At 39.9% G+C, this 254,211-nt stretch overlaps 3 protein-coding genes and 1 long non-coding RNA gene across 4 annotated transcripts; all 4 read right to left on the bottom strand.

Annotated features, from left to right (window-relative positions):
- Positions 1–28,789: 28,789 nt before the first annotated feature.
- LOC141937740 (uncharacterized) lies at positions 28,790–39,426 on the bottom strand. Its single transcript, XR_012627051.1, has 3 exons — positions 39,321–39,426; positions 29,205–29,287; positions 28,790–29,051 (listed from the first exon to the last, which is right to left on the bottom strand). It is a non-coding gene; the product is annotated as an uncharacterized LOC141937740 (long non-coding RNA).
- A 24,162-nt stretch (positions 39,427–63,588) lies between these two features.
- On the bottom strand, positions 63,589–182,212 carry COMMD10 (COMM domain containing 10). Its single transcript, XM_074856479.1, has 7 exons — positions 182,126–182,212; positions 181,875–181,965; positions 179,410–179,520; positions 177,488–177,643; positions 157,809–157,919; positions 64,767–64,826; positions 63,589–64,127 (listed from the first exon to the last, which is right to left on the bottom strand). Exons 1-7 carry the CDS (start codon positions 182,155–182,157, stop codon positions 64,089–64,091), a joined length of 600 nt encoding a protein of 199 aa, XP_074712580.1. The 5' UTR covers positions 182,158–182,212; the 3' UTR covers positions 63,589–64,088.
- Positions 182,213–190,517: 8,305 nt separating this feature from the next.
- On the bottom strand, positions 190,518–192,757 carry ARL14EPL (ARF like GTPase 14 effector protein like). Its single transcript, XM_074857191.1, has 3 exons — positions 192,647–192,757; positions 191,109–191,248; positions 190,518–190,740 (listed from the first exon to the last, which is right to left on the bottom strand). The coding sequence occupies exons 1-3, from the start codon at positions 192,755–192,757 to the stop codon at positions 190,518–190,520; spliced, it is 474 nt and encodes a 157-aa protein (XP_074713292.1).
- Positions 192,758–204,333: 11,576 nt separating this feature from the next.
- Positions 204,334–242,480, bottom strand: LVRN (laeverin). The gene is given in 22 exon segments (XM_074855411.1): positions 204,334–204,567; positions 206,415–206,490; positions 207,731–207,871; positions 209,970–210,140; positions 213,546–213,653; positions 214,378–214,472; positions 215,356–215,509; positions 216,953–217,008; positions 218,499–218,638; positions 221,631–221,707; positions 223,182–223,351; positions 224,443–224,508; positions 224,644–224,709; positions 225,019–225,162; positions 227,207–227,320; positions 228,686–228,840; positions 231,060–231,186; positions 233,292–233,431; positions 234,586–234,728; positions 241,063–241,087; positions 241,090–241,273; positions 241,869–242,480. Coding segments are annotated over 22 exon segments (3,111 nt in total). The 3' UTR covers positions 204,334–204,420.
- Between the last annotated feature and the right edge of the window lie 11,731 nt (positions 242,481–254,211).

Raw genomic sequence — 254,211 nt, 5'->3', positions numbered from 1 at the left:
ATCATCAAATATTTATGGCAGACTTGATAGTTTAAAAGATCGAGGCTGGGATTTTTAAGCATGCGTGGTCCACCAGAATAGATCATCATACAGATGTGACTTCATCTTCAGGCTTTACATATTAATAATGGAGGAGCCTGTGTTTTCTTTCAGCAGACATAAATCTATTGTGCTTCATAGACCTGATTTAGAGGATGAGGATGGTGCCTGAGACTAATTCCGCAAGAAAATGGTAGTAAACAGATAAATAACAAAAGAGTATATAATGTCCCTAGTCCTGAGAGTCATTAAAACATACCTGCATTCTCCACATCAGTTTTATGTAAATGGAGATCACTTACGCACATCCATTACAGTACAGGTAAATGCTTGGTTACATTACTTACTGGGCTTAGTGATTGTGTTTTGTGACAGGAATTTTGTGTGACCGTATAGCAACAAGGGATCTGATCCAGTAATTTACCTTTGCTCAGGTCATACTCAGGCTTTCTTGCCCTGCCAGGACACCCTGTTCAGGACCTAGAGCCTTATCAGTTCCCCACCTTGCACTACAGATAGCCCTGACCCTGGCTCAGCAAAAAGTGAAGTACTGGCTTTCCTCAAGGAGTGGGACATGATGGATTTAAAAAGAGAAGTCACAAAGCCTTGACACGCTCTCCTCAGTGGAAAGTGGCAGGCCCCTCTGCAGCTCCATCTCCCCCTCTCTGCCCTGAAGGACACCAGGGCTCCAAAGATGGTGGCCTTGGCATATCAGAGACACGCAAGAGCAGAGCATTGCAAACATTATTTTTGAGTGCTGTGCCCACAGACGCATACCTGTTTTTTTCTCGGCTGCAGGCTTCCTCTGAGCCAGGCACGCTGGCATGCAGGTGTTTGGTGTGGACATGGGGAGGACGCCTGCCATGGCCAGGACCTGTCAGGCTGCCCTGAGTGATGTTAAGGGACCCCCCATCTAGGTACCAGAGGCACTAGTCACACAGTGCTTCACACTCTGCTGCATTTGACCTGTGTGCTCCCAGAGTCACAGCAGGCGGGAAAGTAAAAGGTCTCCAGGTGCTTAGAGACATGTATCGTTTTCAGTCCTGCAGCCAGTCCTTTGTGACGTTACTTTGTCCAGCCTTATTTGAAATGCTTCATATAAGCAGCACCTAGGGAAGCTATTCAAAGATTAATACACCTCTCTTTTAACATGAGTATTAATATTTCTGTATAAACAATTGCAGGCTGCTGCCTGGAGGACAGGGCCCAAGAACGCCTCTAGCAGTGGCACTGGCTGCCTCCTTTGCAGAGCTCCTCTATCTGTTGCCAGGGAAAGGAAGGTCCATTTAAAGCATGGGTATGAGGGAGAGGGGGCAGGAAGGGAGATGCCTTGATGCATGAGCTGTATGGGTTCTGTAACTGCTCTGCTTGTATGGCCACAAACCGGCCCAAGGGAAGGTGTGAACCTAGCCCCTTAAAGCAATTTTCCCTCACAACACCTCGCCAAATGTGCATCTCTGCACTGCCACACACATAGCCTCTGGCAGAGATCTGTCTTACCATACCACTGTGCAAAAAGGAAACAGGTTGCATCAGGCCCCACTGCCCTGCTGGGGTATTGGCCAGCCAAGTGCAGTGCAGGCACCCACAGCAACATGTCACCAAGGAAATGTCCCTCCACTGAGCACCCACGGCCTCCCCCTCAGAATAGGCAGTGCCCTCAGCCTCCAGTATAGTGGCTTTTGACAGAGGAGGAGACCTCTGAGCTACCCACTGTCCATTTGAATTATGAGATCCATCCCCTTCAGGGACCACTGCTGCCACACTGCAAAAACTCCCTGGGGTTGAACAGGGCAAAGAAGATATCCAGAAGAAAGCAGGGGTGGTTTGAGCACTTCAGTCAAGTTAGTGTCACCTTCTTCATTGTATTAATGGTACGCATGTTGACCTCATTTAGCATGTCATTGGGGATGCATGGAAGATCCCTTTCAATCAGCATTAATTTGCATACATATTTTTACACAAAATGGAACCCAGCTGAATGACTCAGAACAATAGGTCTCCATAAATAAATCCTGGTCCACCACACTGTTCCTCCTCTCTCCCTTCAATAGGCATACGCTTTCAAAGAAAGAGCTGTCATTTCAAAGACAACTGCAGATCCTGCCCCACCATAACTTCTTCAGCAGGGCATATTTTGCACCTGAAAGCTCCTCACATGAAAAAAAAATGTAGGCAATCAGGAAAAGCATGGGCAGTTCAGTGTACTTTACTGCCAGCAGGATGGCAGTACACAGGGCTGATTTTGCATGAAAGGGGATGCCAGAATAAAGGACCAGAACAGTAATGCATCGACAGTAGGAACAACACTGTGGTCCACCTGATGGCCAGAGTAATTTCTGGGATGCATTTCCAGACCATTCTTCTATCACAGAATTAGCAGGATTACTCTGTGCTCTCCCAGGGCTGGACATGGATTCTCGCTCCCTAAAGCTTGCTTATAAAGCTTGTTTAAAGCAATGTGGAAGACCTCAAGTGGTAGTCTGTCTACCCCACTGCGCTGAGGCAGGGTCAAGCAAACCTAACCCATTCTTGATGGCTGATTGTCTAACAACACCTTGTAAAAGTGTTTTGCTCTGGGAAGAAACGAAAGTCACCCAAGGGATTGTCAAGTGTTTCAGAGTGTCTGAAGAAAATAATAAGCTCAGGAAGTGGGTTGGACTGGCTTAGTTAAGGTCAGTTTTCTATTTATCCAATTAAAGTTAATTTCCCAGAAGTATGGCACCTGCTCCAACCAACAAGTGTTAGAGAAACACACTGTGTGTGTAATATTCATATGCTTCCTGCTGATGTGTGTGTCTGCTAATGAGTCTCTAGGTAGTCGTTTTATTACTTTTTCCCTTTTCTTAAAGTGTGGAGATACTTTTCAGAATAAATACTAAGACCATCATCACATGGCTTGTGCAGGAGAATGATGATGTGTTAAACTTCTTTGTATAAATAGAAACAGGTAAATAGTCATCTATCCCCTGACTTTGTAATTTAAACAGTGTAAGTCAGTAGGGGAAGGTTATAATTGGAGTCAGAGTAAGTGAGGTGAAAATTGCTAGGTGGCAGTACCATCTGCATCTTGTTTTAATTAGCCAAGTTTATTATCAGAATATAAAACTTTCTGCTATTCAAGTCCTTCGCTTATTTCAACCATCAGTCCAAAGTGATCGCCACATATCTAAGGAAGCACAGGAAGCTAAGGAAGCAAAGGAGAATTATCCTCCCCACTGATCTGGCTAACAGTTACTGTGTCTGGGAGTAGAGACAAAAATATTACTAACCAAGATCATTGTCACATCTGCTTTGTGTTTCATGACAAACTCTATTAAGGCTAACAGCACCACTGTTAATTCAATTAGATCAGTGCTTTCCTTTGCTGGCCATGATGCATTTGGAAGACCAGCAACTGTATGCAGAGTGTGGCTGGCAGTCCACTGCAAGGAATAATAGCATCATAAATAATATATTAAGACGAAGACAAATCTAGCAGGCTGCAGTCAGAGCACATCAGCCGTATAGCTGAACCTTGCAATATTGCAAGGGTGGGGGAGGAAAAAAGTAACTATGACAGGAAATTATAACAACTATAAATGACAGGGACTACAGGAGGGAACAAAAATCATTAGGTCAGCTCTTTAAGCAAAGTGCAGGGAAAGCACAGGCCAGCCTCACAACAGTGATGGAGGCACTGCGTGCCCTCACATGCATCCTCCTTAAGATGGAATAGCAGACATCTAGTGTTGGATTTAAAGGAAGATGATAAATAACGAAAGGTAACTGGCAAAAAGCTCGTTCTGGCCTGCAAGCTCTGCCCTAGTATTCAGCACCATGGAAGACTTTCCCCTGTCTGCAAGCCCAGGAGCAGGACAGCTGCACCCTCCAGGGCAGCCAGGCTGCTGGGTCAGGCTGCCGAGAAACTGCCCCATTTTGGGAAAGCACTTTGCACAGCCAGGGGGCTCAGCTTCCAGGATTGAAAGGCACAGGTAATTCAGGGTGGGCGAGTCCTTTGTTCCGACCTGCTGGATTTGGGCTAGCAGGTGGCACGCCATCAGCATGTGGGCACAGCCACACAATAGCTAACATCAGGGAACAAGAGCCACGCTTGTGGAAACCCTGTTCCAGCCTTTCTGTGATCAAAGAAAAAAAAAAAAAAAAAAAGCAAAACCCACGGACTTTTGCCTCAGTCAACACTCTAGTTAAAAGGTGCTGATAAGAGTTTCCCAAAACAATTTCTGCCTTTTTTTTTTTTTAATACTGCCTTGCTGTATAGAGAACGGCACTCCATGTTGGAAAAGGAAAAAAAAAAAAAAAGAAAACAAGAAGATTTTATTTCTCTGACTTTCAGAAATGATGACATAATCTTATCAATTCTCAGCAAATACAATCTAAAGTATTCAGGCTGCTGATAAAGGTATTGCCTCTGATGGTGCAGGAAACTGCAGACTGAGCTTTTTTTAATGCTGCATAAATTGCCTGTGAAGCAACCTTTTATGAGATATGGTGGTTCAAACAATTTTGCAAAGAGCAGGAGACAAAGAGTTCCTTTTACACTAAAATGGTTTCCTAGGAAACACTGCAAAATGTAACGTGATATCTCTTTGTGGAAGTTCAAGGACTTGTGTGTTCGAGTGTGTGTTTCTTCCGACCTTTTTTTTTTTTGGTGTGGTGTATGGTATCACAGGCCAATTTTACCTTTTGATAGTATCACAAGAACAGAACAAGCCTGAACCACACCAACCCACAATCTGAAGGACATTTCTCTCTGATAATCAAATATCTTCTCTAAACAGAAAAGAAAAATTTTGATTGAAACAAAGTATTTTCATCTGTAGCACCATGTTTTCAGAATAAGGAAAAAACAATAACTGAAAATTCTCAGAGCCAAATGTCAGGTTTCAGGCAGAGACAGTCCTCAGGTATTTTCTCATCTGTATGGAGCCTATACTACACAACATATATTGGTGGGAGTAAAGCAGAAAGCAACACCCTGCAATGCTAATCAGAGATCTGGACATGTGTGTTACAGGAAAATCAGACATACATTCAGATCTTCCTTTTAATTAAAGCCTAATAATCTGCCCATCTGAAAGAAGCACTTTGCCCTTCACTATGTGCAATCAGTGTGTCCCCAGAAATGCAAAGTTTCTAACTGGAACAACTCAGCTGTTTATCCAAACAAGAGATAGCTATGTCTGAATTTACCTGACTGCATACATCTTTCATTAGTTGTACTGATCTCATAGATGATAATAGTGACATAGCATTAGGTGCATTTCTTAAGCATGTTAAAAGACTGCAGAAATATTGATGTATAAAACGCTTTCCCCCAGACCTGACTATTCTCAAGATCTTGATATGCTGAAGTCCTTAGGCAGACAATACATGACCCTATGCAGTGCTGCTAACATGTCCTTCATCCTCCCAGCTGTGACCTGGACACCCAGACCCATGCAGTTCTGCCCAGCATTAGGTCCAATTAAAAAGGCATGCTGGCCCAGGTACAGAAACACTATGACAGTGCATACAAGGCAACAGAGCCAGACCAACAGGATACAAGCCTCAGCATGTCTAGCAGTGAAGGCATGCCTAATTTCTTGCAAGATATTTTACAACAAGTTGCTTTGCAAGACACCATCACTGGATAAAAGATTTGAACAGGGCTGGGGGTAGGAACTGGATCTTAGGACTCCCTCTGCCTGGTTTGGAGAAAGGGCGAGCCAGTATTTCAGAAATAAGAGCATCTAGTTTAAGCAGAGTAACATTCTTAGATAACAGAGGCACCACTGGCTGTCCCAAGCAGTCTCAGATAGTGAACCTCCCTGAGTAACTGGACTGTGTCTATGAGAAGCACACACCCAATGCACTAACCCCTAGTGCTGCGCTTGCACCCCAATTGCTAAATTTTACCACCTTGTTGCAGCCAATAGTCTTTTGTGCCTCAAGCAGAGCCTGGAGCAGTGGCAAGCTGGAGCATCCATGGCAATGTGTCTGGATCTGGTCCTGTGAAATGTCCCTGTAGCATTTCTGTGCTGCAGATAACTCACAAACAGGGAAAAAAACCATAGAACTGAGATGTTAGTTTATCTTTATAAAACTGGCATAGCCCAAGCAGTGGGTGGATTAAGGGCTGACTTTCACTGTCAGTGCAGAAATACAACCTTTGGGGAGGTACTGAATTCAACAGGGTGAGCAGGGGATAAAAGAGGGCACAGTGTTTTGATCCAGATGTGTACTCTGGAAAAGGTGGAGTGCATTCCTGCTGGCAACACAGGTGCTGACCCAGGGGAACACTTAACTTTAAGCATAATTTCACCCAGTCAGCTCCCAGTTTTAAAACAGGGCCTGAATGACTGCTTTTCTGGGCAGGGCCCCAGGTCCCCTGCTGAAGGAAACATTCTAACCATGTTAAGAATGGTGTCGAGCTTCTTCCAAACCAACCCAGAGCAGACAGCCATGCATACTCCATAAGAACAACCACCCTTCAAAACAGGAAACCTCAAGGAGTTACCCAACAGATCTGAATGGGCATAAAGCAGTGCCGTGCCAATGAAGGTATACTGCAGACTCAGGACTTGCTTCCACTCTCCTTACTCATGTCCCACAAATTCTGTGTGAACGTATTGGTTTCCCTGTGTGGTACTCACTGCCTGTTCTTGTGAGCCCGTCAGAAACACCAAGGACAGAGGAATAGGGCTTGGCTGTTGCAGACTGTGGCACTGTTTTTTTCATCCTCTGCTGTACTGGCTCAGCTGTACTAATAGGATTAAAATGCATTTAAATGAGATTTCATCTTTAAGATCAGCAGGTAATCAAGCCCACAGAGATGTGCTATGGTTAAATAAACACTTTGTGAGTAGAAATGCATCTCGCTTTCCCACTGTCCTAAACTGTTTATTTTGGGTGCCCAGTTACTGAAAATTTAAATAATTCACATTTACATTCAAACACCTCTCCTTTAGTGTAACTTGTATGTTTAAACATCTCCTAACTGCAGCACATCTGCATTTAGGGATTAAATACCCTATACAGACAAACACATTTAGTGATGTGAGTAATTCATACTAAATACCACCCAATGCAGGGAAACCTGAATTTCAGGCAGGGGCTTTCTGAGATGGAGAAGAGTCGTGAGTTAGTCAGTCTGCAATGCTGGGGCTTTGGCTCTGTCTCCCAGTGTAACCAGTTCACCACATAGTTTATTTAAACTGTCCAGAAGCCAGCCTCACCCATAATCATAGCTGATATAAGATCTCTGATACTCAAACACAGAACATGAAATACATTAGACTGACTGGCAGAAAACTAGTCTCCAGAGCATTTGCTTTTAAATGAACATGTCATTTTGTATAACAAATGCAACTCAGTAGGTATTTTTGTTCATCTTAATTTTCAATGAAAGTAAGAAAAACAAGTCTACCTGAAGTTGAACTACTAGCTGCTACAATGCTGGGAAGGACTTCACTCATATTTAGAGTTGGCCTAAAAGCAGTAAAAAATTATGTACCATCTTTGGATTCTGAAACTACATCACATAAGAGAAAGGATAAACTGCTCTCCTGGTCTAGACAAAGACATATGAGACCTTTCCCCATTGCTTTAAAAATGGAAATGAAAAGCTATCCCATTAGAACTGATCACCCAGGCAGTGCTCCAGTGTGATGTTATTCATGACCAACAAGATTTGGCATGATTGTGGGACATTCACCCCATGGGACAGGGAAGGCTGCTGCTCCTATGGCTGGCACTGTAAAACACAGGTGCTGTGAGTGCTGCAGGGAGGCTATGGGTGCAAGGATCAGCCACGGACAAGGATGCTTGCAGTTCTCTGTGATGGTTGCACAAAAGTGCCTCTTGCTCTCCCCCAGCTTGGAAGTCTGTAGGTATCCACAGTTGCTTTCAACCTGATTTGGAGAATGCAGGGAACCTTCATGTAGTTCAAAAGGAGTTTGAATCAGACTGTTCCTTTTTAAATCCTTCTTTTCTCTCCCTTCCCCTTTATCTTGCTACCTGCCCAACAGTCACTACTTTGACACAGAATAGGCTGGATGACCCATTTTATGAGCAGGTAAAGTGAGGGCTGAAGCCAGTTTTACCCAGGCTACCTGCAAACCAGCAGCAGGGACAAGGGGCAAGCACAAGGTCCCAGGTCACTCTCATCCATGTTGTCCTCTGAATTGCCTGGTTTAACTGGCAGCTTTGAGGAAAGGCACAGCTCCAAAGCCTGCAGAGTCAGGTGGCAGAAGCAGAGAAAAAGGAAGAGGGTTTGAAAGGAAAAGAATTCTCTCTTGTCAAGAATTTCCAAATACAGCAGGCATGCAGGAACTCCTGTTTCAAGCAAAAGGAGCCAGGAACAAAAAATGTCCTTTCCTGCAGGGTGGAAGAAGAATAAAAAGGGAAACTGCTGGTATGAGAGCAGAGAAGGAAAGCAGCATGCTGCCCCAGGGAGCAATGACTGCAGGTCACTCATCAGGGGGCATTTCTGCAGAGCACCTCACTGCCTTGCCTGGAGAGGTGCGCTTCCACCTGTGGATAATGGGCTCGGCACCAGCTGAACCTCCAGCTCCCACCAGCCCCCAGGTGCTCTGCAGATCCTGCCCTGCCCTTGGCACTGCCCTGATGCTCACAGCACTGCCAGCTGCCAAGGGATGGACAAAGGGGAGGCCTCCAGCATCATGAGATTTCTGCTGAGAGAAACTGTCCTGCAGCAATTTGACCATAAATAACTTTACTTATATATATATAAATATATATAATAAGATAGATATAAATATGTATATAGTTTACATATATGATATACAAGATATACTATATTACACATTTTATATATATTTAAAAACAATACTCAGCTTGATAGTACACAACAAATTAACTGCTTATGTTCAGTTCTTGGTACAGCAACTTGTTCACAGCAGTGGTAATTTGTGAAGTTGTTTTTCAAGAGCTGACTGACGATCACCAATCCTTTCTCCCTCATCTCCTGGTCTCTTCAATAGTGAGGTTTGATAGCTGTAGAAAATCTGGCAGAAAGTAGCCCTTTGCACCTTTTTTAGCTCCACATGGCTTTACTGGAAAAGGGCTGCTTGGGGGAGCAGCAGGGAGCTGCCCCAGTGCTGCAGCCTGGGGGTGAAGGGTGCAAAGAGGGGGCTTCTTTCCCAGGGAGCAGCATTGCCACTGGGGTGAGGCACAGAAAAGTGCCTGGCAGTCTCAGAGACCTCACCTCTCCTCAGAAATGAAATGTGAAGGTCATGGTCACAGTAGGAAGCAATGTCGGGGGTGGGGTGTGGGGTGGCATGCAGCAGCAGGTTCTTCCATGAGGAGGGTAGGAGTAGATAGGGTCAAAAAACCTGCTAGCTTCCCACAAAAGAAATAACCTTATGAGGCTAGAATTTAAGTCATTTAAGAGAGATGGTGTGGTCTTACTCATGCAGCTAATTAAAGGTTGCCTCATGTAAAAGAAAAAAAAAAAAGTGTAACATTTACAGCAACAAAAATGATGAGTGATTTGTTTCCAAATTGCGCCAAAGACAAAAAACCCACCAGCAAAGTTTTTTCCCCTTCTCCTCTGGGGTATGAACACTGCAGGCAGCCAGCTGCCTCCTGCCCAGGGGGTTGGCACTGGCCAGGAGCAATTAAACACTAGATTACAATTGGGCTTCAGTGAGCTACCTCTCTAATCAGTCATCAGCTGTACTGCTGCTGTCAAACCTGCTTGGATGGTCTTCACTTAGCTTTTCTCTCAGTTTATTCATGGAAGGTTTGTATGGGTTTATTTTTATTTTAAGTGGAAACTAATGCCAGAATGGAAGAGCTATCTACCATGCACAGCTATTTCGGCTGCTGTCCCTTTCCCAAGGCTGTTCTGTGTTCCCGGCTAGAGAGGGCCGGGAAGGTTCTGCAGATGAAGTGCCAGGCGTTTGTCTGCATGACCAGCATGATACACATGACAATGCCTTTCTCTTCCTGATCTCTTTTTGCTGCTGTGTGTGGCAGCGAGCCTTGTGCCTTAGCACCAGGGCAGGGGAGGAAGGCTCCCTGCCATCCCTCACCAGCATCTCTGCCAAGGAGGCCTCTTCGGTCCCAGCAACTTTGAGATGGACCATATCCTCTTCCTCCTTCCTCTTGTCTCAGGATGTTTTTGGTCCCTACTGTGACCCTAGCTGTGCCAGAGAGGAAGCACTGAAGAGCTGTAACACCTCCGCACAAGCTGGGCAAGCTTTGCTGGGCAGCAGTGTGGGCTGGCGGAGATAAGCCCAGGTCCCCAGATGACATCAAGAGTCATCATTTTTTAATGTATATTTGTGCACATTAGAGAATCCAGATGTATTCACAGGCTCACAGAACAGCTGAGGCTGGCGGCACCTCCAGAGGCCACCCATCCGGTCCAACCCCCCTGCTCAAGTAGTGTCAGGTAGAGCAGGCTGCCCAGGCTCGTGTCCACTTGGGTTTTGAGTATCTACACAGACGGAGACACCACAGCCTCTCTCGGCAACCTGTTCCAGTGTTAGATCACCTTCACAGTAAAAAAAAAAACGTTTTTCTTCTGTTTAAACAGAATTTCCTGTATTTCAGTGTGTGCCCATTGCTGCTTGTCCTGTCACTGCATACCAGTGAGCACAGCCTGTTTATCACGTATTTGTATATTTATATGTATTTTTTTAATACTCTATCTTTAATAGAAAAATAAAAGAGGGCTCCTATAACTGAAGCAAGAACTGAACCAAATAACCCATAAAGGAAAAGAGGCAAACTGTCAGCAAAGCTACATGGTAAAATACATAGTTAGTTTGTCTGTTTGCATATGAGAGCATCAAGATTTGCTGTTAGATGCTAACAAACTTCCTCAGATCATATATTTACATATCTCCTAAAGTGTGTATTTCAGTCAGAATGAAAAGGATTTTCACTGGACTAACACCACCCTAATCTCCCACTACATTTCAAAAGCTTGCACTATTCCAAAGCGCATTTGAAACTTCAAAATGAGAAGGCATTAGAGGCTTTCAGATGAGGCAGGGAGAAGCTGCCTCACCATGGCTCCACAAACCACTACTCTTGGCACTTCAGAAGCAACATTGGTTTGAAATACCCACCTAGCTGAGGCCCCTGCGTTCCTGCTGGACAAAGCCTGGTGATACTATAAACAGCAGCAAACATCTTTTTGCAGTGGAAAATACTGGACAACCTTAAGTACAAGTACACATCCACCCACATCCTACCATGTCCATTAATGCAGCTAATGTAACTGCAATTAAAACCAGTACATTTTCCAAGAAACCACAGTTAACCCATCTGTTTAGAATAGTTTATCAGAATAACATCTCAGATGCCACTACGTGGTGAGCATTGGTGAATAACAATGTTCTTAGTGGTAAGTACTGCATGTAACATTCTCACTTGAAGACCTTTGTGCATTAAGGAATTTTCCTTCCGAATAGTTGCATTTAATTTCTGCATTTTCTTTTAATTTGATGTACAGTAGAAATATGCACAAGCCAGAGTTAGGTGTTTTTATTCTCCTCTGCTTAGAGTAAAGGATTGCAGTAAAACAGTCTCAAAGTCTCACTGAAGGCCATTTGGATTTTTTTTGACCTTTTCTGAAACCACCTCCATAGCTACATCTACCACATTGCCACTTGATGAACTGCTGTTGTACCTGCTGTCAGTTAAAGGACATTTCTATAAGATATAGCAGCACTAAGTGAATGAGTCCAGTCACTCTGGGTAGTGCATGCTGCTGGGCAGTACCATGCACTGAGCCTCAGCCTTCCTCCCTCTGTGTTGCTTATTGAAGCCTGAACTCCTGTTTATAAGTTGAAAAACCTGTTGTAAATTTTGGCTTCAAAACCTCAGACACTTGCCCATATGTACTTTAGATGATGGAGGGAAATAATGCAATCTTTAAAACAAACCAAAACTCCAGGGGGGAATGAGGTTTCGGTGGCTCTGATTTTCACAGCCAACCATCACCTGTTTTGCATTTGGGGGAAAAAGACTTTACAGACAATATCTTATTTATTGGTAACATATAAAAGAAAATATTTGCAGATGAGCCTAATCACAGAGACAGAAGCTTCACATTGCTTCTTCATACAGAGGTAAAACCCTTTGTGCTGGAAGGCTACCGAGCAGGAGGGCAAACATCCACCATGTGTAGGAGGCAATACAAGCACTATGGATAATAAATGACACTCAAGCAGGTATTTTTGGTAAAGTATGAAATAATTCTTCTGCCTAAAGCTATGAATTTCCTCAAAAAGTTTACTAAGAGGAGATGGAAACAAAGATTTCTGTTTTTATGTCCCTCTTTCTTACAGACTCCCTTTTTTGGTTATAGATAAAACAATTAATCTTGCTAGGAATGCATTTTCTGTTTATGGACATACAAAATGGATTTATTATAATAAGACATTATTATGGTTGTATCATTTATTGACATCTCTGGAGTCTTTTAAGAACCATGGATGAAAGGTGATATACAAGTGCCAAGTACATCATAAATTATTAAATGTTTCTTCAAAATCGCCTTGCTCGGTCTTTGTTTCATCTACTGATACTGGATTTCAGAGTGAGATACACAAAAGGCCTTTATGAAACTTCCCCCTCCTCGCCATTGTGCCTGTGCTCTGCAGGATGAGGTATAATCAGAATAAATCAGAATATACGCCATTTTCTCCAAGGTGCAGCAGAGACACTTCCCAGGCAACCTGAAGCCACCCTATACCTCAGAAACGTTACAGGCCTCTCAGTTCTCTCAAATTCAGGGGAAAAAAAGAGGAAAGAAAAGAAAGAAAAGAAAGAAAAGAAGGGAGGAAGGGAGGAAGGGAGGAAGGGAGGAAGGGAGGAAGGGAGGAAGGGAGGAAGGGAGGAAGGGAGGAAGGGAGGAAGGGAGGAAGGGAGGAAGGGAGGAAGGGAGGAAGGGAGGAAAGAAAGAAAGAAAGAAAGAAAGAAAGAAAGAAAGAAAGAAAGAAAGAAAGAAAGAAAGAAAGAAAGAAAGAAAGAAAGAAAGTGTAAATCGATTATTTGCAGTTACACCATTTGAATTTGTGTCTTTCAGATCATTCCTGCAAGGAAGGGATCCTGAGGGCAGCAAGGTTAAAAGTAAGCAGCAGCCCTGTACAACCCTGCTGTGATGCTGTGAACAGCCGTGCCTGGGTAAAGCAAATTATGCAGCTGCTGCTGGGCATTTAAAATGTATATGAACAAGCTGTCAGTCCAAGACCTAAAACTTATTCAGTTATTCAAACTAATTCAATTCCATCACCCAGCTCTGACACCCCCGGCACTTCCTGCAGACCATTTTAATGGGAAGTGATATGTAAGTGCAAACACCTGGGAGGCGGGTGGCAGGGGGATTTTTCTGATACAACAGTCATCACTGTGGTTGTTAACAGCACTGGCATTTATGTGATCCTAATTACACTGTAAGCGTAAGACAGGAGAGGAAGGTTCACACTCCTCTTCCTGCACTGCTCTCACACCGTTTGCAGGCTTCTGTCTCCCCTGTGCGCACCCCCCCCCCCCCCCCCCCCCCCCGCCCCGGTATGTCCCCGCACTGCCCCATATGTCCCACACAGTCTCCACTGACCATCACAGCTGGCTGTGCTGCCTCGCTTGTCCTGTCCACAGACACGGGCAACACATTTTGTGTCTTTAATGTCCCTAGTAGGGTTTACATCAGTATCGTTCAAGCCTTCACCATCTCTTAAGTCATACCAAGATACCAAAGAAAAGCCTGAAAGAAAACGATTGTTTGTGAGAAAATGTTAGAAGCAGTGAACTTTCCCCTCCGTTAGTTAGCCTTCGTTTAACCACAGCACAGACCACTGTGCCTGTTAGAAGACCTAATAGGGTCACTCACCATACTTACATTCACACATCTTTTTGAGAGCAATAAGAGCATGAAGGAGATCTTGCCTTGAGACCAAGTTCTAATTTATGTTCAAGTTCTATCTGCAGATGTTGTCCTCCAGGATTTTCAAACACCAGTAAAGTCTAGACGTTGATGTTTTCATTCCATAACAATCCTGCATTAATTGTGCATGAAGATAAATTACAAACTGACTCTCTGGCAGATCCTAAAGTATGGTTACTAATGGGGCTAGATCCAGCAGGGTTCTCACAGGACTGAATCTTGGACCAACATTATTTAATTTGTTCTTAATCAATATTCCAAAAGATGATATAAAATCTTCAATGGCAGTGTCTGCAAATGCTGTACTGATTGCCCAGCACTGAGCAGTGAGCAAGCGAGCAGGACTGGTTGTGGCTGCTCACTGAGCTGAGCTGAATGCAGCATTTCAATGACTTTTTGGGTATGTGGGAACCTACCACCCCAATGGGAAAATTCAGGTGGGATGCAGGGAAAGGCTGGCTCCCATGTGCCGTATGGGCTCAGTGTGCACCCCACCTTGAAGGGAGTTAGTGGGAGCCATGTCTCTGTAGGAAAACACTGAGGTGGTCATGGTCAGTGCACACGAGAGAGGGAGCGGTGTGATTTTTGGTCTTGAGAAGGACATGGCCAAGCATCCAGGGATGTCACAGCAGCGTTCGAACACCTCTGTGTCATGCAAAGCCTCAGCTTTGTGCTGTTTGGCTGCTGGGATGTGGCCTTTGGGGTGTGAGATGGCTCAGCCTAGCTAAAATCTCTGCCTGTAGGATGCACAGAGGGGCCACAAGACAACTTAATAACCTGTGATTTACAAAGGCCCAGGCTGAGATTATTAATGCTCATTACTTAAACTCTGTGGGGCTCTGCTGAGATGCTGTTGCTTATATTAAAGCTGCACCCACCAAGGTCAGAAATCTGAGGATGTGGAAGGCAAAAGAGAGATGAAGGGACTTAGTTCAGGTTTTATATCCCATTAATGGCCAAGCCAAGAGCAGAACCCTCTTTCCCTGCCCCCAGCCTTGCACCCAGGCTGAGCCTTTGACCTTGCTCTTGTAGCAGCAGCACTGGAACAGAAAAACAGCTTTTAATGAAGTTTATGCAATGACATGGGTTTCTTAAATACAATGGTAGTTATCAGCAACTTGTAAAGCAATTCTTCATCTCCCAGTCAAGGTTACCTTTGCCATTAAAAGGGTTGTTGCTGATATTTTCTTTCTTTTTTTTATACAATAACCTTTAAATTTGCAGCTTCTTCATCCACACAGGCCTACTTTGCCAGCTCATTTAACGTAAGGTGGAGGAGACTCAGCCTTCTGCCTTGGACAGGAGGGGCTCCTCCAAACACAGCAAGCTGCAACTCCCAGTCCCTGGCTGCAGCAGTAGTCACAGCCAAATGGGCTGGGAGTACATGAGAGCATTTCAGACCGAAAGGAGCCATATTATTCATGTTCCCCCTTCCCAAAACATGCATCTGGAAAAGAAAATTAAAAAAAAAAGGAAAAAAAAAAAAAGAAGAAATGGCATCCTTTAGAATACATTTTTGACAGCACTGATATACAGGTTAATCCTGGACTTTGTTTCATCACATGAACGTAAGGCAATAAATTGCACAGCAATGCAAACACCAGCCTCCTGCTTTTGCCATGCAGGCTTTCCTCAACAGGGAAGAATGCTGAGTGGACCCTCGAGTGAGAGAGCTGCATCCTTCTGACACACCAAACATTTTGTGGGGTGGATAAGCAATACTATATGTCAGAGCAGTAGGCAAAAGTGCTCTTGACTTTATTTTGTATTGTGCACGAGTGTAGTGATCATGGTCGAAAGATTAGATACTGCAGATCCCTCAACAGGAATTCTCCTGATGAAAAATTACTTTCTTTTGGCATTTGTTGTGCGTCTCAAATGAACCAGTTATCAGAACAGAAAAATGTTTCTGCTTGTTTTCAGATCAACAGTATTTTCACTTTCCATTAACATGTTGTAGCTGTGCAAAAAAAGAGCAATAAACATGACTGTGGGGCTTGTTCATTTTACCTTTTAGATTTAAAACCTATATGTATCTAAAATATTTTCAGATTTCTTTGCCAGATTCACTGAAAGGAGCACAATTCACTTCAAACATTGATGTAATTATAATTTTCTCACATTAAAGGGCTTTATTTGCTTAGGTCTTTTTGAGTTATTGTGCTGCATGTAATAGGAAGAATAAGCATCATTAATTCATCATCTTATTACTATTTAACATGTAAATTGCAGTAGGACACAAAGGACCTTATAATGCAAACATTGGCCTTTCAGAAATGCAAAGTGTACAACTGGCGCATGATTCTGGCACAGGGACACTGGGGACAGCAGGAGCAAGGGGGGACTATCCGAGGAGAGGAGGGTGGAGCCCCAGCAGTCTCCGAAGAGGTTCCTTTCTTCTTTCCATGCCTTTGTACACTATGAGCAAACACCTATGGCCTGGATATCCCAGGGACACATAAGAGGGAGAAGTGTCCCTATGGCTTTTCTCCCCCAGACAGCCTGCATAGATGGCCTTGAATTTAGATAGTGCTCAACAGAGCGCTGCACACTGGTGCAAGCCAAACTAGGCAGGATAAGACCCATTTTGGAAACAATAATCTTTCTTTCTCAGTATGTATATAGATGAGGAGGTAAATCCAAGGTTTGGATTCCAGGCTACTTTGAGGAAGGGAGGAAAAATGCAGGTTGTGATCACATCTGGTTTTGCTTGTTCTCTCAGTAACTGAGGGGTATGGATAGGAATAGCTGGTATCAGCTGAGTTTCACTTAAAATAGCAGTAGGTCACACTCACACGATGCTTTTCAAAGAGGGCAAGGTCTGGTGCTAGCTGTAAATAGGGAGAGCAGTATGTGGGAAGCAACTCAATTGACAGGCAAGGACCCAAGAGGTCACATAATAGGGTTCAAAGTCTGTTTAACCATGCAAAGCCGAGCCAGGAAAGTGCCTAATAAAGCATCAGCTAGGTGAGGCAGAGCTTTCCGTGTTGAATCACGCTATCTGGGCTAAATCACTTGCAAAGCAAAGCCCTTCGCACAGCGGCTGTGCTGTTAATGGGTCTCACCCCTGTGCTGCCTCCCACCATCACACACATGGGCAGACGCACAGAGGCTCGCAGCTCCCCACTGCCCCGCTTCACATCCCCCTTTCCCCACGTCCCATGGGGAGCGGGGAACAGCAAGAGCAGGCACAGGCAGCTGCGGCCAGGCTCCTGATAAGAAAACCTGGGGATTTATGTGGTTCGTGTAACCAGATCTCTGGTCCCCGGAGGGTCTGAATGCATTTTGCTGGGTGCATTTTACCACCTGCCCAGACAGGCTTGCAGCCTGCCCTCTCCCTGTAGGCGACGCCAGAGGGAAATGCTTTGTACAGCTGCTCACTGTGAGCACTGAAGGGATGGCAGAAGTCAGGGGCTGCAAAGCCCATGGGGGGCTCTCTGCCAAGCAGCCAGGGTCATAAGAAGGCTCATCATCTGCCTCTTGGGGTGTTTAAGAGTAAGGAGAAAAACAAAGCAGATGGGAAGGAGAAGGATGTCTAAACACATGTGGTGATGGTGCTCAAAGCCCCATGACATCAGCAGTGGCTTGTACAAAGTGCCATGACACAGTCCTCCCTTGTCCTTGGAGACCCAAGGGAGTGGGGACAGGGTGCAGGCTGAGGGGAAACTCCTGCACCTGGGTCCCGCAAACAATCTCACCAGCCCTCCTGGCTGGTAAGTTACAAGGTATTTTTCATCCGCTGGGAGGGATTAGTTAAATGAAAAAATACCTGAGGGACTCCAGGCTTGGGAGGACAGAAAGCATTTGTCTATGCTTATTTCAAGGAAAAGAATACATTTCCAGCACAGTTAGATGTGAATGCAGACAGCTTTTAACCTATTAAAGCACACAAACAAATCACACAACAAGAGCAGTTCAAAGACATCTCATTTACTTATTAGCAGAAACTGCATTCATTCAAGACATGACAGTAAAGACCTAGGGGATGGAGAGCTTTAAAAGAGACATTTTAAACAACATATAACCTAGTTCTGAAATGCTTTAGCTGACATTCAGGTAAAAATTTAAGAGAAAGAAAAAAAACACCCAACTAATTCCTTTGAAAAATTCCATGAAACAGCCCTACTTTCATTCTTACTCTGTTACACTTGACAACTATCTTGAATTAGTTATTTGTTATATCAACTGAGTCTTTCCTGTTAGACCAAAAATTATGGGTCAGATAAGAATTATCTACCCCTTTGTTTTACAAAACAGATTATTTGCTATATGCTGTTGTGTTTAGCAGTCTTAATTTTATTTCATCATATGATTTTATTTTAGCTGTTAAGCTTAGTCCAAATAAACCTCAGGTAACCTAGATTTTAAAAAAATTAAAATGGACATTACTTGAGTTGTAGAAATTCATTCTTTGGTCTTCTGCAGTTCAATATATGCTTCAGGGCTTTTATGCATGATTTATGTGCATGTATACACACTCCCAACACCATCTTGAGCATTTTCCCATCTTTGCAACTTGAGCTGCTGCATTCACATCACCTGCTAAGCTGATAGAGACCAGAACAAAGAGACCAGAGCAAGCAGTGCTCTGCTGGGGACTTCTCCCAACAATAAGACTGCACCTTGGTGAAAGGAGAGACTCAGCAGGTTTTCCTCAGGAGGTTTTCTGCCCTGAATTGCACCTCTTATTCAAGGAATCGCTTTTGTATGCTTTGCTCTGAAATCTCTTAAGCTGCTTCTGGACCTGTGCAACCCAGGTTGCTGTTGTGGGATGACTGCTTGCAGCCTGGTTACAGCCCAGGACACCAGGTGGTTTTGATCCTCTGTAGCCTAAAGGAGAAACTCTAGTAACTGGTGAAATCCTTCTGACGCGCAAGTTCCTTTATGAAGATTAAAGAATACATTTACGTGACCCAATGACGCCCCATCCCTTTTCAAATATCATCTGAAAATATGTATTTTCTCCTTCACCTGTACCTCTTAATTTCTCACTCACTCAGATATTATTTATTGCTCTGCTTTACAACTGCATTTTTTAACTGTACAGAAATCTGTAACTGTAGTTTGCACAGAAGATTATACATAAAATAAACCAGTATTATATATGTTACCCCAGGGAACTATATTACAAGATGAGCACATAAAACACAGCTCCAAATGTACTACACAGCCAACTCACTTGTGGTGTTCTTAGTCCTTGTGAGGAGCAACAACCTGGGCTTCTGGAGTACACATGGGCTTGGTGGACAGCTCAGGGAGGTGCAAAAATCTGGGCCCAGGCTTGAGTGGTAACTTCAGCTATGACCTCTCTGCACATAGAAGGATCATCTTCTGGTTTTCCACCAGAAGGACACCTTTGGGACCAAATTCCCCATCCTTCCTTACATTGAACTGATTACAACCAAGCATGAACAGCATGCTATACAGTCGAAGACTGGCCTTCAGCAAACACAGAGTCAAAATATTAATGGGAAAAGGGGTCATTTTTAATTAAAGAGAAAGGTGGAGTGGGTAACTATCTGGACACTCTGCTTTCCTTAGGGTTATACTTCATGAATATTTGGCTTCCACAGTAGTTTGGGAGCTATGTGTATGAAACTTCTATAAATATTAATTATATACCAGGAGCCATATCCTTACACTTCAGCCTACAGAAGCTGTTATAACTAACCCTCTTGATACCCAGCAACAATTTCCAATAGATCCACATTAGATAATTAAATGGCTTTTTTCCTCATGATACCAAATCACTTCATGATCCTTTCAGTGGACTGACCCTTAACAACAGCTTTTGAGGCAGGAAAATGCTACCCCATTACACAGCCAGGGGAGCAAACCAGGGAGAAACCGAAAGGAAAGGGGGTGCTGGAGGGGCAGCTGGGGGCAGGACACAGCTCTAACCTGCTACCAGCTTTTTCTACTGCTGACAAAATCTGCTGAGCTCACAGAAGCAGGGGGGATGCAGCAGGATCTGACCAGTGTGTGCATTAGCTAATCCAAATGGCGTAACTTGGCACACCTCTGCTGGCTTCAGTGGTGCTCTGTCAGCCTACACCCACCGAGGTTCTTGGACCTATGTCCAAAAAGTATATATTTCATCTACCTTTGATAGTTCTTGTAACAAAATACTGTAAAGTGCATTGCTGGAATCAAATCTGCCCCAGCAGGACACCAGAGTGGAAAACCTAAGATTTCTTTCTGTCTCTCTGATAACTACTCTCACTCACAAATGTGGTAACGTACACCAGCAAATGCTTTTTGCATATCTATGCATTTCTCTGAAGGACAGAAATATTTTGCAATTAAATTCTATTGCTACTATTCATTATGCTACTCAGTTACATAAAGTGCCCTAATTACTTATTTACAAAGGGTTAGTAACTCTGTACTTCGTACCCAATGTATGTACTAAACCTGGAGGTGGCAAACACTTCTATCCATTTGTCTCTTGCTAGTAGCTGTTTTCAATAGCCTTTTCTTTCCCACAAGGCATCAGGTCAGCAGAGCTTTAGAAGGCAGGCATGACTGTCGGCTGACAGTGAGCCCAGACTGGGCAAGCCTGGGAGGTCTGGTGCTTTTCTGCACTAGTCTCGCTGTGGTCTGTATGCTTCTGCTGGTGAAGGCAGGGATGCCTGGCTTATGTCTCCAGCAATGGCAAGTGTAGACTCGGGGATGTGACCTTCTCAAGATGTCTGCAGAGCACGATAGTCTGTGAGGGATGTTGTGTGCCAGGGCCACTGCTGGGAGATGCCTGCCTAGTGGCACCAGCCCTGGGGCACTGGAGACGCCCCCAACCCTGTGCGGTGGCAGCCTACCCCATGGCCTCACCTGTCCTCCTGTTTCTGTTCCCTCTAACGTTTAGCCTTGTGGCAATCAAGGTCTTCCTGCCTGTCCAAGAATCACAGAATCACAGAATACCAGGCTGGAAGTGACCTCAAAGATCATTTGATCCAACCTTTCTTGCCAAAAAACTCAGGTGCAAACAGTCCCTTCACCACAACTTGGTTTAGATTCAAGGCTATCCTATTTCCAGTTGGGCTTTTCTTCTCTGGCTAAAGAATCACACTTTGTCCAATTTTTTGCATGTTTTCTAGTCTACTGTACTACTCCCACTGTTCTCTTGGTTCTAGTCAAGTAAGGTACTCTATTTTGAGGTGCAGTGTCCAAAATTGGACCCAGTAGTTCAAGGAACCATTTTTTTGTGTAAAGCAGATGTGTACAACGTGCCTTGCCTCCTTACAGTCCTGTTCATGTACTGTAGGCAGGTGGGTTGTCACATAACACTATGTCTGCATACTACTGTCTATTTCCATTGAAAGCCATTTTTTCCTCCAATGTTGTCTGTGCAGATGGTTTATTCCTTATGTGTTATACCTTAGATTCATCCCTATTGAGTTATATCCTATTTTTTTGATCCATATCTCTTAATTTGTCAACATTAGGTGGAATGCTAATGCAGACTTTCAACCTCCTTGCAGCAGCAATGATAAACAAGATCACTACTCCAATATTCAGGTAATCAGTGAATTACTGACTAGTTCCAGTGTTAAGAGCTGCTGAACAGGTAGCTCAACAGATGTGAGGCTGCTGCCGCTCTGTGTCCCCAGATCCACGCAGCAGCAAGGCTGAGCATGTATTTCCAATAGGCACAGAGCACTCATCCAAATGGGAAGCATGCAGATGGCCTGATCATGGTCCTCCTCTCCTTCCAGTAAGTGGCCTCAGAGATGCAGTCTCTGCAGTAGCTGGTCCTGGATCCCCAGCCTCCCTGGCTGCCTTACAAGGCACAGCCCCACTCCAGCTCCTGGTATTTAGAGTCCCTTGTGCACAGACACACACAGACACACAAAAGTCTCAAAGGAAAGGTGCACACACTCTGGTCTCCCCAGATGCCAGCATCCCAGCCGAGCAGGTTATCCCTTGACCCTGGTCTGACTCTCACAGCCAGCACTTACACCCCATGCATGCACTATATGCAGAATGGAGTCAATCACCTGGGAAAAGTACACTCATCATTCCTGTTCACATACTTTTGACCACTTTTATCCCTTTTTCCCTGTTTTCCCACACTTGTTCCTTCTCAATCCACTTTGATCCTTCTCTTTCTCTACCTCTGGGCCTTCCCCAATCATAAGGCTTGCACATCCCTGCAGCCACCCTACAAACATAAATAGCAAGTGTTGCACAGTCCCCAGAAGCTCTTCCCCAGCACCCCATCACCCCCAGGCAGTGACACCAGAGACTGTCAAATGCTCCCACCTACCCTGCGGGGTCTCACCCCACACCCTGGGCCCATAGCTTGCCAGATGCTTTTCTGACTCTCTTTTCATCTGCTCCACGGTAGACCATGACTTTAGCTCACCAATGACAACTACTAGGTGACATAGCAAATACCATACATACTGAAACACACTTGTGAAAGGAAAATGAGCCAGATACATTCCTCAGATCAAACTATGAGCCCTGCTCTGCTGAAGGCAGGGCAATTTTTGTCTTCACCCCATGATGAAAAAAATCTGCCCCTCAGCTCCCTGCGTGTCGACTGGAGCTTCACATGGGACTATGTATTTCCCCAGAGATAGTCAAATAAGAGGGTAGACATTCCCACATCAAGGGTTTCCTGTACGTTTCTGGCAGTCGGTGCAAGGCACAGGCATGACATCTAGCCACAAGCCGAGTAGGCTGGTAGGCTGCTCTGGGTCTGCCAGCCCAGGAAACTGACTGTTTCGGTCTTGAGGAGAGCTCCTGTGATCAAGCAATGCCATGACAGGGGCATGGATGCATACACACCGAGAGCTGGAGGTATGCCACAAAGCTTTCCTAGGTACCATGCTTGGGGAGGGATTTTCCCCTCTCCTGAGCCCTGCTAACATGAAGGGTACCATAGAGGGGAGATGGACACTTGCTGCTGTGTTCCAGAATGAATTTGGTGGCCCTTTGGTGGAAGACAGCTTGTTGCAGAATCACAGAATCATCAAGATTGAAAAAGACCTTGAAGATCATCCAGTCCAACCATTAACCTAACACTGACAGTTCCCAACTACACCATATCCCTCAGCGCTATGTCGACTCTACTCTTAAACACCTCCAGGGATGGGGACTCCACCACTGCCCTGAGCAGCCCATTCCAATGCCTAACAACCCCTCTGTAAAGAAATACTTCCTAATATCCAGTCTAAACCTTCCCTGGTGCAACTTGAGGCCATTACCTCTTGTCCTATCGCTTGTTACATGGTTAGAGAGACTCATCCCCAGCTCTCTGCAACCTCCTTTCAGGTAGCTGTAGAGGGCAATGAGGTCTCCCCTCAGCCTCCTCTTCTCCAGACTAAACAACCCCAGTTCCCTCAGCCGCTCCTCATACAACATGTGCTCCAGACCCTGCACCAGCTTCGTTGCCCTTCTCTGGACACGCTCGAGTCATTCAATGTCCTTTTTGCAGTGAGGGGCCCAAAACTGAACACAGTCATCAAGGTGCGGCCTCACCAGTGCCGAGTACAGGGGTAAGATCACTTCCCTGTCCCTGCTGGCCACGCTATTGCTGATACAAGCCAGGATGCCATTGGCCTTCTCGGCCACCTGGGCACACTGCTGGCTCCTGTTCAGCCGGCTGTCAATCAACACCCCCAGGTCCCTCTCTGACTGGCAGCTCTCCAGCCACTCCTCCCCAAGCCTGTAGCGCTGCTGGGGGTTGTTGTGGCCCAAGTGCAGCACCCGGCATTTGGCCTTATTGAAACTCCTACAGTTGGCCTTAGCCCATCGCTCCAGCCTGTCCAGGTCTCTCTGCAGAGCCTCCCTACCCTCGAGCAGATCAACACTCCCACCCAGCTTGGTGTCATCTGCAAACTCACTGAGGGTGCACTTGATCCCCTTGTCTAGATCATCAATAAAAATGTTAAACAGGAGTGGCCCCAAAACTGAGCTCTGGGGGACAAAATTTTTGTCCAATTACTCTCCAATCACCCTTAAATCAAGCTGTGTTAATACAGAAACATTTAACCATAACCTTCAAAATAGATGAGACAGTTTATTCTTTTGATGACATTGGTAAAAAAGGAAGAGAAACTGTGCTTAATGTACAGCTAGTAAAATATGAAAGGTCTCTCTGTTTCTCCCCCTTTTCTGGCCTTTCTCGAGATCTGGCTGGAGAGCACCCAACCTTGGTAGAGCATGGGAGATCCTGCAGCTAATCTCTTCCAAGGGGGTCTAACTTTCCCTTTGATACATCTGTGCCTCTTTCCTCCTCCCCCTCACCATTCATGAGATAGTCCTGCTACCCTCTAATCAATACAATCATTGTTCAGCTCCTTGAAGATGCAAACACAGTTTTGCAACACCAAGCATTGTCTGCTGGACTTGGCCAGTTAATCAGCTACTCCTGTAGGTAAAGGGAGCACCCCCAGCCCCCAAAGCATTCACCTCTCAGCTTGAGGAGTCTCTCCCCACTTGCACCTTAAATTTGAAACTAGTCCATATGTCCGCACATGCACTCAAACATCAAAATCCATGTAGGATAGACATGTACAGCACAAAGCTGGCTTGCAGCTGGCCACATCTGTAATCAGCCACTCAGCAGCATGAGCTTTTACCCTCCTACAACAGCTTTCTTTGGGCCAAACCAAGGCAAGAGGATGAATGAACATTTGTGCCTCTGTAGCATAAACATGCACAAGGCACAAAGAACTGGAAAGCCCCCTTCTTGCTGGAGCACTGGATAAAATTTGGAGGGCAGAGCATGAAGTGCTGGAGGGGAGAAGCTAGAGGCAGCAGAAAGCCCATCCTCATTCATGTGGTAAGAGCGCTGGCTGCATCTCTGTAAATAATGCTCTAAACAGAGTCAGTTTATTTCTACAAGCATAGGCTGTTCTGATGTTATTACCCAGCATGTGGTAGGTGAACTGAGAGTACAGATCCTCTGGTGACACATCTGTAAAGTTCCCTAAAAGAGTAACACATGTTTTTAGGAGGGTGGAAGTGAGAGTATGGAAAATAAGGGCATGAAGTGTGACACCTAAGCACCACAGAAATATTAAGGCATTCTAGAAATGCTAATGCTAATTTTAACATAAATTTATTGAAACTGCCATTATTTCATTACGTTTTGTACTGTGAAGAGGATTTGATTGGTGAAAGACTCACTTTGAGATGTATTTGAACCCTGTATACAGAGTGAAGCAAATTAAGACCTATCCAAAGGGTAATACATTTAAATGAAAAGACATCTTCCTCACTATGCATCCATGCATACCAAAGCGAACATCACCAGCTAGCAAAATCCTTCAAAGTGTGTACATTTTACTTGCTGAAAATAAATCCACGCAAATGGACACAGTGGCATACACCTAAATGTAACATATAGCTGGCTTAGTTATAAAAATAAGTATCAATGGAATTCTAATTCATACACAATGCTACAGAAAATGCTAATTCGAGAAATGTCTGATACCAGATTACAACATACTTAAAAGGTCTTTGCTTCAACATGCACTGGAGAGGTGTGGAAAATTCAGAGCAAACTGACAACAAGTTTGATTTATTTTTCAGAAATCTCTGGAGCTCTGTCATCTTATCACAATTCATTCCAAACACAAAAAGAGCTTAATATGTTGTGTGAGGAAAGAATTGGATGCCATCTCTGACTACCTTTGACAGGAGAGAGAGGAAGAGACTATTTCATACAACCATTTGAGGTATTCCAGTTTTATTCCCCTGTTGTGACAGAGGAGCACAGAAAAAACATCTTGGGGTGGTGGGTTGGCTTGTTTTATACCACCAGTGATAAAGTGAAAAAGAAATTAGAAGTATTTTTGCCTTCTCATCATCAACAGTGACAACTTAAGGAAAATAGGAGCAACTCGTCCAAAAGCTCTGTGCACCATCATGCCAGCAGGCTCACACACGTACAGATTCAGAGCTCACTCATGCTGCATGAAACACTCTTGCATTCTTGAATAATTTGGATGAAATATGTAGACATGCTGGGCTTTTCACTGTAATTATTCAATGCTGATGTTATCCATTCCAAAAATCTCAGAAATGTTGGTGATATATACTGGGTGCTCAGGTGAGGCAGACATATCTAAATAAAGGAATTGGCCCAAAGAAGTTGCTTGTACTTACATTATACAAATTGCCTTCATCCTTTGTGGGCAGAGGACATCCTGGATGCATACAATAAAGCAGTCAATAGATTTAGCTGGCCTGCTTGGCACTCAGATAGCAAATCACTTCAGACCTTGACAGCCTAACAGAGGTCATTAAGAAATGAAAGAAACAGAAAGAAAGCTATTTTCCAGAATATTCACTGTAAACAAGCACTTTCCTCAGAGCAGGCGGGTAGGTCAGCCTTTTCTGCTCTCATTTTGCATGAGGGAAAAAACACTACAAGTGAAGCAGCGAGAGTTTCTGCATTGCTGGTGCACTGGGATTTATCTTAGGACAGGCAGGGCAGCAAGTAAGTTCAGGGCATTGCTCCTGTCTCTCTTGAGCCTCCACTACTCTAATGTTACAGATTGTGCTTCTCATACCATGCCACTGCCATGGCAAGGATTGCTATTGATCATCTCTATCCTCACATGTAAAAATCCATATTATTTTGTTGGGTGTCTCCAGGGAGGGAAGTGGCACCAGGAGCAGATGGTAAGGGGGTAGCAGCTTTCTGAAAATCAAAGGTGGCAGTTTTGCATGACTAAAATGCTTAGAGAGATTTCTAGCCTGCACCTCTCCCACAAATGCAAATTATTCCCATCACTGGGCTGGCGTCTCTGTGGGTAAAGTGAATCCAGAGAGATGGGGGTGACAGCACCCAGTTCCTGCACGTATAAGGGCAAACAAAGCAAGCCTGTGGCCTTGGTCAGCTCTGTGCACTGAAGGGATTTGAGGGAAGTCCTCCCCTTTGGGTAGTTGAGCACAATTAGCTCAAATCTCTGATTTCCTCTTGTGGAAGAGATTACTGGTAGGCCCCACTGCTCAGCAGAGCTCAGCAGTGTTAGGCAGTGCAGGCAGAGAGACTCCTGTAAAGGGTGCATCCACAGGCATCTCCCCATATGCAATCATCCCTCCACCGGTGCCTGGTCCTTCAAGCATCTTGCTAAGAACTGTGTACATTTGGGATCAACTCTGCTGCAGATTGAGCAGCACAAGGGCTTGAAACATTTCCTTTCCATTCAAGGGCACTAACAAATTCAGATGGCCAGTTGGTCACCAGCTGCACCTGGAAGAGCCACTCAGTGCCAAGCACCTTGATGAGGATGCTCCAAAACTCTTCTCAACACGCTCCTCCCTGTACTGCCATGAGGGTCCCCTGCTTCCCCAGCTAAACACCATACAGCTTTGACCGTGCTGTGGGATGGTTCCTGCCCCCTGCATGGTCACCACCACCTTCTGCCAGCTCAGAGGGTAGAGGGTCCTCTCAGCACCTTCCTCCACCCCACCAGTCCTGTCCTTGTCCCTGACCTGGGCACTACATCATCTGCAAAGCCACCCTCCATCCTTTCAGCTGGAAAGCACTGGACACAGAGTTGTCATCTCACCCCATCCTCCCAACCCCAATCATTACACTCACAGATAGCTAACGCCCATATGTTTGTTTCCAAAAACCAACTTTGGAAGCACAGTCCTGACAACATGTCCCTCAGCAGCAGCAATGCACCTGCCTTCCCTTTGCTGCCTGCCTGTTTATGTACCCTCCATCTTCACAAAATACAGAACTGTGACTGCGCCACTGATGTCTGTCAAGATTATGTGATTACACTAACCACCTTAATATGTATTTCTTTACATAACAGCTAAGCAGACACTTCACACCCCAGCAAGCATTCAGCAGAGACCAGGATCTTAACATCAATGCAGATTAAACCCAGAGCACCACAGAAAAACATCTTGTAATTGGTGCAACTCAACCACTTTCAATAGAAATTATCTCTGGCCTGTAAAACACAGAGAAGCTGTGAAATGGATTAGCTTAAGACAAGGGAGGAGAGGCACAAAAAGAGAGAGGAACAAACACTAGCGCAGACTAAACTAGGCAGGAGAGCTGAGACAGAGTACAGATGTGTTTTCAAGGGCGCTGAGCATGTTCTGGCAGTAGTCCTTGCCTCTTCCCACAATAAGCTGTTATCTGCAGAGAAAAAAAACCACAACAAAGCAGGCATAAATGTGCAGCTCCTATTCAGTGCCAAAGCTGGTTATCAGCAATGAGGCCCCATGTCCCATGGAGTACTTGTAAATTTACGGTCGGCTTTACCTGATGTGCAGATAGGTTCATTGTGCGGTTATCTTGGTAAAGACTGCCAGTGGTTTGGGGGCTTTATGGTATTGACTAAGGCTATGAAAATAAAATAAAGGGCCTGAAACTGAAAATATTAACCCTTTACAAGCCAGAGGGACCACTTTGTGTTTCTGTATAGGTTCTAGTGCAGAAGAAAAATTACACGATCCATGCACAGGGATTAATTTACATAATACAGCTAAAGGCCTGAGATTGGGATGTGGTGGAGACCTGGCTGCTTCCCACCCAGGACAGTGAGATGTATTAACACATGCCATTGGTAGCAGTTGTGCAACAAGCGGGATTGGCGCGTTGAACACCCAAAGCCTGCTGCAGAGATGGCTTCCCCACTGTCCGGGCATGGTGGTTCTTGCAGCTAAAAGCACCAGAGGTATTAAATGAGAGACAGAGGTATTAAATGCCACAGTATCCATCAGAAAGACCCAGGGCTTCAGAAGGGACCCATCACCTTCTCTGCATCTCCCCCCACACTGGAGCACAGAGGGAGCCAGCAGCAGGATGAAGCCCCGAACCCCCCATACAGCATGAGGACCAGGAAGTCCCCAAGTCCCTGAGCCAGTCTCCCTTCTCCAGGGCTGCCTGGCCCTGGGCTGTGTCAGCTGCTCCTACTACTTCCACCTTGTAGTACCAGGGAGATGCTAAAATACCATCGGGGCGAATTCATGGAAGGGATGACATGCGGACAGAGACACCCCAGCACTATCTTCAAAATTAAAAATTGAGTTTACTTAGCTTTGGAAGGAGTGTTTGCATACAATATAGCAGCGGAGAAAACACTGAAATACATTCTTCCAAGAAGGAAACCCAGGCTATTGACAGCTTCTGGAAAATTAAAACAGTCACAGAGGTTTTTCCCTCACAGAGTATTAATTTGAATTAAATACATAGAACACATCCTAATAAAAGATATATATTAAAATACAGTGGAGAACATCACACAGTGTGGACATCTGTAAATGGTGTGATCTCACTGACCTTCTCAGGAAAAGATGTACCAAAGTCGAGGGAGTGTTGTAAAAACAGGCTCTTTGTAGAAACACTCATCTCCATATTCTTTCCTAGGAAAGTAAGTACAATTTCAAAAAGGAAAGCATGAAGAAGTCTACCATCAGTTATTAAACAAGCTGTCTTTAATGTCCAGATTTGCATTTCATTTCAGTATTTTCATAGTACTACCTGCAGAACTACTTTGATAATACAAGTTTGTGTTAGAGGAATGACAGATCTCTGAAAATGCTTCCCTGAGAAGCATCTGGACACTGGCAAATAAAGGTATAACAAAAAGGGAGAAGAATCAGTGATTTTCCTATTGATCTGAAGTTACTGATCTGTCACAAGGGGCTACAACTTTTGCAGGTGCCCAAAGTCATATACGGCATGTGATATGGCAGCTCTACCTTTGTAAGAATCTGGATACTTAATCAGTCAGGAAAATGTTATCCACCAGCCACGGGAAACTAATGTAAAATTTCTATGGAGTCCTCCATGCTATATATATAAAAAAACCCCAGCTACGAAACAAAATAAAAATGCCTAGAAGAAGAAACTGAAAAAGTGGGTGAAGTGGAAGAATGACATCTGCAGAACTTCAAAGCGATGTACCGGGAAGGCAGGGTGAGAGATGTGCTTTAGCCTTCTGCTTAGTGAAACTTGTTGGAGAATAATTGTTGGGACAATGGGGAGGGGGCATCCACAGCTCTGTGCCTTCATGGGGGATCTGCAGCAACTCTGACCCACACCAAGCCTTCCAGTCATTGGACAGGGAATAAACAGTTCCAACTCTTGCCAGGAATATCTGGTGCAGCGATCTCTTTGACAACCATTTCCAAGAAAGCAAAAGCCTGTCAGTCCTGTCGGTCCAATGAAAGGTTTACCTCATTTACAGACTTATTCTGCTCTGAGGAACAAAAACACCAAGGCTGACTTGCTAAACCAATCATTATCAGTGGTGCAGTCTGCAATAAATGCAGACAAGTGGAGTCTAACCACTCCTGACTTGGGCAAGTAAGCCATTTTTCTCTTTTTTCTTCAAATTTCCCAAGGAGGGACATTTACCATCAGGCCCCAGCTCCCTGTGAGGCAGTCTGCAGGGAAGGGGAGCAGCAGCGGCTGCCGGGCATTGACAGAGTCAGTGCAGATCCCCAGGGATTACTTGCCAGCCTGTTTGCAGTTTGATCCCACTTAGCACAAGCAAATATCAAAATATTTTGTTTCTAAACAGACGACTGAAGTCTGTTATGCAAATCATTCTTATCCTAATGCACAGGCAAATGACTGAATTAGAGCAATAGGATTAGATGCTAATTTGTCAATATGATAGTTCAATTTAGAATATATTTAAAAAAAAAAAAAGAAAAAAAGCTGACAGTGGAGTTTCTGGTCTACCAGTCAAACATTTAAAGGGATGACGTCTTCTCTTTCTGGAGAAAATTCCCCTAGAGGAGGGTAATGGACTAATTAAGGCAATTAAGGGTAAAGGCATCAGGGGCTTCCCTCCAAATCACAGCAAGAAAGTCACCGAGCCCTCTTCTTCCCTGAGCCCATGTTGCCTGCAGTGTGAGGGAGGGGCCGCACTCAGGCCCTCCCTCCCGTCTGGGACCCATTTGCCCCCAGCTGGGGAGAGAGTTGTCGCCTCCCCCACGCCCGTGTGTCTCGCAAGTTGTTGCCCAGCCCCAGGCACCGCGCTGTACCAGAGGAGAGCCAGTGCGGGGTTTACCTCCACCGCCATGTAGAGGGCATCTACAGTGTCTGTGCCAAGGCCACAGTCTTGAGTTTTTACCGAGGAGCCCCCTCTCCCTCTTCCAGCCCGACAAAGGAAACAGCAACATTTTCTCGTGGTGTTACAATCCCAGCACCATAAAACCCATGCTTCTTTCCCCCCATCTTGCCATGCAGTCCTTTTCCTTTCTATTGTCTGTCTGCAGAGCAAGCCCAGCCTGCTGTTTCACCTTCAGCAAAGAAAGATCAGTGGAAGTGCCTGATTGCTTAAAGTGCAGTACAAGGAGCACTAGGCTCTGATATAGCAATTTCTGTCTGAGACAATTTAGCTTTTGATCTCTAGATGCAGTTAATTGCTAGCTATGCAGACATTTGTGGGGGAGAAAACAATCACAAGCCATTTTAGAAGCGAGATTCTTGATGCTTAATCTTGCACCTGTCCTAAGAACTGAAATGGGCTTTTCTTAGTCTGGGTCATGCTGCACAGAACTGCAGATCAACCAAAGGCAAAACATTTCAAATGTCAAATAGATGCAAATCCGCTGTTCTCTCTCATGATAAAAAGAGAAAGTCACCAGGATAAAAACAATAAGCTGTTACAACTCATTAACAGCATTCTTCATGTCTCAAAAATAAGGCAATAAATCATATACAGAATAATTGGAAAAAGCAGCTACATTCATTGTTCATTTTGGTCTTCTTTGTCTTCATGTGGTAATACAAGGACAGCAGAGCGAAGTCTCACTTCTCCAGGGAGAAAAGCAATGCTATTTTTAGATGGGGAAGGGAGGAAGATAAGACACGACACCCTGGAGTGCACCTCATTCAGGTTCAAGTCCCAGCATGTAAAACAAGTGCCAGCAAAAAAAACCCCTCTGTCTAGGAGTTGGTTAGGTATGTCTCATGCTCCCTCAACCATAGCTGCCCTGCTACAGGCATAAGATGTGACAAATATCCTGCTACCCACCACCAATTTGCTTCTATTCTCCTGGGTGTAATAATGACACATCTCAAACCCCTGAAGCCTGGTATTTTGGAATTGCCTTAAGAAATGTCATTCCAAAGCTCTGTTTAGCCCACAAACCACAGCCAGCTGAGGCTGGCAGGGCCAGCTTTGGAGGGGTATATGAAACAGGGCAAGCACCTCTCCCTTGCTGTTTAGGACCTGACTGTGCTGGAGGGTATAGCCACGCTGCCTGGTTTGATTTGCCCTGTGCAGTCATCCTCCTTTGGTTTAATTACCCCTCCCTGCACTCACTGGTACTCTGGCATTCTCAGTGCACAAGAGCAACAGTGCCATTCTGCACTGCGTGAAAAAACACTTCCCTGTCTCTGCTTCAAATCTGATACCCAGCTTGCCCACTGAGCAGTACTTGGATGCTTTTAGCAAACTCTCAGCAATGACTCAAGCTGTCTTTCATTTTTTCCTGAGCTAAGAGATCATAATTTTGTATATGTAGTCACTTTTCCCCTGACAGCCCCAACACAGAATTCATTTTAGTGCAATGAGCTATTTCAGCATCTTTTTAGAGTCAGCACTAGATTTGGTTATCCTGAATAACATTTCATCGGCTGTAAATGTCACTATTTGCTTGTACCACCTTCTTCAGGCCACTTAGGAAGATGCTGAACATCAGGCCCAGGACTGCTATCTGTAGGACCTCCTCCTGATGTACAAGGTGACCATTTCTTCCAACCCTCTCTTTTCTGGGATTTAGTCCACATGTAACCTCTTCTGAGTTAGCACTGAGGGTAATCTCTCCTGTTCCATAATAAATGTCATTTGTTAGGAGCCCTTTTTTCTTCCCTAAGGCTGTGTTGAAAGCTACATAGCCCAGCCAAGCACAATCTGTGTGCTCATAAAATCCTTCCAAGAATTCTTGTGGCTGTCAGGCCTGATCTTCCTCTCAACACCAATGTTTCTTCTCAAACCTTCAGTCAAACCTGTGACCGTTACAAAACAAATGAGAGCCTTGACTGACCTCTAGCTCCCAGGATCACTTCTGCAGCCCCATTCAAAGCCTGGCATTGCATTTCCACTTCCATCCCTCTACACCCAGAGCTGACTGTAGCACCAGATTACACACAGTAATTCAGAAATTTCTTATTTGTGGTGTGTGTTTTTTCAGGACTCCTGGGTAAACACCATCTGGTGCTGAGAATTTGTTAATGTTTAGTTTATCAATTTGTTCTAACATGCCTTTTCCCAACACCTTCATTTGAGGTGGTTCCTCAGACTCCCTCCCCAGTCACGGTGTCTTCATCATAGTGAATGCCAACGCAAAGAATTTGCTCAGGTTTTCTGCAATGCCCTTGCTGTTCGCCAACAGATCTTTTCACATGGGATCATTTACTGGCTCCACCAGATCCTGATAATCTCTATGGACTATGGACTGGTGTTGTACAGCCAAACTGATCCTGCTAATATTTATATATCAAGATAGATTTTAAATGCACTTATACTTCAAGTACATGCTGCTAAGTTTACTATGAAAATTTCAGATGGAAAACACCAAATGTGATCTTGGTACACATCCAAACACAAATGTGAATTCTTTTGAGTATTTCCCAAACAGGAGCAATTTTTATCTTAGGGATCTACCAAAACTAACTGATAACCAGCCCACAAGCACACTATGTAGCTGCCAGTCACTTCAAATGTTTGCTATTGACAGAGATGAATGGAGCCTGGAACAGCACCTTTCTTTGTGTTAAATGTTCCATTCAATCCCTGAAAGTATGCAACAGGAGAAAGAGAAACCAAATACAAGATGACCCTTGCCTAGCCAGGCATAGTGCTTTTGAAGCCCCTGTTTATGTGAAGAGGTGTTAAGAAGATTTATGTGAAGTTGCTCATGAAAATTCATAACGAGTGTTTCAGTAGTGGAAGGTAAAATATTTATTAAAAACAGTGGATTGAAGAGAAAAGCTCATCCCTATGATCAGTTTGTCATACATAAAATAAGCAATAAAGGTGACTGCCTAACATTTACTTACAATCCCAACTTAAGCCCTTAGAAAAAGAGAACCTGGAGATAAGGGACAGCAGCTTCTAGAGCACTGAAATAGAAGAAAGCAGCTTCAGTGCAAATGAGAGGGAGATGAGGAGAATGATTTATAAGTGCAATGATTAATCTTTCACTTTATGTGGGAACAGACTTGGGCATTTGATTAAATATCCAAGGTAGGAGAACAACATGTAATAACGTAAAATCTTGTTTTGCAACTGCTTTCAAGCTTTCACTCTTTCTTCCGTGAAAGTGATTTGAATTTCAGATTATTGAGGTTTTGATTTTGTTTTTTTTTCCTAAATTAAAGCTGACATCTTTGGAATAAATTTAAGTGTACAGGTGTGGAAAGGACAGGAAGAGTTTTATTCACTAACTAGTGTAGTTCCTCTGTCTTCTCTTCCTCTTCTCGTGGTCCAAGAGGTACAGAAAGCAATCATAATGATGAGGAACATGCTCTTGGTCCTGGGGCAAAAGACTGTAGCAGTCAAATTAATTGGGATGCTGTTTAGATGTGTATTCATCAGCACTGGGCATGATGACACATAAGGAACATTATTCACATAGACGTGGTTAGTATAATAAACTGGCAACCCATGTCTGGGAACGTAAAGTAACCCTTGCAACTTCATCTGTCAGACTTCACTGGTACTCTAGGCAAGGGGATGGGGGGAGGAACCCAGGAGAGCCTGAAATAGCATAGCTTCATGTGGGAAGATAATACCATCACACAGCTCTGAACAGTGGAGACAGATATTTAAAATTCTTTTTCATTAAAGAACATTTTTAGACGCTTAGCTATTGCCTTTCTCCTCTCTGTTTTCTGGGTATCATTTTAATGAATATGTATATTCCTGAATATTTTATTTATATATGTTCACTCCTTCCTCATCAGAATTCTACCTTGTTACTAAGTGACGAGGCTGTGCTGTTGCTATGTTTTCTTCCTCAATAATCCTGCTCATTTGGTGCTGCCATTCTTCTCCCTGTACAAACAGGCCTCAGCCAACAACTGGGAGAAATAGCTGGCTTTGTTTCAATGTCCCAGATTTCACTTGTGTTGGTAATTGCATCAGCTATGCTGAGCTCACAGATGTGTAGCCCTCTGAGATTTTCTTACTATTGCTATACCGCTAGCTGCAGCCTCTCAGACCTCCACCCTGCCAAAGGCAACCAAACTAAACCAAGGAACTGAGTGATCTGCCAGCTTTGGTAGGACAGTTCACCCAACCAGGAGGCTTCGCTCACAAGTACATCCATCTGCAGGCACACAGCCAGATTAAGACACACATCAGACCATGTTTGAATCCAGGCACCCCACCAGAGCCCACCTGAGGTCTCACACCGACAAACAATTTAGACAAGCAAAGAGGTTATTCATTCAAAAATAACCCAATTACAGTTATCTATTGTGCTGGGAAAACAGGTTAGTGCATATTGATAGGGGTGTTTGCCCTGAGTGTGGTTGCAACAGGAGCTGTAGGCCTGTCCAGGTGGCATTCGCAGCTGCTCCCACCTCACTGCCCAGCATATGTCCAGTGAAAGAAAATGTTATCAATTCGTACCACCCAAGGGGCATGTCCAGCCCTTTGGTGCTCCAGGGATATTAGGCTTACAGAATGCAGTTAAGGCAAAAGTGGAGGGTACCAGTACAGCTGGAACCTCAGACTAGGGACCTAGTGCGCTGGGGTATTGTGAGCTGGCTCCACCAGGCTCATGATTTCCTCTCGCCTGCATCCCTTGCAGCGTGCTGACAGGACAAAGGAAGCCCCTGGCCCTGGGTGAGGGTCAGGACTGCGTCTGCAGGGCAATGCTCCCCATGCGCCTGCTGCAGACCTGCCATCATGGCAGTGGGAGGAGTGGAGCTGCTCTGCACAACACAGCCTTGCCCAGGACCCAGCCTGTCCTCTGGGGCTGCAGGGCTCTCTGCAAAGGAAGGAAAACTACAGAGAAATGTGCATTTTAAGGCTAGAAGAGACTGTTCTTATCATCTAGTGTGATCCTCCAAATACCCTGGGAATAGCGCTTCACCTAGTAATTCCTGCTCCAGATTTATTTGGATGTTTTCAAACGATGTTGACCTTGATACTATCCTGAAATCTGTGTACAAGCTAAATATAGCTCCACATTTATAAAAGCTTACCCTGTAGTATGAATCAATTTATTTTTTACTAATACATTCACAGTTCTTTCTCACATATCTCAAATTCTAATTAACAACAACCAATGGTTTAATTTAAAATATAAGAAATATCCTGTGTTATGGAACCACAACTAGAGTAAAAAAAGGCTCAGAAAATAGGCCCACTCGTTTGCTCTCCAGCTGCAATTTCAAAAGCAGATGATCTGTGTTTTTACAATTGCTTTAAGAGCATAGCTTTGTCAGCCAGACTCCTGATCCAAGCCAATTTTTCCAGTTGATTTGCAGACCCCTTAAAATGGGTGTTCCTAATCCTGTTTTAAACACGGACACCACAGATACCATCCTGGTGGATACTTTTCGATCACAACATCCATTGCAGCTGCAAGAAGCATACTGAAGCAAGGCTTGTCTCCCTCGTCCCACAGCATAATCACAGGTTTTCAGACATAGTAAACTGGTTTGTATCCTAGCCCAATAGTCAGTTCACTAAAACACCAGACCTCATATTCCTAAACTCTCTTGCATTCCTGTTATCTTTCCATCTCTCATAAAGGCTGGTTTGTTGCTATTTCTCTGCCCTATCCCACTCTGCAGTTCCCTCACCAAGAACCACCATGCAGGAGCTTTCAGGCCCTAATTGCTCTAGTTTAGTGTGGATAGCAATTAATTTTAGTAGGAAAAACAGGGAGCCAAAATTCACTGATGCAGACGTAGAGGTTTCCAGTGTGGAAACAATGAACTCGCCTTGTTCTCTCTGAAGTCAGATTCCTGGCATGTTTAATTTAAAATGAATATATCTCCTGCTGAGTGGATAGTCGGCTTGAAATTTGGACTGAAGTGGTGTCAAGCTGCTCAATAGTAATAAGTGGCACATTTGCCTCAGCTTCCTTTCAAAAGGTATTTATTTTTGGTCTGAGAACTCTGAAGCTAATTTGGCTGCTAGTCCAATGAGATCTCACGCACGTAAAGATTTTTTGTTTGAAAAACATGTTGAATCTAGATATTTATGAATGAAGCAGCAATGGAGCATAGTCAGTATAGTACTTTAAATAGCTCAGCCTTTTGCTTTTCTTTCAAGATGAAGAATGCTTCAGTTTTTGGTAGTTCTCCTCTCAAACACACCCTGTACTTTATTTCTTCACTAAGACATAACACATTGAGTTCATTGTTTTTGAGAAGAGTACCAATTATTGTCCAGGATAAAGCAACAATTTTAGCAAAGATGAAAAAGCCTAATGAGCTATTTCTCAGCTTCAATCTTGGCAATATAGATATGACCTGTTTATCTCATATTCGCCAGGCTTTCCCACCAGGCTCATTATCGAGGTGTAATAGCACCTATCAAGAATAATAAGAGCAAATATATAGAGTGGTCAATTCAGATGTAATATTCAGCCCTATAGAGATGACTCAAATAAACTGCCAGGAAAATTACAATTAAGTTTTGTCAGAAGCCTTTGCATGTAATAGTTAATTGAAAGAATCACTTACTAAACCTTAGCATCTTTAACAATGTCAAAAAGACAGTTAAAATTACCTAATGGTATGAATTAGGCCTAATAAAATACACAATCAAGACCAATACCAAAAACCAATACCAATAACTAATTCCAGGGACTGGCTTATTTTTTGTGTGCTTTAAAACCATTTTGCTTCTTTACCAGGGGGAAAAAGAAAAAAAATGTTTTACAATTCATTGCTGAAAAGGAGTTGGAGCTGTCTGCCTCTTTTCAGGAAAGCCACACTGCCAGATTAGTACACAAAACATATTTTTAAGGAGTTTTAATCTTTTTTTCCTGAGGAATAGTAAAAACACCTATAAAAATATAATTACTTTCCAAGAGGCAGCACTTCGAGCTACACATGCAGGAAAGCAGAATGCCTTTTTTTTCAGTTATCATTACCAGTAGCCCTGCCCAATCCTGCTTTGCAGCCTAATTTGGAAATTTTTCAAAGGGCACCAAGCCTGTGATTTCCTTTTTCCTGGGGCATCTCACGGCACTATGGAAATAATGGTATGTTTGTGCCAGCCCCCCCAAATTATGCCAGCTTTTGCAGAATAGATGTTAGCAGGGGAAATGAGACCCGAGTTGTGAGAGAGGGTAAGGAGCCCATATTGCTGCTGCCCAGGCTGGGTTCTGGTCCCTGAGGACTGAGCTAGGTGCTGCTGGTCAATGTCAGTGGGTCAGAGGACAGCCAGAGCTAACGCCATGCTGGCGTTGCATCTCCACGTCCACCTGTACGTCATGAGCCCTTTGGAGGCACTGCTCACCCATCTCTTCTGACCCTTTTGAGCCATATTCAGATGTGGCCATCTAGGAGAAAGAGCTCCCTAACACCAGTGCAACTCTTCCTGAATTGCACTGAGGTTTCTTCTAATTGGGCTGGTGCATAAGTGGTGTGCACACTCCTGCTGCACAGCGGGCAAGTGTGCGCTGCCAGGCCTCAGAGGGTGGTCAGCCTGGTAGGACACTCACCAGCAGCAAGGCACAGGGTAGGTGCAAACAGCCTGTGCTGGCTAGTTTTCGCCTGACAGGGCTAATGACTTTCTTGTATCACCTAACTTCTATCTTGAGCAGTTTGATTCATCATGGGGGTTGCCTAAGGGAGAGGGACTGCTGCAAGGAGCTGAAGCATTACCAGAGCAGAGCAAAGTGAAGAGATGGCAGCAACTGGTGAGAAGAGCTGATTGCTTTAACAGAACACACAGTGCAAAACATAGCAATAAAACATCCACCCTGTGCATCACAGAAGTTGCAGCAATACTTTTAACAGCAACCTATGCTCTTCAGTGGGTGCACTGTCCAGGTGGGACCTGTCAGTGTGGCCATAGAATTTAGACTAAGGGAATGAGTCCAGCTTTGTTTCAACTTGTGACTGAGGTCAATCACAGCTGCTCTGCCCAAAGACAGACCCCTTCCACTCTTTTGGGCTGCCCTGAATTCATAAGGATGGTCCTGAATTTTCCCTCTGAACAACTGAGATCTGCCATGCAAGCAAATTCATATTTGAGAAAAAGTATGCAAGGAAGATGCAAGGTCTTCCTCCAGATCAGGTTGGGTCATGAGGGGGAAGATGTTTGCAGTATTCTGGTGACATCTGACTTACAGCTTCAGGGAATGCTTATACCAGAGACAATGTCTGCCCAGCTCAGACCGCCCAGACATGCTTAGGGATTGAGCTCCAGTTTGGGAGGGTTAGCAAGTGGTGAATGGTCCTTACCTAAAAACCACCAGAGACTAGCAGTCAGGTCCTTGGAAGTAATCTGCCTGTGTTTGGACAGCTGTTGCTCCTGCGGGGAGAAAATGCACACCTTTCCTCCAAACAGTCACTTGTTCCTGGGGGTGAGAAATTACAGTGAAGTTCTGCACTGAAAACTGACTGCAAACACAGAACCTTCTCACATAGCCACCCTGCTCACTTTGTGAATTGTCACATCTGTTGACTTCAGGTAACTGAAATAGATTCTTACTACCTTCTGCTTGTTAGTTGCATTAAAACCAACACCATTGAGAGAGAGAGAGAAAAAGGTGGACTGTTTTCCCTATTTCATCAGCCTTCACGACATTTTCTTTACCAGGGACAGTGCAGGACAATGAGAAGTCACAGCTTCACATACAGATCCCAAGTAATTATGAAACACAATAAATATGGACTCTTACAACACAATTCTTCCAAGGTTATTTTTCAGAGGAGAGCTGTACTCTAATATTTTATAAAATTACTTCCCAAAGGCTGAATTTTTCCAGCAGCACAGCTATTTTTAATATCCAAAGCAGACTCTAGAACCACCAACCTAAAAAAGTGCCATGAGATACATGAATAGAAGCTCACCTGATATCCCAAACCTTGATTCTGCACTTATGCTACCAAGGGTCTTTTAATTTTTCTGATCTGTCAGGGAATATCCCAAACAAAGCACTTCTAGTAGCATGGTTCCACCAACACCATTCAGTAGTCTTGTATCAGAGCTAACACAGAAGGGAGAGAGCTATTTAATGAATATCAGACACCACAGCAGCCAGATTTTAATTAGGGGCTTTCACACAAGAGAAGAAGAAATGAAGTTCTGGGAAGGGAGGTCTGATGACGTCTTTCTCATCACATAGCCGTGTCAGATCACCGACTCAGTCCATGTAGATGCTGCAGGCTCTGTGTATGTTCCCTGGCTGCAGAAATGGTACTGTTCTGTTTGCTGCTTTTCAGTGAAGGGTATTTGCATGGTATAGACAGGTTCTTCACGCATAACAAGGGAAAAAGCAAGCAGATGACAGATGATAATTTTGTGCTGTGCAAAGAAACATCATGAACAAAGCCCAGTGAGCACATAAATCCCTGCCTGGTCAATTATGAAGTTATATCTTTATCTACCATTGTTACCCAGAGGATGGAAACATCCAGATCTCTGGCAGTTTTACTCCACCACCAGCTGCAAGACATGCCTATAGCTCTAATTGCTGAAAATTTTGTCGTGGTGATGAAATCCATGCTTTCTCTTCACCCTCAGGGACAGCCAGGGATACTGATTTGAAGCCAGAGTCTTTTTTTCTCATGGAGACATATGCCACTGTGGTAAACCAACTTGCTTAATCAGCCCTCTGATTTACATGGTCTTAGATCAGATCCTCTCCAGCTCTTTGTGCACCTGACACTCAAAGTGCAGATGCCCATCATTTAAAGGCCTAAAACCCCTCACAAAAACCATTAGAGCTTTTTTTGCCAGACTCCTCACCTAGGGGAAATTATTTCCAAATCCCCAAACTAGAAACCAGCATAGCTACTGCTGGCACCAGTGCTGAAAAGTACAGCAGGTCAAGCCAAATTGGCCCCTGCTCCCAACCCTGTGTCAAGCTCTGTGGCAGCTGTGCCTGACAGGGCCAATGACAGTCTGATGCCACCAGCCTCCCTGTGATGCTCTGGCACACTTAGATTGGTGGGGAGGGAGAAAGAGAAATAATTTCCTCTCACTTCTGCTTTGTCCTCTCTCTATGATGGGGTGAGCCCTGCTTGAGGCACCCAGAGGAGCTGCTCTCCCACAGCCTCTGTGGGGTGCTCCTCTGCTCAGAGGCTTCAAGGAGGGCTTTGAGAACTTCATGGGGAGGGAGAGCGATCTTCCTGCCCATTTCTGGCTTGGAAGCAATTTACAGCTTCCAAAGCTGATGGTTTTTTGCTCTGGCATTAGGTGGAACAGATTGCACCTCCACAGTACAGCCTAGCCTTGACACCAGCAGGGTGATGTGTCCTCCTGCCTACATACCAGGTCAAAGCAACCAAGATCTGACCCACTACCTCCCAAGGAGGTACCTTCCCAAACGTGACCAATAACCAGCTGAGCTCCTGCAAGGCTGGTTTAGATGGTGTAGGATGAACTGCAAAGCCATGACCAGCCATGTAGACACCTAGTTTTCAGGACTTGGAAAGAACTGTTTCCGTATTCTTTCTTCTGCTCAACACCTTGTGGGTTACTCAAGAGCATTTAAAATAAAACCGGACAGAATTTTCATTGGGAAGATTAACTCTTTTATCAAGAGTCAAATTCTCTGTGATGTTTGTGAATTATTTTTTTTTTTTTATGATAATGAAGGTCATATTCCAGGAGAGCACTTACTCTGCTCTCCTTTCATTTGTGTGCAGAGACAGGAGGGAGAGCTAAGGTGCAGAACTGAAAGAAAAGGGCAAAAGGTGGTGCTGAAGCAACGCTGGAGAAATAACGTGGTGAATGGTGTGAGGGGCTAGTTTGTCAATTTGTGCAAGTCAACATCAGTGAAACAAAGTGAGCTGCATCCGCTAGGGAGCTGACCCCTTCACTGCAGAGACTTCCAATTCTCAGCTACCAAAAGGATGAAACAACAAGCTGGTTATATACCCTTCTGGGTGACTGTTTCCAAATATTTTCAAACAATTTTACTGTTCCTTTTGCTTGTCAGGGTTACATATCCTTGGATGGGGTTTCTATAACAGGTTTCTAACATCCTTTCACATATCCTTAAAATGGTCTGTAATGTTAGAGAGTGCTCTAATTTTGCATAGTTTAAACCAGTCATAACTACAGAGCTGTTATATCCTGTGCATCTTGCCTCAAGGCACAACGTAAATGAAAGTGGAGCTAAGAATAGGGCCTCGTGTCTCAGCTGAGGGGAGAAGCATGTGCCTGCCTACATAAAGAGAAGTAGGTTATGTTTCGAACAGCAAGAGACTTTTTTTTTTTTCTCAAGAAGAGAAAAATAAAGTGTCAAAAGTATCAACTAAGCAGAGCTGATCTATTCTCCTTGCCTCATTCCTAAGCAGGTAAACTATATACACAAGAAAAACAGACAGACAGAAAATTCCCAAAGGAGAATCTTTTCTTGTTTAAGACTTAATGAATTCAGTCTTCAGAGACCATGAAGTCTGAGTGTTTTTAAGCTCTGTAATGTCAGTCGAATAATTATCTCACAAAATGTGTTTGTGTAGGTGAGGTCCCTCTGGTTTGGTTGCTTTGCTGCTATGAAATAGAAAGCTGCTAACCCCTTGAAAAAAAATACAGGGAAATCAGAGAACATCAAGTTTGTATAAACACTGCTTTCCATTTGCATTCTTCATTTAAGTCTTGGTGATAAAACAACTTAGAAATAATGCTTCTGTGTGACCCAGACTTCTGTCCCAGTTGCATGTTCAGATAACCACAGTGAAACATTAAAATAATTTCCAAACAGTTGCATGTTAAACATGTCATTAACTGAAAATATTACACTGAAGCAAAATACAGACATTTCAGAAAAACACCCTAATGAAACACATTTATTTTATTTTTTAAAAATTAATTAAAAATAGCATATTAATTCAGTTGCAAACTAACTATGTCATTAACTTGATTAGATATTTTCAGATGTAGAATATTTTACATTTAGGAGATAAAACCTGGCAGTGTCACCCAGTGGATATGGAACTGGATTAAGAATTAATCTATTAATTGGCTGGGCAATTGGGTAAAGCACATAATCCCTCTGCATGCCTCATATTTCTTCATCTTTAATACAGAGTTTTTATGCTCTCCAACTTTCAAAAAGTGCTTCGATATACACAGATAAAAGGCTTATATTAATTATTATAGATGAATACTGAAGTGCCATAAAAGCATTGATTTAAAAAATATCGAGTGGGACCAACCCTTTGCCTTAGATATTGAGGAAACACCTGTGAACTAGGGGTCTTAGACCAGTCTCCTCGGAGATGATTTGTCACTCTGAATTGAGGAGCAGACAGAAAAGAGAGGTATTGTGCTGTTCAGTGGAAAAGCCAAGCCCTGGGCCTCCTAAATGACCAACCAATAGTGGCATTAACAGTCAGCCACATGCACCTAAGACACCACCACAGATCTCTGGTGACTTCAGTGTCCTTGGGCTGGGATTTTTTAAATGGAAATGAGACCTAAGGGAGTTGAAGATACAATTTCGTCTCTTGCAAAAAGCTTCAAATTGTGTGCTCTGTCTCTTCCAGTGGAAAGTGGTCTGGACCTAGGAGGGGTAGTAGCATTTAAAGGTTAGTAGCTAAGGAGGCTGCATGGAATCGGAGAGACCAGGGATGGAAGAAGGAGGAGAAGACAGGGGTTTCTGCTAACTAAATTAGGGAATCAACAGAAAGCTGTGCAAGCTTACATTTGCAGAAACATTTACAGGATCCCACGAACACCTACAGTGTAATGCACTGTGGGTATTTTAGGTGACAGTGGTATGTGAAGCATTTCAATAACACAGTAAGAAAGTTTCTTAACTGTAAGGACAATCTGACAACATTGTAATTGATGCTTTATCATTAGAAGTGCTTGAAAATAGGTTGGAAAGCTATCTGGAGCATCTGGGAGGTGGAAAATCATGTGAGTAGGATGCAGTGGGTTAAACTAAACAATGTAATCTTTCTACCCTTATAGTTATGAAATGTGACATCTTTCTTTTTATGTTCATATTTATGTCCTTCTCTGAATTTTGCCCTTTTTTACATTACTACATTTTTCTCTTACAATTCCACATTTTTTCCAAACACACTCTTCCCCCCTCTTTCTTTATGCCATTTCATGTACCAGATGACACCGAGATAAAACTGACCACAACTGTTTCCTGAAGCTACAGTTGAAAAGTTTACCAATCTAACTTGGCTTTGCTTCCCTGACAGAAAATCACTGGGAAGAGTGGCAGGGGACAAGTGATCCCAAGCCCCGAGGCTGCATCTGCCAGCACATCACAGGTCACAGAGCCACCAAGCCTGGCAGTGCTGCTCATCCACCAGAAAAAGAGGAGAAACAAAACTGTGCTCTCACCTTTGTTTGTTTCTCAACCTAGATGTGTGGTTTCTGAAAGGAAATCTGGCTGCTGGAGAGGGTGGTGGCACAGCAGAGCATTTGCACCATGCTCAGGCTGCAGACGAGCCCCTGAAAACCACAGGGGGTTTTGGGCTGCATAAAGTCAGGCGAAGCTCTGACAATCCCCTGACTAGACTCCAGTGAAGCCAGGCATTTTATCACAGGTGTAATTTTAAGTGCATCTGTAATCCCACTGAAATCTGCAGGGCTATTCACATCTCTCCCTTTAGGCACTTTCCATAAGTACTTTGCTGAATCTGTCCCTGGGACCTTATTGATTTTTTTTTGTTTTAAAAAACATGTTTAGACTGCTTACCCCACACAACAGTTTGCCAAAGTCTAATTAACAACACCACCACCACTTACGTGACCCAGAAGCACAGTTTAAAGCACAGACGGAAGTGAAGACAGATCAAGTGAAGAAAGATAAAAGCTCCCATAGGATGAAATTCAGATAACCTTGTATCAAATGCCTATGCCATGTGTAGCCCAGCTGGCTTCCACAGGACCCTTGCAGGAATAAGGTGATATTCAGTGGAATTGGGGTATTGGAGTTTAGCACTTAATAGCAGAGAGAGCACACTGAGACGTGAAAACACAAAATGAAGAAAGCAGTGAATGTCTAGGACAGCCCAGCCTGCAGACCCACCTGTGATATGTTTGAAGGGAGCCTGTAGAAAAGCAGGATGACTGAGCTTGTAACCTCCTGCACTGGGGTACACGTGCCCTGTGCTCAGGCTCCTGCCACCTCTGTGCATGGTACATTAAGAGAGGAAATTAAATACAGCAGAAATACTAGAAGCCAACAAAAAACCCCACATTTACTGGTTTATGGCATCATTTCATCCATCTAATCTGCAGCAATGCATTTCTGTTTTTTTATTGGTGTCAGTGAAAGAACCACAGACACAGAGGCACACTAATTCATGTCCCTCTCTACTTTGGGACACTCTATGCTGAGTACAAGAGCCACCGTTAAAAAGAAATCAAGCCCAGCAGAGAGGAACTTAGGGTTCAGTTTTGCCTTTTCTCCTGGGAGCAGGAGTACAGTCCTCTGTTTCCATGACTGCCCTGTGCCAGTCATCTTCTTGGGTTATCCTGGTCTGTGATCCTGCAACAGCAGACAATACAGCAGCATAAATCAAAAATATCTCCACAGAAATAATTTAAAGGGAAGATCTAGAAATAGACTGAGTTCTCACCTAGGGCTTCAGTTTTGCCAGTGGTGGTAGCTTTGATGTGCCTTCTTCAGATGCCATGCTAAATTCATACATCCATCTCATTTTAAAGAGTGGGAAAATTAATCCTCATTTTAGCTCCATCACTTCAGAGAATGTACACCAAGAAGGAATCAGACCATTAAAATAGATTTGAACTCAAGTCAGAGAGGTGAAAGTCTAATGCTTTATGAGTATCCATTAAGTATCTAGTAAAAGTGCAGAATATTCCAGATTTTATCCACCTGATTTTATAGTTATCTGAATAATGGAGACAACTCTGAAAGCTGGATCTACTAAACTCTTCATATAAAAACAAAAGCTGGGAATCAGCAAAAAACTGGAAAGTGTGAAAAGTTTCACTTCAGTTCCCTTTTTTTTACCCCACTGTAACTTCTCTCCCACTATCACTTCAGTGATTCAGATTCTACTCCACCATCTGTTCTGAAAAGAAACAAATGGAGCGTATCTAATTTCTGGAAATTCTGAAATAACCTGGGTAGTCTGGTTTCAACAAAGAATCTGAGTACGAGTGAGCTTTCCAATCTTTATATTACACAAGAAAATGCAGCTGAGACTGGGACAAAAGAATGCTTATAGAACAGAATGCAAACATCACAACAGAGTAAATATACACCCCAAAATAAATTCACTCCTTCACTGCATTGTTTTGCTAATGTGTCTGTTACCTCAAGTGACACGGTAGTGTCTCTTACTTAAGCTGCCAGACTGTGTAACAAGTCCAAAGGACATTCACAGCAAAGTTACTCAAGAAAGTTCTCCATAAACTCTGGATTAAAAGCTAAAAGTGACTATCAGATCTGTAATCTAACTTGGCAGATTTGAAACCATGTTTTTAACCTTGTCAGCTACCCATGAGTTACACAGCATGAAAAGCATCCATTCCCCTTGATGGCCAAGGCAACTGTACATCATCTTTTCACTGTGATGTGTGAGGGAGATGACAGATGAGCCTCCTCCATGTTCCTGTTCAGTGCTGAGAGATGCAATATTAATGACAATGCACATCAGCCCCTCTCCAAGAAAAAAAGTTTTAAAAAAAATAGATTGAGGGGAAAAAAATGCCTTTTAGAAGAACTGCACTTTTTCACTGGCATTCCTAACTTAGCTTCTTTCCATGTAATGGTCTGTAGGTTTACACACAGCTAACAGTCAGATAAGAGTGAGAAGAAATAGAGCTGTTATTCCTACTATTAAAGATAAACATAAATAGTTATGCGAGCACCCTATAAGGATTGACAGTTAAATGTACATCACAGCATCACAGCATGAAGTCTTTGCTTCCAAACACCACATCTGCTGAACATCACAGACTTACCTTATTATGGTTTATAAAACAGTTTGGCTATTAAATCAGGTAACAGCCTGTCTGATTCCCTCTGCAGAAGAGCTTGTTCTGTCAGCCCAGGAGGCTGGAAATGGGGGACTTTGATCAATTCTGCTAGACACTTCTCTTTGGTCTTACAGGCTTCAGATAGGTGTTTTTAAGTCACTATCTAGTGTGGGCAATATCTAGCATGCACATATACAAACACAGCCAGCAGAGGTCTGAAATCTCTGAAGTCTAAAAGCTTTCTCCTTTAAGTACATCTGCAGATGTCTTCTGATGGCCAACACACACCTTAGTTTTTCTTTGCTATGTGTGTAGGATCCAGACAGAAATGATGACAGTGCTAGTTTTGGAGATTAATGGATATAGGACTCACCTTAGGAGTGAGCTCTGCAGCAGTTCTTAGCACGACATTATCCTGATGAATGGCACCCAGCTGAAGTTCAGCAGTCAGAGCCCTTGCTTCTGCCACTTTCCTCTGGGAAGCCTGACAAATAAGAAAGCAGTCTCCATGCAAAAAAGAATTATTTCAGCATTGTTCACAAGATAGTAGTACCCACAGGCCCCTTTCAGAATCAGGACTGCCTTGCTCTGTCATTGTACAAACAATCCTATCCCAAAAGTTAAAAAAAGCAAGTCCCATAAAAAGACTATGAGTCAGATAAAATCAACTGCAAATAAAAACTGCTCCACACAGCACCCTGAATCCTGTATGAGTGACAAGCTTTATAAGAAAAGAAAATGGAAATGATTTTAAAATTATTTTAGAAGTACTAGAGGGGACTCATACATCCCTTAGAAGATGAAGCCAGCAGCGGAAGGGAGAAGAATATAAATAATTTTTGCAAAGTTCTGAATGATGAACTATTTGTCACCACTGGTCACCAAAAAATGGCAATCTTAAACCATTCTTTTAGACAAAACAATATTCTTGTTTCAACATCATCTTCCAATCTGCTAAGACTAAATGAACTCTATACCATCACAGCACAGGAAACGATTTCACAAAAGAGTTTTATTAGGTTGCAATTAATGGACCACATCTTCATGGCCCACTGCAGGGCTATGCAGAGCCTTGCCTCTGTAGTGCTTCATGTTGCTCAGTCTGTCTAAATAACTCCTCTGAGAAGCAAAATATATTAGCCTGGGTAGTCAGCTGCTCTTTTGTGGCTACTTCAGCACCTCACCTAGCCCAGGTATCTCTACATACCACTGCTTGGACATGTCTGTGTTCCCATTTTTCACTTTCATTTGCTGTGGAACACACATTGAGTATCCTCTCCTCAAGAAATCCTATGTGGGAGCACCCCAGGTTCCCTAATTAGGATAAGACTGGATGCAAATGGCATAACGAACACTAGAAAAATAGATCCTTCTGCATTAATGAACTCTACATAACAAATCTGGACCTCAACTGAATTTAAATGCCATGATCTTAGGATTCATATTGTAACAATGTAAATTCTTCAGTATGGTTTGGGGTTTTTTTTTAAATGTTAGCTACATTTATAGCATTCAAGGAGAGGCATGATTTTAAAACGGAAGTCTCCGGAAGTTAGAGCTATTCGTTTTAGACATCAAGTCCACTATCTGGAAGTCAACCTGCTTGGTCAATTTCCCTTTAAAAGATTATCTGCATTAAAAAATGTACTAAAGCAAACAAACGCTTTGTTTCCCTTTCAATTTAGGCTCCATTTTATCTAATGAGGAAGACACTGAAGCTGTACTTTGCATATCTGGCTTTTATGGATCAAAGAATAAATACTGCCTTGCATGTGGATTTTATCACTGTCATGGAATAGTCCTTTTTTGCTTATATTACTAGACACCACTGTCACATACTGACTTTTAAGGTTTTTACAATGTGTTAAGATAGGTCCACAGATGAAGGTTGATGGAATTCAAAATAGGAAATAATTTTTCATCTGCTTCCTTCCTCTGCTGACCATTTGACTTTCTTGATTCAGCAGGGGATGTGAATGAGTACTACCTCTATTTAAGCTGATGTAATGCCTTTAAAATGGATCTTAACAGAGGCAGTAGACAAGATCCTGTAATAGTTTAGTTCTCTGTCCAATTTATTAGCTTTCTAGACCTACCATTTTAGAGATTGCCAGGCTCCTATAACATCACAATTCTTTTCTCTGCAATTTATATATGCGACGCTTGATAAATAATTTGATAGCACCTCATGGTGAACTCTCCTCAAACAAAAATTCTCTATCCTCTCACCTCTGAACCCACCCCTAACTCCACGTCAGCAACAGACCCTAAGGACTAAGGTTATAAATACATATTAATTTGAAAAGAAATAAAAAAAAATTTAAGTGAGCACAAAAAGAAAGTATCTGCCCTTGAACAACAGACAGAAACTTAGATCTGCTCCAAAGCAATTTCAAACACTGTTTATGCGTAAAAGTTATGCCACTTGGACATCCCACCAGATGGATGCTTCTTGGATATCTTCAAACTTCATCAACAAGGGCATTTTCTTTAGATCTGTCTGAAAGCTGTGAGTAACTATGTGGCTATAAATTCCAGATTCAGCTTCATCCTTTGATTTTGTTACAGGTTTTCGCAAGGAGAGGCAAAAATCTTTGGGACTGATTTGATGCAGCATAGCTTTAAGTCAAGCAGCCTTTGACCTCCCTTTTACGAGAAACTCCCTATCATTTTATATCCTTGCAAAGTTTTCACAGCCTGAAGATGTCTCTCAGGAAAAGGTGAATTAAGAGATATCTTTATCTTTAGTAGGCAGCACATTTAAAGCAATCCTTTTATGGACCTCCAATATAACAGAGAGGTACTAGAGGAATATCTACAGTCTAACACCTGATACTCGGGATCCTGCAAAAAAAGAACAACCTTCCTAGCAATCAGATTAAAAGGAATAAAGGTTGTATAAATACTAACACTGAAAGCTGGTAAAAAAACCAAACCAAACCAAAACAAACAAACAAACAAAAAAAACCACAACAAAGAGAAATGAAGATAGGAAAAAAACTCCAGTTATGCTGCCTGGATGCTAAAAACAACAGATATGAGAAATAGCTGGGAGAATAAAGAATGACATGCTTCCCCCTCTCCCACTTTCCTCTCCTGACAAGGCAAGAAATCCTTGCCCAGTTGAGAACTGAGATTAATGTGAACCTCAGGAATACCACTGTATCCCGATTAGCATGCCTGTGTTTATTTACAGCACAGAACTGGATAACCAGGAAAACTTGGAGGACTACCTAGAATTTTTATCTTCAGAAACCTGTCACACTGTGATTTCCTGAAAAATAATTCTGATACAAAATAAGATCTATGTAAATGAGTAATGTGAGAACAAGACAATGTGAAGATACAATAAACTCAGGGCTGGTGTATAGAATGTACTAAATGTTATGCCTCAACTGAGAGAAATGAAGTGTGAGCAATCTGAGAAATGATGACTTGGAAAAGCAATTTACCTACCAGGTAAACAAGGCCTTTTAGTCAGGGATTTAAGTAGGAGCCACAGTACTGCAGTCCATTCACACAACAGAACAATGCTGGAAAAAGCCAAGTCCCCACCTGTTTGCTCAGCTCCCTCCTTTCCAGGGCAGCCAAACCCCAAATCCAGCTCCTGAAGCATCAGCAACAGCTCATTTGCCACACAGAATGAGGCAGCATTGATCCTTTGAAGTCCAAGTAACCCATTCTCAGTTACAGGTACCTATATGGTGAATATGGAAAGAGGTAGCTATGGGATGAAGTCTGTAAAAAAAGATGGAAGGGAAGATGAACTGTGAGAAGTGGAGTGGGCGAAGATGGAAAGAATGATAAAGTAGAGCTGACCCAGAGGGGAACAAGCTCCTGAAGTGCTCTTAAAAATTTGTCATTAAATGAGTCATCCATTTCCAAATGCCAGAATGACTGTGTCCAAAAAGCAGTTCATTAAGTGTCAGGTAAACACTGAGATCACTGAGCTTTTCTAATATTACCCTAGGAACAAACTGACTATAAATGTTGTAAATTCTTCTGCCAGTGGTTAATTCAGTATGGATGGATCCCACTGGAGAAGGATGAAGTACCAGGACACTTGTGCGTGTGGATGTCCACAGCCCTGAGTTCACCCAACTCTGACATTGGTGAAATGGAGGGATATAAGGAGTGAACAGATTCTGCGTGACATTTAGTGTCCTGGGGAAAACATCCACTTTAAGCTTTGAGTGGTAGGACAGTAAAACATTACCTGATTTTATGACTTTGGAGGAATATAACGGCTCAATACATCAAAATGAGTTTCATATGATCAATCTTCTGCCTTCTTGAGCAAGGAAATGGGATGTGAGTAAGCTGAGACTCGACATCCTGATGACAGGTAAAAGACAAGGTTTGAGGTAGCTCCTGCAAACCACTTCCCTCTGCCATATCCATAAAACAAGGTTCAGTAACACTGGGAGGAACCTCTGGGCTCAGCTGCCATCCTAACAAGATGCTGCTCCAACCAATGAGTTGCTGAAGATGAGAAAGGCAATAAAAGAGCTGGGCTAACCTGACACACACAAAACTGGAATCAAAGGTCTGAACGGAGGGGTTTTAGGACTGAAGTGGTGGGAGTGATGGCAAAACATCCATTTGTGGGAGCTAGGACATGCTTATTATTAGAAACTGGAGATGAACTGAACAAAATACAGTGTTGAGCTCTTAGATTAGCACCTTAAGTGATATGCATCAAGGAAAACTATTGAGGGACTAAATGTAACTTTGTCCCCTCCACAGTCACACCAGTAGGTGGGTAAATATACCTGGAGCCACATCAGGGTTCAGTATTGCTTGCCAGCATGGCAATAAAGTGGCAATCCAGGTGTGCAGATTTGGGCTTTAAACAGTTTTATTTGGCAGCTTTTCGAAGAACCTCTCTATTTTTTAACTTGATCCTGTTGTAGCCTGTGTTACTGAGATTGTATTGATCCTGAAAAAGAGCAGTGTGAAGCCCTCTGCCTCTTGAGTGCCACATACTATGTACTGCACAATAGGGCACAGAGCACTTTACATCAGTACTTGAAGAAACACTTGTACTGCAAGCGGTAGGATGAACCTTTCAGCTACACACAGCAAAACTGCAGACACAGTATGTTAGTATGTCAGTATATTAGGTGAGAACCTAAGATCCACGAGTCTGTGGATACTAAAAGCGTGCTCATCTGGAGATGCTTACAGCAAATCATTCAGCAGGGCATCGGTCTCCATTGCCTTGTGAGCCAAACAAACATGGTACAGCATGGAATCTCCCAAATCAAAAGGTTATGTTATTCTGTAAACAAGTTATCTTATTCTGTAAAAAGACCCTGGTGTAGGCAATACGCAGTCAAAAGCAGTATCCCAGTGCACTGTTCAGCTGAGGTAACTGGCTGTGATACCTGAAGCACTAAAATTTGCTGGTTTCTCAGTGTTCAGATGTTCTGTATCCTGACAGTTATTAGGTTAATTTGCATTCAGTAAAAAGCATCAGAACAATGGCAAGCTGAGACTAAGACTTAAACAGTACCTGAATGAAAATGAAGTATATGTACACCTGAACTAGCTTCATACTGCACGATACTAGACATCAAAGGACCCAAAGCCTAGCAATCAGACAGTGTGTCACAAATTCACTCTAGAAAATTAAGCCAATCAAACTTTTGAGTGCCACTCTTTGTTTCCTTTAAAGCAGCATATATTTTCAGTTTTTAAATTGGGAGTACACACAGACTCTTTGGGATATGGGCAGAGGCTACTTGGTAGTCTGCTGTGCTGCTATCAGATCCTTTGCAGCATAGTCCATGAGAATATTTCAATTCGGTTCTGCATGTTTTTGGTAATACAGAATTATTTGTATCATAAACCTGAAGATGTTCTATGTTTTTATCATTTGCTGATAAGAAATATATCAGTCTTTCAAGCTCAGCAGCTAGTATTTATGTATATCTTGTTTTTTATCATGAACCATATCTTTCAGCAGGAAATTAAAATCTCTTGTGAAATAGTATCAAATCCATGCTTACAAAACGCACCAGTGAAAAGCATTGCTGATGTCTCTTCAGAGGACTTAACTTACCGAGTCACATTAATCACCTCTGAAGTAAAGGAATAACTCATAATTGTTTTCCATTACCTTGTGTTTGCTTTTTCAGCATTGCAAAAATGCCTGGGCCAGGACCGTGGATCATAAATCTCATCAGACTTGTGGACAAGTCTTCAAGTGCTTTTTGCCATCCTATGTTACATGTTTTGCTTTTGATTATAAAAATCTGTTTCAAATATAGGTACTTCTGAAACATGGTGTTTTCAACCTTCTGTTCCTTTGAACACAATGCTCCTCTCGGTCCTTATAGATGGTGAAATTAATCTATAGGGCTGTTCCATATCCTCTAGGATAAGCTCAGACCTATTTGCTTTTCAATGAAGTGACTGAAAACTACTGTGTAATAATGCCCAAATAAACAGACTGTATTTGCATCTAACAGAAAGATCTTTTTGCTAATGCAGCAAAACCTCTATAAAGAAGTTTATGTGATCACTTAAGGAAGCAATGGAACCATTTGTTTCTTTGCAGGGCTGATCTTTCAGTAAAGGTGGATTAGAAACATGCTTCATGTGTCCAGAGATGTTTGGGGTTTGGGAGGGTTTTTTTTGAACAGGCTTTTCTGTCTTACTGTTTCCTGATCTTCTGTGTCATTTGGTCTATTTAGTCACTTCCCCCTACTAGCAGTACTGACCTTGGGTGTCATCATGATGAACAGTGCAATTTTACACAGTATAATCCATTTAAGAAAGGTGTTTTACTGGCTTTAAGATCTGCACTGAGTCTTTCAAATGTGCACACCAATAGAGGACTCTTGACAGAAAAATGGCATCTCCTGATCCTTCTTTTGAGAAGTGGCCAGGGTAGATATGTTACAAATAGGGAAAGAACATCAAAACATTAATTACAACTTAAGAGTGTAGGGCAAGCTGTGGGCAAAAACAGTTAACTCAAGATGCACAGTGAGACATGGTAAAAACAGTAAAAGACAGAATCTGTCAGCAAAGAGGTCAAAGAAGAAACTAGCAAGTTTGGAGGAAGGTTTTCACGAAATCCAAGGGAGCAAAAGAATTTCAGTTCATGGTTTAGTGGGATGCATCATTCTTACGGGGGCTTTAGAACTGTCCTCAGAGATCACGTTCATAAAAACTGATGGTTTAAAGACTAGGGAAAGGTATCTGCACTTTTCAGATTATGTGCTGTTAGTAAGATCCACAACAGCAGGACTTCAACAAACTTGCATCAAGGGAGAGTCATGAACAGCCATTCCATTTCAAATCACTTAATCTCAAACTTTGGAAATCAATTTCTAATTGTTCTTTCTCCAAGCAGACTCTGCCTTGAAGACAAAGTGTTGTTACAGGTTGGCGCAGTTGTATTTTCCTGTTCTTCCTCATTCTCATACTCACTGAATGGTTACCAGTGGATTACTGCAGCACCATGTTCCCAGTCTGGGAAAAGGATCAGCTTTCAAATATGGGAGAAATATAAGGAGAAAAGGGAGAAATGAGAAAAGATTATGCAAATAAATCTGTAGTATCTTTGCATGGTCACCAAGTCATTGGAAAGATTCTGTCAAACCAAAGAAAAATCATAGAATGTTTTTAACCAAAGCCAGTATATTCATTGAACGTATGTATTGACAGTCAAGAGATAGAGCAGATCTTCATACAAGTGATACAAATAGCTCTTGTACCTCTTTATACAAGATACATGGCTACTTTATCTGGAGGCTGAGAGAGCTCTCAATGGCTGGATTTTCACAGAAGCACAGAATCATCTAGGTTGGAAAAGACCTTGAAGATCACCTAGTCCAACCATTAACCTAACACTGACAGTTCCCAACTACACCAGATCCCTCAGCGCTATGTCAACCCTACTCTTAAACACCTCCAGGGATGGGGACTCCACCACTGCACTGGGCAGCCCATTCCAATGCCTAACAACCCATTCTGTAAAGAAATACTTCCTAACATCTAGTCTAAACCTCCTCTGGTGCAACTCGAGGCCATTACCTCTTGTCCTATCACTTGTTAAAAGGGAAGGTTTCAAGGGAAGAAGTCTTACTTTTGATGCAAAAGTGGGCTAACATAGCAGCTGAAGGCACTATCTGATCTGAAACCACTGAAATCACTTGACTGAAGATAGCTATGATGAAGGGGCTACTCTGGCAAATAAAAAGTACAGTCGTGTCTGTAGCCTGGGTTTGATTTAGGTAGAGCTCTGAAATGCAGAATGAGGTTCCAAGTTCATGCTTTGTGACCTTGCATGCTGAAATAATGTTGATTAATAGGAAATTTCCTTTATTCCAACATGCTGAAATCATTATACCACAGGGATATAACCTTTTGCTCAGATACTCTTACACATTCATATCCAGACTCTTCTGGAAGGAACTCAAGGGTAGATTTCATTCATCTAACAGAGTAGTTAAACCATGAACTTTGCTCCAAGCACCAGAGTAAGCTCCACCTTTGGCTTCTCTTTCATATTGACCATTAAAACTAAATACTCATTTAAAACCTCTCTGTTCCCAGAGAGAAGACTGATCTCAAAACTTACCAACTTCAATGCTGAGAAAGAGACATTTACCAAGCCAAAACTTGGTCTGTCAACCCTAACAAACATAGCCTGTTCAGCCAGAAAGACATTAAAATTACCCAAAATGCTTTGCCTTCCCAGTTGGTCACTGTTTGCAGTGTCAGGTAAGAGCAGCACTGCCCAAATGTGCATGAGGTCACTCAGGGCCTTGTATCCTGTCCTGACATACAGAAGGGCTTTAGGGCATTCCTTCTACTGCCTACAGACACAAAGGAATCAATCAGTAGACTACCAAACAGACTTTCAATGGGCAGATGCAGGGGTGACATCTGACAGCGTATAGGAAGATGCAGTTCAGCTGCAGGATATTAAAAAGACTCCAAGTCACTTCCTGGGTGTTGCAGTGAGGAGTACACACAGTCTGTGTTGCCCAAATAAGAACTGAGAAAACTCCATTTCACTGCAAGTGTCCTCAGTGATATATTGTGCTCTCCTGCTTAAAGGAGCCTCTGCTCTGCTTATTTTTTCCTTTTTGGCTATTTATAACTTTTTTTTTTTTTTTTTTTTTTTAAGATTATGTTTTACTATCTGATTTTCTAAGAAACTGGGACCACTGCCATTCATCCTGTGAGAGACAGTGAGTGAACACAGCTCTGAAGGGATCAGCTCACATTTATGGGCTTGTTTTTCTGCATTTATCTGATGTACTTCACTTCTGTTGCCCTAATCAGATTCCAAGGATGATTTAGCTTGCTGCAATCCATAAGGATGATTTTATTCATGTAGGGAGTTTGGCTGTAAAGGAGAAACTGGATCACTCATAGGTTAGACTGAGAGTTTGCTCCAGAAATGGCCAAATGGTTAATAATTCCCCTGTCCTGAAAGGCTGGTTTTGTTTTACCTCCCTTCTCATACATATCTTTTCTCAAAGTGAGTTTCAAACTTGGGGTGCTAGGACAACCTCCACAAAAGCTTTACCCTACCTGGAGCTGTGCTGAATGCCATCCTGAGATAGGAGAAGGGGTCCCCCTGGGAGAAGAGATGAAGCAGAGGAGGAGAAAGGTCCTCTTTTGTTCTCTAGGTCTGTGGTGTCTATCTCCAAGCTGTGTATGAGCTGGAAGTGGCATGAATGTGTTAGAAATTAAGAGGAGAAGATGGAAGAGACCCACCATCACAAGGCATAGCTCCTGACTGAGACAACAGGGATTCATTTGGGATGCAAAGCACTACTCCTCTGACCTCATTCCTCACATGGAATAGATATGGGCAAAAGTGCTGCTTGTCATGAAGAAAATAATCTCATCTCTTCCAGTGCGAGGAGCTAAGCTAACAACATTCAGTTTGGGCTACGTTTTGCCCAATGCAGTCAACTTCTCTAATCTTTTCCTGATTCACTGTTGTCCAGGAAAGAGGCAGAGCTCACCTAACGGGCAGTCTGAGGTGCAACAAGGCTCATAGTCTAAGCTGCACACCAATGCTCAACAGGGAGCAGTGGGTGGAACAGGAGACGTGGTCTTTTCCTCAGTCCCCTGGGCTTTGCTCAGATTGATTCTCTGCTGTCTACAAGGATATTGACTATGACAAACACCTCAAAAGTACAAACAAATCCAAGAAAGCAAACCTTCTTCAAAATGATGACTGTATACATTAATTGCATAATTTCTTAAATCAAACTGCTTTTTCTAACCTTTTTTTTTTAAAAAAAGAAAGCTGCATTTCTTAACACTCTGGAGTCAGAAAAACAAATAAGCGGGTGATGGAAAAAGCTCAGCATTCTCATGGTGCTCATGAAATGCAATTTAGTTGTTGCCCTACTATTGAACCTGTGGATTGGAATGAGAAGAAACATAGACAGCTCACCTGTATGCAGAGCTCTTCATATTAACCCTCACAGGATAAACCTTCCAACACAGTGGAGATGTGAAAAATCTTGTTAGCACTGACCAGGGAGTGCTGCTTCTCCTGCCTTCACTTGTCCTGAATGAGCAGAAGGTGAATTCCAAACAAGACGATCTCGTGCTCCAGCATGTCCAGTCCCATAACTAGTACACTACAGAAGAAGCCAGCTGCCTGCACATGTGAATCTGTACAGCCATCTCAGAGACAGATACTACATTCGTCCAGATTTCCTTGAATGTATGCTGTATATTGCCATAGAAGGACAGTTAAGATAACAGTGCTGCCAAGAAGTTAAAAGTGTCCCACTGGAAGAAGAATTTGTTCTAACAAGGTAATCATCTGAAGAGCCAGTCAAGACAAGTTATGCTTCCAACATGTGTAAAGCTCCACATTGCCTTCCTACAATTTCAGTAAGTAGAGAGAACCCTGGAAAATTGTGGAAGATATTTTGGCCTCAGGAGTAAAGGAACTAATCTTGTCAGTGAGAGGGGCAAGTGCTTCCTGGATACATAGCTCAACAAAGCTGGACAGAATCACAGAATCACGTAGGTTGGAAAGGAACTTGAAGATCATCCAGTCCAACCATTAACCTAACACTGACAGATCCCAACTACACCATATCCCTCAGCGCTATGTCGACTCTACTCTTAAACACCTCCAGGGATGGGGACTCCACCACCTCCCTGGGCAGCCCACTCCAACACCTAACAACCCATTCTGTAAAGAAATACTTCCTAATATCTAGTCCAAACCTTCCCTGGTGCAACTTGAGGCCATTACCTCTTGTCCTATCGCTTGTTACTTGGTTAAAGAGACTCATCCCCAGCTCTCTGCAACCTCCTTTCAGGTAGTTGTAGAGGATGATGAGGTCTCCCCTCAGCCTCCTCTTCTCCAGACTAAACAACCCCAGTTCCCTCAGCCATTCCTCATACAACATGTGCTCCAGACCCTGCACCAGCTTCGGTGCCCTTTTCTGGACACGCTCGAGTCATTCAATGTCCTTTTTGCAGTGAGGGGCCCAAAACTGAACACAGGAATCGAGGTGCGGCCTCACCAGTGACGAGTACAGGGGTAAGATCACTTCCCTGTCCCTGCTGGCCATGCTATTGCTGATACAAGCCAGGATGCCATTGGCCTTCTTGGCCACCTGGGCACACTGCTGGCTCATGTTCAGCCGGCTGTCAATCAACACCCCCAGGTCCCTCTCTGACTGGCAGCTCTCCAGCCACTCCTCCCCAAGCCTGTAGCGCTGCTGGGGGTTGTTGTGGCCCAAGTGCAGCACCTGGCATTTGGCCTTATTGAAACTCCTACAGTTGGCCTTAGCCCATCGCTCCAGCCTGTCCAGGTCTCTCTGCAGGGCTTCCCTACCCTCGAGCAGATCAACACTCCCACCCAACTTGGTGTCATCTGCAATCTTACTGAGGGTGCACTCGATCCCCTCGTCTAGATCATCAATAAAGATGTTAAACAGGAGTGGCCCCAAAACCGAGCCCTGGGGGACACCACTCGTGACCGGCTGCCAACTGGATTTAACTCCGTTCACCACAACTCTTTGGGCCCGGCCATCCAGACAGTTTTTTACCCAGCAAAGCGTGTGCCCATCCAAGCCTCGAGCAGCCAGTTTTTTCAGGAGAATGCTGTGGGAAATGGTGTCAAAGACCTTACTGAAGTCAAGGTAGACAACATCCACAGCCTTTCCCTCATCCAGAAGCAGGTTGCCCTGTCGTAGGAGATCAGGTTTGTCAAGCAGGACCTGCCTTTCATAAACCCATGCTGACTGGGCCTGATCATCTGACAGCATCTGATTTGTAACAGACCAATATTTTCTCCTATCTCTTCAGAAACAAAATAATGAAGGAATGAAGGGATCGTCTGATCATTTTATTTCAGTTAAAATTACAACATATAATTTGGTCTGATCAACACAATTACAAAGGCCAAGGGAAAATCCAATAAAATTGATTTATTACTATGGAAATTAGAAATCAATTTATGCAAGATAAAAGATAAAAGCATTGTATTGCAGATAAAAGCATCTTATTAGTTTATCTTTATGAGACACCATCAACAGCATATCAGACAGCAGCACCGTAGTTCATGCACCTAGATGAAATCACTATCATCGAGAAGGCTAGTTTGGCTGATCCATAGAAAAGGAACTTTCTCACGCTGGCTCAAAATGTTGCTCGATTTCACTAGTCAAATAAGCTATACAAGGGTCACAAAATGATATGATACTTATTCACTGGGCAATAAGCATCATTAAGCTCTGTCATTTCTTTGCCGTAATGTGAGTGAACTCATGATCTCTGAAGATGTGATATGCCAATACGGCCAAACAATGAAATGTTACTGATGCTGTTGGAAATCAGAGAATATGAGGTGGAACAAGTGTAAAGGGGAACTTATACCATTTTATCACAATAAACACTCTTCTTCCTTTGACCAACATAAGACTTAACATTTCAGTGACTTCTTTATGCTTTGGAAGAACAAGACTTCAAAGTCTTTAAAATAAGACTGTAGGAAATGAAGCTGCAAGTCATAACTCAAAATTGATGTTGTCAGTAAACCCAGGCATTAAAGAGGAATTTGAAAGCCTCCTCTGGAGAACCAAAGCAAGTTTGGCAATTAGTCAGAATTTGAGACAGTGAAGTTATATTTGTCTATCTACCTACATGTTTTATTTCAACAAAAATAGAATGCAGAAACTTACAGACATTTTGTATTTTGTTGAGCAACAAGAATTATATGCCTAAGGCTGAACTGGGCAAAGATAATCTAACACATCTGTACTCAACAAGCATTAATGTGCTATTAGTGTTGGTTTTGATAAGTGATATACAAATGGTTGCTCTTTACCAGTAAGTTGGTATTTTTGAGGTAGTTCTCACACTGGTTTTCATTTTAGGCCCAGAACTCCCAAGTCTTCATGTCAAAACAATACTGATGTTTGTTTACACCCAAAGCGAAAGATTTCCTTCCTTTGCCAATAGTCCATTTGAGGCAGATTTTAGTATTATAGCTTTGAGAGAAATACAGTCATGGAAAATACTGTCTTTAATGTCTGAGCAAAAATGAGTCAAATGTTTTTAAAATGCACTGAAAGATCTGAAAATAGATTTAGTAATTCTTACTCATTCAAATTTCCAGTTTTAGAGCTCAATAAAGCTCTGCAAATATCTTCCTTCAACACTATCAGAAGCCTTGGTAATTTCAGTTCTGGATCATGCCCAAGAGATATTACAGACCAATGTTTTGCTAGGACCCTGAACTGAAGAGAGCCTGGGACGCATCCCTTTCCTTTCCTGCAGTAAAAACTTCAAAACACCCACAAGACTCACTCTTCAAGGCTATGTTTTACCAGAGTGCAAAACAAAAGCTTGAAGACCTCCAGCATACACATCCCTGCCTACGGTCCCACCCCTACCTGGTGTATTCAGTTCTGAATAGGCTACATGCCTTCTTCCTCCCAGCACGTGTTTTTCTTTCTGCCGCCTCTCAGGTATTGGGTCTAGTCCCAAGAGTCCCTTTCTCCCCAGGCATCCCCAATTCTGTGCTGGTGCTTGTTTTTCTCTCATTCCCTGTCACTGCTGGGACACCAGAACTTTATCCAAACTAAGCAGGAGCAGCTGCTCTCATGGGAAGACTAATATTCTTCTCTCCAGGTCCACTCAGGCCCAGAGAGCAGCGACCAGAATAAAAGCCTTCTTTTCTGCAAGACCTAAGAAAAAAAAAGCGTATAGTCCTCCTCTTTCAGAGTTGGTCAATTTTCTCTTCTTATTCAGGAACACTTAAATACGTGACCATGTTCTCTATGATCTTACTGGTTATGCCATCGCTACCTAATAGCATACAACCCCAAAGCTTCCCATTACATAGAGAAAAGTCTTTCTAAATTGTTTATTTCTGAGTGCTCCTTGACAAAAGATAACAACTGTACTTCTCACCATGAGGTATACTATGGCTTTTATTATGGCTTCTGACAGTAAGACATTCCATACCTTTAGTAAAAAAGAAAAGACAAGCCCTGCTAAAGAAATCATAAATCTTTCCATCCATCTGCAAACAAGGAAAAACACTAAATAAATTTTACAGAATCCTTTCAATCTTAGCTTTTGTTTTTTCTATTTTTCCTTTTAACATTATTTTATCACTTTTAAAATATTTCCTATTAAAGCTAGATTTAAAATGCTCCTTTTCGTTATCCCGCACACTTCTTTGATTTTGGCTAAATTTGCACCAAAGCTGACATGTATGGTTTAGTTCAAAATATTAGATACCGTTACACAACTGGCCACAGATTTCATAGTTAACTCTGGCTTACTTTGTTTCCCCAATTTTTTTCCCAATCCCCTACTATATAGGGTTTTTCTCCCCCTTTGCCTAGTATTTTCTTTGTATATATAATTTTGCCATCTTTTTCAGTGTTCCTCCTCTCTTTCTTATAGTTTTCTAACTCCCAAATTCCATGCTTGGGGATATCCATTACTCTATCCTTCCCTTTCTTTTTCCCACACCCAGTTTCTTCCTACTCCGTCTTTGACTTCACCTTTTTTTTTCAGATGTGCCTGCTAATTTGTCCAATGCTTCCTGCACTCCAAACTGGTCCTGCCTTCACTCCCTCCTCCAGGATTCATCCATCCCTGTCTATACTCATAAACATAACCCCTCTCTCACTCTTGAACAACTGCCTTAGTATGTCCTGCATCCACACAGGAGAGTCTTCAACTTGCTTCAGACCTGACTTCCAGAACTTAAGCTATGGAAACTCAGGGAAAACACTTTAAAGCAGTGTCCTAGCCAACGACATACTGTCCCACAGGACCAGTAGAGTAGTCACGACCTAAGTGTCAAGAAGAAGTGGATTTTCCTAGCTGTGCTAACTACAATGCACTGCTAATGCTGTCAGGCAGAGGTAAAGGTGGGGATGCACTCACCTGCAGACATACCAACCTATGCAGCCTCAGATGAGTGAGCTGGCAAGCTGTAGCTAAATAGCCAAAGTGAGGATGTGATGTCTGTGGGTGGGAGTGTTATATCCCCAGAAGACAAGGCGCAGTTGCCAGTGGCTTGAGACAAGACTTGATTTTGGCAGTAAGTCTCACAAGAGAGGTAAGATTCTGCTGCGCAACGGTGACTCAGTTCTTCTTACCAACACAGTAATAGTGTTCTTATCAGAGTGGTACAGTATCGTCTGGCATTTCAGTTAAGAACTATGATAAATGTGTTTTTTCTCTTCAGTGCCCTTTACTAACATGTAGGCTGTTAATGACTTTATCTTCTAAATCTATTATCTCACAGTTTAAACAACTGGTGCAAACTCCTTCAGTGTTCTAGAGGTGACAGCACAATCCCTAATAAAGCAACACAAAAAGCCCAGAAGCACCTTCCAAAAGCAACAAAGCAAGAAGTCTGGCACAAGAGGACCTAAACACCAGCTATTCAAGACATACCTTCTAGCTACATTTTTATCTACTGTCACGAGCAAACAAACCTCAAAAGAAAATTGGCTAGTTGGGTATTAACCATCCCTGTTTTAGACGCCTGGAAGAAAAAAGCCTTGTTCAGGGAATTCCTTAAGGAGAAAGAAAGACAAACTAATGCCCAAGATTTTTATTTCCTCTCACCTTCTGTTAGCCTGAGGTAGAGAGTCATATACTGTGCCCATTATCAAGGTGCAGCACTGAAGTTGCCTGTCGATGAAAGGCAACAAACAAGAACTAAGATGACTTTTACCTTGTCATACTGCTCATGAACCTCCATTAATCTGGACCTAATGTATGAAAATAACTTTAAGTGACTGTACTTTCTTGCTATTCAATGTAAGAATGGTGGTGGACAACTTTAGGAAGGATCAACAAATAGCTTTCAGAAATCTGACTGTCAGACTTTCAGTTCTTTGTTATATACTCTGAGATTCCCTCCCCAGTTACACACCATACTACTTAGATGCATTAGTATGCATGCAGTACTAAGAAGCTGTATTTATTCTCAGTGCTAAAAGTAAACACTGAAATCAGTGATATTGTTATTTAGAAGAAAAAAAAAAAACCCCAAACTAAAACAGAACAAAGATAATGAAGTTAAAATAACCCAAACTAAACCAATCAATTTTTAAATTCTGAATTTATTTTGACAAACTTGCAATACGCATTATCAGTCATGTGAATAAAATCTCTATCCTTTTGAATTGTTATTAGGTGTGTATTTTCTTACTACTTTTATATTCCTTTTATGTCTGAAGAATAGGTTTTATTCCTGATCCCTCATTAGTATGCAAATTTCTACCAGAATCAAGTGACACACATAACAGGACAAAAATTAAAGTATTTCTGAAGCAGAGCAGCATTCTTTTTTTTTTTTTTTTTTTCCTGAAAGTAAAGCCATTCTTCACAATTGCTCAGAAAACAAGAGAAAGTCCATTAGAAGCTTCAGACTCTTAACAAAGACTCTTGGCTAATGTTACTGGCCTAAAAAGGAGATAAGCCATATAATTTTACAGGAAGCAACCCACTGAATCCCTCAGCAAACACAGCTTGGCAATCTATCTTCAATTCAAAATAATGAGGTGGCAGGAGTGTGATGGAGAAATAAGTCTTCAAAAACATCATGTAAGGGAATCCAGCTGTGCTTGTATAGTTTCCAGCTATTTAAAGGAACAAAAAACAAAGAAAAAACTCCACTCATATAAAATGTTGTTTAGAAACATGTAAACAGAAAAAAACCCACATTCCAATATCTTCAACTATGCATACTAAATCTATTCACATAGCAATAAAAAAATCCTGTACTCATGAATATTTGTTTTTACATGAAGCTATTAGAATTCATTGCTGCAGTTTAAATATTCAAATTTTAAAGAAACAGTTGTCTAAATATTACCTTTTTTACATGCACAGATGTTTTGCTGTGAATTTCCAATGCATAATAACAAGGAAAAAAATAATAGAGTTCATTTTGACTGGATTACAAGCCTGGCATTTCGACTGAAGACATAACACAGAGATGTTCTTTCCAGAGAGCTCCTCCTTGTTAATCATCAGCTACTCCTCTCGATCTAATCGCCAGGTATGTTTATAATGACCCAAGCCCTGCCTATTCCATATTTGAATGCACAGACTATTCTTGAAAATGCTTTATGTGATCAAACAAATCCAATAGACTTAATTAAAGTTGGATCCATTTTCCTTTCAGTTTCATTAGATTTAATTCAAACAGGCAACACTTCCTGCTGAGTAGCATAAGGTGTTTACAAAGAAACTATAGTATCATAAAATCTACAGACCTTGTTATAGAACTCAAACAGCTCCTGATGACTAAATTCTACAAACACTTTCTTCAGGTTCTGTGAAGAAAAAAAAAGGAAAAAAAAGGAGGAATAAGCATTTTTTCTTTTCTTTTTGGTATTAATTCCATTAATTCAGAATATGAGATTAGGCTATGTGAAAGACAATGGTTGCAACAGTTAGTTTTCCTTCCATTCACTACAATGTCCCTGATATATGCATATTCCATTTCAGTGAAGAATTAAAGTCTACAGGTACAACTATTCTCCTGCTGCAAAGAATAATAATAAAATATTCTATGAAAATTATTTTGTTACCTTATTTTTAAGTCAGATAAAAATGAAATATTACACTCATCTTTCTCAGCAGTCTGTCTAAGATCTGGTAAATACCATTACACAATGAAAAAGTCGGTAGTGTATTTGATTGAACTTGCACAGCTATTAATGTACTGCACCAGCACAGAGCTAATACTTCCATTCATTAATCTAACAGTTATAATTTTAGCATGCTGACACTGCTATAGGCATCTATGCACAGATTCAGCCTAAATTAACAATTAACACAACAGCTTCAAAGCAGCACTTAAACACTAAAAAAGCAAAATAGCACAACTGACAGAAACTACTGTGGATAAAACAGATGGTGGTAATAATCCTCTGCACGCATGTGCTGATGTCTGTGGAGATGAGGGTTAAATTAAAATTTCTGTCCTGCTTAACTCACTCAAGAAACAGGTAATTTAATGCCTGCTACTTTCAATCACACTGTAGATGTTTTCAGACTGTTTCAAGCTGTATTCCTTCTACTTCACCTTGTCACTTTACTTCTTTTAAAATAAATTTGTAACTATTACTGCACATTCTCTGTGTTCTTGCTAGATTTTCCAAGGCTTGGGGGCATTCCTGAGGATAACAGCTGCACTTCCATAAACACTAACAAGGCTCTGTGAAAACTGAATCTGTGGACACCTCTACTCACAAAATATTACGAGCTGAAATAATGTACACATGCTAATTTTGTTTAATCGGTTCCATCTTCATGTATGACTTAAGTCAATAGAATAATGCTTATTTATCAATTCAGCTTAAATGAGCAAGGATACTTTTGCATACAGTCAGGGCTGTAGGCCAGATTCTGTGTACTCTCATACCAATGCAAGTCTCAATTTAAGTCAAATAATGCTGCTGAATTTGGCGCACCAAATGCACAGAGCAGCAGAAGCCCTGGGAACTCAGGATAGCTACTGCCTGGTGCCTGCTCCTCAAAAGGAGCTGTAAGACACAGGAAAGGGATAAAATGACTGGGGCCAGCCTGTCTGGTGCAATTCCTCCTCCCCACTCTGCAGAAAGAAGGATCCTTTCCAACAATTTCAGGAAGGCTACAAAAGCCTAGAAAAGGACCAGTGATTTGCATGAGAGACCAATCTTCCCCCTTTGGGAAGGAACAATACAATTCTGGCAATCGTATGGTGAATACAAAATAAAACTACCAGAACAGCAGTTCTCTTTGCCATGACTCCAGCTGATCCTCCCTCCAAAGAGCATAATGCCGTGACAGGGAAGTAAAAGCATTTTTAAAGGCTTTCTAACAGCTAAGAAACAAAGAGAAAGCAAACAAGTGGTTTCTTCAGAATAGAAAGGGGGTAGAGGAAAGAAGAAAGATACACTAATAGCAAATGGATCTACCATTTCAGCCTGGATATTTGTTTGGCATTTGCTGTTCTAACAGGATTCTGGTGTTTGAATGGAAGGAAGTGAAACTGAAAAGGGGAGATTCAGAATAAAAAGAAGATATCTTATATCTTAAAGTTTATCAGTCACAATGAATAGGCAGGGTCATCTCTTGCATGGTTTCTGGCAGACAAGTCTGCTGGATTTCAGTATGACAGTTCTGTAATGCCTCCAGAGAGGGGCAGTGGGTGTGTGACACCTCCAACCACCAGATCTCATTTCTCCAAGCCCTGTGTCTCATTCAGGATGGGCATCTTCTGGTACTACTTCAGATCAGCAGGCAAGATCAACTTCTCACAGACACAAAAAAAAAAAAGAAACTGAAAACTTGACTTTTGTATTTTCTTCTAACTACATTACTTACTGTAAGTTATGAGGCTATGCAAATGAAAAACATGTGATCCTTTTAATTCAGGTTCTTTTTATACTAAAAGGAATCACTATGCTTTATACAGGCTGAGACTCTCTTCCCATTATTATTTAATAATCTCAGTCTGATACTAGGACAAAATTTATGTTGCATTGTGGCAGGCAAATGTCTGTGGAGATCTAAAAGAAAGCATGACATGTCAGGCTATGCTTCTGATCTGAGCCGGGGGTGGGAGTGTCAATGGGAGAGAGGATATAACAATCTTTTATGCAATATGTTGTTATTCTGCACCTAATCCTCTACTAAACCAGAATTGTTTCTGTGTGTAAAGAACTGATACATATACTACATTCCTTCAGCAGAGAGCAGTGTCACAAAAAACTGTGCAGAAGTGTGGCACCAGTTAAAAATGTTACTTCTACAATATTAAATTTCTCACTAGTATGAGTCCCCTGAGGAAGATGCTAAACAATCATTGTTATGTGATCAGGAGTTCCTATATAGACCCAAAAAACACTGTATCATAACTAGGTCACTACAAGAAAAAGCTACATCTGAGCAGGCTGATGGCCCCCCAGTTTTAGCTGAGATATCCATTATTCACTTACTTGCTTTATTCTATGTGAACTGTTATTAAACTGTGTACAACTGTAATTAAAACAATGTGTCACAGGACTAGGTTACCATCCAGTTCTTTAATTACTCAGTAAAATAGTATTAAAAATGACTGATAGATAGAATATTGCTAAAGCCCCCAGAGTAGGCAAATTCCTGATCTACTTTATGGAATTTTGATCAGATAAGTACACAAAATTACAAACTTTCAACCATAACTAAAACATAGGATAAAAAAAATCACTTGCAGCTTACTGACTTAATTAAATGTCACTGTGTGCAGATAGAGTCTCAGCCTATTTATGAAAAGCGTAGTTAAGCTGCCTTCTTTTATCTTCACATGCAGGTTTTCAGATGTTGTCTCTGACCTAGTATGTGTTTCTCAGAAGGTAAATAAGAAAGCAGTAATTTGCTGGATGTCTAACTTCTTTCTTCCTTCTATCAAGTATATCATTCTCTTTTCCTCTTTCCTGATAAATTCCCTCTCATTCCTCACCTTCACTCTACTCCTTCCCTCATTTCTGGCATCTCGTTTTCTCTTTGCTGTTATCACCTTCATGTGAAAGAAAACTAAACAGAGTAACCAGAAAACTCAACGGAATTTATTCCCATTGTCACAGTCAGTCACTCTAATACATTTTCTAATCCCAGACTTGGTCGCTGTGGAAGTAAAAGTCCTAGCTCCTACTTTTAAGAGTTTTAGCCTTGAGGGTGACAGCTTCATAGCATCAAAGAAAGATAGTTGAAGGTGTTATTCTTATGAAGACAAAGAAATCTCTAAAATACCAAGCGTTCATTCTTTTGGCAGCTTTGAAAACCTGGAGAAAGACTTCTTGTCTGATTCAATAGCCACGAAGAGTAGCAGGGACAGCACTGGAGTGATACGCTCAATAAGCATAGCTAAAGATGTGATGTGCAGCATCTTCAGCTAAATAAAAGTTGCTGTTAAATGCAATGTGCTCATCTACTATTAAACATGACAGAGCATTGCATTCACTACTAGAAAAGTCTGCGTGAACTGCAAGTGTCGCCCATCTTTACATCAGTCTGAATCCTTTGCAAGGAATATGGTAATAAGTTTTCTGAAACACATGGTTTAATATATTTGGCCATGTATCACTACTGAATGTATCTTTAAGTGTTAAAATTAAATTTTAGGGCCATTTTGACTGTATAGATCTAGATGGAACCTGATTTCGTTCTACCTCTTCTCTCACCCTGGGGTTGTATCAATCTACAATTTACAGCCTCCCAATAACTGTGAAATTCTAATAAGTTTAACTGATTAGGGTTGTTTTCTCTCCTTACCTATCTTCTCATTTATTGTCTGCTATCATTTTAAAAACCGTAACATCTTCATCAGTCTCTAAAACATCTGTTCAAAACCAAATTTCCTTTGGGGGTTAAGGGGGAAAAGGGGAAAGAAGGGAAAGAAAACTGAAGATAAAAACTTTCTGCTCCCAATCAACATTAATATGCTATCCTATCCAAAACAGCCATTCTGAATTTTGGCTAATTCTACAAAATAGCCACAATCATTAAATATATACTTAATTATATACTACCAGCAAACAGACAAATTTTTAGCTGAACATGATCATCAGAATAAAATGATGAAGATTCAACTACACAAGATGGAAAAGAGTCTCCAATTTCCTACTGCCTTGGCTAACAATTTATTTTAAATATGAATGCCTTCTTGCTACAAAACGTTTCTGTGGAAACCATCCAAAAAATGTCTCCTTAAAATACTTCAGAAAGCAGAGGCAAATTCCTGGTTATAAAGGATTTGGTTTTGGTTTCATGGGGTTTTTTTTTAATCCAGTGCTCTAGATACTTCTATTTTAATGTACTACTGCAAAAGGCTTTATCACTAATGACAGAGTTTTGCAACCTTATTTATTGCCCAGCTGTATTCCACACATTTAACTCCCTCACTCCATGCATAAGCATAGAGCAAGGCACTAGGAGTTATAAATAAAAGGCAAACTTCTGGTTTTAAAGCTAACTTGAATATGAAAAATTGATATTGCTGTAATAGTTCTCAACTGCAAAACTGTAACAATTTTTACAACATTGCAAAATAAATGCCAAGTATTCTGAAGCAAACAGATGGAGGGACAGGCTGGTTTGTATATCTAAATGTCTACTGATAATGATAATGTTCTATGACTGAGCACTTGTAAAAAATTACAGTGTATTCAGTGAAGTTTGTTAGTAACTAGCTGAAGTAACACATATCCCAGTCTCCATATTCTAATATAACCTTTAACACTATCTTGGGCCACATCTCAATTAGGCTTAAGAGAAAAATATTTTCACATTTGCTTTCTATTCTACAATTTATTCCTATTAGATATCCTTAAAATCTTAGATATAATGGAAGGATATGGATAATTAAAAATCAGTTTATGGCCAAATTCAGATGGATTCCTAAACAGTTGATTCTTAGTAGCCTACATCTCCCTCTGGACCTATCATTTTCTGTGCTACATCAATTCAGACTTTCTTTAAATTTTCTTGGACCCTGGAGAACTACACATTTGTTTAGGCACTTACAGATGGGAAGGTTGTTAAGTTGTATCTCACAGAATTTATCAGCAAGTTTAAGCTGCTTGGTCAGAAAGATGAACTGTAGCATGGCAAGAAAAGCAGATGCATTAAAACAGACCAGCATCACTTAAAAGTGCACCTATTCCTTAACTCTCTACACATAAGAGATAGCAGTTAAGACTTCTTTATATTCTTACAGCAGTAGATGGATGTAATTCAGCTCAGGGATTCATCAGAACACAGGGAGTTAAATGCCAACTTATATATTCCTAATTACACTTCTTTCACATCAGTAGAAAATGTGACCTTCAAACTTTACTCTTCTTCCAAGCTTATTTCCATTTGCAATACTAAATAATTATTTTTGTAGAGAAAAAAAAATCCTGCCTTGTGACTGAATTACATGCATTTTCAAGTCACAGTGTGCAACTGTTATAAAACAGAACATCTTTCATACTAATACCCTCTTTTCCTGATCAGTATGTTAACATTTAGTTTGTACGTATACTGTACATATACTATATATAAGTACATATATGTACATATTTGTACATATACTACCTTTCAAAGTTGCATTTCTTTTTCATATAAGCTTAAGAATTTCAAATTCCCTGTGGTATTTAGGGAGACCAAAATCAGAAGCATACTAAGGACGTGTTTCCCTCCCTTTGCAATGTATTCGTAAGCTCCTAACCAAAGTTCTGTATTGATTCCTGAGATGTAATAAATGTGTTATTGGAAACTGATGGTTTGGAGATACATACAGATAATCTTACTCCAGCAGATACAGGATCATCTAAGCATGTTTCCATGGAAAGTGCCTTGAATAAATTCATTGCCCAGTCCAGCAGTGAGCCAACAGACTCTGCAGGCATTTGGAGACCTCAAGAAGACCTGACATACTTCCAAAAGCAATAAGAACTGTCAGTCATTTCCATTTTCACTCCTCCTGTTCCCTTCCATCTTCATGAAAATGTCCATTACTGGCTGGATGACCTGGTGCAAAGCTACAGACAAGAAAGGGGACACAACTACTGAAAAGACCACATAGCTTTCGAAGATCACAGAGCATTAGAGGCAGACGGGCCCCTTTCTTCACAGTGGGGGAGAAAAATGCTTTTAAAACTGAGACAATTATCTGGAAACAAAGAACTACAGTTTTCACCTCAATACACCTAGTCAGAGTAAATACCATCTTGCTAAAGAAAAGAGAGACAGCAAAGCATTTTTCTTCCAATACTTGTATCCAGGCAGAGGGTTCCTTTGCCTTGAATGTACTAGGAATTCACATTCCTATAAACAACACTGTTAGGTTGGTTGGTCTTTTAATGATACTTCTGCATTTTGCAGAAATCTAGAGTTGTATAGTTCTCACCTCTGTTCAAAGATTATGTTAAATACACTTTTACAAAAACATCACAGTGAAAAGACATGCTTTTTGGGGAAATAGATGGTAAACGTGCATCATTGCGTGCCTATCACAAGAAATATTTAAAAGCAGATCTTTTGTACTGATATGTCCTTGTATGTTCTACGTACAGAAAATAGCTCATAGATCTACTGAAAGGCTGACTTCCTTCTATGCCTGTTCTATATTTTGTATATACCTTCACATGCCCTTCCCTTCTTTAAAGACAACTATACACAGTACAAGTTCATTATTGATTCCTCAGTAGTATCCACACAGCATCAGTCACTACCAGCATAAAGCATCCATCCACAAAAATGTGTCATTATAATTGCAGGATTCAGTAGGAGAATGTGTAGGTATAATTCCCAAATATAGTACCCAGGAAAAGATGTGTTTGAAAATTGCTGGTTTCATTCACTAATAGGCCACCACACAATTACTAAGAATACCACTGATTAACCTAATGAACACAGGTCCTAATAATGACAACTTTTGTATTTCATCTCTCACCTAATTTTGCAAATTATACTGTATTCCCAATAGTGTAGAAAGCTCTCTGAAGAAGCAACCTCACTAAAAGTTTAGAAATATATCCTTTCTTCCTATTAAATTTCACTGTGTCAAATACGGGAAAAAAAAGTCTCTGGGAAAGCACATACACCCTAATTGTTGCATATTGCTTATACAGTGTACAATCTCTAACTATCAGAATACAACTTTCTTCTTTAGTGAGAACTCTACTTTGACAACTAAATAATTTATTCCTGAGAAGAAACTGAATTCTTTGATCTTTCATGTTTCAGTACAGCTTAGTTGGCACAGAAATTATGATATTAAAAAAAAAAAAAAATTGAGTTCACGAACACTGCAAGGAAAAACAGAGTTACAAGTCTGTGTTTCATTTATTTCCACCAGGGCTATCATGAAAGTCTTCAAACGCCATGACAATCAGCGAGTTCACTCTTCTGTTCTAAAGATATCTCACATCAAGACTGACAGAAGAGTCTTACCTTCACCTTGAATGATAAGGAATTCACTTTTCTTCTTATGCTTGTACTCACAGAGAACTACTGCTGAGGAAACAGAGAGCCCAGCAGTAAGCATGTTGGCTCCAGAAACGCTTTCAAGCTTTTCTGACCTCACATGTTCACCAAATTTGATACACAGCCAAATACTTTTTACAAACTACACATGAAAAATATGTCATATAGGCATAGTTATGAAATATTTCCATTATTGTACTCAGAAAATAATCCAATTCTAGGAAGCTAACAGAACTGAGTGTAAATATTAAGTACAACATTAGTCTAGCATTGGCATCTGAAAACTTTAGATTATGTACTCAAATGCCAAACACTGAAACTGGGATAAGTATCTCAGGACAGTGAAGCTCAGCCCTACAGCATTGCAGGCAGAGTGAGACAGATTTGCACGCAGATATACAATGGTCAAAACCTCCTACAGCAAGGAGAGCAGCTCTACAACATGTACAGAGTGTTTTAGAGACCTTCTCACACAGCTTGCTTGTAGTGGATGTGATTAATATGGAATCACAAATCATGTTCAAAAATGGTCAAATCAGATACACATCTAATGCTGGGTCTGAAGAAAGCTGGACTTAGAGAAAGCTCAAATTGTGATCCAAACCACCCAGGAAGATACCCCTTTGGTCTCAACTAAAAGCCAGACAAAACCTCCTGTGTCCAGGGGAAGAAACTTGGGTTATTGTCACCTGCATCCACATCTAGAGCAGCTGCTCTGATAGGAATTTTATATGGTGTAGTCACGCAGATGAACAAGACTCTAAGAAGGCTTTAGATGAATGGAGGAAGCTGGCATCTTTTTGCAGCATTACCTTCTGAGCCTACCTGCTTCAGTAAAATACAGCAACACTGCATTGTTTTAGCACAAAAGGCCTTTCTTCACCATCAGAAAACCTGAAAGTATCTATTGTTTCTACTGAGGCACAAGAAAAGAGGCTGGATAAAAGATGCCAGCAGTGAGAGGAAAGATCTAAGGAAACTTAGATCCAGGAAATCAACGTAACTGATGTGAAAATACCCTTTCAAAAAAATCTGCTTAAATATTTACAAAATGTCAAGATTAGATAATTTGTAAATTAGTTCTTTTGTTTGGGAAGGGTCACTTGGAGTATCACCAATTTGGATTTTGTTAGGCAGACAAGCAAAGATAAAATGTTTGGGTTTTCTTCTGTGCTAAAAAGGTGTTAGTGGCTGTGAGCAAGCATGTCTCTGATCTCCAGCTAGTAAATCATTCCAGCAGCTACCAATTGGGTGCTTGCACACAAGTCTCAGCTGCTGAAAGAGACTGGAAAGCCATGCCAGAGTGAGGGATGTTAACTAGCAGTTAGTCCCCAGCAGAAGCAAAGACAGAGCTCTTAAAGAATACGACTGTAAAGTAATGTGGTTTTTTTGGTTGGGTGTTTTTGTTGTGTTTTTTTTTTTTTTTTGTAATTAGGAAGTCACCTACTATTTTTACTGTATCATAGTACAGATGTACAGCTTTTGCTACAATACTCACGATTTACAAATAAATGCCAGACTCCTAGCCAGTATCTCTTCCTTGCCAGAAGCAACCCAGGAAGGCCTTGAACCTGGGCTACCCATTTGGATCAAGGGCATACAGATGTTGGAGTGTGATAAAAAAGACATTGCCATCCTGACACAAGCAAACACCAACATTTCTTAGGCAACACAGCATAGTGCAAAACTGGAAGAGGTCTTTCAAAGCAAAGTTTCTCAAATTAGACAAAAAGCTTTTCACTTTTACAAGAATTAAAAAAAAAGACTGGGTGGTCTTTTCTGATTATTACTCTGCAAAATAAAGAGTAATGTGGAAATAACCACTTACTATGAACCAATCCACCAAAAACTTCTCATTCTCAGTTTGTCACTGAAGGTTATGCATGTTCCAATGATGCAAAAATTCGTTATTTTGGATTTTAGACAATGCAATTTCAGTGATCTTCTTGCTTTGTTACTTTTGCTGAAAAGTTATTTAAAGCTTGATGCAGTGGTGTGATGTAAATTCTCACTGCTTAGAAAGAAACCCGAACAGAGTGCTAATGACAGAAAGTACTACAAGTGCTATGTGTTTTCACATACAGTGAAGATGGAATCAAACCATTCACCCACAGTTTCCTTCAAAGCCAGAATATGAATGTAAGTATATAGGTAATACCCTCTCAGGGAAGAAAAAACCCCAACTTTTGGCTAACATAAGCAATTTGAAAGAGGGTATCAAATCCCTTTTTCTTTTCTTCAAGTCCATGTGCTATGGAATTACAGTCCATAAAGGCTGCTCTAAAAGAGAGTGAGCAACGTGAAGGAATACAGTACTAGATTTGGATTATTCTGCAGATGGCTGGAGTATAATGCAGTACTCAGGGTGGCTGCAGTGGTTTCAGTGAATATCAAAACCAAGATACTTTTTATGTTTTTCTCTCAAAAGGCATCTGTTTTAGCTCCAGAATAATTACATTTTTTTCTTTCAAGCCAGTACTGTGTGATGCAAAACTAAAACGGTAAATCAAGAAATAAAAAGTGATATTATATGGTGTAATCTTTTAATAAAGATAGACATGAAATTAATACTTAAACTATGCTTATTGCCTTTCCGATTTTTTTGTCTTTTTAACATACATGTTCTTCAAAGGGAAAAATGAAAAAATAAGGTATTACAGGGCAGTTTGCAAACACTATTTTTGTCTGTATGAACAATTTTATAAACTGATGTTTAAACCTATGTTTAAGATGCTAAGTCACTTCTTTCAAAAAAATACTGAGAGCTTATGACTTATTTAATGTCTTGTCTACACTGATTATAGCACAGGTTAAAAGTGTAATATATGGGTTAGTCATTGATAGATTTGCAATCTAAGAAGTTATGAAACTTTCAAAGTAACCTAACATGTTCCCAGATTTTTCTTACATTTCCTCCTATATATGGAGAGAATGCTAAGAATGCATTTGCTGACCACCAAAGGTTTTAAATTTAAAAGAAAAGGAAATAAAGGAAATGGTTTAAAATATTTTTCTCTTGAAGTAGTATTTATATGCTACTATGGAAAGGAATTTAACACAACTTTTCTCCTCCTTTTAGTCATGACAAGGTTTTCAACAAGAATACTATTCCCCAAAAAATTCTTACCTCTAAACTGGAAAGATATGGATTTGATGGATGGACTGGTAGATGGGTAAGGAATTGGCTGGATGGTAGTATCCAGACTTATAATCAATGGCTCAATATCCAAGTGGAAACCAGTAATGAGTGGTGTCCCTCAAAGGGTTCGCACTGGGACCAGTAGTATTTAATATCTTCATTATTGTCTTCATTAATGACACAAATAGTGGTAGTGAGTGTGCCCTCAGCAAGTTTGTGGATGACACCAAGCTCAGTGGTTCAGCTGATTTGCTGGAGGGAAGGGATACCATCTGGAGGGACCTTGAAAATCTTGGGGAGTGGGCCCATGTGAACCTCATGAAGTTCAACAAGGCCAAGTACAAGGTCCTACACAAGGTGCCTACAAGGGCAATCCCCAGCAACAACACAGACTTGAGGATGAATGGATTGAGAGCAATTCTGTGGAGAAGAACTTGGGGATACTGGGGGATGACAAATTTGACATAAGCCAGCAATGTGTGCTCACAGCCCAGAAAGCCAATCGCATCCTGGGCTGCATAACAAGAAGTGTGGTCAGGAGGTCAAGGGAGGGGATTCTCCCCCTCTACTCCACTCTGGAGTACTGCATCCAGCTCTGGGGTCCCCACTCAAGAAAGACACGGACCTGTTGAAGTCGATCCAGAGGAGGGCCATGAAAATGATGCAAAGGCTGGAATAAATAAAGGCCAATATAATTGGAATTGTTCAGCCTGGAGAAGAGAAGGCTCCAGAACGACCTTATTGTGGTCTTTCAATACTTAATGAGGGCTTATAAAAAAGATGGAGAGAGATGCTTTACCAAGGCCTGTAGTGACAGGACAAGGGGCAACAGCTTTAAACTGAAGGAGGATAGATTTAGTGTGGCTATAAGGAAGACACTTTTTACGATGAGGGCGGCAAGACACTGGAACGGGTTGCCCAGAGAACTTGTAGATCCCCCTTCCCTGGACGTGTTCAAGGCCAGGCTGGACAGGCCTTTAAGCAATGCGATCTAGCGAGAGATGTCCCTGCCCGTTGCAGGGGGGTTGGACTAGGTGATCTTTAAATGTTTGTCCAACCCAAACCATTCCCTGATTCAAAGATACATGTCTTCTTAACATGGGACATTATTTTTACAGACAAAAATACATTTTAGTAATTGTACTACAATATTTAGACAAGATTTCAGTTAATACCAAAATAGCTTGGCTTTAATACTGACTTTCAATATATTCAAGACAAAACCAGCTAGACTTTCTCTTCTTAAGATGTAAGTAATGAGCTGATGGTAAAGGGAATAATGAAGAAGAATGATGTGCAGGTGTGGTAGGTTAAAAAAAATTTAATTTCTAACCTGACATAATGACACATACACTGTTACACATATAAATGAAGTTTTCACATACACTGGGGAGTTTAGCTTAAACAGTGAAAGAAGAATATAATGGTGAAGAGTACTACTAGGGAACTCTTAATAGCTGCTTCCCCACTGGCTAAATAGGGACTGTTAAGCCTGGCTTTCCTTTATACAACAAAAATATTTTCCAACAATCTCAGGGAAAACTTACCTATCTCAAACCCACTGTACATTCTCCCATATTCTGGGTTATTATACGCCTTTAGGGTATGAATATCCATGTACAGTAAATTGCTTTGTCTTTAATCTTCATGATACACATATGCTATCTAAAGCAAGCTTCTGTGTTTTTCACACTTTTTTCCTAAGAAAAAATGAGGAAGTAAGGAGTACCGAACTATCTCAAGTTCAAATTAAGCATATATCAGAAACAAAATGGAGACTCTAGACTTACTATTTCTTCCTGTTTAGTACCAAGGCAGTGCTCTAGTTGCATTCAATATGCAAAACTGCACTGACTGGCAGAAAAATGACCTGAGAACACAAATGGTTGACAGATGAACTGATGAACCAGAAAGATACCCTGATTAACCTGGTCAGGTACTCGGCTCAGGCCTCAGGATGACAGCAGTCTTATGGAAAAAGCACATTAGGAGTATTTGTGCTCTCTTACTGGTGAGTGACAGAATTAAGAGTTGAACACACACTAAAGGGAGATGCCATTAGATTCCAGGCATGAGAGAAGTTTTGTGACTGCTGAAAAGAGAGTAATTCCACAGCCCTATGCAGAGGAATGAATTACCAAAATGGCAAACCAGTTGTTTCAATAGGAACAATCAGTCCAATATGCTCGGGACCATTATTTTAAAAGAACTAAAGCACTATTATGTAGGATAATTAATTCTGTTTCAATTGTTTTATCTTGGAGATAAACAGATACATTTGTCTATAGCCATAAACTATCCAGAACTCTGGAGGTCAGGCAGAAGCAGTATGGGATCAGAGGGTGTCTAAGGAATACGTAGATCCAACAGTTAATTTCACAGTTGGTAATCCATATCTCAAACTGATAAATGTAGTGCTTGGGGTTTTTTTGGTGGCATTCATTTTTCTAAAGCTGAAGCCTAAAGAGATATTAAAATCTAAAATGTTAGAACACAGCCCAAGATTGCAAGAGGAAGGACCAACTGAATAAACTGCATCTCCGTATCAGCAAGAACTTTGGTAAATACACAAAGTGAGCTTTTGTATTTGAACTGAAATGTTTCTCCAGGAATTGTTCATATTTTCTGTGTGTTGAAAGTATTGAAATGCAAAAGTAAACACATGGGAGGTCAAAAACTGCAAGCCATTCGACAATAACTATGTCTGGTACAGCAATGAATGAAAGCTTTAGGATACTGAAGATCCAGAAAGACTTCCCATTCTTTTTTTCTTTGGGAACTAAAACTTTTCCTTCTGAACTTCTGAAATACACCCTTCAATAGTTCTACATGCAAGAGTCTTCTTGTCTTAAAGCATATCCCATCGTATGAGAAAGAGAAGAGAACATTTATTTCTGTTAGCAAGAACACAGCTATCAGGCAGAGTGAAGTGATTCTCCCCTGTCAGTACTCAGAAAGCTTCATCTGAGACACTGCAACCAGTCCTGCACACCCCTAGTACAGGACAGTTGTTAAGAAACTGGGGGGAGTTCAGCATCATCTGGATGGTTATCATCTAAACGCATCACATGTGAAGAGATACTATGAGACGTCGGTTTGCTTAGTTTGAAACAAGGTTAAAAATGGCGAATCTAATTGCAGTCCTATCTGTAACAGTTTTAGCATTAAATTGTACCTCCATGACAGGTGATTTTAGTCTATCTTGTTAAAGGTTACTGATCTTATATGTTTAGAGACCCCCCCACCACAAAACAAAGACTATTTGGAAATAGATAAAAACCATCTCTTAGCTGAAGAGTTGATAAGGGATACAATTTCAATCCATCCATGAGGATTCCATTTCTCTGAATATTTTTCACAGGGAGACAACCCATATGAAATCTCTAGAAGCTGGCAATCACACCTTTTAGATGACCCCTGTTTTTCACTTTTAGAAGACATGGAACTGGATGCACAAGTAATCTCAACAGATATTGGCTGATCAGCAATGACAGTAGCCAGAAGGATGATCTGGATAACTTGGTAGTAGGCCAGTAAAATTCACAAGTGAGAAGGCTGTTGAATGGTCAATCTTGGGATCCAAAGACTTTGCTGACCTGTTGTTTGTCTATCACCACCAGTTTAAAAGTGCTGCAACAGGAGTCTAATGAGTTTTAAACAATGCAAAAGTATTCCAGCACAATCTCCAATAGCTCTGAAACTTTAAAGAGTATAAAATATCCATAAAGAGCAAGATTGGACTGAATACCCAAAGGGTGGTGAGCTCTTGGATAAAAAATTCTTGCTATTAGTCTGTTATAGCTCTAGACACTACCATCCAGAGCATCACCTAGCCATAGAGCTCTTGGCATAGAATCAAAATGCTATGGTCAGATAATACAAGGTGCTAGATTGCCTTTAACTCTTAAAATGTGTTTAACAAAGTCAATAGGTTAATTTTGTATTAGTGGTTGCATAGCCCATTCTCTCAGAATAAAGACAGCAAAAAAATGCAGGGCTGGCATAAACTCTGTATTAGTTGCATATATTCTAGATAATGTGACAGAATGGCAATCATATACCCAACATTACAATTCTTCTGTGAGGAATCCAGTAGTGCAGAGATAGAGTATTAATGATTGTGAAACCATGCCTAGACTCCATGGTGTAAACTTAATTGAGAAACCATGGCATTAGACTTAATTTCTTCTCCAGGTACTGACTGGCTGTGAATTGAACTGAAAATGCTATTTATAGGCCAGTATGTGGCAATATTTCCAAGCAAACAAGAGACTGAAGAGGTGAAGATAAATATCAAAATGGAGCTGTAAACTACTTTGCTGAAAGCTCTTACCCGAAAGCTCGCTGGAATATTTCACTACTGTGAAGACATACCACAAGGAATCACACAGGGCATTATTCAGATGGTAAGAATAATAGTTACTAGAAAATTATGCATTTTCCACACTTCCGTTTAATGCAGCATGGCATCATGTCCTTAGTAGTTGCATTTTCCTGTATAATACATTTTGCTAACACTGTGTTTTCAGAAACCAAGACACATTAAACACTAACAAAGATCCACATTCAAAACCTACACAAATTAATAAAATTTGACGACAATTTATACTGGCCACTTCATAAAATACCAGCACCCCACTGTTTCTAGTTGCTGACTACAAAAAGCTCCTAAATTCTCTCCCAGTTGAATGACTACAGTTGAAAGCGCAAAACAATGCAATAATTTTAAAACAAGCTTTATCACAAATCCTGTTTTTCACCCTGACCACAGTGGTTTAAATATGCAATGGTTTCATAGCCTAGAAAATGTGTGAGATCAACTGTGACTGAAGATTACAAAGAAAGTAATTAGTTCACACAGTCAATCCAGAAATCAATGCAGACCTTGGAAAAGACCAACCTCAGGATCAAGGGCCTGCAACAGCAGCTTGTTGTCCAGCTCTGCCATCACACTGTGTTCCAGGAGCCAGGAGAAAAAGATAACCCTTCTTTCACCATACCTGTAATTCCCAACTAGGTGATACATGGGCTTTGATAACAGCCTGTCCCTGTATTTCTAAACTACTATGTTGGCAGCTGTGTGAAATGAGGTGAGGGGTCTCAGTGATAACCCACAGTATGCAGAATAAAAGGAATTGAAGTTCCCATGTTTTATTGGTCTGAACACTTAATCAGTGAGAAATAAACTACCCACTCATCCAGAGGTAGCCAAGATAGTCTTAGTACAGGAAACAAACACTGTTCTTCCATACGCATATTTGAAGAGCAGGGCAGGAAGACAAGGGTAGTCTTGTTACGGATTAGGAACAACAGAACAGCAAAATAACAATGTATAATACAGGAAAGGTGTAACAGAGACCTTATATCAAGAAAAGCTTATTGCTTCCCATACTGCAAGGGACTGACAGTGACAGATACCACCAGCAGATTTTTTTCTACTGCTAAAAAGGAATTTTGATGGACTATGGTCACAGACCAACATAAAGTCCATGTATTAAAAAAATATACCCACAATCAGCTTATTCCTACTGAACAGGGATTTTACCAGGGTGGTTCACTAGTACCATAGAGAAATTTTTAAAAAATTAGATTTTCAAAAAAAGTTAAAAACAAATATTATGGTTTGTAGTGATAAAAACTTTCTGCTCCATCAGTGAAACAGATTTATGTAATGCCTTCAACAAAGTAAACAAATTTTAAGAATCTGTAGATCTCTCATTCACTTCATGTTGAATTCTCAAAGTATGCCCAATATTTTTGCCAGTATAGCTACTTCTCAGTGAACTGCAGTGAACGCTTTATTATTCGAGCTTTTAATTTTCTCTCTTTTTTTGGTCCCTATCAAGGAGTCTATCCATCCTATATCAGAAATTGTTCTTTCACACTACCATAACGCAGAAAATCTAGTATCAAAGGAAAAAGCTTGTCCTCAAACCTGTGGCTAAATATTAGGTGCATATATGCAGCATTTATTATTTAAAATCTTGTATTCTGTCCTTTTTGACATTTTTTTCAATTCAAGCTCTTTTGAATAACAGGAAGGGAAAAGGCACCTGAAATAAGTAAACTGATTTTTGAGATTTTTAACAAAAATTAAATGTACTCATGGACATACACACTTTATGTAAATGCTTAGCACAGAAGAATTTTATTATGGTTAAGATATATTTCAGTGGATGAAAGGGAAGAATGAACAGCGGAAAAGTAAGAGCTTTTAATGTACACACTGAATTAATCCTACATCAGTGTAGATTAAAAGAGCTACAGTAGTAAATGAAAGTCTATAAAAGTATATATATTTGAGCCTTCCAGCATCCCTGAAAATTTACCAAATATATTCTACCTTTGTTCGCAGGTTTGTGCGTCAACTACAGCACAGCATGAGATTAGATTGGCTATACAGCCTAATGCTTTCTTGATACATTTACCCAGCCACAGCTCCAATGTTCAGTTCTCCCTTTTGCTGAAAGATGAAATGGCTTGCAAACGCTTCTGCTGACTTCATTTTCCTCTTGATCCTCCACTAAAAGCTGAAGTTTTAGAAGCGGCACTTCTGAAAAAGCTTAGGAGACTGTAAGAGTGGTAACTTGTCTCATACATAATTTCGTAGCAGCAATTTATATTTTTTTATTAGGAGTAAAGTGCAGATTTGTATAAATGAGTGGTAAATTCAGTTCCCTCATGTTGCAGTGAAGAGCAGTAACAGCTTGACTCTTGAGATATTTTTATTTATTTTCAATCCAAGCTTGGACATGTTTTGCATGAGAGATGATTTGAATTTCTATACTACCTAGGTTCTGCTTTCAAACTCCAACAGAAAATGTACAAATCACACAAAGTAATATTTTCTTGTGGCCCTCTATGTATACTTGTTAAAAAAAAAAGACACACCTACAATATAAAAATGTTTCTGTCAAAGAATTAGAAGTCTGAAACTGCATTTGAAAATGACTTGGTTTTCAAAAAATCCAATTAATTAACAAGTAGGTTTTAGGCAAATCCATTTGTCCATTCCAAAGGACAATTAATATCTTTGCCCAGAATATTAAATCTTACATGTCCACCGAAGTACGGACACTTAATTCAATACTGTACCATCTTGCTAGAGGGAAAATGTAGAATAGCTGTTTTGTAAGCCCTGTTAAAAATGTATGAGATATTTTTTATTTTGGAAAATTTAATTTCTTTATCCATAACTCTTAAATGGCACGCACATTAAAAACCAACATGCATTCTAAACAAAGCAGGTCAGAACCAGGCAGCATATATTAATAACAATGGGGCTATTAGCATGGAATTGGAATGCCAGTCTTAACATGAGCAGGTCACATGTCTGTATAGTGAGCTGACTGACAATATGTATTTTCTCAATATGCAAACCTTTTGCCCCAAACTGCTATTGTGGCAACTCTGACGCGTGTATTTTATGCAGCCATGAGAAAACAAGTAAGCGGCATTATTTTTAAAACACATACCTTTCTTGCCCAAGAAGAAGAAGAACTGGCAGAGGACAGAAAAATAAATTAAAAGGGGAAAAAAATATGATTAAAGAAATCTAAGATACAAAATGTAATTTTTTCCTGTGTTACAAATTACTTCACAAGAGACTTAAAAGCATGCCATAGGAATATCTAATACTGCCACAGAAGTCAAAGGTACAGCCTTGGAGAAGGAACTCTTTTCTGCTGCATTAGCACACAATCAAAGGCTCTGGAAAACAGGCTCATTTAATGCTAGACTCTGCTCCTAATCCAAGAGATTCCCCAAAGCCACAGTCATACTCCCTTTAAAAACTTATTCCCAAACTTGAAAGCACCTCAATGCTCCAGAAAGAAGCACCTTTCATCGCGCTCTGCTATGTATAACTTCAACTCCATTCATATTCCACCAATTCCAGTCAGTAGCCTCTCTTCAGACTTTCTCTTCTCCCTTCACCTCTTTGCAGGTAAGTATTTCAAACACTTAGGGATTGTTGTCAAAGGTCTTTGACACTGCCTCTTGAAACAGGGTGATTGGCCTTCATAAATCATCGGCCATTAACTAATTTTTAACAAATCTAACTACAGTAAAGAACCCTTGCATGCATGTCTAACTGACAAAATAAACTGGGAAATACACGCTTTGTCATTACAATTTTTGTTTAGCGTTAGACTAAACTGGCCCTTCAGTTTAATTCTACCACAAAACGTCACAAGCAAGCCACACAACGGATGAAACACCAGTAATTATGGAACAAAGACCTGGAATGAGAAAGGCAGCAGAAATGAGTAGGCAAAGCTTCCCTTCAAAGATAATTAGCTTTCAAGCTAAAAAGAAAATATTTTTCAAATTTCTTCTGTTTCACTGTGAACATGATGAAACTTTTAACATAGCAGTGTATGTGCATCCATATCAGACATCCTCCCAGACTCCAACTGGATTTCCTGAGCCTCATGTAGGTTTAGCTGTCTAATAACCCTCAGCAGACCTCGACTTGCAATCTTGTCCCATCTTCCCTTAAATCCATGTAAAACTTTTGCACCTGTATTTTTGGGCAAGGCTTTCCAAAATATTAACTACTTCTGTGAACATATCAACACTTCAGCTTCAATTAAAAAAACATCTTGACATATCAGCTCCCTTTATAAAGTTAGTATGAGTCAATGACAGTTGTATTGCTAATCTCAGTAAATGCACTCCTTCCATCTGTTAATTGTCATGCTATTGTCAAATTGAGGGGAATATATTAAGATGCTACTTAAATGTTATACTACATTTCATCCACCCATCTTAGAAAGATGTATTTTATAATCCAATAAGGCATTTGCTTTAACTCCTAAAGCACCTTATCCACTAGTTCAGCTTTTCTCCACTTTTAGTCCAGCTTCCCTTTACTGAAGAATTCAGTTTTCTCTCTACATGTAGAACTCACGATGTGGGAGTCTTTTACTTCTTTTCAGAAAACAGAAGATGCTTAACTCCAGAAATAGACAAAATATTACTTTAGAATGGAAATGAACTTTAGAAAAGCACGATTTCCTGCTATTTAGTTGTAATCAGTATACAATTATTAAAAGAATCACATGTTGACTCTAAAAAAATTTTTTATTGTTATTATGAAATTACATTGCTAATGAAACAATTACTGTTCACCATCAACCACCTTGTGAACATCCATTTTTTTTCTTCATTATTTTTTAACACCTGGCTAATTCCTTCAATTTTGCATTCCTGTTCCTAAAGCTGAATCCCCCCCTTTTTTACAAAAAGGTTGTTCCTTATAGTTAGGAATTTCAGAACATTACATTATTTTTAAGTAAACACAATTACAAAGTACAATAACTGATTCAATTACAATTTCTTCAAAGTAAGTACATATTATTTCTTTTACACATACAGTTTGCAAATATAAGAATCCAATGATTCTTTTTCTATCAAATAATGGATAATAGTGTTAACTATTAATAAACTTATTACTTATTAAGTTAATAGTAAAAATAATAATTTAAGTAGTAGCAAGACTAACTACTAAAAGTCATAGTCAGACTGCAAAAAGGATGTAATTGGGTTTTTTTCTGCCAAAACACCTACCATCTCTAGATACTAAAATATTCTTCCTTGTGCAAAACCGCCATACAAGGTTATCACTTCAATGCATCTGCTTAGTCTCTTATTTATTAATAATGTAGCCTGTTGCTCTACTGTAGAAACCTCCCAGCAACCTGCTACAAAAAGCTAGACTCTGCCTAAACATGTCTAAATATGCTTCAGAAGTTTTTATGCCTTTAGATTACAGCATATTAGATTAATTGAAAATGGATTTCCATCTAGCCAAATCTGGTAATGACTTGCAATAGTTGCCAACTGTTTATCAGCTTATGTTAAAAGAACAGCTGATTTCTATGTATATACAACTGGGTAGAGCTGCACAATTCAGAACAGTTTAGCAGACATATTTTTATCCATAAAGAGTAAACTGGGTAATGTGAGTAAACTCAAATCCATGAAGAATTAAGACTTTTTTGGTAGAATGTAGATGTTACATTCTCATAATAGCTTAGTCTTTTCTAATCATTACAAAGTTGACACACTACCACATGGTAGGAATTGCTGTCACCTAGCCATCCCAAAACTCAACATATGGCAGATTGTTTTTCTTTCCTCTACTAAAACTTTGGAGAGAAATTTTTCAGTAATAAAGCAATAACTTCCCTGATTTTAGTAAGTAAATTCATATTTATTGAAAGTCAAATAGATGTATTTAATCCAAAATATTGTTTATAGCGCGCAGGGCATTAGTACCCACTAAACTGCCTTACGTTTCTAATGCCATTGAAGACAAATTATTACTGGGTTGGGGTTTTTTTGTTGGGTTGGTGTTTGGGGGTTTTTTTTGTTAGTTTCAGGACCTGAGCACCTAAAAATTTATCTAAAGGACAAATGAGTAGACTATTTAAATTTCTTAATCTCAGTTGGAGTTTACAGTAAGCTAAACAAGAACAATATTTAATCATTCATATCTGTTACTTTTTAAATGCAGATTTAGTTACTTTCTACAGTTGCATCTTTTCCCCCATCACAAGCAATGTGATATGTATCATTAAGGCTATGTAAAAATTCTAATAAAGAACAAAGAAATATTTTCATTGCCTTTAACAGAATTCCACAATTTTAGCCTGCAATTGTAATAATAACAACAATAATAATGGTTATTAATATAATAGCAACACCAATAATAATAATATAGTAATAATTATATTTTAACATCACTCCAACCAACACTATTCTAATAAAAGCATATACTTATGTCCACTGCTTTTTTATAGAAATAAAAAGGCAAGATTGTTAGTCTTCTAATACAAAAAAAAACAAAGACAAGAACACTATAAAACCATAATTTGCTCTACTGAGTTGATGAATCCTGAGACATAAAATAACACTCAACATTTAAGTTTAATGTTCTGCGGGAAAGCATACTGTCTGTGGCAGGAGATAGATGTAAAAGAGGAAAAAAGTCTACAACATACATATTCTACATATAGGGAAATATTTAAAGAAGCTGAAAGTGATTTTCTCTCCCTGAGTATCTGTCACAGCATTTTCAGAAAGCATGTCTATACTTATGCAATTGTTAATGTTAGCATAACAGTTCTCTAAATTTATTCTGGCTCATGCCTGTTACGCTTATAAAATTCAACACAACAGCACAGTTCTAGTTGAAGATCTTGCTGTGTCTCCCCAGCTGCCTATGCAACAATCTCAAACACAGGCTGCAGAGACAATCTTTCCTCTTCCTTTAGCAAACTTTTCTTAGTTGACAGTTTTGTTTTTTTTCTTTTTGTCTTTGCAGTAATGAAGAAAACAAAGAACTTGCTGAATGCATGTATTGCCTAGTCCTTGTGTACAGAAGTAGTTTAGTATTTGGTAACTCTGCAAATTTACTGGCATTTGTGTAATACAAAACAGCTCAAAGTTTGGACAGCTTACTATTTCATAGTGCATCTGCAGAGTTCATGCATAATACATATTTTTCTGAGATTCCTCCAAATAAAAGGAACTGAACAAACAGCAATCTGTGATGATGACATGGATGTCATCTTAGTTGGAAAATTTAGTGCTCCCCAAAAGTAAAATAAGTAATTTTATCACTGCATTGAATATCACTTCAGAATTATATAGCAATAGCTAGTTTGAATATTTAGAAAGTCGAATCCTCATCGATGGTCTTTGGAAATCTAGTGCCAAGAGAAATACTATATTTAGTCTTCTATACTGTCAGGCATGAATCTGTGCAGGACATCTATAAAGAGAAGAAATACAGATCCTACAGATCCTAAGGAGTACTGAATACATTGTATTTAACAGATCACTGGTATAATACTTTAACACTAAAACTTGCATTCTGTATACACCAAATGCAGAGAAGAGTGACAGGTATAAAGACAGGGAGAAATCAAAAGTAATTAAGTATTGAGATGCTAAAGACAGTTTACATAGGCCCTCCAAATTCTTTCATACTGCAGGATTCGTTAAGTTTCTTACAGGGCATAAATATAACAGGAGTTTAAATACTACTGAGTGGGAAAGGTGTCAGGGTAAAAGAACACTGGAATGAAAACAAATGGACATAAATTAGCCAAATATTCAGCTCAAATTCAAATGAAGGTTCCTAAACACCATGACAGAGAAGTCTGGAAGAGTCTTCCCATCAAAGTAATGGGGCCAAAAATCTGAAATAATGTTAATGAAGATCACAGAATTTATGAAGGATTTATGTGACATAGCAATCTAATGAAAACAAGGAAATAGTAGGACAAGGTATCATTTTTAGTTCCAGAATCTTAAATTCTCATCCAAAGAGTGATGCACCCAAAATCAGAAGTCACTTCTGAGCACTGTATCACTGGATATATTAGAACAAAGCAACTTTCACAAGTATTAGAGAATAGTAGTTTCTCAAAGCACACTAAACATTAACCAACATTAAAAATAAGCCAAAAATCCATTGTATATTGACAGCTAAGGTCAACTAATGCCACGAACCTCCCTTGAATCTTAAAATCATCAAGCTCAAGACTTAACAAGCAAGCAGCCTCTCACATACCTTGCACTCCGCCCGTTGTTTGCAGTGCTGATAATATGCCCCAACATGACATAAAGCTTTCAGTTCTACATCCAACACATCATAAATAGCAACATGTATCTTAACTTTATCAAACCTATGAAATCTCAGAAGCAGCTTTGTACTACTGTGAAGTGACAGAATAGTGTATCAGATTGTCACACAGTCCTTTTGTTTATTTTGCTTTAGTATTTGTGATAGCTGGTTAAGATAAAAATGCACTCTGTCCAGACTGTTTCATGTAGTATCCCCGAGATTATTGGGTACTCTAACCAGCATCTCTCTTACAGTTAATTTTCCATCAAACATCATAAACCATGTTAGGTTCAGTGATGTCAGAAATAGCTTCAGGGAATATTCTATATTGTCACTGTGAAACAGGCACAGCAGGTTACTTCAGAGGATAATCTCTTTCATTAAATTTTTAAGAAGTGAAATATCATTAGGTGATTCATTCCCTGCAATCTGTATTGTTTTGTAAAATAACTGAAAAAAGAGTTCATTGATCCATGTTTTGGTTTTTTTTCCCTTTAATTCTCCTGGGTGCAAAGGAAAAACAAAGTCTTCAAAACCATGCGAAGTAGTTTCAGTTTTATTCCTGCATTTCAGCCGAGTCCCAAAAGGGCCAATCTGTAGCTAAATGAACACAGGCAGAATATTTGATTTTGATACCATCATAGGACTGATTTTCACAGAACAGAAAAAAAACATTCTCAGTCAGCTCTTGTCCAAATTGAGAATCTCCAATCTTCATATCTGTTTCCATACATCTCATCTCTTACAGCCTACTGCTTCTGTACCAAAAAACCCCGAAGCTTGCTTTATTCAAATTTTTCTTTAAACACAGTCTTCTGATGCTTGTTTCAGATACACAACAGAAACTAATTCTAATTTTCTTCTTGTGCCTTTATTCTGCTATCAGATATATAAAGAACATTTAAACTGTATTGGTGAATTTAGGAGATTTTGTAGAACAGGATTCTTTCACACTTCAGTAACTGTATATAACTAAACAATCTGTACTTGAATAAAAACAAGTTTCATTGGTTTTAATGAAAGTTTCCTCAAATAGTAAGAGAAGTTTCCCATTCTTCAAAAATCGCTTTGCAAACTGAGGACCTGACTGAGGCACATTCTGATTTCTAAAAATACCTTTAAGAAACTGACATGTAGTAGTATCCTTAGCATCTTTAGTTTTTTGGCTTAGAAGAAACAGGAGCTATAAAGAAAATAATGACAAAGCTTGCTGCAAATTTCTTGTCAGGTGCATGTTTGTATGAACAAACATGGTGTAAGCAGTAAATTCACATATCAGAAGGGATGAGCACTATGAAAAATGAAACAAAAGACACTATGCAACTTCAAACTAAGCAGTTCAGGGAAGCCACAGCTTAGTTTCAAGCCTGAGTAACTTATTTTAAAGGATGAAAAATAAAAGGGACATTGTGCTTTCAAAAATATTTGGAAAGGAGCAATGTTCTCACAAGGGCTAACACTATATGGAACCATTAAAAGAAATGCCTAGCTTTACATGCTACTTACAAGGAGCAATCTATTGACAATAAGAGATGCAGAAGAACCAACAAGGGTAAAATATACATTATAGATTTGATACAGAAGAAAGGAAAAGTATCTACACGTGAGAACAATTCAGAGTTTCAAAAATCTGAACACATATTGAAATGGTCAGGATGTTTAATTCTGTATTGTATACCATTTGCAGTTGCTGGCAAACGATTTACAAGATTTTTCTTTGTTATTATTTTTACTTTTATATAGTTGACATTTCAATATTGTCCTTTGTTCTAAATCAAAATTTACTGTATTTTTAATCCCTAGACGTGGATGTTCACATAATCACCCCAACTCATAGGACAATAAATTACGTAGTATTAGACTCCAACATGTTCTTGGTACTAAAAAGTTACTAGACTTGCACAGAGAAGCAAAAAAAAGGATGAAGCAGAACAGGAAAGGGGGCCTTTGGTCTCTGGCCACCTGCCTTTTTCTCCTCCTCCTCAGCTATCTCTTCTTCTTTGAGCAATAAATCTGCTTTACCACATTACAGCATTCACTTTTCAAAACATCCACTTTGGGATCTGGCATTTCCAAATAGAAATATCAATCCTAGGCAGACAGAAGAGGAGAGGGAAAGGGAGATAATCTAATGAGAGTAGCAATCCACTTGGGTTTTTATTTGTTCACCGTTGATGTGCTTTGGGATAGATTGTTTAATTAATATTACACAAAGATAACAGTTGTGCTCAAGGTAATCCTTGTAAGAATTCAGTCACGAACATGCGCAGTGATCATGCTTTGATTGCAAGTAGGTCTCATCAAGCTTTACATTGTATACAAAAAAGCACAAACTATTCTCCCCTTCTCTGGTATGCTAGTAATTACAATACAAATAATTGAGATCAACTCTGTAATTTTTAAAAAACTTTAAACCAGGATCTTAGAAGTTGAACAAATATTGAGGAATAAAAATGTAATCATGAAAAATGTTTCAGATTTCAACTATAAATATGGGAAAAACATCTTGGGAGGCACACCATCCTACAAGCCACTGTTGTGATCTGCCACAGGGTAAATGAGGATTAAAATGTGAAGAGCCTAAGAAATTATGCACAACCTCTTATCTTTCTACTCCCTCAAATTTTTAAAAAATTCCTAAATGAACTGCAAAACCTTTTATAGTGTTTGAAGCTCCTTCTTGGGAACCAAACACCCAAACCCTTAATTCTGGTTGTTTTGGTTTTCTGACCTATTCTAGACTTCACCAGAACAGTATCGTAACCACACAGACGCAAAGCAGGTATCGCCAACTTCCAACCTCCTCAACTTTTCCTCTTCTTCTTCAGGCTGAAAGAATTTAAGTTTTTAATGAGGCTGGTTAAGATTGCTCCAGTATAGCAACTTTCTGCTAGACAATGCTGAATTTTACACGTTCCCGCAGAAAATTTTAATTATAATGAAAGCTTAGCTAGAAACCTGTCTGCTTTTCTGAAAGCTCCTCTGCCTGCCTCCCTGGGCCTGAAGACTGTCAAAGACACAAGGCCAATGAGGTTCTCACATTTTCCACAAAACTGTCCAGAGGGCTATTGCAGAGCAGAAGTACCAGGACACCAAGAGTCTGGGATTTCCAAACCAGTACCATCCCTGGCAGATGAACAATAAAGATATTGGAGTTTCTGAGTTCCAGGCCTAACAGCAGCACCATCAGGGGCTACTGGAAGCTTTGGCTTCCAAGATCTTGCCAACAGCCAGACCCTCAAGGCTACCAGTGCTTCTGGGTGGCAGCTGGCCAAACATCTGCTACTTGGCCATACAGGGTAGGGTACAAAGTCATTCAGGTTATCTTGGAGTCTGATATGTTCCTTGGCAAGAAACCAAGATCCCTATCTGTATGTGATTTTCCCACACCTACTGTTAGACCTGAACAAAGCTTTGTACTTTACAGTCTTCAGCTTGCTTGACAAAAACAACTGTCTTTTGTTGCAAAGGACAAAGCATGGTAAGTATCTGATTTTTGTGTGTGTTGCTGGTGGGTTTTGTAAGTATATAAAAACAATATAAAAGAACATGTAATAAAGTAATTTATCCCCCCCCCCCCCCCCCCCCCCGCCTCTATTGGGACTTGATTTCCTACTCTGCAATGCTGCAGATCGAACCACAACCGTGGTATCACCCAAGGGAACAAGTCTGCCGCTTAAAATTTGGTTTTGGACACAAAATCCAGGCTGTTTTTACTTACACTGCAGTTAAAACACTTAAATAGCAAAAGGCATTATATATACTGACATGTTGCATCCAGAAGTCCTCAGTCATTCTGTATGAAATATCCAGCAACCAAATCTAGAAGGTAAAATCTAAGAATCGGTGAATAAACAACTGTTCATATTCATAGATTACTTTAGGCGTTAACATATAAAATGGACCAGATAAGCAGGAAAAAAGCCTTATAGTCAAACATTGTATCTGTTGCAATGTGAGTAACATATAAATGGATTTAAAAGAGTAGTAAAACTGTAATTTCTGAGCACAGACAGTAAACAAGGAAAAATAAAGTTGTGTCTTAAGTAAAATAAGCTTTGAAAAGTAGTAGAAGTACATCGTGCAGAAATGGCTGAGAAGCTGGTGAGGTGGCCAGTAATCACACATTTAAATAAGCAATTTGGCTAGAATTTGCAGTCATCTGTGAATAATTTATCAACTTGAGTAAAGCAGCTCAAAAGTGCACACTGGCTAAAAAGTGATGAATATTTTTGCTGTGTTAAAATTCAAAGTCTCCCTCAGTTTCAGTTCCTTTTCTTCTAAATCCATAAAATGCATGAGCACATTCCTGTATGCTGCCTAGGTGACAGCTGATCAGAGAGTATATTTTTTTCCTAAAAATATTCCTGAATGAAGACTAAAAATGGACAGTCTTTCTTCTTTGTCAGAAAAAAACAAAGAAAATAAAACTACTAAAGCATCATGCATATTCACACCGACATAGCTCGCTCTCCATCAGTAGATTTCTACACACTCTACAAAGTACAATCAGTACACTTGCTTATCCCACAAACCATATAGTCTCCCACTCTCAGCAGCCTATGCAGAGCACGTATCATAACATATAATAATGCTTCATATAGTAATCACCCAGAATTAAAAAAAAAAAACACAACAGAAGCAGTGGTCTCTTCACTGCTTGTCCTACCCTACACACTTCAGACACTGACAAGGAATATTCAGACTCCTTTTGGAAGGAATTCAAATACGCAGTTCAGACTGATTTCTTTTTCGGTTTGACATTTGAGTATTCTCAATCCTAGCCTCACTGAAGAGAAGAAATGTCGCATAAGAACAATAAATTCTAGCTAGTTCTAAAAGAACTCACTCTGTAAGACAGGTGTGAAAAACTTTTGCACTATCACTGTCCTATGATCAGTAATAGCATATATATTACTATGAACTGTTAGAGTCCAAGGCCATCACAAAGAACCCTCTGCCTCTCTAATTACAACACGCTTTTATTTATACCACAGGGGTTCTTGTCCTTAGCAAGCATACCTACCTCAAATACAGTGATAAAGAGCAACCTATCTCAAACATTTCAACATCAGGTCTCTTCTATCATAGTTTAGCCTTCATGAATATGTTTTTGCCTATATACAAAAAACTACACTTTCTGGCACCTTGCCTATAATACGGTACAGCTTTTTTCTGTCCCTCAGTAATGCTACTTACCAAAAAAATCTTATTCCACCAGTTTCAACAAAATCAGACTTGACTCCAACTTGTAAAGCTCCCCATCTTCCCCCTAAATTTCTCAAACACAGCTTCCAGAAGGAGAATCCCTTCATCCTTTTACTGTTTAGCCAGCTCTTGTAATAATTCATCAAAAAAAAAAAAAAAATCAAACTTTAACCCTTAAAGTATTGAATTGCTTGAACTTGCAATCCACTTGCTTGAACCAAAACCTTGATGAACATGTAAAATCCCTCAAAAAACTGTCTCCACTTTGTGAAGATCATGGCTGCCTTAGTTGCCATGCCTCTCCTCAAAATATTGAACATCAAGGAGAACAAGGAGCATACTGACATGTTCAAAGTATTTAGCTTGACAAAGCCAGATGACTCCAACTAGCAATATTTCATTTATCAACAGAACAAAATGGCATTGCACAGTATCTCACAGGAGAAATGTGTTGTAAGTTTAAGAAACAATTAATTTTCCTAATTAAAAAACAGCAAACCCTTCCACTTTACAACTTTGACGACAGAATACTGAAAAGGTCCTAAAGCCTATTAATTAAAATGCTTTGGTTCATTTTGTTGAAGAAAGCGTTCAGATTAGTGAATCCATGTAGAACTGATCATTATAATATTGAAGTTAGTGAGACAGAACTCACATTTGCACTAGGAAAAACAGTGTTTCCTGCACAGTGTTTGTTTTTTATAGAAAGATAGAAAAATATCTGTCTGCTCAAGAAGAACGTAGCATGCATTTCCTTGCAGATCCCAGAACAAGTCTGAAAAAACTTCTGCTGACTTGACCTGGCTTGACAGTATAAACCATTGCAATGATTTAAAAGAATATGTATATATATATATATATGTGTGTGTTCCAAAACACATATATGCTACTAAAAATAATATATTCAGATGCCATTTCAAATAAAATAAGTTCTACTAATGCAATCTATATTGCAGCATTCAGGGAACAACAGAATAGGGACATGATGTAGCACCCCTCAATAGCTGCTCTTAAAACGTTGTATTTGAAATGCAGCAAATGGAATAAAGAAGTGGAAATTAATACAATCTTAACTCAAGGGTACATAGATCACGAGTTAATTCTATTAAAATGTGAATAGAATTGCGTCAAAATGAAGTATAATGCTGAACAAACTTCCTTCATCGTTCTGGTTAAGTGAATTAAACTTTTCTTGATATATTCTCACTTGAGGCTCAAGAATCCATTACAAATGTCTAAACCAAGACTGGATAACGTATGTCTTGTGTCTTTTTCATATTATCATTTTAATTTTCAAAATATCTCAAGAGGTGAAAATGCACTAAAGATTAAAATACTTCTATCAAAAGAAAAAAGAAAGAAACCCCACACAATTTAATTAGCTGGGAAACCAGAGCTTTGTTAAAAGTTGTAAATATAATAAAGAAGATTATCACTCAGCCACAGGAAAAAAATCTCCCAGCATGCCTTTGAAGAAGGATATTTAAATTCACGAAGAGATCAATTACTGTTTGTAAGGATAACTATGAAAGTTAATAGAGAGCGTTGGCAAGCATTCTCATAATGAGCCAGCAAAGTACCACGGATAAAGTAATACAAAACATTAAAGCTTTAGAGACTATGGCTCTCCCAAAACACAGCTCAATCACATACAGAAAATGAGCGAGGAAGGGCATATCTGAGACTCTGGAAAAATGCAGTCCAAAAGTTAATATTCAAACCCTTGTTATGTTTGGCATTACTGAGTTCAAAACTCAAGTTCAAGAAAAGTATCCTTCCTCAACTGGCTGCTGTTAAAGATTTCCCCTTAAGGCGCTTCACATGCTAACTCCTTCCTAGATCTTCTCCATCTGAGTTACAGCCTGTAAGGACTTGCTGAGCCATGTACACAGGAATGAAGCAAGAGAACTTCAGCAATTTTATACCTGGACCTAAAAGCTTTATTCAAAGAATCCTAGTGCCCTCTTCCAGGTTTTCCTATGAAAAGGCAAGATGGAAAAAAATATGGAAAACCCCCTCTTTATATGTTTTGAATGACCCAAAGCTTTGTTAGCACAGTTCAAGCATGCCAGTGGTTTGTCAGATGCTTTTAGACTGTGCCTTAGGCAACAAAAAATAATATACTGAACACCCCTGCAACATGACCTTGGTTATGAAGTCAGGGAACTGCCAACAGTCCCTGGGAACAGTTCAGTGACAAGGGTTCACAGATAGGAAAACCTCTGCAATTAGTAGAGGTTGTCCATCTTTTGATTTCTTTGGAGCTCAAAGATGAACTCCCAAAGAAAGCTACCATTTGAGAAACCCATACAGGAAGGATAGCCAAGAGGCCGGACTAGATGATGGTTCTCAGGGGCCTGAAAATTGCTACAAGATACATGAATAGATATGTGAATGAACTAGAACAATGTGTTATTGTTTATGCTGTATTCACACATTTACATTCCAGCACATATTTGCAAACACTCCAGCTGCATTCACTCTGTTAATGCTCAGTGTGGCAACCAGTGGAGTTGTTAGTGAGAGCAGCCTGGAAGAGCTGCATCTTGTGATTTGAAAAGAGTATATATTTATCCCAAGGAATCAAGAATGCCTCCTTTCAGGGCTCAACTGAATTGATTGTGTGGGAATGATTCAGCTACAAAGGTTCCCTAGAGATGAACAAAAATGCCTTCGTGTCATGGAATTACTAATAGCCTACTGGCATATATGACAATGAATCCTGAAAGTATAGTGAGGGCTAAGTGAAAGGAACATCTCAGAATGAAACCCCAGGCAAGTCTGATGTAGTTTGTGAAGAGTAAGCTCAGTGCTGGGAAAAGCCCCTACTTGCCATACCTATTTAAAAGTCCAAATTTTGCTAGGGAAAGGAGGACATGTTCGGGCTTTTCCCTACAGAGCCTAGGTGTTCTGTGCCCAGAGCTGTCAAGGCACCTGCAAAGATACAGCGAGGCATCATTCCAGAAAAGCAGAATTAAAACCCTGCAGTGGAAGCTGAACACATTAAATCATGCACTTTCTGGTTTCTAGAGGCTTTGTGTTAGCTATTCTCTACATCCTTAAAAACTACAGAGCACCAGTGAATAATCTTAACCCCATGTTAGTGAAGCTTTTATTCATTTATTTCCTTGGTCTTCAAAGCAACAGATTTCCTGGCAGGCCCTTAATTCACAGCCCTAATCCTTCTATCCATTTATGTAGATTCTTTGAGGAGATACTTCTGAATACAGAATGCTCTAATTATGCCTTTTATTGCCCTTACATCATCTCCCAATTTTTCTGTTGTTCAGCACAGCTTGGTTCACACTCCTGAAGTATCTTCCCAGAAAGGCAGACCTTAGTAAAGGTATGGGGAACTGAAGAGCAGCAAAGGGCTGGTTTGGAACAAGGCAGTATTTAAGAGGTTATGAAAGAGCAGAAACCAACAGTAGAGAGGAAGATGGATAGAGGCAGGACTTATGTCTTGGGAAATTCTGACTTCATATTCTGCTGTTACAAGTTCGTTATGCAGTTTTTGGCAAACTGGTTAACACTTACCCATGCTTGAAGTTATACTGAGATTTGCTTGTATATAAGCACTACTGTTAAAGTTCAAAGGGAACTATAGAAATAACCCAGTCACCTTATCAAGGCTTGGACAAGGTCCAAACCATCCAGCACCACCCAGATTAATAAAGCCTTTATACTGACAAATACAATTTTCTCACTGATATCTTTCTTCTTTAAACCAAGAATTTCACCAGTAGTAATAAAGGATATGTCTGTGGCTCCTAAACTGCTAATGGCCAGTGCCTTCAGGTACACATCTTCACATTCCGAAAGGCCTGTCTAACCTCGTGTGACTCAGTGTACAAGCTGTGCATGAAAACCAGAGGCTGAGTACACATTTGTAAAATCCTGTTAGACAACACAGAGCACCACATGTCAGCCCAGCTCTCCCTCCTAGTGTGGGGATCATGCAACCAGCAGAAGGCTGGCTTTCTGCATTACAGCAGAGAGGTGCACACTGATTGTGCTGGCTCCTGCCTCTGACAATTGTCCCTGTCCTTCAGAGAAAGGCACAGGCAGGTATGAGGGGAAAAAATGAATAAAGCCTCTTAAGAGCACAAAAATAAATCATACTGCATGATTTTCACTGAACTAGTTAATGTGTATGCAGGAAATCTGGCAGACTGTTGATCACTCTTAGGAAGTGACCAGCTATGTGGAACCATCAAGTCTCAGAACTTCAAACCTCCAGAGGGGAACCAAACAGGTACTCTGCAGGATTTTGCATAAGAAAAGGGGAAATATTGCAGTACTTGTATATATTAGAAGCAGAAAATACTGCTGCCACATTCTTAACTTACTTTAAAAGTAAAAATATTGCAGGCAACCTCACTCCAAAAAAAATGTAGATGTGAACTGCCAGCACTGTTTCACAACCACAGGTCTATCCAAGTTTCATATTTTAGACCATTCAGGGTAACCGAAACAAAAAGTAGCTTAATTATAGCAAGTTGGTGTTCTAGAATTATTGTAATGAAATACAGATAAATAGATCAGACAACAATAACACAGGCACAAGAAAAATTAGTCTTTCTTCAACAATTTGTTATTGTTAGACTTCATCTCTTCTGACCTGCACAAAGGCTCCTACCTTTTCAGAGGACATTAAAAGAAAGTTTCTCCCCTACTTTACTTCCACAGTGGATAAAGCTTATGCTTGAATAATAACAAGAAACAACTGGAATCAGTTCAAACAGTAACTTGGGTTGCAAACAGAGAAAATGCAGCTTCTTATTACACTGAGCTATTCCTGTTCAATTTTAATAAATACTTTAATTAGGAAAAAAAAACTCAGCTACTGTATATGGCTATTACACTCTTCCTGTTTTGTACAGTTTTATAGTATTTGGAAATCAATATGACTCAAGTAGCACACAAAGTACTGAAAATAGAAACACCCAATGGCTCAGCAGGATGCAGCATCCTTGAACTTTCAAATGAGATTTATAAGAAAGAAAAATTCCTGTAAAATACGGCACTTTCATTAAACTATAACTTTTGTAGAGTTTCCAGAAAACTTTTTAGAATTAACATTATAAAATGGCATTAGGCAAAGCAGTATTCCACTTGGTCAGCACAAGGGGCACAATTGTAGAAAAAAAATTACACATAATGGTGTCTACTGAACCTCATATCTCAGAAAGATCACTGCCTTTTTGTCGTAATTCACACAAGCCACACTGATAAAAATGCAAAATTTCTCATCAAAATGTAATTAAAGAAATGTTGATTATTTTTCTCACTCCCTTGTTCTTTTATACAATTTGGGGAAATTTTTCTGCTCCCAGAGTACTTCTCTTTTACTTGCATGATACCATCTTTTATTTACGGCCATCCCTACTGTTCTGTCTGCATTTCTATATTGCTCAGTCTGCTGTGAACCTCAGGAGATTCAGTCACTCCATTCCTGCATGATTCTAAAATTCACCTTTATTAAAAATATTGCATGCAAAAGGATTTGATTCATCATTTATTACTCCATTACAGCAATGCACAGCACCACATAGCTTGGAGAAAGATGAAAATCCCTGTGCATGAGTTTACTCAATGGAGGCTTCGGAGTTGCTGAGTGGGCAAGGATCAGTAAGGAATTTTACAGCAGGGAACATTCAGGCTTCTTGAGGCAGGAATAGCATTGTATTTATTAAATACTGCCCATCCTGTTTTATCCCATGAACATTCTCCTAGGCAGACAGATTGCACCCAAAGGCTGCTGCCATCAGCCATGCACCTCTCCCGCTGCTCGGGAGAAACGCAAAGGGGATTCCAGAGGAATTCAGGCTGAACAGAAACAAGTATTTCCACACTTAGGCAGGGGACGCTTTTAGTAGGAGTTCTTGGCTCTCCTCCATTCTCATTTTGTCTATCATAGTATTTATGGCCATTCTCATAAAACATTCTTAGAAAGGCAGTCAGTGTCCAGGGAAAAGTTAAATGATAACAGACACCTATCATTCACACCATTCATTCTACACAAGTGAACTTCTTTGGATTTGCAACCCGTTGTATCTTTCTCTTCTGAACCAAAGAGGTATCTTTTTGGGGAGCAAGTAGCAATAGTACTTTACTCAGTCTGCTTCACCATCTTATAACATTACACAATAACGTTACACTGTAAGTTTTGCCTTCTAGCCTCAATTCAGATTTAAATAAAATATCTCATGAGAATTATGGGACATACAAGATGCTGAAGAGCAGAGTGAAAGCCAATTTAAGTGTTAGAAACTGGGGAAAAAGTGATCTTGATTTGTATTGATATTAAAGAGAGGCTTTATTTATGAACATAAGAGCTTCATAAAGGTAGGGTAAATTTATGTTCTCAACAATGCAGCTTTTAATATCATTTGATATGCTAAGAATAAAGAATACAAAGAAATGCTAAGAATAAAAAATAAAACCATTTAGAGGCCATCATATATACTTTAAAATCTAAAATAATTCAGAAACTGGGCTATACTCATAGTCTACTTTCCCCTTGGTAAGACAATAAGGCACAGATCTTGCAATACTATTATCACCATGGCAAATCTAAAACCCTGATTTTGCATTTATGCTTGAACATTCCCTAAGCATTACGATATCCATGAAAGACATATGCACTAACACGTCTTAATGCTTATCTTCTAATACTATTGTTCACAAACTTCATTCTGTAAAATTGCCAGCCTCACGTACTGCTTGTTTTCCTGAGACCAGAAATAACTTCTTTTGTCTATTCTTCAAGGAAACAGCTTCAATCACATTTCAGTAAATAGCTTGACTTCTTTAATTAGACTGCTTTTCCAGTATTTAATGTGGACTTTACATACAGATCTATTTATTAGAGTAAAAGATTAAAAAAACCAAACAAGTCACCTGTGTTGTTCATTCATTCAGAAATTTCAGGAGGAAAAATTGAGTCTCTGTAGGGCTGGTGAGTTACAGTCACACACACAGCTGGAAATTTGTCAAGAGACACCTAACTCAAAGACAATTTTTCTGGAAATACAGCAAATGTTTAGTGTACTTTCAGAAGATCATCTTAAAAAGTGCCTGAATGTGCAAGGATTCAACAGATACAGTTTCTGTTGCAGCAATGCTATTGTATATTAACTACAGGTTTTAACACCTCATCACTTCTAACAGAACAGCTAATAAACTACTTTTATCCAAGTATGTATCTGTTTAATATTGCCATTTGTTCAGCCTAACAATTTGGCTGAGCCTAAACTGCTTTGAAGCATATGCTTTAGCATCCAAGTCTCTCTTGCTTTCAGGTATAGAAGTAATATTACCATCTTAAGTACCACCAAGAGTACTAAAAATCAAAAAAACAACCACATCCCCAAAAAAACAGAAATTGGATGTCATTATTCTCATTACTCCAGTAAGGTGATCAATGAATTAACTTTTGTCAGTTTAAGAAAATATAAACTGTGAACATAAATCCCCATGCAATTTTGAGGCAGATGCAATACTTTTTATCTTCTGATCCTGGTTGCTCCAATCCAACAGAGTATACACATTCAATCATTTTTAAATACCTGAGTAGTCTCATGGAAGACCACAGAAGTATCACAGATTCAGCTAAGCACATGTTAATGGTCTGTTGGACTAGAGCTCCCACACAGTAACATGTAAGACAAAAACAATGAAACCTTACCGAAGAGTTCAGGATTTGAATGGCAAGAGCTTGACATTTCTTTAAGATGGATCAGGAAAACAACCAAAATATTTGAGAACTCACATGGCAATCAAAGAAGGAAAACAGATATTTCATAGTGTTGAGTGAATAATTAATTTTCTTGAAGAAGTAGAGAAACTAAAACTTGAAAAGATAATGAACTGATAGTAATTAAGTACGGCTTTTAATGGATTGTGTGCCTGTGTGCATACACTTGTGTGGTCCAGGTAAGGCTGAGGCATTTATGACTTCTCTTTCTTATATAGACTCTTTCTGTCAGATACCATGTGAGCTCATTCTGCCACCTTTTCATTTTGTCAAGGACTTACAGGGAGCACTACGTCCTGTACTCAAAATAAGCAGGAAAGAAATTATCTTTGATATCTCTGTTCTTTTTTCCAAACTTAGAGGAAAACAAATAATAAGTTCAAATTGCTAGGGGATGGGAAGACAAACACTGACTACACAGATGATGCAAGTTTTACCACTTTAGAGAAAAAGACTCAAGGACAAGAGCAGGAACCCAGCTATTAAATTGCTGGAACACTTTGCGAGCCACGGCACTGGGTACCAGTAATACCTCATCAGAACTGCTACATGCAAATCTGGTGATCCATGTGCAAGAAGTATGATTCAAGTTGGCAGTAGAATAGGAAAAGGATGCTAGGAATTTCAGGGAATGGAAAGCTTATTTATATTAGCAAGAAAACCAGCTTGGCTTACATAAGGATTGCAATAAAATGACAATTAGGGAATAAGATTGCTCTTTAAATGTCAGAGGAAGTGTCATAAAAAACTCTTAGGATGAAACATAACTCTTCCACGGGGAAGAAAAAAAAAAAAAAAAAAAAAAGAGGGTACAGTTTGAAAAGAGACCAAATATTAGAAGGTTCCTTGTCCTCAGAGTATAGATTCTGGTCAAACAACTAGCAGCAACAGCAAAGGTAAACAGCCTAACTGAAGACATATATAACTGTATCACACAGCTAGGAGGTATCTCACAGTTTCATTCTCCACCTATTAGTTTTTCCCTTAGGCGACACCTTGTTTTCAATATGCCAAAGTGTATGATATAATTAGCATAAACATTCAAATATGCAGCCATAAAAGTTGTGGTGTTAAATACACTAAAGTACCATGGCCTTAGTTTTAAAGTACCATGGCCTTAGTTTCTACAGTTTATTACTCTGCTATGAAAACAATTAAATGCTATGCCACTAGCCCCCAACATGAAAAGAAAATAATTTATTTCAGTATATGATTTATCAACTCTTGAATCTGATTACTAAACCAGAATAACAGTAACAAAAATAAGAAGTATTGAATAACTTGGGGAAGGGGGGAGAAATCTGACTTTGGTAATGAATTTTAAAAAGTGTGTGGCTTGGTTTTTAAACACAGAAAATGGGAAAAGGTTAGAGGACTTTACTAAGCAATCCCCAAAATATATATCAAAGTTTCCAGAGTATTCCCTTTCAGACTAGGTTCTGAACATATACCCATTAGCAATGAGAAGTGTTACTCCAACATCTGAACTATTTCAGATCTAATGAATCAGCAGGAATAATACATATGGTGTTGATATACCAGCCAACTCTTCTCCTCTGGGAATGGCATAGTTCATACAGAAAGCTGAACAACTCCTTAAATATCCACTGTTGAGTAAAACTTTGAGAACTGAAAAATAAGGTATTGTTCAAAATGTCAAGGCTTCACAAAATGAAACCACAAGCACAGCAGCTGTCATAATAGAAACCCATATGAAATCTCTTTGCTGTCGGTTTCTGTGAAGAAATACAAACTTTCAAGGCCAAGATTTGGATAATAACCTTGTGGACCCTCTCAGGCATTCCCATCTTTCCAATTCCTGTGTATGTTTTCCTGCTCTGTAACAAAGGTATTACTCTTCTTCCCACACTTGTGAGCACAGTAGCTGGTAATGCAAATAATTTCCACAAACCAGGAGTCTGAGTTGTCACCTGAATCATTCCATTATTGGGTCCATCATACATGTTCTGAATTTGTAATATTCAGCAACTCCTAGGAAAGAGCTTATTTCAACTTGCTTTTTAAAAAGGTGAAAAATCTTTGCAACACAATTACTAGTAAATGACTGAAATTTACACAGCTTTTTCTATTTTGCATGTTTTTATTATTGGTATTTAACCTACATGCTACCATTGGAAGCAATGCAAGGGACTGTGACAGCACCTACCGTATATGAGAGCAAATATTCCTGCCTGACAGCAGAGGTCAACTCACCGGGTAGCAGCAGCATTCAGCTGGCTGGCCTTGGCAAGGTACACAGCAAGGTCATGGTAACTTCACTGACTGCAGCAACAAACTGTCCCAGGCAGTGGCACCAGGTGAGACAGCCCCTCCTGAGGCACCAGGCTGTGCATTATCGGTTCAGTACAAGAACACCGTGTTTTCAGAAGTAGTAGTAGAAGCTCTTGTGACAGTGGAATAGTGGGTTAAGATATGACAATGAAATTGAGTTGGAAGAGAGGAAGTAAGGACAACGCTGTTCTTCAGACAAATTATTTTGATGTCAAATAGGCAGAATCAAAAGAATCACGGAAAACAGGAAAAAAAAAAAATTGAGAAAAGTACTGCTTACTCCAAAAGTGAAAATTCCAGTCTGCTTCAGAATTAGGCTATCCTGCTGAACAAGATGGATCCATAAATATTCTCCATTAAATATACTTAAGTAAAGAAAGATAGTATTTATCTTCCACTTTGTAGGGAAAGCATATAACTCCATCCTGATGGGATGTCCAACAGCAACGTGTCACCAAGGAGAGCAAAGGATTAAAAAGACAAAGATCCAATTTTTAAAATAGATACTGCTTTCACAGAGAGAGACTAGTGAGACTCCATTTTGCAAATTAAAGATGCAGAATGGTAGCATGAAGAAGAGTCTGTTCACCCTTGTTTTAAATATGTTCCATATGGTCTTTCAGGCTAGAGCATTTTCATGGCCTTTAATGAAAGAGCATGAAGATTGAAGAGAAAAACACTTCTTATTAACCTTCAAAAAAATAATGCACCTTTCAGGGCATATGAAAATTCAGATCCTAGCAGCTGTTACTAATGATAAATTATGAGTTATAAACCAGCATAGCTAGAGATTTTCTGGAAAAGAAGCTGCATGCAATCTGGAATTTCAGAACTCATCTGAAACTAAAAGTGTGCCAGAGGCATGTGTCAGTTTATTTGTTTGCTTTACATTTAAATTAATTAATGCACTTATTTTAAATGTCTTGCATGTGGGCAAAAGCTGAGGGGGGGGGGGGGTTGGATTTCTTGTAACCAAGTTTATTTTTGCAATACCATGTTGATACTTTACACAATTTTACTCTTATAAGAATAACAATGCCATTGTTCCCTTATCCTCCTCTAAACACTAGTCTGTTAAGTGATTATAGCTAGATAACAAGCTTTAAAGGATCGGAAATTCAAAGAGTTTGTTAGAGGGAGACAAAAATAAGGCTACTTGGGTGTTCAGTAAAAGGCCTGCATTCAAAGACCTTTTCTATGTAAAAAATGAGCAATTTTACATCGTCGCACAATCCTATGCTCGTGGCCACAGAGAAGGCAAACTAAATATTAGGAGGTGCACCTTCTTAGTGTGAGCTTAATGAAAACTCCGAACACAATTACATTTCATTTTTATGCTGACTAAGATAACCATAACTTACTGTTGTGCCTTATTCATCCAGACTGGCTTCTAAAGTGACCTTTTTCATTAGAAGCTTCTGTTGAGGACTCAGACAGAATAATACTTACACTGACATGTCTTAACCAATTAGTTGGGACCAATGCAAGTGGCTAAAAATGACATGTGCCTTGTAGCCACCGCTTCATTAATATCAGTCCTCCATGGAAAAGCACCTTGGAAAGTTAATACAATGACGCACAAAAGTACAGTCAATTGCATATTGCTTTCACTGGGACTAACAAATCTGTATCACTGCTTTTACTTTAGAGTTCTATTACATTTGAAGTGCAACCCAGACAAGATACTTACACTAGCAATTTCCACCCTCCACACTTTTTCCCTCTCTCATACAGTATCGATATAACAAACAAATATTCTATCACTTTTATTTTTCCAAGGTTCCTGCCACTTACAGTAGATGAAATCTGCACAAGTTGCAGAAAATACTAGATGCTCTGGAAACTGTTGAGTTGGCTGTGCTTATTATTTTTAATGACAATTTCTTACAAGTATGATAGCTTTACATGTAGAAGTATTCATTCCTTTTCATATGTTTCTTTGGGAAATATGATCTGAAACAGAATCCAAGGAATAGATTTAAATGCTCCTAGGGGGAAAAAACCCCAAAAAACAAAAGCCCTGTATTCTCCATAAGCTCTGACCCCAAGACTAAAGAGCCATCCTTGCTCCCATAAAATGAACGAAGAACTCTCTGATCTTCCTAAGCCAGGTTTTGCTCTTTTCAGAGACTTTCCAACTGAAAGATTTGCATTAAAGCGCTCTTTCCTGAAACTCTTTTTTTATTTTCTCCTTGCAAAAAAAGCCAAGTCTTAGAATATTTTTCTCTATAGAAGAGTGACCTCTGTAGTCAGTCTGTGCAGAGCTCTTTATGCTGTTCTTTAATCTCCTCTTTTTCAGTGTCACAGATTTGGGGAGGTGGGGGCAAGAGGGGATGGAGAAGAGAAGAAACAGGAAGAAAACCAAAGAAAACCATCAACCTCTCAGAACTCTGAAATCGAGCATTTCAAATGTAGACAGTTTCCCTCTCCCTTTCCTTTGCTACAGGATGGAAAATGGTTCCAGATTTTGAGGAAACAAAAACCAAAATCATCAGCAACAAAAGAACCATGCCACCATGCCTTCTTCTGCAGTACTGAAAGAAATTTAATCCTGAAATGAACACTCAAGAGGTGACCCCTCTGAATCTGTAGAAAAGGATTCTGAACCTACTGCAGACCACAAGTGGAATCAACAGTGGGATGATGCTGCCCTCTCTAGTGCATTATCAGGAGTGTTGTACACAAGACACATGGAGGTTTTTTTGGTTTGGAGGTTTTTTTCAGTCGATGTGAGACATCAGTTGTGTCCCAGTTCAGTTACTTTACTTCAAATGTAGACAAACTGAAAAGATTTCAAGCAAAAGCAACAGCATGAAGTAACATTCAAATAATATGATTTATTAAAAAATTGAAAAAAACAATTTGTTTAGAATAAAAGAGAAGATCAAGGGCTATACTTCACATCTTAATATTTTCAGAAGATTGTTATAAAAGAGATCTGTGCTCCATGGCTACTTCACATAGTAAAAGCTAGTAAATAGACCAATTTGCAGTAAGAGAGATTTAGTGTCAATATCTATATAGCTGGAAAGATTTCCATTCCAGTTATATGAATAATTCACCCCAGTAGAAAGTATATAAGAAACTTAAAGAACCTCTGTCACCGGAAAACTGTAAAGAACAGTTAAGAAGTATCTCCTGGGAAAGGCTTAAGCACAATGCATATTCACATCAATTTGCTTTTGCTTTCCAGCCTGTCACTTACACTGTAAGTTCAAAAGAACAAACACAGGTAGTGAGACCAGAGACTTCTTCCTACTTGCCACATTCTCTATTTGCATTAAGAGCAGCGTGAGAATGTAGGATACCACAGCCAGCTTCCAGCATGACTGGGCCAGCTAGCATCCAGCCCAAAGTGTCTACCTTGCTGCCTGTAGGATCTTTACAGTACTTCAGGAGAGCCCGCTACACATTGCACCCAAAAGGCCTGCAGCCACCTATACCTGTATCTAGAGCAACAATCATCAGACAACTTCCTTCAGTAATGCAGAATAAATACAAATCCAGCAACACTGAGCAGGATCCTGTTTTTCATGTCCTTAGGCTTTTTTATCTAATCAGGCAATATAACAAGCCTTCACAGAGTCACAGAGTGGATGAAGATGGAAGGGACATCTAGAGATCATATGGTCCAACCTCCCTTCTCAAAGCTTCTCCTTTCCACCTGTCGAAAATGCATTGATCTAAGTGTTCAACAAGTTCGGTCACTCCCAGCCTGTTTCAGCTGAAGGTCTGGATCTGCGATCAAGGAGCATCAAACAAGACCTTGCCTCATAAATGAAGGATTTTGTTAATAAATTAGAAATTATTTATTAATGTGGCCTATGAAGAATTACTAGTCATTATGAGAAATTTCTTCCTTGTCCCCATATTAATATATATTTTCATATATACCATAATTTCAGGCTACATTTGATTAAATGAATACCAGTAGCTAAAAGAAAAAATAAACGTACTGTCATGGCTATTCAGTCAAAGAAAAAAACTAAACAATACAATCCTTTTATATTCCAACAAAATGAAGTAAAAAACAGCACCAGAAACAGTCCTCTTCACATACTGTTTTTCAACATCCAGATCAATTCAAAACCACAATAACCATCTAAGCTTATGCAGCCCATTTTGCAAATACAGAAAGGTGCAATGCATGAGATGATCATAAAATAACTGTTAACTAGGCATTTGTTCAAGATCACATTTACATACATGGTACACAAGCCACAGAAGTTAATAAAGAAAAAAAAAAATCCTAAAGGCTTTTCTACTTATAACTGAGTGGAAGTAGGAAAGCTGCCTTGCACTTTCAATGTCTTTCTGATATACATCATCTTGTCCTGAACAGAGGAGTCTCTGCTCCTGGAGAGAACTTAAATTTGAAAGAACAGGTTACAAAGGAATAATGAAGAAAGTATAAAACTTAAACGTTTTGTAAATCTATTGAAGACCAAGGTATTGCAAGCACAATGAACTGCAACAATTAGAACTTAAAGACAAAAACACAGCTTGGATTTCTATAAAATAACCATATAAATTGTACCGTGGCCAAGCTGACTCTTCATTTGCTCAGCTTCTATTTTCTCCTCTCCTGTAATACTCTGTTACCTAGGGATGTCCCCTTATATTTTCCTCCTTCTCCTATAATGTATCCTTAAATGTCCCATTATCTACTTGTTGTCATTGTGAGATTTTAAGTCTAAATTACCATGCAATTTTGCCATTGTTTTGTAAGTGATCTGAATACCCAGTGCCTCTAGACATGTAAGAGCTGTATGGTCACACCAATAAGACCACTTCAGTCATGCATCACTACAAGTTTCATTAGATATCTAAGAAAGCCTATTGTCTTGTCTGACAGCATAAACGTATTGAATTTGGTTAGCCAACCTATATTCTGGGTATCTCTGTAAGCAAAATACAATTGCAAAATTATGGTAAGTAATGTCATACAATTTAAGTATAAGCACTGGTCTCAAATTCAAAATAAAATGGCAGGGCAGCTGAAGATGCCAATGTACACATTATAAAGGTATGACTAATCTTGTTCTATTCAATACATTATCCATAATTTATTTGGGTTTTCAATTCTGTAGGTAGAGACTTTCACTATTATTTAAATTTAGTCTTTTTCTATAACAATGTAACAAATGATGCAGTCAAAATATCATGAAAAAGAAGAGCAAAGAGGACAAGAACAAAGATTAAATTATCTTAAAATGTGCAGAGACAGAGTTTAGAGGAAGATCTTGCTTCAGCTATAAACTTTTTGTTATTTATTGTTCCATAAAAGTAATAAAAATGAATGATGCAATAGTTATGAAATAAACAAATGAAAGGCACCTATATTTATAGGTATGTATCTATTAAGTGTTTTAATAATCAAGCAATATTTTATCACTATCAACTTCAAATGTATTCTAGATTTGTATTTAAAATGCGTACTCCACAACTACATTAAAATTCTACATCTCACAAATCAGAATGCAAACTAAAACCTCTTCTCTACTAAGTCAATTTATAAACCTGAGACTCATTGCTTACCACTCCTTCTGTTAAAAAAAAAATAATAAAAAACAAAGTAAAATATGTCCCAATTAGATTTTTTTAAAATCCCGCCATTCTTAAAACAAAAGAAAAATAAAACATGATTAAAACTAGGAGCTTTGTCCTTTTTTTAAAAAAAAGAACCAAACAACCACAACATGTTTGAAGTGGTAAAAATAGGATGTAAATATTTCTGAAACTTTTTGTGAAGCTGTTTAGAAGTGCCATAAATTTAGTCACTAGTTACAAAGCATGAAATCTCAGGAGAACATGATGCATTGTCCCCATCAAGTAACAACTTCTCTCTCTAAATCACATATTTGGTCAAATTACAGTAAACCTTAGACAAGTATTCAGTAAGTTCTTCCAGAAAGCTTTTTCCTTGTGATGTATACAAGGTTCAAATGAGTAACAGTTAAGAGTCAGGATGCTTGCTCGGGTTTGCCCTGAGAACAGAGAATTTTCATGTAATTTTTCATATTTCCCTACCTTTCACCTCAGGGTTTGGTGGTTCTAGAAATGTATTTATTGTCTAGAAATTACGTTCATTGTTAGCTGGCAGATTTTATGAGTGGTGAGAAAGGTGTAAACAAAAAACAACATATTAAAAAGGATAGTTTCCAGAAAGACAGAGCTGTAGTTAAAATTCTGAATTTATATTTTGAGAGAGAGAGAAAAGGTAGTTTGATTTTCTAAAGTTCTGAGTAACCAATAAGAACCAGACATACAAATAAAATTCTTATAGTAGATGTACTCAGGTGTTTGCTAACACAGAAATGGTCAGAGTGACATATATATAGTCAACACCATAAACTCAAGAGGAATGGACAATTGCATAACACGGCTGCTTTCTAACTAAGATTTAAGGTCTTACACACAACTTAAAATAAACTTCCATGGTATTAGTAATTTGTTAAAAATTACTTTAGATCTACTAACCTTTCAAATAAATAAATCAGTTTCCTGTAAGACTATATACCATTCATTCAAGGTGCCTATACCTCACATTTCCATATACTCTACCTATACCTCACATTTCCATATACTCTGCATCACCCCATCCAATCCCGGTTTTCACAAGAATATACGTATAATTTTATTTTTATTTATTTAAGGAGAGTTTTGGCAGCGCTGCCAAAAAGTACAAGAATTCTTAGGCTAAAATTTTCCATGCAGGTGTCTGCTCAGACTTTGCTTTTAAATTTACTTTTAGAAAAAATTTAGCTTTTTCCAAGAATTCTAAAGGAACATCCTAATTTCTTTGTCATGGCACTGTTATTTCTTTTCCTGCTACCTTTTGCCTCACTCACTATACAGCTTCTACAACAAAAGAGAGAAACGCTATGAAAAACCAGTGCATTGTCCTGTAGTTAAAGAATGTAGGATGATGATAGTTATAAGCAGACACATGCTGTAACTTCTGTGCTTGAATCTGTAGCCTTAAGCTTAATAATGCTATACGATTAATTAATTCAGGATCATTTATTAAACATGCATCAATTCTACAGACTGCTCCCCCATCAATCCACTATTAGATATTCATTGAAATGACAGATGAATTTTCCTCCTTACAACAGCAGCACTTCAAACGAGTGCACTGACTCTGAAGTTGAGCATCTGTGGTGAAAAAACTACTGTCATTATTACTTACAGCAGTTTCTCATACATGTGCATCTTGCATGTGGTATTTTACTTTCTCCTTTGTCATGCTGACATTTATAGAAGATCAAATTAGCACAGTGAAAAAGTAGCTTGAGTTTCAAAAGTGATTTTGCCCCAGCATAATGTTTGGTTCCTATTGCAAATAACAATGAATCTGGATTATAAAACTAACTTTTACTTCTGTATTTTTGTTGGGGGTGAGGGGAAGGGAGTAATGAAATCCAATACTGCAAAACAAAAAGTCTGTTTTTCTGAACTGAAAAACTGATGGTAGCAGGGAAGCTTACAATCAGGTTATTGCAACATTTGGTAACATGCTATGATAAATAAACATAATACTGTAACAAATTTCAAAGATGAGACCATAAAATACAGGACAAACTAGTTTACATTCATTCGTTTATAATGAGGTCTCTTTCACCTTTAGGCCAGGCACATCTGCTGCTGATAATCAGTCTATCATTCTTGAACGTAGACTCTGTTTTTACTGTAAAGTTATGTATCAAGAGATAAAATTAACAACAAAAAGCTGCTGGTGCCCTCCAAAAGACAATTTATCAATATTTTTGTACTCAGAAGTATAAAAAAAAAAAAATTGCTAGCCTTAAAAGAATTATCTTCTTTCAATGTCACATAGAGGCAATGCATAAAGAGATTTGTCTTATTCATGAATAACACAGACAACTTTTAAAATTTGGAGTAGTTTTTAAAGTCTTGAAATTTTAAAGCAAATCTTTCAGGTAAATTTTTTTAAATAAATACTTCAATAAAAGATAATAGCAAGGAAAAAATAAGACTGAAGGAGTACTTCTAGCTGCAGCAAATCATGGGTAAAATGACATGAGCTAATTGCTGCATGAAAAAACATACCACATCAGTGTAATTTGACTCAAGGTAACTCAGGCTTCAAGTAACTAACACATGAGCTTTCAAATTAGTGAAATAAAAGAAAACCTTAAAAAAATAGGTATTTCCCTGCAATCAAACTAGATCTTTTGAGCTATACCAAGCAATGAACTCAATTAAGTAAGTAGTTGCATCTGATTCCATGACAGAAAGATGAAATTACATCACTGCTAGCAGCAGCAACTGAATGGCAGCCAGTAATCATGACACGAACTTTACAGTACGTTGCAGGGTCAGCAAGTAACATATAACTAGATTAATTTCAATAATTTAGTGAGCAACTTGAAAGCTAGTCTTTTTTTTTCCATCTACATTTACAAGGAGGATGTTTATATAAGAATGTTTAACAGTGTCTACAAGTACCAAGTGTTCAAATATCTAAAGTACTAATGAATACTTGAGCCATATGGTCACCCTGGAATGCATACACAAAGTATACCTATAGTACTTATCTAAAAATGAATACATTGCTGCTAGACTGATTCTTATTAACTCTTTTGTATAAGTGGAGACTTCTTTTATCTGCATATTAGATTTACCGTTTATTAAACTTAGATTAATTCAAAAAAAGACAAACCTACAATTATGACCTATTTACAAGTCTCCTTACTTTAAATGTTATATTTCAGCAATTTCACTGAAACGTATTTCTCTCTACCAAATATTCATTTGAAAAATGTACTAAATATCAACTATATGGATGACTGGAAAATAAGACCAAGGACAATACTGATCCTGGCACCTGCCAAATGAGGAATAAAAATTTAAGTACATGCTGTACAGATGGTTTTGGTGGATTTTGTTAATATAGTTATGGTCAATATTTTAAATGCTATGGTCTGCTCTCTGTCTAGGATTAGACAGAAACATAAGTCAATCTTCCCTAGCTATATGAAGAGTATAGCACTTAGGTTTTCTGACCACTCCTTCATCTCACAAAAAAACACCTTGGTCTCCTGAGTTACAACAGTATAAATTTCTCACAACAGTAACACTAGGAAGTTAGTTGTGTCCTATAATCTCAATTTTTCAGGGACTCTAAAATACCTCTCATGTTTCTTAGATGTCCAAACTAACCCTCTGAATTCTGCAAGCTACCCATTGAGTTGGGTTCTTCCAAAGCATATGGGGTTTGAGTAGAAGTAACTCTTCTTGCAGTTCTGACACATCCATTTCCCTCCTAGTCATAAGATAGCCTTATCCTCTGTGCACCCACATCTTTTGTTCCTGAACTCTCTTACTTTAACTTTTTTCTTCATTACCCACAATTCTCCCGAGTTTTGTTCTATGATCTAGGTGTAACTTATCAGGATTCAAGATGCTACTGCATTAAAAAGGGAAATACAGTCACTTCTGCTTTTCATTGTGAACAGTGCTAGCTACCAAATGGGATGAACTAAGCTCTCATTTGTCAAGCATACCTAAATAATAATAATAAAAAACCATAATTGCCTTCAAGCACATCACAACAGAAAGAAAACAATCTTTTAAAAATAATGTAAGAGAACTTTGGGCAATTAGGCCTAATGCCACTACTGGCTTTTCAGGTGGGAAAAAAACGAAGAGACAGAAACAGAGACAAACATCAAGCTTAAAAAAACATCCCAAACCCAAAATAAACAAACAACCCCCCCCCATATTTACAACTTTGTGCATCATCTTCCAGTGCGTCTGAAATACTTTAAAAAAAAAAAAAAAAAGGCTCTCTATGCCTCAGAGACAATTCACTGATAATAGAGCTTTATGAAACTCCCTTTTTTATCTCATGTTTCTGACAACACAGGGGCAATTTCTGTAATGCAGGACCACACTATTACTTAAATATCTGTAACAGTCTGAAGCCTAGATATATAAGGCTTAGACACACCACTTGCAGAGGGTTATTAAGGTGCAGCATCTGCAAAAGTTTATAAAAATAAATATTTTCAGCCTAAGTCATATTATAGTTCTGCATTTTTTCTATTAAATGAGATTTCAGGTTGAGTAGATTTCCAAATTAATCTATTAACATTCAATTCCAGTGGCTAAAACAAACTTGTCTGAAGATATGGTTGGCCAGGTTCACTCCCTGCTACACTTGGGAGTATTTTTGGAAAAGCAGTGTTACTACTAGAGGTTAAATTGAGCTTGAATGCCCCAGAAGTTTGTTGGGCACTGTAATGCTTTCCCCATTGTGCTCTGAGTCCTATCTTCCATGAGAAAATGTGAAAGTTCTTTTATCTTCTCCCTCTTTGGACTGCAATTCATAATTGCTAATGCAGCACTGAAGCATCACAGTCTGCCCCGACTGAGTAGAAGAATTCTCAATACAGAGGTGCAGAGATACACAGCTACTAAAGACCCTCCGATGTCACAACAAAACAGCATATTTGCTTGAGGGAGAGGAGGAACACAGATTGTAGTTATATACACAGCTTGGAGTGATACATACTTTTTTTTAGTGTTTCTCTCCCAGAACTGTCATCTTTTTAAATACTTCCCTCTATGCCTATCAACCTCCACAAAGACCTTAAACTCACCACATGGCATTTGCACCCCTCTGATGGTATCAAGGTGAAAATATGTCCATTTTAATAGTTTTACTTGCTAAGAAATACAAAGCCTTGTATTACTTTTTTGCAATATAGAGAATTCAAAATCTTAGTGAGGTTTATGTGTAAGTTTATCAACAGTTTATCTGTTTCTTTTCTTTAAACATAAGCTGCTACTAATATTACCATGTTAAATCACAGCACCCTTCCTCCACAAAAAAATTACGAAAACATAAAAAACATTAGTTACACCAAGTTAAGAAATTACAATAAAGTTGATCAGAGCCAGACAGAGTGTAATTAGAAGTGTTATTTCCAGTGTTAAAAAATAAGAGTGAGGAATCATAAGAAAGGACAAAGCATGCACTTTGTTTTCTTTGGATAGGATCAATACAGTATGTGGACGGAAGAGATATCTTCATGCCCCTAAGAAAACCTACTCCTTTTCCCCTTACATAATATTCAGTCCTAACAAAATCTGACTCTTCTTAGCACAACTCCAATCCCACCAATTTCTGTTGAATAATCACTGAAATGGTTGTTTCATAGCTGCACCTACATTCTCCAAAGCAGAGAAAGTGTTTGTCACTGCTGCTTAGCATCACACATTGTCAAGAGTGTCAGTGTCACACTAAGATGGAAACAATCACTCACAGCGATCTATAATCAGTGACCTTTCACTCCATCCTTACCTGTGACAGAGCAAAAACATACTGTAACACATACACCTGACCTCCACCTTGAATTATTCAAATCATTGTGGTGAAAACAAGTGTGAGCACGTTAACAAAAATCCAGCTCACATATAATTGAGCCTAGAAAGCCTAAATGACAGGAGAATCCCCACCCATTGCTCTGGTGTGGGTTTTGCTGTGTTCTGAGCACAACCCTAAGCATGTCCCAATACCCAGCATTTCCTATGGCACCAGCAGCAGCTGCTGGAGGGGTCATTTCCCTCCCCACTGCTCACTGCTCTGTCACCACAACAGCTGCACTCCTCTGCACCAGTCAAACTGCTGAACAATAAGAAGCACTGAAATGAAGACTTACACATGACTTTGACAAAAGACAGCAGCGATTACTCCTGGAAGAAGAACAATGGATCTTAACCACATTCAGAATGGGAGCCTCAACCCTTCAATTTAGTTTTTCCCCTCAAGTATCTCACACTTTCAGCTATGAACTAATCAAACTAAAAAGGGAGAGGGAGAGAGATTGTCATTTCTATTTTTAAATACAAAGACGACAGTCAGGTACTATCAAGATGAAGGCTAGCAAGATTGACACCGGTAGGATTTATGTCTAACAATCATGTTGGTAAAGGAAGGCACGCTCCACTACAGGCCTTTTCCAGCAGATTTGCAGAGTATGTTTCTGTGCAAGAAAAATGTGCTCAAATACTGTATTTATTAAGCTGTTCTGTAATCCTGTAGCTGGCCTGTTAGAGAAATATAACTGGATTTTTTTGTAATATCTTTGAAATGCTTCTTCATCATAAAGAGGAAAACTCAGTAGCTCACAAAAACTTTCATAAAATTCTCAGTGTCTTTCTCACAGCATGCAGCAAGCATCAAGCAGAACTCAATGTAGTTCTGAATCTATACATTAATTTTTAGAATCCAAAGATGAAGTATCACCAGGGTTCCCAATTACTTGCCTAATACATTTTTGAAAAGGAGGCCTAGACAAGCTTAAAGGCCTTATAAAAAACCCTATACAAGCTTATAAATAAGCATATTTTACATTTAGAAAAGTTCATACGAAATTCAGAGAGACTAAGAGCCCTTAATAGTTCTTTTGACACTGAAGAACCTCACCTTCTTCATTTGGCATTTCCATCAAGTCATGTTGTGTTTTAATGGTCAGACTCTCACCCAAACAAGAATGGATTTAGATATGGTCACATCCAGGAGCAGATAATACAGGCTAACCTCCTATATTGTGGACATAACTAAAATTTTAGATCACTGAAATTAATGTCTTAAACATAGGTAATTCAATAAGTCCTACAGTACCAAACTGTATGGACACTTGTAATTAACGACAGAAAAAGACAAATTGAATGCAAAACAGCAAAGACTTTACTAAGAAAAAGTGAGGCTACAATGTGGAATGAAACTATTGGACTAGAATGAGATTAAGTGTGGAGTTCCTTACAAAACATTCTGAGGACTGACCTTACAGCAAAAACAGAACCAAAAAAAAAAAAAATCGGATCACAATAATGACACTTGATGTTGGTAAAAAAAAAACATTGGAACTACTATCAATACAGCGGAAGATCAGAACATCACACTGCAAGAACTGAATAGCCTTCAAGGACCAAAGTGATAGTAATGACAAAATGCAATAGCACAAAGTCAAGGTCAAGCACTCTAGGAAAGGAAGAATTTCTACTGTAAGCTGGAGGATCATCAGCTGGAAATAACAAAGGAGGAGAACAACTTGGATGTATTAATCAATCAGGATGAATACAAACTGTCAGAGAGATACAGCGGCAAAAAATGCAATTGCAACCTGGATGTATCAAGGGAGGAATTTTCTGTAGAGATGGGGATGTATTAAAGTCATTTTACAAGGAACTGGTAAGATCTCAGCTGGAACTCTGTGAGTGTTTCTGGTCATCTGCTTTAAAAAACCCACATGATTCAAGCTGAAGCATGTGCAGAGAAAAGCTAAAAGAATAGCCAAGGAAGCAAGCAGAGGATAGTACATAAAGCATACTAACAGATCCTAGTTTAAATAGCCTAGTAAAATGAAGGCTGAGAAGCAATGAGAATGCTCTCTATAAACAAATCAGGGATGTAAGAAAAGGGAAGGAGAAAAACTAAAGATAGAGATAACACTGGCACACAAGAAGTGGATATTAACAAGCAGAGCTGGGAACTGGAAGTCCTTGTCATCAGGTGAATGGTATTTTCAACAGTTTTTACCAGCAGTAATAGGAGCAAGAAATAACACAGGAGCAAGAGGCATTTTTGTATGGTTGTACACAATACTGCTGTTGCTGAAGGCCAGAAGATCCTGGCAGTCCTCTCTTCTACAGACCTGTGCCTTACCCATATTCCAAACTCAGATGACACTTTTTGACTGTTATTCCTTCCATGTTTTCTCTTTTCCTATGTACAGTGCAGAAGCACAAGACTATCTGCATGCACTTCCCTGTAAAACATCTTCACTCTGAGGTATTCCTCAGTTCAGGAACTCTAGCTCTAGGCTAATACACTAACATTTTTTGACATACCACTAGCATACCTAAAGGTGTAGAAGCAGTTTTGTCAGGTTCTCCCTCAAACAAAAACCAAGAGTATTTTTAATGCCTGCAATACATCCCAATGCAGCAGCACCAGACTGCAACTTTATAGATCATGCTGTTCTCCATAATTAACCAGTCTGCCAGTTCTAGCTTTTTCTCCCCATCCTTATATTGCAATCCCACAGAAAGCTGGTAATAAAGTAACATCTGTTCCATGCTGCACTGTAGAGCAAACTAAATCAACTAGTCAACCGCTCTAACCACACTATTTAATGTAAGCAAGCTCCTGGCATCCTGGGCAACTTATGTAAACATTTCAATCTTTAAAGAAACATGTAACTTTGTCATGTAACATATTATTAAGTAAAAACACAAAAACCCTATCATACCAAAAATAAATTTTAGTATTTAAATGCTAAAAAGCTAACGCATTTTAAAAATAAGGTTCCAATTTGAAGATAAATAAGGGTGCTTAAAAGTAGTAACACCTGAAAAGAGTGAGTTCTCTTCAATTTGCTTACTAACTTTCACCACTAATTAGAACCAGTTAAGATCAGGCACCTGAACAATTACAGAAACCAGGCAATAGCTTGATACATGCTGTTGCAATCCATCTCATACCTAAATCTTTCCAATCCAATCTATATACTACACCTGTAGTACTTAATGAACCTACAGTTACCAAACTAGTAAGGCAGCCATTATTTTCAAACATGGGGGCAGTGGGCTGTCAAAACACTGCTTGTCCTACCCAAGAGTTGCACAATATCCTAAAGAAGAGCATTACGCTATGAAAATACATCTGTTATGAAAGATTCACAACCAGAAATCCAAAGCAGACTAGCAATGGCCTTCCTCAGCAATGACCCCGATTATCTAGCACACTAGTTATTTACATTAGTCTGGCTATATTATGAACGTACATCCAGCAAAGCAGACATATAGGCAAATCCCAAATCCCTTGTGTTCAGACCCTTCATGATTGTTACCCAGTCAGCTGTAGGAAAACATAAAACACATCCTAAAACTGTGGAGACACTGGCGGAAGACTACACTACTTAAACCCGGCTGCAGATTCAGAGGCCAAACTAGCATGCATTTTCATGTTTTAAAAGCGGACAGTAATAGAATTTGGACATATCTAAACACAGAATTGCATGCTTAGTTAAAAATGTGAACTTGTATGGACCACTGATACAACCACAAGCCGCCTCTTTAGGTACTGTCCATGGCAGGCAGGAAAGGTAATGAGGTCTTTACCTAGGGATGGGGGAGGCATTTTCATTCAGTATGAAAATATGATAGATATATTTAATCCTGTATTAGTCCTAAACTTCACTTAAATTGCCTAATTTCCCCCCCTAATTTCAACCAGTTGTATTGACCATATGAACAGTTAGGAAGTACTTTTCCTTCCAGTCTGCTAGAGCATGCACTTGCAGATACTGTGTACTAACACACTGATCCTAATTACTGCTGTTACTGAAAACTCAGTGCCAGTTTTCATAGGCACTTGAAGCCAAATTTGGCTTGGGCAATTACGGCTTCTGTGTGTTACTCCCTTGCTAGCTAGATTTACTCCCTTTCAGCTAAATTCAGTCCATATCACTGTACTCTTACTTCTAATGAAGACATCCTAAGCAGGGCATATGTCATTCATTTTTAATAAAATGTAACTGTCTCCAGTAATATGCAGTCCAGCCTGATGCATGCATACAGTAAAAAGAAAAACATATTAAGGAGGGTAGCATGGTGAACAGGGAGAGAAAATCAACTGTAAATACCAAGTTGGTATGAGAAGGTAGCTTGGAAGGGAAGATGCACCATGCTGCTTTGAGAGCTACATTCCTGGAGAGAAACAGCAAGCTGCTGCTCTTTCGGGATCAGGTATACTTAGAAGTCTCTCTACACGGACGATATTGATTTGGAGGCATTCCTTATGTAATGGCCATCTGTAACGTTATAATTAGACTGAGCTGCATACGTACTGGATTCCTTTTCAACTCTGCAGGCATGCAGCCCTTCACCTATAACGGGCATACTAGGTGTCTTTGGCAATGACCTTTCACTGTGTGATTTGTCTTTAAAGGCTAAATAGCATTCTCCACTTAAACATATTTAGTCTTCTTTGGTAAGGACGGTAATCTCGGTAGGCACCGATTTGCACTGGTTCTTTAAAAATCACTCATTTAACAAGAATGAGTAATTATTGAATTTACTTGATTCACTAAGTAACAATATGAAGGATTCCACGTCAACAAAAGAGTAAGATGTAACGATAAGATAAATGAACATGTTTTTTCTAAAAATCACCACTTTAAAATTATCTTTTAAAAACATTAACACCACTGATTTTCTGTTTCACTGAAATTTTTCCTCCTGCTGCTGACATGAGAAAGACATTCTTGTTGATGTAATAGCTACCAAATGACAGTATGTTATTTTCCCAATGTAGGGTGTTTGCTCATTAGTTTTGAAACAGATCAGGACAATAGTTTTTATTTTAATGACTCAGTCTTTGAAAAAAGAAGATGACTGAGGAAAATGGCTAAAATAATACAGCAATTTTCTAAATCAAATTTGACATTGAAAATCTAGTAATTCTTTGTGTACCTCTTTCCCTAAATTCCAAGAGAATATCAGGCATTTGTGGATAGAAACATAAAAATACTAATACAAGAATATATATTTTTTAAAGTCAGTATTTACACAAGAAGAACCACCACAAGGTTAAAAATGCAGGCTATCTGGGTGTTCTGCCCTGTGGAAATTCCACTACAAATTTACAATGATTTAAATGACAGTATGGATCTGCAGAGTATCAGGAGTGAGCTCCATCATCTGGTGGTTTCTTTCACGTACCTCAGCCTCCCAGTGACGTGAGAACTGTGCAACACAAGCGCATGCCAGCTTTATCTGACTGCAGTATCTGTTAACAATGTCCAAGTTGTTAATATCCACCAATTCCTGGTGGCTATGTAAAGCACAATTTCAGACTAGTTCCCTAAAAATATGTATCTGTATCCCAAGATGACAGCCTTCCGACAATTGCCTTATTTGTTCTGTTTTCTAGATGTCATTTTTTTCTGTCCAAAACCCAGATTTGAAGCACAGCAGCAAGAAGTTGTGACAAACTGTCTACAGCATACATGTCCACTGTAATTTTCAAGTTTCAAAGCCTTGCTCTCAGTCCCTGATTATGTACCGCTTAAGGTACACCACTTCAATATGCAGCTTAAGTAAAATATATTCTTACTCTGATGAAGCTATGGCACAGATAAAATGATAGTTTATTACAAGCAGTAGAAATGCACAGCAAAGTGCCATACTCTCCTGCTATTCTATCCAAAGGAATCTTTCAATAACTTCAGCATACTACATGACCAGAAAAAAATTCATAATGTCCTTTTTCTGAAAGACCAACATTACTACCTGTGGTAAAGCTCAAGTCTCAACTACTAGGAAGATCATGGTTCAATATTTAGCCTGAAGTAAAACATACATTAACGCTGTTCTTCCTTTCTAATACTCCTTCTTCTCAAGATGGAATATAAAAGGAAGAAAACTCATCCCAGAAGCAGGAAAGCTGCTGCAAACAGCACTGGCTCAAAGCACAGAAAACACCTAGCCAGAGGAAACCTCCAGGGCATCACTTGAGCCACAGGAAACACCAATAAAGCAATCTCATTGGGAAGGGGCAGCTGACTGAACAGCATGATGCATCTTATGTCTGGCTAGGCCCATCCCTCTGATGTAAAGACTTGTGGGACACTTTTGAGATAGCAGAGAAGGGAGGTCAACAGTGTGTTGCAAATAGCATCCAGACCAGTAATCCTAAACCATAACCCTTGATGGAGGCGACAGCTGTTTGATAATAAATAGCTTAGCACAAAGGTATACCGCACAATACAAACAACAACACAAAACAAATACATTCAATATCCCCTGATTTATGGTTGCTATTAAGAAAGGCTTCCCTCCTATGATTCTTCCTTTTGAAAATGTAAACACCAAAATGACCTTTCCTCCCTAAACTTAATATGAAAATTAACTTGGAAGACAATTTAATTTGTCTTGAAGCACCAAGCTGTTCCTTATATGGAAAAAAACCCCACCAAACAAAAAAAAAATAAAATAAAATAAACCCCACAAGTATGTTTAAGCTGATGATATATTTCCTACAAAAAATATGGTATGGAATTAAATTCCAACAAATACATCATTAATAGCAAGCTGAGCTGGAATAAGATGCATGATAAGAACACTATAAAACTAAAAATCAGTGTTGCATTGAACACTGGATGTTCTTGATGTACTTCAGAAAAATATTTTATTTTTCACTGTTAGTAAGAGTATTGTGGAAGCCAAAGGTATAATCCTAAAAAGCACAGATGAAACTGAAACAATCAGCAAAATCACCCTTTCTCTGGTTATTATTGAGTTTATAAAATATTTTTAATATTTTATTTTTGTTGCAAAACTTTATGAAGAGCTTCCTTTCCCACTCTTTAGATACTGTAAAAACTTCAAAGCAATGTGAAAGCTTCAATGGACATGAAATATAGTTGTGTTCTTTTAAACAGAGTTCTGAAACTAATTAAGCTGAAATACTGTAGAAGATGCTACAATAGGAAAAAGCTAATGAACCTATAACTGCATTTCAACTGGGCACACTGTGGGCGACTATTTTTTTCTTCATACAGCAGCCAGTGTTATAGGCATTTAGAAAATTGTTAAAGTAATTGGAAGAAGTAAGTAGGCCACAACTGTACATATTAGTGAAAGGCAGACACTGAGATAACAAGCTTAGGCATGTCGATAAACCTGCCTGAAAATGGCTTTGCTTCATATATTGTTTTCTGGAGTCAGTTTTATTTTCTGTGCGTTGAAGCCTTACACTTTGATTAGAAACCAACTTTTAATTGTGCTGAACATATTTTAAACATGAGCATTTTAAATGCACCATTCTCTCCTTCCTATATTTAGTGGCTCCAGATGATAAAGTTCATTTTCTACTGCTTTACCACCTGTAGGGTAGTGACAGTAATGGCTCAAATAAGGAGAACAAATGCCTGGCTGAAACAGACATTAATGAAACAGCAGACAGTTCTCTGCTGCACAAAGGTGCAAGTGTGAATACCAGTTCTTCAGACTAAAACTGCCCCCTGTATCTGCAAATAATTAGCTGCACTGAAGCGAATGGGTTGTACACACAGTTTTCTTTATGTATTGTTCAATATTTCCCATGTGCAGTTCAAACTTACAGTACCTAAGAAGTCCCTCAGACCTACACCAGAGTTTTACACTTCACAAGATTAAACTTAATTAAACACAAAATACAAGAAAGTAGAAGAAATTCTAATACATAGAATAAACCAGAGCATAGATGCTTGTTGGATTTTAAAGGCTACATGCACCATGTACCCTTACTTCGATGTGCACATCTGCTTTTTTTAAGCTTTTGTTTGTTTTCACTTTTTAAAAAATGCTAATACTGAATGATTTATTTATTTTTCAATGAAGGGGGTTGGGGGCTATTTTTTCAATACTGTCTTGACAGATTACTATAAAAGTATTTCTTTTAAAAAGACTACATTATCCCAGTGGAACAGATTGTCATGTTTAGATTACTGGCACTTTAAAATATGATCCCTTCAAATTGTAAATGAAAATAGTTATATCAACCCCTGCTGGACCTGCACAAACGAACATTTGAGTAGCTGTCCAGCTATGTTTCAGTAAGTATTTTATCCAACCTCCAGATATCATAATGCTCAAATCATCAAACATTTATTAACATACTTTATAAACACATTCTAATAACCTCTTTCTTGAAGCAAATCAGAGATAACATGCAAACAGAATCTCTGATCTGAAAGCTTCAATTTTTTAAAAGCTGCAATAAATCCTGACTTGACTTTTGCCATTTTTTTACCCACCATTCTCTTCATGCAAGAAAAGATTCACTATTTCCCAACAAAGAAATACTCCTTATGAGTAATCCAGTAACAGCAACATGGATGTCGGCATTCAAAAGGAACACTGCAAACAAGTTGTATGTTCTCATATTTCTATCTGGTAACCATGGCGAAGGCTGTCCATTTGGATAACAAGGAGAAGCACTTAGGTCTCAGTTCAGAAAGAGCTCACTTCTCTTTAGAATAAAGAAACCTAAGATTCTCACACGAAGCCTGGAGAAAAGGCAAATTGAAAAACTCATGTTAAAAATACTGAAAGCCTGCAGCACTATAAGCACTAAATGCAAGTGTTGCATTGGTCTCTAACACCATGTCCACTCACAGTGAGTTGTACATTGCAAGCATGGCAAGGTAAACTTGCTCCACTCACAAACCTAAAATTAGGGCAAAATATTCCAGAATTCTTCAATATGATGATGTTTTTTGGAAATGTCCCCAAACCCCAGTGGAAGTAAAAGGCCACAGAGACAAATGTTACCTTTGTCCTCAATGTTCAACTATTCTTCTGGGGTCTGTTTTTTTCTAAAAAAAAAAAAAATTCTTCCATGCTCCAATATTGCAATATTCTGAACAAAAACTTATTTATATCTCATAAAAACATGAAGTACTTCAAGCTCAGCATAACAAATTCAGAAGAGCGACTAAGTCAGTCATAGCTGAACATGAAGACATTTTGTGCCTTCATTTTTAAGCTTCACTTCATGATTATTTTATTCTGCAAGTTTATACAAAAGCAAGCTTTAGTACTCACAGTAAAATTTGGCAACTGTGAGGAACCATTTGTATACTTGTTCCACTTACCTTACAACTCTTTCCTCCTACAGGCTGAGTTAATTAAAGCCAAGACACTTCTAAAACATGCACAATGGATACATTTGAAGTTTATGATGAAGGAAAGTGGTAGAGTGTTTATAATGTCTTATAACCAAAAAAGATGGTGCTCAATAATGAATGGAGTTCTACAACTTGGCCTTGGTGCTACCAGATCTGCAGACTACCACTGCAATGTTAGTAAGGTATCAGCTTGGTTTTTCTAAACCTCTAGTGGTAATTCAAACAACGCCTGATTTACAGTTTAATTAAGAAACAAGATAATGGGATAATAATAGAAGTCCTATTTAAAAAGCTTAACATTTTCAGTCTGATATCTCAAGTCAATTAGCAGACTGTACCACACATCTTTTAAAGGAGCACTGCCAAACCTTATTATTGGCTCCCCTCATATTTGTTTAAATAGGTTACTTTCCTGGTGCAGAAGTGGGAGTAACTGATTTTTTTTAACCTCCTGAAGCAAGGAAGTAAAAATAATCAGAAGTTTGGCTGTGGATCTGAGGTTTTATTATTTTCTTAAGAAACATGACTGAGTATTTGGCAGCTCTAAAAAAACTGAGTTATTGGACTAAGTCACACAGTATGCAAATGTCACCCAGACCCATGAGAACCCTCTTGGGTCATCTTCTATTAAAAAATCTTGCTCGCTTTTGCTCTGCACGGTCATTGTCCACTTCCACTGTATCCACTGCAGCACCAGGGTGCTCCATGAGTATTCCAAATCATCATTGGGTCAGTCAGCACACATGGTACACAACAAGGTGGCCTCAGCAATGTCTTTATCATGGTAACGATAATGATTTTTTGCACCTACCCCACATTTTCTTCAAAATCACTACAAAATTTTCCTGCTTTTTCTTGTTGCAGCAGGAGAATACAATCAGCCCCCCTGCAGTTTCATTAGTGCTAATGCAGAAGCTGAATTTATGTCTACCTAACTAATTAGATTAACCAATTGCTCAATGAAGTGATCTCTGTGGATTCTGATAGGAAATCATGCAGGGAGAATCCCAAAATACAGGGGGAGGAATTCCCAGTGGTTTCTTCTTCAATTACTTCAATACAGAACTGGGAAATCGATTACTTATCAAATCATGGCTCAGTTTGCTACACAAAGCCCAATTTCAGCATTTTCAATTCAAATAATTCAGTATTTTCAACTTAGGACTTTCAATATTTCAGATTTGTGTTGGAAAAATAAGTTGAAATGGCCAGATATTCATGGCAAGATTTATGAAGCAAGAACAAGGGAGGCAATCTCAGACAAGAAAATGCCAAATTTTCCAACAACGTGATTTTATAAAAAGGCCATAACTGAACCTGACAACCTAGACACCACTTAAGTAATCATCACCTAAATTTAAACTGATAAGCAGGCTAAAGTATCAAAAACACAAATAAAGAAATAGTGAAAATCCAGGAAAATATTCCACAATTACTCTTCTCTTTCCCTGTCCACCTTTTACCTCCTCTTCTCGAACTGTTTGTCTGACCTATTGCTTGCAGGGAAAAAAAAAACCAAAAACAAACAAAAAACCAAAACAAACAAACAAACAAAAAAAAACCACCAACAAACTGAAGGTAGGGTAATATAAACATTGAGTCTATTTGGCTTTTAACTAATAAGCTACCATGTGCCAAACCACTATTACAGATGAACGGAGGTTCTTTTCAATATTTTTTTTGTTTGTTGGAGAGAAGGCAAGGAGAAAAGAGGAAATGTGTTTGTTTTTTATTTACAACTCTTGAAAACCAGAAAACACAGGGGAAATCACAAACTCCATAACCACATGAAAACAATTTATATTACAAGTCATTCTGGTATGTGAGCAAGAGTATCAGACTAGTGCTCCCTTACCCTTAAAGCATCAATGATGTAGGTTAGTCAGCCAGTTATTAAAGGACTTTTGAGACTGTAATGTCCTCTGCTAAACAGCACACAGATTATTTTACATGTCACTACAGTTTAACTGTTGCCACTAGAGAAAGCAGAAATACTTCATTCCAGTTCATTCCTCTAATGTGGTTTTGCTAAAAAACCCTAAATTTTATTTCTAATATAATCTACTATGATAAACATAGCTTAACCTTTTCTCCCCCCTCTCCAATTCACGCTTCACTCATCTGAAAAAGCTCAATTTTCTTGACTTGGGTCTTTCTGCACTTTTTCCTCTCTTTAGACCCATTTGGAGCTGTGAAGATGTCCCTTCCTCCATTTAAGCCTTTTATTTTACGTTACTTATCTATTTTTATACTTAAATGTTTCAGTCAATATGAGGCATTAGGATAGAAAATAATTCTTGTGATGTGTTCTTCTGTGCTCCTTCATGAGGTAAAAAGGAAAGTTGTATAGCAGTTTGGCAGTCTTACTGGCTGTGAAGTGTCATTAAGTAAGAGATGGCAAGTTTTATCACGCACCTCTGACTACTAAATTCACAAAACAAACAGAAGGTTTACCATGGGAGGTAGAGAGAGATCAGGCAATATCCTCAAGTCACTCTTCCAGTAAAACAGCGTGTGGTTACTAAAATTGCTATGGGAACATGGGAGTTCGTCAGAAACATACAGTTCTAGGTGAAAATGTTCCTTAACCTTTTACATTATCACTACTAGAGAAAAAAACAAGGTGTAGAAAGTCCAGTGCTGGTATACCAGGAAAAACTAAAATATTTCATTTGAAACAGTGCCATGCTAAAATCTTTTATGCAGTCTTAGTTGTTAAGCTGTAGTATTTGATTAAGAAAGTCTTCACATGTGTCCTCCAGCAATGCACTTCACTTGACTTTAACACATTCTTTAATTGCAGCTGAAAAGAAGATGCCACAGAGAAGGGATAAACAAGAGACAACAGTTTTCTTTTTAGCCAGTGCTGCATACAATTATTATGCTCAGTGGACTACTCACATGATTTTGGAGGGAAATAAAGTTATATTTGGGTATCTCCACTACATACACAAATTCTGCTCTGACTTCCCTCCATGTTTTATGGTTCCCTGATAGTGAAAGTGTATCAAAAAAACCCCTCAGTCCTTTGGCCAAAAAAAGCTGCTAAATTTACCAGAATTTAACTGTCTGCCACATTATTCATAGTTCCTCTGAACAACATAGCCTGTTTCCAAATATTCACAGTTTGTGAAACAAGGGTTTACTCTCTCTAAACACCAGTTAAAAAGTATCTTTCAGGACAAAGTAAAACAGTATTCCTCAACAGACAGTATTACACTACCTCCACAAATACATTTGGATTTTATACCACACTCATAAATAGATGTTACACTGAGGAACACTTATTCTCTGATTTCTGCAAAAGGGCCAAAATATGGTCTGGAAATTAATATAAATGTCAATTGTTAAAACCAATGTTCCAGATGCAGAATTCAGGTTACCCAGGTTATTTGTATTTGAATTACAAAACCTGGCTTCTCAAAATACAAATGAAGTCTTCTAAACTAAATATAACATCAAGAAGGAAAAAAAAAAAAAGTTAATTATCCATGTAGCAATTTCTTCCTGCTTCCTGTCTTTTACTGTATTAGGACAGTCCTTTATAATGACATGGGAGAACAGCAGAGGGCATTTGAAATTTTTATGACTTTTCCAAGGTCATGGGTATCATGGACATGATTTAATGAACTAGACCAGCTGGGCTGATGGAGAACAAGGAATGAATTAGTTCCTTGCTCATAAAGAAAAATTAATGAAGAAAAAATAAATAACATACACAAGCTTTTTGCTTTCAACAAGCAAGCTGTCTATCAGATGATGAGGTTAAATGAAGTACAAGCAAAAATACAGAAAATTGTTCACACTGGTAACTGAACATATCTGAAATATAATAAGTATTGAATCTGGCCACAAGGCCTTGGCAAAAATGAAAATGACCAAGCCAAGAATATAAGGCTAATAATAATGGAAAAAGATTCCCATTACATAGGGAATCTTTCTCCATAAGACTTCCTTTCTATAGCCTTGATATCCTGATTAGAGTGCGTATAATTATTCAAATAATAATTAGTATGTTTGGGATCCAAAGACCTGAAAGACAGGATTATGTATTTGGTTACAGAATCACAGAATTGTCTAGGTTGGAAAAGACCTTGAAGATCATCCAGTCCAACCATCAACCCAACACTAACAGTTCCCAACTACACCACATCCCTCAGCGCTAAGTCGATCCTACTCTTAAACACCTCCAGGGATGGGGACTCCACCACCTCCCTGGGCAGCCCATTCCAATGCCTAACAACCAGTTCTGGAAAGAAGTCTTCCTAATATCCAGTCTAAACCTTCCCTGATGCAATTTGAGGCCATTATCTCTTGTTCTATCACTTGTTACTTGGTTAAAGAGACTCATCCCCAGCTCTCTGCAACCTCCTTTCAGGTAGTTGTAGAGGGTGATGAGGTCAAATCTACTCTAAAAATTATGCCCAGTTGTTCATTTCTGTCAGAAGGCACCAGAACACCTACACCACAAGAAACTCTAAAACATCTCCTGTATGTTTGCCACACTGATGTAGGCACAAACGACTAGTGTGAAAGCAGCTCTTCAAGAATGCAAGGCGACTCACCCCAGCAATTTTAGGATTAGCCCAGCTCCGTCCTCTGTCCACCTCTTCCCTCACTTCTCCATTCTCTACTTCTATAAAACCTTATTTTACAAAATATAGCCATACTGAGATGCAAATCTGAAGTTCCACTTACACCATTTTTAACTACGCCATAAACATCGTAATTCTTAAATTCCACTCATCCACTCACTCACCAGTCTGCTGTGTGTGCCATATTTGTATTGCCAAAAGTAAAACATAAAAGAGTAGAAGTGTAATAATACAGTCCAGATCTGCACACTGGTTACAGCACAAAATTAAAGACAATAAAAGAACAGCTGGATTTCTCACTTGGAGGTACTGGCTACGTCTCAGACTTATTTATTGCTTCAGAGAATCTGGCAGTGTAAGAATAGCTCAGATTGCATCAACTATTACGACACACATTACAAATATCCTTGTTCCCCTCTGCTCACAAGAACCAGAATTAAGACACCCTGCTTCCCAGTAGACAGTGCTTGGGTTCTATTCCTGAACTTACCATCAATGTGCAGCATGACCTTTTGCTAATATTTTACCTCCATGTTTGCTAGTCTGTTTCAGATTAAAGAATTCAAACATTTCTTTTTTGTTGTAAAGCTTTTAACAATTTACAAATATAAATCATATTGATAACAATATGTCAGAATTCAAATAGACTTCATTCAAAAATACATTCTTTTAAAAATGTCATACAACTCCTAATTGACCATTGACTGCTACTATTTGATACACCTAAAAGGTCTGCCTTGTCTTTGAGAGCACTGACATAAAAACCACACAAACCAAAACCCCGATCCCTACTTCACTGCAGAGTGTTTCATTATTAAAAAGAAAGGGTTAATTTTGCATTTTCAAAACTTTTCATAAGTCCAATTTAAGAACTGAATCAATAAAATAGACCCCAAGGGGAGGAGAGAACATATTAGAAGCAAGTGGTAGAACACTTCAGTGCATGATTTTTTCTTCCTTTAAACAAAGCATAATTTTTAGATTAAATAAGTGATAAAGGCAACAGTGTTACTATTGCTGCTACATTTTGTAACAAGCACAACATACTTTTATCATCAGTGAACACTGCAGGTTAGGACGCAGTTTCATGTGAAATTTGAACAGTACCTTCCACTGGCAGAATACCACTGTTAAGAAAAAGTGTCCCAGCAAAATCCTGCTTCGAGGCTTAGCCTGACAATAATTAATGTGTATATTTTATAATGTGCTTTCTACAAACTTTTTCAATTTAATGAATATAGCAATATAACATTTTACAACCATCTTTCTGTTCATTACACCTTCTGAAAAACAAATGAATCCAGTCTAATAATTGGCAGGTACATTTTTGTTTTACAAACCTTCATCTTCTAACAGATTTGAAAAACAATCATACATACACAAGACAGCAGTGCCACAGAAATGCAGCCATCCACTACTCCACTCTCCCTAGCAAGCCACCCAGTTTCTCCATCCTCATTGACCATTCTCATGTTAGTGTTTGCAATGGACTGAAAGAAGGTAAGTGCTTTGAGTGTGCCTCGATGGGAAACCACATCAACACCAGCCCTTATGCCTGACTCGCTTGTAGCGGCATAGCAAACATACAGGCACAGCCTCAGGTGCCACAGGACGGCACACCTCCAAGTACTGAGGACTGGACATCCTGATGACGGCTTAGCACACCAACCTGCTGACTGCAGACCCATTTGCAAAGCAGTACTGAGCCAGCAATGAACCACAAGTTTATGGGTCATTCCTGTGTCACACATCAACTTGGGTATAGGTGTAACTAGGTACACAGCTTGCCACACTGAAGTAGAAGCAGCATGCAATTTTAGCAGTGTATTAAAATAAAGAATACTGCTGTTTGTTATTTGTGAACAGGAGAGGCTAAGCTACACAGAGTCCAAATCTTCCAGTGTTTCCACAGCCTCTTCTACAGAGCATCAGCACTGTATTAAAATTAGTTTCTAAAGAAAGCACTGAAGAATTACAAGGTGTACCAGTTAACAGGTTAAAACACTGATATGAGGAAATATGAAAGTGCCAGACTAAAAACCAAGAATTGCATTGTGGTGGTTTGACCTTGGCTAAATGCCAGGTACCCACCAAGTCGCTCTATCACTTCCCCCCCCTTTCCCCTTTTTTTCTCAATAGGGCAAAGAAGGGAAAGAAAATAAGATAGGAAAACAAAACAACCGTTGTGGGTAAAACAACAGCAGTTTTAATATAAGCAAAGCGAAGCAAAGGTCCGTGCGCGGAAGCAAAAAAAGAAAACAGATTTATTCTCTACTTCCCATGAACAGGCGATGTGGGGCCTTCTCAGGAAGCAGGGCTCCAATACGCGTAGTGGTTGCCTCAGAGGACCAAGGGTGACCCCACCCCCTTCCTCCTTTCTCCCAGCTTTATACTGAGCAGACGTCATATGGTATGGAATATCCCTTTGGTCAGTTCGGGTCAGCTGTCCTGGTTGTGTCCCCTCCCAAGATCTTGCCCACCCCGTCCCACTGTGGGGCGGGGGGGAAAATGTCGGAAAGAGCCTTGGTGCTGTGTAAGCACTACTCAGCAGTAGCCACAACACCAGTGTGCTATCAACACCCTGCCAGCTCCCAGCATAAAACACAGCACCATGAGGGCTGCTACAGGGGAAAACCAATTCTGGCTCAGCCAGACCCGATACAGTCTCCACCCCTTATTCCATACCATTTACGTCATGCCCAGGTCCCACATAACACTCATTTATTCATTCCGTAAGCTTTCTTCACTCCTCCAGATGTTCAGTGACTTGGCTGCCATCTGTCAAGATGGATGTTCAGGACAGGAGCAGTATGTTTGACTGTTGGACTCCAGCACCGGCTAGGTTTGGGTCATCATCGCATGTATCTGGTTCACTCTTCGTCGTTCCTACTTCCTCCATCACTTCCTGCAACATACAACTCAGCCCACAGATTATTTTCCCCCCAAGGTTAAATCTCCTTGAGGCACACACTGAGTAGCCCCATTCTCCCGCATTACCCACCAAGTACATCCAGGTCCCTGAGCAAAAACAATCCCACGAGTGGGCTTGCCTTTTCCCAAGGGAGGAGCAATCCATACTGCCTTCCCCAGCCATTTCCCTGTGTGTACTACAGGGACCTTATCTCCTCCCACAGTATGAAGGGGTTTTGTTTGGGCAGGACCAGGACGGTTAACAGATCCTCTGGTATTAATTAGCCAAGTGGCTTCTGCTAAATTTATATCCCAGTGTTTCCATCCCCCATTGTCCAATGCTCTCAACATAGTCTTCAACAGTCCATTGTATCTTTCAATCTTTCCAGACGCTTGTGGGTAATAAGGGATGTGATACACCCACTCAATGCCGTGTTTCTTTGCCCAGGAGTTTATGAGATTATTTCGAAAATGGGTTCCATTATCTGATTCGATTCTTTCAGGAGTACCATGTCGCCATAAAATTTGCCTTTCAAGACCTAAGATGGTATTTCGGGCAGTGGCATGATTTACAGGGTACGTCTCAAGCCAACCAGTAGTTGCTTCCACCATGGTGAGTATGTAGCGCTTGCCTTGGCGTGTTCGTGGCAATGGTCCAATATAGTCAATTTGCCAGGCCTCACCATATCGAAAACTCAGCCATCGCCCTCTATTCCAGGGAGGCTTTACTCGTGTGGCTCGCTTGATTGCAGCACATGTTTCGCATTCATGAGTGACCTGTGAGATGGCCTCCATGGTCAGGTCCACCCCTCGATCACGAGCCCATCTGTACGTTGCATCTCTCCCGAGATGCCCGGATGTTTCATGGGCCCATCGAGCTACAAATAGCTCACCCTTGCGCTCCCAGTCCAGGTCCAGCTGAGCTACTTCAATTTTAGCAGCCTTGTCTACTTGCTCATTGTTTTGATGTTCTTCGGTGGCACGGCTTTTGGGCACGTGGGCATCTACATGACGTACCTTTAGAGCCACGTTTTCCACTCGGGCAGCGATGTCCTGCCACAGTGCAGCAGCCCAGATGGGTTTACCTCTGCGCTGCCAACTGGTCTTCTTCCACTCCTGTAGCCACCCCCACAGGGCATTAGCCACCATCCAGGAGTCAGTGTAGAGATACAGTACTGGCCACTTTTCTCGTTCAGCAATCTTTAGGGCTAGTTGGATCGCTTTTACTTCTGCAAACTGACTTGACTCGCCCTCTCCTTCAGTGGCCTCAACGACTTGTCTTGTGGGGCTCCACACAGCAGCTTTCCACTTTCGATGGTTTCCTACCACACGACAGGATCCATCAGTAAACAGAGCATACCGCCTTTCATCTTCTGGTAATTCATTATATGGTGGTGCTTCTTGGGCATGAATCACCTCCTCAGGCAGTGCTCCAAAATCTCTACCTTCTGGCCAGTCCATGATCTCTTCCAGGATTCCTGGACGGTTGGGTTTTCCCAGTCGAGCTCGTTGCGTGATTAACGCTACCCATTTACTCCAGGTAGCACTGGTTGCATGGTGTGTAGAAGGGATGTTTCCTTTGAACATCCAATGTAGTACAGGCAATCGCGGTGCCAAGAGGAGCTGTGCTTCTGTACCAACAACTTTGGAAGCGGCTCGAATCCCCTCATATGCTGCCAGTATCTCCTTTTCAGTTGGAGTGTAGTGGGCTTCTGATCCTCGATATCCCCGGCTCCAAAATCCTAATGGTCGACCCCGAGTTTCACCTGCTATCTTCTGCCAGAGGCTTCATGTGAGGCCATGCTCCCCAGTTGATGTGTAAAGTACGTTTTGCACATCTGGTCCTGTCCGAACAGGCCCAAGAGCTACCGCCCGAGCTATCTCCTGTTTGATGTGCTCAAAGGCTTGTTGTTGCTCAAGACCCCACTCAAAATTGTTCTTCTTTCGGGTTACTTGATAGAGAGGGCTCACCAGCTGACTGTAACCTGGAATGTGCATCCTCCAAAATCCCACAAGTCCTAAGAAAGCTTGTGTTTCCTTCTTGTTGGTCGGTGGAGACATAGCTGCTATCTTGTTGACAACCTCCATAGGCACATGGCGGCGTCCATCTTGCCATTTTATTCCCAAGAACTGAATCTCCTGTGCTGGTCCCTTGACCTTGCTTTTCTTTATGGCAAACCCAGCTCTCAGAAGAATCTCAATTACTTTTTGTCCTTTCTTGAACACTTCTTCTGCCTTGTTGCCCCACACAATGATGTCATCGATGTACTGTAGATGTTCAGGGGCATCACCCTTTTCCAGTGCAGTTTGAATTAGTCCATGACAAATAGTGGGGCTGTGCTTCCACCCCTGGGGTAGTCGATTCCAGGTATATTGGATACCCCTCCACGTGAAAGCAAACTGTGGCCTGCACTCTTCTGCCAAAGGAATTGAAAAGAATGCATTGGCAATGTCGATTGTGGCGTACCACTTGGCTGCCTTTGACTCTAGTTCATACTGGAGCTCTAACATATCTGGTACAGCAGCACTCAGTGGTGGCATCACTTCGTTCAGGCCACGATAGTCTACTGTCAACCTCCACCCTCCGTCAGACTTTCGCACTGGCCATATTGGGCTATTAAAAGGTGAATGTGTCTTACTGATGACACCTTGGGTCTCCAGTTGACAGATCAGTTCTTGGATGGGAGCCAGAGAGTCTCGGTTCGTGCGATACTGCCGTCGGTGCACGGTCCTCATAGCAATTGGCACCTGTTGTTCTTTAACTCGCAACAGTCCTACAACAAAAGGATCTCCTGAGAGGCCAGGCAGATTAGACAACTGTTTGACCTTCTCTGTGTTCACACTGGCCACACCAAAAGCCCATCGGTATCCTTTTGGGTCTTTGAAATACCCCCTCTTGAGGTAGTCAATGCCCAAGATACAAGGGGCTTCTGGGCCAGTTACAATGGGATGTTTTTCCCACTTATCCCCGGTCAAGCTAACCTCGGCCTCCAGTACTGACAGTTCTTGACATCCGCCTGTCACTCCTGAGATCCAGATAGGTTCTGCCCCTCTATAACTTGATGGCATTAATGTACACTGTGCCCCGGTATCGATTAAAGCCTGGTACTTCTGTGGATTTGATGTGCCAGGCCATCGAATCCACACTGTCCAATACACCCGATCGTCCCTTTCCTTCTCCTGGCTGGAGGCAGGGGCCCTCTATTCCTGTTCTTGGTCAGAGTATTCACTGTCTGACCCTTGCTGTGCCAGGCCGGAAACTCCTTCATCAGGGCCAAGGGAGGTGATCTCAGTCTTCCTGTATCTAGGAGATCGCTGATTACTTTCTTGCGGTTTCACGCCAGCTACATTAACAACCTTCTTGGATGTCTTCTTCTTGGCAGGTGTCTTTCCTCGCAATTCATGTACACGAGCTTCCAATTTGAAGGTGGGTTGACCATCCCACTTCCTCATGTCCTCCCCCTGGTCACGCAGGAAGAACCAAAGTTCGCCACGTGTCATGCGCCTAGGTTTCCCTTTCCCTCTGACTGGGGTGGAAGAGAACCGATTTCTTGGGGTGCTCCTGACATCTAAGGCACTCGCCCGTAGAGATGAGGAGGTTCCAAGACTCTCTTCAAAGTTCTGAAGCCAGGAAGAGACTGCGTCCACAGTTGGCGTACATCTTAGTCCTTCTCCCATATCCATTTCTGGATAGTACATCGCAGCCAAGCCCGCAGAATACGAGGATGGTGCACCTTTAATCACCTTCCTCCACATGGCCCGTGTGCACAGGACATCCTCTAGATTTTTAGGGGCTTCATCATTATCTGGATCACTATAGATGACTTCCAGCACTGCTAGTTCTCTCAGGTACTGGACACCTTCATCCGCAGTAGCCCACTTCCCTGGGGAGTTGTCCGTAAGATCTTCCTTGAAAGGATATCTTGCTTTAACACTTGAAAGGAGCCGTCTCCACAGACTGCAAATTCCTGTTTCTTTTCCAATTCCCCTTTCAATTCCTCGATCTCTAGCAAGGGAACCCAGCTGTTGGGCTTCCTTACCTTCCAGCTGCTGAGCATCAGCCCCATTATCCCAGCATTGAAGCAGCCAGGCAGCAATCTGCTCACCCGGCTGGCGGCTATAGTCTTTCCGCAGATCTCGCAGTTCTGATGATGTCAGGGACCGGGTAGTTTCTGCCTCCTGTTTGAGTTCTGTTATTCCCTCTTCTGACCCCTTTGCTGAAGGACCCGCTTCTTCCTCCTCTTTTTCGTCCCTTATTAACCGAGGGTATGGACCTGTTGTTCTCCTTGTCCACTGTTTCTTTTTTACTACTGGGGCAATCTCTGCTGTTATTGTTTTTGTTTGAGTTCCCGTTTCCACCACAGTCCTTTGAGAGCACTGAACTGCAGCTCGATAAGCATAGGCCAGGCCCCAGTACAGCGCTAGGAGTTGATGATTTTCATCGGGATAGACAAGGCACCCTTCTATCAGGTGTTGTGTCAGTTTTGCGGGGTTGCTTGCCTGTTCAGGGGTAAGATCCCAGGCTACAGGAGGTGATAACCGTCCTAGGAATCTGCCCAAATCCTTCCACTCCCCCTGCCACCCAGGGACAGGCCGCCTCAGGGCACATTTTGGTATTCTCTCACCCAAAATTTGCTTTCTCGTACACCAAAAACCTAACGAGCTCCACACAGCCCACAATAGGCGAATAGCATTAATGAACAGTATCAAAGAGCTAACATAAGGATTAATAAGTACTTCGGGAGCTTGCAGAATAAAACCACTCATGATGTTCCCAATTTCTTCCAGCATGTTCCTGAGCTTAGCAAAATAAAGATAAGCAGAGCAATAAACAAACCCGTGACCAGCACAAGAGCTTGTCGCTTACTAACTGCTATAGCTATAGCACAATTAATATAAAACTGCCGTTGTCCCACCCCACGTTGGGCGCCAAAATAGACTGTGGTGGTTTGACTTTGGCTAAATGCCAGGTACCCACCAAGTCGCTCTATCACTTCCCCCCCTTTCCCCTTTTTTTCTCAATAGGGTAAAGAAGGGAAAGAAAATAAGATAGGAAAACAAAACAACCCTTGTGGGTAAAACAACAGCAGTTTTAATATAAGCAAAGCGAAGCAAAGGTCCGCGCGCGGAAGCAAAGAAAAAGAAAACAGATTTATTCTCTACTTCCCATTAACAGGCGATGTCAGGCCTTCTCAGGAAGCAGGGCTCCAATACGCGTAGTGGTTGCCTCAGAGGACCAAGGGTGACCCCACCCCCTTCCTCCTTTCTCCCAGCTTTATACTGAGCAGACGTCATATGGTATGGAATATCCCTTTGGTCAGTTCGGGTCAGCTGTCCTGGTTGTGTCCCCTCCCAAGATCTTGCCCACCCCGTCCCACTGTGGGGCGGGGGGGAAAATGTCGGAAAGAGCCTTGGTGCTGTGTAAGCACTACTCAGCAGTAGCCACAACACCAGTGTGCTATCAACACCCTGCCAGCTCCCAGCATAAAACACAGCACCATGAGGGCTGCTACAGGGGAAAACCAATTCTGGCTCAGCCAGACCCGATACATGCATTTAGCAATAGTCTGAAGGTACATTTTTCAATTGTGGTAAAAATCTGGTATTTTTAAGTACAGAAAAATGGATCCTGGCTGCAAGGAATTTATAAATGCAGACCTTATTCAGACACAAAGCAACAAGTTAAAAAAACCCACTACTAATTTCAGACCTTCTTAGGGAAATTAATCATAAAAGTTACCTATCATAATAATGTACTTTCTCAATGCAGAACGCTGCAGATTTTTAGAAAGAAATCTGCAGCAAATAGGTCAGCATTTATAATGTTGAAGCTTTTCAGAGATGCACTATTGATTAATTTTAACACAATCTTCATGTCCCACTCACCAAATCCTACACTATAAAATGTAGAATCAGATTACAGATTCATAGAAGAAATGGAAAAAAATTTCCTTGAAATGCTACTGTGTTTACTGATCCTAAACAAGCTTAAATCATTAGTATTGCTCTTAAAATACACTAAGTCAATAATCATGAAGAGTGACAAAAGATCAGAATCCAGGTCCCAAACTGTTTGTTTCCTGCACTACAAGTTCTTCCCAGAGTAACTGCAACCAGAAAAATATGCCCAAATGGTATTTTAATATAATATTAAATATGGAATACCACAAAACTGGCACTCTCTTTATCCTGCATATTGTTTTTACCTCACTTCCATGCTTTCATTCTCATCAAACAGCTCCTTATTGTGCATGTTTCACATAATTAATATAATGCCAGGTTATGCTAACTATAGTAATACTGGTTAACACTTGACATCGGTCCCAAGTCTACCAGGTTACGAGTAACATGTTATTTTTCATTATCTAGTAGAGGCGAGAGGCGAAGTGATTTTAATGAGAATCAATTTCATTGAAGAACTCATCTGCCATGTTATAGCACTTTTGTTCATCTCCTGTTAAGTAGCATTTCTAATGAAAATTCACTTGGACATCTTAACATAATACTAAGAACAGAAAATGTGACAAACTGACTAGAATCGTGTGGTTTTTAGAAAGGGATAAAACAAATTAGAAACCTTTCAAAAAGCTAAGTGCAATTTCGTGTCAGAAAGAGACCCTTTGATTTGTGGATTTAATGTCTCTGTTGGTTTCCTTATCTGAAAGGATGGTCCCACCTTTGACCCTCTCTAGAACCTGGACATTCTTGCTTTTACTTTTCTTGTTTTAAAAAAAACAGAGCAAATTAAATACCAAATTTACCAGTCACGACTCTATTCAGATCCTTTTGCAGGACTCTGCAGAAAAGTTACACCTTCATAACTGAAATCGCTCCATAACTGCAGAATAATTTAGCTTGAAATGGGCCTCAGGAGGTCATCTGGCCCAACCATCCTCACCCTCCCTGGTCAAAGCAGGGGTAACTCTGAAAGTCCAAGTATTGTGCTTTACAGAGAATTTTCAACATATAGCTTCCCCAGAAATGTCCACTTCTGACATCTTATTTGAGGACAACACTTCCCAGCTACAGAACCACAGAAACTGTTCCTTCCAAATTTAATATAGCCATTTTCAGTGATGTTCTTGATTTTCTCCCCTCCAACTTGAAAGTCTTTTTTAAAACACTAATTGAATGCATTCAAATCCTTGCAATAATAATCACTATCATATTAGACAAGAATCTCTGAGTTTCAGTTGTGGTTGCACTATATTCGGCTTTATGTTTTCTTCATAACTCATCATATTTTATTTTTTGTATCACTGCACATGTTACAAGCAATATCTTTTATTTTTATTATTCACTTAGCTAGCTACACATCAATTATTACTTGAGAAAACAAAGTGGTAACCTAATTCCTGCAGCTCAAAGAGAGTTTTGCTCCTCAGCCATTCATTTCCTGACTCAGTCAATTCCATGTATTCCACGTCACTCTTGATCCTTTAACTGAAAATATTTTTGCAATTTTATCTTATCTATTACTAATGTGCACATTATCCTCTCTAAATCTGTTCCATATTGACATTTCCATGATTTCCATTCTCCCCCTCCTACTTTCTCTTTCATAATGCATGTTGATTACAATCAGGTAACTTTCTTATTATTGCAATGTCATACCTGTATCATTTACTTATACTTTACGTACAAATCAAATTTTTCTTATTTTTTTTTTAGTTCATGTTTAGACACAAGAGAAATTTTAAAACAGCTATAGTAAAATAAGGTAAGCTCACCATCTGTAAAACTTTATATGCAAACTTTATGTATAAAGCTCTTTGAGACTGTGAATTGCTTAGGGTAAAAATTATATTTTAAGTTTGAGCATATGAATGACATTACTAATAACAGAAAAAGAATCTAACCAAATAGCACTTCAGACAAACATGTACAAACACAATTACAAAAATAACCAAAATGCTTTGTAATTTCCTGCTTTTTAAGTTTGTAGGAATTCTTGAAATATTTAATTGTCTCTCCATCTCACCAATTCCATTAACAAGAAACGCAAATGCATAAACCTTAATAAATTCCATGCAAGTAATTTCCTTCCCGTCTCTGAAAATATAAGTTTTACAAGCTTACCAAAAATCTTCCTGATCTTTGTATTAGCAGCAATACCAAAGGCACAAACATCATATAAAAGTCTCACTTTTACCTACATCTGTAAAGCAAAATGCTAGTCTTAAAATGGCTGCTAAAATCTGGGAGAAGACTGCCATTTTGGAAAGCATGAGTCCAGCAACCATGAAAAAGAAGTGTAACAGTTAAGAACTGGACATAGTTTAAAGTTGCATTTTCTTTGCTATGTCACCCCCTTCCTCAAGCTAACAACTCACAACCACCTGCAAACCATGGTCTATTTCCTTCTGTGCCAGTGCAATTTTTTCATAGGGCCCTCCTTTTTTTTCTAGAAACCTCCAGGCCATTGGTTTTGTTTCATTTTCTAATTCAATTCAGGGATTCATTTTGCAGTGTAGCTTTACAAACATCAGCACACCTGAGAGTGGCAAACTTCATTCACCAGCCTTTCTTCTACCTACTGCAGAAGAAAAGACCCATTTGGGGTTTTGATGGATTTAGAGGGGCAATGAATACAGTTCTCAACAGCCAGCAGTAGGAAGGGGTTCTGTTTTGTCTTGTTTTGCTTTTATTTCCAAGGCTCATTTCTGCAGTCAGAGTTTGTTTACTGCTTTTGTGTTTGCCTTGAAGGACACTTGACAACTATTGACATAGATATCTATTCACTGTGCAAAACAATCCCACTTAAGTTAAGCAACATTAAGGTTTAGAGTTTGTATCAGTAACTTCAAGATAAAAACATCTCCAACATTCTAACAAGAACAGTCAAGGAAATTCAACCCCATGCTGTGCTATTCCCCATGATGCCTGTTCCAAAGGTAACCTTCTCCTCCTTCTTGATGAGGGATTTTCTGCCCCTTTCCAAAATGGTTTCCAGGCTCTGTGCAGCCCACAGAGTAACGGAATTGTAAGCAAAACAGACTTTACTGGCACTCATACACCCGCAGTCCCTCACTATACATATATATGCATTTTAAATTTACAAGTTTAAATAGGGATTTTTATTACAATCAAACGATTTATTGGAATAATCCTTTTGGTCATCTCACCCATACTTCTGCTAGTATATGAGTGTATTCTATCTTATATTCTGTAAATTACTTTTTTTTCTGTTTTCCGTAAAGCATTCACCTACCTGGGGGCAGATCAGTCACCTTCTTCTACATTATTTTACACGACAACTTCAGAAAGTGTTGAGTACACAGCTGATTACCTGTACTGCATTCAAGACTAGAAGGAAGCCCAGCCAAGCACTATCCTTCTCCCAGGAGCATTATTTCAGCACCTGGACTGTGTGCTCTACACAGTGCCCAAGTGTTATCTACTCGGTGTTTAATGACAGTGAAGCCTGACCTTAAATCAGAATGCTCATAATCAATTAGTGCTTGGGCAAAAATCCAGGACTTCTATGAGAAACAATCAGCAAAAATGAAATGGTAATTTTTACACAGTTTAAGTCAATTAAACTTGAAAGAGATTTTGTGGGACGAACTAAAAGACACTTTTCTAGCCCAAAAGCTTTCTTCCACCTATTCAAAAGGCTTTTACACTCGGTAAAGATGTTAGTATTCTTTAACCAAAAAAACCCAACCAACCTGCAAAGAGTATTTTAATGGAAGTGTAAGAATTGGATGCAAATGTTAAGGAAACAGTGACTCCATGTAACTATATTTAAAAAAAAAACCAAAACAAAACACAACTTTATTTCCACAAAACCAAAGAGTAATTTAATTTTCACAAGCTCTGAGGTAATATGAAGATATTAACACATGTTGTACATGTACAATTGCAGAAGATTAATTTTGCACCTGTTCCAGACCTGTTAGTAGAAAGCACATTACTGGATATTGTTTCCAGTGGCAATAACCTGCAGTCTTCCTAACATTCACACTCTCCCTAGCCCTGCAATTTTTTTGTTAAAGAATTAAACATATGCCCATTCCACATAACTCTGAAAATGGGAAGTTCTTATTTTTATAAAGACACATATTAAAGCAAAAGCATTTTGGTTTAGAGCTGCAGAGTCTTTTTGCAGTTTTACAGGCTGACTCATGCTTTTTCCACAAGTCTTACTTCCTTCTTTAGTTAAACAAAAAAAAGCTAATGCTGAGAGCACATTACTGAAGTGCTTTAGAAACAGTGGGAAAAACAGAGTGCTGATTTTTTTTCCGTTGTCTGAAGCCACATTGCTACAAAGACTCAGTAGTCTCAAGTTTGCAAGTTTTGAGCATCTTAAAAATTGTCACATTAATGATAACATTCAAGTTACTTCCCCAAATCCAAAGCTGGGTTATGTTGGATTGGAATGTTTCGAAAACAAACTATTTTATTGCAAAGAATGGAAAAAAGGGTTTAGAACAAGTATCCACAACCTAACATCTCACTGTGGTGCTTAAGTTACAACACTGCATCTCATGCTCAGCACTGACAAGTATGTTTCATCTATCTATCTATCTAATCTGCCTTCCTCTATCTATCTACCTTCCTCTGCCTTACTGTTTCCACACATCTTTGCAAGACTTGCTGTTGGTCTGCGGCTCACCCTTGGATTGCATTCCCTCAGTTAAAGATGTGTCAAGGTCTTCCCTTCAAAGAGCAGTAAACACACAAGTGTACTCTGTCCTAGACAGGCATCACGAGCCTCAATCTCAAAGTCAAGGATGGCTCCAAATTTGTTGCAACTCCTTCAAGGCCACAGGAGCATACAATTGCGGTTTGAAATGGTAATGTGAATTTTAAAGCAACTCCACTAAAAAAATAAATTCAAATTATGCTACACTTGAATTTTCAAGAGCTTTTCAGAATGACTTTTCAGATACCAGGTTGAGAACAAAGCACGGCATCATGTGGCATAATGCTTCTCACAGCACATTGCCTCCCTGCATGTTAATCGCTCTCAGCCTTACCCAAAAAAAATCTCTACAGGTTCAGCTCAACTTCAGTTACCCCTCAGTGAACATAACTTCTTTCCTTCTCTTTTGCTGTTAATTGCTGTTAATTACTGCCTCCACCTCCCCACAGCTGTTTCATGCACTTCTGCTCTATGTTAGACAGTTCTCAAACATCACTGTGCCATCTTACCCGAGTCTGCCTAGCTACAGTACCCTTGGCAAATCAGTGCACTCCAACAGAGAAGTTCCTTGCTGCTGCAGCAAAGCACTTCTGAAAAGGTTTAGCATTAAATGCTTCTTCCTGTATATTGGCTCAAATACATCTGCATTTGGAAAGAAATCAAATCATAACAATTTCAATACTTAAAAACTGGCTGTTCTTGATCCCATCCATATTATCCACAAACCATTTTGGTCCACATGAGAAAGACTTTTATTTTCACTCCATGTGATATAAATTTAAAAAGAAGAGACTAAAATGCTCACCTAAGAACTTGTTAAATGTTAGCCTTCAAAAGTACAGACAGAAATACACTACCATCCAGGAACTCTGAAATTGTCTAAACACTGCCTAAACATCTTTCTTGCATGTATTTCATTCCATGTTATCCCTTTAGGAGCAGAAGCTACCCGACAGCACAAGAAGGGCTTTAAGGCCTAAAGAGCAAAGGAAACCAATTTACTAAAGAATTATAATGATAATACTGTTTAATCAACTATTGTTCAAAAAGAAAAGAAACAGAAGCAACAATGAAGAAAAAAGCGACTAGTTATATGATGGCAGCACCTGAAAGTGTGTATTAGAACTTCCCAGACATAGCACCAACCCCAGGAATTCTGTTCCACTTTGATGGCAACACTGCTTTTTGAGGAATTTCAAAGATATTTTGGAATCTGTGGCATTGCTTTGATAGGAGCACAATGCACTTCCTATGAAGATGGAATGTCAGAAAAGAAGAAGTAATGGGAATGTGAAGAGGCAAAGTGATACAGAAATGACACCACACAGCAGTTCAATCAGCCCATTCCCTTGCAGCGCTGAAGGAGAAAAATGAATCAAAAGGCTCAGGAATCAAATAAGGACAGGGAGCAGCCCCTCACTCATTTAAGGTCACAGGTAAAAGACAGGCTGGTTAGGGGAAGAAAACAAGAATGCCACTTTAATTCAAACACTAACAAAACCAACACTTAAAGATAGAATGGGACAGCGAGACACAAGAAGCTCTGCCATATCTTAGAACACCTCCTCCCACCGCTCCCTTTTTTCCCGGCTCAGTTTTGTTCCCAACATCTCTACCTCCTCCCCCCCAATGGCACAGGGGCAGGAGATGGGGGGTGCACTCAGTCTGCCACTTCTTCCTCCAAGGTGGGGAGGAAGCACTCCTCTGCATTCTTGCCGCCGCTCTGCATAGCATCCCTCTCACGGGAGACAGTCCTCCACAGACTCTCTCCACCCTGAGTCCTCCCCACATGATGCATTCTTCTCGAGATGCTCTGGCATGGGTCACGTCCACATGTTGCAGTCCTCCCAGTGCCAAACTACAACAGCAGGGGCTGCTTCCTCCCACACAGTCCTGGGGGTCCTCCACAGGCTGCAGGCTGATCTCTGTGCATCTGGTGACCTCCATGGGTGGCAGGGCGGCAGCCCTGCCATCTCACCATGAGATACAGGGGGGTCTCCATGCTCCAGCGCACCTCCCTCCCTCCCTCCTCCTTCCTTCCACTGACCTCAGTGTTTGCATAGATGTCCTTCTCATAACACCTCCTCAAAGTCCCCCCTTCTTTGGTTTCCCTTCTTACATTATCACAGAGGTACAGCCACCATCGTTAATTGGCTTGGCCTTGGTCAGAGGTGGGTCTGACTTGGAGCCAGGGGAGCTTTCGAGAAGCTTCTCACAGGGGCTATTGCTGTAGCCCTCTCCCCCACTTACCAAAAACCCCGCCATACAAACCCAGCACACAACAAGAAAAAACAGCTCAGGAATTCTGCTGAGGCTGTCACAAGGACTTTCCCAAATCTGCAAATACCTTTCTTCCTGCCTCTAAATTGCATCTTCAAATGAACCTTCTCCTCCTGAGGAGGATCTTCTAATAAAACACACTTCCTTCCTAGTAATGAGTTCAGGTATTTGAAGGCAGTATTTGTAAGGTTTAGGCACTTGTTCTTGAACAAAGATATATATTTGTTTTCAAGTGCATACAGTTCGATTTTGAAATTCCTTTATTTAGAATTCAGAATAGGAGAAGAGGAAAAACAACATGAATTTGAACTGCTCCATGCAGTTAGTAATTCTATACTCCGTCCCAGGCTGCTAAACCCTCCAGGTCTGCTAGGTATGACAGCACTCCTAAGCCACCAGTGGGCAGCCCCCTGGTGTACTGTCAGTGCATCTCTAGACAGCTTAAGCCTGCGACTCTCTGGTGCTACCACAGTGGATAATACATTTCTCCATCTCACGAAGAACAGAAGCGCACCCTTTAGTCTTCAAGTACCTAATTAAAGAAATATACACTGACCAGAGCTGCCTACAAATCTGGTCCTTGGCAATTTGGTTTGCTGTTAAAATCCCAATCTCATAACATGATTTATTCCCAAGCATAACCATCTCCCAGGTCCTCATTTCTGCTGATAATGAAAAAGAGGACAAAGAATAATCTAGAATTTTCATCCTTCTTTAAAACTCTACTGTCTGCCTCTATGCACTAGAAGTAATCCAAAAAGCCTCAAATCAGGCATTCCTGAAAAACTCAGTGCCTAATGCTGATGTTGTTGAGGAAGGAAAGCATTTACAAACACTACTTAGAAAGCAGTTCTCTTAATATTTTGATTACATGCATAGCAGAAGTTGTCATCCCCTGCATTGAGACAGCTATAAACTCACCAAGAAAGCATCACAGTATAATTTTCTCTTCCATTTGTCCCACTGGTGTGGTTCCATCTCATGGGCTGGCTGGACAAGTTAGTTACTCTGACTACATATATGCAAGTACAAAAATGTTGCTCAAGGGGTCAGAAAAAGCAGCAGCTTTTCCTTACATATAAATTTCAAGCTAGACAAGCATTTTCATTATCTTTGGCTCTATTTTTGCATTGCCCTTTCAAAATGTATTCTTAATAATAAGATTTGTCTCGATATGGAAAAAAAATATTTTCCTTTCGCCATTGAAACGTCTTTCTATTACTGCATTGCCAGTGAGTGTGCATTCCTAGAAATATGTGTTTGTTATTTCATTAGTAGTGATTTTGTACAATCATACTGAAAAAGATTTGCTATGGAGCTGTAGGCCATGCTGTGGGTTGTGGTTTTCCCATGAAAGAGGTCATATTTCATGTATTTTAACCAGTGAAAAAGGTCACTTGTCATAGCAGCTTTTAAAGTTTGCTAAATGTTCATACAAATCCAAGTGGCACAAATTTAGATGCCACACAGTTCCAGATACCAGACTTCTGTCATTTGTAAACAACAGAAAACGAGTGAAAATTGCCCCCCTTGCCTATAATTGAGGTGATGACCTACCCTCTTCCACCTGAAGCATGACTGGAAAGGGCGTCACAACATTGTTACAGACACCTGTTCAATGTCAAATGCACAGCATTGATACCATTTGACAGCATGTACTATGTATTTATTGCCTCAAGCAGGACAGATGTTAGCAACACAGGAGATGCTCACTTTGTACTCCTTCAAGAATATACATACTCCTTCAGGAAGCCAGGTTTGGCAATTTCATTAGTTGCACATTAACAAAAAAATTAGCAAAAGTAACAGGAAAGTAAGCCCAGCGATTCTGCAAAGCTGACAGAAAATACGGAACAATCCAATTGCTTTTAAATTCAAAACATGCTATTAACCCACAAAGCAGCTTGGTTGGAAACTCATAATCACTGAGAGGATTACTTTTCCTTGACAGTACCATTTTGTACTGAAACTCAAGAAACAATGCACTTTAAGAACTGACAAAAGAAAAGCAGAGCACAAAGGAGAATCACAAGGATGGTGAACACAAATCTAAACTGAATGCAAACGAAGAAGTACAAGCTCCTTCTGTACTACTCTGAGCAGACCTGGTGAGATACTTGTCACATAAAATACCTAATCAGTTTGCAATAGTAATACAGAGCCACTGGCAAGGTATTAACCAACAAGGTAAGTGGATATGGTTCTCCTCACCATCATATTTTCTAAAGGTACATGAGACAAAAGCAAGGCACAACTTGCAGGGTATGTGAATTCATCTGGCAGCTGCTCCTTGCCACCCGTTCACCCCCAAACAATACCTTCGGATTTAAGACCTGACATGGTTAGGAAGAAAAGGTAAACACATGTGTCATTAAACAAGATGCATGACAGGTTGTGTCTAGAGACAAGGAAGAGAGGGGGAAATGTGATGGGGTGCAGGATGCACAGCCCCGAAGTGGTCCCATAGTAAGCTGTGGGACCTGACCCTGGCAAGATGCAAATGCTCTGACACAGATCACTTCTCTCCTTTGAGCTGCACAGTAAAAATACTGTAATGGAATTTGCAATTTCCTAACCCAAATTAACTGTTTCACACATGACGTCCTCACTTTTTAGTATTATAAAAGAGACACCATGTTCAAATTCTTCGAACAGCTCACTTTTGGTTTCTGTGGCTAGCCCTACTCTTGAAAAGATTACAGAGAAAGTCTGAAAGGAAAATACTGCCAGACACTCATATTTCAAAGCACATCATCACAATTGTTCAATTTCATATGGACAAGAGTACTCATGGCACCTGTAAATTTACTAAAACCATACCTCCGCCCTTAGACACTCAGCAGTGCTTCTTCTGGAAGAAAGGTAAACTGCCCCACTGTATAAATTTAAGGGATAGTCTCCCAAGTCCTGTGCAGATACTTTGACTGGAAATCTCTACCCTCAATCAACCAATATCTCTCCCTCTTCCAGTGTGGAAGATGGAGTTATGACTACTGTGGTCAAAGGAAAGCAGGCAGCTGTTCCCAGAGCAGCTCCCTGTTTCGTTCCTCCCAGGACCAGGACCTTGCTATTATCTCTCTAATACATGCTGCAGCAGCAGGAGACGGCTCACCCGAAGCTCCCCGCTCCAGCAGCATGCTGCTGACTCTCAAGCTGATGCTGACTTTCCTCCATGCAAACATACTAGCTATTCAAATGCAGTTCTGCATGTCTGTTCCAGAGTACATCCTCCGGTAAGGGAGCTGAAAAGTTTGTTGGAGAGGACAAAACTAATTAGAAATGAATTTTTTTAAAAATCCAAGATCTGACATGTGAGAAAATTAAGGAACAATGAAAGATAACTTTGCTAAATAGTTCCAGATTTTAGGAGTTATTTAAATATTGTGAATTATCTATGACATTTTTAATGCATTTGGCCCAACTTCCTTTTTGCACTTCAGAAAATTAAAAAGGCAAAAATCACACTTCTTAAATGTCATTTATTTTCAGCTCTTCTGTCTATTAAGGCAGACATCTTCCAGCATCTAAGCATGGTCAAACAGAGTTTAAAAGCATGTAATTATACTCAGGCTTGCAATGAAATGCTTACAAAATACGCAACGGAGTTCTATAAGGCAGATACTATAAGCAACTTTAGCGTCAGGATTGCCTTAAAAATGTCCATGTCTTAACTGGATTTGATGATGAAGCTGGCCTTATTTTGTCAGGACACACAGCATAACTATGTTTTCAAGGAAAAACCATTACTATTCAGCCTAAATAGGCAAAAGAAAAAAACTTTACAAATAGAACTGGAATAACGGGGTCTACCGCAACTGAAGTTCAAGCAAGTGATTTGATACTGTAGGGAGGAAAAACAAAACTAGAGACTCATTAAAATGACCCGTCTGATGTGCAAAAAGATGTAACACAGCAAAAGTTATTTAGCCAACATGACACTCAGCAAGAAAACAAACACCCCAAATACTATGGTACTTTAAAAAAGTGTTCATGTATATAAAGTTCTTATCCAATTTGCCTATAAAAGTCTGTCCTACAGCAATAATTAAGCAAAATGGATTGAAAATACTACATTTTACAAGTCAGAAATTAGCTACAGTAGACTTCTAGTCTATGGGATTTTTTAATGATTATAACAAAGACTTACCACAGGAGAAGAGCAAGATCAGTGTCTGATTTGGGTTAAAAATATGGCAGCTTGTAGCTAGGCCTTTCAGAAGCTGCACAGAGATCAACATAAATAAGACACTCACAGGCTGAGTGACTACTCCATGCCTATGATACCTTCCTGTTCATCTCCCTTCCTCTTAAAATATCTTTCATATAATTTAAACAGCAACATAATATCACCGTTTCCAAGATAATCCATCCACTTAACTTTCAAAGGTGAAAAATGTACAACTCAGGACAAAATAATCAAGTACGTCTTACAAAAGAAGTTTAAAAAGTTTGTGGAGGTATGCTTTTTGTGCACTAATAAAAGGCAGATGAAAAATTGGAGAAAACAAGGAAATAAAAACTCCTGCCAGTGTTCCTCAGCAGCTCAAGTTCAACAAAGTCAGTATCATTATTTACGAAGAAAATGGAACAAAAAGTTACACAAATTACTAAAGAACTCCTTAGGGTGGACAATAAGAACCCATTTTATTGGCATTTGTATTAGATTATTTTTCTGTTTCTTCTGCTTACAACAAAAGAGTTCTATTTCTATCCATGCCTATCGCAGAGCCTGCTGAGCGGTGTTTCAGTAAACAGCACTGTTTAACACAGGAATGGAAGGCAGAAATTTTCCTCTATTTTCTGCCCATCCTCCCACAGCTGCAGAAGTAAAATGCAGTGGTGACAAGAGAAATATTAAACAACTACAGTAAGCCTGAAAAAAAACAGGAAATTGCATTGAGAAAAGGTGGAACCTTGCAGTCAGTCTAGGAAGGTGTGGACATCATACTGTCTTATACAAGCCTGTTATTTAATCACCTTTTCTGGTTTTTTACAAACAGGCTGTGTAAGACTTAAAGCTTTCTTTGAAAACTCCAAACTGTTCTTTCTGGATACCCCTGAGTGTCTGCAAAAAATGCATTTCTGTGGTGCAGCTACAAAAGTTAAAGGCTTTTATAGGTAAATTCACAACTTCATTAATACATTCCATATATATTTAGATCTTACTCCTTTTTTGTATTTTGCTTCTCTCTGACTAAAGATGTCCTCATATTCAGAGAGTGCCTCTAACACAGTACACATTACAAGAAGACATTAAGAAGAGTATCTCTTCTATTCCCACCCAAGAAGTGAACAGCAAAGCACAGACTGCTCCCAAGCTACCACTACAGTAATGAGGAGCAAGGCAACTGTTTTTGAAGTGTCAGTATAAATTGAAAACAGGCAATAATCATGACTGTAGAAGACAATCCTACCTCTTCCAATAAGCTTTGAAGGTATTCCTTACATGGGAACCAGCCACGGGAAAAATAAAACACTGTTGGGTCTTAAAGATGTGTTATTTTGAAGCATAGTCTACTGAGAAAAAACACATAGAAATTAATTTTTTAAAATTCCACGTCTCTCGTAACTTTTCTCATTTAGAATGCCTCAAAGGAAAAATAAAGGATTAATAGGTAACAAAATTTTCCACAAGCAAGTCTCTCCAAGTTGCAACTGCTGAGCAGTAACAAGTTCACCATTTTACAGATGAAGAACTGAAAAGCTGAAGATGGAAAACTGAGAAGCATTTCCAGTGGTACTGAGAAAGCATACAGACACATGTTTATAGGTAGTTCTGCATAGCTTCCCTTACACCAAGACTTTCATATATAAAACATTACTCTCCTACTTATTTATAAATAACATATTCCACCTCTTCTCTGCTTGCTACTAATTGCCAAATAATGCAAGAGACAACCACTCCTACCTGATTTAAATGCCATAAAATGCTACTCACTTCATATACTCTATATCTAAAGGCCTTATAACCCTCTGAATTTTATTACTTTTAACATTCAGGAGAAATTTTTATTTTTATATAACATTTTTTAAACATTTGCTTCAAAAAGCTGCTGACTTGGAGATTATACATTGTCTTCCTCTCCCCTTGTCTCCAATTATCAAAGGCAGGAGACAACTTCGTTGTAACAGAGGGCACATGCAGAAGAGCTATGCTGGTTAAGACTGAGCCTTGCTCTTAGAGGAAGTTCAACTTTTATCTTCACCTCTCCCCAATCTCACCCATGTCTTACACTACCTTATCTTTCTACTTTAGAGTCAGGAAGAAACAGACAGGAGAGGTGCCAAAGTTAACGCATTTGTGAAGGGACCACAGAGCTTATTGCCTAAGTAAAAGCAGGGGGATAGGTACTGCCAGGAAGTACTGTAAAGGTACTGAATAAATAGGGTTATTTTCTATTGCTACATTCAAATGAAGACAACAGTTCATTTGCTAAAACACTGCATAGTTTCTGAGAATAGCGGGCAAGAAACTATACAGATGCCTGAGAATTTGCCATGAATCCCATGAATGTTTTTTCTTCATATGAAAAGACTGAAGGACCCAGCCTACAAAAACAGTTTGAGGCAAACAGGAAACAAATTTTGTAAGAAAATGTGGCATGCACAACTGCATTAAATGAGAGAAACTCACCAGATCTTTGTCTTTTTCAAATGCCCTCAAGGTCTTAAAAGTCATAACTCTGCCTGGCAATGAGATGGGTCCAAGTTTCAACTTAAGTATTTCAGCTACTTTTCTGCTGATTATTTGGACTGACAATGGTAAAGTTAACACGTTACAGACAATTCAATTTACTCCTGTATAAACAAGAGTTTCAGTATTAACTATAGGCTGAGGTTGCCCAGGGCGGTAACACAGTCAACTGGGACCATTTTTTTCTTTAATTTCATGACACAAGGACACATGGAGTCTTAGGAGTGCTTTAGTGGAAACAGAGCATGTGCATAAGTTATAGCCAGTTATAGGGTTTGTAAATTCATGTGTTATAGACTGTATTCATAAATAGTGCATACAGCCAGGTGAAACATAAGAATACTGTAAAGAGATCCCTGTAAAGAGATCCTTACTATAAGCTGCGTAATTACATCACATAAGATCACAAATGGAGTCAGATAATTAACTACACCCTGCAGTACCATTGCCAGAGGTGTGTGCATACTCCTGGAGTCACACCACCTGGTAAATGGTTTCTAAGTAAAATATCAAACTACACACGACTTACGGAATATGGGTTACTCTGTCATCCATTTCTATGCTGCTCAGAAAACAAAAGTCCTCTCAGCATCTTGAAAATTCTGGACTGCAGCTTCTTTTTTTCCTCTAATTAAATGGATTTAATCAGAGATAAAAGGTATGATAGATCAAAAACAATCTAATGGAAGAATTGCTGTGCATTGCAAGTCCGTAATTTCTGGCTCTCATGGCTGAGCAATGAAATTTCTGACAGTTTTCTGTGGCAATATGACAGCCTGGAAGCTAATTATAAATTTCAGGCTCATTTTTCTGAGCTGTTCCACACACTCAAGATTATATAGTCATTCTTACTACAGCTTCTACAAATATGAGGACTTTTCTCAATATTCTGAAACCTTCTCTTAGAGGAGTTTCTGCTTTCTTATCAGCAGCAGCATTTACTAAATTTTGGTTCTCAGAAAAAAAATTGGTTTCATGATGTACCTTGCCAAAAGCAGCAACCTTCCTTCTATACATAAGTTCAGAAAGACCTTGAAACAGGACTGTGCTATCTGAGGCTATCCAGGCCTCTAATTACCTCCTCTAAATAGGAATGAAAAAACATTTTCTCTCAATCTCATCCTTAAACATTCTGCATTCATCCAAGGCCTGTCCTACTTACTTTTTGCAATTGCTAGAGACTTACAAATCTGCTTGATGAGAAGTCTAAACTCAGTTCAAGGGTGTACATGCAAGCTTGTTTGTGTTCTGAGAAGGAAAAGGGTGACATCTTCATCAGAACAGAAAGTGGTTGAGATGTAGCTGATGAATGTGAGAAGCAATTTACAACTGTTTAGTCTTTGCACCTCATCACAGTTCCTTCAGCATCATGTCTTTTAATTGCCCTCTTTTTTTCGAGGCCCTACAAATACAAATTACTCCTCTACTTTGGGGGAAAAAAAAGGCACCTAAATGCGTCACCCCAAAAGCTGAGGGCTGAGAAGGCAAATTAAGGGGGTACATCATGGTATAGATGCTCAACTCTGCCACCTCCTACCTCTCTGGAGTGGGAACATATCACTAGCATCCATCAACTCTCACTGTTATGCCACTCCATAAATAGAATTTCTTTTCAGAGGGAAATAAAGGGCTAAACTGAGGGAGAAGGGGGAGCACCACCACATTTCCTTAAATGCCCAAGTGCAGGTCCTGTCTGCATGCCATACTGGCTGCACAGAATCTACAGCCTGAACTGAGTGATCTAGCTCCACTAGAAGAGCTTTGTTTTGCATCTACTCTGTTTTGATGTTAAAGATAGGGAAAGTATTCACAATGGCATACTTAGAAAGCATAATGGCATGCTTACTAAAGTAAACAGAACAAAATGTCTTAGGTCTAGATTTGTTCACAGTCCAGAAATGTATAAAAAGCCCATAAAAACTAGGTGGAAAAAAGAAGAAAACCATGACCTGTTATTTTACAAGTGAAAAATAATAATTTAATATTTCCAGACTTCTATTTATTCTGTAGAATGAAAATGCATTACGATTTCAGTTTCAAATGCAGTCAGACCCCATTTTGATTTTGAACAAACAGTTGCAGAAAAAAAAAATAGTTTCAAATATTTCCATTGTTATATTCCCCTTTTAAAGCATCTAGAAGTTAGGGAAAATTAATTAAAAGGAAATAAATTAAATTAGTATAGTAACATTTTAATATGTCTTTTGTCAAAAGTATTACATTAGCAGGTTTAACAAACCACATTTATCAGTTATTTTTTGACAAAATCCTGTAACAAAATTCTTAAAATACATGTATAAAGAAGGAACAAAAAAACAAAGTATTGAATTCTCACAAGGGATCTATACATAACATTCACACAGAAAAAAAGAGCTCTTCGAAAAAGTTCTTAATGGTTAAGAATAAAATCATATATGGAATAAAGAGAAGGAAAATCAAGAAAAGAACAAAGCCTTCCATAGGACAAATTGTCATTAGATAACTGAATCAAATGAAATCTGTGGAATGGATTTACAGAAAAAATTTCAATAACTATCAAGAGACAACACTGGGCAAGAATAGTTTATTTATCCTAACAATTTTCAAGCATAAATGTTAACTACATATCATGTGCAAAAATAGACAGTAATAAATATCTTACATAGAAATGCGCTTTACTGAATCTTCCTAGTGAAGAGGCATAGCAGAAACTCTTAGAATACACTCTTACTTCTCACATTCCTCTGCAGAGATATTTGAAACGAATCATGTGACAGTTCTGAAGCCCTCAGACCTTTCCTACATTTTTTTTTTTTTATGGCTCCTGTGGTTGTAGGAAATGATCATAGTTGTTTAGAAAGGTCTGGACTAGATAGTCACTGCTATTAACAGTGGGAAAGAATGTGAGAGTGTGTGCCTGTGAGGATAATTATTAAATAATTTACAGAAAATTTATTTTATTAAATAAACACAACATTTTTGGGGATCAGTCTTTGTTTGCAAATCATACTTAGCAGCACAGATTATCAAGATTGTTTATTTGTGCTCCCTCTACCGGTTAATTCACCCTATGGCCATAAAAATAGTAATAATCCCCAGATTCTTGTGCTGCAACTCAACAGCCAAAAAAATCTGAAACCAAATGATATCATTAAAGAATACCCTTACACATCAGTTCTAAATGTCGCCTTAGCTCATTAAAATGACAGAATGGAAGCAAAAGGATCTTGCAGTTCAAAAAGATGTTTCTTATCATACCAGCTTGTTTTGTGTGTCTAGTTCATAGAAATTCCATTTCCCTCAGATTTAGCAATGCAATTAAACATTTCAAATTGTGAATCATTGTAAGAAGCTGCTGTTAATTGGATTTTTATTGAAAGCTCCTTTTTTCTTCTCCTCATACAAAACACCATCAGCAACCGAGCTGCAAAGCAGCCTAGATCACAGGACAACTTGGGTTGGAAGAAAGGATTTGGCAGCCCACCTAATCCACACCTCTGCTCACAGGCGGGGCTAACTCCACACTTCCATCAGGATGCTCAGGGACTTGTCCCTTTGACTCCTGAGTATCAAGGCTGGCAACTCTGCAACCTGTCCAGGTAAGGTAGCCATACTTAATCACCCCCATGGTGAAAAGCTTCATGGCATATGCAAAATATTTGTTAGATCCAAATCAAGCATAATTCAAAGTCTGAGACAAAGCAAAAGGCAAATTTGTAACAAAACCCAGGAAAACACAGTTTGACAAAAATCATGTGATCTGATCACAATTACTACTAGGCACAAGCAGCATATATCATAGAATGGTTTGGGCTGGAAGGGACCTTAAAGATCATCTAGTTCCAACCCCCTGCCATGGGCAGGGACCCTGTCCAGTAGCCCTGGTTGCTCAGAGCCCTGTCCAGCCTGGCCCTGAACCCTTCCAGGGAGGGGGCAGCCACAGCTTCTCAGGGCAACCAGTTCCTGTGCCTTACCACCCTCACAGTAAAGAATTTCTTCCTTATAGCTAATCTAAATGTACCCTCTTCCAGTTCAAAACCATTACCCCTCATCCTATCCCTACACTCCCTGATAAAGAGTCCCTCCCCATCCTTCCTGTAGCCCCCTTTAAGTACTGGAAGGCCACTATAAGGTCTCCCTGGAGACTTCTCTTCTCCAGGCTGAACAACCTCAACACTCTCAGTCTGTCCTGATAAGGGAAGTGCTCCAGCCCCCTGATCATCTTTGTGGCCTCCTCTGTACCTGCTCCAACAGGTCCATGTCCTTCTTATGTTGGGGGCCCCAGAGCTGGACACAGCACTGCAGGTGGGGTCTCACGAGAGTGGAGCAGAGGGGGAGAATCACCTCCCTCGACCTACTGGTCATGCTTCTCTTGATGCAACCCAGGATGTGATTTCCTGGGCAATGCAAATGTCACTAGCAGATTGAATCCCTTCAAAGAACCAAAGACCACCTTACTTTTGAATTTTAATGGTATAATACCTGTGGGACTCTGCATTTCATCTGAAGCTGACAAAATATGCTCTATAAATATTTATATAGCATATAGCAGATTCTCTGACTCTTTTTATTTTATGAAGCACAAATAACATTCATATATCCACAGGTTTTCTGATTACCTCTCCTGGAGAGATAATTTAAATAATTTTAAATGTCAGCTTCTGACAATTGTTTAAACGATCTTTAACTGGAGGGAGTGGTGGTAAAGATTAATGTATTAGTACAATTACATTTAGTTAGCAAAAGTGGAAATAATGGCCAATTTAATTTACCTTGCTCAGTATGGTTTTTTATTAATAGGCTTTAGTTTTGTAGATGAGCAAGACAAACTTCTATTGTTACATACAGATTAGAAATGTAAACACTTAACACTTCCCACACCGACTGACTTCAGATCTCAAAAAAGCATTCAAAGGGCCAGTGTGACAAAGAGCACTACTGCCCCCTAATGCACTAGTCCACAAAAACGCCTCTGTAACGACAGTCACTAAATTCATGCCAAATTTCTGCGCAAAAGGTATGCACATTAAGCTTGGGGAGAAAAAAAAAAAAGTATCTGGTATCTAGGATTTTCAGATAACTTAGTACACAAAGAGATCATGAAGATGCAAAATACAGCACAAAAATTATGTTCCAACACTTCTATCAGTATATAAGCAGATATTAGCAAATCTTAAACCTATTCCATACTAGAATGTAATCATTCAGCAAAAAAAACCTGTAGTTATCTTCACACCAACACAGATTTTTAAGTTTTAGTGTCTGTAGTGTGAGAGCACCAATATGTTTTTCTTGTTGCACTGTTCTATCTAAATGCCAGTTACAAGTCTATTCTAGGCTTGTAATTATTGCAAAATAATTCTCATCGTGATATCTAATTATATGCACAAAATGAAATAGAGAGAAAAATCAAAAAAATCCACTTGCTGAATTCTGTTTTTGTAAAGGAAACAGATGAACTTTCTGTATCATGTGAAAGTGATATTTTTTTCCTCATTATTTAAAAAATTGTTTTGCCCTAGAATTGAATCTGTATGCATTGCTGCCCAATGCAGCTTGGACATAAAATACTGTCTTGTTCCTGTATTTGCATTTCAAAAATACAGATTGCGGTGAACTGCTGAAAAAAAATACAACTGCTGCAAGTCCTGGTGAGAAGCGCAAACACAGGCTGTGTATTTTTTTTATTCTACCATAAATCAGAAATTCCACTCACGTTAGTAAAATTACTGTGATTTAAACGCAATGCTAAAGCAGAACTGACTTCTGATTTTTCCCCCTCAAATCTTTTATACTGACTTTTTCATAGATAAACATTCTGACAGACACCACAGAAGACTCCAATTTCCGTTAGCAAGATAAGGTTAAAAGCAATTTATGTGTTTAATTTAAAACAAGCTAGCTATCAAAAGATACAGATTTTATGAATAAAAAATTATGTTCATTACTGGGTTTTGGCACTAAAATCTTGAAATTAAGACTTTACCTTAAAACCTCCAAATACTGGCTTTCTGGGACCTTGCATACTATGTCATCATTCATATAAATACATCATTAGCACAGAAAGGTTGTAAGTGATGAGTAATATCTTACATAACTACACACATGGCAGAAGGCTGCAAGCTACTAGGCATTAAAAGTATAAGAAGTACCAATCACATGCGATGTGATAAAAATAAATTATTTACAAAGATATTTTAGAGACCTAAAACAACCATATTCCATGATATTTCTCTATCACGTTACAGTCCAAAGAGCTGATAACACTTCTCAGCTCTCAGTCTACCCAATATGTATGCTGTTACATCAGTACTTCACAATTCCAAGTGCTTACTATAATTTTATGAGATAAATTAAAACACTGGCAAGACTAACAATGATCAAGAGTTCCAACTTATGCCTCAGACCTTTGAGCATAAGGCCATCATCACAACTCATTGCAACTCTGCCAGGCATGTATTTCTTACCTTTGAATCTTCATTGCTCACTCCCAGCTCTAGCACAGCTCGAGGAGACTTCAGCTTCGCTTGCATGGACTCTGCCATTTGAAGATTAAGCTGCCATCCAATTGTTTCAAGCTAAAACACACAAATTTAGATTACAATCAGGTGGTACAGAAGCACTCAGGTCACTTTCAATATTGTGAATGATCTGTGTCAGTGAACATGATGTCAGGCTCTACAAATGCGTAACACTTTTATACAATGAACATTCTGCAAATTCTTCTGGACTCCAAGACAGATTTACTTCTCTCTCTTGCCAAATTTATCATTCAAACTGCCTGTGACCACCCAAAATAAAGCAACTTCATATGCCTCAGATCTGCTGGAGCCAATCCATAAAACACAACTAAGGATCCAAAATAAGGTAGCTTCCCCCTTCTTGTGGAAGTTTATCAGCAAAGTTGGAGATTCAAGTTTATTTTGTATTTATTTTTCTTTTAGGAAAAAGAAAAAAAAAGTTACCAATAAAGTAAACCAGCTAAAGATGGTAATTTCTTAATCAACAGATCTACTCGTGTGTGTTCTACCATATACAGATGTTAATGACAAAAATAATTCTGTGCTGCTTTTTAAATTGTTACTACTGAAAAGCCAAAAACCAGTTAAGCATGTGAAAAACAGAATTTTTAATAGAAAGCTACACAGACACGTTTTAAATTACTTTTTAATCATTAATCTAATATGATATTCGAACATTATCAAGCTACACCTCATACAGAAATGAAGTACACAAGAACAGAACTAGAGGTCTTTCATGAAATAAGCTACCTGGTCTTCTTGAATAACGAAAAGTAGAAATATAAAGTCTTAACATCTGGCAAATTTATTTGCATACAAGTTTCTTTCAATCTAGTGTCCCCTCTGCTAGTAAATATTGTGGCTGACTTGGTAAAAGTGAAAGTGTGCCACATCTCGTTAATCTCCTACCAGTCCAATAACTCAGCGAAAATAATCAACAGCACAAAGCCATCCCAGAGACACTCTACTGTGAACAGCAGAGAAGCCAATAAATGCTCCGCCTCTTACAGTGACAGTAATCTCTAGATGAAAGATAGGAGCGAAAGTGAGCAGCAGAAACATCTTCCATTAGCACAGCTCAAAGACAGAACTTCCAAAATTTATTGCAGCTATATCATTTACATTTGCATTTCTTTGTATACTGAATTGATATATACCAATTATGTAACAAACACTGAAAGCCATACAACTAAGCATACCAAAAGGAAAATTATGTATCGTGACCTATTAACCACCACTGCCAGTCCAAGATGGTTTGGGAGTTTAGCAAAGGCCAAACAAAGTTGACAGAAAGACACAGACAGTCTCAAACTGACTTTGTGTACAGCTATAGGAACAAGACACTAGGAAGAACTTCAGCATGTCGGCCTGCAGTCTGTAAGCTGCTCTGCAATAAATGACCCTATTCAGTCTTCATTCTGTGGTAAAAATAAGGAAGTTTATGTATTAATCAAACCAATGAAAGCATGCATACAACAAAAATGGACACAGTTAAAATGCTGTAAATCTGGTCTAGCTCATTTTGTGGTAGGCATAGCTTTAGTAACGGTATGCCCACAGCCTATGAACTAAAGATGCTTTAAAAGACAAGTTTTATAAATTCTAAAAGCAGATTAATTTTTAATCATAATTCTCTGGTTTGATTTCCTCTAACCGGATTACGTCTTGGTTGATGAAAATAATAAGGCATTGCCCATCTCACACAAAAGTACAGCACAGTCCGAAGTGGATTCTGTTGATGTGCTCAAGTCAATCACACTAATGGACAAGTCTGGTAAGTCCCTGTGCTAGCCAGTATCTGGAATCTTCCAGCAAATTATACCAGAATGACACAGCTGAAAAACATTTTTCTCTCCGCAGACATCAATAAAATTAAGTAAAGGAATTACCTCCAGTTCTCTCCAGAGCATAAACATCTTAGCATCTTGCCTTACTCTGAGTCTCAGATCAAGAAAGAAGTTCAGTTCAGTTAAAGAACCCCATCAAAACTGATAATGGTCAACAGAGAAGGACCCAAATGCTGACTTATGGGCTAGTGGTGGGAGCAGCCTAAAGCAGGCAACAGGAAACAGTACCACCTATTTTGATAAAACACCTAACCACTAAGGTCAAACACAGAGACAGTGAGCAAGCTCTGGAATGTGATGGCTCCTCATACTGCAGTCACTAAGGTTCAAGCCCCACACTCCTCAATTTAGAAAGGACTTTCTATCAGTTACTTAAACAGTTTATTATAGTAGTATGGAAATCAAGCCTTAGACAGGCTAGCAGCTCATCCAGGATTATAAAACAATGCCACTAGAGACAAGAACAATATCTAGGAAGCCTGAATTTTAAGGCTTTTCTAAAGCTGTTAAACAGTGTACTGTATGTATCATGAAAAACACACCATCCAAAGTAAAGAAATTCAAATTTATGTCTTCTATTTCACTTTTAATACACATGTATCCAGGAATATTGTAGAGGGCTCAGAACAAATACAATACATGTGGCAGCACAGTGGCCTGAGTTTATAGCTAAACAGCAGCCATAACTCTTTTTTTATATTGCTTTACCTTAAAATTACTTTGTTTTCCTGTACGATTCATGTGTCTTTTCTGTTTTAAATATAGCTGTGCGACAACAAGTCTTGATTAACAAATAGCATGCTGCCTAAGGCTTCAAAATGGTCTGACTTTATTTTCTTGAAAGCAAAATACAACATGTATTTGGCTATGGTCGTGTTTACTTAGAAGACACTCAACATCCTGAAATACCAATTAACCTTTTGAGAGTGGTGCCATGTTTCTGCATGGCATTTGTGTTAAGGCACAGTATTTGGTAGCCACAAAGTACGACATATTTTAGGGCCAATTTTTTCAAAAATGAAAGGACTACAAAGTTATTTTCACTTTTGATATAAAACTTGTTATAGGAAACAAAGCGTTGGGAGAGACTATATGGGGCCAGAATCTGTGATATATTACCTGAAAAGCACTTACGGGGGGGAAATATTTCTCCATAACTAGCATGAAAATAAAGCCACAGTTTTAGTTACTGTAGACCTTTAGCTTTTTACAATTTCTTAGCAGCAGTTTAGAAGTGTGCAAGTTACCTTGTCACTGCAACAATAAAGACCATTGAAAATGTACTATTTAGCACTGTAAGTTCTTGGTAGTATTTCGGACACTTAACCTCAGTGTTATATTTAGACAACAAAAACCAGGTGCAAGCTGGAAAACCTAGGAAAGGGAAAAACATAGGTGCTAAATAAAACCAATAGTAAGCACATATGAAAAGGCTTCAGATCTGCTCCATGAACCCTATGGCAAATGATTCAGGGCTACAAAGATATGAGGAAGCTTTCAATGACCCCTGTAATCCTCAGTTCCCATGTCCATTTTGTTCCACCCAGGCTTCTGAAGAGGATACCATGACAGCCAGGACTAACAGGCATGGAAGAACCTATGTAGTTCTTCCTTCCAGCACTCATTCAGTACTAGCTGTAGAAAAGATGAGGTGTTATAACTGCTAAACCAGCTCTGTACCCCCTACAAACATAGTGCTTCTCAGTGGCCACCCACAGCTGTCCCAGGGGCTGATCCACACTAGAGAGCTGCCAGTTTGCCTAATATGAGAGGATCTGACCTGTAGTAGTGATCTGTAGATCACTAACACCTTTACAGGTACATAAATATATAATCTCTGGACTCTTTATGATGAAGTCTATGAATTCCACAGTCATTTTCCCCCAGTATAAAGCATGGGAGCTTCCAACTCATGCCCACTGTCCTGTCCACCAGACTACTTTCCATAATGAATAGTAGAACATATTATTTTACATACTACGACAAGATCACCAGCAATCTAACATAATTATGGCAAAACATTTGAGTGAAAGCCACCCTCTGCAAAAAGCCCATATGCACTAAATGTCAAGTCAGCTTTCACAGCTTATCTGATAAGAACTTCAAGCACTATCTCCAACCAAATAAAGGATTTCACATGGCTGAAATTAACAGAATCCACCATTTCCCTCATCACTTAAAGCCCATTATGTTCTTACACATTATTGTCTCTTTCTTGCATATTTTCACCAGTTCCTTACTTTCACTTTTGACTGCCCATAAACATTACTATAGATTAAACCAAAACTGAGACTCAAGAAACCAGATAAACATGACAGTTTCTGTATTAGTTGTCAAATAATTAAAATACTTCTCCTTTCTGAACCATGCAATGATATTTATTTTAGACTCTTTAATGAAAAATCAAATAAATGTTCTTTAGCAAACAAATTCAGGCTAAAAATGTCAAGGAGGAAACAATCATCTTAGCTATACAAGAATCAGTCTATGAAGACTCAAAACCGAATGACTACGACTTTGAGAGTGAAGGCAGATTGGATGTCCAAAACAGGCATGTTGTAGGGGTCCAACCTGAAGGACCAAAAACAGAGCCAAAGTAACTGAGAAACTCACATGGGAAAAAATGTTGGCAAGGACCTTAATTTGATAAAAGTAAGTAAATGGGAATATTGTGAAAAAAGGGAAAAACTAGAAGCGGAAACAGAATTTCAGAAAAACACCTAAGCACCTAAAATGTCTTCCCTAATACTTCCAACTTCAGCCATTCAAAACATCTGCAGCAGGGTCCAGAACTATTAAGGGAGAGGGGAAAAGGTGTTTAAATGCTCAGTCAGTACTGGAGCAGAGAAAGGGGATATTTTTTGATTTTGGACTTGAGTGATATACTGAGATCCCATCTCCTGTCTGACTCTGCACCCTTGAAGACCGAAAGCTTGTTTTAATTTTAAATGGAAAACTGGAATTTTCATATAAATTACCTGCTTCCAGAAGGTGAAGCTTTCAGAAAGTCATCTAATATCATAACAAATCATTACAGGAACTATAGAAGATCAGTATTAGTGCTCCCAGAACTCACCAATGTGGCACAAACAGCTTACTTCTTACCACAGTGCAAGCAGGATGCCATCAATACCATGCAAACCACTATTTCTCCTCCATGGGTAATCCATGACATGGCACCTGTTTGTCCCTTAGAAAGTGCAGTAACCATTGACCTCAGAGAAGGTAGGAGTAACAATGAGTAAGCAAAGCACTGAATCTGAAAGAATTACAGTATGGAAATTCTGGTTGTACACATAAAATCAACATGACCACGGTTTTTATCATAGCCAGACATTTAGGCAATTATGAAATAGCCAATCTCTTTACAGCTTAAATTTAATGTTTTATGAAGATCTAGTTATTTCATTCAGATTCTTGCACTCCATTCTCTTGGCAAGATTTGCTGCTTTCAGAACACCTAGCTTTCCCTAAATAGAATATTACGTACTTCACTTCTGTGTAATACTAAATTCAGATAATGAGAAAATAATATATTCAGAACACACACGTGATTCAGAACATGTGGGCAAATGAAATTAATATTATAGGTTAAACAGGATTTAACAAGCCACTATAGATAAACTGGCCACAGGAAAGGTTATGAAGATCCTGGCATATCCATTATTAGCCTCTCAAACAACTACATGCATCTCTATAGGGAGGGGGAGAAATGCTGATGAGCATTTGGCAAAGACCAAGAAAAAGAGTTCTCAAAATTAGAATTTCATCTTTAAGTCTAAAAAGTGAGAAAAACAGACTTCTGGGCTGAACTTGTTAACAAGTCTGATGGGCAGAGAATGCAGAAGTAATGCTAAATTAGTAGCAGTGTTCTGTACTTTTATGTTTATGGGGAAAAAAGCTTATGAACGCTCTGGATGGGAAAGGAACACATAGCATAAGAAAACTAGCACATGCAATTTGTGAAGTCTACTACTACTGTTTACAACAGATGTTTTCAGTACTGCCAAAAGGTAATTGGTAAAAAAAAAAAAAAGAAGTGGTAACATTACCATTACATTTGGTAAGGCTTGAAAATCAACTATATATAATACAGTTGGAAAATTGTATTACTTTCAATTGGCTATTTCTCTCATTGTCAATGGGTTATGGTTTAGTTTGTCTGTTTGGACTTCTTTTTAGAAACAACAAAACCCCCCAACAAAATCTGCCTTTTCAGAGAGCAAAAGGTTTTTATTACCCTGCAGTTGCTAAGGGGATGCTGAAGCTTCCCAACATGAATAATGAGAATTTTAAAGCAAATGCACTTGTGGCCCACAGTCAGAATTAAAAGCCAGTAAGAGTAACCTTTAGAATAACTAGGTCACATGTTGTGAATGCTGAGAAGAACATGCACTAAAAAAATTATGGTATGATACTAAGTCTTACTCATCTAGTTCATAATACACCTATCCATTTAGTTGAATTGGCCTCTAGTGACATTACTAACTTGAGCATAGCTGAAAATAAATCTTAACATCCCTTCTGAAAATTAAAGTCTTGGCACAAAACTCAGTGCTTCTAATAGTACTACCTCTTGTGGTACTAGTGGTGCACACAGACTTGAATAATATGGACATCCCTGTTCATGGTTGCCAGCAGCTTCCTATGGCACAGAATAGGGGTTTAGACTTGCATAGCTGAGAGATAATACCCCAGTCTCCTGACTTCAAGTCAGTACTCAAGGAGCCACTTCAGGGTAGTTTAAGTGCATCTATAGTTACTTTCCTTTACAGGCAGTCTGACTGATCTGAGGACAGGCTGAAGCAGTGCAATTGACTTCATTTTTGTGAGGTTTTTAAAAACTTCATAATAGAAACAGGATGCCAAAAAGAACCTCTTACTGACTCATTCTTTACAGGTACTACAGAAAACAGTCTTCTGTTAGGCAGAAGCCTAACAAACTGCTTCAGATAAATTAGGACGGTTACAGTAACACAGAAATTAATTTCATGCTCCACTGGTATATAGGCCCACACATTTGATTTCCAAATACTTTATTCCTTATTTTGAGAGGCCATTCAGTTCAAAATGATCTGGTATTTGTGATGACTTAAATGTTTCTGCACATGAGAAAAAAATTACACCTTGTTTCTATAAAGCTTTTTCTGTAAAAAAACCAAAAGAATATGCAAGTGTAATGGCACTATTTTTCTGAGTTACACTCTCCTCATTTATTTCTACCAAATGTGATAGATCTGTAAGAGCACTGTATGAGTTTACACACAGCAACTACTCTTGGAAGTAAGTTCAGTATTACTACATCAATGCTAGAGCGCTCACTTAGTTAAAAGGCTACTTTAATTCACAGTCTATAGTAAATATCGATAACTTAAGACTCCAAAGTCTAAACTTCTACTATTATAGTGGTAAGAATGAGTAAGTAACGCTATAGGAGATTGCATAATAGGGGGGACAAAACCCCAGCCTTCAGTCCATTCTTGAGGAATTAGACTTATAGCTGGAGAAATAAGGTTGAAGAACTACCCTTGAATAGCACCAGTGTGAGCAAAAACTATTAGATACTTTAAAGATCTTTAAATAAAATAAATAAAAAGATAAAATTTAAACAAATTTATATAAAATAAATAAATAGAATAAAGATACTTTAAAGAGCCTGACAAATTCAGAAAGTGAGCTATACAATGTGGCTGCTTGCAGTAATGGGGAAAATCAACAACTCTATGTCTCTGCCCACACGTACCTTAGAAAGGAACCTATTCTGCCCCCACAGGCAACAATTACAGAAAGAGAAAAATTAAATCCTGTTTTAACAAGAATTTTGTTTTGTTAACTCAGATACTAACTCATTCATTTCAGCTACTTTTCCCTCTAATCTGAGAGGAATAGCCCAACTTTAAAGATTAAAACATTTCCTGGAACAATCTGAATGAGCTGTTTATGTAATTTAAGACATCTATAGTATTACTCTTACTAAACCTGTTATGAACAGTGAAGTGAGATAATGGGACATGAAAGACATCTTCAGCAAATATTTTACTCATTACAACAGCATATATCACACTGACACAAAACATTTAATAATATTTTCCAGCTAACAAAATATATTTAGGAAATAAATAATCCCTTGCATAAGTATTTTTCTGGTGCAGATCTTTCACTTACAATACAACTTTCAGTTCTAACCAGATAACATAGAGGAAAAATAGTATGGCTATCCTTTTACTCAGTTTAATTCTTGAAAGAGAAGCTTCCATAGTTCCTCCACTGAAGATCAAGTACTCCTCATTTCATAGTAAAAAAAAGAAAGAATACTCACATTTTAAAATTTGGGGGTCCCCTCCCTTCATCTTTCAACAATCATATTAGACAAAATGTACCATGTCATAGTTACGTAAGTGAATACCTTTCATTAAGTACTACAACACGTATAACATATGGTTTTAATAAATAAACAGCTTTGTATGGATGGGAGAGGACTAAAGGTGTATCCCACGTTAAAAAAAGCATTGGTCTACAATGCATTACTCTAACTTCAGACCTGTGTAATCACACCAAAGCATTGGTCTACAATGCATTACTCTAACTTCAGACCTGTGTAATCACACCAACATAAAACTAGAGCGAACCATTAAGTCTGCTCTCTAAAATTTACAGCCTAAAGATGCCAATTCCACTCTTCATCAGCACACTCAGCATTCCAGAATCAAAACTCCAAATTAGATATGAAAATGTCAGTTTTGCCTGCTGTGATGATAAAAATAATTTAGGTAAGAGGCCAAGAGAAGGATGAAAAAACATGTCTGACTGTGAACTTCAAAAACTCTGTCTGCTTAAAAATGCTAGTGCAGAGGAGACACCAGCAGGATGAAGCCAAAAGTGTATTCAACAGGGCAAACAAATATTAAAACAGAAATAAAGGTGCACGTTTTTAAGAGGAAGGCAATGAGCAACAGGCACAATTTGGCAATCATCACAGGTAGGGTCTTCATCACAGAAATATTATGTAATCAGGAAGAGAGTGTTTCCTTCAAGATAAGCCCCAGATGAAACATCAGTTTCCTACTGATGGGAAACTAGCACTGGGGGCAGGGGAGACAACTGCATAAACACACTGATTTCTATTCTTGATTGTTGCTACTGACTTCAGTTGTATTCAGGTGGCATAAATATCTTTGAAGGAAGTTCTGGATGTTGCAACTTCTTTTCAGCAGGCCTCACTGTAACAACTGCTACATGGGTGTGGAAGTCTGCACTGAAAAAGCTGGATTTTCACATTGGTTGCATAAAATTTCTGCCTACAGTCCTCTACCTATTTTGAATAGCAATGGAAAAACCTGATGGTATCCAGTATTTCAAAATCTGTCTCCCTACTGTACAAGCATATTCCACGTCAATAAAATTCACAATCTCCATTTTATAAAGGGATTACTGAGGCATTCTGTGGTTTCAGTGAAAAGTAATATTCAATGGAAGATTTAAAATTTGTAAGACTTAATTTTTATCCAGAGATATGAGTCACAAATTAAATGAACAGCAACTTCAGCTGACAGTACTAGGCAAATCTTCAAATTAAACCCAAGACTCAGAACAGGGACCACAAAAATTATATGTAACTATCAATAAAAACTTAAGTATATCCACTCATCCATAAAAAAAAAAAGTCAGAATAATATGTTTTTGTTAAAAAAAGCATGAAAGTCTGTAATTGAAGACAGTCGTAACACATACGCACAGCCAAGTTAAGCAGAGGTTGCACAGTCAACTACAGTGCCTCTTACTAAATTTTAAGACTGGATTTTGCAACCTTAATGATAGTTTTGCAATGCAACTTAGTCATGCAGTCGTAAGAAAATAAGAATCACTGGATAGATCTTATCTATCTAGTCACAATACTAGAATGCAATGTCAAATCCAATTCTGCGTTAATCTCACAGATTCTGCAAGACCATCAGCAAACAGAAAAACAAAACAAAAAGGAAAGCAGCAACTATGTTTTTCACCAGGAGACAAGAATATTCTAGGCTCTGAAGCAGTGCCACATGCTATGATTGTCTCTAACTAGAAATAGAGGTAGTTGTAACATAAGGGCAAAGAAAGGGTTGGATTGGGTCAGGCAGGCGCACAGTGAATTTACAGAATCCTGTAAAAACACTGACCAAATAGAACACAATTTCCCAAGGAAAAAAATATGAAATTGTAAAAAACAAGGAGAAACTATTTATGTGGCTTTGTATCTTAGCCTCAACAGAAGGCACTCTAAGACCAACAGACTGAACATAGCTTGGGCCAAAGACTCAGTCAAGTGATTAAACCAAGTGAGTGGGATAGAGAGGCACTGAAGAGAGTCACAGGCCATGCATTGTTTGCTGTGCAACTCTTGGATCCCTTTCCACAACCTTCCCTAATGATATCAGTAACTTTAAAAGGCAGAAAAAAAAAAAGTAAAATGAGGAGCAAAAGTGTTTTAATTTTGTAAACTGGGAGTTTCAGCTTGTAATTAATGCTAGAAAAAGCAAAAGGAGCAAGCCAAAAAGCCAGTATCTCAGTTACCTCTCAGAGAGGATTTGAATATTAAGAGCATATTAAAAATAGAAAAAGAGACCGAGATTTAACTCTAAAAGAAAAATCTGCAAAAATTATGTACCTAAAGCCATCTTATTTGGTGAATATATAAAATGAACGAGATTATTCATCCAAGATTGGCTCTCTCCTGGAGGGTTAATTTCATCTGACTTCCCATTTTTGTCTGCAAGGATAAAGTCCTACTTCTCTTCAGCAAACCCTCCTTAGCACATATGCCAGGAAAAGTTACATTTTCAGACTTCTTCATTCAATACTCAAACTAAAACCGCTCACATCTTTAATCTTTGGATCAAAAAAAGGAAAAGACACACACCAAAAAGTACCCGTTTACTTCAAAAGGGAGGAAAGAAATAATATGACATGAAATTAGTAGAGCAAGACTAGTGCTAAGAAGCAACAACTTCAAAAGACTTTTCCCTAATTGAAGTTACTGCAGGTTTTAATCTTTACATGTATTTCAACCGATAAGCAGCTAGCTTGAAAGCAAACAGAAAGGGACTGTATGAGAAACATTAGAAACAGCATTCAAGTTTCCAAAATCCTGGTATTTAGGGATTCACTTTGTGCAAAAGGTGAAAGTGGTGCTGTGCTCTGTCTCTCCTCTCTGGGAATCTGTGGTCACAAAGTTGCAGTAAAAATATGCACCAGTCTACAAGCACTTATATGGAAAAGTCATAGCTGACTGGCTCTTTTATCTAGTAGAAGAATATATAGCAAGATCCAATGGTAGGAAGATGAAGTTAGACAGATTTTAATTAGAGATAAGGCACACATTTTTATTAACCATAAAAAATAACTCAGAAATTACCTGTCATTTCAAGCCCTGAAATCACAACCAGATCCCTTTTCAAAAGCTGTTCCACATATTGAAGAAAAATTATGGTTTGTATTACACAGGAAGTTACACAAGGTGAGCATGGTACTCTTTTATAACCTTAAAAGAACCTATTTTGCATGTAGGAACAGAACAAATGTTTCAGACGTTTGTAAACATTCTCAAAATGTACCTTCTTCCAACCTTTATCATTTACACTTTCTTTATAGAAGACAGCAGAGAGTAAGAAGAATTGGAAGAAACTCATTTAAAAAAATCCTCAAGAAGTAGTACCTGAAAGTTGTAAACAATTAAAATATCTACTAACAATGCTGTCTGAGTGGAAGATTAATCAGACTCAGATGTGCTGTAGCTGGCTATTAAAGTGTATCTCAGTAGGTATAAAACTCTTGTCTTTACTACATCTTTCATTATTTGCATTGTCTTTGCCACTGTCTGTGATGGCATCAGATAATGGAAGTTGGTTCACAATTCATTGTGACAATGCCCATAGGTACGACACAGTCTTTGTGACCTCTGTTTGTCACCGTAAGAATGACTAGTGGATCAGACACTAACAAGAAACTGAAAGATTCTTTCTGTTTGAGCTGTATTCTTATTTTGCATTTCTTCTGATATGAGAAAGAATTTTTCCCCCATGACACACACAGAGCATGCCAATTCTCTTCTTTTTTGTCATAACCACCATAGGATGCATGTGTTTCAGAGTATTTCTGTAGATTTGCCAGTGTTTAGCAGAGGGAATTTAGCATATTCACATTACATATATTCCCCTTAGCAAGAAGGCCAGTTTCTGAGAAAACTACTTTCAGAGTTTTTCCCATATGGCCTCAAACAGCCAGTCAAGATACAGAATTGACAGCTCTGTCAAGAATTTTGGGTACGTAACTTCACTAGTTGCATTCCCACGCATCATTATATTAAGTAATGCTGTCTGAAAGCTATAAAAAACTTCTCCTGCTTGGCAACATAAGACTCTTATCTTTTTTATTATATATATTTTAAAGATACCCTGAATAGTCTTCCAAAACAAGAAAGCTATGAGTCATTTAGCTTGACCTGCCTTCAAAAGAGAAAAGATTTACACAAAGTACCAAAAAAAGATACAGAGAACATAATGGGGGGGGAGAGGTAGCGACAGAACTGATGAAAAATTGCCATGAGAATTCAGAGTGAACCCTACTAAAAAGCTAGCTCCTCTTCACAGAAAGAAAAAATTACATTTTAATTTGATCCATATGTGGCACAATTTCTAAACCAATGCATTAGCAAAGACTTAAAAACTGGATCAGATTGAAAACAGACTATTATCACTGGCCTACCATTCTAGAGGCCAAATTAAGAACGCATTCAAAGAAAAAACTGCTACAAATACCATCATTCTAATTGATTAGGAATGTATTATACAGCAGAATATAATAAAGAGACTGCCATATGAGTAAAGATTCAAAGAACCAGTTAATGCAACAGGAGAATATACATAACTAATAACCCTGTGCAGCTGAAGACTACCTATAGTTCAGTGAAGAAAAATTAAAAGATAAAGTAGAGAAAATAAATACTATTAAACAGTACAGCTTTAGTTTAACTATACAGTTTTTTTAATTTCTCAAGACAACACCACCAACTAAGCAGTATGCACCAAAAAAATTTCAAAAACCTATGTTCAAAAAAGAACATTTTTTCTCTAACAATTAGAAGTAGTGTTCAATACGCCACAGAAAACTTCATCTAATCAGTATTCTAGGAAATACTTGTTTTGTTGCTCTAACAAACTCAATTTGGCTTGTCACCCTAATGAAGCTTATCAGCCAGCGCATTACCACCTACATCTCTTGCATAGAACTGACAGGCCCAGAACTCAGAATACTAGTTTTTACCAAGTTGTAGTTTGAGGGCGAGAAGAGAATCTGGTTTAACAGAAATAACACATCAATACAAGCAAAATATCTGTAAGGAATTACTTCTCATAATAACTAGTCGTCTAGAGTCCAAATCTGAGCACTGCTGCAAGCCAAGAGATGCAGTGGCCTACTTTCACAAAAACAGTGATGAGCCAAATTAATTAGTAATATTATAAAATAATAATCCTGGACAGTCCCACTAGTTTTGGCCATATATTGATCAACCCTCAGTTCTTCCGTCAATTTGCCCAAAGGTTCCAATGTTTGCATGATATGCAAACCATACCTCTAAATTTAAAAAAACTGTCAACTATTTTATGTTGTCTTAAAACAGAAATGAAAGATTAGTGCCTGGTCCTTCTTGTGTACACTGCAGAAAACAGACTTACTAGCAGCATTTCAGTGCTTCCAAAATACACAACTTCTAAATACCAGATGCCAGGAGAGACTCAGAATTATTTTGCCACTTGGACTTTAGTAAAACATTTTAAAATGAAGATAAAATGCCGATTAGAACTTCCTTAGTTACACTGCAAACTATCTTGTACACAGTTTTCCTGAACACCCTCTCATGCTGGAACAGAACTATCAGGATCTCAGTAATACTAATCACAACCCTGATTCTGTGCTCACAGCCAGATGAGAAATCCCATGCATACATGCCCGAAAGCTGTTATAAAGAAAATTCAGAGTTCGTAAGTGTACAGAAAAGCACATGGCAAGCAAAAGCATGAAATACTCACATATACTGATATGCAGTGACAACAAAAAAAGCCCATATATATTTTTAAAAGAGTATGAAAGGAAAAAATCTGTATTCACAGAATCATATAATGGTTTGGGTTGGAAGGGACCTTTGAAGATTACCTAGTTGAACCCTCATGCCACGGCCAGAGACATCTTTCACTAGATAAAACTGTTCAAAGACCCATCCAACCTGACTTTGAACACTTCCAGGGAGGGGGCATCCACAGCTGCTCTGGGCAAACTGTTCCAGTGTCTCAACACTCTCACTGTAAAATATGTCTTCCTTATATCCACACTAAATCTATCCTCCTTCAGTTTAAAGCTGTTGCCCCTTGTCCTGTCACTACAGGCCCTGGTAAAACATCTCTCTCCATCTTTCTTATAAGCCCCCATTAAGTATTGAAAGACCACAATAAGGTCTTTCTGGAGCCTTCTCTTCTCCAGGCTGACAACTCTCTCAGCCGTTCTTCATAGCAGAGGCGTTACAGCCCTTGCATCACTTTCGTGGCCCTCCTCTAGATCTGCTCCAACAGGTCTTTCTGGTGTTGGGGACCCCAGAGCTGGACACAGTACTCCAGGTACTCTCATAAGAGCAGAGTAGAGGGGGAGAATCACCTCCCTCGACCTGCTGACAATAGTTCTCTTGAGGCAGCTCAGGACATGGTTGGCTTTCTGGGATGCAAGTGTACATTGACAGCTCAAGCCCAATTTTTCATGCACCAGTATCCCCAAGTCCTTCTCTGCAGGGCTGTTATGAATCCATTTATCCCCAAGTCTGTATTGATACCGGGGATTGCCCTAAGCCAGGAGCAGGACCTTGCACTTGGCCTTGTGGTACTTCGTGAGGTTCACATGGGGCCCACTCCCCAAAGTTGTCCCTCCAGATGGCATCCCTTCTCTGTAGCAAATCAACTGTACCACTGAGCTTGGTGTCATCCACAAACTTGCTGAAGGTGCACTCACTACCACTATATCATTGATGAAGACATTAAATAGTGTTGGTCCCAGTCCAGACCCAAGGCAGACCTTGATTATAAAGCCACCACATAAAGTATTAATACTCCAGGCAATCCCATACCATACTCCAGTATGGTCTAGAAACATATTAGTTTCTTCCAAAATACAGCAGAAATATGTCAGACAGATAACACGAAAGATATTCATGGAACAAGAAACTTCCACGGAACGAGAGTGACAAATCAGAGACTATGTAGTTTAAAACAAAAACAAGGAAGACCCCACTCTTCTTTAGTATTTCTCATTATAAAAAAGGGGATATATGTGTTAAAACCAAAAGATAATGGATATCCTGTTTTTAAAAAACGTCAATACATATCACTTTTCCCTGAAGTGGTAGAAAATCAGAAATCAGGCAAGTACACAGACTGAAATCTCCAGGTTCATTAAGCAGGATATTTCACAAGTGATAGACAATGATATTTGAGCATACAAGACAGCTTCTAAGTCATGAGGTAAGGCAGAGTTTTTCATCAAACAGGTGAACTAGAGGATTCCACTCCTATGCTTCCATCCAAGGTGCCAAAGACTAGATTTTTCTGATCAGTACAGTAACTCTTATATTTCTGGAATCTGAATCACTAACAAAACTACAGGGTACACCTGACCAAAAAAAGCATCATTATGAATGCAACTTCAACCATACACAGAGCATGAATAAATTAAGTCTTTAAAAAAAAAAAAAAAAATCAAAAAAACCCCCAAAAAATCCAAAACTCCCCACCAAACACCAATCCTCAAGATTCCTAAGGAAAACAAATGTCACTCCTATCTTCAAGCAGGACCCAGGGAATTAAAGGCTGGAAACTAATCCTGGAAACCATTTTCAGGCACATGAAGAACAAGAAGGTGACTTGAAGTATTCAACATGGATTCACAATGAGGAAGTCATGCTTGACCAACTTGATAAACTTCTAAAATGAAATGACTGATTTGGTAGACAAGGTGAGAACAGTGGCTAGGGTCTACCTTGACTTCAGGAAGGCTTCCAACACTGTGTTCTGTAAGATCCTCATACACAAGCTGTCGATGTATGATGATGATGCAGACAGAGAGGTGGACTGTAAACTGCCTGAATGGCCAGGCCCAGAGGGTGGTGATCAGAGCAAAAAAGTCTAGTTGGAGGCCAGTAACTAGCAACATACCACAGGGTAAACATCAGGTCCAGTCCTGTTCAAAATCTTCATTAATGATCTGGATGATGGGATAGAACGTACCCTCAGCAAGTCTGCAGATGACACAAAACTGGGAAAAGTGACCGATACACCAGAGGGTCATGCTGCCATCCAGAGGGACCTGGACAGGCTGGAGAAATGGGCTGACGAGAATCTCATGAAGTTCAACAAGGGGAAGTGCAAAGTCCTGCATCTGGGGAAGAACATCCCAGGCACCACTACATGCTGTGGCCCACCAAGCTGGAAAGCAGCTTTGCGAAAAAGGACCTGGGGGTTCTGCTGGACACCAAGTTGAGCAAGAGCCAACAATGTGCCCTTACAGCAAAGAAGGCTAATGGTATCTAGGGCTGCATTAGGAGGAGTATTGCCAGCAGGCTGAAAGGCATGATCCTTCTCTTCAAGCAATAGCAAGGCCACACCTGGAGTACTATTACTAGTTCTGGGCTCTCCAGTACAAGAGAGACATGGACATACTGGAGAGAGCCCAGTAAAGGGCCCCTAAGACAATGAAAGTATAGGAGCATCTCTCCTATGAGGAAAGGCTGAGAGAGCTGGTACTGTTCAGCCTGGAGAAGAGAGGGCTCAGGGGGATCTCCTCAAGGTGTATAAATACCTGCAGGGAGGGTGCAAGGAGGAAAGAGCCAGGCTCTTTTCAGTTGTGCCCAATGACAGAACAAGAGGCAATGGGCATAAACTGAAACACAGGATGCTCTGCCTGAACATAGAAAAACATTTTTGCATTTCAAGGGTGATCAAACACTGGCACCAGGTTGCCCAGGAAGGCAGTGGAGTCTCCACTCTTCCAGATGTTCAAACGCTGTCTGCACGCAGTCCTGGGCAAGTGACTCTAGTTGGCCCCGCCTGAGCAGACAAACTGGACCAGATAACCTCCAGACGTGCCTTACAACCTCAACCATTCTGTGATTATGCTGCTAATAATTATGACATCAGAACGGTCATATTCTTTTTATGTACCTAATATTGTTTCTGTGAGAGAAGTAAACAGCACAAATCATTAACTTATCTACAGACACATTTATAGGGTCAATTGTTTTAAATGTTATAGCCATACATACATGCTCAGAGAGTATTAATAACTGGGTGCACATCTCTTTTTATACAGAAAGAAGTTAATATAATCTCTAAATCAATCTAAAAACCTAAATGTAAATCTAATCTAAAAAGCTAGCATGCTGTTCTAAGCATTTTTCAGGATTCTGATTTTTTAACTTTGAGATGATGAAAGTTTATAGCAAGTTGTCTACTATAACAATGCATGACAAGTAAGAGAATATTTTGCCCACCGTTTCTCAAGGTATAGAAAGACAATACAGCAAATATATGCTGATAGCCAATTACCTATAAAATATAAAAGAAAATAATAAAGGGATCATGCAGTCATAATACATTACAAGATGATTCATAAGATAAGAAGATGGCAAGGTCTTCTTCCATTATCCCATGCAATTTTTACAATATTTTATGTCTTGTGCTTTGTTAGCAGAATAAATACATTATTTAGCAGTTAGTTCTGTGAATTGAGACTTTGGGTTAAAGAAAGTTCTCTTGAACTTTGAGTTTTTCACTCAACTAAAGTCTACAGGATTAAGATGTTTTCAAAACAAATGGAGAAAGCAAATTCAAGTTTAACCTCCAATTACACCTTAAAATCTGCAGTCACACTCAAACTGATACTCAACTTGTCAATCTAGGCTAGGAAAATAAAAGAAAAAAGGGGGTGAAATTATGCTTTAAGCATACGTAGATACACACACCTATATTTAAACCTGCTTTCATGCTAAAAACCAAGTTGCACTATGATATTTTGGCAGTTGCTTTTCTGCAAGCTTAGTTACAAATGACAGTTTAATACTGCTTGATACGGGATGTAGTATGCTAACAAAATTAGATGAGACAGCGGTGAAGTCAAAAAGAATCTTCAAAACTGTAACATACACCAGAAACACTGTATGTTGCAGGGCTCACAAAACTGCAGACAAGAAACAGAGAAATGTCATCCCCAAACTAGGTCACAGAAGGACCACAGGTATGTATGGTACAAGTTCTAAATAAAAGAGGATCAAAGGTGTTTTTATTGGTTTCTCATATGCTGAAGACCTATCAGTAAAATATGTATCAGTTTATTGTCTGAAGAAAATTCTCAGACAGGTGCTTTGTAGGGTATCTTCAGAATTGTCTTCCATTCTGCACATATATGCTATATTCTGAAAAGTTAGCCTCATAACCTTCCGTGATTTCACTTGGTTTTTCAAATTACTCACCTCCTTCAATGGACAGTCATACCTGCCTATACACTCACTGTACTGCTGACCATTTAAACTTTGGGACTTGCATGCCTGGCATTGGTAAATATAATTTCAAAAAGACAGAAGCCCAAAATGTCTTGTTCAACTCAAATTTTTTTTTTGCATACTTACATTATCAATCATTTACTGGATTAGGTTCATGAGTTATTACAATTTTGCACATGAAAATTCCACAAGTTTTGTGTCTAAAATAACCCAGTTTTACAAAGGATCAAATTTAAATACTTTGGAAAAACCATCTGTGATGCAACTCTGAATATTTTTAGTCTGCTCCACAGACATATCTTGACTTCTCAAAATGTGCATTTTACATCTAAATAAAATTCTAAGTTTATTAAGGTGTAAACCTGCTGGTATAAATTATGTTGTTCTATTTCTGTCAGTGTATCATATGTACCTTATATATAAAATTTATTTTCTATGTATATTTTACTAACCAAATCATAAAGTAACAATCCGAATCTTATCTCAACAAAATATATAGCAAACATTAAAATAAAGAATAATTGAGTCAGTGTTCCACAATTCTTTTGAACCATTTGATCCTGGCTGACACTGACATGTTCTCTATACAGCTTCTGATGTAGTTGAAGGCTTATTATGAATCAGCAGAGGGATGTTATCACACCTTCTCATATATGTAAACATTTATGCCTGAAGACACAATGAAACTGCCACAGCATGTACCAAAGTTTTAACTGCTCACAGGCACATATGAAGCAAGACTATTATGCCATCATAGAAAGTATCTCAAAATCATCGTAAGTATCTCACAAAATGCACCATCCAACCACATTACAAAATTAAAGATGGCAGGAGCTCAGATACACTTTAAGTGCAGAGAATCAACAGGCTGATGAGCTAAACCACTACAAGTGTTCATGAGCACATTTCACCCTTGCCCTATTATAAAGCATGTTCACAAACATCTCCAAATGGTATGTAGGTTGCATTACTTTACATTGCTAACAGTGCACATAAAGCAAGGTTCCAGCAGCTCAGCTAACACGTAACGTCTCTTTAAGACAATGGAACTCCACTGCCCCAATCACAATTACCTACTACCTAATAAGTATCCTTTTTATTTTCCAGTACCTTGGTTTACCACAAACTTTGTATCTTAGTTTAAACTCCTTGCTTTAAAACAAACCTACACACGTTTATTCTCTCTTAGAAAAAAACATTACCTTCTGAGGGGTCAAAACTCTCTGCCTGAACTTTTCAATCGTATCTTGACCTGCAGCCGCCCATGCACTGGCAAATGCTTCCGCTTTGTCTTGATCCAGGTGAATGCTTTGCAGCTGTTGTTGCAATGAAGCAGGCTTCAAATTATGATAGACTGCCTGTTAAAAGGAAAAATAACTGTTGTTGTACAATACTGCTCTACAAGTTGTGCCAGACATATCCTACCACAGATGGCCACCATGTTCACACAAGATTTTTACTAGTAACTCTACTGTGGGACTGCAAGCGTCCTGCTGATCTTAACCCTCTGACTGAGAAGACAGAAAAGCGTATCTCAATTGTATCTCAAAACACAATATTACGAATGACTCTCGTCAAGACAGACAAACTATGAAAAAAATGCTTATACAAGTTAGATCTGAGTATATGTATATGTTTCCACTGTACATAATACAAAAACAGCTACCACTGAAAAAACCTGAGCTTTGAAGTCAATTGTGACCATGAAGAAAGGACAACTTTTCAAAATTCACACTGTTCAAGCAAGCCTGAACTACAAGGTAATACTCTGAAAAAACAGGAACAGCTTGCCAAAAAAAGATGAGTTAGATGTAATGCCCCTATTAGCATCAATTTTTGTGGTAAACACTCCATACAGTATGCTGGTCCACTTTCAAAACAGGACTCCATCAGCACCAGGGCAGGGAGAGAAAAAAAACAAGGCAAAGACCCTTTGTCTTTGTCTATGTATAGTCATTATCTATAATGTGTCCATAGACCAAAGCTGTTAAAAAAGTTATGCTCTGACAAAATAAGCTGCTACACTTAGAAATGTAGCTATCAGTGGGAAAACAAGAGTCCTCATACAACATGTATTCCATCTGGGACTCTTCTTTGGGCAGATATTAATATCCTTTCCTTTTTTTTTTTTTTTTTAATGTAAAAGATGTAAGTCCTAGAGGAAACTGAACTGCTTTTTCGTTCAACCTCCAATAATTATCATATAAATGAAGCAGTCTGATGAAATTAGGGCCAGGCAATAAAACAGGTAACTTTGCTCTTTGGTTGAGATGAAAATGCAAAATGCCAGTCTGGATGTTACATCAGGTTTCGTTTTGCTTTTTTGGTGGATAGGAGCCATGCAGAGGACTGTTTGCTTGTGTTCTTTCTAATGCTGTGGAATGCATTAACTAAGTGAGCTAACCATAAAGTGACATGTGTAAGAAAGGACAAGATCCAAATCCCACAACAGACTATCAGCATACATGCCCTCTGCACAGACTACACTTACTATACTTGCATGAAATGAATGGATAACATCGTGGCTGTGACAATTTCTAAGAAAGTTACCATGTCTACCAAGGAATACACTGGCTTCCTTACCTGAGTAGCGGTAGACTGCAGAACCAGGAAACCCTCTCTGTTTAGAAGACATTCAGCTCTACACCATGCAGTCACCTACTCACTCAGATACTAGAGCTACATCAGGTGTGCCTGTTCACCTAAGTACAGGCTGGTTTTATGCATGAAAATTTTCCATAACTGATACTTCATGTAACTTAAGCAATGCTCAATAATGCCATATAATATTTTCCTTGCAGGAATTCAAAAAATGCGTGTCTGGCTTGCTTCTAATGAATAAGAGGAAACACTGTATCTCATAATTATCAACACTTCTCTCAGTCATGCAGAGCTCACTTCCACCACCTATATTTACATTAGATGGAAACTCACTGCACAAATGCAGTGAGTCTAATCCAAATCAGGAAGGCATGAAAACAAAAGCAGTAAAATGATGCCCCCAAAACATACATAATATACTACAGATACATGTTTTCAATAACTCCTTTTTAACTTGACTTTTGTGTTTCTGAAATCTACAATCAGATTAAAATATTTATCAATTCATAATGATAAAAGGTACCTGCTCCAAAATGAATGATATCGTTTCAAGGACTAGATGAAGATCCTGCTTTTCCAACAAAAAAGCTATTTGAAGTTTTTCTTCTTCCTCTTCACTGAAGCTACTTTCAGCCTGAAGCACAAAAATGGTTAGTCCTGACATTCCATTTAGTGACCAAGAACATACTTATCAAAAGAAAAACTTTTTCCCCATTTTGGTAAACCTAGTGGCTGTCCAGTTGTTTCTAACCAAACAACAAAGTAAAGCTCTTTTCCAACAGAAAAATATAGTGCAATTCCTCTCACTGAGAGCCAAAAGTCAACAGTATCACATGAGAAGCTATCAGAATGACTTGAAATACATCACAAGAAAATGCTTTCTCTTTGCACCTGAGACACTAAAGAAACATTTTTCTTTCAGCAATCAGATCATCTCCAATAACCTTTTATAAATGAAAATAAGAAAAGCATGAAGTGCATTACTTGAATCAGACCCCAAATAAAACAGAACATAAAACTGTAGTAAAGTTAGTTACATATGTTTCTTCCACTCTGGATACTCCTCTGAAAATCACCCATTATGTTACAAAGGAAATAAAGGCCTAATGTATGCTTATTTTGAAAGTCAAGATTTGGATCTATAGCCTACTGTATTACTGAAGATTACCAAGAATGTTCTGTACTTTTAAAATACAGCAGTCATATTTATTATACTACAACTAATTAAATAGTAATTTAAATGCAGATATTGCCATCTTTTAAAAAGTAATTACTAACAAATCTATGCATCGGACATCAAAACACCATATTTAGACCACTTAGTAATTCAAAACTGCAAAGCTACACAAAAAAAGCAATTCAGCTATCAGAATAAACAAAATGAAGCAATTATACAAAAACTTCAATGATGGCAATGTTTGTAATAAGAGTATCAAAATGGAAACATTGTTTAAATCATTAGCTGTTAGAAGGAAATGCAGAGCTCTCAGTATCTGCTTTGCAAAGACAATTAAGTTTATTCAAAGTTTCCAGCAATTTAACATGCCCTGGAGTCTGATTTAGAAAGGCCAATTCATGAGACTGACTGAGCTAAATTAAAAAGACCACTCCAACTCATGTAAATGCTGATGAAAACAGTGGATACTAAACTGCAATTGAGTAGCAAAAAAAAACAACCCACAAGAAAAAGTTGCTGACACTTTTCAGTTACCAGTGAGTTAATATCCATGCACAACAACTGAGAAAACCCTCTGCAATAACAGTAGCACCCAAGCTAGTAATTTTGGTAGGAAAAAAAATCAGCAATTGAATCAAATAATCAAAACAATCCTTACAGTCTCAGAATTATGACCTTTAATACACTTCTATTTTCTATTTGTGCTGCTCTTAACCTGTAATATTTTAATGTTTAGTTTGTGTATATATATGCATATAGAAAACAAATTCTGTATTTTTTTATCTTTTTCTTAAACATAAAACAAGGGAAGAACAAAATCTGACACTGAAAGATAAAGAAACTCAACAAAATAATCTCTGTTTTAGCATTTATCTTATAGTTTCCTCTGAAATATTTGTTGCAAAGGTTAGATTCGGACTCCATTTGACTTTCTGGCACTGTGCGATGACACTTACTACTGATTTTACTCATTTGGTTTTCTATTTATTCTACAATCTAAAAAAACCAAAACCAAAGTTCTGTAAAGATGATAAAAATACTAACTAAAAGATATGGACTTTATTTTTAACCTCAGTTCCACAGATGGCTTTGGTTGATGGACATACAGAAACGCAAAAAAAAAAAAAAAAAAACCAAAACAAAAAGCATTTAGTGTTTCCCTTGCGAGTTTGTGCAAAGAGCCAAGGAACCTGCATCAGCTCCGAGAGCCTTCTCAGAGCACCAGCACCTGGAGGCGATAGAAGCAAGTTCGAACAAGCACTGCTGGTTCTCGCGCCATTCACCCTCTGCCATTCATCACTGTTTCTTATTTCATTCACCCAAAAGAGTTCTAAACAATTCGTGGTGAATGAAATTAAGATTTAAAATACCTTTTTTAAAATTAAAAAAAAAAAAAAAAAAAGGAAGCAATTGTCCCTTAGCAAAACAGAGTGTCGCATCTGTCCCAAAAAAGACGACTCGTAGCACCTGGACGGAGGAGGGGCACAGCTCCTGCCAGCTCGGCTCGGTGCCCTGCCCGTTCCGCAGCAGAAGAGGCCAGGCTGCGCAGGGCGCGGCAGGAGGGCGGGCTGGGAAGAGGGCGGGACTCGGCAGGCCGCCGCGCTCCAGGGACTCCGGTACCGCGTGTCGCTGACCCGTTCCTGCGAATTCACCTGGCGCCGGCAGGACGCGGATGGGCCCCGGTTCTGCCCGCGGCAGCCCAAGGCCCCGCCCGCACAGGCGAAGCCCCCGCTTCCGCCGCGCCGCGCACCGCTGCCTGCCGAACGCGGCCCCGGCGGGCTCCCCCCGCCCCACCGACCCGCCCCACCGACCTTCAGGTGCAGCTTCTGGAGAAGGCGGGAGAGGAGCCGCGGGAACCGGCCCGGGTCCACGGCGTTGAGCAGCGACACGGCCCTGCGGATGCTGAGCGAAAGAGAGGAGGCGGTCAGGGAGGTCAGGCCAACCAGGCCCCGCCGCCCCCCGGCACTGCGGCGAGGCCCTGCCCCCGACCCCCCCCCCCGCCCTGCCGCGGCGGGAGCGCGGGCAAGAGCGGGAGCGGCGCTGCCGCCGAGGCAGCCGGTACCTATCGCTCTCCGGGACGACGGGCGCCGCCATGGCTGTCGCTGCGGCCCCGCCCCGCGACGGCAGCCCGGCGGGGCCAAGCGCCGCCGCTCCGCTTCGCTCTGCCCCGCCCGGGCGCGGCGTGACCAGGGTGGCGGCCGGAACTCCTCTGGCAGGGGGACCCCAGCGACGCGCTCAGTCCCGGGTGAAGGCGGAGTAAAGCTGTGGCGGCCCTTGGGGCTTGCGGGGAGCGGCGCCTCCCTCAACGGGTTTGCAGCATCCCGCAACCGTTGGAAAGGTTGTAGCTGAAATCCTCGGATTTAAAAGTTTTAAAGACGTATCGGTCCGGGTGGCGGGGGGCGATACTTCCCCCTCTGTCACGTGTCGTCAGTGCTGATACTGGAATCGTACCGCTGAAGCCTGGGTTGTGTGAAACTCCTCAGCCCTTCCAGGCCCCACAGTGCCGGCTTGTTCCCCCGTGGTAGTGCAGAGCCAGCTCCACAGCACGGGTCAGCGAACTTCGTGTTAGTAGACCATGACATGGTGATAAAGGTGTCCCACCTGCAGTGTTACAGCAAATTGTTCCCGAGGCTGTGGAACTAACAGCGGTGGGCTGCGTTCCCATCTTCCCGGAATAACCTGCGCCCAGATCACAACCCCAAACTCTTCCCCCATCCCATGCCATTTAACTCCCCTGCATAAGGCCTAGAGCACACCGTGCCATGTCCAGGCCCAGTGTGTGCTGGCTGGCAAGCCATGTGAACAGAAGCATTAACATTTGAACCCACAGGGAAGCGTCACTGAACAGGGTATTTCTACTACGTGCATATTACCTTGAACGAATGTAATGTTTGTGAGACCTCCAGTTTCCGCCAGACTTGGCTGAAATTGAAAATGGGCTAAAAGACAATGGGACAAGCAAACAGAGGAACAGGCAGCATGACTGTGTGAACCTTGTTTTCCTAAGAAGCTAACTAAAAATATTAAAAATCTGCAAAAGACTTCTGACTGTGGCTGTAAAGGCTTATAAGATGTGGCCCAAAGTGTTAGGTGTGTGGTGATAAATTATGGTAGGCTCAAGAGGCAGGTAGGAAAAGACTGAAAATTTTTGAGGTACTGTAAAGAAATGATTTATAAACATGTATGCTAAATCTTGCCTCTTTTGAAGTGAGGGGAATTTAGGCATTAACTTCAGTAGGGCAGGATTTCAGCCAGGACATTTGAAAAGATAATGTCTGTTTAAAGAGACTTGGCCTTAAGAGCCAACTTCAGGGAAGAGTGTCAAACCTGGCTGTACTCCAATGGGAATTTTAACACAGAGAATTCCTGGCTGACACTTTAACAACATTTGTACTATACCTCTTATCAGAAGTTGGACCCACACTTGCTGTTACGAAAGGCAGCTACATTTTTCAAGCTATTGTTCTGGGGTAAAATATAATTACATTCAACTATTTCACCTATTTTTGTGTACTCTTATAAAACATGAAAAGACAATATTCTTGCAAGAAATTTGGCTGGAAAAGAAAAATGAGTATTTCACTCCGTGCTGAAATAATGTAACTTCTTATTCTAGAAAATGTCCCCTGAGAGCAGAATTATATGAAGTTTGTTCAGTCAAAATGAGCAGGCGCAACTGGAAGTCTAGACAGTTGCTTACATATTTTTAAAAGTTTCAGCTAATACAGGTATGGGGTGCACTGCTCAGGTTTGCTGCCAGTTCTCTGGTTTTATAATCATATGGACCTATTTTAAAGTGTTTTCTTTCACGCTTTACTGCATCAAATGAATATTCAAAATGAATAGTCAAAACAATGAACATTAAAAATGCAATTGGACAGGATCCTGAGCAATCTGCTCCAGCTGGACCTGTTTCACACAAGAGGTTTGACTTGAGACCTCTGAATGCTTCTTCCACCTTGTATGACTCTGCATTCAAAGCCTCACTGAAGAAAGACAGTAAAGGGAGCACCTCATTGGGAATAATGAAGCTAACCTGACAAGGTGCTGCCAAGTGCATAATTAAATACATTTTTCCCTAATACCTTTTCTGTTCCTAAAAAAAGAATTATAAAAAGTTGTGACTTCTGATGCATCCCTTCATTTATTATTGTTTTGTACTTGCATCCCTGATCCATTTTTAAAATGTTACAGCTTTTTTCACAGAGCTAATGACATTACACAATTTCATGTATTTCATCAGTTGTCTTAACTAGTTAAGATATATTTTATCTCCTTAAGACATATTTTGAGTGAAATTGTTACACATACTTTGACTCAAAATATTCCACTTAGACATGCTATATTGGCTTTTGGATTAATCTGCACATATCCTATGACAAAATCTTAGTCGTCGGTGACTAAGACTTTAAAGCATTTATCTGCTAATGTCTTACAACAGTCTTGAAAAGCTCAGTCTCCCCTACTTTGCATTTCCAGAAATTGAACTATATATTCTGTTCTTTCACAAAGATCAAACAGGCTTTATTTGTTTCAGTGTTATTTGATTATGGGTTGTTTTACAGACTTTTCTCATCACCCGTCCCTTCAGTTAGAATTCATTTAGGCTCTGCTTTTTAAAATAATTCTATGCTTACCAACTGAAATATGTAGAGCACGAAAAGGATGTAAAGTTAGGAATTATGGAATACTTTCTATGTAAGGTTAGTTAAGCACTGTAATAAATTGCGTAAGCAAGCTGAAGACTCTCATTAGAGGTTTTAAAGCACAAAGGGACAAATCTGTAATGAAAAATGGGTAGGAAATGTGTAGAAGGTGAATAAAGATGATCCAGCATTGAGAACTACAGGCTCTCAAGATCCTACCAGGACCTATTTTCTTTGAATGTATTGTTTTCTCTTTTTTCTGGGCTCCTTTTGATTCACTTTTTATTCTATAGCCTCTTACTTGCAATGCCATTCTGTTTACATTCAAGCCTTTCCTTCTGTCATCTTCATTTCTGTTACTTTTCTTTACTTCTGAAGGTACACAAAAAATAACATGTTGATCTCCTTCAAAATCTGATTTGTACAATATTCCTGACACTATTTATTGACTAAATAATTGTCCTACAACTCAATGAAAATAAACCAATAATGTTTCACATAAATATTCACTTGCAAGTGGCTTAAGCAATTTAAGTTAGCAAACTATATATTTGTGTGGCAGGGACTGAATTGTGCCTCTTACCCAGTATTAAATAGCTCAGCTTTTGAAATCTTGTTGAAAAAATAATTCTTTCTCGTAGAGTGTTCTAAGTGTTTCAGCTAAATTACATCTATCAGAAATAAATACTCCTGTTGCTGTCTGTGACTGTTTTCATTATGAAACAATCTGCCATTCTTTCTGTGTCATTATTTGTGTTCCACTAGATGAGTAATATTAAAATCAACAGAACTACTTGGAATCTGCTTGGAAAGAGTAAGGGCAGGGGACTATGAATAAGGGCAGGGGGATCTTAGTTTATTGGTTCTGTATACTGGTTTACTGTTTGCTATTTTTGTGCTTATAGGTGAACACTATTACATCTAGTCATGTGAAGGGAGTCAGATTATTTGGATGGTGCAGTGCTTCACAATGGAAATCAGGGCTGTATAGCCTACTCCTTTAATCAAAGGCATCTGTGAGCATACAGGAGATTCAGCTGTGGATGACAGGCCATAATTTATTCCATTATACACAAACAGATATGATCCTGTAAGGACGAACATTCATACATTTGCTCCTGAGTGCAGGTGGAAGCAAGTCAGTACTTTGCAGGGCCAGGCCAATGGAGAAAAGGTGTATTGCCCTCTGCAAATCATAGGACAGGAAGTCTTTCTATGGTTCATGACAAGATTACAAATTAGGGTTAATGAAATTCAAGTATCATGTTATAACTAATGTTCAAAGTGGCAGTTAGCTCAGAAACTAGCTAAGAAACTTAATAGAGCTGCAACAACTGTAATGCTTTTGGTGCAAATGTTTATCCAGAAAGTATCAGTCTCTATTTCTTTAGTCAAGCTCTTCTGGTTTTCCCACTGAAGTGAATCAAATCTGTGTTCTACTCTGGTGTGGATGTATATAGAGCAAGTTCAGTTGTGTTCTTCTAGGAGGTCTTAAAAGGATCATGAAAATTGTCTGGAAAAGAGTTCAAAGTGTGTTGGTTTGGTTTGGTTTGGTTTTTTAATGCCTTTCTGTGGTTTTTTTGAACCACAGAGGATTTCTTGACAAATTCTTGACAAATGTACTAGTATAAATTCAATAACAGTATGGATTTATGATGTGGTGGGATTGAATGGCACCTCACAATATATAGAATTTAATTTTAAGCCAGGAAGGACAGTTTATCAGTCTCAGGTTGTGACTGAAATATCTAGACTTCCTGGAACCACAAATCTGACTTCTCCCAAGGCTGATTTTCCTTCATCATTTTTAAAACTGTAGGTAAACTAAACACCATGCAGTTTACTGCAGTTACCTGATGTTGAATCTCTATGTGGACAGGAATCCCATAACACTTTTCATACAAAATTTGGAAACTTCGGGGTAAAAAAATCTCTATTTTCTGCCTGTTGTTTTACAGTGCTATAACCTATTGTATTCCTAATCTGTGTTTCAGAGGTGCTATGTTATATATGTAACTGTAGATTAGTAATCATGGAGCCTTTAAATAAAATCACTTGTATAAATAATTCTGAGTTTTCATTGTGGAACTTTGCATGAAGCATTTGCAAACACTGAGCAAGAGAAAAGTCAGCATAATTTTGCCCACTTATTAGCATGGAAAAAGAGGCAGACATATGAGTGGTGACCTTGCTACAGCTGACTAGCTAGTCAGCCTCATGCCCCAGAAGAGCTTTGGTCTGCCTTCTTCAAAATTCCCATCTCTTAACTCATCTGATAAAGCCTCGAGTGTTCTTTTGTCTTTAGCACACCTTTGCACATTAAAAGTTGTAATATTTAATGGCCTTGGCTTTCATTGTGGCCTGAGCCACATGATATAATTTTATTAATATTTCCTTTAAATTGGCTATTGTTTTAGGAGCAGCTGTAAGTATCCAATGCAATATATAAGGACATCTGTTGTGGTTTGTTCCTCAGAGCTGTGACAACTTCTGATATCAAGAAGTATAGACAAATTGCTAAATAACAAGTGTCTTCAGTGGCTAACTTTCTGGCTTAAAGTCTAATGGAGTGCAGTAAAGGCAAACAACAAGATGCTTTGCATAGCTCTTTGTTTTGTGAGTTTTCAAGTCTGTAAATGGCAAGAGATGCACAGTAGGGTCTTTGGAATCGAGACAATCCCAATAAGAAAATGCCAAGCACATTGGAGGTTAGTAGAGAAAGAACCATGTCTACCTACACAAAAGTCATACACATCGTTCATTTCCATGAGATGATTGACTTTGTAGAAATAACATCTAAGAAAGCAGAGGGTATCTCCTTCCAGATAGATATGGATTCTAAGCAAGGGAAGTACAGTGGAAGGCACAATGAATTCAAAACAAAGAAACTGAATCAATTTTTAGGCAAGAGACTAAGAGATCTATCTTATCTAGGCTATAGTTTAATATGTACATGTGCTTTCATCTTTCCTTAAGCCACAATGTGATCACTGATAGCCGTGAGCAAACCAACCATGTGGACAAGGAAAAGACAGGGAAAGTAAATTCACAGTATCACAAACTGTTTAACCTGCATAATCCAGGGTGGGGGGGTGGAGTGGAGAGAGAGGAGAAGGACCAACAGTCTTTATGGAACAGCTCATTGATCTGCTTCTCTTTATTTTAAACATTATCTCTCTAAAGCAAACTTATTCCATAGAAAAAAAAAAAACTATTTTGTTTAGACTGACATATTATAAGGTAAAAAGGTGATCTGGTATCATCTGGAGAGTGTCCAGTTTTGTAAGAGACTAAGAAATGTTCTCTGCCTTTTCTGATAAGGGACTTTATTTAAAACCACAATGTCATGCAGTGTGGCATTATGTAATTGCCTAACAAAAACTATTAGATATAGGCCCTCTGTTGTTATTTTTATATACATGTATCTACAACTAAGTTTCACAATCACTATAAACATTTATATGTTTACTGGGGTTTTTGTTTGTTTGTTTGTTTGTTTGTTTCCCCATGTACAGCTGCCCTAATAGAGATTATATTTGTGCACTGCCGGCTGCTCATTTGGAATTGGGGGAAAAGTTAGCAGGATCATTGCAACAATAAAGAGTCATTCTCAAACCACAGCAGAACCACCTCTGCAACATCCTCTTATTTCATTATCCTTATCTTGGCTCTCACTTCTGTTTTTTCAGGGTTTGTGCTATATTTCAAGGTTGCACTAAGTGTGTTTGTAGTAGAGATCTCTTATACTTTGCATTTAGCTATGATTGTGACAGAGGTACAGTCCATGTTAAAAACCACAAAGTAACACCAGTGAATTCAATAATGGGATTCTAAAGATTTACACCAATCTGGGTTTAATCACATTACTCAAAAAATTTAACCTGTAGTCTTACCACAGGAATCCACAGGAATTCTCTTTAAGTGGAAAGGAAGTGAAGCTAATTCAAACATGTCCATTTCAGATCTTGAGGTTATTTCAAAGGAAGGCTGCCATCTTCCTGTCCATGTAAATCAGCTCTATCTTCTTGAAGAGTTGCTTATTCAATCAAGTCCAGAATGAGTCTGTGGCACACCTGGAATAAGAAACCAATCCCTGACTACATTGGCAGGATTTCCATCTACCTTAAGAACTATGGCTCAGAGATGATGTGGACTACTTGGAATCCCAGCCCAAGTCAAGGGATACTTTGGGACCAGTGAGGTATATGAGAGAACAGCACCAGATCTGACTGTCAAACAGAGCATGTTTTAACCACCATAGCATATATTCCTATGAAGTTTTTTGATACCGAATGGTTAAGTACAACCTTAAGTACTGAGGTGTCATTAGTTGAGAGGAGCAACAAATCTTTCCAAGGTATGAAGTCAGAAGACTGTGGTGTTAAGGCATTCTTGGGATCTGTTCCAGCAAGTTTCTTCTACTGGGAGGTATCTCTGCCTTGGAGCAAGAGGTCTTTGTCCACAGAAAATGGCCTCTTGTAGGGGAGAAAAGTGGTGCCACATTCGAAGTTGGAGAGTCTCCTCAAAAATAACAAGTGTTGGACCCAGGGAATGATTCCCCCACCAGCAGCACACTCCTGGAGATTGCCTGCAGCAATATGCAGCCTTTCCCCCTTCAAGATCCAGAGGGACCCTCACTCCTCAGAAAGAGTGTGAGTGTCCGTCATGAATGAGAATACCCACCTCATAAGAAGACTGGGTGTAATTTATGGTATTTAAAATGTGTCAAGTCTTGCATGAAGAGGAAACTCCTGGAACTGAAGAGACTTTTCTGTCCAGAGGCAAAAATACCCAATCAGTTTGCCTCTAGCTATATAATTAATGACTGATCAAGATTGAGTGTGTCATATTCTGAAAAAAAAAAAAAAAGTACTGATGGAACATGTTGGTTTCAGTGTTGTAGCCTGGACAGGAAGAAAGAATTGCAGAGTCATTTCCACTCTCCTCTGTTTTATATACAGGAGACATGGGAAGTGGTGACCTAGTCTCAAGTAACTCCTGCCTATCTCCAATGTCTCCTGCCTCATCTGTACAGGACATGAATGCATCATAAGGAAAAGACACTTGGACAAGCAAAAGGAAGATCTGTGTCATACATCTGAATAAATGAGAGAAATCTGTAAGAAAAAACTTCCTTACAAGTAATGTGGTTCAGCTTATCAGGGTGTTGTGGTTGGAGCCCAGAGGGCAACTGAGCACCACACAGTTCACTCAACCCTTCCCCCTCAGGAATGGGAAGAAGAAAATAAAGTAAAAGGCTCAGGAATTGAAATAAGGACAAATTCATCCATTACAGTCACCAGAAAAAGACAGACTCATTAGGGGAAGAAAATCAACATCACTAATTCAAACACTGACAACAGCAACACTTAACAGACAGAGTGGGACAGTGAGAAGCATTACCACATCTTAAAGCACCTTCCTCTCACCCCTCCCTTCTTCCAGGGCCCAACTTTGTTCCCAGTCTCTCTACCTACCCCACTACCAAAAACTCCACCACACAAAACCCAGCACACAGGGTAAGAAAATTGTCTTCCCACAGCAGTCCAGACAACTTCAGTTTCAGAAAGTCAAGGTTTAGAGAGGACTGACTGGATGTCTCAGTAAAACTTGTAAGGGTGAGGACGAATGAAATACATACTTCTACTTAATGGGGAAGCTTAAAGTCTGCTAGGTAGGCAGCAATAAAGAAGCACAAGCACCACTGCCAGGCACTTCACTAGAAACAATTCTTAAAGCCAAGATTTACTTTAATAAAATGTGAAGAAATAAGAACTTTGCTCAGGTGCAAAAACCATCAGAACAAAATCAGTCAGGGACAGAAAATGGCAATGAGCTGATCACATCCCCAGTTTCAGTCTCAATTGTATCATAAACCCATTTCCTATTGGAGCGACATATTGGTCCACATTTTTTTGAATTGCATTTGGGGCAAGAATAGAAGCAACCCTGGCAGCTCTCTTCTAGGCAATCACACAAATCGAAGTTATTACAAAGCAGCCTGCCATGTTTGTCATACTTCTTTGTAACTCTGCAAAAGAAAACAAAAAGTGATTCTCAGAGAATGCTTCAAGATGTTCGAAGACTAAACCAAACAAATGTGGAAAACATCCAGGAACATATATATTTCCTCTTTAACAACCTCACAGTATAATGAAATACCAGCATTATATCCTAATTGCAACAGCCACTGTTCTTAAAAAGGAAAGTAAGGCAAAGAAGTAAATCAAAATACCCTTAAGTTGCACAGAAAAAGCTTTTTTTCCCAGCACAGCTTTCATGTGTAGTAAGAAATGTCTCTGAAAAATATTAGTGCTTTTATTATTTTCATTTCTATTCAGTAGACAGCATACCAGCCATTTTTTGAAGTAAAATATGTAATAAATTAGCACATCTTACTTGGGCTTACTAAAAAAAACTTGTTTCATCTGTGACATGTTCATTTTCTTTTTCTGCTCTCTAGTTGCAGGATTGAACTCAGCCATCCAAGGTCCTGGATTTTGAAAGATTAAGTTTTTTAATTGTTTCTCGACTCTGTGCTGTAAATGAACAACAGAAAGTTTATAGTTAGTACAATCAGAAAAAATATTTATTAGCTGCCAAATGTCCTCACTGGCTTTCAAATGACATTACTATTCATGATAACTTAAAACAACATAAGTAGGAAAACAAAGCAAAACTCAACCTAAATTAAGATCACCTTGTTTAAAATGTTTGCTAGTCTAACTGTTAATTGAGTATTCCTTTGACCGACTGTGCACCCTGACAGGAGAGGGAACAACCATGAGTCTGAATACATGTTACAGTAGCATGGAGTCTGAAAGTCTTGTGGGAGGCAGAATCATGTATTTTTTTCTTCAGCTTTATCCATAGTGTAAAAACAAGTACTACGATATAAGCATCTCAACTGGATTCACCCTTATCTTCACTATTCCCTCAAATGCCTAGAAACCATCTTTGTCCAAACAAACTGTGGACAAGGGAAATGTCTAGAAGGAAGGAAGCATTTGCACAAGTGAGGAGTATGAAGAAAGCACGGACAAAAATAAAGAAGCTGAACTGAGCACAGTTTTTGAGAAACAAACTAGTTTATGGAATTCGTGTTTGCAATTAGCTAAAACTGCTGAATAGTTTTGGAGGTTAAAACATCAGCTATGTGTATTGCCATTCCACTTAGCCCATATATGTTGACAGTTGTGTCTAAAGTCAAACAAACATGAGCATTGTATCAAACAATTTCTCTTCGGTCAATGACTGTGGACATTGAACATACATTTGTCATTCATTATGCAAAGGCACAAACATACAAGCAAATTTATGTTTTCTCCTCTTAGGTAAATGGAACTGACTTGCCACCCCTTGACTTCCCTGGAAGGTGTTACTCCTTCCAGAGTCCACAGTGATTTTTCACAAACAAGTGAGTGCCTTCATTTCTCCTCATGGGGAAAGCAGTGGCGGTTCAGTCAAATCTGCTGATGCAGTGATTTAGAAATATCCGTGCACTTGAATGCACTTATTTACAAGGTGGTTGATGCTGTGCATCTTCAGTTGCATTCTCCTGAAAAACTATAGGGCAATTCTATGCACTTGCATTACTCAGACATTTGGAGTCTGGGGTAGATTTCCAATGCAGAAAATATGCTTCAGCATCATTGTCCACGATCATAAACTATGCAATTTCAAGTTGGAAACAAAAAATAAGCTATGGAGATAGTCCTCCCTTTAAGAGTACTCTCCTATTTCCCTACTTACTATTTTGTTTGAGCTCGGAAGTGCTCTTAGCTCTCTAAATCATTGCACTGCAAACTTGACTCATTTCACTGTTGTTATTACTGATGTTTCCTTATTGACTCCAGCTTTTCTTTTTTGTAATTATGGACGAAATTGAAGGCAAATGTAAGTATTTTGATAATAAAATGGTACTAGAGAAGTCATACCAATTGTTTTTGTTTTACTGAGCAGTCCTTTGCAGGAGACACATTTCCTTCTGCAGGTGTTTCCTGGACAGAATCGCTTTTCTTGCTGTGTTCTTCCACTTGATCACTCATTTGACCAACTTTGTGAAATACATAGATACATATGTGTTAAGACATGCACAAAAGTGTGAGATCCACAGACTTTTAAGTGAAGGCTTTAAGGTGAGCAAGTGATATCTATACCAGGCGCTTATGTATTCTTAACCAACAGCAAATGCAGAACAAAATGTGAGTCAGTATCAGCCTCGATTTTAAAACTGTATTAAAATAATGTAACATAAACAAAAGCTGTATCAACAAAGCCACTCTATAATTCGTTAAGCAAATCTCAGAAAACCTCTAGTGTTTGAATAACAAAGAAATTGTAAGAAATGCTGCCATCTCTGAATCTGTTACTGCCACCACTTCATCACATTGTCACCTTTAATGTAAAGGTGAGAAGCGGTATGCTCGCAGAACACACAAAAGCCATCGGCCATATGCAGTGGAAATGAAACCACTCAAGGGCAGTCACTTCTCTTACCAGCAGGTGACACTGTTGTCCTAGCTGCGATTCATTTTGCAAGGTTCCGAAAAGGAGCGGCAGCGGTGGGTGGAAGGGGGAGCAGAAGGGGCCTGGGTATATTCTCTCACATTACCCATAGACACCCAAAGTGTGTGTCACAGCTGTGACCATAACAACTAGGCTATTCCCTGTAGATTCACAATTTTCTTCCTGAAAACTTCAACCAATGCACTAAAAGTAAACTTCTTGGCTTTTAAATCTCTTTCAGAAAGATTTTGTGTATAATGTGCAATATTTAGGTTTAATAGAAAAAAAGTGTATCACTCACTCTGCTAACAAAGCACCCAGGGAGGACAATGGGTTCAGTGAGTCTGTCCTACAAATGCCACCCATCACCTCTCCTCCGTCACACAGAAATGGCAGTGGCAACTGTTCAGGATGGATGTTAGCTACTTCTTCTTACCCATCTTGTGAAGTTACTTAGTTAAAACTTTTTATGCAATATATGCAGTTACAGTGCCTCAGACTTTAACCCCAAACACCACCAGAAATATTTAAGCTTTTATCATGGTTTAAACCAGGCTGGCAGCCAAATACCACACAGCCACTTGCTCACCCTCCTGCCGCCCAGGGGATGGGGGAATTATGCATAAAGGGAGACTGATAGGTTGAGATAAAAACAGTTTAACAATTGTAATAAAATAAAACAATAATAGAAAATACAAACAGGTTACGCACAATGCGATTGCTCACCACCCACTGGCTGATACCCAGCCTGTTCCCGGCTAGCGATCCCGAAATACCAAGATCCCACAGTCACAATCCCAGAAGCGAGAGAGAACCCCCTCCTCCTGTCCACCCCTTCTTTATATACTGAGCATGATATTACATGATATGGAATATTTAATTGGCCAATCTGGGTCCAGTGCTGTGGCTGTGCTCCCTCCCAGCTTCTTGTACACCTGCGCACCAGCAGGACATGGTCAGTTGGAGAGTCCTTGATGTCTTAGCAACAACTGAAAACATCGGTGTATTATCAGCATTCTTCTCATAGCAAATCCCATACTGAATCCAAAACAGAGCACTGTTCTATCTACTAAAAAGAAAAAAATAACTCTATCCCAGAGGAAACCAGGACAGCTTTTCTGGAGTTCCTTCAACCCTTTCCCAGGTGCTGCCCAGTCTCTTCCAGAGTTTCTGAAAAGTAGTGCAGTGGTCTCTGCCAGGTTACCCTGCACTTTAGGATTGTTGCCCAAACCCTGTCCCAGAGAAGATCTTCGTTTCACCACTGCCGAAGGGCCAGCACCTCTCTGAGAGAATCAGGAGAGGAGTCCAGGCCTTTAGTTCCCTCTGTTGCAGCCCCTCCCTGCAAGGTGACAGTTAAAGTGGGACTAGCAATGAAAATGAAGAGACGTTGTATTAACAGGAGGGGATGCTTTTTTGAGAGATGAAAAATACAGCCTTCAGACTGTTTCAGAGACAGTTTCCCTTTCTCCTCTTCATTGACCCAAAGAATGACTGAGATTGTGACATTGTTCACAATGGGATGCTCTACAGCAACAGTTCCAGTCCTGGGACTTTTTAGGATTAGAAAAGGGAAGCTATTACCAGGCAATTAATATTTGCTGTAAGGAGGAGCCTGCTTTCCTACTGGAAATTTGCTCAGGACCCACAAATAAAACAAGAATGAAGGTCACTGCTCCAGAGAAAGTGGGTATTGCTCTTCATTTGCACTCAGATTGGAGTTCTGACAAGGATTTACTTCCTACATCTCCTCTGGTGCCCAACCACGCATTCAGCACTGTTAAAGCACTTTGTGAGTACACATGACCATCATCCATGCCTGTGTTATTACAGTGTGAGAGGTCAGGAGCAGAACAGCCATCAGCAGCTATCAGTGTAAGCCTGCAGAACTCCCACATGTCCTCTGCTTGTGTAAATAATGTGATTTCTTTGGAAACTAGGTCCTAGCAGTCATTTGGAGCCAAACACCCAAAATCAGGAGTCACTTTTTAAATACTGCAGAAAAGAAACAAGCATCATGTTCCAAACACATATTTCAAATGCCCTTGAACCTCAGTGAAAATATCCTGCACAGAAAATGTAGCATATTTCTGTCTCCATATATATTGTAAAGATAAAGTATTAAATTTTAGTCTCCAGGAAAGATACTAAAAAATGAGTTAGAGTGTGACTAGGAAACTGTGCAAAATTCAGAAACTGGTAAGACTCACAGGACTGATTATCCTCCATAGAATATTCTGAAAGGGGATAGGGGAATGAGGGAGACTCTGAGACTCAGACATTCACTCTCAAGTCTGCAGTACCTAATTATCCAAAGAAACATATTCTTGATCCTGAAGCAGAGTTTTTTATCTACTGGTTTTGGTCTGGCTGTAGTGATAATTCAGGGGTAATGCACTAGTCTTTTCCATAAAAATTTCAACTCTGAGGACAACCATCAATTACACTCTTCATCCACCAAAACCTGTGTTCTCACACACCTTTTGAATACAGCAAGTACTTCCTGGAGGCAATCATCCACATGTCAACATCCCACTGTGGCCATAGTGTATGGCTGAGAACTGGCAATTTCAGCAACAGACCCTTGGCACAGCTGGCTAGGTTAAAAGCAGATTAAGGGAGGAAGAAAATCAGAGTCTGTCCTATATTAGAAGAGACTTGGTCTTATCCAAGAGACAGATGTTTCTGCTTAGAAAACAGTTTCAGATGTTGGGATTTGGAGGAAATGCATTTTTTTATGACTTTCATAAAAGAAATATTTTCCTGTATCTGCTTTTTTCAAGAATTTAATATTCCTATTCATGATCCTTAAAGACTGCACTGCTAAATATTTCAGCTGGTGTGAAATGTTGCAACCAGCATTTCAGATAATTCAGGCTGTTCGATCTCAGCAGACCAAGGTTAGTATCTCTGCAGGGCTTGCCAGAGTGAATGCACATTGTTTTCAGGTTGTATTTATTCATGCCGTTGGAGTCTTTCTGGCTGAGATCTGCAAGCATGTTCGTCGCCTTCACCAGGACAAGACAAGATGCTGTCCCTATGGCTTTAATCCCCATTCACCCACATGGATAAGACTGACCCATTGCATTAGACTCATCTTCTTCATAGTTTGTGGGCTCAGAAAGCAGCAGTCAGGTTTGTGGCACTTTCAAGTATGCATCTTGAAATCTCTATAGGACATCTGGTGCCAGTCAATTTAAGCATGAGAATAAATTAATCTTTCTCAGGATCATCTACGGACTGAGCTGTAAAGATGTGGAAAGGCCACTTACCAACTAGTTCATGCCTTCTCTCATAGCCCCAAATTTGCATATGAGTTCAGAAGATGGCCCTGATGCCAGCTGGGAAACAGACCAGATGAAGAAATAGGTCTCATCTCTTGTAACTCAGCTGGTTTCCCAGAAAACTGATAAACATGGCGACAGAACAATGGCCCATTCTGTGACAGGAGTCTAGAGGAGCAAATCCTGCCCTCTCCCAGCAAAATAAAACAAATCCTTATGAGTCTTCTCTCCCAAACACAGAGCCTTTCTGCTGTATCTGGAAGTGAGGGATCCTTTAGCTGAAATCTAAGAGATGTTTATAAAATCATGTGCATCTTCTGGTTGTCATGCAATAGGCAGAAGAGACCTACCAGACTTACCTTCTGAAAACCTGCAGTTCTGAAGGGTGTACGTTCAGTTCAGAGCAGACAACAAGATAGAAAGAAGGTTCTCCAGAATTTCAAATTGTACTTACCAAAGGAATGGGCTGACACAGCATAGGTTTACTGATGCACTTTTCCTCTGATAGTGGAGGTATATCAGCCCCAGAGTGACTGAAACAGAAGACAAATAATCAAAATAGTGCTCCCCAGAGAAGCAGGCTGAAGACAGTACCAGGTAACCATCTTAAAGGACCTCACATTTTTTGTCTCATTAATTATGGCTTTTAAATAGTATTTAGCACAAAGAGTGGAAATAATTATATAAACTGGAATGAGAGTCCTCATTTATTACCTGCATCTGTGGTATGTTCACAGAGCAAATGTATTAGAGCTGGTTTTCTTAAAGGTAAGTAAACAAAAAAAAAACTGTAATAACGGCTACATTTTACAAAAATGGAGATTTTTTTTTTTTTTTTTAGGACACGGATATAGTAAAAGAATATTTTACCGCTTTAAACAAAATGTTCTGGATTCTGTTCACCATCTCCAACAGTTAAATGTCATCAAATAAATAGCTAAAGTGACAATGCAACCTCATGGTTCAGCTTGCTGCCTTTCAGGATTTTTTGTTGCACTAGTGGAGACAACTCAGGATCCTCCTGGTATCTCCAGATGCCAATTTCCAGCATGCTGCAATCACTTATGACTTTCATTATTCTTCCCTAGAACACAGCTAAATCCTAATAAACATGCAAAACTGACAAGTCTTATAAATTCTCCTGTTGTGCTTAGACAAATAGTCCAACATGTCTTTTCATCTTCGTCAGCTACATCTATCCATTCTGTGAGGTATTTCACAACCCAGTTAGGGCAAGTAAATTTATTATTTACCATACTATTTTCGTCCCCTACAAACACTTTAAAGACAAAAGCTGATGTAACATTTTAGCAGCATACCTCAGCTAGGTGATTTAAATGCTGCTACACATACCTTCATTTTGTACCACAGACTGTTTTTCTTGTCATGAAAAATAAAACAGAAATCCCTCAAGGGAAAAAAAAAAAAATCACAATCTCCAAGGTACTCATACAACAGCAAGACACAAACAAAAACCTATAACTTATTTTATTCTCCTATATTTTTTCCCATGTTCTTCTATTTCTCCATATTCTACATAATGGAGAAAACAGGAATTACTAACTCTATAAATACAAAATTTATAATTAAACCACCTTATGCTTAATACTTTATTTTCTTCTATTTTGCTAATACTTATATGTATGTATCTGAACTTTTTCTGAATTGTCTCTGCTGAGTTATGATATTTGTTTATCATGAAATACATGATAACATGCAACCTGCAATCTCCTCTGAATACTTTTTACTAAGTGGGTTAGGCTGTGAGGATGTACACATAGATTAAAATCTTAGGTGACATTTAGCGAGGTTGATTCTGGTGGTGAAACTCCTAATGGTTCCTACAGGGACAAGTCTTCCCCACCATGAACATGTGACTGTAAATACACCTCAGGATATATGATACAAATGTCCCTATTTGTAGGTGGGGGCAGGAGGGAGAAAGAAAAGCAGAGTAAAGCAGAGAAATTATTACAGATTCATTAAATTTCTTTTGTCTGTTATCCAGTGTCAAGCTAGTTGCTTCTTGTACACCTTAGTCCACTCTGCTGTGCAGTGTGCTCAGTAGCATCCTGCAAACAGTACAAATGGGGCTGCTGAAGAAAAATAAATGCATTTTTCAGTGCTAACATTAATCTGTAATGTTCTTATCCCATCGGGAAACAGTTCCTTGGGGCTCTATGATTTCATTGTTAAAACATTAACACAGAGAGAGGTCTTAGTGGTGTTCTTCCCATTTTATAATTCATTTCCCCCTCCTCCTCCTCCCTCCACCTCCATTTTTTCTAAACTGCCATGTTTATCAGGTGTTTCTGCCTCCTGTTTTCTCCCTTTTAGGTGTTAAAATCAGCAACAGTCATTTGTGGGGGGAGTGGGGCAGTGCAGAACTAACAAGGATAAAGCACATGAAAGTCAGGGAGATAATTTTAGTGGCTGAAATACCAAGAAGAGGCTGTGAAAGACTTGTGTGAGGCCTAAGGGGAAAACAAAACACCTTTCTTCAGAGAAGACTTTAAATCCCCCTTGTCAACCAGCCTGGTCTTCCAGTTATTGGTGGCTGCTCACCCCCATCCTCTGATACCCTTCCTCACTGTTCCTCCTTCTCTGACCCTGCTGTGGCATATAACTTATAATAACGTTCCCTCTTCAAGCTGTATCTCCCCATGTGTACTGGCCACATCTGGGCGCTGGCAGCAGGGTCTGTGGGGAGCTCTGCAGGCAGAGGCCGGGGAGGCCCTGTGCAGGTCACAATGGTTCCAGACAGCTGCAGGACATGCCTGAGCCTCTCAGCCAAGCTGGTGGCGCTCTGGGAAAGTGCACTTTAAGAAAGGGCAAAAATGCCAGGTAAGCAGAGGAGTTTGGGAAAAAAACACAAAGTGAGAAACAGCAGTGAGAGCACCAAGGTCAGAGAGGCAGGCAGGAGAGGAGGTGCTACGGGTGCAGCCCCTAGAGATGACAGCATGGAGCAGGTGGATGTTCCCTGCAGGAACTGCGGCCTGTGGGAGGGGCCCCACACTGGGATGGGAAACAGCATGAGGAGGAAGGAGTGGCAGAGAGGAGCGGTCATGGATTTACCTCAACCATCATTCCTCATTTCCGCTGGGCTGCTTGAGGGGAGGAGGTGGAAGAGTCGGGAAGGAAGATGAGCCTGGGAAAGAGGGAGGGTGGGAGGGAAGGTGGTGTTTTAATTTTTGGTTTTGTTTCTCACTATCCAAGTCTATTTTAATTGGCAACAGATCAAATTAATTTCCCCAAGTCAAGCTGTTTTGACCATGATGGTAACTGGTAAGTGATCTCCCTGTCCTTATCTCAACACATGAGCTTTTCCACCTCATTTTCTCCTCATGTCCTGTTGAGGCGTGGGAGACCATCAGGATGGGCATCCTGCAGCTGGCCAAGGTCAGCCCATGATCCCTGCTCAGGTTCTTGCCTCAGAGAATGTCCCATCACAAAGAATGACAGACAACAGCCCCCAAAAGACCAGAGCCCTGTTACTCTGTCACAGGTAGATTCTGACGACTTAAAGAACCACCACCAAAGGTAGCAGCAACAGCAGCTTTATTGAAGTAAGATACTGTAAAAGTGAGACTTAACAGGTGGCAAGGTTCACTCTATTGCTTACTGCACAGAGGATACAATACTGATTCACAGTTACCAATACAAAATCTTATTGCAGTATAATACAAGGTTATGCATGATATTGATCAGTTACCAGATCTATAGTTGGTAAGGGGTCTCAGCCTTCAAGGAGTAACCCTGAGAGGTGTCCCAGCTCAAGGGGAGATCACCACCATGCAGCCAGCTGCATAGCAGGGAGAGCTTAAAGAAAGCTCACTTAGGCTGTCATAGTTATGGAATAAAGTGGTTGTCTCGCACTCAAACTGCATGCAATGGAAAAGGTAAGCATGGGACTTCATGTACCCACAACTTCCTTTGTTCCTTGACAAATGAGTCTTGGAAGAACCACCTGCTATTCTTGTGTTAATCACATGGTCAAGTGTTCCAGTTTCGAAGCTTATATGCATCAATGCTCACCATATCACCCTGTTCCTGCGTGAGCTTTTGGAGAAGTTCTTGGCCTGGTTATGGTCTAGGCCTTTATGGCCTTTGGAGCCTGAACCAAACTACCACTGGTTCATTCAAGGAGTTGGGCCCATCAATCACACCCGGCTCTGGAGGAGCCCCTGCCCTCTGGGCCAGAGGATGCAGAGATGACAGCTCTTTTGTTCTCTGGGAGTTACTGCACAACAGGAATGTGGTGAGGCCACATCTCTGTTCATTTATGGCACTTTAGCCCCTGTCTCCTCTTCCCTACCCCATACTCACCCTTCTGGGACTTGCAACAACCCTGAAAGGAGCAGGCTGCCCCACCTACCTTATCCACATGTGCCATCAATGCAGCCAGATGGCATGAGGCTCTCACCTTGACCACCCAGGCCCTGCAACCAGTTGCTTTCTCTTCACCTGCCTGGGAGGCTCCTCGGGGTGCCAGGGCGGAAAGGGGGCATGGGCAGAGTGGGGGAGCAGGCCAGCTATGCCAGGAGGTACAGAAGAGCAGTTGGCTCTTGGACCTTGGCTTAAACAGTGCTGAAGTCTCTCCTCCTATTGCAAACAGCTTGGCTTGCAGCGATGGAGAAACTGGCAGGGAGACCACATGGCAGCACAGGGACAGTGACAACAGGGTTTCTTAGTGCTAGTCTTGGAGTTTGGAGGAAAGCTGTGGGGCAGCTGGTGATGGCAGCTGCAACAGAGACTGCGGGACCGTATTGATCAGCACTGTCAAGGCTTAGGCAGTGGGGGCTGTAGGTGGGCCAGGAATGATCCTGTGCCCTAACAGCTGTGTCCAGCCAGCTCAGAAACAGACAAAAGCAGCCCATCGCACACCAAAATTGCAGCCAGTTAGGGGAACACATGGCACCACTGCTCAAACATGTTTAAGAAAGAGCAGTAGAGGAGCAGGAGAAAACGAAGGAAACAAATGAAGGAGACATGTGGAAGATGTTGGGGACACACTTGGGAGAAGGTGCTTGATGACAGAGGAAGGACACCTCCAAGCTGACTGAGGTTGGTGGGCAACTCATGCCAGGGCAGGGACACTGCTAAAGAACCGCAGATGACCAGCACTGGGGCAGGGACACACCTGAGAGGATATTGGCCTTGTTCTAGATGAACAACACAGGATCCAAAAGAAAACAATATAGTTCTTCAAAATACCTCAGGTTGAGTTTCTTGGGCAAGAGGAAGCAGGGCAAGAAATGCACTTAAGAGGAGCCCGAACTTCCCCCTCTTTACACCATTCTCCTCATTCCCCCTGGATCTTGCCTTGCTCCTGCAGCTTCCCTCATTTGGTTTCTCATCCTGTCTCTTCTTTGGACCTTTAGTCCTCTCACCTATTTTCTTTACCCAACTTGGACTAAACTTCCCATAACACTTTACCCCTAAGCCCAATAGGTCCAAATCATTTCCTTCCAGCCATGAGTAACCACTCCACCTCTTCCTGAGGTCCTAATTCTTCCTCACTCCTTCCACTGCACAATTTCTTCCCCATTCTTGCCAGCAGCAAAGTCTCTTGCCCTGTCAGACAGTCCTGCACACTCTCAAGGCAGAGAGCAGAACTTAAGGCAAAAAGCTGGTCTTTTCCCCTATCTACTCTATTTTTCCCTCACAGCCTACTAAATGCATACTTCCACTGATACATCTCTTCTCACTGGAAATTGCCCCATACATACACGTCTTCACAATTACGTGCCCCTAACACCTACACAGTCTGTGTAAGTACTGTAAAAGCTCATTTCCTGAAGTCCCATTCATGTCCTCATACTCATTTTGAATGAACTTCCTTTCACTCCAACTCCCTTTGCAATAAAGCAGCTTTCTCAGCTTGCCCTGGATTTCTCCCATGTGACTCTCCTTCCCTTGCTGCATCTCCCAGTTGCTATTCTCCAAACCCTTGTGCTCAACTTGTACTCATCAGCAGCAAGAACTGCCATTGTACAGGTGTCGATGTTACATGTCACCAAGTGCCAATGTGTGGACACAGGAAGCAAGAGCGATTGAGATCTGCTCCCCCTCAGGCAGCTTGCCTAGCAATCACCTTCACTATTTGCCTCTGCCATGAAAACTGGGCTACTATTCTGCAATACAGAATGTCAGCCAAGAGGCACACATTAGTCAGGAGCCATTATTTGAAAATAACTTCTTAAATTGTTTTAGCAATTGCTTATATTTCTAATTAAGAGGTTTGTTCAGTAGAAAGAAGAAAAAGATACTAAAAGAATAGTGGTTATTCATGGATGGAAAAAAATGGTTTGGACCTACCAGGCTTAGAGTTAAAAGGTTGTTACGGGAAGTTTAGTCCATAAATCCTGCAACAATGAATTTGTTGAGCTTTGCTTAGCCTATCTGATGAGGCAGGCAGAGTCAGTGATTAAGTAGTTGGAGTCACAGGAAACACTGAAGCAAAACCCTCTAACTCATCACAGCCTCAACGACTTCCTCCGCTTTCTGAGTCAGCTTGATAGAGACTGTCAAGAATGCACACAATTTTCTTTGGCACTATCCTTAACTGGATCAAATGCTAAAGAGGTCAGATGATTCCAGGACAAATCTGGCGGCACCAGTTAGTAATTCCCATACACTAAAGGGATCCTCAGTTTCAAAATAGTTACAGTTTTTCTTTGCAGCCATGGGGAACAGAGGAGGTTCATTACAGTCAATATGGCAATGTTTTCCTTAAACATATTTAGAGGGTGTCAGTTAAAAATTCTTCGTATTAACAATTCTGGTTTTTATTCCTTGTCTCCTCATAGAACAGTACTCTTAAATTCTTGGGTTTCCTGCATTCCCATATAACATTGTTTTCTATGTTAACCTGAGCACCAGCACAGTAATTTTGTCATAATACTGTTACCCCACAAATAAATGAATTGCATGGACTGAGGATCCCCTACTTCTTCAACCACAAGGTAATATGGTTTGCTAATGCTAATGGACTGAACTGTCTGCCACCTCCAAAATGCTGCGTAAGCAAGATCATTAACCCTGTGTCTACATCAGCAAGCAGGTCAGTGCAGTAAGAATGAAAATGGTTGGTGATGTTCCAGAGGGGCTAGCTTAGACTAGTTGCATTGTAGTGCCATGGACAAAATGACCTTCAGATGGTGGTGTCTATCAGTTGCACACCAGGAGCTCATCATCTCCTGGATAAATCCAGAAAGAATTGAGTTCACACACTCCCAAGACTGTCCTGGGGGGTTGAAGCATGCTAAATGGAGACAACTGGGAGGGTCTCTTCAAAAGCATGTTCCTAATCAAACACAAATGTGAATGTAGACATATTAAATACAGATCTCCTAAGGAAAAATAGAGTTTTAATGACAAGGCACTCTTTTATTACAATTAAAATCTGAGGTTTCTTTAGTCCTTTCCTCCCTACAGCTCTGAAGCCATTCTCAAGTTTATGTTTCATGGCACTGTTCTAAATTACTGTCCTCTTCACAATTTACATAGAAGTGTAGAGACTGACTTGCTCAAGGTCACAGTACAAATCCTAAGCAAAAGAGAAGATAAAACTTCTCCAGCTTCCTCATGTGTTTTTGCCACAAACTTGCACCACACATTTCATCCGGATATTCAGAACAAAGGATTTAGGACTGCATCTATATGTTAGATTATTATTGGTAATGCATCCCTACTAACAACCCATCCAGTAGGAAATTAATTTAGATATAATATGAAAATACATCTCTAATTTCTTTTACTGAATCTTTCTTTTCTTTGTGAATTATTTTAGCCTGACTTTCCAGTTGGGAAGGCAACCACAGGACTCATAGAAATGTGCTTTATCTTTAATTACATCTTAAAATGGATACCGAAATGCTAGTGAATCACACTCTAAAATATACTGGAAATTGTTTTCCAAGTCAATCATCTACATTCTTCTGTAACCAGTTGGCAACTTCAATTAGCAGTTCTCTCCTTTCCATATTTTCAAATTTTGTAAACTCCAGTAGCAGAGTAGCAGCCACCCTCTCATCCTCTTCCAGTGTAGCATTATAAAACACCTGCAACTGAAGAAATAAACACATAAGCTTAGTTCACATAACTTCACTTGCGGCAAGCAACTGTGTACCTGACATGCTTTAGACAGAAGTGTGCAGAAAAAGGGGAGACAGCAGAGACTAAAGACAGGATGGGGCAAGCTTACTGATTTACACTAAGGTGGGAAAGTTCCTTGCACATCAGGAATGCATCCTTTTGCTGTCCCTCTAAAAATCCTTTCAAATGCAGCCAACTTCACTAGTACTGGTGGTACCACACAGTGTCTAAGACTAGTTGGGTAGCAGAATCCTCTTGTGCTGCCTGTTCTACAATCACAGAACAAGAAATATTTCCCATCAGTCTAATAAGCAGAAAACAAGAGAGGACTGAAGACTAGCAAAGAAATATACAAGGGGGTGGGGGTGGGTGGGTGGGAAACAAACAATAAGAGAAATGAGAGAGATGTCAGCATGACAAGCAGCAACCTAACATGCCAGCAGCCCAACTTTTGGTACATTTCCTGTAGACGTCATGGCAAAGGTGATTTCTACATACAGATTTTAAAGAGGAAAATGAGACACCTTTGATAATATTTATTGGGACTCAGTTCCAAGCCTGAAAGTTAATTTAAAGGCTGGCACTGGGTTATTGTTTTTGCCATTCCAGAGAGTTAACTTGTCCCTAAAGAACAAAAGGTGAAAAATTTATAGTTTATGAATGTTTGTCCTGGTTTAACCAGGATAGGGTTAAGTTTCCCCAGCAGTGGGGGGGGAGCTCTAGCCGGGTTATTCAGATACCATGCGGACGTCACATCCTGGCAGGTCACATTTTTCCTGGCGCGGAGCGCGGTGCACTCGTGGTTTTGTACATCGTGCTTCAAACTGCTGTATTTGGTAGCTATTTTGCTCTGTTCATTGCTATCACTATTACTGTTATTGTTATTGTTGTTGTTTGTTGTGTTGCTATTGCACTGTTGTATTAAACCTTTCCTTATTTCAGTCTTGGGGCTTTGTATTTCACTCCCTTTGTGGGGGAGGGGCAGCGGCCGCGTGGTCTCAGACCCCGGCAGGGGCTAAACCACCACAATGTTGAAGAGAGATTTCTTTGATTTTAGGAGCTCTCCTCATTAAGCATCCCTTCTCAGTTACTTGCTGTACACATGCATCAATCAGCAGCAAAAAAGGGAAGCAAAATTTTTCTTGTAAGGACACATACTAGCAGTTCGGGTCTGGCACAGAAATGTGGATCACATGCAGACAGCATAAAAGCTGAGCTGTTGAGAAAAGAAAATAATATTTTGGGAAAGAATCTGGGGAGACTTGGACTGGAGATGAAAGAACAAGAAAAGAGTATGAAATCAGTACTGATAGTTATTGTCACAGGCACTACTGTGCATTATTGTGGGGAATAAGACAGCCTACCGCCACCTCCCCAAATATTACCATCCTTCAGCAGGTTTCCCAAAACCTATTCCCTTTTTCCAGATGTACAGCAGCCCATTTAGAAAGCATTGTTCATGAGCTCATCTGGGCTGCCACGCAGTCAAAAGAAAAGAACTGTATCACACGTGTAGGCCATCCGTTCAGCACATGGGCAGGCAACCTCTTACACTGCAACCACACAGAGCAGGACGACGTCCATCCCTGCACAAAAGCTCACTATCATGCCATGCTTAACCAACTGCACAGACAAGCTGCAGGGCTGTGGGTGCATGTTCATATGCTTATTTCTCAGATGAGGAAGTATAATTTTTCTCAGTGTCTCAACACAGCAACTTTATACAATACATTATATGATTGCTTTAAAAAACAATAGATTTGAAAAAGGTATTTACAAACCGGCAATAAAGTTAAAACTAGCTGCTTCTCTGATTTACCTCCTGGATCTGTACATCTGTATTCACAAATCTTCCCATGACTTTTAATACATCATGTAATAATTCCTTCCCATACCTGTAAAATTGATACAAAGGTCCTTCAAACAGCATGTTAGCAAATATACTAAATTTCACCTTATTTGAAAATATTCCTACTATTTAGTTATTATTTACGATGTTGGAAATACCGACTAAACTGAAGTTTGCAATTTTGTACTCTTTTTCCCCTTTTAAGGAAGTATCATTAACATTCAATTTAGACATTTGAGCAAGATGAAACACACTAATTCCCCTTCATTTTCATTTCCCAGTAAGCTCTGGTATTTTTACTTTGGTGACGTGAATTCTTTGCTTAAAATGGATAATCTTTGTGAGCCCATACAGCCAAACTGAGCTAGAAAGGCTAACCAATAATGATTCTAACAACTTGGTGTTTCTGTTGGTATCTTGAGGATGGTGTATGAATTAATACCCACAGTGTTCTTTTAGTTTGAAAATAATGGGTTAGTCTCCCAGAAAATTTCTCATCAGTATGGAACACAGAAGAGCTCTGTAAGGGAACAAGTTGGTGTGACACAAATCTGCTACAACTTGCCTTTTCTAGAGTTAGCAATAAAGATACACATTTGAATGCTCCCAGATGGCTGGTCTTGGTTATGCTGCCACTAATGGCTCCCAATGGACTCCTCTGCCACCACAGGCAGCAGGAAAGTACTCTCACAGCCCTGCTGCTTTTCACCATTGCCAAGGAGAGAGGGTTTTCAAACAGACATCAAAATACTTGCTTTGCTTGAGACAGGTAGTCCAAGCTTGCCTGCAGTTTACCTGCATCAGTGCAGGCAGGCTGGAGATGGATTAGGACTTAAATCAGGGAATAATACTGTAGTTGCTCCTTGCAGCACTTGTAAACCTGTGTGCTCCAATCCCCCATGTCTCCATACTCTCTTTGGAAAACAGGTTACAAACTTACTGCAGCATTTTATACCCACACTTATGAAATGCCAGTGGGTAAACCCATTTCTAGAGTCAGATTTTCCAGGAAATTTAACACTTCAAAGCACTGAAACAGTCATGAGCAGACTAATTTTTAAAGCATTCTGTGTCCGACATGAGCTCTTTGACACTAAGCCCCAATCAGAGTTGAATCCTCTGAAAACCCTGCTCTGCATACTTAAGAAATTGCACCAATCATTACAAAAAAGTCGTCTCTGGAAGGAACATCTGCACCTGGATTTTACAGCTCACACATAAAGATGGAGGAAGAAGCCAGAGAGCCACAGAAATAAAGGGAGCCCAAAGCTGGTTGCTTATCATACCTTTCACTTAAAAGTGGCCAATTTTCTGTAACAAATTCCCAGGCTATACGGTGCCCAATATCCTTAGTCACCACATATAAGATGATGATTGAAGTACAATTGGAAGAAAACAACGTATCACTGAGTCCATATTGCAAATATCTGTTAGAAAAGAAAGTAATAATTGTACCTATCACTTGCGTTTAACAGTGATGATCTGGAAATATCATCCAGTTCAGGAAAACTCCTGTCTCAACAAATACCAGAATGTGGAATGTTACACCAAAGTTGGTCACCCTGAGCTGTGTATTCAGCTTGGGTTTTGTCCTTACACCTTTACCAATGTGAAATCCCCTGTTCTTCCACACTGACTCTCCACTTCTCAGTAAAATGAGGGTGTAGCACATCAGGTGGATATAAGTGCTTTTCTTATCTGTCTGACAGAAAGACAACCACTCCTACCAGACAACCCTGTGGAAGGACAAACTGCTCCTCAGTTTCTGGAGACTCACTTCACTGTGACACAGATGGAGCCTAGAGAGTAAACCAGCAGTGAGACACTCTGTTATGCAAAGCAGACCTGCTTATAGGGTCCCCTATAACAAGACTAAATAACAATGGGTCTTGGATGCTTTCATGGAGCTAAGGCATGATTTCAGAAGCCCTTTATGAACTACCTGTCAATGATGTCAGTGACAATGAGTGCCTGAATATCTTGAAAAAGTAAGTAACAATTCTCTTTGTTGCCTCAATGTATCAACTTGATAAAGGTATCTCTTGTATCTCTTGATGTATCAAGGAGCACTGTTAAAAGAGTTATCTTATCATAAGGTCTTGCGGGCAGCTGCTTTTTAGGTAGAGTAGATGAGTTGGGTTTATCGCATTTGCATGCCACCATCATGCTTAACAGAATGGGCAAAATATACTGAGGGCGAGGAAAAGCCCAGCTTAACATTCCTCACTGCAAAAGATTTTCAGGGTGGCATTCAGAAAAACAGATTGGCTTATCAACTACTAAGGCACAGGGATGAAGGAGGTCATCACAATTCCCTGAGCTTGTCAGGGACCAGTGCTAGCCTGTGCCAATGACAAAGTCAATAAAGGGCCATACGATAGGTGGAAAATCAGCATAGCTGACTGGACACCCCTTCACAACCTATCTTGCCATCTTCTCAGGTATATTTGTTCTGTTTCCTCAAATGACCGCCAGCACAAGAGTAGGTGGCTGGCAGGAGAAACATCTCTGCTACTTTCAGAGCTTTAGACCCATTGAGTTGATGCCATTCCTTGGATGATCATTTTTTAGGCCATCACAGGCAAATTTCTGTCCTTTGACAAATCCTTCAGGTTATGTTACCATGACAGATTACAGAATTCATCTTCAACACCTTTTTACTGACAAAGTGAAAAGATTTTATACGGATGTCTGTGAAAGGTAATAAATACAGTATTCCAAACTGTGTTCAGGAAGTGTCTGAAAAACACTTAGATATATGGCTTAACTTTTAGTTTGCCCCACATGGAGTCAGAAGTTAGACTCAATGATCTTTGTGGATCCCTTCCAACTCAGATATTCTATGATTCTATGAAGCTGGAAATTAAAAAAACCCCAACTTTTCAATGTGAGCCTGAACTTCAGATGGTGAACAGCTTGCTAGTAAGTAATTTTCATTTTTGCCCTTAAACTGGGTGATTTGGCTTCCACATAGATACTAAATAGACTATGACACTCTAGTTTGGAAACGAAATAAGCACAGGAGAAGGAGTATGGGAAAATTATATAAAATCATAAATGGTAGGGGAAAATGTCAAAGCAAATTATGATAATTACTATTTCTTACAGTGCAGAGAGTAAGGACAGCCAATGGGTTCCAAGTTAAGAAGCAAGAGAAAATAGGTTTAACACAAACCAGAAGGAAGCATGTTTTTATACAACATGCAATTATATTATGGGATGTGTTGCCATAGTCTGCTATAAAGCCTGAAGGTATAATTTTAGTTCAAAAAGGTCACTAGATATATTTACGGAAGACAGGCCCAGTGTTAGACATGACACACTAGCTACCAGCTCAGGAAATCCCTTTCTCCGGGATTACCAGCATCTGGGATGCTATACTTGAATTAAACTCTTAATACTCTTCCAGTGATCTGTAAGATGCATGCTTCTGGTGCAGGCAAACCTCCATCAGGTTTGCACAGTACAGTGTTTGTGTTATGATTTACTTCTATATACACAAAGATATACTTTGACCAAGGTCACCTGTAAAGTAACCACGACTCTTTGGCACAGCTCATGGCAGAGAGCAGGATGTCTTTATCTTCCTTTGTGGAGCCGGTATGGTTATACATTTCCCATGCAAAATTCCATTCTTTATCGCTTCCCACTGCAACACCATAGCAGCAGACTGTTCTTCTAATTAAAAAGGGAATTCTGCAAAGCAAAATATAATTGAAAGGTACTGTATTATTGTTAAGTCAAAACCAGCTGTTAACACATAACTGAAAAGAAATGTTTATTTACAGTTAAAAGATGAACAAGAAAGGAAATACAAAATAGCAATCTAAATAAAGCTAGGAAATTTGATTGCCTTATTCATGATTTACACATTTAAAAAGCATGCAGTTTAAAGGCAAACCAGAAATGGTTTTTAGAATAGTTGGACCAAGCTATTTTGTGTACATATAGTGTCAATGCCACTCTTTCACATCACAGCCTAGGACATAGATCACACCATTGAAGAGTGTACAGCTGCATATAAGCATCATCCCAGACAAGCCTTTTCAAAGTTTCTTCAGTGAATGCAGTAGAAAGAGCCATGTGCAGTACAAATGGAAACAGAAGGAGACATTCCTCCATGCAACAGGCAGCCTCCTATTACTCCCACTCCAGGGAAGAGTCCTCAACATGGCAATGAATTTCACAACAAAAACTAAATGCAAACGTTATCAGTGTAATACTCCATGTGCAAAGGCTGAACAGAAAATTTCTCCTGTGGCAATGATACGTCCCTGACATTAAGACATTGTCAACACTTTCCAGTGACAGCAATGTATTCTACTATGCAGGCTATCTGAAAACAGCTTAAATTAATGGTATTTTGGACTAATTCTCATTAGGAGAATGGGTCCCCTTGCTACAAATGAAACATTTAACTTCCAATGGCATACTGTTAATCTACTTAGTGTTGCATAAGATCAAGATTGTAAGTAGAAGTGTAAAAACTATCTTGCATTTAGATCAGGAGATAGAATTGGAAAGCAGACAAGTTTCTGGTCACAAAAGCCATTCTTCAGGCCCAAAACTGGAAGCAGCAAATTCATATTTAAATATAAGAAAAATTCCTCTGAGTTTCACTAGAGAAAACTGGGATGATACCAGCAGAAACAGACAGTATTAGCCAGAAGGAAGGCTGTATGACAGCAATCTTCAAAGCAAAAGGTAGAGACAAGTAAGTTATAAACTCTGGAAACTAAGAAGGGCTAGTGGGAATAAGGGAGAGAGCTGGGTGTTTTGCATGACAGACATCACTTCTTAAGAAGTGGAAACGCAAAATGCAGAGATTTTGATAGTCCTGTTGTGGGTGGGGGATTTCACTGACATAATAACAGAAAGTGTGGGCATGTTTCATATTTACTGCAAAAAATAGTTTGGATTCATTTACCTGGATATGTGCTGGAACATAAGGGATTTGCCACCGAGAATGATGCTTATTGAGATTGAGTGTTTATGTCAAGGTAAAGAATAGTCCTGCGAGGAATACCTTTATGACAAATCTTATTTGAGTTACTGGGTCTAGTAAGAGTCCACTGTAGGGTGACAACAGGGTAAAGCTGCTTTGGCTAAAATACAGATATTTATTTTGCTACTGCAGCTGTTCCAATAGTTTCAAGAAAATGTTGGTTACTGAGCGTAAAGTTGTTGTGGGTGAAGAGCAAACAGACAAGCTCAGCAAGTTCAGCATGCATTCACATATGATGTCCTATATTCACATTCAGCATTCAAGGCAGGCTGTATGGGCTGCCTACTATAGGACAATGGTCTACGAGCTGGTGACATCTATGGTGGCCCTGAAGTGGTTTATGTTGTATAGTTCACAGATGAAGCCCACTGTGGTCCAGAGGGACTTCAGAGCTTGAGGTTATATTACATAAGGATGGGGCTTATTAATCTTGGTATTTTTTCTGGGAGTGGTTGTGTGGTTTGCGATTACTGGCCTGCCAGGATTCTCTCATTTCTGGATCTTGGGGAAGATGCAAAAAGCTGCTGGGGACAAGGGTGGATTATTTTACATCATTTTCCTGGAGCCAATGCAGAATTGACATAGTGAAAATCCTACTGGGTTTCACCTGTGGCAAAACAGCTATAGTGTGCTCTTATTAATTTTGCTCTCAGAATGGAGAACGTAAGAGCTTCTAAAGGGATTTGATGTGAAATACAAGTCAAAAGTTTATTGTGCCCTGTTCCTTTTCTGTTCAGCATATGAAAAGCCTCCTCTTTAACTGAACAGGAACTGTGATCTGTCATTTGAAACCTAACAAGTATCCTATCTCCTATGTTTTTTTCCTTAAAATATGATCTTTTTTTTCACTTAATAAAATTCATAGTTGCAGTTTTTTACACACTTCTAGCCAAGTGAAGTGTGAGGCTGTAAAGTCCCTTTGAACTTATGTCAGTGCCTGAAAGGACAGCAAAATTAATCTTCTTCATCTAATTCAAAACCATATCAGCTAATATATTTCACACACTTTTCAGCTCTTCAACTCAGATAAGGTATGTAGTATTCCACAAGAAAAAAAAAAATTCAAATGTTATTACTAGGGGAAGATAAGTGACTCTTGAAAACATCCTGAGAATTCAGCATAGCAGTGTTGCTTTTAGGGTGGGCTAGTAAGAATATTCTCTCTGGAACATAGCAATGTATTTAGGATACATAAATTTTTCAGTTTAACTGCAAAGCACAATGTGGTTTTTATGAGGATGACCACTACAAAGCTATTTAAAAAGACCACAAACATAAAAGTACAAGTTCAGTTTATTTAACCAACTACATGTATCAGTAGAGATAAAAGTTACAACGAAATATTTATGACAACTACAACAAATAAAAATTATAACAAACTTTAAATATTCACTCACCAGTGCCAATACCATTTGACTATTGCATAGAAAAACATCAAAAGAAAGAGGGAGGAAAAGAGAGTAAGAATTTCAATACATTGTAAATTTTCTTTAATAGTGCAATACTTGAATACAGAAAGTTTGATCCTGGTAGAGCCCAGACTCCATCCTCACAGACCAGAAACCTGACCACTAGGCTCTAATATCAGCATAAGAACTGACAGCTGTTCCCAGCACCTATTTACATGAATACAGAACATGCAAAGCAATTTGTTGGGCTCACCACGGGCAGATGCCTCTATCATACAAACATCGTCTCATTCAGTACTGCTAAGAGAAGCTTAGAAACTGAGTTGGTATACAGGATAACCCCAAGGCTGTACTGCAGCAAAGGGACTGGGATATTAGCCCTAATCTGAGGTTCACCTGCTAGGTGGCTAAACAGATTTTAGTCTTCATGGCAAAAATCTCCATCCTCCAGCATGTAAAGTCCATGTAAAAAGCAGTAATAGAGAAATCATCATAAAGTTGGAATTTGGGGAAGAGGAGAGTGATCGGGGGGCACAGTTAGGCTTAAATTCTGTCAGTTCTGTCAAGAGTAAGAGCAAGTCAAGTGTACAGGAGCATTTCTCATTCTGCCTCACCCATGTTAAGAGCACTTTAACTTTTGACCTCGCATACACATGCACTCCTCTAAGAGGACATTATCATTCTTACTTGTACTCAGGGTTGTCCATCCACTTAGCATACAGTTCAGACGACAGGTTCAAACAGTCTTGGAGGCCTAGCCAGCATGCTGTTGCAAAAAGTTTTTCCAAATACACTCTTGAAGGGAAGCCAGAATAGCAAGAATAAAAGATAAGTATTCCACATCTGAAGTACCTGAACTGTGCTTGACCAGCACAGTTTCAGCATGTGATGCTGTTAACCCAGGAGAACCTCTAACTAGAAACATTTGAGCTTTAATTTAAAGAAAAACAAAAACCAAAAAACTACCAATAATGGGTTTCTGACATCAATATTCATGGATATTAGTGAGGCTACCAGTGTACTATAATTTTTCTTAGTTTTTTGTGGGGGTTATATGCCTCTTGGTAGTTTTAAGAGACTAGTTGCCTCTAGTCCAAATCACTCTGACATTCAAGACTGTGGCTGCAGTGGCCTTGCAAAAGGAAATATTTTAAAGCTCTAGTGATTGATCCATAAATCACATCTGAAGTTCATTGTTGTCAGTTTTGACCCAACTAGCAGTAGCCTGTTGAGACTGTTCTCCAATAAAGAAGAGTTAACCATCAGATCATTAAACTATCATCTTTTACGCCCACTAAATAGACTGAAAATATCCCCAAATATCCTGATACTGCAGCTTCATTGTAGGTGTCATCATAAGTAACACACACTTATAGGACAGTAAAAGTAACAATTCAGTTACATTCCAATCAGTTAGAGCATTTTCCCTGTATCTTGTAGTTAAATTTACAGAGGCAAACTGCAGTGTATCAGACCGAATCACATCAGAACAAACTTTTGAGAAAAGCACAATACTTACTGAGCAAAATAGTCATCTTCCAAAGCATCAACATTTTGACGAATAAAACCTGCATAATAATGGTATATTGGCAACATTCTCTTTAAAAGGTATTTCTTTAAAAAGAAAGAAAAATTACTTTCATTTAGATGCAAGTTTTTATTTTACTGTATTTTTCTTTACTTACTCAGATTTACCCTAAATATTTACCACTATCAATTTCTTGGCAACACATCACATTAAATTAAAGTATATAAATTGGGTCTAAAATTCAATACACCTGTACATCCATTCAAACTGGGAAGTTACCATTTCACATCACCAGGACCTCTGAACTCATTATGAAAGAAAACAAATGCTCATTCTCAGAGAAAAAGATAGAAAAGAACTTCTCAATAGAAAATACTTTGTTCTTGCATCTTTTAAACATACCTTTACTTTTAGAGATTAAGAGAACTACTATTGTGGGACTGTACTTTAAACAGAAGTGAAATCTTCTTCAAATAGAAGTCAAGGAAATAAATAAGACAGTATCATCTCAGGTAGCTCAAATATGGGAGAAAATCATCTCATTTAGTATCCAAACCCAATTCCTTCTTTCTCTCCATGAAAATGAACTGGAAGGCAGTACAAACCACAGAGTACATACATACTATATGCCCTTTATACATAGCAGTGTTACTCCCATTACTGACTATTTCCTACTGACTGATAGCTGTATTTTCCAGATCCTCAGTTTTACAAAAACCTAGGATCAATGTTAATATAAAGAATGTGAATATATTTCTGCTTTACAATAAGAATTGCTCAAGATTCAATGATATTTATCATTGACTAATATATACAAAGAAGTACCTCCTATTTAAAAAAAAAGTTGACAAAATCATGCAAAGGGAATCACAGTTATCACTACATTCTTGAGAATTTAAAAATCATTCATTTTAGCCTGATTTATTTAAATGGTCTAGTATCTTTGCTAACTAACAAAAAAGGTCATACCTTTAAAAGTGGATATACTTCATAGCTCTTCAGAGTACTTTCCAAATCCTCAGGTACTAGGTTTAGCAATACCACATTCCATATGAAGAGTTCATCTTCTCTGGCAAGGTACTTTGTCAGTTCAAGAGCTGTTTCAATCTGAATGTATCCAAACCTATTTGAAAATAAAAAACCTCATACTTGAGCATAGCTATTCAGATTAATTACCTGCCAGGAATACAGGATACTGCATGAAGAGTGACCTAGAAAAAATGTCAGAAAAATAAAAATAAAAAATATATATAAATATGGTATAAATATATAGTTGAATATATTAAATAATATAATTAATAAAGTCTATTAGATATAATATATAATTATTTAAATGCCCATTATTCTAATCATATAATTATAATAAATCTCTTAAAAATAATATATATTTAAATATAATCTGAATAAGTATATATTTTAAAATGGTGCTTTTAAGACTTGAACTCTCAAAACATTTATTATAGAGCACAGTGCCACTACTAAAGTAGTAGGACAGTCATGGCAGTAAACATGGCAGTATGCAGACTGTATTCTGCTTGTATATGCAGGATACAGTATAGGCACATTTACAGATGCATCAGTCTCACTAGAACAAAATGAAGGAAAAGAGCACTGGTTTGAGTTATAATACATTTGATTTTTATTGCTAAACAACATATTTTCATTATTGGTTCTTTTGTGGAATATACATAACCGTAAAAACAATTTAATTCACAGGCATATTTGTGGAATGAACAACTTCAGCTTGGCACTTCTGTGCCTCAGTGTGGAATTAGCACCAATTAATTTTTTCCCAATAGAATTCCAATTCAAGCCCCTCTCCTCCAGAACAGAAACACTTCTAGTGTACTTACACAGGAGCACAGTTCTATAATTCAGTTACATTCCTTATTAAATACTAATTTTGAACTCTCTTATGAGGCTTTTGTAGGAGAGGAGGAATGGGAATTCTTCCTTCCTCCTCTCAGACCTACCTCCACAGGGTCTGAGGGTGGGCAGTATGCTTTGGCCACCTCCTCCCTGATCTCCCACATCATAGGTGTCTGATGCTTTTGGGATCTCTGGTATGTTTGAGGCACAGACATATTTATCGCTTCTTCAGCTCCCTACAGTACTGCTGACCTCTCTAGCACCACAGACCTGAGCAACCGAGTCATCCATCAGCAAGGGAAATGAAAGAGGTATTAAGAGCAATGCAGGACAGCACAGCTGAGATAGCCCAGAATAAATAAAGGAAAATTCAGAATGTTCTTTCAGAATCTTTTTCCTGTTACAACAAATACAGATTAGCCCCTAAAAAACTAATGACAGTTGTCATTATTTAAAATATTTCTTAAAAGAGTTGGAACAAAAATTAAAATGAAATTTTGAAAGAAATCACTCAACACTGGCCAAAGAATGGATTAATAATTAATATTATAATATATTAATACTTCACTCCCCCACCGTTTTGTCAAAACAGTTGTTCTGATGAGGTACATATGGGTAGGAATGAAGCAGAAGTAGCAATGTTGAATGCAATCATGTAGTTTAATAATTTTCTATGACATATTTGAAACATACTTACTGTGTCAATGCAAAAACATCATCTATCAGCTGGAACCTGCTGACAGCGGGAATAGCCTGCAGAAAGCATTCATGTGGCATTAATAGATCTAAACACATCATTAGGAGTTTAAAAAAATTTTACTATGCCTCAGAAGGATGAGACAAGTGCCTAACACTTTTCCTAAGGCAAAATCTTCTACAAAACATCATAAAATGGATCCTGCATTTTAAGCTGAAATTATGTATGTGCTTTTAGGGATGTTTATATACATAAATATATAGTGACATAATATATTTTTATATTTATACACATACATAAAGCATGGAACTTCAAGACCCCTCTGACTTGCATTCTGTAATGAAAATTAAAATATGGAAACAATATCCTGCTTATATAATTTTGGTTCATTTTTTTCCTTTTGAGGCTTCAGTTCAGAATACATACTCAGATTAGTCAAAAGCAGAGTGTCTGGTACTATCATGAATTAAATGATCGAGGTAGAGCCATGGGTGAACCCCTGCTTACAGCTCATGTGCTTGCGAGGTCTGCTGGTCCCTCCTCTTCTCCTCCCTGCTTCCATGCTCCTTCACCTCAACTGCCGCTCAAGCAAACCTTCCCACTGACTGGTGCCAAAAACCGGCAAGTGAGCACACACGTAGTTTCCTGCTGACTTAGATTTGCTGTGAAAGAAAAAAACCCTAGAAAAAAGCCAGTGTTTTGTAGAAAGGTTGAACCATATGCTCTGATCAGCCTCAGGTCCGGACCTTCTGGAGAGATCATCTGACTGCACTGATTAATATTATGCTGAAAGTTTACATTGTATCACCTTTGTTTCCAAAACCAATGAGCTGACATTACTACTGGAGCCTCTGGCTTACTCTAGGGTTAAGCAACATTAAATACTATGCAACCCCCTACACAGCCACATGTACAGGCTGTTCTGTACTGCTTTCATCTTCAGCCCAAGCTGTGGCAAATCAGAGGTGGGATGAAATATACTCGGAGATACAGAGTCTATAGAGGACTTAAAGAGCCGAAGTAGAATTGACTGGAACTTTTCTTCTAAGGAAGATCTCCACCAAAAAAAAAACCAAACACAAAACCAAACATGAAATCCAACCCTGATTTTTTTTTTTTTCCAAATGTCACTGGAAGAAATATTGTGGTTTGAGGAAACATGTAAATAAAAAGCTTTCTCCCAGCCTTCCTTCTCCATGGTTACCTAACAGCAGATAAAGCTTAGTCACACATCCATACCGATAACTCTTCGAGCCAAATTTAAGAGATTGGAAGAACCAGAAGCTGTTAAGACAGCTTTGAAGACAGAATGCCATCTCATGTAAAGTTATTTTTCATGGTTGTGTGAAACTATTTGGGCCCATTCATCTTCCACTATAGAAGGCTACCAGTGACTTCAGTGGTGCAATGGTGGATGGCTGCTTCTTATGTGGTTGAGTTTCTCATTATTCCAGGTTTTCATCAATGTGATTACTGGTAAGAAGTGCGAGAAGAAATATATGGGAAGAATCTGTTTATAAGCTTGAGAAAACAAATATGATCTTACCTTTGGATCATTTTCAAGTAAGCGTGCTAATCTCTTTAAGTTTAATTGATCATAGTTCACTCTGTAGTAGCCACTTAAATTTACATTTAGCAGAATCCAGTCATATTCTGACTCCGATACTTGCATTTCAGGAAACACTTCTGTAAAGTGACACTAAAATGTATCATTTAATTTTCTCAGCACTGTTAAATTCTCTTGCATTTATAAACACTGGACTCAGTAGTCCTCTGAGATCTAAGATGCAAGTCTGAGGTTGGACGCAAAGAGAATCCCCCAAAAGCTCAGTGCATTTGTGATCTCTGCTCTGTACAACAGAACTTCAACAGGCAACCCCTTAGGTACCAAGAACCTTGAGATTGCAAAGGGGAGGCTGAGGACCCACTTTGCTCCTACCCTTTAGCTCACAGGCAGCTGGGAGAATTCAGAAAGGTTACCCAAGAATAAACAGTCTGGATGAGGAACAGTATCCTCACATGCCTGCTATAAGGTATGCACCCCCAGCACGCCTGCTGCTCCCAGTGCTGCTCCAAAACACACCTCTCTGTACCTTATGGAAGAACTGACCACCTACCAGTATCCACATAACATAAATGGAGATCAAGGAAAGCAAAACAACTAAGTTTATGCAAGAGACAAGTAATAGAAAAATTTTATTTTACATAAAATAGTCCTGTAGTGTTTTTGAGTTACATCACTCACAAAAGGCCTCCTTCTGCAGTCCCGTTTCGTCTCACTACTACCTATTTTATGTGTGCTTGTCTGTTTACTTGCTCCTGATAGCCTATAGTATATCTGAAGGAGCCAGTGCAGCCTTGGAAGGCTCTAAGCTGCCTCATCAGAAGAGGAGTCAAATGCAGCTTTAACTGGCAACAATCATCCTGATTTAAGAAGGCAAACTCTCTTAAGACAATCAATATTGGTGAGTAGTCTAGACCCAGCACTGCTTCACTCTGAACAGAAGACTAAGACTTCAATGTGTTTTGACTGAGCAAGTACTACAGGATTCATCCTCGGTCATCTTCACAAGCTGAATGAGATGGAAAAAGTGGCCCATGACAGATGGTGGCTCAACCAATTAAAAACAGTGTTGATGGCAGAATATGGCACTAGCAGTACTTCCCCTAGAATGGCATATTGGTTCAATGCTCTGTTACTCATCAGGAGTACTTTTAGATGCAGCTAAAATAGCAAAACGCTCCTCCACGCCCCAGGCTGAGTGAAACATGTTCTACCATAACAGCACCATCTTCCTACTGTATCTTTTTTGCTGTGCAGATGTCTCACTCAGGAACAGTGACCAACACAATTATATCAGCAGAAGCTAAGTATGTAGACATTGCCCAAGGAGCCCTAAAGCAACGGGACAGGCTTTTCACACTGTACAGTGCAGCGCTGAATGAACATGCTGGGCTGCTGGCAGCAGCCAAGCTTGGAGCTTGGAAGTTTAACTTAACATGTTTAGAAGCAAGATAAATTAGCTCCTGCAGAGCTCTTTGCAGCAAAAATACACACATGCAAAATCAGTTTTGAGATGTTTCCTCTTCATGTATTGTTATGTCACTGCAGCAACCATTCCAAAGTTCAAGTTAAAAGTGTACTTTGTACCAAATCCCTCATTCTCATTTACCAAAACCATTCTGATGAATACCTCTGAATGACAACCTAACAGTTCTCTACTACAAGCCATTTCAATATCACAGGAACAAAATGGTAACTGAATTTGAAATTACCTTTATCATTTCTACCTTTGTAAGAAACCATTTAGTTTATTTATGCATCAAAAAGTCAAAAAGAAAATTAATTTTTTTCACTCTAAAACATGAATGCAAGTTCCTTCACTGAATAGTGTCTCATAAGTTTGATACATGGCTTTCAAATACAAGTGGAATGTGTTTTAAAGATTGAATTTCTACTTTATCGTAGTCCCTTCAGGCAGATGCAACATGATGGGTTTTTTAATAACTTCTGTAGCTCTTAAGTCACATGATGGGTGAGGAAACAGAATTGGTATCAATTCAATAATACAAGCTTAGTACATGACTAGTCCTTCCAGGCAAGTGCTGCCTAACAATGCTTTTCCGCAATCTTCCGATTTTTCACCTTAGCAATCACTGGTTTATCTAACTTTAAAGCATTCAGAGGAATAAACTTCCAATGTTTGCTTATTTACTTGTCTATATACTGTGAAATGATCACTGAAGCTATCTTGATCCCTCTGCCTGAAAGAGGGAAAGTAGCTTTTAACCACTGCAAACAGAGGGTGGAGAGCTGCAATATGCACATAGCATACTGTAGTTTTGCTCTTAAGCTTTCCACAAACACATCAGTCTCTGCATCTCCTTGTAACTGATTCGAAACCTGCTGGTAGTTCAGGGCTGACTTGCCAAAGAAAAATGACTACCCCATTCTAATGATTACATTTCTTCTTTCTCAAAAAGAATATAGCTGTTTCTTAGAAAGCACTGAAATGAGAAAGAACTGAATTTTTTATCTGACTGGAGATGCCCATAAACTCACTTTTCCATTATAAGTCTTTAAAACTTTTTAAAACTGTGCTCTTTTGATGAAAGTATTTTTAAAAGTATTTTTGCATAAACAAATGAAATTAAACAGTGTTGAAAATATTCTTTTTTTGTTTTTACAGATATCCATTTATGACAATGTTGGGTCATGTCATGCATCTGGTTTTAACTTTTTCAGTCTTGTATCTGCTACTTCAGCTGATCATCTTCTGATGTATCACAGCTGAGATCCTACCTATACTCAAAACCTGTCATTAACATCAATGGGATCTGCTGGGGTAAGAATTATACAGAAGCATGAGGAGCTAAGAGTTTGGATTTGTGTACAAAACGACAAAATCAAAATTACTGTGGAAATCTCTACACATAATATGCATTCTACGTATTATTAAAAACATACACTGAAGTTTGATGCAACATAGGAAAAACTAATATATTAACCTATTTAAAAATCTATTGCTATTGTAACACAAAATCAGCATAACAGATAAACATAGACATTTCTGTCATAAAGTTTTATCTCCCTATTCAACTCAAATATATCCTCTGTTTATAGAAGTTAGGTGTGTTTTTATCAGCTTGGTTTTAGTATGTGTGAACAAATACTTACTGCTGCTTTTATCTAGCCACATTAAGGGTTGTGATGATCCATTTCTCATCCAAGAAATAGGAATAATCCATGTGTTACTTAACAAAAAAGAGAGATAATATAATCAATTCTTAGCTTAAAAAAACCCGTCTCAGCTGATGCTAAACTAGATTGCTGATGAGTTCCTTCTTACAAGAATCTCCATCTACCTTCTCTCCTCTCTGATGCACAAAACCTCACCAGATGGTGGTACTTATGCTGGATCAGCACTTAGGTTCATCAAAACTAAGGGAGGTTTAGCATGGCTTTAAATAGGCACTCATGTCTAGAATACTGTTTAATGCTAGGTATTTGAATAACGCTGTATCTCTGTGCTGTGGCTTTCCTTTTTCAGGCAATAATTCTCCTCACGTACTACAGTTCCTGTATTTTGGGGGAAAGTAAAGCTCCTTTTCAGAAGGGTATCTACTAAAAAAGGCCCCAGGCAAGCAATGCAGCTGTAATTCTGACAACTGTCATTTCCTTTCTGAGGGAATGTAAAGCTCCTGTCAAAAACAGATGAAAGCTTCAAAACCCTGAAAAGTTCTGTAATACACGTCCTGGATTTTCTTACATTCACATGATATTGCCCCTTGCTAACTACAGTAACGGAACATTTGTAACGTGGAACACCTTATCTGGGCTAACCAAAAACGCTGAATGAACTAACACTCTGCAATTCCTGGAGCTTGGGAACAAAGGAAACTCTGTAATGCTCATCAGAATTGCTTTTGGCTGTTTGTATGACAAGCAATAGCAGCCAGGGAAAAACTGCTTTGGGTTTTGCTCTCCCTTACACTTTTTCCCCGTGTGAGAACTCATCTCATGGGCCCTGTCCATGCACCTCAATGCTTATGACAACCGCTGAATTTCATGAAAGTTCAATCCCTAGTCATGAGTTTCCAAAGTGGGTGACCAAAGGCAGCTCCTTCTAACACCATTTTTAGGTATCTAAAGAAACAGCACAGCTCTCAAAAGCACCAGGCACTCAGCAATGCTCACTGCAGGAACTTTAGACCCGCATGTCAGGTACTCAGCACTTCCTGAGAAAGGGGTCATTTATGTAAGTATGTTATTCATTTATGTAATGATTTCATTTATGTAAATATGTTATGCGTTAAATGCAACCCCTTTATACTTGCCAAGCAGAAAAGACTGGGAATATATGCACTGGAAAGAAGCTACAGCATGGTTCGTTGAAGTCCCCAGTCCATACAACTAAGGGATGAGGAAAGAAGAAAATGCCAGACAAAACTCCTGCCCTGCAACCTATTCATGGCCTGTGTCTGTCCTTACAGAGCCATTATGTGGCTGGAAAAGTCACTGCTCCACAGGAAAGCAACCTTCTGGCAGACCAAGAGGCTTGCAGAACTATTGCAAACTCCAGTCTCAAACAGATTTTACTTGACAGCTCACAACAAGAAAAAACATAACATTAAAAAATCAGATGGTCAAAACATAATGTTCTCAACTGAAAAGTTTCCTGCAAAAAATAGTATATAAACATACAATAAAAACACAAGCCAAACATACTTGTAAGAATCAGTACTGTTTTCATTTTTTTTATCAAGAAAATGTTCCTGACTGATTGTGCCAGTGGTTAGATTTAACGTTAAAACTGGAAATCCATTTTGGCACGTCCAGGAATCCATTATTTGTTTTACAGATACTGGCAAATGAACTTCATCCTGTGCATCTATAACCTGCAAGAGAATCAAGAATTAGAAATATTTACAGTAAACAGGTACTTACTGATATTGCCTCAGCAACACTCTAGGGGTTGTTCTAAAATATTAGAGAAAATAGAACTGTATAGAGACCATGTAACTGCTTAGCACTTTGCTGGTCTGTGATTCATGCAACAAAATCAATGTAACAAAGTCCAAAGGACATTACTGACATTATAATAAAGGCAGCATAAGTCTTTTCAGGAATTATGAAATACTGAGATGATATTTCTCATTCTTATAACCTGACTGCTAACCTTTCTCTTTTTAGTGTTAAAATACTTACACCTCTGCATAGCTGACAGACTTAATTTGTTAATTTAATTTAATTTAAACAAAGCTATTGGAACACAAAGATTTTTAAGTGACTATCTAATGAACAAACTGAATAGTAAAGACAAACTGAAAAAGATACTAAGCTAGAGTCCCAACTAGTGTGAACTGGTACAGTCTCTGTTGGCTTCAAAGATGTGACACCCTTGCATATCTGAAATGGTAGCACTCTCGTTCTTAACCTAAATCTGAGTCTACAACACAATGGAAGCCTTCTTTAGAGGAACAGGAAAGTGGAATTTTAAAAAATAAATCTATTATTAGTACCTGTTTTCTTATTCACATTTCTGCCAAAACCAGCCAACGGTGAAATGCTGACCTACTGCCCTGGGTATAGACTTTATTGGTTCTGTGACATATCAGCATCTTTGATCATCAAGCCCAAAGCATCACACACTGTGATCTGGGAAAACTTAAGATCCAGAAGAACAGGCTATGCAATTTCATGTAGGCTTAGGCAATTTCCATGAAACCCAAAACTCCACCTGGCCCTGATTTCCCATCTCATCTTGCTACTCATTGTACTTAGCTCCACTGATCTCAGGTGCAATAAAGTAGCCAAATAAACACTTCTGAAGACATTAGCTGAAAGAGCCAGCAAAGCAAATTTTATGCAAGAGAAAGACTGCACTAGGGATTGCCAAATTCCAGTGCAGTCTTCTACAAGCAGTGTATGTCCTACATTTGGACTGTGCCAAACACCACAGCAAGAATACTAGAAATAAAATGAGTACCATCTGTATGTGGGTCCAGAGATTATCTTGGTTAGCATTTGAGAAGGAAAATTCTTTCAGATATGACTGTATGGAAACAAACAGAAGCATTAGAATTCATGAGGGTTCAATGAAAAACATCAGTAAGGCAAACAGAAATTTGTACAATTGTAATTTTCAAGCTTATAAATCAAGATGAAGGCATTAGTTTTTCAAACTTACAGTAAGTGCTCTGATAAACAGCTTCTCAGTCAGGAAACCAGAAAGCATCCAGGTAATAGAAGCCCCCTGGAGTACAAAAAAAAGCTATGAGAAAACATGGATTATTATTGCAATATTTTTTCAAGCTATATTCCAGAGAAGTTAGGCAGGCTACTCCTACGCTTCATATTTCACAGAGGTTAAAAATGTTTTCACCATTTCCTTCATAGCCAAATAGATCTGCAACATCCAATAAACTTGTGTGTGCAGCAGAAACAGATTTTGAATGACAAAACAACCTAAAAAAAGCATCATAATTCAACAGTTCCTCTCAAATCTACTTTGTACCATTAGTTTAGAATACACAAAAAACAGGAAGAATTTTGTATTTTTAACCTTGTTGTATGTGATGCTGTCAAACAGAGACATTAAAGAAAATGAGCCTTTGATCTTGTCTTCGCTTTCTGACAGTGATCGAACTCCTATTTCATTGTCCTCCCTTAAGACAGGTTGTACAACATGATCATAAAAGATTTTATCCTGCAAGACAAATATAAGTGATCTGAACAGGAAATACTTATTCTCAGAAGAGAATGTAGGTTATGGGGTTAGGACTAAGAAAATAGTCTGTCAATAAACAAGGAACAATCATTTTCCCCCCCTCCCTAACTCTCCTATGAAGTAAAAGGGACTGTATATCCAATCCTAACATTTTCCACATGCAACATTGTGGTGGTTTAGCCCCTGCCGGGGTCTGAGACCACGCGGCCGCTGCCCCTCCCCCACAAAGGGAGTGAAAATACAAAGCCCCAAGACTGAAATAAGGAAAGGTTTAATACAACAGTGCAACAGCAACACAACAAACAACAACAATAACAATAACAGTAATAGTGACAGCAATGAACAGAGCAAAATAGCTACCAAATACAGCAGTTTGAAGCACGATGTACAAAACCACGAGTGCACCGCTCTGCGCCAGGAAAATGTGACCTGCCAGGATGTGACGTCCGCATGGTATCTGAATAACCCGGCTAGAGCTCCCCCCCACTGCTGGGGAAACTTAACCCTATCCTGGTTAAACCAGGACAAACATTAGTAATCAGTGAAAATTTTACATGTGAGAAGACTGTGCACTTGGGCCTGACAAAGACAGTTACAGTGTAATCCTCAGGGAACAATGAATCAACTACAATCAACAGCAAAAGAACAAATACTGAAAACTTATTCAGACCTGTAAGCCATTAATATGGTAGCTTTTTCCTCCTAAATTCTGTTTCTCACCCTGAGCATTAACCTAAAAACTAAGCTACTGAGGGTCGCAAGGCTTAACTATGCAGCTCTCTGCTGTCACCTGGTGAGAAACATGGAGGGAAAATAGCTCCTTTGGTGTAAATCAATGAAGTTCTCTTTTTGTCAAATGATGATTCAATTTCCCCCAGCTGAATATCTGTCCTAAGACGGGATGGAAAATTACACAATTACAAAGGTAAAGAAAAAAACACTAATTTTTTTAAACACTGCAGGCTACTTTGAGCACTTCTACTTCTCAAGGAGAAGAACATAGGCTTTCAATTAATGGAATCAAATTTCTTGACCAGTTACTCTCCTTGTGAACAGCCAGTAAATTTAACTTTCAGGGTTCAATTTGTAATTTGGTGGTGATCTGTGGCACAAAGTCTAGTTGGAGGCCAGTAACTAGCAGTGTATTCCAGGGGCAAATATCAGGTCCAGTCCTGTTTAACATCTTCATTAATGATCTGGATGATGGGGCAGGTTGTACCCTCAGCAAGTTTACAGATGACATAAAACTGGGAAAAGTGACCGATACACCAGAGGGTCATGCTGCCATCCAGAGGGACCTGGACAGGCTGGAGAAATGGGCTGACGAGAATCTCATGAAGTTCAACAAGGGGAAGTGCAAAGTTCCAAAGGTGAGGGCACTGTGCACAGTCATTTATGATTGCACAGCCAAGTGCACCTTCATCTCATGGCTATAATTAGCAGTACCTATCCTCCTGTCTCAGATTTTAATGATGGATGGAGTTTTCCAATATGCTATGGGATTTATGCTTATTCCCATTTGGGTGGAATGGGAAGGAGTTTTACTCTGCTGTGAGATTAGCTACATGCATTACATTTGCCTTAGCTACAACCAGACATCCCTGGACCCAGTGGGGTAAACAGACTCAAAACGGCCCAGTTTAGTCACCGCCTGGTAAAGATACCTGAGGCATGGGATACTTGGAATAAGAGTTTGGACAGGCAGGGAAGGAAACCATCAGCTACAGGACCCAGGAGAGAAAGTTGCATTTGCTACAGACAGATCTATGGCAAAACAACTGCAACTCCTTGTCACTGCAGAATCCAGATGTCCTCTGCTTCAGCTGTAGAAGAGCTGGGTACAATCACAGTCCCCAGCAGATGGAGACCCTTCAGGGAAGAGTCAAAACCTGATGGTACTTCCAAGGGGCGTTAAGTTACTAATACCACAGCTTAATTAAATCCCACCTCCCGTACCTTCATTTTCTTTGTTCATGCTGGCACTTTGCTACTTTAGCTTATTTCAGTAAGCATTAGTACTTACCAGTGGAAGCTTGGGTTCAACAAAGGTAGCTCCCAGGTACTCAAAGTAAGATGACAGTCCCTCATTAAGCCACAGATCATTCCACCAGTTCATTGTGACCAGATTTCCAAACCACTTAAACAGAAAGAAAAAATATCTCAACATCTCTTTGGACTGCTGTTTTCATTTTTGCAGGTTAAACACACATTTCTATGCTGAAGTAAGTTTATTTAATGTGTACACTCAATTGAATAAAATGCTGGACATTCCTTCAGATAGTGAAAATTCAGTAGAAAAAGATGCACCTTGGAAAAAGTCAGAGGTTCAGGGCAGTTATTTTTTAATTACTTCATCTACAATTTCATACCATGAGTATGGATGTCAGGGTTTTATGTCATTCTTTTACTCCATTTAATTTTAAACACTTACCAATAAGACTTAAATATCTAAAAGATCATATCAGGCTATGATTAAAAGTGGGGCATTTAGCAAGAAATTACAAAAACATTTTTCCATGTTCTTAACAAAAAGAAATTGTCAGCGGAATGATAAACAAAACTAGGGAAAACAACCATTTTCAAAATCAGCAAATCCCTATCTTGGCAAGCAATAAAAGTTCCACAACAGCTCCTACATGCTCATATTTGACAGTTCATATTCAACAAAAAACTGATCTCTTGTGGATTTTTATTTGGTAATTCTTAAAAACCTGAACTACATCTTTGTTTTAAAATAGACTTTAATTAAGTACCAACATTTGTTTTATTGGCCTGCCATAAAAACACTCTGCTCATCTGAAGGTCTGAAAAGTTACAGACCTTGTCAGAAGGGCATACAAGTGCACTAGCCAAGTTAAACTCTTTTGCTAACTTTGTTGACTAAGTGCAAACAGTTGTTGCTCTGGCAAACAACAAGTTAAACATAGTCAATAAAAAAGTGAAACTGCATTATCATTCCAAACCAAATATGAAAAATTTTGAAAATATCTACAAAAACTGGACAACGGTCCAGCTACAGTGTAAAATGTGTTCATGTTAATTTTGTTCTATCATACCACAGGCTGTTTCTTACAGAAAAACAAATACCTTTTATAATATGTACATGCACTGCCACTACAAACAAATACTTACAAAGTCCATTAATTTTCCCACCAAAGTACTAAGTACACTGTATATAGAGAGCACTGGGTCATCCCTACAGTATTTTCTAGTATGTCTTACTGTGTAAGAAAAAAGACAAGTAGCCCGTTAACAGTGTTGTATCAATGAGTCTTGTGCACAGTATGCAGTTTGTAATATGACAGAATCTGTCAATATTTTTAATATTGATTTAGCAGTGGAACATATTTCAGTAGTTTCAATAGTCTTTCAGTACTCTAGTGCTCACACCCCCTACTGTCAAGTCTCTATTTTTCTTCTACTAATCAGTGATTGCATCACCAGCAACAGGGAAAAAAAACCCTCACAGGCAAATAAAAGTACAAAATTTTTTACCACATGCCTGGTGTCCTAGCTCATGTGACACAATTATGGCAATCATTGCCTTTCTGCTTGTGAATTTATCACTTGGAAGGTACATCAATGATGATTCTTGGAAAGTCATTAGCCCCCAGTTTTCCATAGCACCTGCTCCAAAATCAGGCAGTGCAACCAGATCTAAATTGATTCAAACAGAGGAAAAAAAGGTATCTTTAAAATTTTTGGAAGGAAAATGCTCACATGACTTTAATGCTCACACTGGTTCAGTGTGCAATTAAAGGATACTACATTTTAATCATTCTTTGCAGTATTATGGCAACACTCTTGCAAATGGTCTGTGAAATTTCTTCTTGTCATACTTTCAATCTATAATTGCCACTTTTTCAGGGAGCCTGATCTGTGTTGTATCTTGTACATTCAAATGTTTTGAACAAAAATGAAGGCTGTATTCTACCAATGCTAGGAGAGAATATATTCACTTCTGGCTCTCAGAATGAGTTTCTCTGTATGAGTTTCTCCTGTTCGGGAAAGATCATACTTACCTTTTTCTTCAGCCTAGCAACTGATTAAAAAAAACCCCTTGCTCTTTCAGCTCTGTGAGTAGAGGGATCCTTTCCACTCGTATCTGAAAGGTGCCTTAGAAACACCATTTCTTTGTTTCCACAGTACGGCTGTTACCTCTGTAACTCCCCTTCTGCCTTATGCACAGGGAGCAGTTTTCAAGTTCACATGTGAGAGTTGGATGAAACATCAAGGATCTCAAAGATATACTGCCTAAATTCAGCAGCAAAGAACAACATTTGGAAAAGGCATACACGGCATTTTGGAACCAGGCACAATCTTGTACTCCAAACCAGCTGACCATGAGCCAGTTCCGGTCCAAAAGCTAGGCAGTTAAGTGTAGTGCTGAACCCAAGCAAAGCTAGACTGCATCTCAGCAGGGATTATCACCTCAGGTTTACTGCAAAGGTATTTCACTTTCAGTGAGACAGCCTTCAGCTTGGAACAAGAAAGCTCACTTACAACTGCATTAAAATAGGTGAAGAAAAACCCTTGAATATCCCTGATTTTAAATGTGTTTGTTCTTAATTTCACATTTTGCATTTGTGATAGAAATCTCTAGTATTTACAAGAGCTATTCTTGGTTGATCTAATCCTATTGATTTTTAAGCAAAACTTCAAAAAAAGTCAGTGGAAAATGCAGTTGGTATTGCATGACATCACGATGGGGATTGTAATGGATTTACAGCTTTCTGTAAAACTGAAATGTTATCTAAAAGGAAGCCTGCAATACCATTCTTCTACTTCAATGTTGTAACATTTTTATACTAATGAATTAATGTATTGACACTGCTGCTAAAAAGAAGAACAGAAGCGTGAAACAGAATTGTCTACAGCCCTTGAGTAGCTTGTATGATTACTAAAATAACAAAACTTAAAGAGGGAAGACTGCATGTATTACATTTTCCATAAGAAGTGTAGTGAGTAATTCTGCAAGTTATTCTAAATACAGTGGGAGATAATACATTTACACAGTTGAAAATTCATTTCTTTCAAGTGCCAAAACACAGATTTGACAAATCAACAAATTATCTAGTAAAGAAAGGAGGGAAATTCTTCCCCCCCAGTCGTGAAATCTGCTAAGATCATGGGCAGGTTGAAAATTAATTTTAAACATGTACTGCCTTCTGTGCTCTCAATATTCTACCAATTTGTATAAAAGAGCACATTTTCCCCTATTATTCATGCTGAAGCCATTGGAAATCCAAGTGCAAGTAGTGGACAAACTGTACCTTGGCATTACATGATGGCACCCTTTTTTTTTGACTGAAGCTTGACTTAACTGACTTACCTGATGTCCATTTTAAGTAGAAACAATGTTTTCCTGCAGGAGTCTTTTTTTCTGGGGAAAAATGTGCAGGAACATACAGCCAACTCACAGGTAAGACAGGGACATACTGAAGAAAGCAGGGAATGCTTTGGGGAGACATGGGTTACAGCAAGCGTGGATTTACTAGGAGGACACAGAGACTACAACATCCTTGTCTGGTATGGTCTATGCATGCCAGAAATAGCCACATGACTGAACAACTCCATTCTATTCACTTTCTAGTTCCATCTGTCCCTTTACTAGGAAATGATGCTTTAGTACCATCTGCCCCTTTATTAGGAAATGATGCTTTAAAAGCGGGATGTGAAAGTAAGAGTGCTGAGTTATGGGTTAATAAGAGCCATGATGCAGAAAGGAGGATTCAGTGAGTTAAAGCTTAGAAGTTTTATTCCATGAATGGGGTAAACTGTAAAAAGAGAACACTGCAGAAGAACCCATTGCTTCTGTGAATGTTAAACCATCAGCAGCCATTTCTAGGTCCTTTAAGAAAATAAGTAAATCTCACCTGTCTTTGGCAGTGGGTAGCTGACATTAAGTAAATCTTCCAGAAAAGAAAATATTGGACCTGTTATACTTAAAGCATAGTCAACATACCCATTTTTAACTGCCTCTTTCCGAGCCCAAATACGTATCTGTAACAAACCAAAGAAGCGTTAGACAGCCCTCATATTTTCATTTTCTTTACATCTCTTCTGTGAATCATTGTTTGAGAATGTTGTCTGTCCACACCAGACTATGCAATGAAGCTTTTAATGAAAAAATCCCAACTCAATTTTTGCTGGACCTAACAAAATGTGGCACAGAGCCTAATCCTGCTAAAATCTAGGAGAGTTACAGTACTTCAAAAGGGCCAAGATTCGAATTCAACTATACATTGCTGGAACAAATGGACTCCTGTTTTCTTCTTTCATTAAATGGGAAATGCCGTCAAACTCTCTAGAACCACACATCTTAAGCCAACGTATTCCAGCCAGTGAGTCTGGGTGACAAACTTTCCTTCAGCCCACCACTCCTTCCCTGAAGAGAGAGAAATACATGTTCAGAGAGCATCTGCTATCCAAACATACACATCGCTCGTCTTGAACTTTCTCACAGCCTGAAACAGACCACTGGGCTCCCATTGCTGCTGGAGAGAGCAGATGACATCTGTAGCTCTGAGTAACGGAGACAGCAGCAGCAAGCAAAGCTTTCCCATGCCCATTTGCTTTGTCACATTACTGAAAAGGGCAGCTGCTTGCCCAAAGTAATGGAGTAGACTGAGAAAAAGTTTACACCTCCAACATGTACCTCTGGGTGCGAGATCCCCAGGTGCCTAGCAGCTCAAAACCCCCACATTTCTTGCATCTAAATGCAATACATGGTTTCACATTAGCCAAAACCTAAAAGCACAGTTGGGAAGCATCAGGATTTAGTTTACAAGGGAGAAAATTAAGCATACTCAGTCAATAGAGTATCCTCAGCCTCTGAGCCTTTCTTTTCAGCCAAGGATTCAGACGAGATTCAAAGACCAGATCACTTCATTTTGCAAAACCTAAACGCAATGGGCAGACTTAGAATCCTAATCCTAGCATGGGCCTTGAGTTATAGTACCAATATTTCAGGTTTTAAATTATTTACCAGAAATGACAAAACAGACACAGTGAACATGCTCACAGAAACACTGTGGAGGCATAAACTGAGCATCTCTGTCTGAAACCAAGGGATGAAATACCCTCTCTGCTCTATCTCACTGAACACAGGTGATGCCTCTTCCCTCTGAAAAATGCTCATTTGAATGTTTTGCTTTGCTGACTCCTGTCAGTACACATCAGCCCAAGAAAAAGGCACCACAGGCAGAGCTGTAAGCATCCAACATGTTCTATACAGGGGACAGCAGGTATGACATACCAAGTCCAATCTTCACTTTAAAAAGCAGCTAATACTGTGCTTCCTAGGTCACCTGTGCACTGTCATCTAACCTTGTTGCACCTTTCCCCAGTACGATGACAATGAACTAACCATGGAAGCTAACACCACGCTCTCATTTATTAAGAACAGCAAGTATGCACTACCCTTAATAGCTTTATGCTCGAGTTTACTATTTACATCTTGATACATCTTTTCCCTGTTGACTTTCAGCAACAGAAGGAAAGTGAAATAACTGGTGCCAATGGAGTATATTCTTTTAAAGCTTCCCTCAAGAAGCTTTGGCCATTATAGTGTAAGAGCAAAACTGAATACTCACTGATGAAGAAATTTCAAACACAAAACAGTCACTTTTGGAGGCTAAAAACTGTGCCCACTGAAGAATAAAAGGTTAAAACAGTAGTATACAAAGTGCTTGGAGCACAGTATTGCTCCTACTGATGTCATGACACTGCTCCTCAAACGGGCGTTGAAGAACAAGGCACTGAACTTCGGTGGTTTGTCACAGCAGTGGAAATGGATATTTTTTCCAACTGAGACAGCTAAGAAGATAAGAAGACCCTGAATTATGACCAGTACTTTCTGCAGAGTAGCCGCTCCTGAAGTTTTAACATACAGAGCCCATACGTACTTGTGGAATTGTATTAAACAAACAGGACATGACAATAATTCTCCTAAAGGAAAGCTTTCTCCAGAAGTATCTGCAGGATAAATGTTAGCCGTTTTGTCACATAAGCAAATGGTTTTGGAATGGAAAGCACAGTTAATGTCTGTGATATCTTCTAAAGCACATGATGCACCACAGAGCCAATTTATGCGGCATCATATTTACCTCATTTCCCCGCTCGGTTCTGGTGACATAATCAAAATCACAAATCACAAAAGCAGTCAAGTAAGTTGACATTTTCAGCGAAGTGTTAAATGTGGTAACAGTCCACAGGCTTCCATTTTCATCCTTCATTTCAGATACATCTATAAAAAATATCAAAGAAATATTCAAACCATTTCTCTTCCATAACAAACAAGGAATTTTGTGTTTTCTGCATGTTTTTTTAACATGCACTAACTTCGTATGTTTCTGGTAGGAGGCAAGCAGCCAGACTCATTGCTACTGTCATGTATGAGAGTTGTGACCTTCCAGACAAACACCAAAAATCCACTCTCAAGTTTCTTAACTGAAGTCTTGGAAGGATATCAGACAGCGTCAGTTTTAGGATGTGGGCAAACTGTGGACAATTTATCCCATGCTGCATATGTCTAAAATGTATGATCTATTATGATTCAAATATAGCTCATGTGTTCCTGAGAACTATGAAATACTTAATCAGATACCTTCCTTCTAAATAAGGGGGACATGAACAAGATTCTCAGTGGAAGAAAATGCTTCAAGACATTCCCACAGAGACCCCCATCTATTATAATTCCTAAATTACTTAGCTTCCATGCTAATCTCATAAAACTTTCTTTTTATGGATTAACATTATTTAGGTGAAAAATAAAGATTCATTAAGAAGGAGGCAAGAGATCCAACAGATCTCTGTAAGAATACTAATTTACAGAATTTGTTTGGAATCTTATATCCCACATGCATCCCACATGAGATCCCAGCAACAGACAGGAGGAACATCTCCAGAGACTTATAGTCCTATCATTCTTATTCTGCACATACACAGGAGGCTATAGTGTCTCTGCCTGGTAAAATAATTTTTTGTATGTTATAAGTATGTCTTAAAATCTACTTAGAATGAAAGGAATCCCTTAATACCATAATTACAGGTTTGCATACTGCGGATGCCATTTTGTTTTAAGCAGATATCATGCAGTAAGACAGGCACACTGACTAAGGAGTAAATGCCAGGAATCAAACCCCGTGCAGTCTCCAGCAACCAGAGGAGAGCACATTGCAACTGACAAAACTATGGAATTATTGCCATCAGAGACATTAACTATGAATAACTGTCTCCAATTTTTTAAGTTTATAGGCACAGATTTCTGTGCATTTTCAAGGCATTAGCACACAGACAACAGAACACTGCTGATGACACAGTCTGTTCAGATAAATTACACCCTTTTAAAAAGTAATTTAGGGAGAAACAAAAACGTAAGTCTACTTGCTGTTTACCTACCAATAGCAGGCATGTTGGAAAGAGCCACATAGCTTGGGTCATGGACAATTCTGATATTAAATGTGGCCTTCATGGCAGGTTCATCAAAACATGGGTAAACTGTCCTGGCATACGTTGGTTCCAGCTGGGAGGCAACCAGCATACTGTATTAAAAATACAAGTAAAATTAATCCAGCATGCTACAGCAGATCAAAATCAATATACAGTGCAGAAAAACACCAAATCAGAAAAAGCAAGAAGTGAATCACATAGACACACAGATTTGGAAAAAGTCTGGTTATTACTTAAAGCAATGATTAAATCCCTGCACCCAACAGACAGTTCAGTTTGGATTCTTCTAGAGAAAAGTAGTCTTTTTTAATTAGGTCTTTTTTTGTTTCTGCACAGGCTTCTTCCAGGTATTGTATTTCAAATATTTGAGCTTTTCTAGTTTGTTTATTAAGACAGAGCTAATTAATGTTCTGCACACAGCACGCAAGTGCTCAAAAGTGATACAATGCCCAACTTTAATTTCATAATTAGACTATTTCTGTACACCTGCTCTTCCCTCTAATGCATGCACTCCTATTTTGAATAGTACATTTTAACAAAAAATTGTGATAACTGTTAGGTAACTGCATATACATGCACTTGCACACTCCTGTCAAATCACATAGAGAAGAACCCCTGAAAAGCAGCACTAGTGCTGTCCCAGTGCACTGGCAAGCCCAGGAAAATATTCAAGAGGATCCCTTTCTACCTTACACTATGGAGCCTTGACTCACCTCGGGCAGATCTCTGTGACACACTGTGAAGGATGCTCTCCTCCTGTTTGAACTAACTGAACTTTGGTCCAGGCAGATGTTCAGCAAGTAGGCTTAATCAAAGTTAATCCTATTGTGTGAGGCTATCAGTAAGAACCCAGCACCAAACCCAAAAATGAGGCTTGGCTGGAGACTGGGCTGATATGCAGCCAAAAATGCAGCAATGCAAAAATGCAGCAGAAAATCCGAGTACAAATCAACCGCTTTACGCTACAAATATCCGCAGCCATCAGGGTCCGTTGAGCTCTCCCTCCACAGCAGCTGTCTGTACGGTGGTGATCTCCCCTTCAGCAGGGACACCTCTCAAGATTACCCCTTGAGGCTGAGAGATCCTTTACCTGACACCTGACATCGATGGGTTGGTAAGTGACAGTTTTTGTGTACAAGTAACATTTAAGACACATATAGGAAACTTAGGCAATAAGCTTTGTATCCCATACTAACTTTAAGTGTAGTCAATATTATTAACCACCAATTCATCTGTACTATTTTACATAGCTAAATTTACTGATTAGAATTCAATAAACTAACTACTAGATCAGATCTGTGTGAGTGATCTCTGACTCTCCTCCTGCAACACACACTGTCTGGAATCAAAAGATAAACCTCTGTGCCCCATGCCCAAAGTTTCAAAGAAGAGCTGTATATCTGGGCTGTTCACATTAGGGCATCTTCACCAGGAATTAGGAAAAAATACACATGCAATGATTCTCAAAGCTCCATACCTGTCCGCCAAGTAGTACCCAGCAGCTGGGCTTACAAGAATGGTATAATCTCCTGTTTCAGTGACCTCAACACTGTCACAGGGATAATATTTTTCAGCTGCCATTGAGGTGTTCCCTAACAGTGTATTCACACCAGGTTCACAAAGGCTTACGCTTAGCACAGACCTCCCAAACGAGCCAGAAGCCATGAGGACAGCATCCATACATTAAGTATCAGTATGTAATGAGTCAGATCTGTACTACACAGTGGAGTAGGAAAAGCACAGCATGGCATGACTGTGCCTGATCATGAAGTGTAGCACTGAACCATGTCCGAAACCTAAGGCAGCATGTTTTAAGATTCTCTTTTCTGGTGCTGTACTGTAACACAACTCATGACACTTAAAAGAACTCACATTGAACAGATGTTGATGTACAGTGACTGCTGGGACCATGACACCTATTTTGAAGTGAGAAATGGCTTGAGAGAGAGCAGCACAGCATATTTGACTTCTTGCCTGTCAGTGAAGGAAGATTTTCTTTATGGACCCAATTCCCTGCAGAGTCAAGTGTGTGCTATGCCAGCCACCAACTGTCTTGCTGAATGCAGCTGAAACTCCATCTGAGACAGAAGTATCATCTTCTCTCCTCCTTTATCACGTCCAATGACAGAAAGTGACTTAAACTTCTGCCAGGGTTCCACAGGAGCCACAAAAGTGACAGGCCACTTTATCAAGGGAATCAATCTCCTTCTTCCCATGCAGCAAAGTATGCTTTTGCACATTCAGCTGTGCAGTCGCAGCTTGGTTCTAGGAAACACGGCGCAACCCCGTGACTGCAAATTCCCCCACACCAGTGCAATTGCTGCCTCAGGAGGGTCTGTACCAGCAGAAACTGATACAGACACTTAGCAAATTTGCCCACAAGAAATCCTTGTTCAAGAATACAAAACAGCATATATTGGGCAAAAGCATCATGTTAAAAAAAAAAAAAGAGGATAGATTAAATGTTATTTTTCAGCAGGACTCCAAATAAAAAAGAAAAATGGGAATGTTTCATGGATGTTACACAATAACTGGTGTTTCAACACACATTACCTCCTATCATTTGTCAGAATGAGTCACTGTTGGGGCTTTTTTCTTGTGGTTCTTTAAGGTGAAGGTATTAACATGAATTGAATTACTAGCAAACTTTTTTCCACACTGAAATTACCCAAAATGAAATTAATTTTTAAAAAAGCCTAACATTGCCTAAGCAGACAAATAAATTCATCTCCTCGGCCTACAGTTTTGTGCACTGATTTCTTTTTCTTTTTTCGTAAGTATCATATAATGCCTTCTTTCCCTAGTAAAACAAAATCAAAGCCACAATACTTTTAAATAATAAGAAACAAATACATAACAGGATCTCTTAGGCTAAATCTTCAACAACTTACACTACACAGGTTCTTTTTTTTTTTTTTTTTTTCGGTTAGTGGCTAAACACAAGAAAATGAGGAATGCATCATGTATAGCACATGCATGCCTAGTGGATGCTGTTTCATCTGAATTGTAGAAGAAATGTTTTATGCTGATGCAACAGAGATTCTTCTTCTAAAAATGCCTTCTCATTTAAATAATGTTATTTGTAATGCTGATAGCATAATGCAGTTTTCCGATAACATCTTTTATATCCGATTTCTTCCACTTTATAAATGTGTAAGAATTAAACTGTAAAATAAACCCTGAAGTGTCTTAAAGTAAGGGAGCTTTACAGTGACCAGAATCCTGTTGTGTGCAGCAGCTGTCCCCAAAACTCAAGTCCCTTCTTCAGGTGAACGGTGCTCAGTACTCACAGGGACCCCAAGAAAACACCAAACCTGTTATTTGCTCTGACTTCTGTCCCATGCCTTTGATGGTGTTACCCACAGATTCATATAAAACAGAGCTAAGAACTTCAGATCCCCAACTCTGAGGCACAATTAACTGTACTGATGGTGTTCTAATCCCCTTTGCCCTCATTCTAGTAACTGGTGCAGAAGCAACGGATAAAAATCAGTGCAAATATTGTGTTTAGTTACATTTTGTGATGCCTATTAATACCAGACCTATCTAGTCAGGTATTTTATAGAAGTTGCACAGGACATGTGCAAAGTGGCTACCAAGCAAAATTCTCAAAGTATTCTGAAACACTCATGTGAAAAGCCAGATACAGCCTGCACTTCATGGTACACTTCACAGGGATTCTCCAACCCTGGAGTAGTATACACGAGCTCATTCACACCAGTACAAGGTCTGTATGCAGAATGATGCTGCAACAAACCTCCTGCATCGTGTATGTTTGAGCCAGTGCTGCTAGAGCAGAAGGGCAAAGGTGGTTTCTGCATCTTTCTGCCTACCCAGATCCTGGCATGGACTCTCCCAGCTCTATGCAGAACACAGATTCCCCATTTCAACAGGAAAGCCTTCAAATACTTAGTGCTGGTGAAGTGGAAGCATCCTTTTTACTTCCTTTGCTCCTGCAAGCACTGCAGACATGGGCTGTGCGCTATACATAAAGAGTACTCCCATTTTTCTGAGTTTTCTTCCATGTGCAAGACCTGACCAGGTGGGTAGTACAAACTGTCAAAAACAGTAAAAACATACACAGTCATCACTGATCAAACTGATATCAATTTCCACATTTGAAATTCAGTGAAGTTTGGGCTCTGGTTCATTCTGTTTTCCACAGAGGTGAGGTTAGCACTTCTGAAAATAGCTGTTTCTGCGAACAGGTTTCCCACACCGCCTTGCCATTGTGCTCCGGCTCCGACTTGTAGAGGACAGGGAACAGTACTTTGTGTCAACTAGCTAATTCCATCAACCTGCCAAGAGCAATGGGGATATCTGACCAAGAAAAAAGCTGGTGCCAAAGCCCAGATGGAACAAACATTTCAGTGACTTCACTTCTCTTTAGGATATAGCTGTCTACTGAAAGCTTGTTCTTCTCTGCTTAAACCCTTCTGAAATGAGAGGTCTTTAGTGGTTCCACAAGCACAAATTACAAAAACCTCTAAGACTTCCAGTGCATGCAAGAAAGTCTGCGTGACTACAGATAAACAGCACATTGTTACAGCTAATGGTTTAAGTTAGGTGCTGAAGTCAGAAACTATGCAGGAATCAGTCCCTGGAGGTCTGCCAGAGCCAGGTACAAGTCAATTTAGAAGAGTTGCAGGACAGTCTGCTGGAGATCGTAGTTTCCTTGCACAATAGTAATGAGCTTTGTACTGACAGCTAAAGGGCACACAATGTTTTTAAAACACTTCTGATCTATATAACCCATTAGAATCCAACTTTTTCCATGATTTACAGCTTGCTTGAGCTTACAGACTATATCCCTCAAAACACACCTCCTCCAGAAAAAAAAAAAAAAAGGCGGCAAAGCCTCTTCAGTGTAACTGGACCCTAGCAGATTAGGAAACAGCTGGTAAATTGATGACTTTTTTTCTTAGTGAAGGAAAAAATAACAAGATACTGTTGCATATTCTTGATTCAGAGAAAGCCTTTCTAAAGCAGAAAAGATATGCAAAATCTATTCAAGAATATCAGGAATGTGGGCAGGAACAAGTAACCAAAACAGTATGTTATATCTGCAATCAGTGGATTTCCTTTGATTTATTTTAGTGTCTGAACACCACTGGCATCACTTTAACCAGACTGCAGTCTCACATTTCATTAGTGCTCCACGATGACCTAAGAATGAAATGGAACAACTGTCATAAATCCTCTGAACAATTAGAAATTGAGCCATACATGTTAGTTTAATGATTTAAAAACATTTTTTCTTCTTTTCTACTGTGGCAGCACAGCTGACAATAACTTTTCTTTTTGGATCCTCTGAATTTTACACAGTCTGAATCAAAAAATGTCATAATCTAATTCAGTGTTTCTTAGATAGGACTTGTTTGAATTAATACAGCATCAGAAAGCACACTAATATAGTATTAAGCGCTCAACCCTTTACTTATTTGGATTTTTTAAAATTATGTAAGTTAAGCAAAGTGTTCTAGATTTTCCTTAACTCAAAAGTTGCACAAATAATCCTGTGAATGACAGTCAGTCAATGAAGAAATAGCAGCTGAATAAAAACAGAATATATGTCCTAAAAATATTTATTACCACACTGCATTTTTCTCTAAGGCTAACCAACTTACCTTTTTCTTAAAAAAAAAAAAAAGCCTGCATATGTTAAATTTTCCAAGTGTGGCAGACAATGGTATCAGTAAAGATTTACACAAGAGCTGGCAGCTGAAAAGCCAACTCATTACTGCAGAAAAACCACACAGCCCTCCTCAATTTCAGTAAAAACTACTGACTTTATTTTGTGGTTTCATATTATTACTACTCATACAGGGACTTGCATGTATGGATCTTGCAGGTAACTGATTACCTGCTTGAACACAAAAATCTATGAACTGCTGAGATACAGTTTATTTTAGTGGACTCATTTACAGGCTGGGAGCCAAGAATACTTGAATTTTAGTTTGCCTTTTGACTCACTGATTGCTGATCCTCAGCAATTCACTACATCTTTAATTATCAAAAACAACTTTAAAATAAGCAATTTATCTACCTCTCCTTTCACGTCTATTTTGAGAAACTTGTCTTCCACTGGAACTATTTAAATCATAATCTTGTTTCCCTTTACTTTAGCAAATTTCACATCCAGAAGTTTATAGTGCAATTCACCTCGAGAAGATTCACAATAAAAAAAATAAATAAGCAAGCATTATTTTGAGGGTGAAGATATGTTTTAGATAATTGACTCTTTGGTAAGCTCATACTACCTCATAACTGACTTTTGCAGTTCTAAAGAAAATAAAAATGTAAGTATCCTAATAGCACTCCCTAAGGAAATCATCGGCTGTCTCATGACAGCCAAACAACTTCACACACAATAGCACCTACAAGGTCCAGCTGTCTAAAGTGGCCACCCATCCTACTCCACCATACTTCTGAAACTGCCATGTGCTCAATGTCTGAACTCATGATGAAATACACGTCCAAAATCCTGGGTTCTCGATAAAGACATGCTCCCCACAAACACACGTACAGGAGGTGAGGAGCTGTCAGTGCTACAAGGACATGTGCAGGGCCAGGATGAGGACTCTTGAGCCGGACTGCGGCTCCCAGGAACTGGGTGTAAGTATTGTCTGACCCCTCGCTGGCAGCCAAAGGCACCGACAGACTTGAAATTGTCCAGAAAACGTTGCTTGACTTCACTTGAGATAGCCTCTCTCCTCTGCCCAAGACAGATCTCCGTCTGCCAGACCCCCCAGGAAGCCCACCCAGACTAACTCTGCAGCAGGAACTCCTCACCAGCCTCTGCACACAAGGAGCTCTTTGCAAAACCGTCTCACCACGACCCGGTGTGCTGGATCAAGGCAGTTGCTGAAGCAAAGCCCAGGCAACCCAGCTCGATGCTCTCCGGAGAGGAGAGCGCCCGCCATGGAGCACGGACCTGAACTTCTACCAAGTGATCTTTGCAGCCCGTGATGCACACCTGGGGACAGGGTGCGGACCGCGCAAAGCAGCCGCCCTGGGCAGCCCCGCCGTGCGGAGCAACAATCTCTCCCGCCACCCAAGGCAGCGAGGTGCTCCCGCCGCCGCCGCCGCCCACCCCTACTAACCCCCTGTCTGCGGAGACGCAGCGGCTCCCGGAGCTGCGTCCGACGCCTCCATGGCACGGGTGACCCCGCCGCGGCGCCCTCGCTGCCGTTGGCAGAGAGGCGCGGCATCCCCGGAGCGGCATCCGCCGCCTACCTGCTCCGTCCCTGGTCGGTGTAGCGGGTGAGGAAAAGCCCATCGAGGTCCTCCTCCAGCCAGCCCTGGAAGCCCAGCTGCAGCACGTAGCGGCGCCCGGCCCGCAGCCGGCCGCGCAGCTCCAGCACCGCCACCTCGCCCGCCGCCTCCTGCCGCAGCCCCGCCACCTCCACGGAGGCGCCCGGCTCGGGCAAGGGACCGCGCACGGCGGCGGCCCCGCGGCTCCGCAGCCCGGAGCTGTGCAGCACCGCCGCGTCCGTGTCCTGCCGGCAGCGCACCGTGATGTTCACCTGCCCGCTGAAGGCGAAGGGCCCCGCCTGCCCCGGCCGCACCCGCGGCCACAGCTCCAGGTCGTAGTGCAGCGGCAGAAGGTGGCGAGGCAGGCGGCGGCCGGAGCCGGCGGCGGGAGCGGGCCCCAGCGGGGCGGCGGGGCCGGGCGCGGCGGGGCCGGGCGCGGCGGGCGAGGGCGGCGGCGGCGCCTCCTGCCGGCAGCGCCCGTAGAGGGCGGCGAGCGCCAGCAGCGCGGCCAGCAGCGCCAGCCCCAGCGCGGCCAGCAGGGCGGCGGCCCTCCGCCCCACGTACAGCCCGCGGCCGCCGCGGGGACCCATCCCCACCGCTCTGCGCCGCCCGGCGGGCCGCGCCGCCCGGTACTTACGGGGCGGCGGCGCGGGGGGGCGAGCGCGTCTGAGGGCGGGACGCGCCGCGCCGCGGGAGACGGGTGCGTGTGTCCCCCCCACCGCTCCCTGTCCCGGGGAAGCCGCTGCCGGGAGGGCGGCCCGGAGAACCCCTCGGCCCCCTCGCGGGGCGCGGCGGGCAGAGGCAGCCTTAGCCGGGGGCCGTCCTCGGGCTGCCCCCTGCCCGTCTGGGGCTGCGGGGGGAGGGCGGCAGCTAAGCAGCGGCTTCTAGAGGCCGGCGTGGGCCATGGTGGTGGGTGGGGTCCCTGACCGAGGACCTGCCGGGGGCGGGTGATAACGGCACCGCCCGGACAGACGGCCTTGCACACACGGGACGGTCCGGGCCGCCTCCGGGACGGTCGGGCCGGAGTTGGGAGCAGGGCGGCGGCTGGGGGCTGCTGAAAGCCCGGTGCCCGGGAGCGGCCGTCGCGCCGGAGCTGAGGGCTCCCCGCGCCCCAGCGGGAGCGGCGTCCGGAAAGAGGAAAAAACAAAACAAAAACGAATATTCGTGCTTTTTCACCACGGTAAGGAGCGGCAAGATGTGTAAAATGGGGGGTCTCTGCTTGAAGTGAGCAGAGTGTTGTGGATAGAGCGGATTGGCTCTTGAGGGAAAGCAACATGTTAAAAGATTTGGAATAAAGACATCGAGTCTGAGTATCTTTGGTACATAAAAAAGCGCGACCAAAAGTGGGTTTCTGATAAATTGTCCTCCTTTAGAGCCTCACTTCCCTGCGTAGTTCAGTTGAGGCTATAAACATCACCACGCTGTACATATGTAGTTAACCCCATTACAATCAATAGGATTAATCCCATCTTCCCAGTTAAACGGTTTGCCGAGTTGACGCCGGATTGCCAGCAAGATTGCAAAATTAAACCTTTGTCACCTTGTAAAACATGCCTGTTGGTTTTGCTCAATTGCAGCTCCTATTTTAAATCATGATGAGCCATGCATTAACAGGAGCAGTAAGCAGGAACAGCGGCCCATGTGTGCCGTTGCCTCAAGACACTTTTTAATCTGAGTTACAAAAAGGTTTTTCCCTCCTTTTTTTTTTTTTTTAAATGCATTTCCCCCACACCCCATCGTTTTGAACCCAGGTCAATTCCCTTGGGCTTTTAGTTCATGCAACAGCCACCCTCAACATCAAATAGCTCTGTTTTTGGAAAATTGAGGCATTGGATTAGGTATTACAGTTTGTTTTGCTGCCAGAGTTAAAGATAAACTGGCTAAAGTAAATTCACCTCAATGACCTAACACTAAAGGTTATCCTTTCTACGAATTTATTTGTTAATTGAGAGAGATAGCTTTTTCCGTGGTTGAGTACAGAATACAGCTCTTGCTTTGCTCATGCTGGGCACAGCAGGACTGGCTGCTACAGATCTAGGGAATAGCTCTGAGCCGCTGAACAAAGAAAGTTTCTGGTTCCAGCAGAAGACCATAACCTGTTGTTTTCGTGTCACTTGAGGGATGGAGGGGATCCCCTCAGCCAGCCTGTGCTGCTGGTTGCGGGCTCTCCCACTCTTCTCACCTGATCTGCCACCCGCCCCAATGCCTTTGCTGCTGTTTCCCATTAGCTTCCCAACGGGCTGCCTTCTGGCACTGGTCCATCTTCTGCTGTTTTCTTTCACACAGTTTAACTTGTATGTTTCTGTTTCTGTGCTGCTTTTCTCATTTTGTTCTCATTTACCCTGAGTCTTCCCCACCCACGCCCTGGGACCTGTTTCTGTTTCTCCAGTTCAGGCTTCTGTACTCTTTCTAACCCATCATCTTTCACTCTTCTGTCCTTGCACATGCCTCACATTCCTTTACTCTTCATCTTGCACATTAACAGCTTCTCCCTTTTCGCCTAGCATGTTTTGCAACATCGATTATATTGCTCTCATATTAAGACTTTGCAACAATCTCCAACAAAGTTCTTGGAGGTCGCTGGACCTGCAGCCACACAGCAACCCTGAACTAACTGCCCTCAAACAATTATGACCTTCTGCGTGTCACTTAGAAGATTTCACGTAAAATATTTTCAAGTGTTTAGGAAAGTATCTTTTCCCTCTTATCGTCACTGTAAATTTGGGAAGCAGTTTGTTGTGCCAGTCCACAGAATTGCTCCATCCTAGGGGAGTGCTGATGCACTACGGAGACTGGGTAAGATGAATAATCAAGAGCTCCCAGAAAGATCAGGAAAGAAAAGACAATGCTGCAAAGAAGAAGGTGACAGAAAGAAGAAATCGCAGAAGTGCACCAGTATTTCTAAGGCAAGACCCCAGACATTGTAGAAAATTATGGAGGATTTCAATGCCCTGCTTTCTAAATGTTTTTTATACACCCTCAACATTGTTCAGTAGAACGATCCTCATCCATTCACACCCTCAAAACAAGACATAGGCAAAATCAAAATCAATGTGAGGCATTTCATTCCACATCTGTGGAAACAAGCAGAACTGCTCAGTCATAAGCCTGTAGAGTAGTGTAGAACCCATGGGAAGTTTGCCCTTCTTAATGGTGCCAGACATGTTTTAAAGTTTACACTTTATACTGTAAAACATACTTTTCTTTTCTCTTGTTTGCAGTGGGGAATTCAAACCTTTCCTCAATTAACACATAATAAAACTACAATATTTACAATAAATATTTTAAGAAGTGTTGTTTAACTACCTTTTCCTCCCAAATAATTTATACCAGTTACCTTAGAAAGCAACTGTTGAGTGAAGGCTTTTATCCACTCAAAACTGTGGGTTCCCCTCCTGGTGGGAACACACACGCTCTCTTGTTTGAAATGGGAAAATACTTTGCATGCAGTTCAAAACATGTGAGTGGCTTCTGTTGACAATATTACAGTTCAGCATCCTGCTGAACTTATTTGCAGAGTTAAGATGTCTGAAAGACACGTTTCTGAGGCTGAAGCTGCAGGAGGTCCTGGGCCAGGATGGGCACTCTGGCCACAGCATGTCAGGCACAGTCTTTTATTCAAGCCATAACTCAGCCCAAATCCTGACCTTGGATGGAAACAGGAGGCTTGTATTTAAGTCAGCAGAAGCCTCTAGTACACATCTAAAGGTAGAAACAAATCACCTGTTATAAATTAAGTCAGACAGCTGTGTCACTCTGAAGGACACCAAAGCATCTGACAAACTTTACTATCTTGTCCCAGACGAAGAGGTCTGTGCCATGCTCACTAGCTGTTCAAAGTCCCATCGGTGTCCACTGAATTTTAAATAACATTAAAAGGTCACATTTGACAGCATGGGATCTACTATCTGTTAAGGTTCAGTATGGTAAATGACACTTATGTGGCAGCTGGCCAGGAAATTTCACATGAAATTTCAATTAGCAATGTATTACAATGATCCATCCTTAAAGTTCATCAAGATTTTCAGGTTAATAGTATTGTTTTCATAAAAAATACTGTGATACCATCCTAAATCATATATACTGAATGCTAAGAGGAAGGGTAATTGTTTAAGCAATACAAAATAATTGTTAGGCTGAAAGATGATTCCCTAAATCACATTATTAGTGATTTGTTCAATCTAGTTTGAGAAGTTCTGAGTGATGACATGTATGGCAATTTCAGCAGTCAAAATTTTGGTTTTAGCTTTGTTTTTAACAGAACTGTAGGTCTTGTTTACTCGTCAGGTTTTGGGGAGGTACATTTACGAAGTCAGAACCAATGCTCCTTCGAGGCATGAGGGATCCATGTGCACCACCTACATCCATGAAATCCCTATTTTTTTTTCTAGCTTGGTCTGCTCATTTTACGCTCTGTAATTTGCATCATTTTTTCTCCTTTAACAGAGCCAATAATATCAGAGCTGAAAATATTGTAATGCCTGGATAGGTCTGTGGCAGGAGCTATTCCATAGGAGATGCTGAAGTTGCAGTCTTACTATTGCTCTGAAGGTCTGATTTAATGGATATTTAAGGTTTCCCAGCCATCTGAAGTAAGAAGTGTGAGCTATAGGTGGATGTACATAGTTAACATAGCTGCAAATAAGTGCAATACCCATGAGCCAAGCGTGAGCAGTTGAGGACCATAACTTCTTACTGGACATGTCAAAGAAGTCCTCAGTTTTCCTGCAGGCTCAGGATGGGCTACGTCGTACTTCATGGAGTATGTATCTTCAACATCAAAGTCTACACAGGTAATACTAGTTATGAAACAACTGGAATTAGACTTGAAATAACGAGGTTTCCTTTCCCCCATAATTAAAAAACCCAACAAAATACACCAAAACCTCTGTATCAATGTTTCTCTCCTAAAGAGATTTTGTACACTGCCTGTATAGATCTGTCAGTGGATATAAAGTTTACAAGCTAGCAGAGTAGCAACTGAGCATGGTTTTGTATTTGTATTGATGAGATTGTCTTAACTGGCCAGTACAGGCCAGTACAGAAGGGCAATGTGAAGAAGACTTCCGATTTAAAAGGATCAAAGTTGACCAAGCGTTGGAATATCATCAAAAAACATGAAATTGAAAACTGAGTTTAATGGTTTAGAGTGAGGTGCCCTTGCCTGGTGGTCACTATGTGGGCAAGGAAAGTGCTTTCACCATAGAGAGTCCTGCATATACTTAAAAAATTGTAGTAGGGAAGCATGCTTGAAATATTGCCATTATTGGTAATGATGTCTGATACCGTAATTGAAGTAATTTTTCACTCATGCTTTAATTAAAAGATGTCCTTCAGTGTTTCAGACCAACAGGCCACTGATAATCCTCTGTCTTGCAGACTACCAAACCATACAAAAATTTATTTGTAAATTCTGTTCTTGTTTGGTGGACCAGCTGTGAACTTTTTACCAGGGCTTCGCTGACTGCCTCTGTGGAACTATGTACCAATGCAATGGTTTGGATCTACACAGCAAATGGTGGGTAGCAGCAACAATTCTCACCAGTGGAGGAAATACAGCAACTGGGGCCAAACCAAATGTTTTCTTTGGGTACTTCTGCTTGTGGAGGACAACAGAGTAATCCCTATATGTTATGGTTAAAATGGGGTAGTGATGAACCATAAAACTGGCTGTTAACAAAATGATCAATGTGTCCGGTGAGCAGAGTTGTGCTCAGAGCTGGAGACTTCCTCCAAATGTCTCAGGGTGCTCAAAGGAGCAAGAAAAGCCTGCAGCCCTGTTTGAAGGTGTGATACCTGGGTGAGTCACCTCCTCAGAAGGGAGGCTCAGGAAAGCACCTCCAGGGAACAGGAGGAGGTCCACAAAACAGTATGGAAAGTAACCAAGAAGCCGCCACAGCAGATGTGAAAACCACTATCCAGAATATGAGCAGGAGATTAAAATTACACCATAGCTGTAATTAAGGAGGCTGCAGTTTTATCAGTAATTTTTTGGTATAGTTGGTAACTCTGTCAGCTGGCTTCTAAGTTATGGCAGGCAATCAATAGGACTGATAAACCAAGTCTTGCAACTGAGGATATGTGGGAAAGAAGGGTGTCATGTTTTCACCAGTTTGCTTAGCAAGAAAAAAAACTGTAACAATGCACTCTTAATTGATATGAAATGTTGAAAAAAATTTTAAGGATTTAATAAGAAAAGGATGAGTGAATGCATGAATCATTTGCAGCATGTGAAACTTTGTTCCAGATGGCATTTAACTTTTGTGAAGTTTAATGTTTTCTGATTGTTACTGCACTTAAAAACAACTTGAATAGGTGTCAGCTTTTCTCCAAATATGCCAACATTTTCAGGCTTGTGCCTGGTGAAACTGTATGAAAGTGAGCAAACATTTGACCAGAAAAAACTTACAAATGGATTTTTTAAAAATTACATTAAATGTCAGTAGATTGATATTGCTTAATATGATGAATGGTGGAATTTTCAAAGTTGTTGGCTATTTTCATTAAGTGTTTCACAGGCTTTCAGATGCCTGGTATTTTTCTGGCAGCTTCACCAAAATGAACCAGGAAGGTGGTATTTGGCCCCTGAATGCTAGTCATGCTGAGATTTATCAGCTCTCTAGGAGGAATAGCAAGTTAAAGTTTAAGAACTGACATATTGAGATACTGTAAACTATTTCTCACTCGTGGAGTTGGACCAACGGACCAAGGACACATGTGTCTCCTCTCATGTCATCTCCTTTTGTTGCAAGAAGGGCTCTTGAGCTGTATGAAAGTCTGAGATTGCAACAGCTAAGTACAGGAAATGCTTCACGAAGCTTGCATCAGCCCTAGAGGTGCACAGGGAGCTGAAAGGGAAAGAAACAGAACCTTAGAGAATCTGTCTTGCTCTCCTGTTACTACGAGGAGGATAGCAGAAGAGAGAGTAATGTCTGTTCCCACTGGAAATAACCTCTTCATCTGCACTAGGCAAGTGCCAGGCAGCCTGGCTATCCAGAACCGTGGGCAATGCTCAGTCTTTGTCAGGATTTTTGAAACCAGTCTCCTGATGCACCTCATGCGCTCCAGCCACTGATGGGCATTCAGTCCAAGACACCACAGCTGATCTGAAGTTAATACCCTGGAAATGTATATGCTTTGAGGACTGGGTCCTCTGAACCATCCGCTTTGCTCTACAGATCCACTCCTTTTGGGCCACCCTATCTGTGTATCTCAACTTAACCTTTCTTGCCCCACTGTCGTAGGAAACTGCTTGCTTTTTCTATGCTGAGAGTTAGCTCTACAACAGAGCATTATTATTCCACATCTACAGCAAGCACCACTGGCTTATCATCACCATCATCCCCCAAAAATGTATATACTTCAGGTACTGAAAGATTGTTTTAAAATCTCTCCTCTTAGCTTATAAACAAAGACATCTGCTACATGTTGTGATGTGCCAAATTTTCTAGAATTACTGAGGAATGAGGACAATTGCTTCTTCACAGGTTTTTTTCCTATTAAAGTCTTCATTAAACCAGTCAGACTACAGAACACCTGAAAATTACTCGTTCAAATTCACATCTGGGCAAAGTACTAAACATCCAAGACTTCAACAGCTTTAAAGCTTACAGGTAGTCTTTATTCCCAGAATCTGGTTATTATATTTTGAAAGATACACTTCTTGAAGTAGTTTGCAAAACACCCCCAGAATCTTTACTGGCCCAACAAACCCGTGTTTCACTGCAGAATGTGGCTACATGTCAACCTGTGATCAAATTGGCAAGAGCTCTGTGTATCCCTACAGACTCTAGAGAGCCTGTTTTCCAGGGCCTCTTTCTGGCAGGCCTTTAGCAGAAACATACTAAGGCTTGAACCTGATTTATAAATGGAATAAAACAGGTCTCCAGTTTAACTCCTTAGTATGTTGTTCTTGCATCTCAGAGCACCATGCCTGTTTAGCATCCTTGTCTCAGTGTAGCCTGCAATCCCATTGCAGTTCTCCATTCCTACTTGCCAGGTTTGTTCTCACAAGCCCTAATTCTGGTCTCATCTTATCCCTGAACACTCTGACCCATTCAGACAAAAAAGAGGCAGATCTCTGCTGAAGCCTGTATGATTGGCTGGCAAATAGTTTCAATATTTTTGGCAAATATCTGTACTTGGTGGCATGCAACATGGCACAAGAAAACCTGTATGTAAGACAAGTCATGGAATTGTTTCAGAATGCATGAATTACAAAATATGATTCATAAACCTTTTGTGTGGATAGACCTGGGAAAGGGTTATATACCCTGTGCTATTGTACAAATCAGTTACCTACAGAAAATGTGACATAGAATAGGAAATGGAAATGGGACATTCCTACTCAGAATAGCATAGGAATAAAATTTTCACCTAAAATTAATGTGTGTAAAACAATAATGCTGCTGGCTACGAGACCCTGTCTTTGGTGCAGAAAAGATCATAACAGAATAAAGTATGTGGATCAGCCTCTGAATGGCTCCTTCTATTAATAAAAAAAATCCACTTCTGTGCATTTGTCTCTGTGTTAAAAACTATAGTTACAAAAGCCAGAGCTTCTTGCAGGACTAGTGATATAGTAGATGCCTCTGAGGATAACTCAGTGATGATAATAGAGTTGGGGAAATATTTCTGATCTTTCTTTTTTGCAGAGCTGGGACTGGAGGCTGATCCGTGACACCAAATTCTAAGTGTGCTTTGGTGGTGTCTGAGGTGATACTGGAAAGGCATTAGGAGAACACAGTCAGGATGCACTTCTGAGGAAGATGGAGATGGTGATATGAAGATCATGAGAAGACAAGTCCCAGCTGATGGCAAGGTGAGGAGAAATGGTAGGAAGCCACAGGACTTAGAAGGCAGAAGCCTGTATCACTAGTTTATTCAGCGGATAGTTTCTGATATTAGAGTCTAGCTGCAGGAATGCTACAATTTTACTAGAAAGCCAGACTGGGGAACTTGTGCCATGTATAATCAATCTACAGCATCAAATTATCAAATCTCTATGAGGGACAGAGAGACATGTCACAAAAAAAGGAGAATCAAAAATTCTTCATGTCTACTACAGGGGTAACAGAAGCAGACTCCCCCCACCAAAAAAAAAAAAAAAAAGAGAGAGAAGTGACCAAAGCCTAAGGCAGGTTCAATCTGAGAAAGTTTGGGTGCATCCAATGTACGTTATTAGTTTGTTCTGAAAACAGAAAGAATAATGTCAGTAAAGTACAGAAATGGGCTGCCAGCCACAGTCTTCACTCTGAAGTTAGCAAATCTAGCTGCAAGGCAAGAAGAGAGGGAAACCTAGCAGGCAGATAAACCAAAACAAATACCAAGGAAAAAGCAAGTACATTCTGGGAAAGTGTTCAAAGCTTCAGGCTGTGAGCTCAATGTTGGCACGGGGGAAGAGTGCGGTTTTGTAATGCTAGCCACTCAGAAGAAGAGTGGCCCAGGATTCTTCCCACCCAGCTGCCTGGCAAGCCTTTGGGATGATCTGCTGTGGTGACTGGACCTCATACAGTGAGCTGGTCAGACAGGTTTTAGAAAATTTCATTTTTGGACTCAGCATGGAGAAAGAGAAGCTGTTTGATGACAACCTGTCCTTCTCTTATGACTTGTCTACATCACATACCAGTATTATTTCTTAAATTGTCAGCTAGTAACTTCTGGGAAATTGTATAATCCACTCGAGGGTTCTTGGAGAGAAAAATGTTTGGTGTCTTTTTGATGAACTTTAGTCCTTAAAGCACTTTTTCCACAGCTGTCCCAAATTGGTTTAATTCATATCTTAAAGAACCTCTTTGGTTCACTATAGTTTGGAATCATACTCAGTGTCACATCCATCTTTCAATACCATCATGCCACTAGATCTCCCTCTTTTTCAAGGACTTATTGCTAGCACCACACACCACTCTTGGCCTCACACCTGGTTCTGGAGGTATCGCTGCACACATCATGTATTTCCTTATGGTTTGGGAAAAGGAAGGGATTACATCCTGTCTCAACAACATCACTGTAATGCCTAGATCTAGAGGAGTACATGGTAAAATGGAGAAAATGGACAGAGGCCTTTTCAGAGGAGGCACCAGTGCTGTGACAAAAGAAGGAGCTCTTGCATAAGACCTATAACTGACAACAATTGAATATATGCACACATTTTCAGTTCCTGCCTCTAACATTGTGAATGAGTCTTATTTTTCTCCCCTGGGGTCACTCCTGATGGGAATGAACGCTACATTCACAACTGCAATTTTAACCAGAGCTTAAAACCTGGATCCCACAAGTTCCATGTTCTACCCCCTGAAGCTGACCCCGAGGAAGAGATAAATCTCAAAGCCTAAGCAGATGTCCAAAATAACTATACCAGGATTATCATGGGCTCACTTACAAAAAGGAATATTAAAATAATTTTTGTTCTCAGGACCTCATGGGAAGCTACTGGAAACTTTTCAAGCAAGCTCCATTTTTATTACCAGCCCCACACTCATTTTGTGGACATTCCAAATGACGTCCGGGATGAATAGTCTATGCTTTGTAGTATTTCCTCTTCTGAAGTGTCAAACCCTCCTGGTTTTCATTACCCTTTTCAAGCACCCCCTCAATCCATCTACTCATTTAATATTCCCTCAGTCCCTCATTGCATGACTTCTTCCCTCACCATGTGCTTAAAATGGTGCCTGTGCCAATAAAATGTGAACCCTGAAGTGTTTATTTCTGTAATATAACAAAGCGTTTTCTTTCCCTTTCAGATGGCTACTGTTCCGTACTCTACTTCAGCTGATGGCATCTTGGAGGTTATAAACAGACAATTCACAGCAAAGGCTTTTTTCTCTCTGTGGTTGATACACAAAGATGAATCTCAGCCTAGAGGGTACATGGCTTCACATCTCAGCAACATCTTGAGTTTATAGCTACCTTGAGCCTTGATAGAGTATTTTTCCATCAATCAAGACATTTCAATATGCAGAGGAATGAGTAACAAGGACAGTGAACGTATAAAAACACAGAATGATTTTGGCATGAACCATGGAAGGCAAGAAAGTCATTCCAGGACTGGCAAAGAGTGACACCAGCACTGGCCTTCTACTGCAGCAAATTTTTGGAGATCACTGTGTAGAGTAACTTCACTCATATTTTACTGATACTCCCATTGTTTTCTCTGCATCTTGATCAAACTGGACATAACATATTTCAAAGTAAAGGCTACCCACAATGTGTAGTTGGGACACCTTTATTTTGCATGGATTACATAAAAGCGTATTCAGCAAACATTTCTCCAAACATGGCACAGGCAAAGGCTGAGACACCTCACCTATATTGAACAAAGAGTATTACCTTTCTTGTCCTACGTTCATTTAGACGTATGTACCCCATTTACTCCATCAGATTAATTTCTGCTCTATACTGATATACAAGAACAGTATGGATTCTGTAAAGAATGAATAAGCACTGGTCAAAAATAGTCACTTTTGTCCACCACCCTTTTCTCTCTGTTCACTTTAGTGTGTTACTAACACAAGGGTTAGGCCCTGATAACTTGTTTAGGCAGACAGCTTGTTATGAACTCTTCAAAGGCACCATTTGCTCTGTGTTTGTGTGAGGAGGTCTTTGGGATTCACAAAACTCATAGGTGGAGCTGAAGAATCATGATAACATGATCTATGAGCCATGATCTGAAAAACTCTTTTTTTTTTTTTTTTTTTTCCCTGGGTTTCTTTACTGACATCATACCATGTGGACTAGCCATTACAGATGTTTTTTTCAACTCCCAGAATGGCTGACTTCGCAAAACATTCATAACCCCAAGTGCAACCTTTAACGCTTCTCACAAATCTGTCTCTATTCTCCTTTATCCTTATTTCTCTTTTCATATTTTTGTTGTTAGGGCTGTGAGTATTTTCTTTCTTAAAGTTGGATACAAACAAGGATACATTAGAACCCAACCCTTTACAATAATCTTTCCAATCTTATTTCAAAAGACATGGAAATCTCAAATGATGAACCCTAACACCTTGTCTCCATTTGGATGTGGGAAGCATAAAGTGCAAAGCACAGACCTCACATCAACTGAGTTCTTTCCACAACTCTCTGAATTGTAATCCCTGACCAATACTGTCATAAGAAACAGAGTGGGTGCAGACTAGTCAGGAAACAATTATAGACAGCAGTTTAATTAATAAGGCATTATACATGTGTACAGTATTTAACCACTGCTTCTCTGGGACAGAAAGATGATGTCAAATGGGAAAGGCAACATAGAGCACAGTGGAAAATACACCTTCCAAAGAAGGATCTGCCCACATCTTACCCCTTCCATTATCCCTTCAG

This window comes from Strix uralensis, chromosome Z (assembly GCF_047716275.1).
Source record: "Strix uralensis isolate ZFMK-TIS-50842 chromosome Z, bStrUra1, whole genome shotgun sequence".
NCBI lineage: Eukaryota > Metazoa > Chordata > Aves > Strigiformes > Strigidae > Strix > Strix uralensis.
The sequence above is the reverse complement of the archived record's forward strand: the minus strand, read 5'-3'. Positions and strand labels throughout refer to the sequence as shown.

Excerpts from the sequence above, each read along its gene's own strand:
- ARL14EPL (XM_074857191.1), bottom strand. The coding sequence starts at position 192,757 with ATGAGTGATCAAGTGGAAGAACACAGCAAGAAAAGCGATTCTGTCCAG. Across the intron at positions 191,249-192,646 it reads CAGTAAAACAAAAACAATTG|CACAGAGTCGAGAAACAATT; the intron begins GTATGACTTCTC and ends GTTCATTTACAG. Across the intron at positions 190,741-191,108 it reads GTTTTTTTTAGTAAGCCCAA|AGTTACAAAGAAGTATGACA; the intron begins GTAAGATGTGCT and ends TTTCTTTTGCAG.
- COMMD10 (XM_074856479.1), bottom strand. The coding sequence starts at position 182,157 with ATGGCGGCGCCCGTCGTCCCGGAGAGCGATAG. Across the intron at positions 179,521-181,874 it reads TCCAGAAGCTGCACCTGAAG|GCTGAAAGTAGCTTCAGTGA; the intron begins GTCGGTGGGGCG and ends TTTGTGCTTCAG. Across the intron at positions 177,644-179,409 it reads TATCATTCATTTTGGAGCAG|GCAGTCTATCATAATTTGAA; the intron begins GTACCTTTTATC and ends TCCTTTTAACAG.